Consider the following 212005-nt stretch of genomic DNA (forward strand, 5'->3'; position numbering starts at 1 on the left):
TGTTTGTGCTGTGACAAGGAATCTTTGTGCTATGACAGTTTTAAATTATTGTTCACTGACAGAACAAGCAGTGGCTTCTTACTCTTTCGTGTTTCTCTTCAGTGTCACTCAGCTAACAAAATTTGCAGTCTCATTTCTCTGAGAACCACATTGTCTGAGCACTTCAGGTGGGGTGGAGGGCTTAAAAAGTTGGCTGCCTCTCTGTAAATTCTTTAGTGCAGGAGAATGTAGAGAGATTTCATTAAAGCAATTAGAGCAAGTCATCATTTACCAGAGGGTACACAGAAGACAGGGTTAAACCAGATTTGGGTTTTGCTGCATTTTCTATTTTCTTTGAGACCATTGCTACCTTTCCCTTGGTAAGATCCATTTGTAGATGCTGTAGGTGAACTACTCAGCCTTCCCCTCAGCAAACCTAGCTTAATGTGCCTACAATCAGACACTACATTAAGTGAACAAGAGTTCCTTGAACACCCTTATTTGTCACTGGATTCCCCCTCCCCTTCCCTTCCTTATTTCCCTGCACTCCTTTGCTCTTGTGACAGAAAATCTGTGTACTGTTACCACTTGAAAAATATGCACTCTGTTTTCTGCAGAAATGTGACCACCAGTTGTAAAAGCCAAACATTTACAAAACGGCATCTCGGGCTGTGGTTGCAGATCTGTCCAGATTCTCCCCCAGGCTGTGTTGCTGATTTTTTTGTTGCCTACACCCTCAGAGGCCCCATACACACCAACTTGGCCTCATGCAAGTGGTGATGTGTAACTGAAATGTCTTGAATCACATTGCCAAGTGCTGCAAATATCAAGGCAGGAAGCCCTGGGAAGTGATCAGGGATACATTAATGTATGGTTTCTGTGTGTAAATATGGATATGTACATTAAGCCATCTCTACATACAGATAAAACAGATAAATTGCTAACAATAGAGGACAGTGATAATATTTGATGCCATTAGTGGTTTAAGAGTAAACACAAACAAAAGGAGAAATAGAATGAAACAACCATGAATGCATTCTAGGAACAAAAGAGTTTGAAAATACTACATTTATGGCCTACTGAATTGTAGCTCAGGTCAATCCACATTTTAACTTTGGAAAGACATATTTTTGATTTCTGTTGTGTGGCTCCCTCAGGATTACTAGAATGGACAAGAATTTTGACTTTGGTTTGGGTCTTTTTGGTGCATTTAGTGCACTTGGCGAGCAGTTTTTCCTACGTCTGTGGAAACAGAGGAGAGAAAAACAGGAAGGAAAATAATTATCTTTAAGCATAACAAGTTGGCAGAAGAAGTTGAACTCGTGATTATTAACAAGATTCTGCAGTAACACTTCTGAAAAACTGTCCTGAGTTTTCTCCCTCTTCCTAAGTACAGTCAATATACTATATTTCAAGTTTTACTGCTAAGTAAATCACTAGGTGTTTTTCAAACAGAAGCAAAAAATATTTAAGTAGTATTGTCTGTGCAAGGATGAAGTCAGGAAAACCCACAATGCAAGAGGAATATTAAGCTACTTGTAAAGAGCTGTATTACCTATGTGCTACTAAAATGTGTATTTTCCTGATTAAAAAAATCATCTAATAATACAAATGACAGATTTTTTTTTCTTTAATTGCATTATAAAACTGTAATTTGTAATTTTTTTGTGGGAAGATTTCAGTGGCCTTTCTTGAAAAATGTGTAGAATTTTGTTGACATCAAAATGGAGACTTGCAGCCGGTGTTCTTCTAGCTCTGTAAGCATGAAGACAAATATGTGTATGCTGTCCTGTATTAAAAGGGTTGTTTTTCAGCTGTATCCTTCACAAGTTTTGTTGACAACACAGTTTACGTAGCTTTGTCCTTAGGTTATCCAGTTACACTTAATGTCACAGGTGGCTTTTTGGTGTGTGCTTAAAACACAAGTGAGAAGGGACAGCTTAAACTTTCAAAGTGGAAATTGTCCATTTTTTGAAATAATGCATTAATAATTTTTTTTTTTTTACTCCCACAACTCTTAGACCTTAGACCAACTGGTAACATTGCTACCAGAGTGCCTGGTAGCAATTCCCTTCTCCCAGCTGAATTCTTTGAAGACATCTGCCCATGCATGGGTTTTTTTAGTTTGTTATAAGGGTACAGGGTGGAGTTTTTTCCTCCACTATTCAAACACAACACATTTTTTGTTAATTTTAAAATAAAGTCAAGCTGATTCTCTTTTAAACTGCCACTGTTTTTAGGGGTCCTGGCTTGCTTGGATGGATATATGAACATAGCTCTGGAGCAGACTGAGGAGTATGTAAATGGACAGTTAAAGAACAAGTATGGGGATGCCTTTATCCGAGGAAATAATGGTAATTCCTACTGCTTCTGTTACTGCACATTAAAAAGTTGTGTTTTGATATTCTGAATTTGAGGGATGGCCGAGGTGTAAGTAAGCTGCCTGTACGCCTAAAACTAATATTCTTTCTTAGAAATCTTTATAATACTTGCTTTTTACAGTTTTAATTTCCAGGGTCTGTGCTTTTTTGCATTCTTGTGGTCCTTTCTTCCTCTGAACTTGAGGTTCCTTTAGAAAAGCATGCTCTTTTGTAACCTTCTTGGAGCTTATTTTCTACTGTTTGACAGGCTTACTCTTTTGCTCTTACTCTTGCTTAGATGACCTCTGCACCCTAAGAGTTGGTGTTTTTTAGGCAAGCTACTGCATAACTTTATGCTACTGTTCCTACAGTCTGTATTACAGTGACACAAATATTTTCTGGTGAAGCAGTTTTCCACGACTGAATGAATGCTTTATCCTTAATCCTGGAGGCTATTTTCATCTTTTGAGTAAAGATTTTACCAACAGTCAAAAGAATCACTCATGCTTTAATAGCAAGCCTTTGCATATCCAAGTGCAGTAGGTGGATTTTAGTGCACTTCAAGGACAATCCCAGGCTCCTGAAATGACTCTCTAGTATCTGGCTGTAATAGCAGGACATGCCAGGGAGAAGAGTATCTAAAAATAGAAAAGGTTCACGAGTCAGATGTGAAGAGACTTGCAGAGGAGGTAAATGAAGCAGAGTTTGTCCAAGTTTCTTGGGAAGAAAATGGAGCTTAGCAAGGAAGGATGGAATAAAAGGACACAAGCACTGAATCCCATGTTAGAAGAAGAGTCAAAGAGAATGTGTCACCAGTGTAAAAGAATATTTTGGATGGGGAAAAAATCCTTGAAATGAGGCCAGCCCTTACTTTTTGCAAGGCATTTGGACTGTTACACTAAGGAATGGAGTGACATTACAGTTTTAGACTCAGTTAAGGAAATAATCTGTTATGAAAGTTAAAACAAGTGGATGAGAGACAGAAGGCTCAAGAACAGGCTGAACAGAGAACTGAAGACATGTGGCAGGTTTAGGAGCACAGTATCATTTTATTTTGTGTCTGGATCTTTTCTGGGGATATTATCAGCCAAGCAGGAGGAAGATGTCTGTTCCTTCATAACTAATCATTAGCTTTGCCTTAAGTGCTTGGGATTTCCAGCTTTTATTGAAAGATCACAGCATTAGTGTCTGACACCTGTAATTCTGCTGCTGAGGAACTCTCTCATGCTCCCTCAGGTATACTGCAGGGCACTGCCTTTGTTCCTGCTCTGTTCAGCCTACATCTGCTGGGGCATAGTTGGGCTATGAGTAAAATAAATACTGAACCAAAGTAATACATAGGGTTTAGAGCTAATGGAGTTTTTTGAAACCTGGATTTGTTTGGGCTGGATGGGATTTACTACAGTGTCAATTTACAAGCTGTAGAAATAAGATGTTTTAAATACAACGGCTTCTGCATGTTATTTACCAGGGCCCTCTTTTGTGTGCCACTTTCTCTTCTTCACAGTGTTATACATAAGCACCCAGAAGAGAAGGATGTGAAGATGCCAGAAGGAGGCTGTTTATTTGTACTTGGGAACCTCTTTGAAATGATGAGCCCTGTTTGATTTGTAGTTGAAAATCCACAGGTGAAATACACAAGTGTTTAACTATTTTTTTAAATAAATGTAAACGTGAATGTGAACTGCCTAAATACTTCTGTTCCAAAGCATTGCTTTGTTCCATTGTACAGGAAAAAAAAATAAAAGAGAAACGTGTAATAGTGCTGCAAGACTATTTTGAAGGAATAGCTCACTTAATTGTGCTAACAGTTACAAAAATACTGATTGGAAGGTAAGCAAACATGGGGTAATTGCAAATCAGAGCCTTGTATTGGTGGCAAAACAGTAGTTTAAGGGATAGTGGGAGGGGAAATGCATAATGGCTTTGGTGACAATGACCTGTCCCTTTTGGAAAACACAGGGTCAGCTTTAAATGCCTGTCTAGTAGGAGTCATCAGCTAAAAAGTTCAGCTGTCCAAAAAATCTTGAATTGTGGATTCAATCAATAGATGTAACAGTGACACTTCAGCAGTTAGGGGTGGGGAAGGAATTGAATCAAATGGAAGAAAAACCTTAAGGGTGAAAAGAAGGCACTGTGCCAGCTGTGGAAGTCAGTCAGAGGTGAAGAGCTCTCAGTTGGTATGTCAGTGCAGCCTAGTAGCTACGTCACCTCCTGCCTGTGTACCCCCCACCCTTCCTCTGCTTGGGGTGACCTTTTTCTTGTGCTTCTCTACCAAACATAATGGACTTCTTCAGTAAAAAGCAATTGTGACTCTTACCTAAATCTACTACTGAAAATACACTAGGAATCTGAAAGCTTTTGTAAACATGGCACATGCGTCCTCTCCAGCCAGTTCCTTCTTTCTGCCATCCACTCCTCCCACAACCTGGTACAATCTCTATTCTCTGTGTCTAGCCAGAAATGAGAACAAGTGCATTAGAGTATGGAGTATGCATTAGGGAAGGGGAACCTCTGAGCTGACAGCAGAGAGGGAATTTATTTGTGTGTATTTTGCAACAATGCACCCAGATTATCAAAGCACACTAAGTCCAGCTCAATTTTACATGGATACTTATTCCAGTTTATGAAGTGTATTTTCTTCTTTTCCATGCAGTCAGCCAAGAAAAAAACCCAAACAAACTTAATAGGCAGATGGTCCTACACTTAACGTCACAAAATGTTTTCTTGTTCTTCATGTCAAATTTACAGGTTAGGGTAATGTACCTCATGGTGAGGTTACTGAGCCAGTTTTTTTACATGAGCTTTCTGAAACCTGGCTTTATTCTCCGAACAGTTTATAATGCCTCCAGGAACAAAAGTACTTCCAATTTTGGACAGATTAAGAGAAGACAACTGTGTGACTATAACGTCCTATTTTTCCCAGGTACCACTAGCTCTGATGCAAGCAGGGAATAGTAACATGCCAGTTATCAAAGGGAGAGAATGTGAACTGCAAATTTTTAATTTTACTGTTTTTATAAGATGAAGAAATAATTCTAAATTATTTTGCAGCCAGTAGTTAACCTTTCCACATTAAGCACTTCAGAAGCCATGACAGAACACACAAATAGAGTTGCTACTGTACAATATGCTTCAATAATTTATCATTTTCTGACAAGGGTTGAAAAAGGTCCAGGATGTAAGACAAATCACCAACTTGCTCTTCAGTAAGTGACGTTTTTTAAAAAAATGAAGATGTACCTCCAAGTGGGGCATACTATTTTTCATTTGTCTTGTCATCTATATGTAGCTGGCAGGTAACTGTCTGCTTTCAGTCCTGAAGACTGTACAGATTTTGTTGTCTGGTTTTTTTTTTTGTTGTTTTTATTTTAATACAGGGTTAATTTGTTTTCCTTCCCCCCCCCCACACACAGTTATCCACATATAGCAACACATTTTGCAGATTTTGATTTAATATCAAGAGTTTGCATTGTTTGTGGTTCAGTTTCTACAAGTCTAGTTATAGAACATGTTTTATGTGTAATCGGCTACTTCTGGTGGTCTAATCATGTATTAAATTCTATATAAATATAAATACTATGTAGTTTAGATGCCAAGGGTTTTTTAAAATATATTCTCGGTCATGAAGTTACTGCTATGTCACCACTCACTACTATATGAGGTAAACAGGAAGATTTGCATTGAAAATCAGCTATTCATATTTATATTTCAAAAGCAGCAAAAGAAAAGCATTTACTTCTCACAATCATTGAGTTCCTGTTTATGTTACAAATTCTCCATGTGCCATCATTTACCATATCCTGGTGCTCTTGCCCCAATAGCTGTGTATAAAACAGTTTCAACTGGGGATCCAGCTCACTGAGATGAGAACTGATGATGAAACGTGAATGCCTTGAACAACCTGCAAGCATTTGTCCACCACTTCCCTTAGAAGAATGTACCCAAAATTAAGTAATCCAAAACTGACAAAAATTACTGAATTTCAAAGACTAAACCTGCACTCATGTCGATTATCAGCAATTTATGCAATGAGATAACACCATGAAACCATGGCAGGTCAACCACTATCCCACCCTCAACTACACATTCATTTCACAGACACTCTGTGAAGAGCAGTAACTGTAAATTTGCTACATCTCCACATCCAACACAAGTTTCTTGCACTTGAAAAGCCAAACTGAGCCACATCTCCTTAAACAAAAGCCTGGCTGGGAGCAGCAGTACAGCTTCCCTCATGGAAACTAGAGAAAGTCTGGAAGAAGGAAGCAAGTACTCACTGTGTTGTAGAGTAGCCAAAGCCAGGTGACTGCTAAAGCCTGCAGTGCTCTAGAGTTGCCCCTATATAAAGGGAGCAGAGCATGCTAGGAGGGTTTTGTTTTAAAGGTGTATACCCTGATGACCACCGACTTTTACAATTTATTTCCACCTGGTTCCTAGTTCAAAGGGAATCTAATGCATGCTGAACATCTTTCATTTGAGTTCTTTCTATCCTTTTTGTGATGTTATGATGACAAAACAGCTACTGAGAGCCCTTCTGGGTATGACTTGGTTGTTAGTTCCTCGGCTTTTTCACAGCTCTGAAAACCAGCTGTGCCCCACAGCTGTGTTGTTCCTGGGAGATAAGAAAGCATGAAAGTGTTTGCAAAGTGACAGCCTTGCAACATGTGACTGATGGTACCAGAGTAATTCCTGATCTTTAATATCCCAACTTACACCCATGGCCAGCTCCAGCCCTGTGTTGGTTTTGGAAACAAGCCAGCAGTGGAATCTGCAGTTTCAAATTCCCAGATTCCTGTGCCAAAATGTTCTCCAAGGCCTGAAATAAGATGGTTGGGGGTATTTCCTGGGCTGCTGTATTCACCCTGAGCGAGGGACCCTCCACCACAGGATCCCTCTGCCAGGTCACCCTAACGGAGCTCACAGGCAGCTCCCACTTGGTGCCATGATCACACCACCTGCCTGGCCTTGCTTTTATCTAACAGAGCAGCAACAAAAGATCATCCTTTAGAGTAGAGGGTTGGTTTTATTCATGGAAGTTACAAAATAGCTTAAGTGGTGAAAAGGGAGAGCAGCTCTCCATGGATGGTTTGCATGTGCTCTGTGCAGCCCACTGTGGGAAAATCCATATGGGCTCTGACTGATGCCATGTGCATATGAGGAGCCCAGTATCTGAGGGCATGATCATTTCACCTGCTGTCTGTATTCCTCATCTTACTCAGTCTTATTAAAGCAATCATTAAGCTATTTGTTGCTAGGCCTTACTTCTCTCCCCTCCCCTGTACCCTCATCTGGAGAAGAACAACTGCCCAGGTTGCAGTAGTTACCAAATAAAATAAAGGGTTATTTTGGTTTGAATTTGTAAGGGAAAGAGGCTCACAGTGTATGTTGCATGCATATATATGTAGCAGTTCATTGCCAGCAATGACATTTTAGACATTGTCACACTTCAGTAAGTGACAGAACAGCAAGAATAGTCAACTGGATAAAAGGGGAAGGACCTGCCAGTATTTTTGCCAACCCTCTGCCTAACTAGTATCAGAAAAATATCCTGGTCTCTTCAAACACAGAGGCACAGATGTATAGCTCAACCCAGAGATGCCAGTTTGTAGAGATCATTCTCCATTGTCCCTGTGGGACTACAATGGCTTTTTAACCACTCATCTCACACCTGGACACTGCTCTATGTTTTAAAGAGGACTTGAAATACTCTGAAATAAGGTGGTGCTGCCAGCTTTGCTGGTTTAATGATCAGTTCCTTGTGATCTGAACTCAGCTGTTGCCACCTTCAAGCTATCTACTTGATCAACTTGCCTACTTTTCCCTAAGCCAACTCAAACTTTGTTCACAGGACTCAGGTGGCTCCAGCTGACCAGAATGGAATTCTAACTCATTAAAACCCTTATCTTGCAGCAAAGTATTTCCCCACCTGTCAGGGAAGCAAACAGCTTGCTCTGGAGTGTCAGCTCTGAGTTTCTTACATCTATGCCCATATTACATACTGATCTCTATTGCACCTGCTCCACATTTTCTGTGCCTTTTCTGCCCTGGTGATGTGGAGATGTAGAAGCAATCTGCAAGAAGGATAGAGTTTCTGCACCAGAGAACCTGCAGTGGGGTTTATAATCCTGTGCACTTATCAGTGACATTTCAACTTATATAGTTTATACTCTGAATTAATTATCGAGCCACTACAGTGCATGCACAGTTGTCCCCAGTGCTATTTCAAATTCCCAGCTGTGGTCCGTAGGGTTTTTTTTCTTCTAGAAATCTACAAATGCTACACAAATGCTGCTGGGAAAACAATAGGCAGGGTGTAAATTGTCTTAGATCCCCTTCTCCTGACAGCTTCCTGCTAACGAAGACGTTTATGACAAGAAAAAGCAAACCTCTCTCCAGTTCCAGCAGTGCCACTTGGTCTGTCTGGGCCCCACGGTCAGAGCTGAGCCCGGCTGAGCTCAAGTGACTCCAGCAGGTCACAGCCCTGGCCAGAGAAGGCTGAGGCAATGCTGTCCTGGTGGGTGATGCAACCAAAGGCTCTGAGAGGGCTGTATTTCTTCTTGGAAACATCTGCCTGTCACTTGGCATTTGAATGAGCAGTTGGAAGCTGCTGGTAGGTGCTTGTGTCATGGTAATGACTGTGACAGGCTTTTTCCATCTCTGAGGAGGAGATGGTTGTGACATTTGCTTTGAATGCAACTTTGAAGTCACTGAGTTCCTGTGTTTGAGACTGGCAGTGAGGATGAATTCTGTGTAAAGCTGTATTTCAGATCAGCCCAGCAATTAACACTGTCCAGGCAGTGCCATCTGACTGGTGCTGCTGAACCTGTGAACAGCAGCATGCCCTGAGGCTGCTGCAGCCTTGGAAGTGAGCATGAGCAGTTCAATACTGCCCTACATCCTCTGCTGCTACACATGGCTTGGATCTGTTTGAGCCTCTTCTCCCCACAGCTTTGCATAGTGCTCCAGGGAACACCGAACACTGCTGTTCCAGGGTCTGCACTTGGCTGCTTTTCCCCATTTTCCAGGTGGGAGTCAGTGGAGAAATGGCCCTCAATGATTTTAGTAATAAGTTAGGAAGGAAAAACTGTTAAAGACTGGTTGGTTTCAGGAAAGGATTAGTCATCAATACAGCACAAAGGTATTCTCTTTTGTGTATGAAGGATGGGCAATTACAAGCTGGAACAGAATCAAGAATGCAAACTTGTCCTGCCTTCCTGTGAACCATGCTCTGCTTCCACTGAGAAAAGGAAACTACAAGACTTACGTTATATCTTGAAATTCAGTGATTTTTAAAGCGTCTTTCAAATGCAGAGGAGAGCAGGCTGATGAGAGCCCAGTACCACCAGTTTCTATACTTTCCAACCAATTCAACAGCTGAGAGCTGGGCTATCAGCAGCAGAACCTCAGTGTCAGCCCATCATCTTATGTCTCTTTCAAAAGACAGGCTGTAAAGCAGGGCAGGCTGATGGGAACAGTGCTAATAAGTGAAGCATCTGCAAGATTGCCCCCAGTTTTTGGGGGTGCCCGAGGCAGAGGTAACCAGGATGCCCCCTCTGGACAGATTTACACAATGGTCAGATCACAAGCAGGATTACAGATAAGGCATAGGGTGAGCCTGGTGACAGTGGCCAGGGTCATCAGAGAGCTCTGATCACCAGAGCAGTCTACGGTGGTGAGGGACAGGATCAGCTCTGCCACCGGCTGCCAGCACAGCTGCAGAAAAGCTCGAACAAGGAGCAGGGCTGACAGCCTGGACATGAATACAGCTCATGTGCCGGGGGACAGTCACACTTATCAGATGTTTGGTCCCCTGTGCCAGCTTTGGGGGATTTATAGGGTGTTGATGGCTCCTTCTGACAAGTCTGGCATATGGGATGAACCTTCCCTGCCTTTGTAGCAAAATTCTGCTTTTACTGCCAAAATGAATCCCATGTAAGCATGAGAGACAGGGTACACTGCTGTGGTGACATGGAGGGAGCTGATGTGGCATGGCTTTGCTTTGCTTCAGCATGGAAGAGGGGATGTGTGTTTGGGGAGGGTAACAGAGAAGAAAAAGTCCTATCATCCTGTACCTCTACAAAGGAGCTTCAGGGTGTCCCACATAAACCCCATGATTTGCTGTGGATCTCCCCTTCCCTTCCCCACCAGTTGCCTTTGTTTTCATTGAAGAAACTTGGAGATTTAACACACACAAACACACACACACACAGAAAAAAAAAGAGAGAGAGAGAAAAGAAAAAAAACAGAAAAAAAAAAAAGGATATGAAGAAAAAAAGCTAATATGATTAAAGCAGGATTTGGCCACTGGCAGAGAGCTGCCGTGGGTGGTGGGTATTAGCAGTAACAGCTGCTGCGCTTCCCATTAGAGGAGCAGGCGAGGAAGGTCCCTGAAAGGATGGGTCTCTGGCAGGCTGGCAGGGCAGTGGTGGCAGCGAGCCCGGCAGCGAACGTGTCCCAAGGTAAGCGCCGGAGGCACCGGCAGCCTGAGCCGGGCAGCGCCGGGGAGCAGCGCTGCTCCCTGCCGGGATGGGCATAGGAGGGCGGCGGGGCTGGGATGGGAAACGGCGCAGCCCGGGGAACACCCAAGGGCAAGAGGTGCTGCTTGGGACTACTTCCATGAGATCCTGCTAGAAATCCTATCCAGCAAGGGAGGTTTAGGTATGCCCAGAAGGGAGGCTGGCTCTCTGAAGAGGAGATATTGGGCCGCTGGTCCAGCAGGGCTGCGAGACTTAGCAAAGGCTCCTGTGATTCTCACGAGCACACAACTGCTTGGACTGGCAGGATGCTTGGCTGTGGAAGGTTAAACTGCATCCATCTGCTTGCTGCTTTAGGCTGGGCATGAAATGTTTTGTGTGCAGTGGTGCTTCATTAGTCGGCTGGCAAGTTTCAGAAGTGCTTGAGAGGGAGGTGTAAGCTAGATGTCCTCAGCCTCCCTTGCCTCTGATTTATTTATGTTTTCTCATTGACTAAGTGTAATGACATCTAAGGCAGGGAAGGCTGCATGTTGAAAAGATGGCAGAAAGCGCTACATTAAAATCGAAGCACCTGCTTTGTGATATCCATTACAATAAATGCCACACACTCATCCTTCAGCTTCACTTTGAAAAGTACATTTTGAAAGAACAGAATGGCACAATATTCTGGAAATGTGTTTTGTGCTGTCACTGCAGGGATGCAGCTCTGTGGTTGCAGGCAGGGACAGACTCTGCTCTGGGCATCACCTGTGATGGGGCCTGCAGCAGCTCTGCAGGTCCAAGGGGGAGATGTTTCCCCTATTGATCAGGCTGTACATTTGGGCTGAGAGTGGTGGAGGGTGCTGAGTGTGGCTGTACAGAGCCTGCTTCTCCTCCTAAAACCCATAACGCTTTTTTAGAGCAAATCTTTTCTGGCCGCTCCCTCCATGGGCAGCTTCACAATAAATAAATCTTCTTGTGGGGTGCTCTTCCCTCTCCCAGCCTGAACAGTTCACTTCAGAATGTAAATGTGGACTCCAAAAGTGGCTCCAGGTGTCACAGAGATCGCTTATTCCCTTTTGTTTAAAGACAGTGGGGAGGTCGGCTCTGGAGATCAGATAAATCAATGGCACCATTTGGGAAGCCACTGCTTTGAAGTGAACTCCACATTGTTTCCTGCTGTAGGATGGAGGATGGTGGGAGAGCCCACACTGCCATTGTTGGCTGGGCCTGCACGACCCTGTGCTTGGTCACCTACGTGGCTGCCTTCTCACAGGGTGCAAGCCTTTCTGCCTGCACTGACATGATGCCCAGGCACCTGAGGGTGCAGCTGCACAGCTCCAACAACAACTATGTCACTGTCCACACCAACGTGTCCTTCTACTTCCCGGGAGACAAGGTGCCAGGTAAGGAACAGCTTCTCATTCCTGCATCTGAAAAATACATGGTAACTTATCTCAACTGATGGAATTAATCTCTGAGTGGTCTGGGAAGAGGGATAACTGCTCTGAGTTACAACACCTCTCTTGTCATGAGGTCATATTTACAGAGGAATTCTGCTTGCAGCAGGGGTACTTTGGGTGGGATTCATTTATCTCAACTGTGTCTCAAGTATATCAGACCTTATTACATGCAATGGCACATGAGAGTCACCTCCAGTAGGTAAAGTCACCTTCCCAGTTCCTCTGCATCACTTGAAGGGGTCTGTATGACTCACCTGACTCTTGGGCATGGTTGGCATCATTCCCCACCCCTGGCATTGCTGCTCCTCAGGCAGATGCAGATGGAGCTGAGAGGCACTGTGGCCCAGCTTGGTCATTTGCCCATTCATCTGTGTGCAAAACAAATCCCCTCTGAGGGCAGAACATGAGCTTTCACATACATACAGAGCAGTGTCCAAACCTCCTTCCTTAAAAATGGCTGCATGCTACCTGATCCAATGTGGTTAACAGCTTATCATCAAGGAGGGATGGGGGAGGAAAGACTCAGGAAAATCCTGTGTGCAGTAACACACTGCAAAATCAAAGGTGTTTTCAGTAGCATTGCCCAAGGCTTTTTCTGGGAACTCCATTGCAGGGAATTCACTCCGCAACAGCAAGATAAATCCCTTTGTGTCCTCTTTTTTGTCTTCCAAAAGTGACAGTAAGAAGTACCCGGGATTACATGGGCTTTATGCTGCAAGCTCGCAAAGTGTCCAACAATGAAATTGCTGGCACGTTCATCTTCCTGCCTCCTGGTTCCAAGCTGCTGACTTGTTTTGAAGATGGTGACACTGTCACACACTCGGACAAGTCACTGAAGAGAAACCTGTCCTTCATATGGAAAGCACCAGACCAACCCATTGGAGACATCAAGTTTTTGTAAGGATGTGCTGGTTCCTAATGTGTCTTCTCAGTTATAGGCTGTCCAGCACAGTGGTTTATGTATCTTGAACCCAATACAGCTAAATGCTTACCAAATGCTGCAACAGTATCCCAGCTGGTACATGAATCACTATTAATATCTGCTGTGTCCTGCTGCTTTTTATGTACATGGTCACTGTTTTCTCAGAATAGATACACTGGAAGATGACAGCTTAAGCATTTTAGGAAACAGAAATATTAAGGCATAAAGAGAGAACTGTAACCATGTTGTCTGTCTTTGTAAATAATACAGCCCGCAGGACTTCCCTGCCTGTATGATAATCTTGTATATCACTTCTTAAAAAAAAGAAAAAAAAAAGTGGTTTTAAAAAAAGGTTAAATTTAAGCAGAATCAGTCACAAATTATTCACAATAGAAAGAAAGTGAGCACTGTGTCAAAACTTGACATCTTTGTTTTGCACCAAAGTCCCAACTGCCCAAGTAGCTTGGTTCTGATTTGGAATGAAATTAAACATCTTCTAACTGACTGCCTTAGAGGAAGCCCAGTAGCTTTTCATTTCAAAGGAGATTAAATAGTTATATTTCAACTTTAAAAAAACACTTAGAAACTGCTTGGCCAGATCCTTGTCTGCTTCCCAAAACTGTTGAGTGTTGTGGCTTGAGTATCTCATCATGATTCAAGAAAAATTCATTGAAACAGAAATATTGCTGCTTGGAATTTCCAATTTTTGGCCATTACTTTAGATCAGAAAATACTATTAAAGTTTAAAGAAATACTATTAAACTCACAAAAAACTCCAAATAAACTCAGGCAAATCCCAACAAGACCTAGTCCTAGCCACTGACTCTGACACTTCCTTCACACTCTTTTGACCCTCCAAGCTGATATCTGATAGACTCTCCCTTTTTACCCTATCACAGAATCTGGGAAAATGCCTTGTTAGGCTTAAAAATGCCTTGCGAGTGTCATCTGGCACAGGAAAAGCCAGGTTGGTTTCCCCTTAAATAATTCCCAGAAGCATCTGAGCAATCTGAGCTGAAATTCTCCCAAAATCTCCATCTTAAATAAGGCTCTCAGGGTGAAGTTAAAGGTTGGCCAACACAGTTTTGGCACCTGACAAAAAGCAGAGGATTAGGCAGGCTCAAATATCAGAGGGCTAAGAAGAGAGACTTTTACTTACCCTTACCTATTCTGTTATTTGTACAAGTTACATTGGCTTGTTTTAATTAATAAATACCACTGTTGTTTCCCTGCCTACAGAAGATTATAAGCAAAGCTAGTCCAAGTTCTACAAATGTACTTCTATCAACATGATGAATGTAATACAGCTTTAAATTTTTTTGTTGTTGTTGTTTTTTAAGTTCCCACACATTTTTTTGCTGAACTTAATTATTAATTGAGTGGTGATTCTTCACCCCGAATCTTTCTGATGGGACCCAGTACCTTTTATTTGTAATAGAAAACGTACAACAAGCTAATCCTTTAAAATACTTTAGCATTGGTTCTCTCTTCAGATTAAAGCAGTCTTTGTGATTAGCTAAACAGTCAGATGTTTTATTAATGCTATAGAGCCAGTAAATTCTTGCCTGATTGTGTTTTAACAGCATCTCCATAGTCCAGTCATACTTCGTTTACTGGGCAAAGATTGAATCTGCTGTTGTGGCTGAGGGAGGGCAAAACAAGACACTTGCTGACAAGAAGCCCAACACTGTGGCCCCCGCGCCCCTGCAGAGACCAGCTGCCTTTCACCCCACAGGTATGGTGAGCAAACTTTGTTGTTTCTTACCAACACCCCCTGCAGAGTACTTTTACAGCTTATTCTGGGCAAGTGTCCAATACAAGTGGCCCAAACAAGCCATTAAATAAGGGACCCATTTAACTGCTGTGTTTGTCGAGATCAGTGATGGCCATGGTGAGCTCTGTGAAGTGAAGGTGTGGGTCAGTATTTGAGGCGTGAGTCAGTATTTGAGGAGCTAGTTCCAAGGAGGGCACCAGAAAGTTAAATGGGGCTGCTAGATCTTATGATTTCAATGCAAATCTTAAAATACCTAAAACCTCATCTCTTGAAGAGAAGAAAGCGTAACTAGCAATGTTGATTAGAAAGAGGAACATATTTGTCTCTAAATGTGATTACTGCCCTCCAGCTATATATCTAGTTGTATTTATGCAGCCTTTGGTCAGTAAGATGCTCCAAAAATTTACTTATACCCAAATCAGATGTATTTCTCAGCATTTTTGGCATGGCACCAAGGCTGAATTTTAATCATTTTACTTGACCATTACATAGGCAGCGAGCTTTGCTGCTTTAATTTCCATGAGGGTTCCCTCTTAAAAATAAGTGACATGAAAATAAAAGAGTCACTCCTGGCAAAACTTGGCACCAAGTGGGATTTGAAAATAAACAAACCGAAGACAATAGACTTCTGCTCCTCTTTCCCTGATTTTTGTTTTGTCTCCCTGCTGGACAAGGTCCCATCTCTCCTGCAGCTGCCACTGGCTCCCTGCTGCCTGCCAGCCCCACTGGCATCGTGGCAACACCAGCACCAGAGCCAGGTTTTGCTGTGGGGTTGGACACTCATCCCATTGCTGAGCCAAAGCAGCCAGCCCGGACTTTGCGGGTTGTGTCCGGCAGGAGCTTCCAGTCCAGAGGCCACGGGCTGGAACTGTCCCTTCCCACCCAAGATGTTGGAACGGTGGATGCCTGGCAAGGTTCCCTCTCCCAGGACAATGCCTCCAGCTACAGCACCTTCAATGGGTAAATCCAAATGGTGGGAAAAGCTGTTTCTCCACTCCTTGTAGGGAAGGAAAATAGTACTAGTTTCCCTGCAGATGAACAAGGAAGATGTAGGAAGGTGTCTGCATGTAGGGGGGAGGTGAGAGGTTGTTGAGATTTTGAGAAATAATCCTTTGGATATTGCACATGACAGACAGTGACAGGGAGAAAATCCAAAATGCCTAAGAACCCAACGCTGTATTGCTCAGCACAGTGGGGGACTGGCCAGGTGGTAGAAAAATGTGATAAAACCTATTGACTTTTACAACATTTTTCTGAAAGTGCATACAACTATTCAGTGAAACAGTGAACTCAGCAGGCCTATTTCTCCATCTGCAGGGAAAAAGAAAAAAAAAAAAAGGATGCAAAGCAATTATGACATTTGGGCTTGAGGACGTCTGCTGAAGTCTTAGAAGGTTTGGGCTGCATGAGCTTTCATGCAACATTTCATACTGTGGGTGAAGATGATGGGGATAGGAATCAATGATCAGGCATAATTCAAAATACAGCTTGTATGATCTACATTGACTGCACGCATCCCAAAACTGCTCTAAGGAGCAGCACTTCTTGGTGGTGTGAGCCACAGGTGTCACTTGCTAACTTTGCCTTTCCTCTGTCCATATTTCAGAGCAGGAAACATTGCCAGTGCTGCCACCCTACACTTGTGTTTGATGTGCACAGGCAACAGGAGGGTAAGCACCACGGGTGGAAAGGACACCCTACAAGCCCATGTAGGTGTCATAAATGGCTATGTCATTGAGACTGTTAAAAGTTTTAAGTTTTTTTCCTTAACTGGAAATTAGGGTTTATATCTCTTTCTAGTTAGGGTGTTTTGTTTTTTTTTTCTTTTGAGCCCACTGCCTGGGTTTTTAAGAGGCTCACTGTAAAAGCAATTGCTTTACCTTACGTAGACATGACTACAGGCTGCTGGAAATGTGTGTGCTTAGAGATACAGAATACAGAGTTAATGGGGTAAGTCCACTATGCAGGTAATGGAGCAAAGAAAAATACAAGGAGAAGAAAGAACTAGGTGCCAGAGGAGGAAGAGAAATAATCTCACAGAAGATAAAAGAGAAAGGGGACATACAGCACAGAATGAGCCAGAAATATTTAGGAAGGAGCAGAAGACAGAGAAAAAAATAAAGGAGAGATGTGTACCATGAGCACCTGGCATAGGCATGGAGAGAAGTGGAGAACTGGCAGTAGATGGAAACCAAAGGGAAGGACAAGTTATTGCACACGGCAAGATCAGAAGAGCATAATGAAACAAAAACACAGAGAAATTAGGCAAGAATGGAGAGGAGTATGAAAAGAAAGGAGAAGTTCATTGAGATGAGGCAAGGACTTGCAAGGCAGTTCCATTTTCTATCCCAAAGTCCCAAATCCTGCAGTATATCCTTACAGTAGAGTGTTTGCATTTTGAGGGCAAGTTGCCCATACACATGCAATCCTAACTTTGCCAGCCTGCTACTTTACTGTTTGCAGTTCAGCCACTGAAATCCTTTTATTTACTACTGTATTTTAATAGCACCTTCAGAAACCATACCTTACACAAAGGATATCTGACCCTCCACTACTTTGCTTCACAGCTTGCCAGGGCTCCTACCTCAGCTTTGTGCTCCTGTCACACTGTCTTCCCAGGAAGCTTTAGAAATCACTAATGATGGTAGAGGGTGAGAGTTTCTCTGGTGTAATTAATGGATGTGTGAAAAAGCCTGCTGGGCTGGACAGGCTGGAGAGGTGCCAGCTACTGAGGGCCAGATCCAAATCTCAGAGGAGCTAAATTAAAAACTCCAGTACATTTTGCAGGTTTTGGATGGGGGCTCAGGTGCATAGTGGGAATGGAAAAATTCATTGGGGGCCTCCTAAATTGCATGCTTCTTCCCCAGTTAGTCTTGGATGATACCTGCAGCAAAGCCTGGGCTGCAGAATTGGTATGGAGCAGCTGGCATTTTGTGACAGTTAAAATAAGGTGCATGGAACCAGACAGTCCCCAGAAAGAGGCCCAGGCAGGAACTGTCATTCCCACTAAAATGGGTGGTTAAGCAGCACAGAGGGGCAGAAGATTTCAAACTGGCTGTGTAAACTGAGAAAGCAAGACAGGCTTTGGGAAGAGTTTATAGGTTGTATGAATGCCCCAAAACTGCTGATGGCCATCCCAAGTCTCCCATGTCCATACACTCTGTAGCTTCAGAAGGGCAATACTGAATCCCAGTGGGTCTGTGTGAGCCTACACATGCAGCTTGGCTGGGAAGATCACACCTGCCCTTTCAGCATGACCCTGGTCACACTCAAGGTGGGAATTGTTTATTAAGTGATATTATTTTGTGATATCGATGCCTGTGAAAAATACCACCACAACAGGAACTGCAGATGTTTAGTTGGACAAAGCAGTTACCTTCCTCTCCACCCGTGCCCTTCACCTTTGCCCTGGGACCGACTCAAGTGCCTCGTTCTTCCCATGGCAATTCTGGTATGGATGGAGCAGGGTTGTATCAGCTTCATTTTCTAAAAGCCACTGAGTAAACAGGGAATAGAGATGAGTTAATCTAAAGCCAGAGAGACACGTGAGCATCATAAACAGAGTTAAAGTGCTCAATGAGGTAGGCAGTAAGAACTTAATCAGCCCCCTTTTCTCTTCCCTGACTGCACATTTTGGCGTGTTTTTGCTTTCAAAGGGCAGTACTGAGAGCGGGACCATCTTGAAAGCCTCCTTACGTGTGACAGCGTCTCCCTCTGCCCTGCACATACGCACTCACCTGGGTGACATTGCTGCAACCACAGCCTGGCTTGGTGATGCCAGCGCTGCTGGCAATTTGTCTTCAGCTTCGAGGCAAATGGCAGGAAGAGAGTTGGCACGGCAGCCAGAGGAGGCAGGCACCAGGGGTGAGGAGGACAAGGATGAGCAGGAGGCAGCTGGGAATACCCTGCCATGGGTGACCAGAGCAGCTCCCGAATCTGCTGTTCCTGGGAAAGGGGAAGGCCCTGGCAGAGGACCCCGACTGCTTGCAGCCCAGCTCAGCATCCTCCTGGTGTGCACGGCCACGCTGGGCCTGGCGCTGGCAGCTGCCATGCGCTGTGTCTGTGCCCAGCACTGCCACAAGCGAGCCGAGGTGTCCTTCAGCGAGCCCGAGCCCGACGTCATCACCGTCACGGAAAACGGGGAGGTGATGCACTTCCAAAAGATCCGGGAGAACAGCTTCGTGCTGGTGCAAGCTCAGTACAACTGGGTCAGCCCTTCGAGCAGTGGGAAGAAGACAATGGTGGTTTAGTCCCTCTTTGTGCTGCCATATAGGCAAACAAATGCAAAGCAGCCAGTTCATAGAGAGGTGTTAGGCAAAAGTATCTAAGATACAGCTGCTGAGAAAATAGAAGCTGATAGATTGCTCAGTGTGTTACACTTGCTGCAGTTAATATTGAATATCTGCTCATTAGCTGTCACTGTGGCTATGATATACCCTTCCTCTGTTGCCTTAAGGGTGTAGCCTAAAATAGAAATTCTTCCTCTGCACTGTGCTATTGACTCCTGTTTAATCTCAGAAAAAAAAAACGTTTCTAGTGTTATATTTCTTTCGAGGAACTACAAATCCAACCATTCTCATTTAAGAGCTTACAGGTTTGACTCTGCACACTTGGTATCCCTTGGACGACAAATATTTGCCACAAGATTTCAAGTTTCAATTTGAAAATAAAAAGCACTAACTCATTAGTGGAGAACATTGATCCCAAGAACACTGAATTGATCCATGGAGTGAAAAACAGGACGGCAGACACCAGCTTTTGGGGGAGAAACATGCCTCCTCATCAGGTGCAAATGGAAGAAAATCTCTCCTGTCCATTTGCACTTGATGAAGTAGCTTGTTGAAGCCTAACAGCCAACATTTATTTAGTCTTTTACTTTGAGTCAGCTGACAATCTGCAGAAACACAAACTGAGAAGTACCCTTCCCAGGTCACTTTGGAGATGCCCTGCCAAGGCTGCATGGGAAGTTAACAGCATCCTTGTGTTCTGAGTTTGCACAAACTTCTCTCTGGCCACGTGGTTTTCTGTAGGAGACCCCTAAATCAACCCTTGGAAAACAGCATGCTCCTGAACACCTCCTAAGAAGGACAGGTGACAACAACAAGTGTAAAGTTTTATTTTACTGCAGCTTTAAAAGAGCCAGAAATAGACCTGATAATGATCCTCCTGAGATGTACATTTTAGAGCCTTTCAGAGAGCAGGAATTGACCCTTCTGGTGTCCTTTTCTAGGATAGATCAGTTCAGAGCTAATCATTCCCAAGCCACGTAGTGGGGGACAAACTTACATTTTGGTGCTGCAGCCTAATTCACAGCCCACAGCAATCTCCCTGAACCAAGCAGATAATGACAGGGCTCTGATGGTTCACCCAGCCTTCCTGGTGACAACTTCCCCTTTGTCAAGAGGACCCTGTGGCCATCTCCAACTAGTTACCCATATCCATGCTGGATAGTCACATCCTCCCTTACCTCACCACTGACTTCAGAGGAGACAGGTGGGACATGAGTTCTCCTGCTCCAGCATGATGCACAGAGTGCAGCTTTTGCTAACAGTGCCTTCCATTAGCATTCAGAAAGAACTGGTTTCTGACCATACTGCTTCACTGTGATCAGTGACGTTTGTGCTGCACACATGGACAAATTTTTATCAACTTCACTAATAGGCCTAGTGAGCCCTGGGTAAAATAAATGAGTAAGAAAAGAAGTGTACTCACAAATGCAGCTTGCAGAGATGAGCTCGATGCTCTTAACCACTGCACTTCGAAGAGAAGGGCAACTGCACCGTAGCCCTTTGCTGCAGAAAAAACAAGGGTAGTGCTGTAATTGAAAAGACAAAGTTTGGTTTAGGACTCAGAAGGATGCCAGGTAAATGGTTTTATATTTACTAACTGAGCTTATGCCATACCTACTAGTAAGTCTCCAGGTTTTTAAGCACACATCTAGACACTTATAATGGCATTCCTCTCCCGTGTCATGTGCCTTAGAAAGAAATCATGTTCCTGTAAGCCTGTGTAGTTGAACTGTGTAGTGACTCAGACTGCATTCAAGTCATTGTTAATGCAGCCAAAAAAAACCCCCTAATTAACTGAGAAAATAGGTCAACAAACTCTTAAATATTTAAAGAACTATCACATAGTATTTAAAAAAGTTTCTTATGATGGCATAGCTGTTTATGAATAAATTATAAATGCCTATGGCCTCTTTCACTGTCTCTCTAGGATTAATGTTACCAGACTTCTCTGGCTATAAAACCTGAACCTTCCTCTCCTCAGCTCTTTGCCCACAATCCAGCACTGCTTCTTTCTGGGCTGACTAGAGCAAGGAAAGGCCTATTGGAGGTGTTTGACTGGGAGAGTGGCACTTCAACACCATTCTGCCTTCTGCCAAACTCTGCCTTCTGCTAAATTGGTGTGCTCCAGTATTATTAGTAGTGAGACCAGTAATGGTGAGCTCTGAGGGATACAGCTCCTCTGAATTAGTAATGAGTTTTGCTACTTTGCAGCTCTCTTGGCTGAGACCTAAAGTGCCTGTGTTTTTTCTTGACTTCCGAATGATGTTCTGTTTGTTGTAGTTGCCATGACAGGAGGAATGGAGGTCTTATCTCTTCTTAAGGCTGTTAAAAACACGAGCACTGGTTAATATGTTAAAAGCCAAACCATTCAAACATCCCCATTCATAACTGACTTGCCTTATATGGAAATTAGTCTGTGCTCATGCTTATAACAAATTTCTGAGAAAAAAAAAATCAGAATTAGGAAAACAAAGGCACAAACCATTCTAATATTTACTGGAGAGACAAGTGACAGACTTGCCTTGTTTCCCTCTCTAGGCGCATGCCTGGGCTGGTCACGGAAATTCTGCTGGGCTGGGGATCTCAGTTCCTCCAGGGCAGCTCAGCCTGCAGTCACCTGTGGCCCACGTCAGGCTCTCATCCCTCAGCAAAATGACATGGTTTGGGGTCAGAAGTACTGAAAGCAGCTAACGCACACCTATCCTGAGCCTATCTCCCCACCAGCCAAAAAGGCATCAAACACAGTTGTGGCAGTAAAAATATCTATGGCTATTGCAATGCTTGAGCTATCTTAACTCAAGAAAAAATAAATTTAGAAATAAGAAAATGTGGAGAGGTTGCACTAAGCAAGATAGTTGATCCAAAGCTTGGACATCACAGACATTTCCTGCATTGGTTGAATTGTCACTAGTTAGCACAAAATACCAGACATGCACCAATTTGGCCAGCTCCAACAGGGTGACAACTCCCAGGAGCAGCCCCAGGGCCTTGTGGGCGCTGTAATCATGGTCAGCAGGGATGTACAAGCTCAGGCTCTCCCAGATCACTGCAAGGATGTGGCCCCAGGCATTTCAGAGATCTGACTGGCTGGCTTGGCCAGCCCTTCTGGCACAGTTTCTGCAGCTACTCAGGACCACAAAGCCAAGGAAGGCAAAACAGCAAGGTCAGAAACCCACAGAGTAGAACATTCAGCAGATGCATGTGTTATTTATTCACTCAGATTTTAATAATAATGACAAATGCCTATAAAAAAGAAAATGAGACAATGCTTTAACAATTCCTGCAACATTCAGGTCAAAAAAGACAGCTGCTTAGCAGCAAAAATAAATGACAAAGTAGCAGCCTGACCTCCAAAGCTGGTGAACAGCAGAACAGACCCCTCACTCCTCCTGGCAAGCTGGACCCTTTCACTGCCCCTGCCAGGCCCTTAAGGCTCAGTGTGTCTGGACAGCTGTACAGGGCTCCCTTCCTTTGCCTTCCCTTCTCTCTCCTGCCAGCTCGTCCAAGGCTAGGAGAGGGCAGAGAAGGACTTGGGGAGTTGCAACTTCCCCTGGACCAGGAGCTGCTCAGAGATCTCTCCCAGCCCCTTCCAGCCACTGAACTGCTTCCCCTTCACAGGTAATGTCTTGGCAGCCCTCTTTCCTCATTAGTGTGTATGTGACTCTCTCAATAAAACATTTCACTACATGATGTATGAAGGATCGTGTCTCAAACCACATTTTACTGTATATTTAAGTGCATGTTTTGCTGATTTACTACTGTTCTAGAGAACGTCTCCCTTCCCAAGCAGGGCAGGCCCGTAACGGATACATCAGCTCTGACTAATGATTATTAGTACATCCCAAGGTTATGTCCCACAATCAAATAATGTGTAGGAGGGAAAAGAGACTCCAGCTTACTCGGCTGAGGACAAAGATCACGGATAGTCTCTTTCAATCTTCAGATTGCAATATCCATTACAGATTGCCACCTTCTAATGTCAAAGTATAATTTGTTGTTGAGAAAATGTGTCGCTGTTCCAAAGGTGGGTCAAAGATCAGCCTGGCTGTATATCAGCGCATGTTGATGTACATTAAGAACTGACGGCCAGGTACCAAGGACATCGGGCAGCTGCTGCAGAGGAAAGGCAGCAGACGTGACTTGCTGATCCTTCCTGTGCAAACACAGGGCCCGGAGCGGGAAAATACTTAACCCAGTCGAAGTGAGGCGTCAACTGCAATTGCCAGTGTCTAAGGCAGCACCAACGCGATGTGTCAGAGGCAGCGGCTGCCTGCCGGTCTGTGCCCGCGCCGCTCGGGGCAGGAATCGTGCGGTACCTGCTCTCCCGTGCGGGCCCACGCCGCGGGATCCATCCCAATCCCGACTATTCCCGCAGGGTAGCGCCGGCCGCCCCGCGCTCCCGCCGGCCGCCGCCAGGGGGCAGCGTTGTCCCGGCGATGGCGGCCCCGCGCTCCGGGCCGGTCCCGGCGCGCCGGGAGCGCTCGGGCGGATGCAGGGATTGTCATCCTTCCCCGCGCTTATCGGTGACATTCCAACTTACACGGTCCACACTCTGTCTTAATTATCGAGCCACTACAGAGCATGCACAGTTGTCCCCAGTGCTATTTCAAATTCCCAGCTGTGGTCCGTAGGGTTTTTTTCTTCTAGAAATCTACAAATGCTACACAAATGCTGCTGGGAAAACAATAGGCAGGGTGTAAATTGTCTTAGATCCCCTTCTCCTGACAGCTTCCTGCTAACGAAGACGTTTATGACAAGAAAAAGCAAACCTCTCTCCAGTTCCAGCAGTGCCACTTGGTCTGTCTGGGCCCCACGGTCAGAGCTGAGCCCGGCTGAGCTCAAGTGACTCCAGCAGGTCACAGCCCTGGCCAGAGAAGGCTGAGGCAATGCTGTCCTGGTGGGTGATGCAACCAAAGGCTCTGAGAGGGCTGTATTTCTTCTTGGAAACATCTGCCTGTCACTTGGCATTTGAATGAGCAGTTGGAAGCTGCTGGTAGGTGCTTGTGTCATGGTAATGACTGTGACAGGCTTTTTCCATCTCTGAGGAGGAGATGGTTGTGACATTTGCTTTGAATGCAACTTTGAAGTCACCGAGTTCCTCTGGTTGAGAATTTATTCCTAATATCTATTCAAAATCTACCTTTGCTTTAAAGCCATTCCTCCTTGTCCTATTACTATTTGCCCTTGTAAAAGAGGTCCATCTCCAGTTTTATTTTAGCCCCACTGTTTGCAGTGGGTCCCATAACTTCCTGCTAACAGCTTGTAGGAAAACACCCTGTGTGGCATCATGGTTTCTTTGGGAGGTTCACTGCCACCCTGCTCTCTGCAGCTCCTTGCCAGCAGCTCCTTCCCAAAAAACACCCACTAGAGCCCGTGGCTCTTGCAGACAGCATGCACTTGTCCAATCTGGTTGCAGCCATGGCAGGCGAGCAGTGTAGCAAAAGTCACATACCCCAGAGGTACCCAAGCAGTGTCATCCTTCCCGTGCAAAGCATGGGAAACATGGATACAGCACAGTCCATGCTGGCCACATCAGCCACAGCAACACCCTCTGGGGAGGCTCCCTGTCCTTGATGTCTACAAGGGCCAGTGCTATTCTGGGCCCACACTGACAAGGGCAATTGAGGTACCTGGAATACAAGGCCAAGGATGCAACTTGTCTATGAGGCTGGCTCCTTGATCCTCCCTTCTGCCTATGTCATGCTTACACATTCCCCTCATCTTCCTCAACTCTTCTCTTGTCTCTGCCCTTCTCCCTGATATCTTTTCCCCCTGAATCCAAGGTTTGTCCCACCTATGAACAGACTTGGTGTTGCAGGTGCTGTTAACTAGCTCACCTTGGCCTTCCATGGCAATACAGATGCAGTTTCCTGGGTCCTTCTGCTCCTACCAGGTTCTTCTCCCCAGAATGACCCCAACTCTTCTTTTAAACGAAGTGTGGCCACCTCACACATCAGTGTTCCTTTGCTACCTGTGAAATCTTGTTTTCCTTAGGGCACTGTAGCTCCTGTCAGCTTCTCCCTGTCTTTGTGACAGTCAGCAATTTTGCTTGTCATGCTTAGGAGCTTCCCAGGTCCTGCTCCGTTAGCTAAGGCTTTTGCCAGGCCCCAGTCACCAGCTTGTGTGCCTCAGTGTGCTCCCCCTGCAAGGTGCCTGCATGTAGCATTGTCTTCTCCTGTCCTCTTCCTAGCCTTGATGTGCCAGTCTTCTCCATCCCGTAGTGTCTCTGAACACTCTCCTCTCTGACCAGGCATAATTCCAGCCTTTTGGAGTGACTCCCTTTGTGCCCAAGTGGTCTGGTACAGCCTCATTTTGCAGGTCCTGGGCAAGGAAGTACTTGTCTTGCCCAGGAGACCAAATTGGACTGAAAACATAGTTAATGGCAAACACAGGCAACTTTATTTCAGCAACTAACTCAATGCTAGCATTTGCATACATGCAGAGAAGCACTGTGGGCAAGACAGAGCAGGCCTTCGGCACTGAGGTGGCCTTTGGACCAGCAGGTGTTGCCTCAGCAGGAAATGGTTGCAGCCCCATGCAACCTGCACTGGATCCTGTCCATTCTCCTGCTCAAACTGTAATTCCCGGTAGGTTCTTCAGGAGCTCCTGGACCTTAGTGAAGAATTCTATCAGCTTCTTGAGTGGAAATGGGCAGTTGTTAGTCTCTTCCACTGGCGTTGGTATCGAACTTGGCTTTTGAGTGGGGAGTGCTGTCGGCAATGGCTGGTGAGTGGGGAGGGCTGTCGGCAATGGCTTAAGAGTGGGGAATGCTGTCGGCAATGGCTTAAGAGTGGGGGGTGGTCTTGGCCATGGCTTAAGAGTGGGGAGTATTGTTGACCATGGCTTAAGAGTGGGAGGTGGTCTTGGCCATGGATTAAGAGTGGGGAGTATTGTTGACCATGGCTTAAGAGTGGGAGGTGGTCTTGGCCACGGCTTAAGAGTGGGGAGTATTGTTGACCATGGCTTAAGAGTGGGCCATGGGGCGTTTGGATGATTACTCCAGCGTTGTGAGTCAGTTGTATAAGGACTCCATGCCCGAGAAGCCTCTACTTGTGGAAGCAGTTCCATCTGGACCAGAATCCACTCATAGAAGTGCTGAACAGAAGTGTATATTCCAGGACGTTTTTCTCTGGCACAGCCTCTTCCCCAGCTAGTCACACCGACGACCCAGAAGAAGTCAGCATCGTTTTCCTGGCACATGAGTGGACCCCCGCTGTCACCCTGCAGCAGAGCAGAGAGGATTAAGGTGGTGTTGGATGGCACCTGTCAGCACTGGGGCTGTCTCCTTCTCTCTCACAGCCCCTGCCAGAGCTGTATTCCCAGCAGAGCAAGGCTCTGCTCAGGTGCTGGAGCCTCCAGAAGCTTAGGTGGGAGTGGGTTGGGGGCTTATGAAGTCAGGCTGTCTCTCAGCTCTGGACAGTGACCCTGGATGTGCAGAGGACAGATGTTCCAGCATTGGCATCTGGACCTCTGGGCTGCCAAGAGCACTAGTAGGGCTTTCTGGGCAGAGTGCCAAGGGAGGCCCTGGGCTATGCTTTGCAGATGAGGAATAGGTGGGAAGCCCCAGAAAAGGTGGGGAGTCACGGCTGAGAGATTGACTTGGTAGGGAAAGCAAGGGCTGGGCCATGTTGGGGTGGTGCTGCCTGCACTGCTGGGGGCTGAGTGACTCGTCACACACTCCTACCTGGCAGGTGTCAATGCCACCCTCTGGGTAGCCAGCACACAAGTTGTGGCTGTGGATGTCCCCCCCGTACCACTCGCTGCTGTTGCAGATCTGGACATTGATAAGGTGGACCTTGGCCTCCTGCAGAACATCACTTGATGTTTGAGCTGTGAGCACAGAAAGGAATGAGGACCATGCAGCTCACTGCCACTTTCCCCATCTGGCAGTGATCCCCTTCCCTAGGGCTTGGCTTTGCCTCTACAGAAGTGCTGGAGCTCCCTGTCCCTGCTGTCCGCCTTTAGAGGGTGGGCAGCCTGACTCTGGCTTTGGCCTCTGCTGTCAGGAAACCCAACTCATCTTCCCAGTGTATCAAGCTTGCCCTCCATTTTTGCAAACTCACATCTCGCCGTGGTGGCACCCCAGCCAGCGACGTAGCAGGTGTCCAGCTGTGCCATGCTCAGTGTGCCATTGGGCACACAGACCGGCTGGATGTAGGGGCTGCACTGGACAGGCTCGTTCAGTTCCAGCAGCGCAATGTCATTGCTCTGGTCGGCAGAACTGTATTCCTGGTGAACCAGCAGCCGCTTAATCAGGCGCACCTCGGCCTCAGGGCCTGGCTCGGTCAGCTGGGTTGCCCCGATCAGCAGGCGCATGGTGCTGATATTCCTGAAGGCAGGTGGAGAGAAGGGTGAGAGGGAGCAGAGCCTGGAGCTGTGGCAGCCCAGCAGTGACCAGTCTTCTGCTTCTCAAGGCAGAGGAAAGCAGCATTATGGAGGCAGTAACTGCTGTAGCGTGCCTTAGGCTCTGGGAATGTCAGCTGGAACCTGCTAGGAAGCAGTGCCATGTGCCCAGCCTTCTCCTGAGCAATTTCTCACTTGGGCTCTGCATTGCCCAGGCACTGAGCACACTGCAAGGAAATGGGATGGGAGAAGCACAGGGCACCTGCTGATGTTGTGGGGATATCCCTGTTTCCTGCTCCTCCTTACCTGGACTCGGCAAAGCAGTGGGCTGCTGTAAGGACCCACTGTACGCTGATGAGGGACCCTCCACACAGATGCCCTGTGCCTGAAACTGAGGGATCTTGGATGCTGACAAGCCAGGGCCAGGCCCCTGCCTCAGCACTTCTGCCACCCACGACGCGCGTCATGCCTCGCTCATCGTCGGAAGTCAAGGGCCGGAGCCCACAGCTCCCTCTGCAAGTAGAAAGTAATTTCCATCCTGCTCCATGGGTTGTTGCTGCTGCTCCAGCAACAGCTCCCCACAAGGTGTGCAGGGACAGCAGGCCAGGGAAGGCCACAGGTTGTATGCCTGTCCACAAGGAACAGAGGCTTCCCCATGCTGTGGCCTGGCCACGGGGGACAAGCGGGTCTTCTCCAGGGAGCCCCCGAGGTGCTGCCCAAGCTCCCTCCCAGAGCCTGGGGCCACTCACTCGCAGGTGTTCCACATGGCCTGCACAGGCCTGCCCGTGGCCAGCAGAACGAGGAGGAAGAGCAGCAGCATTGCTGCCCGTGGCTCGTGTCAGCTGCGGGAGTGAAGCCTCCGTGCGCCAGCTCAGCCACAGCCACAGCGCCCGCAGTGCCCTCAGCCCCGGGCTGATGTCACAGAGCAGCCGGTTCCATGTTCTGCGGCCTCTAGCATGGGGAGCAACATGGAACTCTAGAATGGTTTGGGTCAGAGCGGACCTTAACGACAACCCAGTCCCAACTCCTGCCACGGGCAGGGACATCTCACACCAGACCAGGCTGCTCAGAGCCCCATCCAACTGGGCCTTGAACATTTCAAGGGATGGGGCAGCCATGGTTTCTCTGGGCAACCTGTGCCCATGCCTCACCACCATCACAGTTGAGAATTTCTTCCTTGTATCTATTATAAACCTGCTCTCCTTCACTTTGAAACCATTCCCTCTGGTTCTACCACTACCTGCCCTTATAAAAAGTCTCTCTCCAGCCTTTCTGTAGGCACCTCTGCTTGCGGGATGAGGGTGTGCAGGCCCTGGAGCACAAGGAAGTGCAGATGCATTTGTCAGCAAGATGGACAATTTTGCTTTCATTCTTTAAAACATGACAATTTGACTGACTTTTCCTATCATGTAGTACCTAAGTAAAAGTCAGTTTGGTCATGTATGTATAGTATTTGGGCCTGTGTACCTAAAATGGAAAATACCTATGACCCTGCTCTCCAGGATTTCTCAGCAGCAGTCAGCACTCTCTCTGAAGGACTATAAAGTGTTAAGTGCTGCCTACAAACAACAAGGCATAGAGAAAACACTGATGAAAACACATGGTATTAAGAAGCATTGAGATACATCTGATAGAATCTGGCTTTGCTTTCCATGCCAGCCCACGTATTCTGAAAAACTCCTGAATATCCATAACCAAACAAACAAAAAACAAAATATGTAATCAAAATAGCATCTAAATATTAACCTGCTGGCTGATACACATACATACAATTAATATCTGTATATACACATATTATTCTACTTCCATAGTGCTTTTGACCCCTTTTCTGTTTTCAGACAGAGCAAGGGAAAGACACATACAAAGAAAAACTTACAAGCTTGAAAAAGGGTCAAAAATCTGTATTTGCAAACCAAATAAAATTTTTTGACACCTTGGTGTTTAAGCACATTCTTTTCAATGTTATTAAAAGCGCCCAGTTTTCAGAGTACCTGTCCTCCCAGAGTGATGGTTACCTGATGTGTCAATGCCAGCTGAGCATCTGCCATAATTTCTTAATTTTGGGAAATGTAGGCCACATGTGTTTACACATCTTCAGATTGTCAGTCTCTTCCAAGGAGTTGGCAAAAAGTTTGCATTGGTTTTACTTATCTGTTTTCCCAGATAATGTAATAATATGTAATAATACCCATCCACATAAAAATGAGGGCTCAATGCATTTTAAAAGGGAGAGTAATTTAATCATTGATGAAGGTACAATATTCTGAGTAAGTCTTAAAACCACCAGAGGTCACACATGGATTTCTTCCTTCTCCTTTTCCTCTTCCAGTTTTTTTAAAAATTGTTTGTTTGCCAATACAGAGGGATTTTTGATACAACAAGGTAGCCAAACTTCATGCATGGAAGATACTGAAAAATAACTGCATTCAGTGTTTGAACAGACCTAGTTATTCTAAACACATATTTGCCTGTGAAAATTAATGGTGTGCCCAGAATATGAAATGATCCTGGTTTCTATGACTTGGTAAATTTATAATGCATCATTTTAGTGACAAACAGGAGAAACTAAAAGTATGTGGGTGCTTCTTTGTTGTTGTTTTTGGGGATTTTTTGGTTTGGTTTCTTTTGGGTTGTGGGGTAGTTTTTTGGTAGTGTTGATTTTTTTGTTTGTTTTTTTTGGTTGGTTGATTTTTTTCCCTTTAAGATGGATATGGCCATCAACACATTCAGAGAAATCTCATACAATGTTAACTGAGAAATGTCAGCTAGACAACTGCTGCTGCCATAAGGGTCATCTAGAAAGTTGTCTTTTTGGTAAAGGTGCTGAACAGATGAATATCTGAATGGGATATATGTCTCATGCTGATATTAAATTTACTAGACAAATACACACTTTTGATAAACTATATTGCTCCTATCTCCTAATTTCAGCCTGTAGCAGCATCCTCTATGTGTGGGTACAAACACTGGTATCTAGGACAGATGTTAAGTACATATTAGTATTTGTTAATTCATACAGTTTAGTGGTATTACGTCTTGCAATTAGTTGAGGAGTGTTTCAATTCTAAATCAATTCCTGAAACACAATAAAAAATAAAATCAAGGTTACTTAAAAACTAGTTGGAAGTGAGTGATCAGACTCTTCATTAATTAGGAAAAAATCCAAGAGATGATGGAATGTGTGCTGCAGAAGCACCAGTGACCACCAAATAAGCTCACATCAACAAAAAAGCTAATTAAGTAAACATAATAATTACCTACAGTGTATTCTTGAAAGGTAAGAGGAGCACAAAGTATCTACTTCCAGAGGAGAGGGAACTGAAACAGTGGAAGATGCTGGAATATTTCAGGGCTCTGGGCCATGACTGACACACAGACAGACACAAAGGGTGTCCAAGTTGAAGATGTTCAACTCCGCTGTCAGCTCTGGCTTCTCAGGAGACTTGGGGTGATCCATAATATTGGGGAGGGATATTTAACTGAGCCATTCATTAACACAAACCAGTTACCTCCAGTCTCCGTGTGTGGTCGAGTTCCCAAGAAGCTAAGAAACCACACTTACCAAGAATCCATGTCTGCCAGCCCTCTCGTTTTCCAAACTGCAAAAAACCAAACAATAATGAGGCCTAGGACAACCATCAGTCCAAATTTTTCACTTTGAGTCAAAGGACTCATTTGACTTTTGATTTTTAAAGGGCAACTATCATGGCTTTTAAGCAATAATCTGCAGAAGAGATGAATAGCACACTTAGGATCTGCATGATTTATTTGGCAAAGCCTATTAGTTCTCTCTGAAGAAAATCAATAATAATTCTCATCTGTTTGTCAGTGGGAATTTAATGTAGGCTAAAAAGTCACCAAGAGTTTTCTTCAGATGGAAGTCTGGTCAAAACAGAACAAAAAAGATGAGTTTGAGAAAAATGCTTAATAAAGTCTTCTTTAAATGAAAACTACTCAAGACTTGACTGTTAATCAAAAATATCATTACTTACCTTACTCAGCATCGCTGTACCAGAATTTGGCAGCAACTTTTTTAAATGAACCCTTTTCTCTTTCTTTACAGTCATAATTTCTAACAACTGAATAATTGGTCATAAATACTCTTTCCTTTCTATTAATGTATTATGTTTCTGGGATTGTTCAGAGCAAATATTTTGTTACATAGAGAATAAGCTCCTAAATTGAGGCTTCTGGAAAAAAAATTAAAACACATTCAAAGTAGCAATTGTTCAAAGAATACCACTTACATCTTAAGAGACTAAATTTTATTTTCATTAGTATTAAAAAATATTGAAATTTCTCCCTAAATTTATTTTTTAAACATGGGAAGTTGCTGCTTGCCATATACTGGAACATATTTATGTATATACCAAAATTCAAGGTTCATATTCAATTGAAGTATAAAAATTCAAATGGGATGAGCTAGCAGAGGGAATGTGCTGTTTGAAGTGGAGAGTTAGATTAAGCAAAATACATTCCTAAAAATATGTGATCAAATAATAGAAAATAGAGGATAATTATTGAATATACATCATGATATACAAAGAGGAGTTTTTCTACACATATTACACACCTTTAAACAAAACAAAAAAACCCTACCAAAAATCGTCCAAAAACCTGATACCAGCAATTTTTGAATTTTGTTGGTTTTTTTTGATATTGCCCAGATATATACTTAAAATAAGATGATTTGTGACATTGATAGGTGATAGTGTAGCTTTTATGCCTTTTATAATCAGAGAGGTTACACGTTAGTGTTTTGTGTCACAAATTGGCATTACCTGATCCCAAACATGATACAAGTCGGGCTCTGCTGACTGCAGCGCTTCTGTTCTGCTCCCTGACTCACACAGAATCTCACATATCACAATTCCCCTATGTTTTCACACCAGGAGAGGCCAGAGAGGGAGGAAGTTTGTGAGCACAGGACAGCACAGTACTGTAGGATTTGAGATCCACGCGCAATGCTCACAGACAGCCGAGCTGGAGAGAGACAGGCTTCTCACATTAACACTCTGTGAGCTGCAGCAAAAAGAGTTTCCAGATTAGCTGGCTCAAATTGTGTCATACTCTTATTTTTAGCACGCTATTATTCCTCTGGGATATATTTTATTTTTCAGGGAATTGGTCTAGATAAACAGATGTTGTGGCAGTTTTCTAAAAAAAGGGCTTTATGCAACTCGCTGTGAGGTACCTGAAAGACTGTCTGCTTTGGGGAAGGGGCAGAGTCAATGTGTGAAGCAAATACAGTAGTCCTGAGCCACTTCTGGCAAATTACAGTTAATTTTTTAGACAAACAGAGACCTAAAATAGATTTAAACAGGTTTCTTTGTAATTTTTATAAGGAAAAATAGAGGTTCTCCCAACATTTCTCTAATCTGAAGCAATATTATGAAACAGAAGAAGTGAGAATTTGTTGGAGAACGTGTCAAAATATGTCAACAGCAGTATGGTATTGCCCAAAGGACTGACAGTGACTCTAATGGATCCAGCAGTGAGCTTCAGGTCTGCATCACGTGGGTGTTCCCTTCCAGGGGAGCTGCGAGTTCCAACAAAGAACACAAGAACTGTAATTTGCATGGGTTCAGTTGTTCAGTGTCAGCACAGAAAGCTGAGATCTGCTTCCCCAAGCATCATCTTGGAAGGCTGCCCTGGTTTCTTGGCTACAGGACAGGGTCTCTTAGAGAGCTTGGAGAAGAGAGCATCATCTTGGTGATGACACCAAGTTCAGTTAGGGACAGCTACCTGGAAGAAGCTAAAATAAAATAAAAAAGGGGGGGGAAAAGACATCACTTCAAGCAGTGTTGACATGAAGTGGCAAAACTACACAGGGAAGGCACCGAGAAATAAGAGTTTTGTAACATCTTGGGTATGGGCTGTCCAGCAGACAAAGGACTGAAACAGGGAAGGACTGCAGTCACAAAGGCAAGGTACAGAGGGAGCACAGAACTGCAAAAGCTTTTGTCAATAGAATTTCATACCAAATTATTGTCACAGGACTCTCAAATTTTATTTCCTGCATTTCTCCTGGCAGAAGGCCAGTTCTCACATGACCTCCATAATTTTTTAATCCTATCAATAAAATTGTCTTTCCTTCAAGGAAGCCCATTTTCTTCCCTCTCAAGACAGCTGATTTCCATTAGAAGTTGGATTGTTTCATAAGACAACTAACCATGAATAGCAAATTTTCCCTTACAGAGATGAACCAGATGAACCATGCCAACATCAAGTCTTTGATTTTTTGACTACTATACTAGATGTAGCCCACACACACAGGATGCCACCCAGAGGTTTTTTTTTTTCTTTTTTCTTACCTGGGTGACAAATGGTTGTGCCAGGTGGCAGTCTGGAACACAGGCAAAGAGTGGATGAGATGCACCAGCATGGGATCCTTAGGAGATGCGTGGCCTCTTCCATGGGCTGCTGCAGCTGCTGGGTACAGGCTGTCCCTCGGAGCACGGATCACAGTCAGTTCCTAATCTCACACCTGCTTCTGGCTGGGGCTAACAACACAGTCCAAGTTCATCTGAACCTACTAGGCAGCCTAAGAATTCACTGGTTATTTTGTTATTTAACAAATCCAGGTGTTTCTATCAGCTCAGCAGGGCTCTTTTCTGTATAATAATTCCAAAAGCCTTTGATTTACCTGCCCTCCCTGACCATGGCCAGAAGGGTAGGTGGCAGGGAGCAAAGCCTGATTCAGCAGCAGCTACTGCTCATTTTCTTGTCACTCTATAGGTCACTGGCTGGCAGAAATCTCTGTGGAAATGCATCTAAAAATATTTTGAAAACTTGGCCTCCTCTGATGAGAAAATTAAGTGGTGACTCATGCTGCCATCAGCTCCAGTCTTGATTACTGCAATTCGATGGACTGAAAAGCTGATGCTCCACTGAGACTGCAATTTGCTTAAGGGAGCAGCCGAGAGGCCTCATTGGCATTCCTTGTTTCCAGCACATCTCTCTTGTCCTTTTAATCACTAATAAATTTAACTTCACTTCTCACTGAAGATCTCACTCTCCACCTTTCTGGCAAGAGGAATAATCCAGAGGCTGCTTTCATTACCTCTGCTGCAGCTTTAGATGCCAGCACAAAGCAGACTTGCCTGGAGCAATGCCTCCAACCTGCATTTCCGAGCATTGCTTTCTCTAGTCCTGCACAGCTTGTCCATGGAACTGCAGAAGATTCCTTATCATCCCACAGGGTGCTCTCTGCTGAATGAGAACTTTACAAGAATGGGACACAGCAACTTGGAGGAATAAAAGTGAAAATGCCTCCTTGTAGAAGCTGCAGTCTAATGATCATGAGCAATAGTGTGGTTGAAGCAAGAAAATGGCAAAGAGGAGAGCCTGTCCCTCTCCTGACATTGCTCTGACAGGACACTGTAAGTTTTGGTCTGGGAGGCTGCCACTACCCCATGGAAATAGGGACAAAAGAAATTCAGTTTGTAAGACGCTAGAAAGGGTCGACCATCAAATCTAAAGTAAAATAGTCTTCACTTACTCTCATCATATGCTACATTATCCCCGAGCTTTGTTAGAACGATGGCAGGGCTCTGCAAACAGCTTCCCTGGGGAGACTGCTCTGCAGCTTAACAGCCTTGCACTGGAGATGTGCAAGTGTAACCAAGGGCAGAATTTAGTCTCTTGTCTATTTAACATGTTTGCAAGGGACTGCCTGTGTTCCTGGCACTTTATAATAATAGTAATATAAATGCATTTGGATTATAAGTAAATGGAGAAACTATGATTTAGCCCTTTACTGTGTTGTAATTCCCAAATGCATCAACATCTATTTAAGTGCAAAACAGTCTACAGTTTACAAATACAAAGCTGCAATTGTCTGCTGTAAGAGTTCTGTGTGAGATTATGATTCAATACAAAACACAATTCAGTGTCTGAAATTTCATTTTTAATGGCAAAATAACATCAAAAAAGTAGTTCTTTCTCCATATGCAGTCTTGCAAAAAAAAAAAAAAAAATGTATCCCAGGGACTTGGCCCTTTCTAGTCATTTCTACATATATAACAGCTCATCTCTTATGCACGTATGCACTCTCACATAAATCAATGTGCTTGCAGACAGACCATATTTCATCTTGCCTTCTAACCTCCCGCTGTCAAGATATTTCCACAGAAAAATGTACACAAATAAAACTAACAGCTCCTTTTTCCCTGACTGCCAGAGTAATGTAGGGGACTACTTCCGTAAAACCAAGCTCCTTCTGCTCCGTGAACAAGCACAACTGCGCAGCTTCTGCTGAGACTGCCTTTCTACCACATAACCTGCTCACACTAACTAAAGGATCAACAAGAAAAAACACAACCACATCTTTGATTTTAACAACATTAAAAATTCTTCATCTTGATAAGCTATGGAGTCATCAAAAGCTTTTCAGTTTAATGCACAAAAAGGGAAATAAAATGTTTGAGTAATTCAACACAAAGTGCTAACATTGCCTGTGACCTCTGAAGCGCTGTTTTATTGTTTGGGTGGGTGTTTTTCCTCTGCTATCACTGGATGGGATTATAGAGATGCAGAAATAGGAAGCAATGATCAAGGAAATCTTCATGTTGTAACATGTGCAAAGTTCTCATTTGCCAACATTTTTGCCTGATTACGTTTAATATCAGTTAAATTTAAATACAGTAAGTTGAACAGATTCACATCTGTTCTAGGTCTTTACTGAAAACCTGGTTAGGTTTAATGCATTAACTTTCAATTGATGTCGACTAGCGGTATTCTAAGGACTTTCTTTCCCCAAGTTCACAAAGTATTTCCAGACAATTAATGAGCTTTTTTTTTTTTTAACCCACACACAAAAGAATATAACATATAACAGACGTAAAAATATGACCTAGAGAATAAATAATTTTATCTTGTTTTCCTTTAGCAAAACTGAATTCAAAACCATTGTTTATTAAAGACATATAACAAGTCATAAAACAAACATCAGTCTTAACAGAATTGATGTACACAATTCAGTTTCATTAAGTATGGATTTAAAATATGTGTTTCAGCTTAGCTTGATACTCCCTTTAGACCAACACCTCCAACACTCATACACAATATTTAAAGATGCTCCAAAGCAATCAACAAGGACTTTGTAAAGACTCTAACAAAACTACATTGTAAAACAGTTTGAAATATTCTTAAGTGTGAAAAAAATCCCAAAAAACAAAGTATGTATTCAATGGAATCTAAGCAAGTTGTTGGAAGTACTGAAAGGCAGAGATTCAGTACACAGAGGTAGCTCAGTAAGGGTACTTGCAGTGTTCTGATTATTTAGCATTGACACAACCACAGTCAGCTACTGTCTGCTTCAACTCTTGCTATGTATTTTAAAAGGAACACTGCCTCTGGGCCTGTTGTCTCACCATTCAAAACCAACAGAAAGAGTCATCAGTATCAGTGGGATTTGGATTAATATTCTATATTCTCTGGAAATTCAGGTTTATGGAAGCAGAACAAAAAGAAACTGTCCTGAGTTTGGAAGCAGTCCTCTGCTGCAAGTGGGGTTTTTAAACCCAGAGGATTTTTTTCCTATATGGAACCAGTTACCACTTAGAATGCTGAAGGAAGTGGAACTTTGAATTTGGCCCAGCAACTCTCTAGTTCCTCACAGGCCTGTTGGTGGATCTGCCTGTGCTATCTAGGGATGCACTGATCAAACTGTGAGCTCACTTCCCAGTGGGAAGAGGGCAGAGCCCTGGGGACATGGGCAGTGGACAGTGTCCCTCAGCCCTGTCACCTACTCAGCAGGGAGAGCTTGATCCCCCTCCAGGGAAGGAAAGAATTCAGAATGTGCCACCTCCCATACCTTTGTCACATGGCCCTTTTATTGGTGTGCCAGTTCTGAGCAGGGTGATGCTGTCAGTTCCCCATAGTTTTTCACACAGATGGCAACAGGGAGTGGCCATCAGGTAAAGCACCAAGGATTGGTACCAGATTACTTTTTCCTGCTGTTCACAGGACTGAAAGCAACAGACTAGGTAAACCGAGCACATTTTTTTTAAATAAGGCAAAAGGATATGAATTTCACATGCTTACTGTGACATAGAAGATCTTCAGCTTGTGCAAAGGCTTACAGCCTTATCAGAGCTCTGATAATCTACATTTGCTAAAGACTTGCTTCCAAGGCGTTTGCATTCAGCCACACCTTTAGCTGCAATGTTAACCATGACACACATGGAAGCTCTGCATTAATATTGATCCCACATTAACCTATTCCTTTCCTTACTTAATATTTTAATGCACAATTGCCAGCACAGTTTTTGCAGATGGGCACACCCCCCAGTCTGGACTAGAGCATGTTTCTGAAATCTTCATCTCCCTGACAAAATGTAGTGCTGGCTGCATGTTTAAATATATGCCTGCATTCCTTTCTCTTCAATGCTAGAAATAGTATTTAGACTTATATAAAGTTTACTAGAAAGAGTAATATTATTTTTTAAAAAGTTGTGATTGATTGTCAAATAAGGTAAGATAGCGTTTCTGTTACTATAAGGATCCTTTTAATTAGCAAAAAAAAAAAAAATTGTCAACTTTCTTGTCCTCATAAGCTACTATTCATTACCAATGCAGCAATAGAGAAAACATAGCTTGGCTTACTACAATAAAGGCTCTGTTTCAGCATCCTAAATTCTCCGTGCAGGTCTCCGTACATTGCACAGGGGGGAAGAAAAGAAAAAAGAAAACCAAAAATTTGTGTTCTTCAGGGGTAAATTATAAAAAGATCTAGCTGCAAACACAAATACTTCACTCATAACCCAAGCACCAGACCATTTCTTTGAAGAAGCTTATGAGGCATTTAAGATATACAATGGCACAATATCATACAATGGAATTGAAAGAACTTTCTTGAGAAACCATTAACTTTGAAGGAATGTCTAGACAACTGTGTCAACAAATGCAAATAATTCATGCTTTTCAGCTTCTATCCATTGGATGGCCCCATGCTGAGTATACACAAACTCAGAAGAAAAAGGCATGTCACAGTCATATGACTAGGGAGTGTAACAGAGTCACACAGAAATTCAAGTCAATCTCAGAAAAAAACCTTCAGAAAGCTCTTCCCCTGGATAAGCCAGCAGTGGGATAGGCTTCTGGTCATTTTGGCTAGTTTAAAACAGAGACTTGCAGCTGGTGCACCCTGACTTCAAAGCAGGGGCAATGGAAGAACCAGCTGTCAGTCATGACCATTCACTCGGTTAGAAAAATAAACTAAAGGACTCCAAAATACTGTACAACCTCTGGCAGCAACCAACAAAGTGGCTTCTGAAAACAATGCTTTTGCCAAAAATGCATCTGTAAGGCACTTAACAGGTATCTTTTAATATATAGATATATAGATATATATAAAAAAATAAAATATGCACTGAAGCAACATTCACAAAACCCAGCTGTGTCAATTGTCCGTGTGTACAGTATAGTACATATATACATTCACTGTGACACAGGCCATCTCCACAATTATACCTTCACCGGTGCTTTGGGCTGCCTGGTTAATTTCAGTGCCTGTGAACAGGAAACAAAACAGTCACTTCTTTATACCCTTAAAAGACAAGCAACAGCACAAGTTAAGATTCTCATTTATAACGGGCAACAAAATACTGCAGGTACTTCTGAGAGGCTGAGAGAGGAGTCAGCGTGCAGCTGCAGCTGCATCTCAGGCCGTGGGCTCCGAGATGATGTTTTTGTCTCTTATGGCCCATCACAGCCTCCGCTCACACAGAGAGCCTCAACACAGGAACCACAAGGACTATGGCTACAGTGCCAGGGAAGGAAGCAGAGATGGGTCTCAGATGCCTTTGAGAAAGTGACTGGACCCCACTCAAACCACTCGTGGCACAGATAGAAGAGCTTCAGACCCACTTAAGGAAAGATAGCGAAGGAAATTTGTGCCAACACCTTTGTGTCCCTAGCTTCCTTCCACATGGCTCAAAGCCTGCTCAGAGGATAATCACTGCTGCAGTGGTGGATGTCATGCACCTCTGATGTTTATACCTTCCTTTCTGAGAAAAGGTAAGAATAAGCCAAATCCATCAGTCCAAAGGTGATCTTATGCCAGGAGACACCTGACATCTCTGTAGCTCTATTGTTGTTGAGGAAGAAAGAAACCCCTTTCTTTTTTTGGCAGCAGGGTCTAGCTCTGTGTTCCTCACAGGGCTGGCCAATTATGGTAGCTGAGCTATTTATTCAGTGTGTGACAGAAGTTCAACTCACTGCTCATGCCTCCAGATTGGCAGGAAGCAGCCTCTCTAACTAAGGAGAGAAATGTGATAGGTTTAGAAGGCATTAGGTTTTCAGCTGCTCCTGTTCAGCAGTGTGGTCACTGCGAAGGATGCTGGCTGTTGGTGTGCTCAGCAGCAAAAAAAGCTCCATGCCTCCATAGGTTGGACAAACTGGCACAGGTGAGAGGAAATTAGAGAAATTAGCAAATTCCTGAAATTTGGAACTTCCGTTTTCCTGAAGTCTTTTGGGTGAAGAGCCCTGACAGACAGGCATTTGTCTGATTTCTCCTTTCCAGCAGCTTGGCTAAACAAGCAATTTTCAGTTTGAGAGATGCCTGATGGGGCTTCTTACTGTAGATATTAACCTTTAATATTGTACACTTAAAGCTTGTAAGCACTGCTTGAAAATCACTCCAGCACAAATGTAAACCCTAAAAAACACCCCAAACCTTTAAAAATAAATGGGCTATATTCCCCTCAGAAACACCAGCATTTAACTATTGTTAAATCCAGCCTTTTGAGATTAGCCTTTTTGGATAATATTCAGCAAGAGACTTTGGAGAGAGAGACACCATTCCATACTTTGTTTGGGGAAACAATATTTTAACTTTGTAGTTTGGCAGATTCTGCTGCCATATTTACAAAGTAGAAATACCTTAGTGTAGATGAACCTCTAAATATTTAAATTCAATTTCATACAACCCGATCACATGTACTATCATAATTAAGTAAGAATGTCACTGCATTTGAATACTGTGACTGGATAACTGCCTCCCCCTGCAAGAGAGATGCCAAAATGAAGCCAAGGTGTTTGTAGAAAATAAACATCAAGGGTGATGATGACATGTTTACTTTCAAAGCAGGAGACCATTATCCAGTCACAGCATTCACTTCTATTATACTTACTGCAACTGTACCAGACCCAACCTCATTGATTTTTTTCAAAGAGTAATTAAAATAACATTTGTGAATAATACAGAAGACCAACTGAAGAAACTGCTGCAACAGAACAACAATCCCCCAAAGTGGTTCTACAGTGGCATTACAGTCTGCTTAGCACAGGAGGTTTATTTGATGCTTAATGAATAAGAAACTAGTGCTGGTGAACTGTAAATCTCACCAGTACTGATTGAGTGTTCTGATGCTCTGTTTAAAGGCTGTTTTAACTTGCAGTAGCTGTCAGCAGCCCCTAAAGGCCATTACTGCCCTGAGAATCAGGGAGGTCTGGATGAGCTCCAGCCCCATTCCTGAGATGCTGAAAAGAAGTCAGCATTGCAGGGATTGTTCTGTCACCACCAGCATTAACTTTAGGCTGTCTTTCTACAGGAATAGCATGGAATTTTCTTTATACCACCAGTAAAGTCTCCTGATAATTTCTGATTAAAAGAAAACCTATGATTTGCAGACTGATAGGTAATTGCCACTGGATTCTCAGATTTTCATTTTCAGATATTCAGTCCAGTATATATTAACAAGGTCTGATTTCTGAACACAGTTTCTGAAAACGGAGAGTTTCCCTGCTTTTTACAGTTCATGTAACACATGAAAATCACTGATTTGGGGAATTTTAGCATTCAAGATAGCAAGGTTACTTTGGTGATGTGAAGCTGTAAAATGACAGCCACTGGGTTTTGCTGAAAAATGGAAATATGAGTGTTATCAACAAAATTTTTCCACTACTAAGTGGAGAATGCAGGGTGGTGCTGATGGAGCCAGGCTTCCCACAGTAGGTCTCAACCATCACTGAAAATGGCTGCCAAAGGTTGCTTCAGTTGCTGCAGCTTCCTGATCTTTATTATTTCAGAACATTAAAAGACAGCATTAAAGTCGATTTCATGGACTAGCTTTTTGCAGCATGGTAATTCTGAAAACCTGACTAAAACCACTGCAATTATTTCACACAGATCACAGAATGGCTGTCAGGTGTCAATACCTTCAATTTGTACTAAAATAAGCATAATTTGAATCAGTGATGTTGATTCCAAACCCTCTATGTTGTAGTTTATAATCCTACAAGTTATCCCATGCCTTAACTTTGGCATGAAATGGGATTCCCCAGACTACTGTAGACTTCTTGCTATTGTAAAGGTGGCGGGGGGGGGAAGGGGAAAAAAAGTTTTCCTCCTGCTTCAATCCAGTTCAGAAAGTGTCCTGATTTTACCTCATTTCCCCAGCTCCCATGCCAGACAACACATCTTTGTCACTTCTCCATAAAGGAGATCCAAAGCTGTGATTATTAGTCAGCTAATGGATGGAGACATTCGTATGGGGCATACTCTGAATTCATAATTTGAATGAATTAGTAATTTGAATTAACCATGGAGGTCTAACTTCATGCTTTGAACTTTTCCAGAGTCTCTTCAATCCCCTTTTCAAGCTGGATAAAGTTTTGCACTTTTAATTTGATACTGCCATGATTACCACTGTTATAGAGGAAGCAAGTAAATAGAAAAATCTCTATCATAGAAGGAACCCCAGGAGTTTAGGATGCGTGTTTAGGTATTTTTCCCCTCACAGTACAGTTGCAACTATAAATCAAATCCAACAATTCTTACCTTTTGCCTAGAAACCATCCAGGATTTTATTGTTGGTACCAACAGACTGCCAAGAAGGATCTGAGCAGGATGATAGATGAGCAAAGGGACGGAAATTAAGGACAGATGTTCATAACCTGCAAATACTATCTTCAGCATGGGAATCCCTGCAGGAAGAAAAACAGGAGACAGATTCTCACCTCAGACTTTGAGCTCCAGATAAAAGCAAAGCATTTTATGTTGCACTGACATTTCACAAAAAAAAAATCCCAAAATGAACTGAAATGTTTTATATATTAAAAATCCAACCCAAATGAGCAAGAATATGAAATCAAAAAATACATGGCAGAGAAAGTTCTGTGGCAGGAAGGAAGAAGTAGGGAGGGAATGCCATAAAAGATATTATGTTAATATTGCAGTAAACGAAAACTGCTGCTGAAGACTTGATATACAATACATTCTGCTATAGCATGACTGACTGTTCAGTTGCTGAGCACAGCTCTTAACTGCTTATTTACTGCTTCCTCTCCCTGGGCTGTTCTGCATTTGCATGATTGTCCTGCACCAAGCTGCCCAACTCCTGCTTGTAACCTTTGCAACCTTTAGTTGGTCTGTTCTCCACTGGAAGAGGGTCACGTTTTCCTGGTACATTCCCTGCAGTTGGTGAGCATCCAAATGAGAGCCTTCCCTGCTTTGAATGATCCATGAGATAGAAAAGGTTTAGTCAGCTGGGTGAGCAATATGAAGTGATCCTGCCCACAGTTAGGCAGCATCTGGAGTACAGAAGTTGCTAGATGCTAGAAGAAGTGAGTGCTAAGACCTAGAGATGGGCCATTTTTCCCAAAAGCTGGAATTTGCACTCAACAGTGCCAATTCTATCAGACATCTCCATGCACAATCTTCCTGCTTGATGATGTGATGTGTAAAAATAAGTTTTATTCACTTCTGCAGTAATGAAACCAATCATACCTACTTTGAACATATTACTGTTCAAAATTATCTGTTTAAATCTTGGAACTTTGCTATCACGCTCCACAAAGTGCAGGTGTGGGCAAAACCTGCAACCAGCTCTATCTTACCTGACCAGATATTTGCACAGCTGCCAACAGCAGCAGCTGCATTTCCTCAGAAGCCTCCTGAGAATGCACCTTCTTTTCTCTTTCATCTTAAATGAAACTCTATGAATCCTCTGCTAGCACCAACCTTGAGGTGAAGCAGACTACACACAGTTTTCATAGAGTTCATATAAGTGACTCATAGAATCACAGAGTGGTTTGGCTTGGAAGGAACCTCAAAGCCCATCTTGCTCCAGGCCCCTGCCAGAGGGACACCTTCCACCAGACCAGGTTGCTCCAAACCCCATCCTACCTGGCTCTACCTTGTCTTCTTTCTCAGTAATGACAAAACACTGAGCTTTGTGCCATATACCCTCCATTTTCCCAGGAGGAGATGCCTCAGATCAAAAAGGCTGCCATCTTTATGGAAACTTCTCTTATATCTTGGATAAACTCCCATTCTCAACACCATTTCAGCTTTCCTTTAATAAAGTTGGCACCTCCCTATGTGAGCAAACAGCTTCTATTTGTTGAATATTACTGCTTCACTAGTGCCCCACTATTGTTGACAAGTGTCTAGGCTTGCTGAAATCTTCATGGTGATTCCATGGCACCATTTCTTGGAATTATTATTATTACTATTAGCTTCATCACATTACACCACTAAAAATCTCATGCCTATGCTAGTAGCCTTTACCTATGTGTGTATTTGCAGGGATAGATTAAATCAAATAAATAAAAACTTGCATGCTTTATTTCAGTACTATAACTACCTTTAAAACAACATCATGAACCTATCACATAATTGCTTATTACACATTAATTTCTGGGGCTTGGGAATAAATAGTACTTAGACATAAATTAAATGGGCATTTGCATTATATTAAAGCATGTAATTTATCTCAAATGCCCATCATACTGTTTTTGTAAACAGATAAAGGTTTTATTGCCTGTTTCCACATCTCAAATTGACCCTCGTGGGTCCTTTTCTATTTTCTAATCACAGAAGAATACACTAGAGTCCCAAGCTATTGAGCATGCTGTATTTCTGTTTGTAAGACAGTACCTGGTGTTTTGGTAGTGCAATTTCATCCACAGATCCAAAAACATTTTAGAAAGCTGAAGAGGGCTCCTACAGAGAATCAGAAACACTACAATGACTAGCCTAAGATCACACAGAAACTAATGTCAGAGATGTGAACACAATGCATCCAAAGTGAGACAGGCTTTAGATTACTGTACATTGTCTGAAAGAAATACAAGAAATTCCAGCCTAAAAGGTAAATTCTCTAGAGGAAAACTATTTCCATAAACTAGGAAAAGAAAATTAAAGTTGCCAAATACAAATACAAAATACTATAATTAGTGTGACAATATAATTATATCACTGGGTAGAAAGAGGTTCTTAATTCATAGCTTGTTTAAATACATGTCACAACAACAGGTTCCTCGAAGCTACTAATGTGCAATTAAAGTTCCTATTATTTACCAGGAAATGCTAACTAGTGAAAAGAAGTAATAATAATCATTTTTGCAGGTAAGGATTAGTCCAATGTCCAATTAGTCCAACGGAAAGAAAAAAAACTCCAACCTTGTTGCCTTTTAATGCACTTTCTGATCTTTATAGTTCCAACTTTGCCAGTATGCAACTCTCTCAGAAAATATTTCGTGACAGAGATCCCCATAGTGTAGTCACAAATGTTTGTGTCAGTAACATTACCACACAGCTAAACTAAACAGCATGAGTTTTATTTATTTTTAAAAATGCCATCTAAATTTTTGTAGCGATATGTAGTAGCTGCAAGCCTTGGTATGACTGCTAATGTTTTCCAAATATGTACAACCCATGCAAATATCTAATTAGGAAAGACATACCCTAATAGTTACTTTTACCTCTTTTAAAATGAAACACAAAAACTACATTTTTCTCATATATATATATGTACGTATATGTATACACATACATAAACAGTTGGAAAAAAACAAACACTGAAGGTTCATGCCACAAACACCCATTCATGCTGCTGTGGTTTATGGAGCTACAAGCTTCCAGCAACCTGGTTCAACTCTCTGCCAGACTCTCACTCCCTAAATATCACGAGACCTGAATAACAAAGTTCTCTTTTGGGCTTTAGTGCTAAGTTGGGTCAGCTTTGCTCAAAGTGGGGGTTTACAAGCATCTCATCCTCCTCCAAAAAAAGGAGTGGGATGAGACAGCAGCACCCCACCTGACTAGAACTACAGAGAGCTGCAGCAGAAGGGAGGAAAAACAAAGATCATTCTACAGCTATCCCTTTCAAACAAGATCATTGGTACTCCCAGCTTTTTACCCCAAATTTCCCTCTTCCCCTTTGTTTTGGAATGTTTCTCCTACCAGTGCTCCCCCATGTTCTCATCTTCCTCCTTGCTCTTTGGCTCTGGTATTCAGAGGCTCTTTTTCTGTTTGCATTTTCTCCCTTCCTCCTTTCCCCTCCTCCACTCCCACGCTTCCAGCCTCCAAGGGTTTGTTTCCCAAGACCTTCGATTCTACTCATTGCAGCCATGTAAGTTTTGGGTACTTCCACTAAAATCACTCAGCTCCACTAAGGGCAGGGGTACCAACACCACAGTCCCACTGCAGCTGAAAGAAGACAGGCCTGTGACAGGGAGCACATTTCAGTTTTCTCATTTTTTTGTGTCCCTCACTCACCTCTTTTCTTTTCCACATTAAGCACTTTGCAAACCTGAGGAAAGCAAGGGAAACACTGTCTACCCGTGACCTTCAACAGCAGCAGGGGAGAGTGAGAGGACTGCTCTTGCAGCCCAGTATAGGAAAGCCCTCCTTGCCCTCCATCGCTCCTGAGTGTTCCAGGTTGGCTCCAAGCTGTAGGCTATCAGCTCTGGCCAAAGGACAATGCTTCTCTAATAACCTGCTCAACTGAAAGCTAATTAATCCTTCCTCCAGTTTGTACCCAGTATAGCCCCCAACATCCTCCCCTTTCCCCTTTGCTACTTTCACATTTCCTAAAAGGCCCATGAAAATATTATGCTGCGCTTCACTACATTTAGTTAACCGTAAAATAATAATAATAAAAAACCCTAAAAAGATTTGAAGGTATTTTTAAGATAATTTAAATATAGGACTCTTTTCATCTAGCTATCACTGCAGTACTATAAATGAAGCAAATTAATTTTAATGCTCCAAGGTACTGATTCTGTGTCACTGTCACTGACAGGATCCAACTAGACTTTATGAGATGGCATTTGACTTTATGGAAGTGAGCACTATGCACGCATTTACAATTTTACAGGGACTTTAAGCTGTCATGCTGAAAAATGTTTATAAAACATTAATCAAAAAATGCCTCTTTAATACAATGCATTGTCTGAAAGATGTTAGAAGGCACATATTGTAAATGGATTCTTTTTCTGACTAAAGTAATTTCTACCAAAAGCCTTTCCCCACTGCTATACAAGTACACAGCGTGGAGAGATAAAGAGCACTTTCTCAGCACATTACTACCTGATCCAAACACTTGGGAAATCACTAATGTACAGCATGCCATATTTCCATGTCACACATGACATATTTGTCTAAAATTACCCAACAGAGTTTGACATTGCAGCATATTCCTCAGCAGAGCTTTCAACTGACATCTGCCAAGTAAGAACTTCAAGTAGGAGCTTTCTTCTTCTAACAAGCAAGTAAGAGTTTTCTTTTATCCTATACCCATGATGGAAATGATAAAACAGTAAGTACTGGAAATCAGAAGGTTTTTTCTATTCTAATATGTTTATTTTATGCTTGCTAGATGTGTAAGCTCCCCTTAAAGCACTGTTCCATCATTTGCTGTTTTCATATAGCACTGGGTTCAGAGAACTTAATAGAACATTTTTATTACCACCAAAACACAGGCCATTATCTCTCACACCCAAAGCAGAATTATTGCTAGTGCTCTACTTCCATACTTCACTGTGTAGGTTTTTTCCCTTCAACGTCCTCAAAACAAACAATTTATCCTAAACCTTTATTGCCTACATTACTGAAACACAATCCACATCACAAAACGCTGCAGCATTTTTTCTCAGGAAAAGAGATTTGGGGTAAAACAAAGAGGTCATCCTAGGGCTAGGGAACCATCTGGCATTCAGGAATCAGAATGCCAAAGAGCCCTCACAAAGAGGCAGTGGAAACACTTGGAAGAAAAACTTTAGCCTCTGAATTTTTACCTCTCCCTTGTACTTTTCAATACTTTTCAGAACTCTCTACTGCCACAATCTTCAAGTAGAATACACAAAATGAATCAAGTGCATGATAGCAGCTTCTCTGAGGCTCTCCATGCTACTCTCTTACTGAAGGATCCTCTCAGGGATTGATGTGAGAGGAACATTATTGGTCAAACAGATATTTCTTTTTTCATCTGAGAAAAGGCCTGTAAAGAGGGGCATATATTGCACAGAACCTCTCCCAGGCTGCCAGAGCAGCGGCGGTCTGAATTTATGCAGCAAAGACAGTGCCAAATGAGCACCTGTAATTTTACTGCCAAGTTTCAGAATAGCTCTGCATGGAGCCCAGTGACTGCATGGTGGGAAGGGCTGGTAAGATTCAGCCAGTGCCCAATTTGGAGGATTAGAAAAGAGTTGTTCATGCAGAGTGCTGTGAGAACAGCAGGATACTGCTTGTGTCACTTGAAAATTTTCTTAAGGGTTTCCCTGTTTCTTCCTAAGCAAATCATTGCTATGGTTAGTTCTGAGGAGACAGAAGGTCACACACTATGGCTGTCCTCAGTGAAGCCAAACCAGGGAGAGATGTTTCTTGCCCTTGTTCAGATTGTGTTGTGACATGTTGAGATCATGACAGAAGAAGATGCTTTCGACAAATTAACTGGATGCTTTTTCCTACATCCATACCCTCTCCAAAGCACACCCTCAATTCAAATTAAATGCTTTTCCCTAAGGACCAGTTTCTTTCAGGTATGGGAATAGCTAAATGACACCTGACAACCTCTATCAATGCAAATACTTGTTTGCTACTGAGTATTCCCATTCCAGACAAAGTAAGAACATTCCAATGTAATATGAGATCACATTACATTGCAGGGAGAAATGTGCCCTTTTGCCCACATACATCCTGTATGAAGAAGACTCATGCCTAAAATGTTCTCAGGGGTAAAAAGACAATTTTTTTCTAGTATGTTTTCATATTTCAGGTGAGTAGCAAGTGTAATGGAAAGCAAAAACCAGGCTCATGGAAGGGTGAAAACAAACATCTGAGTGGGAGATTACACAAGAGACTGTGAGATGTTGAGAGACTCTGGAAGAACTGCAGGGGAAAACTGCAAAAGAGAGGCTGTCCTTGCTCTGTTTGGAGGTGTGCACCCTAATCTTCACACACATTTCTCCTTCTTTGGGAAAGAACAATCCCCTTGCATTACACTAAATTGTTTATGTCTTTGCAAGACTAGAATTACTGGGAAGGCTCTGCCCTTAATCAGTTATGTGGCCACATACTGGCCATACAGTTCTGTGGGAAGCAAGAATTTATGCTATAAGACACTGGTCTAATATTTAGGTAAAGGAGGAAGAGGAAGAGTGACTATTGAGAAAGAGGGTTTTCCTTTTGCTGTTACTCTAACAAGAATTTAGAAAAAGAAGAAAACCTAATATGCTTTGAATGGTTTTGCTCGTTCTTTTTCTATATGTAACTGGCCCACCACACTTGTACAGAAATCAGTAATTCAAGTGCAGTGTAAGTGCAGTTACCAGGGAACAGCACATCTTGATACTATCAAAGCCTTAAGGAAATAAAACCACGAAAGTTGGAAGGAAGAGAAAGAAAGTACAGTTTGTTTGTTTGTTTCTGGGGATTGAATGGGTGCATTCAGATTGGAAGTGATGTTTAATGAACAGCACAGGCAATCTTACCAGCTGCTAACAATGAAACATTTAACACCAACAACTGAAGACTGGTGCCTGAGACTCCAGAGTAGCTCCACCTGGCTGACAACATGGTGGCAGAAATTAGTTAACAGGGCATTCAGGAATGATTTGAACCACTGTAAGTAATTTTTCATATGTGACTTTTTCTTAATCTGACACCACAATATGGATGTAGCAATGCTGTAAGCCCACACTCACACCTCAGTGCTTTTTTTATTGTTTGGATATCAGCTCACTCTTCATACACACACCCTACTCAAAGGGCAAGCAGCAAATTGATATTACAAATTTGCTATCAATAACTAAGCTACAAAGCTAAAACGAATAGAATTGAAAACCATTTTAGAGGTTTAGTTCAGGAAACCTACTAATGAAAGGAATTCTTTGATTGGACAAGCGACCTAAACCCACAAAGCTGAGATTCAATTAATTTGATTATTTCCTTTAACATTACTGCCCTGCCACACAGAGCTGAGGCTAAGATTTCACAGTACTAAAGTTTTGATTATATAGATTTATCTACATATATTATTTTAAAAAATTAAAAACATGTTTTATAGTTGTTTTTATTATATTTGTAAAGCCAGGCAGGAAAAGTTTATAGCCCAACCTGTTTCATACTATCTTTTCATCAGATTTTTTTTAAGCTTTTTTCCACCTTGATGCAAAGGAAAACATGATACACAAATTCATTAGATATAGTAAACCAGGAAAACCCTTCTTTTCATAAAGGAAAAACCTATACTTTTTCCTTTATTCATCTAATTTCCATACCTGAAAAAAGAGTATATGAGGCCAGAAAACCTTAATGTTCCATTTGGGAAAGCATTTTGAGAAAACAGCTCCCTACACCTTGAAATCTTGTGGGATACTACCTCCTATTCTAAAACTCTGCGGATGGGGTTATGTGCTCGTAATGGTCATGGCAGCTTTTAGAGCTGGATCCCTGTTCCAGACTCCCAAGCTATCCTGCAGTAGGAGATTTCTAGATTTTGCTGCTGCTGTTGATTTCTCACATCTTTGCACCCACTGCTTTAGAAGTGTCTGGAGTCAGCAGCTCAGACTGGCTGCCAGAAGGTGCACTGAGAGCAGCAAATGTAGATACAACTCTCTCAGGGAGACTCAACATCATCTTCAGTAGTCACCAGCTTTAGTATGGGTGACATTTGTAGCCTCTGCCAGCTTGAGGTAAAAAAAAAAAAAAAAAACAAACTTGAGTCATGTCCAAACATGTGTCTTCCCAAGGGTAACCTGTCAGCTGTCTGCTGAATATAATGCAGTTTCTTAAAGTAGATAAATTAACTTCAACTGTTTTTGGTGAGGAGGGAGAGCTCCTGTGTCATTATCATTTTACAGATGGATACGTGTGTTTACCTTTTTTTTACTTCATTATGAAGAGGTATGAGCTTGCTGTCATTAAAAACCTGCAATCTGGTTTTTAGTGTCTGATCCAATTACGTGTGCTTCTGGAAAGACACACAACCAAATAAATAATTGGAGAGGTGCAACTCTGAAATGACAATTGTTATTCATCGATCTCTTTCTGCAAGTCGAGATTGAGAGATGTAAACTTCAAGTGAATGAGATCTCCTGGGTGAGATTCTTCAGTTCAAACACAATAAACAACTGTTGTCCTCTGATGCACATTTTAGTACTGCTGCAGGCAAACTTTCTAAATATTAATAAAAAACCTATACAGATGAAAAGGAAGCCCTGGGCGCTGGTACAGAATTTCTTGCCACATTCTAGGTCTAATCAAAGAAACATACGTTTCAGGTAAGAAAGAAATGGAGATTCCCTAATTTGCTGTAATATTTCCCCTTCTGGAATCACAGAGAGGTCAAAATTGACTAAACTGCAACAGATTAAATGTATTAGATTGTGATACTTGTGGTGAGGAAAAAAAAAAAAAAACAAGGGAGAGCCTTGTTTTTGTTTGGGTGTTCTGTGCCCAAAAGCCACCATAACTCACTGGATTGTGCCATTTCCTACTGTCAGACTGGCCCACCAGCACATTTCCCTCTGCAAAGTTCAGACCCAGGGATGCTCTGCTCTGAAGGAGGCAAACAGGGGCCAGAGTCACACATGAGTAATGAGAGAAAATAAAGAGAGATGGTCTGGCACAGATGATCCCAGTGACCACAGCCTACCCAAAACTGTCAGTTTGACTTCCTGTGAAGACAGTCCCCCATGTGAGTGATGGTGCAAGTATTGCATAAATGCTTTCATGTGCAACACAGCATCTCACCTTGGGGAAGGGGAAGAACCAAATAACCAAATATTGACTCTAGAAGACTGCCATGCTAGGAAGTGTGACCCAGCTGCCTACAAAAGAAAGATGCTATCATGAGAAAAGTGCAATAGACCAAGACACTTCTGTTCTCCCCACTGTAATCCCATGTAATACAAATCCCTTGGTTCTTGTTCTTCAGACACAGACTGGAGATTCACAGAGCTGAGGAAAAAGCCCAGACAATAACCTGATAACCTGCTGTTCCTTTCAAGCAAATGCTGAAGTGATGAGAAAAGATTTCATTTTGGCCCAAAGAATCACCTTATCAAAACTTTAAAAAGGTTCTAGCAGTCACTAAGCCCACTCCTGAGGGACCTCAGAAGCAGAAATGGAAGAGTTCCTAACTCTGGGCAGCAGTGAAGGGTCCAGACATAGCCTTTAGAAGACACTCATTCTTTGAAGCATTCTCCTCCCATCAGCTTCTCTTCTGCCCCAAGGGACAGCACCCACAGCTCTAGGCAGAGGAGTAGCCAGACCATTTTTACTTACATCAGCCTATCAGACACCCAGGGAAGGAATGACACTAGAAGCCTGTAAAAGATACAAATGCAAATTCAAGCACTACCAACACCAAGAAGTATGACAGGATGTAGTAACATCTCCTGTCCAACACTCATAGGAAAATTCTGAAGGCAAAAAATAGCATCAAAAGTCTTGCTCTTGAAAACTTTCAGAGAGCAATTAACCAGGATTATTTCCTATATCTCTATGTGAAAGGCACAGAACTTGATGAATAACTGCCTTAGAGGAAAGTTCTCTGCCAAGAGCAGAGAAAAAACACTACACTCCAAAAATACCAGAGAATAGCCTGAATACCTGCTTAGGGCAACGCACATGATTTTGCCATCTTACCTTTCTATTACTGAATGATTAAGGGATGCCTCCTTTTAAAAATCATCAACCTTTTATCTTAGCACAAGTTAGAACATTTTAGCATTTTTCTATTTAAAGGACAAAGGTGACCATCACCATACAATAAAAAGAGTCTACAGTGGATTACTACAGCATTTCAATGTATTATTTATGCTGAAAAATTTTATAAGGTGATATCTGTAGAAAGCATGATAGAAAACTATAGATACCTGGGAGCAGATTGGAGCTATTTGTGAGCATGATGCCCTCTGTCCCACTGTGCAGCTGGGGAGCTTGGGGAAAGGCACAGGCTGATTAATCCACAGCCTGATGATCCCCTCCCAGACATTCTCCTCTGACTCTTGTGCACTTGTGCACTACATCAGGCTTTTAAGAATTGTTCAAGTACAGGCAAGCTGAGTATTTAAAAAATAAAATTGAATTAAATTAAGACAAAAGAAAGTTGGTGTTTTGGCTTTCCTTTCTAGAATGAACTCCATTCTTGCCTGAAAGTATTTGGTAGGCTAGAAACTGTGATTGTATTAATTGAAGGGCTTCATGGTGAGAGAATTTCTACACTGCTGAATCCAAATGATGAAAAATACATCCTCTGTCACAAACAAAGCACCTCAATGTTATTATTAGGTAGGGTTATTTTTGCTGTTTTGTTTTACCAGTCTGCAGTTCATCATACCTCCAGTATTAATATTTGCCCTTGTGGTAGCCAAAATAGGTAACATTACTTTGATTTTTGCTGGGAATTTTACATAGTAAGTGCCAAGAATTAAAGTAAATACATTTTTTTTTGGACAATCCTGAATTTTCTTTTTTGGAGTTGTAACTTCTAGCTAGCAATTCACTCTCTGAAAAAAATAAAATAATGTTCTGTATTTGGTTGCAACTTTTGTGTAAGTGCAACAACTGCAGTATTTTTTTAAATGAGCCACAGTGATAGCTTTGCACTTCCTTGAGGCCTCTTCTCTTCTCACTGAATGAACTCCAGGGAATGGCATCATGTCGGGCTTTCCAGATGGATTATGTGAAGCCATAGCTCAATGTCATTTTCAATAGCAAGGCTCATAATTAAAGGTCAAATAGTCACTTCATCTGCAATCAATCAATAGAAGAAGTACTAATACTAAGTACTAATCAATCAATGGCAAATGCACTAATAAAAGCCATGCATCAAATGTCTGCATATGTGTGTGCTCACATGGACCATGCATATATGTGAGCAGGGAGAAGGAGAGAAAGGGAACAACGTGGGGGTGAAAATGCCAGAGGCCATTGTGGATACTATATTTATCTTGGCTTCCTTGCAAGTTTATATCCTGCTTCAGTCATTAGGTGAAATGCAAATAAACACTGTTTTTTCTGCATGTGTGATGCCCTCTATTCAAAACCCTGCCAAAGCACCCACTCCTTTGCAGAGGTGCTCCCAGCTAAGGAACACAAAGGCACCTACCACCCTGTGTAATTTGTCCTTACACAAATACGCCCTGCACTCTGATCTTTGAGACAAAAAGTGTGTCAACTGTTCTGTCTACAAAATAAAACCCAGCAGATGGGAACAGCACTCATCTCCGTGCAGAGCAAGCACTTATTCATGGATGCAGCAGTGGAAGTGGCAGTTGGCCTCATGAGCATGCACTGCATGGGAATTAGTTGGTTTCATAATATGGTGTGGGAGAAAGTGACTTACAAAAGTCTTCTCATGCCTCTCCTATTACCACTTCTAAAGCTTTAAAGCTGTCAGCTCTTCTCCCACTTTAGTTGGTGCCATTCTCAGCTCCCCAGGGAACGGGCCAGACATACCTATTTGGAGTTTCACCTGCCAAACTGAGAGAAATCAGTTTCAAAGTGAAAGAACAAGTGTTGGGGGGTCATTTATACACTACCATTGGAATCTTGAAGACAAACAAAGGCAGAGATCCACAATGGATGTGAAATGAGAGCATGAGCAGTGTTTTGTGCTTTCAGGCATTGCAGTGACAGAGGGAGAAGGAAAAACTCTCTCTACCATAAATGAGCAGAAGATCTCTTGTTGCATGATTTTTAACAAACGCCTATGGACAAACAGAAATGTGTCAGAACAGCAAAAGAATAAGGACCAAAATGCTTGTGTTTGTCTTGTTTCTGCTAAGATGACGGTGGACAGGGAAAGATTTAAGTATCATTCAGAAACAGCTAATCCTTAAAAATTAATTAGAACTACTCTGCTCCCACCTTCAGTGAAGGAAAAAATGCTGCCTGCTCTGGTTAACCTATCTGTTTACATCATCAGCTCAGGGGCATGCCTCATCTCACCCTGGCTTTGTAAAACCCAATACTCCTTATTTTCACACTGGTACTAACACCAAACAGAATAAAATATCAATAGTCCCAAACTCAACCAGCTGGAACCTGATACACAGCAGGCTCACCTGGACACCCATGGAGCAGGGGTGCACACAAGAGCAGCAGACTCTTCAGGCCTACCAAGGACAGGCTCCCAGGGGATTGCCAAAAGGAGCACTTCCCCATCCCTTTCCCAGGATGACTGGAAAGCAGTCAGCCCCAAAGCTGACAGACAGAACAATCCACAACTGAGAAACAGCCCCACAGTACCACGTTTCACTATTTACCAGTTTCATTTCAACCTGCACACTTAGACATGGATATCTGGACTAGGGGAAAATGGCATTTATGGCTGGGGAGAAGCTACAGGAGTCCTTGAAGTCAAGGTGGCCAAAGTACTTTTGCTGGTATACTCAGACAAAGAAAGCTGCAGAATACAAAAGCTGGCTCGTGAGGCTATGCTAATACAAGCAGCAGTAACGTGGAATTAGGAAAATGTGAGCCAAAAGGTCAAGGGAGCTAGGAACCTCAAACTAAGTTTTTGTAAAGAAGAAAATAAAATAAAAAATTGAGAGTGCAGTAGCAGAAGAAAAGTGAACTGACTCAGCTGTGTGCATAGAGTCAGGTCAAGACAGGCTGCATAAGGATGCTTGGTAGAGTGAGTAAAAAATGAACAGTCCTCATTTTTTGAGGGGTGATGGCAAGCCCCTTTAGGACTTAAATATTTTAGAAGGTTTGTGCTTCTTTTCTTAGGGTCATGGCAAGCTGGCAGAAATATTCAGCAGAGCATATACAAAACTATTCTCACCGAGAAGGGGAATCTTGCACGTTTGTGCTGTTAAACACAACCAGCTCCTCCAGCTTTTTTTCTGTAGTATCACAGTTGTGCCCTAAGTTCATACACACCTCCAAACAGCAGCACAGCAGTGTTTTATGACTTATGTGTGCAGCTGTATCTACAAATACAAGTGTAACTGTCCTGAATATAAGCTCATTTATTAGTCCAAGCTCAGTTGCATAGAACTGTGGGCTGGAAAAGACCAGTGTCATTTAATCTATGTTCTGCTCCAAGGCAGGATCAACTCCAGCTATTTAATTCCCCTCTGAGGCTTTTCTACCATGATAGGAGATTGAAGACATCAATAGGCAACATACTCCAAAGCTGAACTGTTTTACACTAGACAGGTTTCCCTGAGTGTTAGCTTCAATCATCATCACTGTAACAAAGTCCTCCCCTTTATAAAGTCCACTGTGACAGAGTTACTTTCTTCCTTCCTTGCATCAACCTTTTATGCATTTGAAGATCACTGCAGTATTTCAGTTATCTTCTCTCAACAATCCCAACTGCTTCAATCTACCTCTGGGGTCATGTTTTTTGAGGTCTATGATCATTCATGGCACTCTCCTCTGATCTCTTTCCAGTTAGTCCACATAATTTTTGAATTGTGGAGCCCAAAACACTGTGCAAATATCAAAAGCCATAACACTCTCAAGCCACACAGTTTTGCTACTTCTCTTCAACCCACAGGACCCTGTGTGAGAGGAAGGTAGGTTAGTTCAGAGTATGCTGTGTATTTGACGAAGCTATGGGGCTGTTACTCGTTTCCTTGTTCTTCCTACACTGTTAAAATAATTTATTTAATGACTTAGTTTAGTAGTTTTTCTAGAAAATGAAGTTAAAACTCACTGATCTATAATTCTTCATCCCCCTCCTCATTTCCACTGTAAAAAGAGACATTTTGACTTTTCTTTGTCTTCTGGGAACTCCTCCACTTTCCCACAGACTTTTGAAGGCACTTGCTAACAGTTCAGCACAGGCCTGACTGGAGCAAAGAACCCTGAGGTGAGTTTTGCTCTATCAAACCAACTTGGAAAACATCTAACTCCTAACTTGTTCTTCCCCTCTTTCAGGCTGAGTTCTTACCTTTGTTACTGACATTGGCTGTGTTCCTCTTTCATAGATACACTCTCAAAAAGAGTCAGATATTCAGTCATATATTCTTTACCAAATACCTGTTTCTATAATCTGAAAACAGCCCAGTTGTGTCCCTGACTGAACAGGGTGGCCAGTAGCAAGTGGCTGTAAGCATTTCTGATTTAACATTATTTTGTGAATATCCATCAGAACATTCTATTATCGCTATGGGGTCATAAGTAACAAATATCTCTATGATGTTTTGATAAACTAATTCCAACAAATAAAGCTATCCAAACTATCTGCAGACTTCAACACATACATTTTGCTCATGTTAAGCAAGAGTACTGTCTATTTGTGATTTTTGAATACACTATGTCCTTTGACTTTCACTTGTACATCCCAGCTTTTAAATGCAAGATTTTACTGTCAAACTGTGCAAATAAACTTTCCAATCTCTTCAGAAACAAATCTGAAATGGTTTCAGCACTGGATTAGGCAACAGAACAGAATAAGAACAGAAAGAAAAATACAGCTTTCCACAAATCAGGTGGTCTTACTCTACAACCACTAAAATCTCAGTTGAGAAGATTGTGTTCTCTGCCCTATAGGATTATAGCATTAATTTTGTATGTGCAAAAATATTATCCTATTATTAGTATCATACTGGTAGCAGTACTTGTACACTAAACCCAAAACCATTTAAGCAGAAAAAATAGCAACTAAACCAATTTTTTCTTCATCACAGCAAGGCATGGACGTTACTGCTGTTTTTCTCACAAGCCTATCTCCTGACTTACCCAGGGTGAGGGATTTGTGTGTGGAACAGAAAACGATAGCCACTGTGTCTGCTGGTGTGAAAGTAGAGTTATTCCTACAAAACAAAAGAGTTTTAATAACCTCTGACAGCAAAACCCTTCTTAAAACAGCATCTACCAAATTCATTACTTTGAGGAACCATACACAAGTTCACATCACCTGGATCAGTCTAGAGATAGAAATAATCCCACCAATAAATGAACGACAGTGTTTGGGGGGTTTTTTAGCAGAATTGTTTCTCTGTAGTGGCAAACTCTCTAATGAATACACTCCCATGTGAAGGATAGGAATTTTGAAGACATGGTGTGTAGGACACAACTTTATTCCAGCCAAGTTTATTTTGTCAAACATGCAAAAAGATCACAGGAGGGGGCCACTTGCCTCCACAAAAGAAGAGAGAATGATTTATTTTTCTAGTATTGAAATTTCTAGTATGATTTATTTTTCTAGTATGGAACAGTAACAAAATGTTCAGTTTGGACAATATATTGAGTCTACACTAAGGAGTCAGCTTCCACTTCAGAGAAAAACTACATCTAAGGATTTAAACACTGGGACTAAGGCCAGGAGGGGTGGAAAAATTACATATACATGTATATAGAGAGATATGACTGACCAATAGATCACCCTCTGGTGCAAATTAGGAATAATTCTATGATATTCTAAATATTCACCATACTGAGTTGGTTACTGCTTAAGGCATTTTAGATTTCACAGTTGGGGAATATCTTCCCTCCAGGTTAGGTCTGGCAGTTCAGAAATTACTTAAAAATGCCTTTTAAGGCCAGGATATTATCTTGTCACAGAGAAATTTTCTTGTGTCACTAAAATAGCCTAAGTAGCTCTAAGACACGGTACCCTTCTTTGTGATTCTCCCTTATGGATATTGGATAATTTATATAAAGCATATGCCTGGAGTCTGCTGTATTGTGGCTCATCCCTTTCAGCAGAGTGCTGCTACAACAAATATTCCAGTAAGCCTAAGTGAGAGGACAACTGTGGCTACTCCAACAAGCACCAGTGATGCCCTGAGTCACTGGCTAACACCATTCTCACAGCACTAGTTTTTGAGAAGTGAATGTACAACAGTCCTTCCTCACTGATATTTAAAAAAAAAAAAAAAGAAAAAATCTCTACCAAACATTAGTTCAGGACAACTGTCTTTTTAAGAATCACCATATAAATGTAGCAAATTTGACATATACAGAGAGTAGTGAATTGCCAGCCCAGCAAATGTATCTTGAGATATAAAAAGTCAAACTGAGTTCTCTCTCTCATATGTCATCAGCATGTCTGCAGGGCAAATTATACCTTCAGTGACATCTGTGCAAATCCATTTTTTTCAGTGGATGAGGTATAGCAGTGATTGATTGAGATTTAACAACTCTGTAATTAACACACAAGAAAGGATAGAATTCAGGTTCTGCTCTCTTAGCCTATGAAACGCTAACAGAGAAAATTCAGGAAGGACGATATGAAATACCAAAATGAGGTATTCAGAAACCTGCCTTTACATATTTGCATAAACTTTATCACCCAAATCAAAGATATCACACAAAATAAATATTCAAAGGTCGTGATTCAGCACATTCAATTACCTTGTGGAGAAGAGGAAAGTCAAAAACATGAAGCTCATCTGAACAGAAAATACTGAAAGAGAAACAAGCTAAAATTAGACTACAATTGTAATTACTGCATCCATTCATTTTGCTCCCATACTACAGGTCAGAAATGAGGCTGGATCAAGTCTACCCAGAGAAATCCATGACAGACAACCTTTAAAGACTGCCTGGAAGAACAATACAGATCATTATATCCAGGGAAGCTAGAATTAATGGTATGGCTGCACAAGTTCTTCCTGGGGTAACTCCTCTGAATCAAGTATTTCTTGACACAATGAGTGGCAGGAAATAGTACATATGCTGCACATCTCTTTGCACAAGTTTTGCTTATTGGGTTGACAACATAAAATCTGTCAGACATGCTCTAGTTGCTGGGCATTTAGAATTGCTATTTTACGGGAGAAAACACAGCGTGTAAGGATGATCCAAATAAATAATCTCAGCCCTGGGTTTATTAATCATGGTCACTCATGGGGAGAGGAGGAGAAGATCATCATAGATGTTGGAATTTTCTCTGAGACAAAGGCTAAATCCTGGGCTGGGCAGCGTGTGTCAGACACTTCCTTCAAGCTCAGTCAGCTCTATAAGTGCAGGTAGTTTTGAGCATCCCAAGGGGAGCTCTTCCCTCTGCCAATTTTACTGACACCCACAAGGGCTCTGGAGAGCACAGAGCCCACCCTCGAACTGCAGAGATGTGAGGAGAAGCTGGTGGCCTCCATGAGTAGCTGAAGAGACCGAGAGTCAACCCAGAGCACAGGGACTCCCCACAAGGCTGGAGGACAGACCCTGTGACCTGCACAGGCCTTTTCCGAGTTTATGGGGTTTGGGGGGAAGGCTTTTAACTTGCAGCAGAATCTGGGGTGGGTCCTCTCCCTGTTCCTTGCAAAACTTGTGAATGCAATAAGGCTAACATGCCCCATAGTGCAAGTCAAGACAATGCATTTGATTTTGACCCCAGTTTACAACTGGTACACATGGCAGGGACATCAGCTACTACCAGTGACATTTTCTGTTCTCCAACATACACTTCCTAGAATGTATAAATGCCACCTCAGCATGCACTTGATTCCTCCTTCTGGAACTAAGGGAGCAATCCATTGTTCCTGAACTACAATTTTTCTTCAACTGAGTACATTAATTTAATATGCACAGAAAAAAACACAATCCCTTATTACACATAATTCTGTAAAGCAATAAAAATGTGTTGCTACCAATTATTCCCTGTGAATATTTTGCCATAGCTAGAATATTAGCATAAAAATTGCATAAAAACATTCATCAACAGAATAACAAACTCAGTTTCAGTTTCAAACTCCTTGTGCTAATTTCACTTCCTGGTGTAACACAATACACACATCCAGCCAACACATCCAATGGTGATACAAAAGCTTTTTCCAGAAAACAATGTGCATACCCATCTCCAAAATTTCCTTGGTTCTTGGTTTCTCAAATGTTCCAGGAAAAAAACCCCAACCAATTGTCTAATATGTTTCAAGCAGTTCCAATGCTTATGTTAATGTTCTTACTAGGAAATTCCAGTTATACACACTGGCAATGAACACACAGATATGATTTTCAGTATATTCCACAGCAAATGATACATTTCATTTCACATGGCACAAGTACAGAGTTATCTTGAAGGAAAATAAAGGCCAAGCAAGGCAACAGAAGCAAACACTGAATATCAACTGTTCTAGGAAGAGCATGTCTTTTTTAAATTAAAAAAGTGGTTTTTTTTTCAAAGTAGTGATCAGCACAGTAACATAAAATTACTTCATTTTGAGTTTCTCTGCACATAAAGCCCAAGTTGAAAATCTCTGTACCATTCTTTTTTGCTGACAATTCTGCACTGATTTAAGTGCAAGGTCCTTCTTGGATGCCAGTGCAAAGAAGTATCTATTTAATTTCAAAAAGAGCTCCATGGCATTGCTTCCTACTTCTTTGCTTTCAGAATAAAGCATTTATATAGTACCATTTATAATTCCATGTATTACTTAATACAGGTATAGTGTTTAATAATAAAACAAAATGCCACAAATAGGACAGAATTAAGATCTGATGCACAAAGGGCAGGGGCAAATTTCCTACTGGCTTTAGTAGAGGTCAGATTTGTAAAAGCTAAGTTATTTTTATTAGACAGAAGAATATACAGACACACACCTCAAAGTGGGTGATGGACTGATTTCTTGTTTTGGAGTATGAGATGTGATTTATACTGAAGTATACTGTAGCTAGCTCTCCTGCATGCAAATTGAAATTCCTGTCTGTGGACAGTCTGAAGCAAGATGGGAATTCCCTGCTGGGAGAGGAGACAGTGCCTGTACAGCAGTGCCTTTCCCTGGGAGGGAGGGATCTGCAATCATGTTTCCAGCTGATGGCAAGGATACCAGCAGCCTATTCTCACGTGGATGTTATTTAAGGCTGAATGACTTGAGTGCTTCTAAAAGAAACTCATCCACAGAAACAGATCAACACATTCTAACTCCCAACCAGTTTCTAGATTTATAATATGCTAAGGAAGAATGGCTTAAAAATTACAAGACTGCTTCTGAGTAACAGCTCAACCCCAAATCTTTTCTTGCTGTTTGGAATGCAACATCTGTGGTTTTTATGACAGTTTAATAACAAAGGAGCCACAACCAGAATGCCAATAAATGTTTGTAAAGTACTACTATGCCCCTTCAGAAAGGAAGGGCCACAGAGCAACCTCAGGCACACCAAAATAACAGGGTTCATTCCTCTCTTAATGCTAACTCGATCCCCTAAATGCATCCAGTTCCTAAGTAGTTTGGCAATCTGGTTTACTAGATGCTTTAGAAACTCTAACCTCATGCCAGTACCCCCACAGCTCCCACAGTACATGTAGCTCATTACAGACCTGAAACACAAAAAAAAAAAAAAAAAAAAAAGTCACTTTAGGGCTGAACTTACTTATGAACACGATTATAATCAAGCTAAATTTATCCAGGTCAATATTTGGATTGGCAAAAGTATCACAGAAGGTTGTGTAGATGATCATCAGGAGCACACAGCTGCTGATAGCACCAAATGGAGGCTTCTTCCTTTCAAGCCAGTCCTTGATGTATCTTCGGACAATCTGAAACACAGAAACCAACAGGTTGCCTCTTTTCAAAGATGCAGGGAGCCAAGTTGGGCATCACAAAGTGAATCTGACAGTGGAAAGACACAAAGAGAAGAGAGTAATTTGGATGACGGCCACAGTGGATTTCAAAGCTTCCCTGCCACACAACTCTTCTTCTGGGGAATTTAACATTTGTAGTGCAACTTCCACTGGGCGTCCATAATGAGAGTATATTTTCAAGTACATTCAAATCCATCCTTAATCATGCCAAATGTTCTTTGCTAGCTGTCACTGAGACATGCCCATTAAGCCTCCCCAAAGTTTATCTCCTCTGCTGATACTAATGGATGTATGTAATTATCACAGTCCCCTTTGCATCAACAGACAATTCCAAGTGCAACTTTGGGAATCTTAAAAATCTGACATCTTCAGGAATTTCATGACGGTAGATAATCGAAAGTGATCCATGGAACATTTTAATATTTAAATAGCTAGCGATGCACCAGAAGTTTTTAATTAAATTATAACTCAAGCTTGAAAAGCAAAAGTGCATGTGTTGTGGGAGTTTAAATAATTCAAACTCTGAATATCTGGAGTTTTTGTAAATCCAAAGACAAATGCCATTTGCACGCTTTTAGAATACCAGAATTAACACATGAAAACAAGGAAATCAACCGTTCTTAGTAGAACTTTTGCACTTTCAGGAAACAAAATATGAAGCAGTTTTTCAAGAATTTTTTAGAAACAACTGTAAATTTTAAAGCAACCTCAACTTTTAAATTACACTGAATACCACAGCACTAAGCCTCAGCAGATACAATGTAACTATTTTAGTCCTGCCTAGGGAGTCACTTTTACTTTTGCTGTTTACTTTCTGTGGTTTGAAAAAAACTTTTTAAAGCTTTTATCGTACAGCTGCAACTTGTGTTAATTTTTCAGCAATCACATTATCCTGCCTAATTTCTCCTGAGGCCTCCTGATGTTCTCTGTTACCACACTCTTTTTGAAATCACAGCCTGGGATCCTGAAGCCCTTCTGCCAAAGGGCTCCAAAGGTGTCTGGTGACCTTCCCTTAGTGGCGCCATCAGCAAACATCACCAACCATAGTTTGGATAACACAGAATTCAGGTATTACAGGTATTCAGGTATTATTACAGGTATTCAAGATTAATATCAGGGCATCGTCACCAATGCTACCATAGGACCCTTTCACACATCAAATGCCAAAGCCACGGGATTAAGTTGCTCTTAGTTTTCCTCACTGCTTTCCTGGCTTGTTTGCAAGCCTCTCAGCAGGATAGTCCTGGGAGCAGCTATCCCAGACCCCACAGCAGTGAGACTCCATCAGGGCACACACGTGCCAAGCTAAGCAGGCTGAAGACCAGCGCTCACCTCCCAGCACTTGTGGGCTTCCTGCTGATGAAAAATAACAAATTTGCAGGAAAACAACTAAGGGAATGCTCAAAGCCCCGGTGAAAACACTGAACTTTAAAATGTCACACTTGCCAGATGTTAAAGAGAGAAAATAACAAAAGAGTCTAAGGCCAGACTTCTGAAAGATCCTCCACTGGAGCTCCTTCAGCTACTGGGTAGGAATAAGACCCTGCATTGATGAAAGACACGAGAAAGATGTGCAGAGAACAATGTGAAAGACATCTAATAGGAGGTTCAGATTAGTTAGTCGAAGTCTGAGCAAATTTGGGACTCCAATTATCAGAAGCAAAAAGCAAAATTTTTCACTTCTAAAGTGAGTGGGTTTTAAAAAAAAAAGTTAAAAAAATATTCTAATCCCTTAAAATGTCACACTGGGGAAGAAGAAAAACTACTTAAGGCCACCTATTAATACATGGTCCTTCCAGAAGATTTATCCTGAAAGTTAACGAGATGTTGAAAAAGAAAAGTAATGATTCATCATGCCACAGTACAATTTCTAGTAGAAGTATTTAATACAAAAACTATAACCCTGTGTTTGTTCAGGCTCTAATTATAACAGACACGACAATAATAACCTTATACACATATTTACCCTTGACTGACATAGAAGAGAAGTAAAAAAACATTTTAAAAGATTAAACTGCTAGTATTTCCTCAGAATCTTCAATTGAGTGATACCTTCTTTAAATATCCACCTCTACCTAGCCTGGAAATTTTGTGAATCAACAACTGTAAATACCAGTACAGCTTCTTACTGCACACTGTATTTTAAAAAAAAGATTTCATCATCAGACCCCAAAGAAGTGAATTGTGGCTTCAGGAAATCATCTCATCAACCCAGTGTCATGCTAAATGTGCACAAAACACGGACAAAATGCATATTCTCTAAAGGAGAATCCCTTATATTTTGATCTTCTCACAAGTTTCAACATGATCTGTAATTTCAGAGGTCAATTTAGCCCATAATCACTGATTCAAGGTAACCTAAATTCTTGTACAACTTGAGGGGAGAAATATAACCCTACAGAAGCTTATGCCAGCTGATTCACTTTGACTGAAAAACAATCCATTTGTTATTCATGCCTGGCAGAGTTGCTTCAAGACAAGGATGCTTTGAAAGCCTTTCAATTTCTAACCCAATTCTATAACTTTTCAGGGTAAACATGGAACTACAAAAAACAAAATTGTGAATATTTGTAGTGAAATAACAATAAATGCCAGTAATACAGTAAAGACAATACAATAATAATACAATAATACAGATAGATAATACAATATAATACATAACACAATACAACACCCATTCAGAGGCTGGGTCGAGATACTCAAGCTTCATTTGTCTGAAATGCAGCGAAAGCTAACACAGTCATTTTTGAATGTTAATATGAACCACTGGTATCCAAAATAGATGCATCATACTGATGGAAAAGAGCAAAAAGGGGATGTATTGGGTTTTGTGGCAAGGTTTGGAAGCAGGGGAGGCAACAGGGGTGGCTTCTGGGAGAAGCTGCCAGAAGCTTCCCTTATGACTGATGGAGCCAGTGCCAGCCAGCTCCGAGATGGATCCATCTGTGGCTAAAGCTGAGCTCAGCAGTGATGCTGGTAGTGATGCACTGTCAAGATTTTCCTGCAGATTCAAATGCCAGCCTCAAAGAGCAGGGCAAGGCTGACCCAGAGGTTGCACATGAAAGAACATGAAGGTGAATCCTTCCCTCAAACTGCAGTTTAGTGGAGAAAAAACAGTGGGAGAGAAGCACAACTTTGTAGTAGGTGATATTTTATAAATAATCTGCATCATGAAAGATGCCGATAAACTCACAGAAAAGTCAGACGATAAAAGAACACAAATGTGTCCAGCAGGCAACCACCTCCTGAAGACAACATTCTGGCAATCTCCAAAGGTTTTGGAAAGGCATCAGCTCAAATTTGCTTCAAAACACAGTTTCAGGCTCAAACTTTCCTCTTGCCCAGGATTTAATTTTTAACAACAAAGAAATGTAATTGCACTTGAATTAACAGTAGTGTCACCATTTCAATTTAGTTCTCTTACCAGAACAGTTATATCCACAGTATTTTTTCCTACAGACTGCTCTGTATCCTGCCATAACCTCCTTGTCTAAATTCCAACCTCCCTAAGCAAACGGGCTCACTGCTCAAATGCTTATTTCACTTAACACCCTTGGGCAAACAAACATGATCTGCCATTCCAGGAAAGCAGGTAAATAATGCTCATCTCTTATTAGATCACACATGAAAATAGCAGAAGGTGTGTTACAGAAAAACAATTCACTTCTCTAACTGTACCTCCAAAACAGTCACACTGTATGCCCAGAGAAATCTGTCAGTAAAATGCAGCTAGACTGTTTCCACCTGTCTGCTCAAGTGCTGGACACACAAGATAAAAAATGCAACAAATAATGTAATTCATTAATGTTCATTATTAATTGAACTAAATAGGGCAAGGAGCTCCCTCCACACACTTTATATGGAATGGAATAATTTCTGACATTAGTCATGCAGCATATATCCTAAAAATTACCTAGATTTGTAACTTATTTGTTTATTAAACCCAAGAAATGAAAATAAAAAAACAAAACCCAAAAAACCCAAACAAACAACCCAAGCCCCAAAAGCCCCAAGGGAATAGATAGGAAGTCACCTTTTTTGTTCCCATTACACACAAGAGTGTCTCTTGGCATGCACATCATTATGTAAAATAGATTTTTCCTCATTCTACCACCTCTTTTGCACTGAATTCCTCTTTATCAGAATTTACAGTGGTTCTGCACTTCTGCTCCTTTTGTTTTTTTGTGTATTGGTATGTTCTTCTAAAAACCTGGGAAAAACACCTGAGGCTTTACCATCCCAACAAAAAAACCACAAGTCACCTTTTCCTTGTGTTCAAACACACGAGTAAACAAGCTGAAACTGCGGAATTATCACCACACCTAAACACAGCAGTTACCTTCCTTAATTTGTCTTCTAAAGTAAGATGTCTAACTCTTTCTTAATTAATATCATTACTACCTATAGCAACAGACTTTTGCAATTAACTTGAAATTGCAAAATTTTCTTTTGAAAATCTTTGAGTCAGGCTAGATATTTTCAACAGTCCAGTAATTTTTCCATATCTCTTCTCATATAGTGATGGCAAACCAAGAAAGACAATTGCATGGAATATTGGGAACTATGTCAGCGAAGCCTGTAAGACATGAAAGGTGAGAAAACTGGGAAGAAAATCAATAACAATGACAGCAGCTGTAAAAACCAGTATAAAGAATCAGATCTTGCAATGGAAAAGAGATTAATTGGGTTGTAGAAATGAAATAAGATGCTAAGGACGTCCTTCACATATTTCTATAGCATAACCAGCCTCCATATATACATGGTCTGCATACTAGTTCAAATGCACAGACTCTTTTACAAAGCAAAACATCACCATTTCAGACAGACCTTGTCCTGATAATTCTAGAGGGATTTTACCTGTATGCTTGAAGGCATAAATTCCCACCTTTTATACTGGTATATAAAATTTCGGACTCCGTGATGGTTCACCTGCTTTCCTAGAACACCAACAAATGTCAAATCTATCCTTATGCTGTAGAGTGTGCAATCCAGTGCTTCTTCTCTGAACATTTCTTTTCTGAAGATGGGGTAGAAAAGTGATATTTGCAATCTGAGGAAAAAAACCCCCTTCTTCTACAAGCAACATGTTTTTTTCCCTCAGCTTACCAAACTCCCCTAAAAGCTATCTTACTCCATTTTATCAGTCAGTTTACTCACTAGAGGTAGCTCCCGACACATAAACACCTTTAAAGCAAGGTTTATAAAAACCACATGAGGCCATTTTCAAAATTAACATTCACAGTTTGGGATAATTCGCAACTGTTGTTTTAAAACCTTATAAACAGGTGCAACATGGTAAAAACGTGAAGGGTGCCTGCAGTAGCAGGACCTTTCCTTCACATTTTGCACTCTGGAAACAAGGCTCTGTTCCCTGTTTGAGTCAGGTGTTACTAGGGAGTGAATTGTGCAATGAAGGTTGTTTATCTGCTTTTTTTGGTGCTCTGCAACAAACTCCTAGGAGAGTTCATCTCCCAGGGTACCTCTCCTCCCTGCAGCTCCCTGGACTTTGAAAAGAATCAAGGCTATTTCTATGTGGATTTAATTTACAAGAACAGAAAGATTTGACACTGTTCCCCTTCTTTTTTAATAACAATTCTGTTAATTTTTGTTTCCTCCACCTTAGTTAAATAGTTGCTTCTACTCCCTATCAACTGCCACCTACCTTCCCCATTCCATTTCTCATTCTTTAAAAATAAATACCTTGCTAAGCTTTTTAGTTTCAATTTCACTTACAACTTGTATTGCAACGTAGCACCCTTTTAGACTTGTGTTTATAAGCACAGATCCCAAATGCTGGTAGGGCTCCTCTGGAACATTTTGGGCAACGATGCAGAAGGCACTTAAAATCATTTACTTGTAGGACATTAAGATTTTTGTGTGTGTTTGACTAGATTCAGTGAGGATTTCTGTACTATTGGTTTAATTTTATAGATTTGGGAAGAAGAACTACATAGAATCATAACATTAATTTTAGCTTTAGTTAAGGTCTGTTTAATGTGAAGTGCCCACTTTATGCTGGCAGACAAATTACCAATGGGGCAACTAGAGAATGCATGAATGATAATGTACAGACAAGCTTTTTATTATTTATTCATAGAAAACAGTGGGTTTTGGTGTGCTGCTTTGAAAAATGTTCAAACTAGTAGAATATAATGAAAGCACAGTGAAAATTCTATTTCATTAACATTTAATCATAAATCGCTCTTTAATATAAAACATAAAATAAAAGTCTGTCATAAGCACTTAGGTGCAAGGAATGGAGAAAGTCTGCAAAGAGGGGAAAGGAAACATTGCAGTGGGGTTCACTGCTCCTGTTATCTGTCACTTCAGAAGAAAAAAAAATAAGCAAAGAAACAACAGTCTCCAGATTAATCTCACAACTGGTCATGATGAAACTGCTTGAATATTTCTCAAAACCTTACATTTTGATGGCTAGAAGTATTAACAATATCTATGGAGAGGGAAACAAGAATTGTAGCAAAATCACAACAGCTCAGGAGCAACAATCTTACCCAGGACTCTGCTACCCAGATAAAAAAAAATAATCAGAAAGTCAAGCTGCCAGAGCAGATTCAAAAATCTTTTCTCTGAAATGTATATTACCATGTTTATCGTATAACAAGTATTCTCAAATTCCCCTTAGAGGTATACAAGAGTGATGCACAAATAACAAGCTCTTACCCACTACAGATCTTCAAGGCTTATAGAAAATTAGATCTTTATAAAATACTATAGATTATGTCCCTTTTCGAGACCTCTTGTCAGAGGGGTCTTTTTCGTTACTCCACAAATACAAATGCAATATTATACTATCAACATTGATTTGAGTAACATCAGCCTGTCAATTAGCAGAGCACATCTGTAGACACTGTGGACCCAGGTAAAACATTTTTTAGGTTCAGACAACCTGCACATCTCTGACAAAGAACAGAGCGATGATCCTTATTGAAGACCATCTATCAATCACTGCTATCTGTGAGACTCCCTGCCTTTCTGATAACACAGTATCTTCTTCCTCCTTTAACAGTTCTTTCTTTCTTTCCCTAAAGAATAGGCCACCACCTGAGCAGAGCAAGTGCCTGCAGCCCTTTACACATTTCATTGTTAGCAGCTAGAAGAGCATGCTGTCAATAGTACTCCTAAAAAGCTAAAAAATTGTTCCAAAAAGTAGAAAATAAGCATCAATTACACCACTGTGACTTCTTTCTCCCAGCCATCATCAAAAATTCCGACAAGCCAGCCAAGCAACCAAAACTCTTGATATGTTTTGCCATAAAGCAAACAAAAAACCCCAAACAAAACAAATCCAAAAGCACCCTCTTATCTGCTTTGCTTATATCCCAGGGGCTGCTCAAACAGCCAGCTCTGCAGCCTGCTCAGGAAATGAGCATTTAGGTGACATAGGTTTTCCCAGAGGCAAGATTTTTTTAAAGGAAAATAAAGCCGTTAGAGAACACTTCCTTTAAGCAGCCTCCTCTGTTTTACGCTGATGTGGTTTGAGCATAAAGCCCCTGTTGAACACAGACGAGCTAGGAAGGCTGAGGAGAGGCAATCCTCCAAGCAGGCAGGTTTCAAGCTTGGGGATTTTTTTTGCTGTTGTTTTTGTTTTGTTTTTTTTTTCCCCCCCCCAATCAAGCTCTTTGCTACCAGGTAACCTTACCAGGCATTCTTCCACTGGCTTTTCTGCTGAACAGTATGGCTGCATGTGGTAAGGAATTGATGTTGTGGGCATGAAATGATAAATTCAAATTAATTGCTGAAAGCATCATTCAGGAATTGTGGGCCATTATCTTCCAACACATCTGGAACCCCAGAGTGAGCAGCCTGTGATTCACAAACACGTCCCTGTGAACATGTCAGGCAACAGTTCAGTGATGAGCCCATGGTGGTCTATGAACAAAGGGCAAAACTCCATTTAATTAGAGCAGATGAAGGGCAAGGATCTAGCACTGGATCTCTTGGATCAGTCTTTTTCTTGTTTATTGTCTTCCCGGAATCCTGCCCATTACTTTTGGATATCCACCTTCAGAAATGGCTTCTATTCCTCTCTGGGCAGCTTTACCTAATGTACAGCTCTACCTAACCAAGACAATAAATGTAAACTACTGGCATGTTTGATCTGTAGCTTTCATTAGCATTTCTTCTCTTTCGCATCCTCTGAACAGATATAGTCAAGTGCAGTAACTTTAGAAACAAAGCCTTTATGCTTAGAGGAAAGTGAGGTACTTCTGTTGACCTTTCACTTCCAGAAACTGCTTCAAACACTTTTAAAGAAGAATCATCCTATTTCTTGTTGAAGCGTATTTATAAAACCCCAAACTATTCGTTTGTCATTGGGTTACACAAGCTTTAGGATTCTTCATTTTTTTTTCTTTCAGTCTTTATCAGAGCTCCTAAATCCCATCTCAGTTAAGTCTCATCACAATCCTGATTTTGATCTTCTGATCACACAGAGCACTTACTTCATATGCCTACTGCTCAATTCATGATACTCAGCCTTATCACTTCTTACAGCTGAAAGAACACCCAACTCCAGCAATTAGCTAACTTATCAATTTCTTCTAACATCTTACCAAAGTAACATTCTATTATATATACAGAGGAGGGTTCTCTTGGAATTTTGCCACCATTTTGTCCAGTAATCTACCATCATCCTCGGGCTTATTACATTGCAGTACAGATGCTGAAACTCCATGGCTGTAGGACACTATTGCTAACTATTTGTTTCCTAGAAATTTCCACCTAAGGCTTCCAACTAACAGCTTCCAGTGTTTGGATCTTTCAGCAGAAGATTCAAGTACTGTTGCTTGCCTGCTTTTGGTGGGTGCTTAATTTTGTTGAGGTAAGAATGCAATACAGGTTAAACAGCAACCCTTTGTCCTAATTAATAAGGAAAGCCTTTGGCATTTAATTCAAAGCGTGAGAGCAGTTCCACAGCCTTCAGGGACACAGAGCTAACATCCATTTTCCAGGTGATATAGTTGCAGAGAGGTTACACTGAGGTGCTGATGCTCATGACTACTGTCATGCTTATCATTCTTGCCCCTTTATTAGACTTCAAAGTGTGTTTTTAATCAAAAGAAACTTCGCTAAGAATTTGTTAGTTTTCAGTACATGCCGATTTTGAAATGTGCAATTATAGTTTGATACAAGACTGATTGACTGTCCTATGTAGCCCAGGCAATGACAGATATTCCTAACCTTGTCCATGGTGCTCCTTTATAGCCTCTGCTTTCACTTGACTGTATTTTAACCATGCCTGCCATTTCAGAGTCTGCTTTAGGCTGACAAAATTCAGAAGGTTCCAGCTGAACCCAGAGTTCAACCGGATGCTAGAATGAGCTGCAAATCCCACTGATATTCCCTTTGTGCATTTTGAATGCCTGAGAACAACAAAACTTACAAGTAAGTAAAAATTAGACTTAAGGTGTTTTAGTGTCCAAGAACAGTGACAACACATGACAACTTTTGGTCTTACTGTTATGGCTTCCCACTGTGACATAGGAGAAAAAATAACTAATATTGATATTTGTGAACAGACACTATAGAGACAAGGATCACAGAAAACCTTATGTATTTGCAACTCGCATTTTTTACATTTTTAGAAGTTTTCTATCATATGCTTTGTCTGAATAAGGCTTTGTGTGAACATATGAACGAGTATAAAATTTAATGTTTAATAATTGTTCATTCCACAAATATCTTCCACCCAGTGTAACATGATAGAGAAGTAATGTAAAAATAGTTTGTAGCTGTGCAACTAAACCCCTTATTGCAAAGCATAAGCAAAATGGCTCAAGCAGCCTTAATTTTATGATTTCTTAACCTGTGATCGCTTAGCCTTCATATGTTTATTAATGTTGGTATTTTTTTTTATTCCTGTAATTAGTAAATACTACGTAGGGAGGAAGGACTTCCTTCACCCCCAGGAAAAGGGCATATGACCAAAGGACTGTGTAGTATTCTCAAAGCTCATTTGTATGGGGCTGGAATTTCTCACAGCCTGGGCTGCCATTTTTCCCACTTTATGTTCACGAGCTCCCTCCTCGCTCTGCAGCAGCGTATGTTTGTGGTAGTGAGGGACAGATGCTCCATCTCAACAAAGATCAATGTGGCTCCAGGGAGCACTGTAGCATCTTTTCCCTGATATTAGACTTCACTGTCCTGAGGCTGTTCCTATGTGGCAGCTTATCAGGTCGCCAGTCTGTCTTTAGGATAGCTCTCTTTATCTTATTTTTTAAAATAAGAATGTATATTTAAAAGACATACCTGTCCAATAATAAGAGGGACTACAACAGTCATAAACAGCTGCGAGAATATGGATGTAAAAGGCACAGAGGAGGAGGATCCAAGCTATAAAATAAAGATATACCATTAACATTGCACTTTTTCTTAGTATTTGCAAATTTCATACACAGATATCACACATTAATATGCATTTTATTTACACTTAAAAACTGAGAACTGTGTGCACTGAAAGTAGCTGCACACATGTTTAATAGTTAAGTCACAATAAAGTATTTGGTGTTCCACAAAACAGAACTAAACCAATCTCTGATTATTTTATAACCTAGGGTAATATTTCCATCAATATTCATTTAATTGAAAACCTGCTACATATATATGCCAAGTAAATTATATAAGCATCTATAGGATGATAGTCTAAAGAGACAGGGAGCGAATCCTCCTAACTAAACAGCTAGCTCGACTTCCTTTACCTTTTATACAAACATCAGGCAACAGAAGTCAGTGCAGCTATTTCAATAAATAAATGAAAATAATGAAATAGTGAAGGCAACATTCACACGTTTTAATTCAGCGCTGTTAAAAGAAGAGATGTAGTGAAAGTATAGAACTGTTCTTTCATTAAGACAACTGAACTGACAGGCTTAGTCTTCAAATAGCTGATCTCCCTAACTATAATTGTAAAAGCTAGTAGTATTTTTTTTTTTTAGATGCAGGTAGCAAACAGGAACACACACAGACAGTGGGATTTCTGGAACCTGTTTCATTCAGAATGTTTAGGAAAACACACAGTATTTTTTACATTTTGACTAGACTTGTTTTAGACTAGGTAATTAGAAAGTCTCCTTTAATGTAATTTAACACCTCTTTAACAGCAATGGAACACACATTAAGAAACATACACTAAGAAGACTGAATAGCATTGTCAGAGCTCCCATAGAGGACCACTTGCTTCACAATGAGGCAAAGGATTAAACATTAAGGTTTGCACAGATCCATTCTATTTCATATTTTGCGCTTCACTTTAAAGATTCTCAAAATGACAACAGAATACAGAATCCTTTCAGCACCATCTAAATGATGCCGATTTCCTAAAACATTCTTACATACATCATTATCATAAATGATACTCATATTGGATTATACTTTTCATGCCTACCTTCCTTTCCAAGCTACATGCATGACAGACAAGGTGATCATGCAATCTAGTAACTTTCTATAAGCTTGCCCTGAAAAATCAACATATGGCCATACAAATGGGTTAGGCATAAACCAAGATTCTTCATAAATTTGAACAACAGAAAAATTGGAAATTTTATATAGTGAAGTACTGTACTTTATGCAGAAATGTACAACTGCACTGCTTTTTTTTACCTGTGTATTTGTATATGCACTGCTTGGGAAATGGGTGAACCTGCAGGGGATGTCTCTAGGCAAACTGAGCTCTGGTGCAGGCAAATGGCAGCAGATTCCATATGTCCCTTTCTGAACACACTCTGGGTGGAGAGGCTCAGGAGGAACGTGCAGGATCTGGCTGTTTCCTATGTGCTTCCTTAACTGGCAACATCAGCCAAGACTCAGACTGGCCGCTTAATAACTTACAACATCTCATCACCATCACCTCCAACTTTAATAATGAGGGCACAGGGGAGGGGACCTGAGGATGATGCCACAACTGAGAATTTTGGCCTGCAGGTAGGGACCGAGCCTAAATTTCCCCCAGAACCAAGGGGAGGAAAAAAAACCTTGTGTAGGAAGATTCAGACCACCCATGTGTACCCAAAATCTGGCAGTGCAGCCACATTCCCAAGGGTTGCAGGGCACTCTGAGTGTTTCCTTACAGAGAGCACAGACCTCCAACATCCCACTCATGATCTCCTTGTTGTTTTAATTCTTGTGAGGAGCTTCTGAAATTTTAAAAGGTTCTTAGTTTTTCAAATTATATTTGGACTTACTGTTACGTGCTGAGGAACTAAAAGCATTACTTACTGTGTATTCCAGGAAGCCTTTTCAAGTGAAAGTGAGGATTTTTAAATTTTAAAATCTGCCTGGGCCACAGAGGAATCAGTCTAAGCAAGCCAGGACACTTTCACAGCTTCACAGAACTATGACACTTTGGCAGTGACTCCTATGCTTTTCTATAAAAATGTTGATTGGACTTTGCTCGCTACCTTTAAGTTTTATGCTCAGTGGATGCATAATCAGATTCTAATGAAAGAATAAGAAATAAGAAATGAAAAGCTATTGAATAGTGTAACACACTGCTTGAAAAGGCATAGTCTTGCCAGCTTTTAAAAATAGTACTTCAAATCTAGTATATGCAAACTGCTGGGAATTTTTAAGTACTTTGTGTATATGTAAGGATATGTTCTGCTTTGCATGTGGGGCTTTTGGTATTTGTTTTGCTGTATTTTTTACATAATTACAAACTGGATTAAAGGTACTGATATTACATTTTCAAACAGACTTCTAAACTTTGTTTCCCTTCTGTATATTTTGACAATAATTTCAGTGGGCTGTTTTTTATCAAAATCTATCGGTTAGATTATGTCTATCAACTCTTGTATTACCTTAACCTTAAATCAATTTCCTGAGAAAGACACAGAATATAAGATATAGGCTGAAGAGAAGGCACAAACTTCTCAATCACACAGAAAATAAGGATATTTTAACCCAGTCTCTGGACATACGGTGACTAACCACAAGGAATCAAAAACACTAAAGAACCCAAAGCTAATGGAAGCACACTTTGACCAGGGCCTTCTCAACATTTGTAGCATGAAAACTCATCAGGCTCACAGCTCTAAGTGTCCCATGGACTCTCAGACATTGCCTGGATTCCAGAGTTCCTCTGAAGCTATCTTTTGGGTATGTTTGTCATGCTTGCTTTGAGAAAGAGAAGTGAGAGTTGTGAAACAGGGGAAACAAAAACCTTGATATCATGTTAATCAAACCTTTCTACACACTTACAAAATGAAAGTATTCTGTCCGAATGAATAAATAGGATTTTGCTCAGGTTTCAGTTGGACCGAGCTAAGTTCTGTGCTCCATTAGCTGTCATGAGAGTTTTTTAAAAAAACTAAATACTTAGATGCACTGCACAGAAATTAGTATTATGTTAAAATGGCTGATTATCCTTGGCTGCCCTCCTTGTTAAAGTAATCTCTGCGCCTAAAAATAAACCCCTTTTCAATACCAAGCAGACATACTGTAAGAACTGGCATAAAAACATCATAAAATCAAACTGCTGATTTATAGCTGAAAAAACCTGACCCCTATCTGATTGGAACAACATATTGAAGATAAAATGCACCACTTAATGAAAAAGGAATCACGAGTTTCATGCCACCATACAGTCTATGCTTATTTGGGAACATTTTTTAAAGTTTGATATTGCAAAGATATTGTTACACATCATTCAGGATAGCAGTATTTCAATTAAAGGTTTAGTAATAAGCCAGCCCCGCTTTAATGGACTCACTATTCAAGAAAAGACCCTGAAAATTCTTGAATGGGGAAAGACACTTTTCACTTAAATAATCTGAATTATTTCAGCAAGGTAACTCAGATAAGAAGAAAGATAATTCCAGGCAAATCCCCCCAAACAATTCTGTCACCATGCAGTACTTCAAACCCGACCTGCAGCATTCTTGCTAATTTAGTCCTAGAACTTTCTTCTCAAGAGACTGGCTGTTTTTAAAAACCCAACAAATAATTTAGTGGGTTTCTTTACGAGTTTGTGGTAGAAACACTGGCTTACCCTTAATTAAAAAGCTAGATCTAACTGGATATGGCAAAAAAAACAAAGAGCAAAACCCAACCCTCCTTGCATAAAAACAAGACAATTCCATCTCCCAGCCTAGACTGTCTCCACAAGCCAGGTGCTCCATTCTCATCTTTCTGGCTGACCAGGCAGGTATCACAGTGGGTGTTCCCACGTCTACACTGCCACGGACTCAGAAGAATCACATCCTCCCAGTCCCACCAAATTAAAGCCCAGTGACACATGGGCTGCACACACTGCGTCCACTTTGGAGCAGGCTGTCCTTCGGGGGTGGCTTTTACTCCCCCAGTGCTCTCCTGCAATTAATGCTTCCTCAGGTTGTGTCTTTGTGCTCTTCACACACCATCAACCAGCTTCAGCCTCATCAGTTGTTGAGCACAGAGGAGGAAGTGAGGCAGGGGTGAAAAGAGGGCAGAACTGATGGAGAGGGGCACTACTGGCTGCTCTTTTACACAAGATAGTAAATTTTAAGCTTTTCTTTTCCACATTCTGGTGGAAAGGTCTGGCTACTCTGACACCCCCTTAAAATTCTGGATTCAATGCTGTATTGTCACTACTTCTGGTTCCTCTCATCCAACCCAGATCCAGCTGCCAGAGGCCTGTCTGGAACATCCCACACCCTAATCCCTTTATATCCTGTTGTGGATGGCAGGCCCATTACAAAAAGGCCACAGAATGGAATGCACTTATGGAAAATATGTGGATTGGATCCAGTTTAGTGGTGAAGGGCAATGAACAAGAGTTACCAGATGAACAAAGCTCTCCTTTGCTTTGGACTCTTTCCAGAGCCCTTATCCTGACCCAGTCATTGAAGCATGTTACAGTACAGCAGAAAGATAACCACATCTCCCTCAGTAACCCAGAAATGGAAATGCTGTGATGGGAACTGCCATGGGCAGTAATGATGCTGAGGCTCTGGGAAGCAGGGAGCAGTTGGAAGAGTGCTGATGTGCTCCTGTGAGTTCCACAGAGCCCAGCTCCAGATTTCAGGTCGGAGGCTGAAAGAGGTCATTCCTACAAAACATCCAAACAGAGCTGACAGGTCACTGGGGTGTCCTTCCCACCCCCTGCTTTACAGGCATTCACAGGCACAGCATTTGGACATCTCAGTAAAGCAGAGAACTGTGTGAGAGATGCCAGCTCCCAGCCACTGACCAAGAGTCATGGATGGTATCGAAATAATCCACCTGGAATGGGTGGAAGGGAAGGGCAGGCATATCACTGAGAATGGAGTTTCTATAGAACATGTTTAAATTTTAAAATAAAGCTTTTAATTACACCCATCAAAAACTGCAAATTGTCTATTGCCTCAGAAAGGGACAAAGGTACAACAGAGATTGCATCTAATGCTTTGGCAGTCATGTATTTTAACAAAGAGATCTTTCAGTATTAGTCTTAAAAATTAGACTTAAGTCCCCAGTTCTGCTAAATAACTAAACATATTTAGTAGATTCTTGTATACTCTATATGCTTGTGTGGCTGTGAGAGTTGATTTGGCACAACTGAAAAAGTATCTATTTGTCTACATATACCCTCCAGTTCTGTTGACAAATAAAAAAAAAAATAAAAATCAAAGTTTCATATTAAGAAGTATGGAAAAATAAAAGTTGACAATCTTGACTTTTTTTTTTTTTTTAAATTTCCTGGCTTGGGCAATGAGACACTATATTTTGGGTTTCCCTTGTTAAAGTGAATCACAGATGCCTAATCCTCTTTGGGTTCCCCTATGACACATTAAATACCAAGCCGATCCAAACACACCCATATATTTTAAAGCTTTTTATAGAGCTGTAAAAATAACCATAGGGATTCTTCATCTGAAATACACCAGAGCTACTCTTCCACTTAACTGAGGTGCAATGATCTGGAGGGTTAATGTACAGAAACAAGATCACGCTTACAACCCAGAAACACCTAAATGGGAATTAGATTAATACCCTTGGAGAGCTGGGACTTAAGGACTAGCATCCAAAAATTCTGCTGCAAACAAGGGACTGACTAGCTGGAAAGATATAGATTAGTCAATACAGGGTAGTTAAGAACCATGAATATTATTTATCCATGAAAAAGAAAACTGTGATGTACCAGAAGAAATAAATCAGTCGAGATAGGGGATACTGGAGACATTGCACGAGGCCTGGATAAGCCCTTGGTGTGCACAACTGTGCAGGATTTGTATTATCTGGGCTGAAGAAGGAATTAAAACTGGAGCAGGTGCACAAAACACCTCAGATTAAGGGATTTGTTTTATGAATTTAGAGATTAGAAATGCATGGCTTGTGTAGCCTAGCTGACTGAAGGCTGGCAAAGAGAAAGAGTTAGGGTGATAAATTTCAGAGAAGTGCTATTCAGATGTATAACACTGGCAACAAAGAGAAATGGATTACACATCTTTAACCAGTACTTATCGGAAATTAGTTTTCTGCTCCTCAGAGACACAAGTTTCTAGCACTGCAAGGGTGAAGGGAGAACAAAAATCCTTATTTTTAGGTTGGATCATGCTCAGTTCTGAGGTGAATTGCACAGCATGGAGAAGAGGTGGATTGAGTGAGTCAGGATGGGATTCTCCTGGTTCTAAGATCCTATTAAAGATGTGTGGTTAACTTCTGCCCGTGTTGAAGCAGATAGTGCACTCGAAAGGCTCCCCTAGTTTTATAGAGATGAAAATCTCAAGAGCAATAACATGTAGAAAAGCACCTAGAAAAATTTATAGTATTTTGTGTGTGAGTCAGGAACAAGGAGGTTCCCTATTATTCTCAGTTAGTTGTTCCAATTTAAATAAAAAAGTAATAAAAAGTGAACGTGAAAAAAAGCAATGCAATGATTAGGTAAATATTTCACGGCAGTCATTGAAAAGTTCTAGTTAATTATAAAGAGTTTGGATCAGATCAGAGAATTTCGTTTTCCCAGTGATTAAAGAAGAAGGGAAACAGTGAGGTAAATAACCAGGTAGAAATAATGATGTACTTTAAATCTTCCACATGAGTGAGTTGATCTGTTAATAGCTAATGCATTGTGCTGCTTCCCCTCCCTTTCCCCCCAATTGTAATCAGCCTTTTGTCACATACCAGTGAAATCCATTAGCTGTAACTTCTTTATCAACTTCCAAGGCTTTGCTGCTACTAAGATATTTGCATATTTAACAATTCATTTGATTGGTATCAACTCTCATTTACCAAGTGCTTGAGAAGAAAAACAAGGCAGAGTGTGCAGAAGTTCTGTTTAAAAACAAAAAAAAAAGTACTGACAGCTCCTTTCAATAAACAGATTTATCTGAATTAATGGGATTGGAGTAGACTTGGTAAAAAAAAAAAATCAGAGAACTATCAACAACTTTTGGACCCATATTTTTAATTTAAAGATTGTGAGTACAAGTGAAAACTCTTCAGCATTTAAATCAGCTTCTAATTTCACCCACTTTATTTGTTTCATTTTTCTCTGTGCTACTTGCACCAAATTTCCTTCATTTGTCTACTCCTGAATTATTTCAGCAATACTACTTTCTAGTACTTATGACATCACCACTACAATGCGAACATAAAAATAAAAATCCAGAAATCAAGAACCAGAGCAAGTTGATAAAGCCTTGGGGAGATTCTGTTTTGACACAAATGTCATGGCAGTCTTATTGGCAAAAGAGCTAATGGGGGAGTGATGCCTGATAATCACACAGAGAGTTTGCCAAGTATATCTTTAAAAATACACATTAATTTTGTATTGGGTCTTTAACATGCCACATTAACTGCTCTGCAGGCATGCTTCTGAAAAATGTGAAGTACATAAAAATGTAAGATACTGATTTATCTCTAATATTTTTGATGGCTTTCAACAGAAGTACGTAGATTCACACACTTAAGACCTTTGCTACTTTGAAAACCAACCTTGGAGAAAACAAAACTTATTTTTCTGCTTTAAAATTTTTCATGATCGATCTGTTACTCTGGCTTCAGCTAACTGTGCAAAGTGACAAGAGGGAGATGGACAGCCTCACTCTCTGAGAGCCTCCTAATCATTCTTAATGAAGCATTGCAGAATGCTGCAAAGAAATATCAAACAGCATAACCTCATGCTAACGTGAAACTGATTTAACTTGCTTTGTTTCTGCTCACCACATATATGAGTTATATACAGTTTATGGGACATTGGCCATTTGCAACATCTTTTCTAGGAATATGGCATATTAACTGTTAATACAAGAGCTAAAATGAGGATGATGATATTGCTGATTAACATATCTGGGAAGAAAGATTCAATAGCTTCTTATTAGGCAAAATGTTAATCAGAAGTATCTGTAACAAAGTCAGATAATCTTTATGAAGTTCAGCTAAGCATCCTCATACAGTCCAGTAATTACAGGCACAGTATTTAGAGCTTCATTAAATTAATCTGAAGCTCTTAGAATGTTAATTTTGAGTAAGCTTTACACCAGGAGCTTCATAGCAGAAATATACTTTTCAGAAATGTAACTGACTTCCTCTTCAACACCATTCATTTAAGATGATAAATTATTTGCATTAAATGCATTATTTATTATAGCTCCAACATGCCTTTATCAATGTTGTTTAGACAATTTATATTGACATTACTGGGCAATTATGAACAAAAAGACAGCTCAGAACATTATATTCTCTGGTGCACATAGGGCAAAATATAAACAATAACTGCTACCTCAGGTTAAGCTATATAACAAAAACAAGCTAATAGACAACAATGTATTTTATTTCTGGTAGCACTAAAGGTATTTTATGCACTGTATACAGGGAGAATAACAAATACGAACATTAATGCAACAGAGCATTCAGACTATCATAGCACAACTCTGTGGAAGAGTTAATGCTCGTGAGTACCAGATTCAGGAACAAAAATTTATTGATCACATTGACTTGAACGTTCCATGAATAGCATACAGCAACTCAGCTCAGTTATTGTAGAGGTAAATGGAAGTTTTATTTTAAAGCTTGAAAATTCCACCCTGTATTAATTAAGCATTAAGGCTAAGTTGCATGACTAAACTGATGAATGGTTCAGAGAAGACAACCAGGAATTCTCTAGTCAGTGTTTCTCATTCCACAGTGACTCCACAGTACCACATGAAATGATGAAGCTGCACTTGTAAGCAAGCATACAGAAACACATGAACTGTGTGCTTGAATCCACTGTGTGCTCACCAGGCCAGATGCATCAAGCAAACTCAGAAGAAAACTAGAGAGGTTCACAAGAAAAAAAGGTTTCAGCAGTCCAAACCACAGACTGTCATAGGACATGGGAACTCTGATTGTGCATGTTCAGCTGTCCTAAATACCTGACACTGGATAAACTGAACCTCCAGAGAAGGCAGATCTCATTTTAGCAAAGTGTGCTGCTGGGCTGACCAGAATACTGCTCCTCATCTGTGAAACCCTCAACAAAGACCTCAAGAAGTTTTAGATATTTACATACCACAAGAGAAGTCCTCAAGTTTTGGGCTCTGTGACAAAAACAACCCACAGTTTTTGTATCTCCCCTTGTCCCAAGGCTAGTTTTTTTATCACTCTGATGACAAAGCAATTCATGTGTATCTTCCTCAAGAAGAACAAGCTCAAGTCATGTTACAAACCACTCAACAATTCATGTGAATTTTATGCACTTCCCATACAAATGTTTCCAGGTCTGGTAGGAAGAACAGAGACATGATTTGCCTTCCTTTTCTTGCTCACATGAAGTTTTACCACCTCTTCTGAGAAGTAACAATGAAAACTGCAATTTATGGGGCAGAATACCTTGTTATCTGCCTACAAAGACACCAAAGAGAAGAACTTATCTTGCTTGAAAAAATATACAGATCTTTCCTTAACATTTAGTTTCTGCAGAAAATATCTCTTTTGACTAATCAGTACACCAAACTCAGTGAGGTAAAGCATGATGAAAGCTGCCAGCGACCAAAAGTAAAAAAGGCTGGAGATTCACTTAGAAACAAGAGCACAGGTTTCTGAATAAATGCCCATGGAAGAAACACTTTCTATAGACAAGAGGGAAGAGGATTGGAGAACAGTGAGGCAGACCACCCTGAATCAACATATTCCGTGCAAGAATAACAAAACACCCATCTTTCTTTTAGGAAAAGTTTTCTTTTTCAACCTACAGAAAGTCTATGGCCCCATGTGTATTGAGAAAGCTTCGATGGTGTGTATCAATACAGTCAAAGCAGTTTGTGTGCAAACATAGCTACATCAGTGAATTTGTTTGAGTGAAATAAAAATCTTCCCACACAGTTATTCTGAGGCAGCAGTTGATGTTTCAGACAGTCTCACAGTACTCTTTATCCCAGTTTATACTGCTTTATTTCTATATAGTCCATAGGTTGATAAAAAGTGCATCCCTTGCATGCCACTTACAAATTGTTTCAGACCAACCTCTCACTTCCCCCCCTTTCCAGTGTGCTGACTTACATACAAAGCCATCAGTAAGACAAATGTAAAAGAAAATGTATGTCTTCCTTTAAACCCTTGAGTGCCTCAGTCTATATTCCCTGCTCTTCACAGCAGCCCTCAGCAACTTGCACCACATCACAGCATTTATGCCAGCAAATCCTCAAGCACCAAGACTTCTTATCTGACAAGGGATTTACTAAACACCACCACCCACCTGCAAACGCCTCTCCATTGTATCCTAATATCCATGCCTTTATAAAACATGAAGGTAAAGCTTGGTCTCCTTCCTTTCTTTCTACCAGGAGCTGCAAGGATCCAAGGCCTTCACTGAAGGGTAACTATTGAATATAACAGGAATGAAGCAGCATTACATTTAGGGATGCACAGGGGTTCCAGTAATCAGAGACCTTGCTAACCTCTATCAAAAAACCACCCATGGGCTCAGTTGCCCCAAAGCAAGGCTCTGTCTATCTGAATAGTGCTTTACCAGCCATTCTCATCCACTTCAGATCAGTACAACCCTGTCCAGCTCCTGCAAGTGAAAGCTCCCTAAGAGCTCTCCTAACTGAATTATCTCCCTACCTGGAAAGTATTTGTATTTTACCCTGCCTAACAGCATAAGATTTTACACTTCTGTAACAGCTCTTGGTCATCTTAGAATGAAGTGTAGGTGGTGTTTGCATTCACTATGATAGATTTTGATGGCCTTCCTGGGAGGCAGCTGATTTCAAATACTGACCAGAAATATCTTCTCCATTATTTATGCACTGTGAAAATCATCCAAACTTGCATCTTAAGCATAATGTCTAGTAAGTGCAAGATTATCCAGTAAAAGATAATAATACCATGATACTTACAAAAAGCAAGAGCAGTAGTGGAGTTATAACAATGCCCTGAAAGAAACAAACAAAAATAGTCTGTTAGGGAGGCAGAATAATCTTTACTTTCTAACCTTAATACATAGAAATACACACACATCATTTAGCATCACAGAAATTAAGCAACAAGCTCAACTTTGCTCTTCACTGAGCACATGCTCTTTAACATTTATACAGCAATCATTTTATAAACTACGCTCAGTACCAAGTACCTTTTATAATCTTTCTGCACCTCTGCCCCTCTGTTAAAAAAAAATTTGATACACAGAAATATGGATCATTTAATTATAAAAAAACATATTAAAGCTGTCCCCTCAGTGTGCTGTAATCTAGCTTCACTAAGCAGCTCCTCCTTTAGGGGGAGACTTGATCAAGTCCCATGCCACCCAGTCCCAGGTCGTCTTCTGAGCAAAAGCTGCATCAACTGTGATGAATTAGGTGTCGTGACTGTGTAATGTAAGCAGATACTCCCCAAGGAAATGAGCTGAGATCTCAAAACTCATTTCACTTGATTAGACTTCATGTCTCACTGGTAGAAGGCAAGTCTTTCATCTAATCTAATCACACAGGACCACCTCGGCTTTCCACATCCCCCAGGCAGATGCAAGCAAAAAGATTTGTTGTCTTCACTGACAAGGAACAGGTTTAAAGCTGATGATTGGACAAAATAGGGGATTTTAAGTTTCATGAAAGCAAATCTTAGAGTGAGTTGTTTGGGTTGGGAGTTAACATGACATGCATCACTTTCACAGCTGCAAATAGCAATTCCCCATCACCCTTCCATCTGACTTCAATATTTTATTATTGCTCAATAAAATGTTTCCATCATTTAATGCATGCTAATTCATAGAGCTGGCTCAGAACTTCTCTAGGCCAGGACTATTCTTCTTCCAGATAGGTCACAAGAATAGCTAGCTTTTCTGCAATTCACAAACTTTATTTTTAAAGACAAAGGTCCAAACCATGCTCACATTTATCTAAAAGGGTGCTTATTTTATGTTTTATTTAGCTACCGGTGAAAAAGAACTGAACAAAAAAACCCCAGTTGTACCCTACTTTACACTTAACCTTGAGTAACATGGCTTTACTTCAACATATTGGAAGAAAATATAAAGAAAAACTTTAAACAACTAGTTTTGTATTTCTGGGTCCAGAAAAAAAATCACAGATCCAGATGGACTGTCAGCCACAGAGAGTTCCTATTTTATTCCTAAAACAAAATGGAAAAAATAAATGCCACAAATTATAGCAGACAGGAAGGATCAAGGAGGCAACAGTTAAGCTGTGCAACTTGAAGGCCCTGCAGAATTTAAAAACATATTTCAAAATAAATAATACATGCCATATCTGACTGCCCCACAGCCCAGCTATCCATAATAATTTATCTTTTTGCAAATGTCACAACTGAGATAGATCATAAAAGACTGAAAAGAGAAGTAGGAGCAGTAAGAATGGCTTCAGGGAGTCACTCACTATTTACAGGAGGTCTAGACCAAAATGCAGATAACAGATATGATGAAATATAGGTATTCAAGTAAAGCAGCTGGAGAGGAAGAAACAAAAGTTGAGGAAGGGAGGAGGCACCAAGGGCTGAACTGACACTTGCATACAGCAGAATCTGTGACTGCAGGATCTGTGTAATGAAGGGACAGCACAGCCACTTCATCAGAGCAACCAAACTCCAGCTTTCAAGGACGACTGCTCAGAGTACCTGAGCCAGACTTTGCCCTTCTTCCCCCTTCCCCATTGACAACTACCCTGCACATCTCACATACTATCAGACCAAGTGCCTGAGTGTTCCTATAATTTTGGGGTGGTAGAACACCACTGCAGCAGGGTTCCACCTTCAGGCTTTTGCACAAGTGAGGAGGAGCACGGATGGAGCAGGAGGTGATGCTCCAAAAGCATCCTGTACTCCAAATGAGCACTGAGTGTAGGGAGAAGAGAGCACACTGCCAGCTTGAGTTCACAGCCAGCTCTCCTCCAAACCTGAATGAACTCAGCATCATTAGCTATTTCTTACATGCTTCATGCCTCAGCATGGTTTCATATGTTAAAAAAAAAACCAAACACAAACAAACAAAACCAACCAACAAAAAAAACCCCCAAAACAAACAAAAAACCCACAAACAAACAAATAACAACAACAACAACAACAAAAAAACCAACAAAAAAACCCTCACAAAACCAACCTTCCTCCTTATCTTGTTGATAAATCACATGGTGTCCTTCCTCCTTGGAATGGGAAGCTATGACTTGCTACTTAATTACTTTAGAAGGTTACCGATATTAACACAGTGGGCAAAGGGCACTGCTAATTCAAAGCATGTGCCTCAAGAAGAAACTGCACCTCTGTGACAGTAACACTTCTTGTAATTCTGCAAGTGGAGAGCAGGAGAAGCATGAAGAGATTCCTGACTGAGCATGCTGCAAATCTAGCATTCAAAAGGTCAATTTTCACAATTTGTTACTAAATTTTGCTATTAAACCTGGTGATCTTAATAATCAGAAGGGGGTTTCCAGTTTCCCCACCACAGAAAGGATTTACAAGGTTGAACTTTTCCATTTGCAACACACACGCAATTCCCTGGGAAGCTAAACAATTACCTGGCAGAACAGACAAGTTCATATTAAAAAATAGATGCTGTTGCTGAATCAGAGTAATTTGATGTTAATGTCTTATTTTGATAAGGAGTGCCAGTTTGAAAAACCACAGGGATTGCATTAAAACCAAAGGGGTTTTTTGTCTTCAGTCAGTAGTGCAGTGGTGGCTGTGATGGTTTACAGGTGCAAACAAAGCAGGATTGTTTCAGGGAGGGAACCTCTGTTACCCAACCAACTGCTGGAACTGCTAAAGAACCAACTTTGGGGATGTAAAGCCATATATTACATATATATGTTTTATATACATACACACACAAACACATACACACATATATATTACATGTATGTTATATATGTTAACCTGAAAACACTGATATGCTTTTATGTGCTGAAGCCCTTTCTCTTCAGGTTCCAGCCCCACATACAAAGAAAGGCTTACTCGACCACGGGTGTATCTGTCTAACAAAAGGAATTACCTTTCCCTGCACACAGCACCTTGTTTTAACACATTACCTCTTCATTAGGAACATGCTCCTCAATGATCTCATGAGCATTATGTGATGCATCTCAATTCATACCCACTAAAGAATAATAAAAAGAGCACTTGGAGCCTAAAGCCTACTGTCAGAAAATAAAGGAGACGATTTACATTTTTAAGGTAAAGCCCAAAGTCTGATTCACTAAGAATGAAGAAAACGTGAAAGAAAACAGTTACTCCAGAGCCCAGCTCCAGCAGAGGCTCCACAAAGATGACAAAATTCTGACACTGGCACTGCAGCTGCTTTCTAAGACTGCAACTGGCTGAGAAGCACAAAGGAAGCTAAAAATTAAAATAAAGATGACCATTTCTAAGTCCATTGGATACTGAGACCATCAGAAAGGAAAATGGAACTGAATTTGACAACACTTTCCCCTGCCCTGCTTTCCAGGCAAGTGCTGTCAAATACATAGTGTATGGAGATAAACTGATTGTAGATTAGCACTTCCAGCAAAAGCTGAGCATCTGCCCTTGAGAATGCAAGGTCATTACACAGTTTTAGCATCTTCAAAGTTCTGGTGGAGTGTTAGGCTTCCCGACTGCTGCCCACAATGGAGTCAAAGTTGTAAAGTGACTGCTGTTTGCTATCGGCAGAAAAACTTTCAAGAAATCCATTTACACCTCTGATGTGAAAGACTGACTGAATATATTTCAATGATTTTAGTGGAAAGGGCAGAAAAAAAAAATCTCAGCCTAACATGAGACACTGATACAACATAGGAGTCTGAAGAGTCAGATACTTGGAAACATCTCCATACAGTAAAGATCATGAAACCAATTTTAATTAAGAGAGTTTAAATATAGGTCTGTGTGTGCAAGCATGTACACAAACGTACATAAAATCAGCAAGGATATACTTGGAGATCCCTTTAATTGATATTTGCTTTGATTAGATAAAGTTGCTAAGAGGTTTTCTATTGGTTTCATCCAGTACAGCAATGTCTGTAGAGCAGGTATTAAGAGGTGTTTATCCTCCAAAAGAATATATTAAATCAATACATGGAATTGGCTGCCAAATCAGACAGGAAAGGGAAGTCACCTAATGAATTTGAAACTACGGTGGCAAATCATTAAGAATGAAATTATGCAAATAGGAAGAGAGAGGTGGGCACAGATCCAGAGAAACACATGGTAGAAGACAAGTAGGGATTACTGTAATGAGGCATGAAATACATGTGAACTTTCCTTCGTTTCCTTTACCCACAATTTTCCTATGCAATTTTTCATCATTCTTACAGGCCATCAGTAGAACACGTATGCGGTACCTGCTAGTGAGAAAAACTTTAACTAAAGTCACATTTGATTTTTCTAAAGAGCCAGGGCTAGGAAGGGAAAGCAGGGTTTTGTAAACAAGGTTCTGAACAAATGTGTATTTTCTGAAATAAATTACCTACTCATGCTTAGTGCTACAGAGGCTCCTGAATGCTTCATCAGAGCAGGACACAAAAGCAGGAGTGTAAGCACTGTTATGTAAAAACTTACTGGGCAGCATTTCCATGCTACTGAGAGGGTAAGGTGTGAGAAAAAAAAAAATCTTATAAATGCTGGATAATTTCATCAGAAGACAAGCATAAACAAGAAATGAAACTCAGTCTTCTTCTGTGTATGGCAGTAGTTCTCAAATGACTTTATTTCAAGAGTTCCTGGCAGTTTTTGGAAAAGAAACATCAAGCAAAAAATAGATTAGCTCCATTGGTTAGAGTACGGAGTTAATGACATCAAAAAACCCCAGCTTGCACACCCCACCTCACCACCCAACAAGCAAACAATGTTCCAAACAAAACTGTAGTTTCTATGATTACAATAAGAAACTTTATGTCAAAATAGGTGTTATTTCTATTTCTTGTGTCTTTTTTCCTTGATGTTGTGATTGAAAGTGTGTTTTCAATTTTTTTCAATTTTTCAATTTTTAACAAGTTTGCAGACAACTTTATAATGTTTTACATTTTAAAAGAGAACCTTGCCACTAGAAAAGCGCTTCTAGGTCTGAACTAAGCATGTTTGTCAGCAACAGGACAGCTAGTACCAAAGTTCTGACAGAATACAGGTGTTGTCCAAAAAATGAAAGACGAAAGAAAGTGGGCATGCCTAAAGATGGAAAAGCTGATTATTCTGTGCTTTCACTAACATAACAGAGATTGTAAAGACCATGGCAGCACTCAGTGGCAGCTCTCAGTCTGTGCAAATCGAGGAGCACAAGACTCCCACTACCCTCACCCCCCAGACTGGTCACAACTCCACAGTTCCACTTCACAGCATCACCCCTGAGTAAACACACTGATTATTACCTGTGATACCACATTATTCATCATCTCAAATAAACTAATTTAAAGTGCACTCCCATGTCAGTCTGCTTTGCAGCAATCTTCATTTTAGAAATCACATATAGAATGATTCCTTCTGCTAAAACACAGATTTCACATACCAAAATCCTGAGAAATTAGCTGCCTTCTCCCTTTTTCCACCTGTCCCCACATAGCTTTAGAACTATGCAGAACCTCTTGACAGGCACCACATATCAAGATAAAACCCCCTATGCTAAAAACACATACTTGGTTCCAAAAGCAGAAGGGCAGAACCCACTAAAAGTCAGGTTAGGACCAGACAAGTTCTTTGTGAAACCACAAGAACTGAAGAGGCACTGAATGCAGAAGGGGCAAAACAGAAAAGACCTGATAACAGGGACAGAGGCAACTGTGAATTTTACATATCCCTGTTTTTAAGCACTAAATCATTTGACCATGAAGATTTCAAGCTTGAAAAAATTTCACTGCTTTAGTATTTGGATCCAGTGGCTGCAGGAGCCTCCTTGAGAGACTACCTTTTGATGGGCTCTTTGAACAGCTTTCAATATTTTTGTAAGCATGGCTATACAAGCTATGCTGTTCATTTGACTTAAAGATGGCAGCAGAGATGACAAACTTCTGTTGACTGTGATGCTGAAATTGGTTTCCACACTAAAACATGCTTTCCCCATTCCTAACTTTGTCCCCATGTAAATTACATATATGTTTAGTTTTATCTCTTGCAATCTCAGAGGTTAAATTACAGGTTTCTCATATTTTTGTAATTTCAGTCATTTCCCAAGATGCAATTTGTGGCCCTGTGTTGCTCCCCCATGGCCATCACAGAAGCTCCTGGTGTTAGATAATTACTTGCCTTTTGTTTTCCAATTCAATTACTTTCAAAATAATTTCAAGCGTAAAACTCCTACTATACATCCCTCCTCTGTCAGCTACTCTAATGACATTTTTGGTTCTGAGAAGGCTTATACAACTGCAATTATTCAAAATAAAACATGTAATTTAGCTCTTTATATCTTGTTCTGTATGAAATGACTGTTCTGAAAGCTGGGGAGAACAAAGGCTTATGAACTGATGCTTTTTAGGATACTTAATACACATGTTCTCCCCATAACAAATAATAGGAAAATTTGAAAAGATATTGAAAAGAGTATAAAGTTAAGTTCACACATTTTTGGTAAAATGATAAATATTGTACCCCACCAAGATAACAAACAACAAAATAAAATAAAAAATACAATTCTATGTAACCCTAATTCAACTATAATTATAAATAAGCACCACAGCAATAGCTGTAACTCATCCAATTAGGCCAAGATTTTAATTAAAAAACTGTAAAATTAGAAGCATTACATCAAAATGGCTTTTGATTTATTAGAGGGGGTGAAATAAACCAGATTTCATATCAGCTATGAGATTATGCAGAGACCTTTGTGAGTTGTTCCAGACATTGTGCCACCTTGTTCTGTTGTATTAATCTAGTGACCCCAATTGTGGGAGTAGACATTAATTTGAGGGAAAAAAAATTATATTAAAAAGCTTACCAGCATCAGATAACAGTAGAAATCAAAAGCATTTCCAGTATTTATTAATAATTACTATTTGCAGATGTTCCTCTTGCCTACATTTTATACAAGCATGAAAAAAATGGAATCAAAAGGAATGTGAGCAGCCAGAGTTCAATTCTTTCAATGAAACAGATCAGAGAAACAAGAAATACCGTGATCTCAACTACCAGCATTAACACCACCGCACTTGTCACAGATGAAGTGTAAAGAATAAAACCAAAAGGAGAGAGCATTTTTTTCAGTAAGGTTGAGGGGTGAATTCCTGGTATCAGATTGAGTGTTAAGCCAAGAATAAGAAAAGAGCATTTTAGAAAGGTAAAACTAGAGATAAGCCCAGTTTGCCTGGCTTTCCCAGCAGAGGGCATCTTAAACACATTAGAAATCTGTTTCTTACACAGTAATAGAATAGCTCAGAACACGGCAGTAAGGGCCCTGAAGTTCTAAAGCAACTATGAAAACTTATTGGTGCTTCACAGGTGATGCAGGAGAAATATCTGGAATGATGCACAAAATACAACACAAGTCTCAATCAGAGTTGAAAATGACCACTTCCATCAAACAACCCGAAACCACCAGTTGGGGGGAGCTGGTTGGGAGGGTGTGGAATAGCTTCTGCAATGGGTGGGATCCCAGGTGCTGCTTCTGGCTACACTTCACAAGTGCTGCAACCTCTGCACAGCAGCTCCACAGCTGCACGTGTGACCAAGGAGATGCCAGCAGGCCTTTGCTCCTGTTTCTAGAACAGGATCAAGCCATATACACCAAACTTGCAACAACTTCCTGCAACTTTTCTTGCCTCTCTCTTGTTCAATGCATTTAACTCAGCTGTCTTGCTGTCCAAATTCAAGGATACTGTCAAACCTACTGGAGCTACATTTTCCTCTTCAGTTGCTTTTGTTGACCATCACTCCTGGCCTCCGGACTTTCTTAGTCTCCTTTACCTTCCACCTAAATAGAGCCTTTTAAAACTCCTTGCTACGCAAATATTTTTCCTAATTGCAGCTGATTAAACCACTGTCTGTTCTTATTCAAATCAATTTCTCATGGGGAGTCAGCAGAGAACAAGATCACTAAGGCTCTGTATGCAGGATAGGAGTTTATACACTGGCATTAAGTGGATCTTGGCTGGAGGAGACATGAAAGTGAGAAAGAAACTTTTCAATCATCCACACCCTTGCTCTTTTCAAAGTGACCCCCTTGTCTCTGCAAAAATCACTTGGAAACAATCCTGTAATTTCTACCACAGCAAGAGCATGTTCCACACCATATGAGCACAACCTCAGTGGGACTGAGGAAGAAAGGCACAGAGCTTGTAGGATTAGGGTGTCTTAGCTGTAAGCACAGCCCTTCCTTGAGAAAGGGTTTAAGGATATAATAAACATAATTACATGTGTTGGGGTGTACTTTAAGTCCAAGGTATATTAGTGCAGTGTTAAGGATGTGCCACAATTTCTCCTGTGTTTTGTACACAGCAAATAAAAAGGCAGTAGCAGTAAAAAACATACTTCACAAGAAAAGGTAATTTAGGACCAAATTTTTAAGTCTTTTTCATAAAGAAGAAAGTTAAAAAGAATCTAAATTTTGCCTGTGTTTGGATCTATGCCAAGTTCACAGGCAAATCTTAATTTAAGAAGCCATTCCCAGTAAAGCATGCCAGCCTCAGCACCTCTGCTCCCACAAAGCCATGTGTGGCACTAGGACAGGACGGCACTAGATGGTGCTGTGGGACCTTCCAGGGAAAACAAACTTCTCATAAAACAGAAAAGTCATTGTATTGTTCAATTAGCCAGAGAGTTGATTCTGTATTCTGAGACACATTGAAGAGTACCAAGTCCCAGAAAAAGAAACCAGACCCACAGAAATGGAGGGAAGACACCAAGTAAACATTCTCCTTTGACTGACACTGGTTTCTGGAGTAGCTAAGTGCCACTCTTCCACTGGAAGACTTCTTGCCTCTCCTTCCCAAAGTAAAAGGATGCAGTTTTTATACTCTACACCAGCCTTGCTTTAAAGGGTTCTACATGCAAAACAGAATTGAAACAGTCCCAAGCTACAGCTCCAACAGGCAACGCCCCCACATGACTGTTCTGTCATTCTTTGGGACTGGACCTTACCACCCTTTAACAGACATCATTTTATTCCAGTCAATGTTTAAAAAATTATTTTGACACAATAAGCTCTGAAGTAACAAAACTTTGAATGAACTAATCTGGGTGTTTACTTTTCCTCCATGAAGATCGGTTGTGTGAAAAAAAACAGAAGCATAAAGGAATAATTTTAGAAACCTGAGAGAAAAGGTATTGCAAATTCTAGAGATATGAGCAGCTATAAGCAGTTATCAACACTTATTCTACTTACTTCTTTCTATAGCTTTCCTTGTAATTGAAAACTATTCAAGTAGAACAGGTTCTGTATAAAGACACCACCCACATATAAAGCAAAGCATATTTTGTTAACATAAATACTATGTTTAAATAAATGGATCTCCTTCACTCTTCTTCAAGCCCAGAATCTCAAACAGTGTCAGTATAAATAAACACTGCAAAACCATTCCTTGACACGTGCAAGAAAATAAAAACTTTAAATAATGCACAGGAGTGCTGTGCCTATAAAAACTTAAGGGTTAATTAGGCATCAGTAGTAGTAAAACACTTTGCATTGCAAAGGTCTCTTGGTGACCTGCTATTCAGAAATACCACCTAAAACTTACCACTAAAGTGCTGGCTTAATTCTCCACTCTGCCAAAACTGGGGTTTTATTTGCAGTATCCATAAAATGAGATACTATCCCCTCCTCACCCCAAATCAAACCAACAGCATAGTTTATCTGTAATTACTGTTATGAATTAGATAGGTTCCATTGGCTTTATCAGAAAAATGTCTCATCAGCCAAAGTGCTACCTGCACTCTGTAAGGTGAGAAATGCCTTCCAAATCCCCCAGGATCCTTGAATATCATTCCCAAGTATGCTGGAAAGCTAAGCTATTATCAATTAGTTTGGAAGCGAGTGAGCTCATACATTCTTTTTTCCTATCTTTAGTCTAAGTGCCCTGAATTGTTTTAATAAAATGTATGACAGAGCTCATTTAATCACTTTCCACTGTTATTCTCAGGTAGGATTTCCACTCAGTATTGAGTATTTCCAAGGCCAAACCCAACCCAAATGCACAAAAGCCCATGCATAGACACAATCCCCTCCCAAACCCAGCCCCCAATATGGTTATCTATATTCCTTGTGTTCCATTCTGCCTGCCTGGCCCCAAGTCATCAATAATGAATAGAAATGTACAGCTACAGCAGTAGCCTGTGTCATGGGCTTGTCAGGGATTTTTGAAAAGGAACAAAAACACAGGTCTGCCATTTGATTGTGTCTTCCTCTGCAAACGCAGGAAGAGCAAAGCAAAGTGGTATTTTAAAAGGGGTAATATTATTAACCCCCTTTGTATGAAATGAACAGTTTCCTCAGCCATATAGATCAGAAAACTATTTGCTTGCAATGCAACCAGTATTCTCCTAGTCCTGAGGATTTACAGTTGATTCTGAGCTCAGGGAGAAGTTTTTTTCCTATTTTAAGATGATGAATACATACTCAAGAGGAGTCAAATACCACAGTTTACACAGAGGGAGAAAGGATTTATTTTCTTAGGAATCCAGCAACTTCAGTATCAAATACATTTTGTTCTTGAAGAAGAAACTTAATGCATGCAAACACATATACACACAGTCAGTGAAAGCAATGGCATTATTAAAAAATATGCAGATCCTCACAAATGGGCTAGAAAACATGAATAAAAAAGGCTGGTACTTTTATTTATTATTTCTTTTCAAATGTTCCCAAATACATTTCTACAGAAATTATGACTGTGGTCTTAGAGGAGTGATTATCTCACATTTTACAAACAGAACACACCAGCTGGTACACTACCAATCCACCCCCTGGGGAGGGTGGGTGGCAGACTACAAAATGTCTACAGGACACACACAAACTAAACTGAAAACACATTAGTAAACCCAAATCTTTCTTGCTTTCTACACCTGCATAAATTCCAGAAAAAGTCCTGCATTAATATATTTTATTAATCGAAACATTAACTTTAGTAGTAGATGAGTACATATTCTCCACTTTGGAAGACTCAACTGAAAGATGTACCCTTGTCTTCAAAAAACCTGGAACTGGACAACTTGAGATAATTTATATAAGTCATTAAACTATATAAGCATGAACTTCCAATCTGACAATCCAAAGCAAGACATCTCAATTCAGACTACATTGCCAGGCCTTCTTTTCTAGAAGCCAGTAACAAGAATAAGCACATGGTTTAAACACAACTGAGGAAAACCTTCAGAAAGCAGCAATCAATAATACAATTTAACCAGCCTACTCTGCGTTCTGACCTAATGTTATCTTGTGATAACTGTTTTTAATGGGTAGAGTGGGATATTACCCCATTCAGCTGAGCTCAAGTGTGCATAAATCGCTGAACATTCACGGGCTGAATATGTTATTAATGACTGTGAATAAGGAAAAAAGACCATAAAACACCTTTCTGTGGCAGATAATAAAATAACTGCCTCAAAATCAAAAGTACACACTCCAGCACACTAAGGTTAAAAAAACACCAAACCACAGAAATGTGATTCTGTTTAAACTAGCTGATTAAACTGAGATAATTTACTTACAAAAGAAACTTTATCCTATTTAAAGAATCCCAAAATTATTTCATGGCAGAAATGCTGCTTCTCAATTCTAATTACAAATGCACTTCAGCATGACTACACCAAATATCTTTCATTTTGCAAATTCCACACAGTCACTAAAAACTTCTTTTCTCCTAGTGACATCTTTTTGTGGTTTTGCAAGTGCTCAGATATCCCTCCTCCAGCCTACTGCCCCAAAGAAAGGTTTGGCAGAACAAAACTTCTGCCTTGCTTTAAATATCCCCATGGAACACACAATCTACTTAGCACACATTTTCATGTGCTGAGTATGCACATCTGCAACAAGAAAATACAGGGGGTGGTTCTCATATGTTGTAGAATGGGCCAAAACCTCATTCTTGTTATCAATGCCATATGATCCTTGGAGCATCTTGTGATTTTTTTTTTAACCCATCTGCTTCAAACATGTTCATTTTTAAGTGTGTTATTCACTAGATACAGATCTCACATTGAAGACCAGTGCCTTTGTTCAGTATCACACTATAACTCAAGTGGCAATGGAAAGGTAAAAAAGGCAGAGGCATCCTAAAGAACTGCTTTAAAAAAAAACAAAACACAACAACAACAAAAAAGCCAAACAAGAAAACAAATATTTAAAAAAAAAAAAAAAAAAGGAGAGGGGTAGCAGACAAAACTTGGCTTTGTACTTCCATTTCCTGTATGGATTGTGGCCACTCCAACTTGCCATCAGGAGGAGGCTTCTTTTCCCCTGTCTGATATGAATACTGGTTTTGCATTTAAACTATCTGCCCCAAAATGTGGGTCTTTGATTCAGTAAATTCAGTAACATAACAGAATATTTCCAGAGGGGGAAAACTGTTTCTGAAAACAAAACTGTCCTAGCCTAGCGGAGACTGTCTAGGCAGGGAAGGAAGCTGGTGTGTGGGACTGGAACCAAAGGAAAAGAAAATATTTCCCTCACAGCCCCCACAACAAAGGCTTTTTTTGATTTCAGCTCCTAAGAGCTCAAATGGCAAGACAGTGTTAACTTGGAAGGTGCTTCTATTTTACAGGAGGCAAAACAAGGGAAGAACTAAAAGACGTTATCTGAGATTTCTACCTTCCTCTTCTCAGAGCAAGAGTTCTTCAGGCTCCTTCGTCCTCGGGGAACCACAGCTCCAGAGGTGGCTCCTTTGTGACTCCTCAGACTTTGCCCCAGCTCTTCCCCAAGAACTACTGCCAAGGCTGAAGTTGACAGGATGGGATTAGATCATTTGAGTACTTAAATTTATAAAAGCCTTTTATTCAGTCCTCTGGATCCAGAATAATTCTCATTCTACAAGGAGAACATATTCCTTTAAAAAGTGGAATCCCTTGTAATTACTCAGTTAAATGACACATCACACACATTCACAGAGCCTCATTAGCTGAAGGGACAAAACATACCCCTAAGACCTTTGATTTTTACTGAGGTTTCTAGGATTTTTCTATCCAACAAGACATTTGTTTGTGCCTAGTTTCTGTGCTTAAAACTTTTTGTAAAGTGTTTCACCTGGTGGGTGGCAGACTGGACTTCTCCACAGTAGGTGTACAACACTGAACTGAATCACTTGTTATCCATCCCTACCCTCAACATAGGAATTTCAGGGAGAGCAGCAAGATTCAACTCATCCTAAGATAAATAACTGGCACGATTTTCAAAGCAGCTCCCAGATGTTTGCCTCATTGATCTAACATAAATCAGTGATACGCAATCTAATAGCACATTGCAACATCGCTGCCATCTACCACTGTGAAAATCACAAAACCAACTCATCACTCAGCTCAATATCACCTGTTAATAACTAATAGGTACCCATTACAAGGCAGTTTCAATATCCACAACATGGAAGAATTAAACAGCCTCATTTTGGTGTTAAATATTGGTTCTGCTTGAAAATGAGAAACACGCCTCCTGTCTGCCTAGGTATGAAAAGTGTGTTCCTTCAGAGAACAGATCCATACCCACCAGTTTACTCACTACCAGTATATTGTCAGCCCTTTTCATTTAAAGTGCCATTTCCATGTGAAAAAGCCACAATTTCATGGGTTTTTTTTAAAACTGAAGTCTTACTGTATACTCTCATACAAGTGACAAAGCCAAAAATAACTGTTTTGTTTATTTTCAATTGCACACAACTATTTGATTTCTTTTCCAAAGCAGTTTCAGGCAATGCAAATGCACATAATACAGGTTGGCACTACACCCCAATGGGCCCTATTAGTAAAAGGCCACAATGCCATCTTCCCTCTCACTTCTGGATCAGACATAAAGGGCATCAGGCTACCTCATACACAGAGCAAAAATAACCATCCTGTAAGGCTAAAAGTAACAATAACTTGAGATGGTTGTTCCCAAGCTGCATGCTATCTAAAGACTTCTTTTTTTTTTAACCACACTGTTTTACTGAGAAAATACATGAAGTAGAGTTGAATGATTGCTTGCCAGATGCCTACTAGAGCTTAACATGCACACACACAAAAGATAAAACTGCTGACTTATTTTTTTATATAGCTTATGTAAGAGGGGGTTTTAAATGTAAATATTATACTTAAATTAACATTTCTGGTTTGCCTACAATCAAAAGCCTCTAACATCACAAATCATGACAACAAGGCGGCCTAGCAACCTAGACAGACAGACACAGGAAGTTCAGTCAGTCAGTAATAAAAAGCTTTGGCTGTCTGGCTTCAGGGAGAAGAAAATTGCTTGGATGATCACTTCAATACTCTACTAGGTGATGCACTATTTTATTCTTTCTGATAGCTGCAGTTTAAAAGAACTCAAAACAGGAAAATGTACATGTAAAGGCTGAGCAAAGATGTGGACTGATGCTTTATTTTGATTTTGTTTCAGATTCACACTTTTGATTGAGCCTAGGGAGCCCGAGAGAGAAGAAAGGAAACTGTCCCCAGCGCCTGACAGGAACAAAAGTGAAAACAGCTGCCTGAGTTGCAAGCTACCTGCAGAGTGGCTCTAGGAGCAAGGGGCTCTGCTGGGGCAGCAATAACCTCTGCAGTGCTTACAGGCATCACTGCAGTGCACTTGCCAGCAAAACAAGACACACTTATCAAATCACGGTCATAATTTCATTGCTTATCATGATTCACTGAAAATACACTGTCATTCTACTCACCAGCAAATCTACATCTAAATTTAGCCTGTGGTAAATTTACAGTATTGCTCATGAGGGACCCAAGCCGGACCATGCTGCTGAACAGCTACAGCATCTCCCAGAGAAAGGAGGCATTCTGCCCCTAGAAGGAAGGCTTGTTTTATAAAAGAGGTGTTGTCAGAGCTGAGGGGTTTATCTCCACCCTTCTTCACTCTAATTACATATAGGCAGTAACAGTGCTAAACTCTATGCTAAGGAGAAGCTTTAAATTCTTCTGTCAACATAACCAGCTTTTCTCTCTGCTAGTCTTCTTGGGGCTCATTCTTTTCCATGTCTTTCTTGACTCTTCCCAAAATCTTTTCCAAATAGATTAAAACTATAACCCTTCAAGGAGCTGACTTCCAAGTACCTAACATTTAAGCCTATACCAAGCAGGACACACAGGCTCTCTGCATTCTCTTTTCATATATATGTTTCTTCAATAACTCTTACTTAGGTATGAGACCAAGAAACACCTTCTGACTCCATTACTAGTATCAACACTGAGAAAACTCCCAATGTTAGCTTGTCTTCAGTCCCTTATAACCACTGGAAACTCACTCAGACAATTGGCAAATAAATCTGCTTTGGTCATTTATTCAGCAAGCAGTGATTATCAAGATGAACATTACCAGATTTGACAAGTAATGGCTGTATTAAATACCATAAGAGTACATTTCTCAGAAGTTGATGGCCCATCCACAGAATTCTTATAAATAGCAGCGATAATCATTCTGGGTAAGTGACTATTCTCTTCCAAGGGTAATAGCATCTGCTTACATAAAGGGGTATTTTTGGCACATTCTCAAGGTCTTCTTTCTTCTGCCCTGCTGTCAGAACTTTAATCAGGTATGCACAGCACCTACAGTGGTCCTGCATACTCCAGGTAATTAGCCTTTCCACTAATCAGAGAGCATCTCTTATTGCTGCAAACATACAGGACACTGATTGTTAACCCTGAGGTCTCCTCTGCTCATTTCTCAAATAACTGACTCAGCACTGGGTACCTTGAACTACCCTTTCATTGCACACAATTTAGAGCTTTCCAAACAAAATCATTTCTGAGTATTTTGCTGGAAGCTTAATTTAAAGACATGAATTATCGATGTTTCAGTTAAAATGTATCTCTGATCTTTCCCTTTCCTCCTAATAGTTCAGAAAATAAAAGCTCACAATATGTTTCTCTGTGACCATCTTCATGCGCCTTTCTGCTTGAAAAATTGAACACCTTAGATAAAAACTAATTTACACCTGTGATTTATTAAGACAAGAAACTTGTGTTTAGAAGGAAAAAGGCTGCAGTAAGTGTCTATGCTCTGACAAATGGCAAAAAATACAGCTGATTTAACAAATGAGTGCTCAATCAATGATGCAGTGAGGCACATGACAAAGGGAAGTCAAAATCCATTACATTCAAGAACCTGCTTTAAATTCCACTTCAGTGCACTGACCCTGTTGCTCAATGCTAAAGACTTTACAAGGTTTTCGGAAACATTTAGAGAAGCTTTTGTTTTGGCATTCACTCAGCTGCACCTCACAATTAACACTGCCAGACTCCTCTCTAATCAATTATTCATTACAATTCCTAGCATATCTTTTGAGCTCCTTAACTTCACATCAGAAGTGTGCGAGGGATCATACATCCATGTGTACTTTGCAGAATAAAAGGCAGACTCTAAGCAGGTTTTAACGTTTAAATGAGAACAAGGCTAAAAGAAGCGAAATCAACATTTTCAGTCAAAGTTGAGCTTCAGGCGAGCTGCAGGCAGTGCACAGCGTGAGAGAATTTGGCTCCAGAAAGTGCCCATGTGTTGACAGCTGAATAAGAGTTTGAAGGCTTAATGGTAAGAAATGTTCCGTCAGTGGTAATGTTACACTTTACTTACTCAGTTAACTACTCATCTTCTCCAGCCCTGACAGCTGATGGCACAAACCCCACTCAATTCAAGTTTCACCAGTTGCTATACAAACATGTTTACTGTCACTCCCACGGCTAGTATTTTTATCAGTCAAACAAAAAAAAGCCAAAAAAGAGCAGGAAATAATTTTCAGGATGTAAGTATCAAATACAATTCTGCTGAGAAATTAGGAATGCAAAAAAATCTGAAAAGCTGCTCAAGCTATAGAAAAAACCCAAATAACAAATAATTTGAGCCTATTTCTACAACTATAATAACACGTGTCAAATAAGCAAATATCAATCTATGCTGTGGAAGAACCTATTCTATTAAACACGTCTTGGTGAGGAAGATAATTGACCCTTAACGCAATTTAAGCACATAGGTTAGGAAGGTTCTGTATTTAAAGCCCATGAGAGATCTAACTTGAGCTCTAAAATTAGAAGGTATAAATGGTTCTCCCAACAGCACCCAGAAAAACCCTATTATTACAAAATCTTTTAGGTTGGAAAAAACCTTGAAGATCCCACTGTCAAGTTGAAATGATGAAGTTTTCAGTCCTTGTTTGTATCCCCCTTTCTACCTGGGTCAGAATAAACAGCCAGATAGGACAGTAGGAAAGATGAGCCTAGAGTTACAGAGAATTTTTGCATTTTCTAAACATCACAGCATGAGTAAAGTCTAAACAAACAAAAAACCACCAAAAGAAAAAATAACATTACCAAAGACAAGCAAATGGTAGAGCCATAACTGTTCAAGCGCTCATGGTGCTACCAGAGCAGAGTTGAGTTTTCTGAATTTGCAGTGGTATTTAATAAAATCTCATAATCTAAGTGTGAACATGTCTGCAGCTGCTAGGTAACATGTCAGCAAAATGCCAGAGGTGCCTAATACTCCTCTATTCTGCATGCCCACAGCTGCTGACTGAGAACAGCAGCTCTGTGTTTACTTTCCACACCTAGTGCTAAGCACATCATTTACCAAAATCTGGTAAATTTTGGGTTGCATAACTCTTTTGTAAATAAAAAGCAGGTCATCTACCAAAGACTGGCTATCACCTTCCAGCACGTGATCTTACATTACAGAAACAATAAAAAACCCCAACTCATCAGCAGCTAGGAGCAAGAGCCAGCCAATGCCTTCGAGCACCTGCAACAGATTCAAGAACTTCAAAATGAAGAAGAATTATGCTCATCATGACTACACCTTGCTCCATAGGTTATCAAGTGGCCTAAATGCATAACTCCCATCAAATGTATTTCTTGAAGCTTTCCAATTCACCTAAAGAGAGAGACAGGTGCCTAGAAACATTTAAAACAAGCAAACAAAAATAGAATAAGGAGCTTAGAAGTGAAACTTCCCTTGAAATCAAACTGGGTACTTTGAAAAGTTTGAATAGTACCCATCATGACTTTATAAAGTATACAAAAAGCTAACTGCATGCTTCAACAGACAACTGTATTCCTGAAATAATATTCATTATCACACATACTGTAAATATGTGCAAAAAATTTCAATGTATTGAAATACTGACAGCAAAAGAACTTGGTGTTATCAGACCAGCATTGTTGTTGACTTGGGGACAGTAAAGAGATTTAAACTGCCCTTGGAAGAAGTCTACTGAAAGGTATGAATTCACTGTATAAAATGCCAGCTTTTAAGATGCCTTTTGTTCCTCCTACACTTCCAGTGATCTCACAGAACTTGATTACTCAGAAATAATTGTTTCAAGCTGAAATAAAATATTATATCTCCCAGAAAATAGACTGATATTTCAACTGAAGTACAGTCTAAATCCTTACATGCTTTCCTTTACTATCCTGATTCGTTCTTTTTGTTCAGAGGTAGCATTTGCATTTGTTATCTCTGCTTTTCAAAGAGAAAATAATAACTTAGATTCATATGTAAATTCCATGTTCCTTCATGGATTGTCACAGCAATGCATGACAGACTGCAAAGTATTATCACTGAAAATAAAGTATCTTAAAAGAAAACGAAAAGAGAACAAGACAGAAGAAAAAATCCCTAATAAAAGCACTACCAATTCTCTGTTTAGCATCAGAGGCCTGAACACAAACTACAGCTCTGCAATGTAAAGCTCCCTGAGAGCCCTTTTGGGGAGTTTGGTGCCACAAATTTCTGCTGTAACACAGAGGTGTGTGTTCAATGACCAGTTTTGCAAATGCTCATTGTGGAGCTCTCCATCATTTGTTAAACAGATCAAATGGTCCCACTCAACACCCGAACCCTGTTTATCAATGTGCATGTCACCCTGTCCTCAGGGTGTTTATGAGCAATGTTTAAAAGGCAGCAATATGCACAGCTGATCAGACCAGCAGCTGATCAGTATTTAAGCACCAAATCCAATAAGGAAACAAATGAGGCAGAGCACAGGGGTGCAAAACAAAGGTAGGTGGAAAATGTTAAATGAGCCACCAATTTATGGAAGATAAAAGCACTCTCAGAAACAATTTACAAAACAATTTTCTTTTTACACATTTAATAAACATTCTGTCAGAGTAAACGAAATCTCAGAAGCTGGAAGTTTAAAAAAAAAATCAATTAAAATGAAGTCACAGGGAATGGTGGGAATTGTTCCTGGCAGTTATTTGATATAGTATGGTTAATATTTCTAGTCAGGCAAATTAACAGTTTGGCTGCTGTAGACTTGCACTCACACAATACATAATCTCTGAGGGTTTGTTCTAAAAATTACAGAAATTTATGCATAAATACTGCTATACAGCTACATTTAAGATGTACAATAACAGTTATTTACCACACTGACTAATATAAAGGAATTCTACACTACTAAAAGCAGCTGAAAAGAAAGCCTGCATCTTAAAATAAAAAATGCACCATTCATTCCACAGGGTCCTTTCACTCGTAAAAAATATTTTGAAAGCTCTTAAATGAAAATCTGTTTCTCTAGCCAACTGTATCAATAGATGAGCTTTCCTTTAATACCATTCTGCCGTATAATTTGTACTGTGCCACACTATATTGATTGAAGAAAATTCCAGCATGGCAGTGTCAGTTTCTGTTTCTACAGGGAAACCACTGAGCTGAACAGTGAGGCTCCTAAGGTCAAACCAGGATGCAACTTGTGTGTTGCTACTTTAAAATTACATGGGGCTAATGAGGAAAACAATGGGAGATTTGCAGACATAAGATAAACATCACTTTTTTGCTTCACTATCTTGTTAATGTAACTTGAATAACCATGTAAATTAAGGTTTTTACTTTTCATACCTTTTCATGAATGAAGTAATTTATATTTGCAAGCAGAAGCTATTTTCTTCATATGCATCATTTACTATCTCTACTGTGCTGCCAAGTGTGGCCACAGAAAAATCCATTTATCTTCCAGCTTATCTTGAGATTCTGGCTTAGGAGAAGCTTCTGCAGTTCATGTTTGCATTAGAGATCTACCCACCTGCACTTCAGGTGCAGCGAGGGAGAGAGAAAGCAGCTTTTCTTTATCACAGTGCTCTTTGCAAACACATTCCATTTCACATGGATGGTGAAAGTACAGATAGGCAACTTGATGCAACCTTGCCTTGTTCAGAGGAATGAAAAGAGAAATAAACAGGAGCGTTTCACATGAGAGTTCACATTTATTTATGTCTCAGCTGTACAAGCTGAATAATTAACTCCCACCTGTGACAGTATCTTCCTGCAGGCATCAGAAGTGGAATACAGAGTACCTCTAGTTCAAGTGTTTGGACACCTTTGAGTCAGCAAGTAAAGGGAGTTTCAGTCCTGCCCACTCTCCAGAAGAGAAGAATCCCTCTGTCCTGAACCTTGGGCCCCTGGAGCCACAGCTCCGCTCTGATGCTTGGACAACCCTTCATCCCAGCTCTCTACCTGACATACATGGTAATTCTGGATTAAAACACTGTGCTGGTGTCATGCTATGGGCTTTGCCTGTATTTCCTGAGCCTGGCACTCCCTGTCAGTGACATTCCTCCCTTATCCTGCAAAGATCTCAGAATTACACACAGGTTTGTACTACAGAACTCCAAGTCAGCCAATGAAAAACTTCCACACCTTAAGGCTTTAAGTTCTAAAACAAAGCTATGAAAATTGATCTGACAACACAATGAAACAAAGGAAATATATCAATAAAAGCAGTTGTATTTAAACTAAAGAATGTGCAGACTAACCAAACTTTATGCTGTCCTGAGGCATTTCAGATATGTCACCCTTCCTGCCCTCCCCCACAGATCATACAAGGTATTTATGAGTTCTGTTAGCACACACATACTCAAAATAGTGAGCACAGACTGAAAGCTTACTTTTTATAGTGACCACTGGATTAAAAACAAAACAAAAACAAACAAGCAAAAAAACCCCAAACAAAGCTATTATCTCAGCTTTCTCAGTGCCTCAGAAAGACTAAATGAGCCCAAAACTGAAAAGTATCTCCCAACCCCAACAACAGCATGAAGAATGTCAGAAGTAATGCAATTGTAAGAGCCACCTATTAAAATAACACCATCTCTCAACTAGCTATCTTTCATTAAAAAGAGAAAAATAATTTAGCAGAGAACAATGCACACTTCCTAACCTTTCATACCATGTTAACAGGTGGCAGTGCATTTTTCTCTGATGTTTGTTCTGAAGTCAGATTTAAAGAGCCTGTTCAGTTACTCTTTGTTACATTTGTATTCCTCTCTGCTATCAATAGCTACATTAAAAAAAAAAAAAAGCCTCATATTTTTCACCTTATGAGACAAGCCTGTCAGTGCACACAAGCATCATGTGACCTTTTTTTTTAAAGTTATAATTGAAATTGCATCCTTTTGAATGCTGACAGTTTCGCACAGAAGTTTGGTTTGCAAAATTAAGATCTGCAGCTGAAATTATCAGAAGGGATATAGTTCAAGGAACAAATGAACAAAGAAGAGTAAGGACAGGTTACAAACAGAAGGCTTTGCTCAGGCCGTTCTTGTCTGTTCCTTGCCCAAAAGCCAAACTTTAGACAGGTTTCCTGAAGTGAGTGACAGTTCTAACCAAGCAGCAAACAAATACAAGTTTTTCTGATGCCCATCTCTATTGAGCTATTATAGCTGTGCCTTTATCCTGCATGCAGTATTGCTTATTTCCAAAGATTTGCACTCAAACAGTTTGCCTGTTTTCCGCTTGAGGTGTGAGATACTGACATAGCAATGCTCTACTATTTCAATACAATGCCTCAAGTAGTAGCAAGTAAGCACAGCTAAGACAGGGGAGGAATGGCAGAATCTTCTGGTTAAATCTAAGGGAAGAACCCCCATTCCAGACATCTCATTCCTTAAACTATTCTTTTACAACTGGATGCATGTATAAGGGGAAGAGAAAACAGGACAAGCTCACAGAAGATAAACCTGTTGAAATTCATTACATATACAGAAATTATAAGTACTTTGGGAAATACAGAGATGGAGAGTGCGAGAACTTCAGGGAACAGTGACATATAAGAATAATCTGAACTTTAAACACAGTGCTCGTTAACTATCTGCTCTAGGCCACTGATAGAGAAGGAATATTCAATGAATTCCAGTGCAGCAGACTTTGTTTGCTGCAATACAGTTGCAGCCATGCCTGTATAAAGTTGTTTTCATCGAAGGAATATAATTTGTTTCCCCCCAGACTCATAATACAACTGAACAGCCACAGAATCTCTCCCTGTTGTTTTATTACCTACAGACTAGGAGAATTTCAGAAATTAAGACAGATTAATTACATTGTACAATTTAATTAAGTCTTTGAAGAATAATGGATCCAGCAGAAAGCTCTGTAATAGCATGACAGAACTGTGAAAGAACAGCAAGTTCAGAAAACAGGCTAAAAGGCCAAAAAAAGCACAGAACCTTCCTTTCCACTGAAGTTCTCAGAATGTAGAAATAAACACCTCCACAGTGGGAACAAAGCCTAGCCCTGCACTGTGTCCTAATAAATCAGGATGTACTGCTGGTGGCTGAGGGATGTAAAATGTCCAAGCTCTAGGAGAATAGCCCCAAGCTCTTCCCAAATTATGTGCTCAGTATTACAGGCCTGCTAGCAAAATGTATCAGATTCTCCTGTACATGATAGTTATTCTTTTGGAAAAAGAGGACAGATACTAATAAATAGTAGAACAAAATCTGATACCAAGTGGAATAATAAAGGCGTTCAACACCTGAAAGGTTTTCAGGTGCTGCAAAATTCTGCAGAATTTCAGATGGCCAGGACATAGGCACAATAAATGCAAATGCATTCACTCTCATAAAGTGTGAAAAACTTAGAAAAAGAAAATTTACTAGTATAAACATAAAATCTTGTTCCAAGTGGCCTGAAAAGGTAACTTTTCACTTAATGGGTATATGCAAGACAAAAAAACCACAAACTGACAGAGTTTTGAAAATGCCATTGTGAATGAGACATGACAAGAAGTGCATTTTGAAACTGTATGATCATCAGTGGTCAACAAGATACAAAGAACTTGGTCATCTGTGTGGTGAAAACATTTATTCCCATCTTGCAACATGTTTAGTCTCAAAATTAAAGATAATAACTTCTTGGGTTGTTTGTTCTGTTTTTGTTTTTTTTTAATCCAAACAACCCCAAGAACATGAGTTATGTTATCAATTAGTTCTCCATTAAGTCATCTGGATGAAGTGAAAATCTGCAAATGGATGTATTTATCTTACTGGTATCAACACATTTCCATCCAAAACCAGCATTTCACTTATCATATACTTACAATCCTTTGAAAGGAAAACTGTGAGGAGCTCTCTAGTAGCCATCTATCCTCCTTATGCCAATACAATGTAGACAATTACAGCAGTATTCCTTTCAACCTCTTGAACAAAGTACATTAAAAAGGTTTGATCAAATCCTCTTTATGCAATATATGCCACATTCAGTGAATACAAATTGATGACCTTGCCCTTTGCCCTGGCAAACTCTCTTTGTCTTTCCTCTGTGAAATAACGCATTTGAACACAGTATTTCCTTAAATGCTGCCCTGATTGTATATGGAGAGACAAGCTAAATGTTAATCAAACAAGTGAATGAGTAAGGTTTCTTAAATGCTTGTCTTGTACACAATTTTAACACTCTCTCACCCACCTCGAATCTTCTGTATAATGAAATGCCAGACAGGAATATTATGCAAGTATGTTAAAAATGGCATAAGCTCAAACTATTTAACAGTATCGTGAAAACATAAATCCTCTTTTTTGTACCAAAGCACCAACAGATTAAAGGGAATACTATAAAACCTTTTTTAAAAAGCTTGAGCACAAATTATGTTTAATAACTTCCATAGCTATGGACAATTCATTAGGCTGCAGTGACTGAAACAGGCTAAAGAGCACCTCTCCTTTTTGTTCAGTTTAGTATGCAAATGGTTGTCAAACTGCCAGAGTAGCTGGTTGCACTGATTTTTCTACACTGCCAGTTAATCAGTCTCCTATTTCATCTGTATGCAACTTTCATACAAACATACAGGAGAAACAAAAAACCGAAAACACCCAAGTAAGTGTTTACCTACAAATTATCACTTAAGACCCAGCACTAGAACAGAGTTATTTGCGTTATTTGTTTTGCAGTAGCACTAAATGGTTAGGTGAAACAATGTGCAGTGAACTGCATGTATTTATCAGTCTCTTCCTCCAAAAGTCTATAACCTGGCTTATGAGACACACATTAAAAAATCCCTGAGGACAGAAAAGGAAGCCACGAGACAGATAGATATATGATGGGGTTTGTCCGGTTTTGTTGGTGTCCCCTCCCCCGCTTTCTTTTTTTCAGTCTGGGTTTTTAATAAAGATCCCTTAAGAGTCTCAGAAGTTACAAGTGATGGCACAAAGTGTACAAGCACACCTATCTGCTCTTGGGCTCCAGAACAGAACGGATTAAGTAGATATTTATAGACAGAATTCAAGGAATTGAGAGAGCTTTGTAAAGCACATCCAGAACATTCACAGCGTTTAACAAAAAATGTTGTGTAACAGGCTGGCAAAGACAACGGATTACAAGTGAGTGTTAAATACAAAGTGTTATTGTTGTGCTGACTGCCATTGCTTGATCATCAGGAAGTCAGGAGGTGGCATTTGATAAAGCTGGTTACTAAAAGGAGAAACAAAGAACACTCCATCTGTGTCACACGTATGCCACAGCTCATATTAGCAATGAAAAACACGGAGAAGCTTGTCCCTTTATTTATATTTTAGGGGATAAGAAGACCTGGCTGTAAATAAATAATAAATAAGAATTGACAATTTTTCCACTTTACTTCATTGAGCAGATCAAATAGAACACAGGTCGCCCTCTATGGAACAGTATAGCCCACACCCAACTGATACATCACTGGTACCCACAACGGGTATTTCTCCCCTGATTTCTTACCCAAAAAGCAGAAGAGTCCAGGCTCCATCTGATTTGGGTACTCTAGCAGACTTTTATTTGGATTCTTTCTTGTAATACCCATACCTTTCAGAAGCATTACCAAGTCTTAACTTTGCTATCAAACTGTGTGATATATCTCACAGATATGTAAAAAATGAAAAAAAAAAAAAAAGGAAAGTTGAAAATATATTAAGTGCTACTTATACCTCAATTTGGTACTACATATATTTTATCTAAACTCTTAACTTCAGCATTTGAAAAGTAAGTGATTTCATGTAACTTTACCTTTAAAATATTTGCAGTTGTTCCATTCAAGCAAAAGGGGTTTGAAAGCACTAACATTTCTCCAGCTGGAAAGTGTACTCCTATTCATAACAAGACAGAATATTGTGTACATGATTTGTTATTTGGACCAGAAAGGGAACCCAGCAGAATCATGAGAAGGACACTATCAGAAAGACTTTGTAAGGATAAGTATATGAACTTACAGCATTTTCCACTTTTTTAACCATAAGAATGGAATGAATTATAGAACCATTTAGTTTGGAAAAGACTACTTAAGTCCACGAAGTCCAACCATAAATCCACGTCCACCACTAAACCTTCTCCCTCAGTGCCACATCTGCATGTCTGTTAGTCACCTCCAGGGATGGTGACTCCAGCACTTCCCTGGGCAGCCTTTTCTAATACCCAACCACCCTTTCTGAGAAGAGCTTTCTCCTAATATCCATCTAAACCTACTCTGGTGCAACTTGAGGCCATTTCTTCTCACCCTATTGCTTGTTACTTGGCAGAAGAGACTGACCCCCAGCTGGCTATAACCTCCTTTCAGGTAGTTGTAGAGAGATAAGGTCGATATGAGAGTGATATGAAACACGCTTGATTGTTTTGTTGTTTTTTTTTTTTTCTGGCTATAGCTTGGAGCACTTCAATACTTGACAAGATAAACTTCAAAATACACTACCAAAAAAAGAACAAAAAAACCAGAAGAACAACTCCACCAAAAAAAAAGTAACTGCTCCTTCTAGTCCTGTTTTGTAGCAAAACATTACTTTGAGAAACCTTGCACTTTGACACCAGACCAGTCCTTTCCATTGATTTTTATCAAGGCAGAATTCCACCTTTTAAGTTTACACAAGGCACAGTTTCACTTCAACTTCCTCCAGCAAAAATTGTCATCTTTAGCCTCCACTCCTTTGGCCACAGTTAACCACCTTCTCTTCTTCAGTCACACATGAAACCATTTCCAAAATGGATCACAGACATGATCGAGTGGGGGAAGTAAACTCACAGAAGTCAGTTTTAAAACAAAAACGTTTCACTGTTCTGGTCTGAAACACAGCCCAAGAAACCAACGTGTTGGCACCTTTTTTTTTTTTGCAGCATGAGAGGAGCAGAAAGCAGGGCTGTCACCACTTAAACTGACTTTGTCACCAGAGAAGTCTGTGAGGAATTGCACCTCAGATTATAAAAGAAGAAAAAAAGAAAAAATATCCCATTTTGCTGGATCACACTTTCCTTTTGAAAGTGCTGTAAAAAATCCCCCAAAAGTGTCTGCAAAAAACCTCTGACAGTTGCTGGACAAGAACATTTGTCCTTCTGAGTACCCTGCTACTGTCTACCAAAAGATCCTCAGAACCAGATTCATCAGAAGTACGCCAATAATTACATTTAGGGAAATATATGCTTTATTTGGAACATAATCCCTCACAACTGAGCATTTAAAGCACATAGGCACATTTCTTGCTGTAAGCAGCAAAGAAGGAAGTTTAGCAATCTTCAAGGTTTCCAGGCATGAGCAGAGAAATGCAACCCCCTGGGATGTCCTCACCAAAAAAGAGAACTGCCAAATGCCCATTTGGACCCATGTTAGAACTCCTTCTCCTGCCACATTTTTTTTCTCCGAACAAGGTTAGTTCCAAACTCATAACATTTCTTTTAAAAAGTCAAGTTTACTTTTTGACTTGCTTGATGGTTTTTCACTTTTGTAATTCCACTCACCTGAACACCTTATAGAAATGCATTTCTAAGGACCCCTAATTAATCTTAAAGTGACTCTGGTTTGACTATCCAATGCATTCCATGCAATACCTCTCTCCCAGCCATTTCATCACTGTTCAGGGCTGTACAAAATAATACATGCACCACTCAAGCCTCCTGCAGGACCCCAGAGAAATAACTTACTGTGGAATGCACCATAAAATCAACAATATTGGGCCTAACAGTCTCCAGTTACACTGACAAGCAAAGGATAGACCCTCAAACCTGCTACCAGCTTGATTCCTGAAAAGGCTACCACATCTTTCTTAGACAAAACCAGTTTTTCATCCCTCCCTCCAGTTACAGAGAAAAATCTGACAACTGTCTAAAGAAGGCATTAGACATCCAAAATGTCACTTCCAGCAGGTAAATTTACTAACTCCACTTACAGATATATTTCAAAGTGTTTCTTTCTGGTCAAACAGAAAACCCCTGTTTACTTTTTGCACTCTGTTTCACTTTTTTCAGACACATCCTCAGTGTTCATTAAGAAGAAAAACATCCATTTCATCAAGGAAAAAAAAAATAATTCAAGCATATAAGTACACGCATAAGTTCAAAAGTATTTTCCCTAATACTATGTTGTCCTATACAGCAATTCTCCATTCTCATAGTGGTTCTCTAGTCCTTGTGATACAATTTGTTGCTACACTGACCCCCACCACCACCTTCTGCCAACATAACCAGAAACCTCCCTGTGCTACCAAGGGCTGACATCATGTGGATGGTGTGGCCACCAAGCAAAGGAGACACACCAGGGTAACTCCTCTCCACTACAACAGCATATTTTCCACTAATTGTGGCAGGGACTTAGAATTACTTAGATATGGAAGGCTTGGGAAGAGAATACTGGAGCTGAAGAGACACGGGGTGGGAGCTGAAACCACCACACCACATCTTTGGAGGCACATGAAGAGTCTTGGGAATCACTAAGTTTTGAAAGGGCTGGTTCTTTTTTAAGTGAGTGAAGCCAAACAATGCCAAAAAAAAAAAAAAAAAAAAAAAAAAAGCCCACTGAGTCAAGAAAGCAGGAAAAATGGCTTGGCACAAATGCAAGACTCCCAAAAGCAGTGACAGAAGAACAAAGGAATTGGAGTCTGATTTTAATAAGGGTAAATCTCTTGCATATGACTTATGAAAACTAAACTCATTTTCTGAAATTATGTTCTCATTTTCTGTGATTCTTCGCTTTCCTGAAAAATGTTTTCTGCTAAGGGTAATCAGAAAAATCAAACCCTCAACTCATCACTAAGTTAGGAAGGGAGGTGAGAAACTAAAACAATCAGCATAGAGGACAGATTGGCTAAGCCTCAGACAAAAATCCTTGTTCTCTGAGGCTGCATTTCCACTTTTGAAACCAGAGGCTAAGCTTGCTTGCCTGTTATACACGATAGAGATACAAGCCTCTTCAGAAGCACAGCAGTCCAATTCTGTGCCTTGCCTGGTTTTGTGTGAGGTTCTTGCCATTTCAACTAACTGAGCTTTACCAGGAAACAAAGTTGGAGATGTCTGTCACTATTCACAGACAGCTCTTGAGATGCTGTGCCTGCCAGCACTTTCTTGTGTTTGCCACTTTCCCTGGCAGCTGTGTTGTCTATTGTTGCTCTCTGGACTAAGATCTTAGTTCCATGGCCCAGGATCCAGGTTTCCTCTACTCACAAGGATCAAGCATAGCCTAGTGCCATTCTGTATTCCATCTAACCTCTTACTTCCCTTCCCACCTTCTGGAATACTATGCTCTCACTAGGACAGCTCTCTGGTAAACTGCACTACTGCCACAGTCAGGATTCAAAAACAGAACAAAGAACAAGAAAGCCATACAAACATGGAAAAGGAGATTTCAATATTCAGACCAGGTCTTTATCCCAGCTCCATCCCACTGCTAGTTACATTACAAGTCTGCTTTTGCTTCCCTGGAATTACAAGAAGGCTTCATTTCCCATATTTAAACAAGACTGCCAGCAGTAGAAGCCAAAGCAAAGAAAGATACCCCTAAAGCACTTAAAAACTAGCAAATGAAAGTGAAAGGGGAAAAAAGAAAATCTTTAAACTGTCTCTTCACATAAGTGTTAAACTGATCTTTCAATTATTGATACCTTGCTATCTTGCTTTCTCGAGTGGCCACTAATCTGGAAGCTGCCCAAATCTTTATTTGTATTTCAAGACAACAGTCAATGAGAAGTCTCACAGCCTTACTTTAAAAAAAGTGAGCAGGCTCCTTGCAAAGCAAGTTTGCAATCTGGGACAGCAAGTGGAATCACTGCTTTTCAATAGTGATTTCAACAGTGAACAGTAATTTAATCTAACTGAAATCTGGAACAAAGATAAAACCTACTCCTATTTAAGATCAACAGCCTCATATTAAAATGCCATTTCTACCAGTATATTAAAAGAAAAATGAGGCTTTTGTAAATGGGCTTGCTAAACATGGCAGTGAAATACTCAGTGTGAAGTACTTTTATCTTGTTACATAAAATAAATGCAACTTGTATAACATCACTCCAAATACTAAATTGCTATGAAAGAGAACATGTGGATGTGGCTGTAAGAATTCAGAAATAAAAAAAAGAGTGAAAAATTATATCTGCTGAAGTGAAATTAACTGAACTAAAATTCTCTGTGGCAATACTTCAGCAACCTCACCAGTCAGCTTATCAGTTGAGAAGGCTGGGGGGAAAAAAGAGAGATATTGCATAAAGTGAAAATAAAAGTCTTCTCTTATAAAAGTCAATACATCATCTTAAGCTAGAAAAAAAAATGGTCCCTAAACATCCATAACTACAATCAGTAATTGTCATTAAAAGCTCTCATTATACAGAGTAGGTGTAATTAGAGCATCTTGCCCGCACAGGGTGCAGCACGCAGAGATTGCTGGAAGAATTCATAAATTAGTGCTAAATCAGTCTCATTCCCAGCTACCACACAATCTGCTGTAAACCAGAAAAATTGTATTTACACACATTAAGGCAAAGCCCACTGGCCTCTACAAAATTAGCCTAAACACAAAATGCAGTTATTTGAGGGACTCCCTATTTCATTATGTGTCTTAGGAATAAAGGGATAAAGTTTGCCATCAATAACACTGAACATATCTGCTGAACCCTGCAGATTCCAGGGCATTAATAATTTAAACTCTTATGGGAATTTTGTCATGGTGGAGATAGGACTTGTCTGCAAACGGAGCTCAGGGGATGTTCAATATGATCTATTCTAGTACACACACACAATTGCTACATTTATCATGATGCAGAGGAAAATGGTTCCTTCTTAAGGACTTCAGGAATGTTTCTTCTGTAATTTACACAACAAAAACTCTCAGCATTTCTAATAAAAAAAAAAAATCCCAGGACCTATAAAGATATTATTGTAAGAATCACACAGAAAGGCATTTTTCTCCCCCTCTCTATTACTTGCGAATGTACAGTGGTGTTTTCAACACATTATAAAACGGGATGGGGAGAAGGGAATCCAGCTCCTGAGAGTAATGTTGTCTATGCAAGATGCTACTGCCAGCACAGATAGTGTATGAGCTTACGGCCTAAAAAATAAAGCTGCATGACTCAAACATTTATACTGGCACAAAGGTAATAGTTCTGTATATTACACAGTCAGTTATGTGCACAACTACTGCATGGCAGAGCAAAAATCCCCTTTTGCACATGTCAGTGGAAAACATGGAAAGAACAAATCCTTTTGAAATGCTCGTGGGTTTTGTGTAATACAGAATAAAATTCAGGCATTTCTGCAATAGACAGTCTAAGGTAAATCCTAGATATGGACACATTCACTCAAAGAGGCTTCATAATAATTAGACAATAAAAATCTTCCTTTCACAACCAAACCCTAATTCTCACAGTTTACATTAAAAAAACTTAAAAAGCATTTCTGTCCACATGCTTTTAATGTGCCCACATTGTACCTTCACTAAGCCAGGCATGCACAACCTGATGTGGACCACAGTTCCTGAGTGGTGGAAGGACAATGTTCCCCTACAAAGCTTCCCCTACATTAGGGAAGCTACTGCAGGAAAACACTTCCAAATAATTCCTTAATTTGCTAAACTTGCTGTATTTCCATTGAAATAATATGGATAGGTGATCAGAAAGAATCTTAATGGCACAAAGAATGCCTCAACTTTTCCAGCTGATTAGCTTTTCACCATTATTTAAGACAGCCCCTGTAAAACCTAGAGAGCAGCATCCAAATCCTCTACAAGATTATTGCCTGATTGCCCATGAAGACTGAACTCCAAGTTCAGTTCAAGAATTATACCACGTAATGTCATAAACCAATTATTTCTCTATTGGGATATTCGTAAACAGAATCAGTCTGGAAAATGTAATTCAAAAGTTTTTCACTGTAGCATCTTTTACTTGATGTTAACACCCCGAAGAGCTATGTTCCCATCTCAGCACAAACAAGTTATACTAGTGCTGGCTCTCAAATGATTATTTGGACGAGGCCTTCTGTGTTTCTGATGAAAAAAATAAGAAGAAACCACAGGAGCGACAACAACAGGTAGGCAGAGGATGTGTGGCAATGGTGCAGAAGGAATAAATCTGCAGGACTATTGGGGTGTGTCCCCCCTGCTGCTGAAACAGGAGCCCCCAGGTTGGGGCTGCCTCAGGACAACCCTGATTCAGCCTGAGCCAGAACTTGCTGTTCTTTCTTCTGCATGGAAGCCAGCACAATCCCCAGAGATCCAGTGGATCATCTTAATTTAGACCTCCTGCTCTCCAGGGCTCTCCTGTCCCAAAATCCTGCTTTGTCACAAACCTCTTTTTAATCTGCTTGGACATTTCAGGGCTTGACCGAGCTCTGATGTCTGATGGATCACCCCCTCGCTAGTTCTTCAAAAAGAAAGAAACTTCTTGCTCTGACAGGGCTTTTAGAAATCCATGGCCCAAGTACATTACCAAAACATTAGCTGGACAGCCTGCAGAAAAACATACACCTACAAGTCCTAATGTATATCTCACTATTCCAGAGTGTTTGAATAGCTATATGAAACAGATTGATAAAATTGTAGTGTTTTTTTTCTATCAGCCATGGCTCTTTACTGCTCCTACAGGAAAGCATGATAATTATTTGGAAGATGCTGTGGAGGGTTTTTAACAGCTTATAAAATAATACCAACAGCAAATAAAACAAATTATGCCTCCTACCATATATTACAGACTTTATAGTTTTCTGTGTATTATTTGATAACACTGGCTTGGAATGGTCTCAATACAAGTTCAGCTAGCACTGGACTGCACAGTTGTCTGAATTAGCATAACAATTATAATCCCAAGAGTTAAAAGAAATCGGATTGAAAAACAATAAAGTGTAATATTTTGTAAGCAGTTATGGTGAAATAATTATGCCACAACTTGACTTAGTATGACTCTCATAATATATTTTTCCAAATGTTTTTGGAGTGACATATCCCAATTTGACAGATTTTCATGAATGAGGAACAGTCCTCCACTAACTCTGCTTCACGGTAAGCAAACTGCAATGATAGTAATGACTGAATTCTATTTTAGTTCTCTGACTAGAATACATACACACACTGACTGGATTTTGAAACTGCCAGACAAAATGGCAGATGGGCCAGCTTTGCTGGAAAGCCCCCACTGTAATTAGGAAGGGAGGGGGGAAGAAGGAAAAGAAAAAGCATGCAGCAAAACCATACTCATACTTTTATTAACTGAATGACTAAACGAGGCAGTAAGGCAGTACTCTACAAATATTAGGCTTCATCTAGATTTTATTATTTGCAAGCTGTTTGTGCTACAGTGATGCTCTTAGCTTGTATTTTAACTACCTACTAAAAATATGGAAAGCAACAGTAATAAATATATTTTATACAGGAGTCCATGTACCAGTTCTTTGTTGGGGACACTACACAGTCTATAAAATGAATCTGTAGTCTTTTACTCTGTGTTAATTGGCCTGCGAAGTCAAGAAGATGGATAGAAACTGTTTCTCAAAGTCAATGACCACAAAAACCTTACCAAAATGCTAATCAAGAGTTAAGGCTACAGTAAAACTGACACTTATTTTGCTAAATGCTTCACTGTAGTGCATTATCTGTGTTACAAATGCACTAAGTGGCCTTTCTGGGGACTGAATACAACTTTCATGTGATTTTGCACCCACTGTAGGGAACTCCATTTTGTAGCACAGGGAAAGATACAATGATCCCTGTGAAGGAACAAAAGCTGGTGTCTTTAAGCACCAGTTATCAGAAGAAAGAAAGAAATTGAGCCATGTTTAGGTGCCTCTGGAGAACAGTGCAACCTCTGGGATTTATTTTTCTTACAGAAAAGAAAAAAAAGTACATGCATGTAATAAACTTAGACCCATTTGTAGCCTTTTCAAATTTCCAAAGGCTGGTTTGCCAGCTGCATGCTGTCTATTTCCCAGGATGCACTGGACAGACTCTTAAGTATCTATTTCACTTATTACCCCCAAACTTTCACAACCATATACAGAATATTTACAGACCATGGACTAGTTCCTCCAGTCACAGCAGAACCGCTGCCAATACAAATCCCATGTCCTGTAAGCTGATGGACAAAACAGTATTGTCTAAGTAAAAAAACAAAACAAAACAAAAAAAAAAATCCAAGAGGCAGTTCCAGCATAACAGAATACTTTTACAGCCAGCAGATCCAGGGACTACTTAAGAAATGAATCCTGTGAAAGCTCTCCTTCCCTTGCAGTCATTCTAGGTGACAAAGGACAGCACCATGTCCCTGTTGCTGTCTTCCCTGCTAGTCAGATGTTGGGTAATTGTGGGTCCCACCAGACTCTTCTAACAGCAGTCCAGAGTGAGAACAGCACTGGCTGTCTGTGTGCTGAGCAGGGGCCTCAGTACTGCTCCTCACTTTAAGAGGCTCCATCTTCCAATCCACTTCCAATTTTAATTTGTCCAAGAATTAGACCTCTTACAGATTGATTACTAGCTCCAGGCACCGGATAAGTCATGACAAAATTAAATTCACAGTCTAGTACAGTTTATTAGCCAGGTTACTGAGCTGTTAGAAGAAAACACCATGATTCCTCTCCCAGTGCCTTCCCCCCATGCTTCACATCATCCACAAAAAAAGGCACCTGTACATCATGGATCATAATGTCTACACGAAGCCTGTGAAGTCAAAAAAGACTGACCTGCAAATTAACACCTTACGTCACTTTGTGTGGAACAACCAGATTCAGATTTCCCAGTATCTGCAGATTTGTACAGCAATACTACTAACATTTAGTCTCCCTCCTTTACTGAAATTGCATTTACCCACAATTCTGTATTTGCACTGCATGTTCCTGTAAATCACCTAACTGGCAAATAAACCTACACTGTGGATTTATCTACCTGCATTATGTATCCTCCTTCCAAGCAAAACGCACACAAGGAAGCAAATTCTGTCAGCTGCTCATCACGTAATACTAAAAAGACTACAGGGGAAAAATGAAGTCATAAATGCACAAGGATCTTCTCCCTAACTGCTGCACTATTTCACACAATAAAATTAATAATTTAACTATCTGAAACTTCACACGTGCAGGGCACTGCAAGTAGACCAGCAGCATTTTCACTTCAAATTTATATAGTCTTTAGTCAGTATACTTAATCTGCATTTCTAACACCTGCTTCAGTCAGCTGTGAAGTGCAATGCTATCTATAAAATTTTCTTTCATCTTTGTACTGTCCATCCAACAAAAAAAAAATTATGACAGTGGATAATTATTTGACGTTTAAAAGGATATGAAATTTTCACATGTTTTTTGATCACTGCTTGAAAGACATGCTCATATATTTGACACTCCATTTTATTAAAAGGTTTGAGTTTTTCAAAAACCCTTTCCCATTATTCATGTTATCTAATTCTATGCTATATAGTTCTCCTTCAAATAAGCAACATTTGCTTTCCATACAGTAGTAAAAATGTGGTTCAGAAAGTAGACAACAATTAGGCAATGAGGCACAGCAAGGTGTGCCTTTTCAGACTATCAGAGCCTGCCTCAAATGCATCAGGAAGAAGTAGCCAAAAAGACTCTTCCACTCAAGTGGGCATCAGGGCTGGCACCTGTAGCTACCACAGTACAAAGTGATGTGGAAAGAGTACACAGAGGGGGTGAAACCACATTCAGCTTTCATCTAGCAGGTTTATGTCAAGCAAAAAGCTGTTCCCAGTCATGCACAGTCTCAGGCAAGTTAAACACTCAATACCAATAAAGATATCCAAGGAAAGTTCTATGTTTGAGCTTTCAGACACTGGTTGAAAAAGACAATATGAAAAACCTATCTTCATATTTTAAAGTACAAACTTGTCTAACTGGCATGGCCACCTAACTTAGATACAAGTATAAATAATTTTTTTTCGTGGAAAGTAAACAATGGCAAGTTTTCAATAATTTAACCCCTTGTAGAACATACTGAGTTTGTCATAGGTAAAGTCAGATATTCATCTAGTCTTCCACTTGCTCTCACAGAAAGGAGAGCAACATAAATATTCTTGCAACAAGTTATGCTGGAGTGACCAAGAAGGTACCATCAGAAACTAATTTAGAAAAAGAATTTTGTCTTACAATCTTTTTTTTTAGGAAGTAGAAACAAAAAATACAACAATTTACTTATTGTAGGGAAGTAATCAGGAGGAGGTGGGTGGAGAACTGGAATGAAGGTGGAAGAAACAAGATGCTGGAAAGTACATTTGCTCATGTGCCATGCCAAAAAGGTGATAAACACCTGAGGTGATAAACACCAAGATGGTTTGGATTTTGCTGGGCTGTTGTTCTGAAGTGCTTTTTTTTGATGAGTATTTATGTTTATTTTTTGGTTTTACAAGAAGTTAAAATGAAAATTATGCCACTGACAGAATAGTGTTAAAAGAAGCCAAATAATGACAGATCATAAACTAAAACAGCTCCCTCCTTCCTCCACAATCTTTTCAAATATGTGCCATTAAGGATGAAAACTGAAGATTGTTTTGATACCTACAGAGAAGATAAGGCAAAATAATAATGAAGGGAGCCTCTCCACAGCAATATAAGCAAAACAGCTATTAAAAAAAATAACTACTCCTGGCTCATACTGAAGGGTCATGATGATTTCTCAAAACTGACTTTTTTAAAAGCCAACAATAAATAATAAACACAATTTCCAAAGGAAGCTCCAGTTTTATAACCATGTCTTCTTGCTAGTTGAGCTAAAGACTTTGCAAGAGCTTTTGACCTAACCTCTGGCACCTTCACTAAGACAGTATTTGTCACCCTGACAGCAAGGGGAATGATTTCCAGCCCCTCAACTTAGAGTAATAATGACATCCGTCTTGTTTCCACCCCTAGAGACTGAGGACTGCCGAGTTTTGAACAGGCACTGTTCAGTCAGATAGAGAAGAACCACAGGAAAAAAAAAATCCAGGCAGAGATTTAACCTGTTCTGGGCCAAAAATCACAAAGCTTAATAAATGAATGTGTTTCAGGATATTTTTCCTCCCACAAAGAGTGAACTAAAAGTGAAAGAAGGTTTGTATAGAACAATGCAGCACTGGTATTGCTGTTTGTACTACATGCTAGAACTTAACACTTGCCAGCTACTGAACCCACATCTGGTGGTCAGAGAAGGAAGAAGAGCTCCATGCTCCCTGATGGATTAGTGTAGGTGAGTGCTCAGCACACCAGCTCGTGTTTTACAGCACACACAGACAGCTCCTTGCAGCAGCACTAGTTCAGAGTGCTCATCAAGTACAAAACAGGGGCTTAAATATCCATATTCCCAGGGAAGGGATGATTTCTCTCCACTTTCTCTCACCCCACACACTTCCTATGCAGGTGGCTAAAAGCTGCAGCACAGAGGAAAGAACATTGCTCCATTTCAATCAGAAGCTAAAACTTTGGGGGAGAACATTAACAGCAGATTCTAAAAACATTTTCATTTCCTTTTGATGAATTTTTTAAAAGTGAGGGAGAAAATTACATATTTTGTGCATTTCCAAATCTGTCTGCAGGGAACATTTACCCTTAAATCAGGCCAAATGACTACATGTTTGTGTACAACCACAGCCCTAGAGGAATGCAGGGAAATGCTTCCTCTAGTATTAAGAGATACTAGAGAAGGCAAAATAAAAAACAAATTGTCTTTCACAGTGCCTCCCTTCTTAATTTCTCCTTGATGTTCCAACCTACCTAACATAAAGACCCAATAAATTCAAACATTTGCTTCCCACAGACACAACTAAATTCTTGCAAGAATTTTAAATTTAAAATTGTCAATCTCTTGCTTTACAAATAAACTGTTCAAAGTTTTGTAGATACATTTTCACCTTTTTTAAAAAAGCACATATATATTTCTCCAAGTAGTTGTCATAAACAAATAAAACAGCTTTTCAATGCAAATTTTTAAAACTATTTTTTAAATAATATGACACCGTTCCATGATACAAAGTTCAGTGGCTTAACTAGAAGTCAGATACCTTGATGCTACTTTATAACAGGACAAATTATATTTCTTTTTATTAATTTCACTTTCTTTACTACGGAGTGAAAAAACCAGGAAACCATTCTAATACAGAAGAAAAGAAAACATCACAAATTAAACCCAGGACCTTTCAACATTTTGATCTGCATAAAATTTCCACCCTGGGACAATTTTTATTTCTGGTCTTCAGTTGCTTGGCTTTTTTCTTTCAACTTCTGACCAATAACCATAGTAAGCAAAATCAGAAAAATAGTAGCCAAAAATGTATATTTTCATACTAAAGAGGACAATGACAAGTCTTGCTAATTATGACATAAGTAATCTTAGACAAACTGATTTCATGCTAAAACTGTATTGGCACAGATTTGATTTACATACTAATCCAACCAATCACCTGATTATATAATATTAAACACATATTTCCTTCTCTAGATATTCTCCAAATAATAGCGACCAATGACAGGCACTCTTGATTCTCTAATTCATTAGCTTTCACTCAAAATGGAATCTAGCTCCTTATAAATTTCCAGTATTCAGTCTCCATTAATAAGAGAGATGACTGCACCACAGAGGCACTTTCATTTCCAGTTTCCCCATGCTACATGATCAGAAGAAAGATGCCAGATCACAAAATTTAAGGTACTTTGAGTGTCCAGTCTTGGCTATAGAAACTGGTCTCCCTTCTACCTTGCAATTCCCTAAGTGACAGCTGGACTGAAAAGAATGGAGCTGCTTCAACTCTCACGCTATCTTTCCAAATTACAACAAACACCCTGAGTTCTGCCTCTGAATTTTCTCCAGCAACATCCACTTTTGCTGCTTGTTTTACTGACTCAAGAAATGCTACTGGAACATATATCCTCAGCTCTCTCTTTTCCTAAAAGCCTGCTAATCCATGGAAAAAGTAATGATGGAGGCAGGATTCAACCCACTGTCCCAAAAGCCATCACTACATTAATCAAGTGCACCAGATGAGGTTGCTGACCAAAAAAAAGCATGTGCAAGAAAAAAAATCCTACCTGTCTGCAGTCATATGAGGAAGTGGGAAAAGCAGAACACTCAAATATATTTATCTTGGAAGCACATCTTACTTCCAAGTATATTTAGAAAGGTAGCAGTTACTTATTTTTTGGGCCTCAAAGATAATACAAAGAGATGTATTTAATGGCCTGCTTATTGCTACCTTTAAACAAACTTTTTTTGGCAGAACTGACTGTTTGAGTCCCATAAGACCAAGCAAGATGAATTAAATGATCAGTAGCAAAAGCTGATGGGAAAACTGAGAAAGCCCTGAGATCAGCTACAGCCCACATAATTTCTACACATTTGACAGCTAATGGTTTCATTTTCTGTTATTAGGTAGATTTCAAGGCATTTTCCTCTTGGCCACTGTCAAAACAAATATACAAATACTAATCAGAGGCCTTCTGGACTCTTTTTTGAGACCTTGACAGTGCATTTTCTTTGCTCTTGGTTACTGTTTCATACCCTCCTCCTCTGTAACATTTCAAAGATAACCACCAGCAGCACTGTTATTTGTTAACTGGCTCTCTGTGCTGGCTGGCTCTGCAAATCCCCCCTGACTGTCTTTTCAGACAGCTGTGTCATGACTGAGACCACACAGTGGGAGTTACAATGCTCACATTTCCAGTTATCCCTCTACCCGATCTCTCTCAATCCCTTGGGAGCAAGATCCCATTTACTTCTTTTTAGCATTGCACCTTTATATATATTTATATATATATAATTTTAAAGGAGTTCGGCATTAGTCATAGACAGGCAGATTTTTAAATTATTATTTTTTATTTATTTTGTAAAACATTCTACATCTCATTCTATCTAACACCTCCTCTGCCAGTTTGGCTTTGGGAGGGAGGGAGATGATCAGTAAAGGAATACAGGGATGGGTGCACATGCCTAGCAATCCCTCAAAATAATCATCTATGTCATGGCTCTTTTTTTAAAGCCCATGTTAAAGGGTGTCTTTCACAGGGAGCTTTGTTATTCTGCCCTGCTTGTACCAAAATAGTACAAACTAACCTAAATTTAGGTATTAAACTGAGCAGGCTATACACTGGAAGTTTAGGTACATGGTGAGAGTGAAGGCCTCCACCCTTTGAAAAGTTACTTGGCAAACCTGGAAACAGCCAGTGATGCCCAAGCTTATGTTGAGACTTCAGCTCCAGCTAGCAGAAATCAAAATGAGGATGCTAACAACAAGAGATCTGAGCATCAACCATGAAATAAATTACAGTAAGGCAACATAAGTGGCTCCCAAGATTATTTCAATTGCACAAACTTTTCCTGCCTGGTTCATACTATCTGACCCAAACACTCACTGTCGAAATCTACCATCCCCTTCCCCTCATGCAAAAAACAATCCTTCAAGGATAAGGTGCCTCCTCTGGTGGCTGATTAAGAGGGAGAACTTTGTCAGGACCGGGAGAACTACCCCGATCTAACAGAGCACAGACCAGCAGCACCTCCGTACTGCTCACAGAGTGAGAGGAGACCACTTCCAAGAGTGCAGTGGCTCACCATAGAGCAGCTCCACTTTGAAATTAAACAAGACTGAATCTAGAATTCAGCACCTGTTGTGAACAGACTTCCTGGCAAGATTTCCCCGTAAACAGCTAGCACAGTAAAAAGAGAATCCCAGATGACTGCTCTCCCACTTTTCATACTGCAAAGACACAATTAAGAGGGAACAAAGGGGTATACAAACATGTGTCTGATTTTAGAAAAATATTTACAATGTTTGTACTAGAAATACTAAACACAGATACGGATACTTATTCTAGAAATAACTAAGATGAAAAAAGTGATAATATAAAAAGCTCCAAAGAAACCTAAACCATTCAACATCCATTAAGGTAAAATAAAGTAAATAAATTCAGTCCAATTGGTTATTTCCATATGGTTGGATTTCTTTAAATAGTAATGAAATCATTGCTAAAAAATCCATTGTTATTAAAATAAAAAAGTTGGCTCAGCCTACCAAAATTAGATTTGTAAGTTGCTGGTCATTCCCATAATTAAATCTGTGTCACAAATTTGCAAGAAAAATGGACACTATGACTAATGCATTTACTTGCAGCACTAGTGCTGTCAGGCTGTGTAAATCATTATGCCTGCTAAAGCAGACTAGATAAGAATTCCATACATTTTCATTAACCCACTAAGCTTTGTGTATATGTGAGAAGCTAACTTCATTCTCTGCTAGCTTTAGCTTGAATTTGGAAGACAATATAAACAAAAACACTAATCTTGATTTGATGAGCCATGTGGCTGCTCCAAAAATTACTTGAGCTTTTTGAACGACATGAACCAGCTCTGTCCCCTCTGAGAGATGGTCAGAACAAGCCCACACATACTAAGTTTGGACAAAGGAGATTAATAGAAGATGGGCACCTGAAATGTGTCTTATTTCATCTATTATGTTTCAACAGAGAAAGAAAAGCTAATCCAAGACAGCATTGGAGGAAGTCTTAACCAATTCTTTGCTGTTTTCTCAGGAGTCCAATGGTCAGCAGAGTAGAGCCCCAGAATCCTCTCTTTTCCTCTTGATTTCCTGTCACCACAGACCTTCAGATCTCAGTTACAGTTCTTTGCTTAAGGTGGAGCTGATGGCTGTTCCTTTCACACTAACTGTTCATGACCCCAAGACACAGAAGAACCAGCTTACACTGACTCACACCACAGGCTGGATATTCTTATAGGATTCCCAGCCAACAGTCTGAAGCAGAAAGGGAGAGTAGTAAGAGGTAGAAAGATTAGACAAGACTGGTCTAGTCTAGAAGTGCAGAGCATTTTGTGAAGACACAGTGTTCTGGAAGTCCATCTCCCACTCACAGGGCATTACAAATCAAATTGTCACTGCAAATTGAGTGCAGCTCTCAGCTAAGCATGTCTCCAGTGCAGAAGCAGCCTCAGTGACAGATGGAGAAAGTCAAAGAAGCTGAACCACTCAGGAAAACATCATGGAACCAACATCAGCAGAGCATGTTTTGCAGTCTCCTGCCTATTGCTCTGTGATTTGGACATTGCAGGTATTTGTCCTCTTTTAGAAGCAGAATAGAAATGCTTAGGAAGCATGGCAATGCATACAATGTCAGCAGACCTACACTTAACATTCCAGGCAATTTCTTTAGCCTTTAGGTTCAAAAGTATCCTCTCCTCCAAGTGGAAGCAGCTGACACAGTGCTTTCTATCTTAGCATGTGCATGCAACATTGTGATAACCAACCACTCTGTATGAGTAAAACACTACCAGATTATATTAAAACCCCATTAAGAGGAAAATCTGAAATCAATTCTTATATTCCACAATTATTGTAAAGCAAACTGCTTAAACGAGGGGAGGAGATAATGATATTAACTACCCAACTCAAAGCAACCCTCTGTGGCATGAGACTAAATATTCTCTTGGCTGAAATTTATGCAAATTGAATTCATCTATCGTTAGTTATTACTAATCTAGCTATATAAAAACACTTTTCTGTAACAATTAGTTTTTTCAAACACTGTTTTAATTAGACCTGGGATGTTATTAAACTAAGTCAGCAAAATAATGTAAATATGTACAGTATCATTCCATGCACTGTTTCATCTGTACATTTATAGGAATATGGGCTTTGATGGAGGTAAAAGGAATGATTTTGTGGTTGGCTGGTAGTTTTTGGAACTCTCTTTACCAGTGAAAACAACCCCAGGTCCTTAATCTAAGTGCATTTCTGCTCACCAAGACATATTTGACATTTCTTCATTTTGTCTATCACAAGATATCCTGTTTCATCTGAATAAGCTGATCTCAGTATCATTCTAACATTGTACTGAGTATTTTTCTGCAGACATTTTGTTTCACAACTTACCTTAATTAAGCTTCTCAAGGACTACTTCTTAGTCTTAAGGGGGAAAAAAAAAAGGTGGTGGGGGCAGGAGGGTAATCAGCCCAGCACATCTTTCAACCCTTTTAAATCAGTCTGTTTGACACTATCACACACAGGCACTGGCCTACAGGGCATAGTCTGAAAAGAGAAAACAACATCCTGGCTTTGTCACAAATGCCATGACCTGCCCACATGCTGCATGTGGTAAGACAAGGAACGTAAGAAAAACTTCAGCCTTGCTGAGGTTAAAGCCTTCCAAATAATCTTTAGGACATATAGAAATATAAATTTTTGGTCACAAAGGTCTATAACTCCATCTAAACCTGTCCACATACAGCTCATCATTAGACACTCCTAAGAAAAATGCAAATGTGATTTGCATTGAATTGAAGATGCAGGACACAGGTTCTCCACCTGAAGCCAAATCCGTAAGTTAGGCACCAATATAAATTGATGGATTCCCAAAACCACTTCCACCAGGACCTTCCATTATCTTCTCAGAAACAAGCCAATTATTTTTACATTTTACAGAACAGTTTTGATTTCAAACAAATATATACATACACACACACAAGCACATATGCATTTAATGCTTTGCCAGTTTCTCAACAGCAAGCTCCCTTTGGAAGTGACCACACACTTGCAAGTGCTCCACACCTGGAGCCACTTGATTCAAGGTCATGCAGACCCACACCTCTGTGAAACTACTGGTAAACAACTCTGTCTACTTACTACTGTCCCTGGCCTACTATCACATTTCAATCTCAAGGTTTATCCTATCAACTTCATAAGTGGAAAAGTTTGTAAGAACAAAAAACTCAGTAAATATATTTGTGATTTGTTTTGTGTCATACACACATATTCCCTGTGTAATCATGATTTCAAAGTAAAATTACCATAAAAAGTGTGGATATAATTGTAATTTAATAGTAACCAGTGTCTTTACCATGTTATTCTAAAAATATCAGTGATTAGAAAAAATATCAGCTGGCACTATGGTTTCATTCTAGCTGATCTTTAATATTTTTGAAAAGTCTTTCCTGGGAACTTTGTAAGAATAATGTTTACTGCAACACTGCTCCAACATTTGCAAAAAGACCTGAAGGGAACAAAAAGTGAAATGAGGTTATTACATGTAAGAAGAATTTTCCAATGATCCTGAACTAAGACCAAAACCAAAATTAGGAGTATAACATGAAGATAAAAACTAACTCAGCTTCTTAAGCTCAGATTTCTTCAAGGATTTGTAAACAGCTACTAGAAATTGAGAATATGTTTTTGTTGATTCACTAGGTGCCAGCATTGTAGTCAGAGCCTAAATGTTTACTTGAAGCCAAAAGATATCTCCAAATGGCAGCTGAACTGAGCCTTTGGGCATTCACAGAAACCTCTTGAACTTAAAGCTGGAGACAGCAGAGAAACCAGGAGCTCGTACCAAGCAACAAGAGAAAAGATCGTGCACACACACATATATACACAGACTTGAGTTTTTCCAACACTTCCACAGTTTGAGGCAGGCCCAAAGAAGGAGAACATTAAAGGTAACAAAAATTACAACTACTTGGGAACTGATATTTTAAATATGTGAGAGGTTAACTATACCCCAAAAAATGTACATCCACCTTCCTAACTTGAGCCTAGTCCCTCAAAAATGCAGCAGCACAACACAACTTCAAAATGCCATGTGACTTTATCTCTTGCTAGAGTCCCATATACTTAAGCTTCCAAAAACCAGCTTTCCATTAAAAAACAAAAAGAAAAATGAGCCATGAATAAAAAGTGAGTTATTTCATACTCACAGTTCTGATTTCAATTTCCTAATTTGAATTCTTTTATCATTCATTCATTTTACACAACACAGTATAAAATGTGGGTACAAGACTGGCATCACAAACACATGCTTCTAAACATGCAGAAATTTTAGTAAGAACAAATTCAATTATTAGCTGCCTAAATAAACAATCATTCACAGTAATTTAAAAACACATTAAATAATTTTTAATTTAATATTCACTAGTATCTCTCTAAACAACACATCAGTAAAAGAAATCTTCCTTTCTTCATCAAGATATTTATTGTTCTTTACAGTGTCCTTTCCAAATGTTTGTAGATCATCAGACCACAAATACTGTTTTTGCTTTTTAAAGAAACAGTTATATTTCCAGCTGGATTAATTGCTTTCCTATATCTAGCTATTTTAGCATGTTCCTCAGAGACATTGAGTGGCTCCACTGACAGTAAAATATGCTAAACAAATGACAAGTCACTGAGTAAATTAGCATCTACTCTCTGATCAGCTGGGTCATGTTTTCTTTTCAAAATCCATGGCCCCTTGATAGAAAATAATGAGTATTTGATGGGCCTTATTAGAAAAATCAATATATTGACGCCCATGTCTGAAACATCTGCATAATAATAGATTCTGTTAACCCATTTAGAAGAAAATTAAGACGTGCTTACACATTATTAATTTACCACGAGCAGAGACAATTTATTCACTACCTTTCTCAAGAGTTTAACAAAAAGAAAAGAAACTGCAATATCCAAATTTAAGGGCAGGGTGACATAAACTGAAAAATTACTCAAATTTTTGCCATCTGAATGTCAAAATTCCACCAACAATAATGTGAAAAAATACAAACACAATGATACTGTTAAAAATGAGACCATTAAAGCACTTGCTATAAATACTGTGTTACTTACCAGAAAACTTCCAAAAGCGGAATTAAATATAGCCGCTGCCTAGAGGAAAAAAAAAAGGATAAATATCACCAATAGTAAAACAGCCACAGTGCAAGAACAAAATGTTCTTCCCCCACCCACCAAGTTATTAGATTCTCCAAATACACACATACAAAGAGACCATTAGGCAGCTAGCCACTGCTTAAAAAATTGCCAGTCGCATGTAACTTATGAAGACTGATGGATTCTGGTTTATGCATTCATAAATAATGTGCTGAAAAGGACAAAAGCAGGAGGAGAAGAAAATCCTTGCTGATAGACTGAAGAGGAATATCCATGAGAACTAAGAATATTACACAGAAGCTTGGTCTCACTACTCGTGCTCTAATTTGCAGGGAACATTTTTATATACTGACCTATTAATTGAAATAAACATTACCTGATTTAACTAAAATACTGCATTTTCATGTACTTTTAACAATTTTAATGAAATTTTAACCTGGTAAATAAACTACTTTAATAGTTCATCATAATAAAGTATTGGCAGAGAGAATTTCCTGTAGCCTGACAAACAAAATTAAAATATCACTAAGAAAAAACCCAACAAAAAAATAAGTAAAACACAATGACCCCATACTTCTTAGGCCAAAATATCATTACTTTTCACTCCATAGTCTCTTAAAATAAGAAAATAAACAATTTTGAGAATTACTTAAGAAGTGTTTGTGCTTACCTAAATATCCAGGAAATACAAGGTAGTAGTATTATTTCTTAACATGAACTCATTAAATTCCAGGAAGTTAAAACTTGAGTCTTGTATAGCTTTCCCCAATTACCCAGAAAGAACAGAAACTCTTGTATGGCAGCCAGTCTGATGATAAAAAGCCACACAGCAAAGGTAAGAAGAAAGAGAGGAGGGAAATCTACCATTTACGTGCCAATTTAGAGTCAAATTAATCACCCTGGACACTTCCAGCCACACATTAATAACAAGAGACTGCTAGTGAGTTGAGCAAGTTTGAATAAAGTCCAAAATCAGGGTAGGAGCAGTAGCCGAACCTGCCTTCTGCTCCATAAGAGGATGCAATGAAAATGAATGGGTAATGAGATCCTTGGCTCTGGAGAGCTTAGCTTTCTTATTCAAGTTCATAATTAATTCAAAGCTTTGATAATTTCATTAGATTCCTCCTCTGCTGGCCCTATCAATAAAAGATGGCACCGGACCACAGCTCCTCAGTGGCCCAAATACAAAAACAAATGTAGACTGAGAAACCTTTGCTGACTTGCTTAGTAACAGGGACAATGGCATATGGCACTCCATGTTGTGGAGGGAGCATCTGAATAGATACAGTTAAATAAAACATTAGAGTTGACAGTTGTAAACTACAGTAACATATTTTAGCACCTTTCTCTCATCAGCATTTTTTTTAACACACACACACATACCAAAAAAAAAAAAAAAAAGAAAAAAAGAGGCACAAGTCCAAACAGCTTCTCTTGCCAGAGATCATAGCTGAAAAGACACGCAAGTAGTATAAATGATTCTTCAACAAGTGTGAATTAAATCAGGATTTTCTACTTGCATTTGAAGCTGTGCAACTGCTACTTTCATGTAGCAAGGCAAAGACACTTTACACCCACCCACACAAACCTAGAGTATCCATCAATCCTGATTTGGCGATCATCTAGAGAGATGACATTATTTTATTTAAAACAGGCTGCAATTCCACTTCCAGGAGAAATTCTGTATCTGGAAAAGTGTTAAGGAGATATACTAGTTGGTAGTATTTTGTCCATTATCAAACTTCTTTTATTCTTTCCTGATCCATCTCAAAAGATATCTAGATTTTATAATAATCTCACACGTGTATCAGGGACTAAGACAACAATCTTGGACAATTTCTATGCTTCAATTACTTAGCTAGTAATGTGCAAAAGTCATAATTCACCACCAGTTCCAGACTACACTAGTTTACAACTTTTAACTGCCTTTCTCTGAAGTGTTAGAAATTATCCATACCAGATGATTAAACATTCATTATAGGCAAAAGAAGAGAAAAAATAAAATCGGGAAGACTGCAAATTAAGATACAATCGTTCAGATTATTTGCCCCAGTGAGGGAAGACTTATGTATGTCAATTAGTCTGCAGTTTTCTTTGTAAACATTTCCCCTGCAAAATAAACTTAGAGGTAATTTCTTCTCATACTCACAAACTGCAGCTTATATTTGTGATTCTGGTTCAGTTTCAACAAACTGGTAGAAAACTCAATCAACTGCTCCAATTTGTAATTAAACATACCTAGTAGCATAGAATTTAAACATTTTAGTGCTTCCAACTCCCTTCTATCAAAGGGATATATACCTCACAGGGCATTGTCAAAATTAATTCATTCCTTTAAAAGCACTCTGAAAATCCTTAGAGGGATGATACAAATAAACATTAGTGCTGACACATGATACAGCCAGGCTCTTCATTTTCTGTTTGAAACATTTATTAGTCACTATTATTGCATCACTCTTTTTTAGTGTTGGTTCTTTTTGTGCTTCGACAGATATCAGACTATCTGCAGTCAGCTTAAATGAAACAATAAAACATGAAAACATTTGGATATGTTTATAATACTCCAAGTTCAGATTTGCATGTGTGGGTAAACCATCCATTGCATTTTCCATTAGTAGAGCTGTCTATAAAATCCACAGTGAATTCCTTGAAAAAGGTAAATACATGGCCACAAGATGAAATGTAAGGTCAGACCACATTCAAAACCAGCAGTATCAGCAACTTGACAAATTTTCTATGTTTGTATCAAATCAAGAGACATGACTGAAAGTCACAGCCAGGAGTCTTAACAGGACAAGTATAGAAGAGCATGGACAGCACCCCTTGAGTTAACAATTTGTACATATTAGCTCTATTAAACAACAAATTCACTTTTTATTATACAGGTACAATTTCAGTCAACTCTGTGTGGCACTGGGCTTGAGGGAACGCTCTCTTGGTCTGCATTTTCAGGGAGAATTCCAAATGAGAAGTGATCAGGCCATCTCTGAAGGACAACTATCTGGCAGCACTTGACAGAAACTTTCCTCTTATCATACCAGAGTATGAGCAAAAAGCTTCAACCTTCATCTTTCACATTATCCTGGAATATATATATGGGAAACACTGCTAAGATTTCTACAGTGACAGCAACAAGATCCAATACAGTCCTCCTGGCAACAAAGGTGGTAAAAGATGGAAGAAAAAGGCAAAGCCACTACCAAGGGGCCGAGTATTTCCCCCAGGTGTGGATTCAAATGCAGCAGCAAGAACGTGTGACTGCGCAGCAAATCAAACAAGTGTGTTTAGAATTCAAGCATTGAATACAGAACACATTCTGAACTTTGTTCCATTGCCTTGTTTCTGGTACCAAGCTAAACTATCTTGGAATTTATTAGACAAGATACTGCTTTGATAATAATGTAGACAGACTATATTAAACAACAGGAAGAGACACCCTGGCCACATTTGGAACACTTGGGTCAAACAGCAACATTTTATCATTATCAGCAGGATTACAAATAAATTGTTATGCATAACTAAACTGGAACTTTACTGCAGGGTACAGGGAAAGAGCAGTGCCTCACAGCTTTATAGGTGGACTTAAGAAAACAGTAAGATTTTTCTCCCCAGTATATGTGTAATGCTTCAGTAATAAAGCATTTGATTCTCAAGTGCCACTTGGCAGCCTTTAGGGAGACAACCTTCCCAGATGTATTTAAGGCCACACTTACCCCCTGGCACCCCACAGCTGGGACAGCACATGCTATGGACACCAGGGTCTGTCTTGCCCCAAGTCACCCCTGCTCTAAGGAAAGGACACACCAGGGTCAAGGCCATAGATGCAGAGTAATGAAACCAAACAGCCTCAGAACATCCTGGAAGGAAGCAGCCTGGGCATCATACAGAGCTGTTCTGTGTCTGTCTGCCATTCCCTGCAGATAAAACCTGAGTGCTAGTGGGATTGTACCACACACTAGTGGGATATACAGCCCAAGCACCAGCAATAAGGCTAATTATCCTATTTAGCACACAGGGCACACTGAAGAAGAAAGAAATACCCAGAAGAGCAGAAAATAATTGGGGAGAGACAAGAACTCCAACAGTTCTAATGCAGGATTATGTAGTAGAGGGCAGAGAACACGAAGTGGTAGTGTAACATTTTAAGGCATCCATGCTATTACTGCAAAATTTAATACAACTGTGTCTCCTATTTGACAGAAGAAGAAAGGAAAAAAATAAAAGAGACTGAAGAAAAGGATGGCAATGGTTTAACCGAAAAGGAAATTTTATCTACCCAAAGAGATCAGTGTAGTTTGAAAAGGTCGAAGAAGGAAGGACGTCACTTGAATGTGTTGGCAGAGTCCCTTTAAACAACTCCTTCAATTGCCTATTTAAAAATGAAATCTCATATGAGTGTTACCACAGCTCATGTCTTAACTGCTGTTTCCAATAACAAGATGTTACATCTCTGTAGAAAGCTATTTGCCACAGCACCGTTACTGCAAACAGAATATAAATATACCTAATAAGGTTTAATCTGTGTTGCTGTTCATAACTATTCATCTGAGTTCAGACAGGAAAAAAAAATATATATATTCAAGTTCCTGGTTTCAAGCACTAAATTGAATCAGGTGTCCTCTTCTCTTAAGAAAATTAAGTTGCTTTTGTGCAAGAGTGTTTTAATGAGAACAGAGCCTGCCGACATTGATAAATGGGAATGACACCAGAGAGAGCATGTAAGCAGGACAATATGTGCATGTTACAGTCTTACAGGCTATTTTTCACTGACTATCCTGAATGACTTCCCTGTTTCTTAAGGGGCCTATTAATCTCAAATTTAGTTATTACACAACGTTTATTTGAACATATATTCTGTGGATGATGACAGTTAATAAAGGAAATCTTTTACAAGCTGTATTTTTACATATTGTTCCAACTGCAGCTCCCAGTCCTTCCCCTGTATTGATGGAATAACCTAGTTATGATGCAGCTTTAAAAAAGGCACATATATTCAGATTCCTTTCTAAGCATATGGGGACTCTTAAATAACTGTTAAAATGAATATAAAACTCCTGCTCCGGCATGGCAAATATGAAAGAGGCAGTGTTAACTGCTCAAACCTCCAGAAGCCCAGTTGCCCCCTCCAAGGCAAAGCACACGCCTTTTTAACACTCAAGCATCATCTCTGGGATACAAATAGGGTCTAGATTTGATTCTGATGTATGTACACTCCACACTGAATGCAACAGAAGCTGGAGAATACATCTTACACATGACTCCAGCCCATGTGCTGTATATGTGATAAGGCACCACATCAGTTGTACTACATTTACGACAAAACAAAAAACACACAAAACCCCCAAAACAACCATTCCAAACACACAAAATATGAAAACCACAAAACTCCCACAAAATAAAACAAACTAAACCCCACAAAACTTTCATACTGACTAAATTTTGAGTCCAAAGAAATCTTCCAAAAAATGTGTGCTGATGTTCAAAATGTCTCTCATAAAAAAACACATTAATAATTTTAGTAGAGTAGAAATGTATGTAACCTTATGCTCTTATTAAAAAAAAAAAAAAAATCAAAAAAACAAAAAATCACCAATCCACACACACAGTACAAAAACTACACCCACCAACCAAGGAGCCTCCAGTATACAAAAAAAAAAAAAAAAATAATCCCAAAGTATGGAGGGGTTCATGTATTTATCCACTGCCATGTCCCCTGTGTTTCAACACAATTTTCTGACTGGGGGAAAAGATAGCAAAGATATCACCTAATCCCCAACCTGCCTCTAGAGCTGTGCTGACAACACAAAAACATTGCTTTATTTGAACCATATTCAATAACCATCAGTTCTATGGCAATGACACTGAAAAAGGCACGAGAAAATGAAAACAGAATAACTAATCTGTTGTTTGCTTGCATTTCAGCAGGGGAACATCATCCAGAGAACGATGCTCTCTAGAACACCGTGCTGAGCCCTCAGTTCAAGCTGCCAGAGGTTGCCATCACTTGAGTAGAAGTTGGTGCTGCTTCAGGCAGGCACAGCATTCTGCCATAAGCAGGGCAAAGAAACAAGCTGGGCCTTCTGCTGGCAGTGTTATTGCCCCTTGTCAGCAAAGCTGTTTCTGTTGAAAATCAGTCTTTCATTCCCCAGTTTTTGTAGTTCCTCCTATCCATCATCACTTTTGGTAAATAATACTAACAAATACAAAAGCATCTGCTGAAAGGAAAGCTTTCTGGACACACTTATCAAGTTATGTAGTTCTTCCCACTGAAGGATTTCTCTGTTTCGCTAATAATTTCAGCCTTACCCAGGAAGATAAAGAAAACTATCCTGCTCACTTTCTTTTTTGTTAGAAATGCTAACTTGTCCCTACTGACAGCAACTGGGATGACTCAAGGGAGTTCTGGAGTGTCAGCATGGTATTTCTCACTCAGAGGCAGGAGGAGGTGAAGAAAGACTAAAAACCAGGAGAGTGTATGCATTAAAGTAGGTTTTTTCCCAGAGAGTAAAACCAAATGTAAACATTTGCTAACAATTCAAATAGCAGACATTAATCATTCAGGTCTCAGGAATGTGTGCCACTCCACAAATTTTCACCAATACTGATATACAAATGAGTAACAGGAAATCCATGTTTAGCAAAGGTTGGAAAGCAACACTATCTCATTATACTTGAGATTACTTGTTTAACTGAGCTCAATGAAAACAAAGACTTTTGTCATCAGAAAGATCACATGAATGAAGCCAGGAGGAATGAACCTCTCTGTCATGAGCTGGAATTCTATTCTCACATCGAAAGAACCAAGATTTGGTCTCCTCAGGTACAGAAGAGATGAGAGGCTTCATGAACAGTGCACAGTGCCTGACTAGCCCATGCCATCAGCATACAATGTTGTCACTTTGTTAACAGTTTCCTTGCTTTACCCCAAATGGCAAAGATTTACCCAGACCAGATGCTCTGATGGCTGTGTAGTAAACAAAACTTGTATGATGTTCACAAGAAAAGCAGGAAAAAAAGGCATCTAGTCCATCCTCAGAAACACAAATGTAGGCAACACACAACTTTTGCAAAGCCTTGGCTATTCCTTCAGTTTGCCAAGGTTAAGGGAGTCTTCCTCTTTCTAGCAACTGTGATCCTTTAGACAATGAGAAGGGCTGTAAGCAGACACAGCCACCAACACCCACCTCATCCTTGTGTGACAGCCATACCCCAAGCCCAGCAGGACCCTGAAGATCTAATTTAATTTTCCTATCCTTCTGTCAGCTGCAGCTGAAAGCACAAAAATCACTCTCATAAGGCACAGTGCCTTCCACTGTTGGCTCCTACATCACACACCCCAATGGGGCAGTGACCTGAGCACCTACAGTGGACTTTTGAATACCACCATGGATAAATAGAGGCAGTTTCTCTTTTTTTCCCTCCTCTACTTAAAAATTGTAAATGCAAACAGTAAGATGACTGCCCGGTGCCAGTGTAAACATTGGCACAAGCAGTGATTTAAAGCTGACAGGCTCTCTACAACACAGGCTTTCTCATACCAAATACACATGTGCATAAATACCATGCTCCAGCATCTGACTTGGTCCTCCACAAACTTCAAGTGGCTCTGACACAGCAGACAGCTGTGAGTCCCTAGAAAGGCATTTAGCCAAACTTTTTGTATGTATTTTTCCCCAAATAGAAAGCCTATTTCCATCATTTTCCTAGTCAGGGAAAAACAAGGTAATTTCTCCCTTGTACTCACATATTGTAAAGTGTAAGACTTAGCCCCCATACATTTGTCTGTGAAACATGGTGAGGGCAAGAAGTTAAGAATTTAACTAGCCCTTGGGTATCAAAACTACCCACCTTATGCACATCATGTACTTCTTAGAGAGTGCAGGTTTATTACCTTAGTGAAGACAATGGGTTTCACAGCAGAACAAACAGCTCGCTAAACAAAGATTTAGTAAAGAAGGTTCAGCTGAACAGCGGGAAACAAGTACTGCCAACTTGTTCCTCTCTTATGGTTAAATACTTCATAACTTTAAGAGACTTTCTTAAAAAAAAAAAAAAAAAAAAAAAAAGACTGTGGAAGGTATCCTCAAAAGGATACAGAGCAATAACAACTGCCCGAACATACTTTTATTTAAGTTCACATTTTCTGAGATCTTAAGCTGTGATAAAAACACTTAAAGGTCTCGTCCCCTGATTCTCCTGCAGACACATCATCCATAACATGATTAGAGGTCTAGTTAAACAATGCATCCCACAACTCCAAAGAGTATTACTTTCCTTTTGAAGTGAAATGAAAGCACAAGGCCACTTTTTAAAAGGTGCCCTTTGCATTAACTCTAAGGCTGTGCCTGCAACAGTATTTTTCTATAAATATCCCACTGTCATATTGCTTTCTGGGCAGTTAGTAGCAGAACCAGACATTTTAACTGCTGTGCCTTCAAAACCAGCTTGGAATAGCATTGTTATGAAAGTCCCTGTCACTACTACCACTGGCAGCAGCTTCGCTATCAGTTGTGTAATGCCAGGAGATGGGAAATGTAACACTAGTGCAAGGAAGGCCACAGCATGGGGAGGCTGGCTGAAACAGCAGCTTCGTAAAATATAAATTAAGTGTGGCCCTTTGCACAGATCCATGAATCCTGAGCTCTAGAGCTCGTGTCAGAATTTGTCATCTCATCAACAAATGTCTGTATTTCAAAGAAGGACAATTTATTTTTTCTTAACCTAGCCCAGAGGTTAGGTTTTGCTATAAGCCAGTATTATATAATACTGGAAATTCCCTTTTTATGAGCCCAGTCAAAGCTCTGCACACTGCAATATTGTGGCAGAGGTAGAGGGAAGAGGAAAAGAAAAGTTGCATACAATAAGCAAGAGACCAACATAACAGCCACTGCATAAAATACAAAAAGGAACAATCCCAATGCATGCAACTGCATTCTTTTGAAATGCTGCTCAGCTACTTTCACCCTCTATATTAGCAATTCATGTAACTACAACTTACACATGCACAGAGTGAGAAAGTGCCTAAACGTGCATCTTTATACATTACATATCCCCAAAATATGCCCAAGGAATTCAGTGGTGGATCAGTAACAACTGAAGATCCAAGCTATTTTTCTCTGACAACAAATTAACTACAGCATTGTTTTTACCACCACCTTTCTTCTCAATCATGCTTAAACATCTTTAAATTCCAGATTTAAGTTCTCAGATGGTTGTGCCCATTTTTCAACTGGACTGCTACATCCTCTAATCCAAAGGGGGTAGAAGGGGCTTGTCTTCCATGCAGTGCAAGGATTAATACTCAAATGCCAATCAAGTCCAGGTCAACAGGAACTTGGTTTCCCAACTACTTGAGAAGCAGCACGAGTACATCATGAACTACAAAGATGCTGAAACTTAAGAATTTTCCTTCAGATAAATATATATTCATTATGTAAACATATATACAAAATACATAGCAACTCATTAGCAACTAAATTAAAGATATTTTTATTACTTCCTTCAAGCAATTTACTTGACACTCTATTGGGTCACATAGACTACTATATAACCACCATTTCTCTAAAGAAAAGATGGAGAGAAAACACTAAAAACTATGGGTTTCATGTACAGAATTCTACTTGCGTTCTCTGGAGAGCAGAGGATCACCAAAAGCTGTGATGGCTCTGAGTTTGTTTTACTGCAAAAAGTTAAAAACTTACCATTCACAATGAACATGCACTTTGTGCCAGCATTCACTGAATTTTCCATTGACATCTAGAGCTGGCTGAAAACTGGAATATGCAGCATAAGGGATATTGCACAAATTCTACAGAAGAAATTTAGATCCAGAGTCCTTTTTCACCACACAGTACTTCAGTAACGTAAGATGCAGAAGTGGACAACGCTATGCAAGAACATTCACAACTGCCAGGTCAGAAGTGTGACAGCTGACAATTCTGCTGCACAGCAGGAGGTAGCCATGCCAGGACAAATACCTTCTTAAGAACAAGGCAGAGCAGCAATACATGTGGATACAAAGATAAGGAGCAGAACCAGGATATCCAGATGTGTGAAGTGTAGAAAAAGACACTTTATACACTAGGAGCAATCAGAAATTACATCTTTGACAAATACCAACTATCAGCTCTATGAGCAGCACCTCATCTATCAAACAACTTTATATCTGACACACTAGGTGCATTTTGTAAAAATAGCTTTCATTTTCATAAGTTAAATTTAGAGAACAGCAATTTCTTTGACTAGTCAGTGATCAGCACTTTGGGATGTTAAACAGACAAATAAGGATATTAGGAATCCCATTGACTAGTATTTTGAATCATGTTTTGCCACTGACAGATGCTTGATAAAAGGCAGAGAAAGACTCATATCAGGTAATATCATCATAAGGAAAAAAATCCTCAAACAAACACCCCCCCCCCCCCCCAGTCTGCCTACGGAACACATTTTCATCTCTCACATACATTCATTCTAAAATCCAGCTACTGTTTAGTCAATTGTACTGCAGGAAAGACCTCAGAAAAATATCACAACATCGTCACCATCTCGTTGAATCAAAGTTCAATTTGCTCTAACACCATAACAGATGTATTCCTGTAATCTGTATCTATATCCTACTTTCAAAGTATCAACAAAATTCAGAGTGATATACTTATCTACAATACATAAAAGAATCATATCACCACTATAAGCTGTAGTGTAGTAATATAGCAGCAAAGCATGAAACAGTAATCAAAGTCCTGAAAAATACACCATTGTCAGCACTGTACACTGGTACCAGTGTATTATAGCACCTTGGTTTCAAATAAATCAACCTAAGTGCCTGCTTTGGTAAGCACTTTGAATTCACTGTACATCAGCATTGGGGGGGTAATACACAAAGAAACAAATCAGGGAATAGGACTTGTAAATAACAATTCAATTAGCAGATTTATATTACTCGTTTCCTAATAAACTTTCTACCCACACCTACATGCAAACCCTCCTACAACCTTCCCCCCTTCATTTACATATCTGTGCAGTCCTGCTCTTTTTTCTTGCGAGCCCCTTTGCCCTTTCAATCATGAAGTATATTACTCCACTGTCAGAGCAAAGCAGTTCCTAACAACAGGGAGCCCAGCTGGGATAGGAAGAGGGCAGCAGGCTCAGGCATTAACATAATAATCCAACTGTGTTCCCCCAGGCCCTTAGGGCACACAGCACATTAGGCAGCCCTCCTGCGCTGCCCGGGCCAGGCTGCCGGATCACCTGCCCATCAACCTGTGGCAGCCGCCCCCTCCTCGCCGATCCAGCTCCTGCCAAGCCCCCATCCCAATTACCTTCCCACAAAAGACAAGATGTCCGTTTTCCACACCTCAGCGTGCCTGCTGCATGTCCTTATTTACTGCATTCGAATAAAGCACCTTGCCGTGCCATTTCCAGCACTCGCTCCTTGCCTTTTAACTTCTGGAAATTCTAGGCATCGGAACAGGACCCACTGCTGCTGCCAGTAGGATCCAGACCTTGGAGAACAGGAATTCAGATACAAAGCACTGCTCTACCAGATGCAGCTCTCAGCCCCACCTGTCCTCTGGATTCTTCCCTTAAGGAAAGAGCAGGAAAAGCCAGAGGCAGACGTGCACCTTTGTCATTTCTGCGCCGTGCCATCCAAGGAAACCAGTTTAGTGTGGCCTTGCCCTTTCCTGCTGGGGTTTGGAATGCTGGAGGACTTTCAGCAGTGAAGTTATTTCACAGTCTTTGGTACAGGCCTGTCACCCCACAACTGACACAGGTACTGATTAAGAAGCAGAGCCCATAACAAGATTTCAGCGTACAAATGCATTTGGAAGAATAATTATAATGCTGATTTCAGACCTATGAAACTTTCCAATTTAAAGAACGCTCAGAATTGTACCAAACTAACATTTCTTAACACCTAAAAAATATTCCCACATTTCTAATGTTTTTTAGTAGCAAACTACAACTCAAAATATTAATTTACATGTACCCTCTATTAAGCCCATAAAAAATACACTTATTATGCAGTGTATTTCAGTGCACTTCTGTAAAAACCCTTTATTTACAGTATATATGCTGCTTGTACAAAGTACTTAAAAAAAGAAAAATAAACCACACTTACCAGTAGAAACCAGTATTTTCCTCATATTGTACAAGACAACCTCAGAGACTACTACGAGAAAGCTTTTGGTTCTAATATAACTTTTATTCACATTAAAACATACATATTCTCTAATTACCCTTAACAATGGAAGGCACAACAGAAATGTAATACAGTCTTGTTAAAATAATGTTTTGCAGACTGTGCAAAGCCCAATTTACTTCATCACTTGTGAAGCAAAATTTCCCTAACCTCATTAATTTTCATTAATCTAGCCCTCTCAAAGAAGGAAATATTCAGCAGCAAATGTGCATTTTATTTTAAATGCTCAGTTGTTATATTATCAGTACAAAGAAGTGTTAAGCGGTGTAATCCATGTCACAATAGCCTGTCAGAGAAAGACCATAGAAAATGTTAGCTATATAATTTAAATATTTTAGAAAGCAATCCTTAGGCAAACTCTGCCTATTACTATTCCTCGAATATATAACACTAACAGAAAGTATACATTACACAAACCATGTCACATTTTAAAAACATTTGCTTACAAGTAATTAATTTTCCCAACACAGACATTCTTTTCTGCCATCACAGCCATAACTTGTTAGCAGCACGCCCCTCTGTGCTGGGAAGGGGGCACAGTTAAAACAGCCTTTTGCCTTGAATTTATGCTGGGTCACAGGGTCACCAATAAAACATCAGGATAACCCAGGGGTTTGCTAAGTACTTGATACAGTCAGGAGACTTCTTATACAGCCATAAGCTCATATATTACTATGAGTTGATTTAGACCTTTTGGCTCTACAATTTAGAGAGGAAGGGCTTTGTCAACCAGCTTCTGATCCTTCCACCATCTCTTCTGCCACACAGGGCAATTTCCATCATTTTTGGCATAAATCTGAATAACACTTGGAAAATTCACTACAGCTTTTCTCCTTCAACACCTCTAAACATAGATTACTTTGCTCATCCAAAAACCAGGAAAATGAGCTGACATTTTTAATTACAAGAGATCATAAGAACACTCGTAGCTTTCTGGAGTTTGTTCTAATTAATTTCCCTTCTTCCCCACATTAGCAATCAAAAGCTCCACAAACTAAAGTAACAGCAAGTGGTTCTTGACATGCTGGAAAACCAGATATTCTACAGCAAGAATTCTCTGCCAAGAATTTGAGTATAATCAGGTCTCCAAGCAGCTTTTGCTTGTTACTATTTGCATGTTGCCATGTGCAGACACCTTTCAAAAAGTTGCCATGTTAGTTACATTCCTCATTCAACAACTCCAGAGTTGAGAATGGAACATGAGACTGGAAATAAACTTGTGAATGGAAACAAAATTTTTCCTATTTATGTCATTACATGATCATTAGATCATGTCCCTGCCTGGATTACTGCCTCAATATGTGATTTTTTTATTTGATTTTACACAGCCCAAGGTTGTAATGGCTCAGGTAAGTAAAAAGGGAAGCTATGGCTTAAGTTTCTCATACAGCTTTGGTTGTCATCAGCTGTTTAAAACAGCAAACAGCCCCAAAACCACTAAATATAATAATTGCACTATGGAGCAAAATATATATAGATACATTTCATTTGGGGACACAGCTATAAGACACCTACATATTCCTTTGAAGTAACAAACTGCTAGGCCCATGGAGAGGATTGTTTTAATTTTTTGCATAATTTGCCCTTCAATTCAACCCTAATTTTCTTTTCTTTTACAACACTCAGTCGTGCTGATGGCTCCTAGAGCCCTTCCTCTCTCATAGTTCCTATGGCTTTATTTTTAAATACCACACAAGAGCACATTAGTGACACAACTGTTTTCATCCCTACATGCTGTGCCAGCAGGGCATCCCTGTCATTCCTAGGTACCCAACAGCCCTAACCAGAAAACACTGTTCCCACAGATTTCTAGGGGGCTGTGTCTTTATTTCCTGCATTTTTTCCTTCAAAAAGTTATTTCAGATTCATAGACTCTGTGGTAATAGAAGAACCCAGAATGAAGCAGTAAAATCATTAATATGCAATGTAACACCTTAATGTACTCAAATTTATTCAGCTTGTTGTGGTGGGTTGACCTTGGTTCGATGCCAGGGTCCTACCAAAGCCACTTTATCACTCCCCTCTCCAGCAGGACAGGGGAGAGAAAAATATAACACAATACTGATGGACTGATACCAGGACAGGGGGAGATCACTCATCTACTTACTATCACAGGCAAAACAGACCTGATTTTGGTAAGAAATATTTTTCCCCCCTATCAAATCAGAGCAGGATAACAAGAAATAAAATCCGAAAAACACCTTCCCCTCACCCCTCCCTTCTTCCCAGGATTAACATTATTCCCAAATTCTCTACCTCCTCCCCACCATGGGGATGCAGGGTGATGAGAAACAGGGCGTATAGTCAGTTCATCACACACTGCCTCTGCCTCCTCACACTGTTCCCCCTGCTCTGGCATGGGGAACCAACATGAATCCTTCTCACAGGCTGTGAGTTCTTCACAAACTGCACCAGCATGGGTCCTTTAGGAGCAGGCTGCTCCAGTGTGGGTCCCTCACAGGCTCACAAGTAAAACCTGCTTCAGCACCGTCTCCTCTCTCCATGGATCTGAAAGCATTGCCAGGAGCCTGCTCCAGTGCAGGCTTGCCCCAGAGTCACATCCTCCTTCAGGCATCCACCTGCTCCAGTGTGGGTTTCTCCATGGGCTGCAGGTGGATCTCTGCTCCACCATGGTCCTGCATGGGGTGCAGCTGCTTCACCACGGGCTGCACCATGGGCTGCAGGAGAACCCCAGCTCTGGCACCTGGAGCATCTCCTGCCCTCCTTCTTCACGTGCCCAGGTGTCTGCAGGGCTGCTCCTTTCATGCATTCTCACTCCTCTCTCCTGGCTGCTGTTGTGCAGAGACTTTTGCCCCTTCTTAACTACGTTATCCCAGAGGCACAACCAACATCTGTTGATGGGCCTTGGCCAGTGGCTGATCCATCTTGGAACCAGCTGGCAATGGCACCATCGGGTGTAGGAGATGCTTCTCAGAGCATCTGTGAGCAGCTTCTCACAGACTACACCTTGTAGTACCCTGCCTTTGCCACACAAATCCAATACACTTGTATAAGGTATTTACACCTATTTCTGAGTCCACTCAAGGATCTACATTGCTCTAAAGCCAGTTTTCTGTAAATCCAAATAAAGAACTGCTTTACAGGTCCTTATGACATTTCATGGTACAGACATGTGCCACATGAACAAGAAAACAGGAGACAATCTACTTGCTGAAGATATCAGTATTTTAACCAGGTCCAAACTCCAAGTACTTGTTTAATAACACCTAGCATCTCATAACATCACCTCTCAACACAAAAAGTTGCTAGCATGTTAGGGAGAAGCAGTTCCACAGTGCTTTTCTCTGCTCCTGCACTGCATTGGAATCTCCAACATCCCCTTAGATCCAGTCACATTTTACTTCAACTGGTGAGGTCTGTGATCTAAATACATGAATTTTACCAGCTGAAAATACAAGGAGATGGCTATGCCTCTACTTCTATAAACTCATCTACTATTTGCTACCTGTGCTTGTCAGCAGCAGTGGAATGGCTTCCAAGAGCTCTAGGCAGATAACAAAAGAGAATGAAATGAAAGGAATTCTGTTCCAAACACATTGCAAATCCATCCAGTAAGGCTCTCCCCAAAACCTCAGCTAGGAACTTCATACCTTCCTGGGAAGCACCCTGCTGCCTGTGTGAGGTAACTCAGAGGGAGGTCGTACTGACCGGCCTTTGCAGACATGACTTCATGGACCTTTGGATTTTAGCTTTCCAGTTCTGACTGTGACCTACAACAGAGCAGTGCAGACAAACAAAACTGCTGCAATGCCTCCCAAAGGAACAACAGAGAAGGAAAAGTAAGAAAAAAGCAACCCACAAGGGCTGTGCAAAACAGAATTGAAATGTTATCAAGACCTCATTTCTCTATGTTAAGATAGCCAGGCAGAATCTTTTGAGCAGCAGGCAGCTGCCAAGCAGTCAGTGTTTGTGCCTAGATTGTGGTACAAGAATGGCAGCAAATAATCCAAAATCCAGGGTGCCATGAAAATAATTACTGTCTGCAAACCACTCCTGTGCAGCTCCCCCTTCCCGAGCATTTCTGAGAAGTACAGCACCTGTCTTCCCTCTATTCATGGATTATGGTCCATTATTATGGACCTCATAGAAATTATCAGATAATGATCAGCTATAGCTGCTGATAGCCATAGGTTAAATAACCCTGGTTCACCAGAAAGCTTTTCCCTCATATTTCTTTAGATGGTGATTTGTTTTAAGTAAATCTTTGGATGTGCAGCTGAGCAGGAATAGGGACAATGGAGCAGCAGCCATGGCTGTGTTGGAAGATGCAGACAGCATCTTGTCACACCACCTGTGACAGAAGTGAAAGTACAAAAATAAACACAATAGACCTTCAGGCAGGTCAGTTTTGGGGGTTTCTTGCTCAAATAAAATGATTTCAAGCAAGTCTGTCAAGACTGAAACATACAAATCAATTTAACCCTTTAAAACATGCCAGGGATCTTTTCTTCACTTCCTGCTCACTCAAAAATGCCTGTTAGAATTGTTAAATGCCTGCCATACAGGCATTAAACCACACACAAACTCAGTGTGACCAGAAACTCACACTCAAATGTGCACATACAGTATTTGCCACATAATACTGTATAATGTTAAAGATAGTGAAATTGTAGTGATTTGATAGTGTATTTGCACCTGAGGATAAAAAAAAAAAGCACAGAAGGCCACAATCAGGTTTTCCTCTCTCTTTTCTCTTTCTAGTAGTCACTCATTTCTAAAACACTACAAGAATTCAGAGTCAGCACTTACAGCCTCAGTTTGTTATTTCAGAATGCATAATACAAACAAGTGTTGATGACTAAAAATATTAATTACCATTTAATTAGGAATATCAGTAAGAGGGAAAGCAACGATATGCAGACATCCCATCCCTGGAATTAGATACTAATTCATTCTAGATTATTAGGAAGCAATAAACTACAATCACCACCCTGACAAGTTAACCATCATTACTGACACAGTTCTGGATAGGAATGACACCAGCCCAAAGGATGGCACAGTAAACAAAGAGAAATCATGAAATCATGCTCACTTCTGACATTTACAAATAACCATGATAAAAAACATCTGAATGAGTTACATAAATTTGCTATTATGAGAGTATTTAACTGACTTTTTTTTTTAAGCTAACACGCAATTGTATCAAAAAGAACAAATAGTTCCTACAGAAAGGACTGTACGGCAAGAAAATTTAACCAACAAAAGGGTTAATTAGGGATACAAATTTTCTCAGACTGTTAATAATGGGAATGACACATAGTATGTGCCCATAAGTAATTCTCAGGTATCTTTGATCTTCAGCCCCCAGCGATTACTGTTGCCTACCATACCCTGGCCTCTGGGACTCTCTCAGAACCAGACATCTGGCTACTTTGTTGTTTTAGACTAATCTCATCCCAGGAGAGCTCAAGAAATGACACCAGGCAAGGAGGGTCCTGGCAAGGGAAAAAACATTACAGTGTCAGCAGATTTTTTGAGTGGACTAGAGTATCAAAATTGTCTGCAAATTTCTATAGGGATCCCAGGGCTTCTCTGCTCTCCAGCACCGCTTTCACACAGAACACCAGAATGCACATGATCCTGTTTTAAGGAACTGTTAATCTCTTTGGAGAAGCTAATGAATGATAATCCAAGCAAGAACATGTGACAAAGGCAAACAGAACTTAAAAAAAAAATATCCTATAAGGAATGGGTGGATTTAATGAAGATTTTACTGAAAGATCAACACACGCGGCACAATGAAACGGTGTTTTTCAAAGCCTATTAAAAAAAACCCAAAACACTCCCAACACTTCAAAAACTCTATTTTTGAGTCATTCATAGGTTTTAGCTGCCAGCAGTGTTGTCCCTAAAGAATGACCCTCTGACAACTGCAACAGATCCAGCTGTGTGCCCCACTGGCTGCTCTGGGCTCAAACACTGAGCAGTTCATGATGCACAGAGCCCACAGGGGTCAAATGGGCAGCAAACACGGACAAAAGAAGGTTTAAGGTCCAAGGCCAAAGGAAGGTTTAAGGTCCAAGGCCAGGCTCTCTCTCTCACCATCAGAGGCTACCTGGGTTTTGCCACAACCTCTAGTCCAGGCTCCCACCCTGCCCAAATCACTGTAGGTTGCATCAGATGTGCTGCTGGCTGGACAGGAGCTATTGCAGGGATCTCTGCACAGGGCTCTTTTCCTATTCCGACAGCAGAGCTCCTACATCTCAGGTGTTCCCAGTGCTCACTGCCTGCATTTAGTAACACAAGGAACCAGAGCACGTAGAGCTGGAATAAACAGAAATCTCACATGTGTTTTTCTGAGAGCAATTAAACATGCCCATAACTATGAACATTATCTGAGCCCTGTATTTGCAATGAGCATCGCTTTTAAAATCCAGGAGTGGTATCAACAGCAAGAATTCACTTCTATGTGAGTGTCCTTTTGTTTCAAATCAGCCACTACACCTTTTTTCCCCCTTCTATTGGAAAGAACAAGCTAAAAAGAATGGACACAAAATAAAGTCAGATTCCAATGCATTTCAAAGGCAAGCCCATATGATTTAACTTTGCCACATTTCAGAAGTGCTCAAAATTTCAAAGTGCTCAAAACAAAGCTATGGAAAGTCCTCTGAATAATCTGCCATATCACACTAGCTCCCAAAGAAAATTTTTAGCAAGTGCTACAGGCAGAAAAAGTTTGAAAATCATGTGCTTTACTGGTGATCCTGCTGTTACAGCGCATCCTACTCTCTTTATTTCCTCATTTCCACACCACAGCTACCCTGCTTCCTTCCAACCACAACATTACCCTCCCAGTGGGACAAACAACACTAAAAAGTTACCCCAAATTATTTAAGCAGTTTCCTAATGCACTGTAACAGTTGGATCAATAAGAAAAGAACCTGTGCATCACTGGCTTTAGCTGCATCATATCAACAGTAAATTAACTCCTGAAAAATTCAGTGTACTTGTGAGATATTCAGAAAGATGCTAAGCTATTTCATTCTGAATATGAACTAAGCAAATTCTCCTCTGCTTGTATGGTATGCTGTTGGAGCAAATGTGGATTAGTCCAGACAATTATATTTTAAAATACTGGCAGCACTGGGACAACATAAACTGGTTTTTATGCTCTCTCTATGTAACACATGCAGAACAAATGTTAGTCTTAAAAGCTTTGCTGTGATATCAGCCTGTTAAAGTTTAATTGATGACTTCTGTGACTGCTGTATCTTGCAAGTAGCTATGATGCTTCACACAACAGAAACAAGGAAAAGTCATAAAATATTCCATACCATCACAGTAAAAACTTGTATTGTACTTATCAATATATCGTCTACTGCAGAGCAAACCAGACTGCAGTGTAACAAGAAAAGTGCTGTAAGTCCCAACAGGTCAAACTGATGTGTTTTTAAAAAGCATGTGAGTTTAATGGTGTGTTGGCATCAATACAAGTAACAAAACATGAAGTGCAAACTAGGCAGAATTTTAATTTTGGTATTTTATGCACTGTAGATGCCTAATACCTTCTGTCTTCACTGGCCACAGAACTCAAATGGTGCATCCCACACACTTGCCTTTCCCTCTACTCCTTCTAAATCAATGATAAACAAAACTCCACAAAAAAAACCCCCCACATTAGGTACTTCACAAAAACACACAGAAAAAAAACCAAAGAAATCTCACACAAATTCTACATATCAAATATAGTAAAATACAAGATACATACATGTTCTAATGAACATTTCTCACAGTACATAAAGGCACATTTTTGTAAGATTGTGCTAAATACTGCAGTTACAGCCTAGACATGGGTACTACAGCCTTATTTGCATGGCCATATGCCATCAGCAGGACTCCAACAGCAAATGAGCAAATGCTCCAGAACACAAATACACCTCTGTTTCCTCTAAGTATTGATTTATGTTCTGTGGGCATCCAAACATCAGTAGCTAATGCTGCCTGGCACTATCTATTACAAAACTACAGCTCTTCAGTGAGGTTTTCTAATAGTGAATAAAGCCCTTCACCAAAAACTCCACAGCTGGAAGCAGAAAGCACAGCAGCATGACAGGAATGCCAAGATGTCCATACAAAAGCAAATCAAATATGAAAACAAACTCCAGAGAAAAAAAAGGTCTTCAAACAAAATTCACATTAACACTTAATTTGGAAATGGAATGGAATAGTTCCCATTTTTCTGTCATTACAGTGGAACAGAGAGAAGAAAAGCCATTCTGGACATTAGTAACATCACCATGAACAAGAACTCCTCCAAGAACCTAGTTAGTCTACATCAAAAAAAGTCTAATGAGTAATACTTTAAATAGCATATAGTTCAATCATGGATCTCACTGCAGAACCATCAATCCCCCCCTCAAATACTAACTCTTAACTAGGATTCAACCTACATACTTGAAAGGCTGTCTATACAACTGGTCCATGTTCTTTCCTCTTTCCCAATCCAGGGCATTTAACAGTATAGCTCTATAGTTCACTGCTGACTACATGTATACTGAGAACTTCTTCATGGTTTAGGTATTTTATTTCTGTGTTTCATTTCTGTCTGTATGAACAAACCCAGGAGAAAACATCTATAAACCATTTTTGATTAAATTCTCCTGGGTTTCGGAGGCTGCCTCTGCCTCCAATGAAAGCTGGAGGAAATAGGCATCTGAATGCAGATGGAAGAGCTACACATTTCCTCCACTGAGCAAGGCTCTGCTTCTTATCTTGTAATTAAGCAGTTTATCAGTTAATAAAATGACTTTACAGTCGTCTAATAGCTGCATAAGGAGATAGTAGAGGGAATGCTTAGTGATGTTACCTGAGGAACACACTTCCTAGAGATCAGTACAATTACACAAACTTACCCCATAAATAAAACTCCATCTTTAGAACCATTTATAGCATGAACAATGCTGATACTTGGGTTTACTTCTCTATTTGAAAATTACAGGCAGTTTCAGTTGTTTGAAATAAAAACCATTATTTTCAAAAAGGCAGTATTTAGCATGAGAATACAGTGGACAAAAATGCAGTGCTCTGCTTATTTATGCATCTACTTGGCATTTATGTCAGCTGCACACTTGTGCATAAAGACACCGCTTCAGACCAATTACTGCCTCTGGAATCCACCTACAAGAAATAACATAGATCCAATTTTCCTTTATGAGTCTCACCTACACTGATTCACCCCATTGCTTTGATTTCAACAGAAGAATATCTGATTTACACTAGGATAAAGGAGAAGAATCATGCCCAAATTTCCAGGTACCTTCACTAGCAGCACAGGTGTACTTTTGCTGGCAGCAGCTGGCATGTACTAATTAGAAGGAAAACCCAATTCAACTCTTTCTAGTTTTGAAAAAACATCTAAGAAATTAGATGGCTCAGAATAAACTGTCAGCATATTACAATATATTCCACAGGAGGAAATAACCTGACAAAATGAAATTTTCCACTGCCTTGCATCACAAAATTTAGAAGGAAATTGAAGCCTGAAAGACAGGAAATCGCTTTAAAATCTGCTTGTACGGCAGATCTGCATTTGGTGGCAAAAAAAATTATTAGAGTATTAAAAAATATTCTTGCCTCCCACTACTCACAAACCAAACAAAAACACCCACAAGCTGATAAAGAAACCGTGAACACAGTCTGCTGGAAGTGTTGCTAAATGAGCCATCCACCTCACAAGATACTGTATGATAAGTCAGCGTGACAAGTTATTCCTCTGAGTGCAAAATCCTCTTGCAAGTTGGAAGCACTGACTGACATTAAAACTGGACAGTCAGGGAAACAGATGACTACTACAGATTTACACTGTGGTTTTATACTAGTAGGGAAGATGACAAACAGCATGCTACAACTGGCTGTATTTGGAAGAGGAGAGAAATTAAAATCAGTCTGATCACTTAGAGCTTTGACAGAATGCTTACACAAAGTGCACAAGGACTTATATTATGGAAAAATACCAGAGGAGGGGGAAGAGCTGGGAGGGTGATAAGCATAACTGTGCTGCTAAGACAATGAGGAAGATTTTACACATTTTTAAGACAGACGTGCATCTGAATCCTGATCACAGAGAGAACACAGCTGTCAGACTCACAAAGAACCTCAGTTATAAAGTATCCTTATGTTCTAGGAGTTCATATTTGCATAAAACAAAGTTACACAAAACTACTGCATAGGCTAGTGTTTTAAATTTGCATACATGTTACCTATTGCAACCTATAGAACTGTGCTAATTTAATGAAATAGTCTAAATTTCAAAAAAATTGAATTAAAATGCTGAGGAATCAACAAAAATAAACCAAGGTTACAAGGTATGTATTTTGTTGGTATTTGCAGAAGATGAGATAAAACTCTGAGTTTTATCTACTGGGAGTTTCAGGAAGGTTTGGAAACCCAAATGTGGCAACAGAGGCATTTGTTACTCAAGGGGTCATGACAGCAGACCCCCTCATGAAGCAGAGATGCCCCAGAGTGACTTGTTTACAGAAGGGATTTGAGGACAGTGCTGTACAATACTGTGCATTTTTCTGTATATTTCGTACCTACCAATACCATCTATTACTCTGGGTTCCTCAGACCATAAATTACAGAGAACCAAGCCATGCAGGAGTCACGGGCACAGGTGCTGCAAACAGCAGAAACGTCCCAGTATCAATAGGTCACAGACATTCGTGATTGGGCTCAGAAATAGAAATGCCTCACAACTGCATAGAAGAGGTGGCACTGCTGGTTGAGAAGGTATAAGAGAGGCCATAGACTAAATTATTAAAATGTACCCCTTAGAGGACATAAGCTACACAGAAAGTCTCACTCAACACTGATATTCTGGGCCATTTGGATAATGGAAGTACAGCAAGTGTTTTTGAGATAACATATGCGACATTAACAGTACAGGAAAAAATGTTATATATTTGCTGAATTGCAGGACCACATCATTTTAAAACGGAAGCATAAAACACGCATAGATCAGAACTGAAGCTTTGTGTCTAATTTTAATGCTGCAATTTCTTGAATTACAGCTAACCTATCAAGCTTCACCTTCTTATAGAACTTCTAAGTAATCTTGTAAACACTGACTATATGAAAGTTTTCCCAAAAAATACATTTTGAAACCAAATACTTGGCTCAAGTAGAATACAACTTGATAGCCACTCCTAGAGCCAACTTGCTGTAGTTCCAGTTACAAAATCTTACTACTGTAAAATTAGCTAATATTTTCAAAGAAACTAACATACGCCAAGAATATGTACGTGCTTGTCATCTGCAGTTGTAACCTGAGGAACAAACACCCTTTCTTAAGGAGATAAAAGGATTTAAAAAAACAAAACAGCAAAACATTGAATTTTGAGTCAAAAGTGAAATGGCATGAAAAGAGGACTAAGCAGACTATTCTGAATAAAACTGCAACAGCTGAAACTTCCCTATAAATGGAATCACCTTCAAGACAGCAAAAACACAAACCGATTCATTTTTAGTGATGATTGCTTAATGTTCATCTTTTAAATGAAGCATATCACTGGCAGATTTTACCACTCCTGCAAGCAAACAGGCTGAGTACTATAAACTCTGTAAGCAAGTAGGTGCTGCTACAGGCAGGGATATTTGCAAAACCAGTCCCAAGGCACACACACAGAGTTTTCAGACTCTACTCTTGGGCAGGTTTCCATTGCTCATTGTTACCACTGGAATGAGTGTACACGTGCAAAGTTTAGCAAAACAGAACACTGTGTTGAAGAAAGGAACATCCATTTCCACTGTCAGGTTAAAATAAAATCTGGGTCTCTAAGAACCTCAGTTTTGCTTATGCTTTCCTGCCCTGTTTCCCTTCATCATTTGTTCTTTCTGATTTATGTGAATTATCAACAAATAAGGACAGAGATCACATGACTGCATGCACATGTGCTTTGATGGATTCATTTAGATGATTCAGGTTTATTAAATTATCTTCCTATAGAAGGATTATTATTAAGGTAGCCTGTATGAATAGCAGAGACTGACACACCTGAAAATCTAGGATATTCTTTAAAAAGTCTTTACAATATAATTTTAAAAAATTTTAAAACTCCCCCTTTTGCAAAGGTTGAAATAAAGCCACAACAGCAATGATTACGACCATTCTGATCTTCAGTATCCAGATTAAAGGCTGTAAATTCAATAATGTGAAAACATCAGTGAATGTTTCACACCCCAGTATTATGTCTCAGAAATAACTTTTCAGACTCCATTATGTCCGCCATGAACTTGATCTTTCACCTCTAGTGAAAATCCTCTTACAACTATAATTCTAAAGTTAATGATGAGAGATTTCATTTGCTTTCCAAGCACAGATAAAACCTTTTTGAAATACACTCTCACTGCCATGACCTTGGTCTATGACTTAAGAGTTCACCACATGTAATAATTTACTTTGTCCCATAGGGCTCATTGAGATTACCTTTTAAAAGGTTTTGGATATGCAGTTGGAGCTAAAGCACTCACAGAGCATGCCTCAAGTATACATACCCATATACATTACAGACATTTTGCAACCGTATCATCACACAAGATGAATTTAGATAATATATTAAAAAAAAAATAGATCTAACTAAGCAAAGTCATCCACACATTAAAAATTCAACATTTTGGGAATCCTGTTGCAACAATCCACAATATCTGCTAGAACAGGGGTTGCAAAATTTCACTAAAGTAACACACAAAATGGCAAACTGATTCAGGAAGTACACTGTTGCTCTCCACTTACCAGCTCAAAAACAGTTCAGTACAAGCCAAATAATACTCTCTTTAGCTCATGTGCCAGATAATTACCAGAATTACTGCATTAGACAACCTGGTTAACATATGGCTGCTGATGTCTTTGCTGATAAGCAAAGCTTCTCTGTTTGCTTAGGCAGGTCTTACTAAACACATCTTTAGTATTAAAAACAAATAGATGAAGTCAGACCTACTGAATCCAGCTCAATTAAAGGCAAGTTTTTTGTTTCCCTGAAACTTGGGGAAAATTCCTCCTTGTGCCAACTGCCTGGGGATGCATCCAAGGGCCTGGGGCAGGGCAGGACATGGAGGCAGACAGCACAGACCTGGGGAGGTCAGGGTCAGGCTGGTGAGGGGACCCCAAGTGCCAGAGTAGCAAATAGCCTCTAATGCAGCTTGTAGAGAGGGTATATACACCATGAGGTACTGGATGGGTTGGCAAAGATTGTTTAACAGCAAAACTTCTCCCTCATCACACAGATGAATTATCAGGGGCTTCCAGGGCACTCCTTCACCAGTCTCCTGCCCCTCGAAACTTCCATCTTCTCATAGGGGCTTCCCATGTGAGTACAAGAGTTTAAGCTTTTGCACCATCTATTCCAAGTGCTGCTGTTTCCCCTCCCTCTACTAATTCCAAAGCAGCAGCAAAGTACTGGATTTCAAACAGGAAAGGACATATTCACAAGGGAACATGCACAAAAACCTTGGCTGAGCAGGAAGGCACCTGAGCACGAGGTCTGGATGTCTGAAAAAGGCTTCCCAGGAAAAGCATGGCTTTACTTCAACATGCCCAGAAACAGTTTATCAGCAGCTTCCTCATTTCAGACTTCATGATAGGGCCAATATTTTCCAGAAGCTGGAGCATAAAAAATGCTTTGGAATCAGTAAAAATTTACTGTTCTACTGCTCTCCACACTTTTTGCCTCATGCTCTAACTAAAAAATGAACAAAAAAGTCAGTTTAACAGAAAAGTACAAATGAAAAACACTTCTAAAATATCCAAACTTCTCCTATGAAAAAAATTTAAATAATTTTTGGCTTACAAAGTAACCTAGGAGTTTGTCCTGTCTTCATACAAATAAGGTTTTCCTCATAGAATGTAAAACACATTTTCTTAACACATATTGAATAAACTGAAACAATCTAGAAGACAAAAACATTCATAATGTTCTTTCATAATTATACTGATGAAAAAGGATAATAAATTTAATTTGCTTGAAAAGGAATGAAACTTAAAGAAAATAATTTTAACTGAAAACTCTGCTTCATGTTTTACAACTTTGATTTCCACAAATCAGTGGAAATCACTTAATACTGGACACCCAAAAAGAGAGCTTAAGAAAAGAAATTATGGAAATGTTCAATTTGCAAGCCTGATTGCTTTCTTTCCTATATATTCTTATTATCCACTAAGCAAAAATATTCATGCCAGCTAAAAAAGTTCTTGGATAGGAAAAAAAAAATCCAAGTAAAATATCCTGAGGCTTTGATTTTAACACAAATAGGACAAAATCAAGAAAGAGGAAATAATGCAACATTCTCTCTTCACAAGTCATAGTTCAGAACTTGAATGCAATGGTCTCCTTGACTAAATCCACTAAAGACATTCCTCAATGGCATTTTCTGTTCTCAATAGATTTAATTTTGATGTATCTGCAGTGAGTTATAAGGCAACAGGTGAGGGACAGTTGAACTAGAACCCAGCACACCCCTGGGTTTCAGTCCCAGCAAACAACTGCACCACTGTGCCAAAAGAAAAGTTTTCATTAAAGAAACATCCTCACACAGGGAATGCAGGTGCTCAGTGGAATTTAGACTGCAAAAACACTGCACTGAAAACAAATAACTTGTAACTTTTTGAATAATCTTTCCAATTTTCACTGCCCTCCAAAACAGCCTTTATCTTCAAAGGCTGAGTTAGGGAGAGGAGGTAACAATTTCCTTGCTAGCAAAATACCTGCTCTCTCTCAAACAGGCACAAAATTAAACAGCAAAGAGCACAGAGCCTGAATTTTAGAGCACTAGACTCCACACTCTGCAAATACTTTAATATAGCTATTTCTGAATTGTTCACAGTTAAAAACGCTTGCTTTGCATACACAATGCATTTCATACAGCCCTCACTGCTAAATAAAAGAAGCTTTTGAACATTGTAACTTCACATTGAATTAACCTGCAGACCAAGACAAATTCAAAACCACCTTTCTTTAAAAGGCCACTTTTGTCAAGCGTGAGAGCAAGACTCTCCTTCTGTCCTGGCTTCTTTATGCCACAAATAGCTTTCAGGGTCAGTGACTGTGCCATAGCAGACAAAAAACTGGCTTGCCAGCCAAGCACTGCAGAACAGCAACAGCAAAGCCTCTAAAACACTCTTACAAAGTCAGATCTAGGACAGTTGTGCAAACAAAGCTGGAAAAACACAAGGCTGTGATGATTCCAGGCAACTTCCAGCCACAGCCCAGTTGAGTACAATTTAAACAGGCTATTTCACAGCATTCTTGATAATGGCAGAACTGCTATAAGGGAAGGCAGAACATGCACAAGACAGCAAGTTCTGTTTTATACATCTTAACTGCACAATTCTAAGAGTCTTGCACTTCCCTCCTTTCTTGCACTCCCAAGACCTTTTCCACTGGACACCATATGAGCCATATGAAAGACCCTCAGTTAGAGGTAACGGTAACCAGAGAAAAAACTAAATCTTATCCCAAGTCTAACTCAACCACTGACACCTTGGGTTAGTAAATCAGTTGCTTTTCAAAGGTGCTGGAGAATCTGAAACTTCCTACAAAGTAAAGAGCTTGGAGTTGAAGTGCTTGACTGGGGATTTCACACACCTCACGTTAGCCTGGATTTGCTCCACTGAATTAAGAGCAGAGCTGTATGCCTTTGAAAATCCCCTTCCCTCTCAACAGTTTGACTAGTGGGTTTGCATTAAAACTACTACTGATAAACAAAAGGAGATCAGTGAGAAAAGGAAAAAACCCCAAAGACGCCCAATTGCTTTGGGTTATAGAAGACTTGAGAAGATATGAGGAACTCCAGAGATATCTAATGGAGCTGCATGACTGGGACACATTACAGTGATGAAATTCATATTGTAAGTAATAATTTGGGCTCCTCCTATGCACTGATGGATATAAAATGCACTCACCCCTCAGGGAAGGAAAAAACCCTAAGTATCAATAAATAGTTCAATAAAAACCATCTGCTCAAAGCACAGCAGTAATAAAAGAAAAGTAAACTCTTAGGATACATAAAAAATTAGACTGTAATACTGGAATAGAGTGGGTGAGTTTAACAGCACAACAGCTCCTATGTACATGCAAAGCTTATGCTGACACAGTTCTTTATATTTGTACACATGAAGTACAGACATCTTGCCTAAATTTGTCCTCCAACACTCATACACTTCCAGGTGAATTCAGTGTAGTATCTAGTAGTAGAACTATTTAATTTTCATTTAGAGTTGTTTAATCTGTGTAGGCAGACAAAATTTACCTAGGAAAGGAAAAGAGAATAATGATATTTCTTTTCCTTTTACAGTATTGCATTTAAAAACAATAGAATTACTTAGCCTTTCATAAACAAAACCTGAAGTCATTCATATTTTTAGGGTAATCTAGAAATCAAATTTTAGGCAACACGAATGACTTATAGTTAGAGAGGAAAAGCTATATTATAAAAGACAACTAAACATCATGACACATCTAGTTTACATGAAAATCTTGAAACTATTTTGTTTCATAATGTTCATATGTTACCTTCCAAGGGTAAACACTCATGGTACACTGGTGCATCAGAGTATGAATCACAAACCATTAGAGCTTGTACTTCTTTTTATTCATTTTATTTTGTTTTCTACAAGGTTAATGTACATGTATATACAGTTCAAAGAACTTCAGATATTTTTAGAGAAATCAATATCTTCTCTGTGACTTTACAGTACTGTTAGAGTTCACTTTTTCTTTATTTCTACTTAAAAAAACACCAAAACCACAAAAATAAACAAAGGAATTTTCCAGTCTTCATTGCTCAGAAACTATTCATGTGCTATGTTTTTCAAAATACCATTTAAAACTCTTGCATATAATTCACTGGGTAAATGTTGCTGCTCTCCCTTGATTCTTTCCCAGAAAGGCTAGCTGTGAACCTTGCAAATTTGTACTCAGTTTTATATTCTACATCTGCTTCAAAAAACAAATCTAAAAATCAATAATAGAACTATTTATTTACTTTATAGCTCATTTTAAACACCTTTCTGGCTTTCTTCATTGTAGCCTATTTTATATTTCAAAATCTTGTCTTGCATGTGCACCACCTTGTTTTACAAAAGGGCATACCAGAGCCTCACTAAAGTCGAAATAAATAAATAAATAAATAAAGCAGCACGTTGATTACAAGGTTTTATACAAGCTACAGCTCAACTGAACAATAACAAAAATACCCTCAGTGGTTGTGTAGTGTATGAGATAGCAAAATAGCCAAAGTATTCTTCAACAAAATGAGCTGCCTGCCACAATTTATCTACACAATTCTATCACAGCTCCTGCCTGTTATGCTACACTTTTCAAAATGATGTCATTAAGCTGCCATAAAAGTCATCACAAATTGCTTTTTCTCCCAAACTGATAATAGACTTATAGATCTAATTTTCAATCTCTTTTCTTCATTACTTTGATTCTTAAGGAGAGTATGACATTTGCTGTCTGAATACTTTGTAGTAATATCTGGCATCTCTACAGCACTTCTGTCTGAGTATCTCTGAGCTTTTAATACGTTTGTCTTTACAGTGCCTTGAAATGATGATATATTTATTTGTTTCTCTTGCAGACTTTTAAAGAAGTTGTTTTTATAATTTCACTGAAAAACTACAAGACTTGTTGAAAAAAAAAATACAAAAAATAAACTGACACAACAAAGCCTTCAGTGCTTTCAAGCTATGCCATTAAAATCCTGACCCTTTACAGTACAACAGCAAAGAACAAATGTGAGGCTTTCTGGTTTTCATTCCAATTTTTTCAGCCTCATGGACTGTCCAAAACACAAAACATGAGACTGATTGACAGAAACAACTAACCAATTGAGAAAATATCAACAAAAAAATTAAAAATTAGGTTTTGATTGTGACAGTGATCCCTCCCCATTTTTCACCAGTCAGCATATAACCTTTTTTTTTTTTGTTCATACAGGGCTTCATATGTATCAAACTGACATTCAGTGCTTGAAACTGGCTTTGCTAATGAGCTAAGTCTATTTGTGACAAAAGCTAGGAACAGGCAGGTTTAGAAAGTTGCTTGCAGGGTTAATGAAAGTAACATAGGAAAAAGATCATAGAAGCAATGGTGAAAAATCAGGGTAAGGAAGAAACAGAGAGAAGAAAGTCTCCCTTTTATTATCTCATAATCAAATTTTCCAATTAATATGCAGCAAAATCCACCACCCAAGTAGCCTCTAATGATGTAGATCACTTTCTAAGCACTTGACCAAATACTTAATTACCCTGTCCCAGGCCAGTAAAATATAGCTCTTACATCAGATTTTTTCAGCACTGATCTTCAAACACTCCACAAATGTGCTATTATGCACCACAGCCAATCCCAGAGACACAGTAACTCACTCTGTTTTACCCAAAAGGTTGATGACAGAGCTAAAAACAGAGACCATGCTTCCCCAGCCCCAGATGTACTACTTCTACCATGACACAGGGCGTGATATTTCTCTGAGAATAAACCAAGTCCAAACGGACAATTAACAGTAACTTCTACTTAGACAAAGAAACCTAAACCCTTCTACACTGTCTTAACAGAGGCAACCACCACAGCTCTTAAGTGCTATGTTCAAGACATCCAAAGAGGTCTTCAGAGCAGTTATTGAGGGTGTGCCTGTACTCCACAGCAGCAGGACACTTCTCAGACTAATTAGTTCATGTGGAGCTTCCTTGCTATATTCCTTCTGAGCAAGCTCATTTATCTTCATATTTTACATTATGCAGTGTAGATACATCCTCAGACAAATCAATTTCTCTAGGTAAGGGATACACATTTGCTGAGGCAAAAAGCAGTTTAAGAAGCATTATTATGAACAAATGCTCTCACAGTATAACCATTTGTATTTCCAGTTGACTTCCAGGTTTAAATTCTTTATATATAAGAATGGATTCAAACTGAAATAGAAAAAAAATGCAGCATTCTGCTTATATCAGAAAAATAAATACAACAGCAACAGCTCAGGTGAAGCTTGGCAAGGAGAGATGCAAGACTGTTTTTCTCCCCTAGCATGAGGGATGTCATTTGCTGATCTTCAGAAGAAAAATCAGCCTGAACAACAAAGAAACATCAAATTCAAAAAATATGCCTGCATTGGAAACGTGCTCAAGTTTGGCAATAATTTCATCACATGCTCTGTCTACACTGAGCGTGTTTAAAGGAAGTTTTTCCTTTACAGACTCTCTTAGAGCCTGAGAACCTTCAATTCCGAAGACCCAATTCTTGATTCACCCTCTCTGCTGTCAGCAACTACCTGTAAAACTCACCACAAGGTATGCATTTTCACATTCCTCCAACACCAGTTTGGCACAGAAGAGTCAGAGTTTAAAGCTTAGCTTGTCAGTGATTTGTACAAACAAATCACAGAAAGCAGCCACTTTTCAGCTGGTATAAAATGCCCACACCCTCAACCCCCCAGAAGAACACTACCATAAAAAAGTGCATTCTAATGGTCAAGAAACTAAAGTACCTCTCTCCCTCCTGCACACTGTATTATATTGCTTTCAATTAACCAATTTTACTATAGTTTTTTCCTGAGGATCTTTACCCTGTTCTAAGGATAGTACAAGCAGTGCTGATTGAGCACTCACTCAGCACCTCATTTAATCCTCACTGTTCACTACATGGTATCTGACTGCAATTTACAGCATCTACATGTAGAATCATAACTGGAAAACCTCTCATTTCTCTGTTGATCACTATTGGGCGTTTGAATTATCTCTTTTTAGTAACTACTCCCCAGCACCTCCATCAGACAATTTTATGGCTTTTTTTTCAAGGTAGCAAGCTGACAGACAGTGATGTGCATCAGGATTGCCCATAATTAGAGATGGTTGACTTGAAATACTTTGGTTCTCTCTTCAGAGCATAAAGCAATCAAACAGCACTTTGTCAGTACAAAGTACAACTTCAATCTCTTTCAGTGCTATCATGTGTTTCCAAAGCTGACATTAATCGGTCCCAAGAGCCTGAACTCAGAAAATGAGAAGTTCACAACTAATGGTCATATTTAAAACACGTGGTTGAAGTGAACCACCCAACCTCACACAGGAGTTCTATGGCTGAATTAAGATTTGCCTTTAACCCTTCAGAATAGCATCAAACAGCACCAGGTGTAAATCCCATCTATCAGTGTTAATTCCCTCCTTTCTTCACTTACAAGGTCTCCTCCACCTTCAGCAGTTATGAGGAAGCAAATCTAAAGGAAAGAAGCTCATTAATTAGCACAGCTGGATTAACTTCCTAAATGCCATTTACCTGGCGTCCCTGCAAACAGCAAATGCTTTGTGGATAAAGAGAGAGTCTGAAATTATACCAGAACATGCCATTTTAAGGCAGAAATTTGTCATGACCGAACTGAGCTTACACTAACAACTTCCATTCCAGCATTTCCTATCTGTTGAGAACTTTGCATTGCATCACTGCCAGAGAACTCCACATTCCCTGAATTTTCACTTCAGGCAGATAACAATGTAAGATTTAAATATATATTTGTATTGCCATGTCACTTGCTACAGTTGCAGCTTCAAGCTTAAGAAATTCCTACAACATAACCTCTTAATACTGAACACATCCAAAGAATCCCTGCAAGGGCATGACTTCACTGCAAATCTACTGGTCTATGCAATAATGCAACACAGCACAGGAACACTACAGGGTTAGGACTTACAGTGCAGCAACCACCAGAAACCTCCCAACATTAATTTCTATCAGAAACCTTTGTATCACCTCAGAAAAGTGAGTTTTTTTCAGTTTCACTGATGCCAGCACATATTACTATTTTCCTTGTTTGACACCAAGATAGCACCCAATCACCAATTCCAGAATGCTTTACAAACCACAGTAGCACCACATTTCTACCTCTGCTTTGCCACTTGAGTTCATCATAAATAAATACTAGATTGAATGCCTGTTTAAAAAAAGCCAAAATGCAAACTCACCTCATTCCCACCAACAGCTTTGGTTAAAATTACAGCAGAAGACACGGGAGGTGGCATGCAGCCCACTGTCTGCAAGCTGAAAACAACAAAAAAGAATGTTACATTCCTTACAGGAGGCAAGCACTAAGCAACCCTCAACCTTGAACTACCAAATAGCCAAGCAGAAAGTCTTATCACCTGTGCAGTGCAATCAGTTTCCAATCAGTTACAGCCCTGCAGTAGGAAGGACACACTCCTGCTGGCAGCATTTCTATGCCATCTCTCACCAGTCACCATGGTGAAGAGTCATGTCACCATGTAAAAAGCACAAACACTTAACTTCTCTGTGACTCCACTTCCCCACCTGTACTTCTCATTCACAAAAGCCTCTACACATCTATCACAGACCTCCAGATAAAATCACCTGAGCGCCATCAAATCATCAACAGCTTTTTCTTACACTTTAGAAATCCAAGATACCCTACTATTATTGCTGCACTAACAATGCCAAAAAATGACAAAGTTATTGATGGGTACAGTAAATGCTGTTGCAAAGTAAGAGAAAGGTGGTGAGCTTTCCTTTGTTTTCAAAGTCTAAAAAACCACACCACAATAAATTACAATTAAATTTGGGGCTAAGTAAAATAGGGCTTTTGAAGAAAAAAAACTGTCGACTTGAAAGGAACAGTAATGCATAGAATAAAACAGATTGCAAAATCCCCAAAAGTATGGAATCTACATATGATTTCAAGTATTGAATCTTGAGATTCTAATCCAGAACAATCAATTACTAGTGGTGAACTACTTTGCATTCATAACCATCTCAGTAGAATCCCAAGGAAAGGCAGTGTCAAAAAGCTGGAGCAAACAGAAGTATTAAATCCAGGCACCAGGGTGCACGTTAGAGTGGAATTGATATTCTGCAAATATACAAAAAAGCTTAAAGAGAAGAAACGAGTAAGTGACAATGACAGTATTCCCTTTGTCAGCTACAGACTCTGTGGGAAAGGAAAGAGTCAACCAATGCAAGCATGATATAAATCCAACTACAAGGTGCCAAGCACCATCCTGGAAGCACCTTCAGCTTACAGTGAAATAAGCTATGGCAGCAGAGAGTTATCAGCACATGGCAGTATAAGCTCATATGGGAGAGAAAAGAAATACAAGAAAAAGAGATGGTGCAGGGAGGTTTGGAAACATACAGGAAAATGCACAGCAAACAAACATATGGCAATTCTCATGCCCATGCCCTACACTGTGATACTGTTATCTCTCTCCTGTGTGGCAGCCAGCTCCTCAAACTTGTTGCATGCTCTAATAAGCGTTAAGTTCAGAGTTATCCAGAGAGGTACAAAATCTGTGCAAGGGCATTCATCTCAGCTGACAGGGACTTTCCATACTATAAGGGAAAGATTTAATCATACAATCTCTCTTAACCTTCTCAAATTGAAAATAACACATTTGGGATTAAAAATAAAAATCCCTATCAAGCACTATTAATCTAAAAAACCTCGTACACACTAAATAGACATACTTTTAATTGAGTGTATTGAAACATGCACCTGTAAACTTTTTTTTCCATTTGTACCAACTACACAGCTCTACCAATATACAAATAGATTCCTCCAATGCCCAACTACTAGAGGTAACCAACCTACCAACCAACATATTCCAATGGACTAGGTCATGCTATGAGTACTAACATCAGGGGTCCAAACACCTGCTGCTCTGCTGACAACACTACAGACAACTGAGCAGTGGGGTCTGAAGTCACATGTTTTAGATGTGAATCTCATGCCTTACCACTTGCTGTAAATGCTATATGCTGAAAGTAGAGAAGAGGTGAATCTGTGCATGCATTAATAACCTGCTTCAATGCAAACATTGACAGCTAACTGGTCAGCTAACAAAAAATTAACGTTTAAGATGCTTGGGAGGATGTCACTTTCTCCCCTATTTCATACATTTCAAAATAATTGCAAAGCAGCAAACCTCCTAATATCATCCCAGATTGGGGGGGGAGGGGGGAGGGAAGAAAAAAAATCACACTCAGCTGTAGAAACACAGGTGAAAAGCAGGTACCACCCAAACCTGCCTCTCAAATAACACTTACAGCAAAACAGACCATTAGAGAGGATGGGAGAATCTACCATGCATTCTGATGAAAGATAGAAAAGGTTCTGTGGGCTGTGCCATTCAGGCATAACCTTGGAGCAGGGTAGAACTGCAGTACCCAGGGCAGCCACCCTGCCAAAGGGTGCTGCATGCCCTTGGAAGCACATGGCTGTTTTTCTAGGCCTTTTTGAGGGCTATCAGCCAGCCTCCACTACATGCTGTGCTAAATGTGTGATAAGGAAGTAACTTTGCTGCAATCTGTCTTGTTCCCTACCCTGTTTTCCTTAGGTACTTTAGTGTTTCTAAGGGAATAAAACTACAGCTGTGGGGCATTAGGATGAACTTTTGTTTACACAGAGCTGCTACAGCACACTCCCTTCACATCAGCTCCTCACACACACACACAGAGACCTGCTTTGAAATGTATTATTCTGGAATTAGGACAGAGCTCAGTATCTTCTGCACCTGCATCACACTGTACAGCTCCCACTGCAGTGTCTACTGCTCTGAGCATGTCCTGAACAGCACTATTCCTCAAGAAAGCACTCTTAAAAAGAACCCCAACCAAACCACCTTAATTAAACTCCTCAATCTGATCATTCTTTCAATGAAACCTCAATACAACAGTTACTGCACTAAAAGATAAAAACAGCCAAATCAAGCAGTACTCAAGGAATAAGTGCTTCAAAGTCAGCTTGAAGCAAACAGAAGTACAGCAGCTCACTAGTAAGACAGACACACTCTCATGACAAATGAGCCTGGTTTACGCTCCACACTTAGAGAGATAAATGTAAAAGTATTTCTTTTCTTTACAAAAATACATATATCCCTAGTTTTACAAAGTTTTACAGGTGTGCATGCATATACATACAATTACACTCGTGCATGCAACAGACCATGCCACTTAAGTACTAAGAACCAAAGTGGCATAAGACTCACAGGAAAGAAGGAATGAGAAATGCTTCATGGAACCAAAACCCCACAGAAATCTCTTTTCACCTTGCACTTGAGAAACTGAAACTCCATGGATTAGGAAGGAATTTCAGCTACTGTGGAAAATCATATACCTGTCCTAGCTGAGAAAAAACTTCACAATTATTTTACTTTAAAGAATACCCTTTACTACAAATAGCAAAATGTAAATGAACATCATATAGCAATCTTGTTATTTCCTTGCTTTACTGATACTGTTAAGCAAAAGATTGCTAATTTTTAATTGATGTTGTCTCAATGTCACCTTTTCGCTACCATTTGGACCAATTCACACTTGATGGAGCACCAGGAGAAGCCTCTTACAAACAAAATGAAATGCTCCTTTAGGTTTAGGCCTTGTAGAAACATAAACATGAGCAGCTTTTTCATTAAACTTTTAAGACAAGGAACTCCCCAAGCAATGTTTCACCAAGCAGTAAGAAACAACAGGGATTCTTCCAGTAGTTTTCTGAAATAATTGATTTTTGCATTCAAACATTCCAGTATACCTACATGGCACTAAGTATTGACCTCCCATTCAAAAAAAAAAACCTTTTAACTTTTTTTATTTCACATAGCATCTACCCCTAGTACACCATCAATGCAGCTTTGCACACTGGCAGTTTGCACCCAAGATTTAAAACACACTGTTTTCAAGGCAACTTAGTTTCTGTTCATCACAGAGTTCTTGTCCTACAAAAATTTTACTCTCTTTTTTTTCCCCCATAATTTAGCTGGAAGCAGACACTGAACCCCTGCAAGAAATGCTCAACACAAACTACCTAAAAAGAGAAGACTAGTATGTGGTATACACAATATTTATTTGCTGATTTATGCTTTTCCTTCAGCATTCCCTTTCTTTCCTCCCCACCTTCACTGAGACCCAACACATCACTTCAGCTGTGTTTTGTGAAAAAGAAAGCTAACCTGTTGCAACCTCCCTACACAGAAGACTGTCCAGACTTTCTAAAAATGAGACCAGGTTCCTGAAGAGATAATCTTGTGCATGTACTTTGCTTTCAACAGCAAAGTGCTGAAGCACAAAAAGCAACCAGCAAAATCTCTTCACAATACAACAAAACACCAGTTGCAGGATAAGCAGCCCTTTAAGGCCACAGATACAAATATATTTCACTCCATTATGCTTAAACATACCCTTTTAAAAGCCATTCATTTATAGGTGTGATTGATAACAGCTGAAGAAAGACCCATATTGCTGTTGGGAAGAACACAAGTGTAAAAATCTGGACAAAAAGGTGTAGTTTCACATGCATCAAAGCACTTGTCAGCTCCTGCAAAAGAAAAAGAAGAGAGGAAGTTGCAATCATAACAGCTGAAGTAAAATCACATTTGTGCTTTTAAAACTAGGATCAGCTTTATAATACAAAAGGAGTACATGTCAAAAAGACACCTTTAGGGATCATCTGATCTCCTCTTTAATAATGAAGTACATCCAGACAACATAAAAGCTGTCTGCTCCTGGGCATTTTTCCACAAGAATTGTCCACCACTTCAATAATAGGTAGCTCTCAGAACAGCTTTCCAGCAGGCAGCCTTAGCACTTTGTCATGGCTTCAAAACCTGTGTTAACTGCACTGATGGCTGTTTACTTTACTGACTTTTGATAGCAAGAGGCATGAAACTTGCAGTGAGCACATCATTTCAGGTTCCTCTGTCTAAAGAGAGCCACAAACTGTGATTCTCATTTATAGTTAAAAAAAAAAGTATGTTTATGGATGTTTATATTACTAAGCATTAATTTCTGGTATTGGGGTTTTTTTATGTTTGTTATTTTTTCCTTAAAAGCAAAGTAATCTGTAGCAGACTTTGATTATTTATTGTATCAACAGACAAGAAATTTATAGGAAAAAAATTTGGCTGATGAAGAATAACAAAGAAAGAATATCAAGACTGTAACAAGCTAAAAACTGTTAAGCCATAAATTTCAGAGATATAAAGTGTAAAGCACCACTGGAGACTCAGAAAACAACAAAGAAAAATTTAATTTTAAATCATGTAAGAGTACTCCAGAGAGGTGATCAAGTACCCTCAAAGAAAAAAAAAAAACAAAAAAACTCTTCAGCTAGCCTTGGCTCTCTGTTTCTGCCTTTTCAGGAATTTCAAGGACCTTCTACACAGGTTTTTGAGTACAATGAAAGAACCTTGCACATTTTAATTGAAATCTTGCAGACTGAGAATAAAAATTCCTCTTCCTTTCTCTCACAGTAACTCGCACTCTTTTCAAGTCAACAATTCAAAAGACCCAATAGCACTCTTATTCAAAATCTAATTTACTGGTTTCTCCAGTTGACACTCCAGATGCATTCAATGTATCTATTTATCTTACATACAGAAGTACCCTTTTAATTTCATATTTTTACAACTGGAAAATGCCTTAAAACCAGAGGGTTTTAAGAAGACTCTGATACTTCCAAAACCAAAACACAAGACAAAAAGAAAGCCTCGTTGTAACTTCCAGGGATCAACGAAGGTGATACAACACAGCCAACCTGCTGCATGGAGGAATGCTGTATTAATGGAACAGATCTTTGCAGATCTAAATTACTAGTCTTGAAAATGTCTCCAGTGATTGCCTTTGAGAATAGTAACAACTATTTAGAATAGGTATGATTATAATAGTATGCCTTAGACGAGATGATCACAGAATAAATGCTGAGGCAAACAGCCTTCACCCTCTTAAACAATTTACAAGGGCTTGTCCAAAAATACATCTGCCTTGAAAAATCCTCAAAAAAGTTGCTGGAAACTGCTAGTTATGACTCTGTTTCTGCACACCAGACAGAACAGGTTCCCTTGCCTTCCCCAGTATTTCACGCCCTTTAGGGAGCTTATCCCAGCCTCTCCCTTCTGGTGTGTGTCCCTGTTGCCATCCAGCCATGCTTCCAATAGTCATAGCTAGACTCCTCTGAGCAAATAACCACACAGGGAAAACAGTGTTTTCAGTGGTTTGCCAAATTCCTGTTGAAATGGTAACTCAGGTATGTGATTTAATTTCTGGGGCCCTACGGGAGGTATTTGCTTTAAAAGAGCAAGCTATCCAGTCACTGCAAACTGAAATAGTATTATGTTAAGGTGGAATCAAATGTTCTTGTCAGAGAACACAGAGTATTTCTACAAATATAAGAGGACCTTGGTCACCTCTAGTTCTGAAAGTGTAACAAGGCCATGCACAGACAAGCTCTCCTGAATGTTGCCAATTATTCTGTAAAATTATTTCTGAACACATTGGCAAAGTTTTTTGAGCATGCACTTACACAGCAGATTAAACCAGAAGTGTAACCTCAAAAGAGCATCAGTTATTTCTACCTTTGTCAGATTTATCAGAAGGACTCTGTTAACACTTACAAACTTTTCATCCTGACATAAAGCATACCAAACACTAGTTTCCATCTAACTAATACATTATCTAAGGTAGAACAGCTGATACACAGGTCAAAAACAAAGCCAAAAGCAGAAATCATATACTTTGCAATCCAATAAAAAGGCATATTGAGTAATAATACCAGCTTTAGGTTGAGCCTTAAACAACTAAAACATGTCTCAAAGTATTTTAACAAAACATGACCTGGCCACCTAACACATATAAGGATTGTTTTTAATATATACTTTAGAAAGTAATAGCACAAGGTACAATGCGAGAAATTATTTTCTTCTTCTGTCATCTACCCCATGGCAGAAATTCAGGAAAGGCCTAGTTTCTTCATGAAGCTGGATAACAGCACCAGCCCCAACTGCTGCTCCCAAAATAATCTGAGATCAGCTACCTGGACATAAACAACAGCTTAGTTTATATCAATATATTGCTTTTAGTACCATAGATGGGAAAAAAGTTACATAAGTTCAAAATAAGACATGACACATTTCCCAGAAATCTGTCAGTCACATCACCTTAGCTGGAAGAATTTAGATGTAAATAAGCATGGAGAATCTAATCAAGACTTTGAAAACACTATGCATTTCTCTCACAAGGTTTCATACAAGGTTTCAAAAATCCAAACTAGTGAAAGGGAAAGAGATTTTACTTTCTTTTCTCTGCATGCAAAGATTCCTAAGCCTGAAAGAGGAAAACTCCACTCTATTAATACTACTCAGGTTTATGTTTTGGGTTCTCTTCTCTGTGGAACAGAGTGCCCCTCCACAGCCTATTTCCATTAGGATTAGTTACCATCCCAGGCAAACACATAACAGGACTGTTCCTGCATCCCCATAAGGCTGCTACAGAACTGACTAAAGTTCCCCAATTCACTTACACTGTGTCCTGGCAGAACTAGAGGTCCTAGTGCCAGAACTGCCAGGAGACAGCAAAGGAGAGGGCAGCCATCAACTCAAACACCTCCACTTGAAAGTTCACTGCTATAACCATGATACACGTGGAGAGATTTTTTTTGTTGTTGAATGTACACTGTTCACTCAAATCCCAGGAGATAACTGGATAAAATTGTGACGATTCTTTCAGGCATTAGTACCATGAAACTTATGACTAGTCAACACACAATTTACATTAGTCAACAGCATAAAGGAATCAGAAAACTAGACTAGCAGAGACATTCAGTGTTTAATTTCAACTCTGGTTGCTCTTTCTCTTCTTGGCACATAGCCATCATTTCCTTTCTCCATGAGTCCTTTACACGCCCCTTCATCTCTTCCGAATCCCAGACTGTTCCTCTTTGAATAACACATGACACAAAATTTTAAACAAATCTCAGGTGCCTGTAATATGCACCACAGTGCAGGCACCTCAAATCCACCTGTCCACAAAAAAATCCTATGGGAAAAGATTGCCAAGATTTTGCAATTGTATATTGACATTGTATCTGCATAGGAACCCTTTTGTGTTGATCCTAGCTGCTGTCCTGGCCCTAACAAAGGTAGCTTAAAGCCACCAGGTCTCTGTTTCCATCAATCCAGCATGAACAGCTGCATCTCACCCTGATTTGGGTTTGGGACACAATCAGGGTATAGATCCAGTCTCCAAATTGTGCTCATCACTCCCATTTAGTTAAAGTTGTGCAGAGACAAACCACCCACCCTCTGTGGATGTGTGACATTTATTCACACTATCCTTGTCATCATCGCCATTACTTTGTGAAGCACCTTCTAAAATCAAGGAGGGTTGTTCCTTAAACATCCATTTTCTCTTGCTAGCCATCCTCCCAGTACCACCACCATTCCAATTACATTCAAATCTGATCAAAAGGAACATAAATTTTTTTAGAGTATAATAGGAATGAAGCAATGATATTACAGTACCTCAGTTTTTAAGGAGAGTCCACTGTTAAAGAATATAGCTGAAACGGCAATGTAAGTTATGGTAATTTCTGGTTTCAAGGGTCCTAAAAAATACAGACATAGAGAACAGAGTGAACCACAGTCAAAGGGATAATGATAAGCATATACTATGTCAGAGTAAATGAGAATACTTTAAAAAGTACCTGGAGAAAGTCTTATCAGTAAAGTCTCTAATAAAAAGAATGGCATTTCTATTAATTTACAGAAAGCATGCTATTCATTTTTAAATAAAGTGAACCAGTGACTGCAGAGTGAGTTATGTCATCATATAAATTTGACTTCTATGATTGGAGGCCACTGGGAACTCACAGATAAACTCTGGAAATTTGAAAATGGGGAGTCTTTCACAGTTCTGCCATCAGAGTATCCCTACAGCATCAGCAAACTCAAACCATACACTCAAATAAAAATATTAGCTGGTACCTTCACAGGGCCGTTGACATTCCTTACACAGCTACCTCTCCCTTCTTGGCCTACAATGCACACACACACACCTGTCTGGCTGCCTGCACAGAAGAAACCAAATCACACACAGCAGTGAGTTCCTCAGGGCAACACAATTCTGTGTTGTTCCCCTCACAACAGAAAACGGTTCAAAATGGTTCATTCCAGCCCCACAAGAACACATTTCAGACATTGCTGCAGTGAGATCAGCAAGGGCAGATGCCTGTACCACCAAGAGGTCCTCTGTATTAAAGGCTTACATTTGTATATATTTATATACTTTTTTCAGGAAGGTTAAAACATAGTCTTTTTTACACTCCTATAAAAATGATGAATTCTCTTAATACGCTTTGCCTTCCGAGGCCACCAAGCATAAAATGTATGTGCTCATTTTTTCATGAGCCTTCAACCAAATATTGTGTTAGAAAGAAAATATTAGCAGTCTACTTAGGACCAAAGTAATATCCTCACTCCACAAGTGACCCTAAGATGTCATGAGCAAAACTGCAGCAGCAAACAAGCCGGCCTTGACTCGCTGCTCCAGAAGAGAGGAACCTTTCTGCTCCCTCAGATGAATGACACATTGATGGTCACACTGGAGTAATGATCCTTAAATTAGAGGGACTTGATTGTACAAATTTGCATCTCAAGTACTTTCAACCCAAATCCTACTCTCTGTTGACAAGTCACTAAAACTGTGTGTGCCAAAAAAAAAACCAAAAAACAGAAAACACCAATCAAAAACCAAGCTACATATATGAAGACTATGGTTAAAAAAAAAAGACAGGAAATTCAAGAGAAATTCAAGAGTTACAGTTGCAGCAAAGCACATGACTAGTTGCAAAATTGTTAACTGAATAGATGGGGGGGGAAAATCCCCAAAAGATTATACAAATATATAGCTCTACAGAAAACAATATTTTATAGACACATTTACCTTTTTTTTTTCCTAATTCTTTAGAAGATTAGAGTATCTGTGCACATGCACATACATCAGACAGGCAGTGGGTTAGTCTGGCTAAGACAGGGGTTCTTCCAGGGCTCAGTTTTTTCTGGTTTATGGTTTTTCACTGGGCTACCTGAACTCCTTCTCCCAGGAAAAGCCTCTACCACCAGAGCAACCACACACTCGTGGAACACAGGGTACTCTGGTCACAGCAGAAAAATTATTTTCACAAAGGAACTAAATGGTCTCATTTATCAAATAGGAGAACTCACAAAAATGGCTTGGCTTATGTCGTGAAAACACAAATCTTTGTTATTTATGGCACAATCTTCCACGGGTATGGATGTGGGACCATCCATACCATTCACTAAGGCCCTGCAAATTACTGTGCATGGCTTTGTCAGCTGGAAGATGACAAACTAAGGCTTTTTCATGTGATGATACTTCTCACACCTCACCTCTTTCTGCTTTTAAAAAGAAATATTTTTCTTCCTCAGAGCACTGAGATCCCATAGTTTCAGAGGAGGGGATACCACTATGGGGAACATGTGCTCACTACTTTCAATCAATGCTTCCAAGATTTTTCAAGTTGTCCCAGGAAAAACACTGTGTCAAAGCTTGACATCTCTTTGCAGCATGATAATTTAATGAAGTGCTCCATCATAGTGCTTCCATGCAGGAAGTGAGCTGAAGAAAAATCATCTCCTATTCTAGTTAAAAGGATCTCCCACATGGCTGCTAACAATTAGCATGGCACTCAAAGCAGAAAAGGACAAAACACCCGATACTATCAATTTCAAGTCGTCTCTAAGGTCTGCTGAAAACACAGCATGGATTCTGCAAGAAGCTCCCCGTGGGCTCTATTCACTTATGCAGAACAGCACACAGATGTTAGAAGGGATCCTTGCACAGCAGGAATTTGCCTACCCTCAACTCCACGAAGTAGCGGAGCCTTAGCTGCCACAGCATGTGTGCAGAGCCATTTTTTTTCTAATCGCTTACTTTTTTTTCCCCAGAACCTAAGAGGTGGGAAAAGTTTGGCTTCTCAGTGAGAAGCGGTCTATCCTCAAACTTCAGGTCTGTTAAGAAGAAGAAAAAAAAAAAATTAAAAAAAACCAACCCTGTACCTATAAATGTACAGATAGATTCCTCCTCCTCTTTTATAACATGGAACTGCTAGTGGAATTCTATGGAAGTGTTCAACATCCCTTTTCTTAAGCCATCAGAGAAAAATTAGGAAGAAGAAATACAAAATGTAATTTGTTCTTGAAATCTGAGAACGTCCTAGGAGCTGAAGTTCCAATGAAAACTAACCAGGAGATACCCCCGGCGTTTATACTTAAAGATACATTGCTTACGTTTAAACTACAGTGGATATTTCATCATCCCGTGCTCCGCGAAACACACAAGCTCCCTATTTAGCAAGAGACAGATCTGCTTTGCCCCCTGTACACATTTTTTACACCAGCACTTCCCACAGGATCAGCTTCCCTGTTTTCCCCCCACCTTTCATGATGAAGCAAGAGGAAACAAAAAAAAAAATTTAAAAATCCAAAACTTTAAAATACAAGCGTTCTACTATAAAGCAAAAGAAAAGGTCTGGCCGATACACAGCACCTGAGAGTTTAGCACAGGACGCCTTCAGCTGTACCTCCGGGGAAGCTCCCAGACGGCAGAAATCCAAACCCTGAGCTGCCAGGACTTCGTGCCCACAGCTCTGGAAGTTATGACTTAGTTGAACAGGAGCACATTCAGAGCCAGTCACTACTTGGCTCCCATCACTCCTAATCCCAAAAGAGCAGGACGCTCCTCCAGCCACTGCTACAGTGCCGAGCAAAGGCACGGGACCACAGCCGGGAGCAACTCGCGTGTTCCCGAGGAGCAGCGGCTGGAAGCAGGGAAGAAGAGGAGCCGATGGAGGGCAGGGACCCCGCACGGGCGGGACGGGGAGCGGGGGCAGCGCGGCCGCCGGGAGTTGGCGAAGTCCCGGGGGCTGCGGGGGCACAGCGCCCGCACTCACCGCCTTTGACGCCGACGCCGGGCTCCAGCCGCGCCACGGCGATGACCAGCACGATGCCGAGGATGAACCACTCCTTCCGCAGCCGCTCCACCAGCCCCATGGCGCTGCCAGCCGTTCCCCGCCGCCCGGCGCGGCGCGGATCGGCTCCGCCCGGCGCCGCTCGGCCCGGTTGGGCCGGGTTCGGTCCGATGCCGCTCTGCTGCTCCGGGCTGCAGCGGGCGCGGGGCGGGGCGCGGCCCCACCGCCCGCCGGCAGGGCCAGCCGGATCCGCTGACAGGAAAAGTCTCACCCACCGCCGCCATCGCTACCGCGCATCTCTTAATAAGCGCGCAGAACCGCGCTGCCGCCCGCCAGCCCGGCTACGCGCTGCAGCGGCCCCCGGTCAGCTCCGGCCGCCCCCGCCCCGCATCCCCGCGCCAAGGCGGACACCGCGGGTGGCGGCGGCGGGAACGGGACAGCGCCGTGACTGCCGCCGCCGGGCGGGTCGGGGAGAGAGCGGGCACCGAGCCGGTGCCGGCGGGCGGGCGCGGCAGGGCGAGAGCGGAGATGCGCGCTGTTTTGGTACATTACGACTCCCGCGTGACGGCCGGCGTTTGACGCGCGGGAGGGAGGGCGCGAGCCGGGAGGCGGGATCCGGGATCGCTCCGTGAGGGCGGGCGCGGCCGGGGCTGGCAGGGCGGACAGCGGGAGCTGCGCCCCCCGCGGCCCACGGGCGCGGGAGCGAGGAGCGCCGGGCGGACGGGCGGGGGCCGCCGAGTCACGCACCTGTTGCCGGTGTACGCTCACGCCCTCCCGTCCCGGCGCTGCGCCGCCGCCTCCAGGGACACGTGGATCGAGATCGCCCTGGAATTCTCGTTGAGCGCCTGCCTGTTCGTTCTGGGCAGACCCAAAGGCACCTGTGCAGCCCCTGTCGCGACATGCCGACAGCATTCCCCGAGCCGGGCCAGACAGCGCCCAGCGGCGGGCGGTTCCCCGGTTTACCTCCGTGCTATAAACGCTTCCATTAACACTGTATCGTAAAACCTCATCCTGGTGCTCCACCCGCGCTTCCCATTCCCTATTCCCCTCTTGTGGCGCTTCCCCGATGGATTCACGGTCGCAGTGGCAGGGAAGCGATACGGCAGGAGACGCTCTGTCTTCCAGCGGCTCCCACCGGCGCTGCCCCATCCCGGTGCGCTCTCCCACGCTCGGCTGCTCTGCTGCGCGATTCCTGAACGTTCTGGGGAAAGAAGTTCGTCCTGCACAGCCTCTGCCCATGTGTTCAAGCTTCAAGGAATAGCCCTGCCACGGGCTTTCTGCTACCGAGGAAAGAAATGTTTGTAGCTGAAAGCTCAGCTGATCTCCAAGATGTGTATATCCCTGCGTGTCCTGGGAGGTTCACTTGTGTAAACAGGGATACATCAGAGCCGAGCCGTTTGGATATGGGAGGGAACGCGCCTTCTCCCACCCGCAAGCAGATCCAAACTGTGTAGTTTAAAATTATTATGCATTTCACTGCTTTGCTAAAGTTTACTGGAGTACATGTTGATCCTTGCTCCCTTCTCAGGAGGGAGAGACAGCAAGACCTCAGTGCACTTGTCCTGTGCAATCACTGCGAGTTGGCTGTTTTAGGAGAAAATAAATGCATAGTGTGTTCATCTAGAGCAAGCTGTGATTATAACGAGTGTAGGATTTGATTACTTGGAGGATTTGATTGCTGCACAGGAGAGATAAATCAGGTGAAGATGTACAGGTAATGTTTATCATAAAAACTATATTAAATCTCTCTGTGGATCCTCACTCATAGGCCCTAGTTCCAGGACATCTGCACCGTTCATGGATCAGAGCATGCACCTCTTTTCCTGTGTGCCTCTGAAAGGCACACCAGCAAGGGTAAGTTCAGATCACCTGCTCTGATCTGAACACGGCAGGGGACCAGGCAGATGTCCATGGTTTCCCAGGTGGTTTTGTTGTAAATTTGTACACAGCCCTGGAGCTCCTAACAGAGATGGGAAGAAGACTTTTCACCCTGTTCCTAGTGGTTCCAGCCAGGCTGATGAGTTGCAAGATGCAGACGACTCACATTGCACCAGCAGAACTAGAAAGCAGGAACAGATTCAGCATAATTCAGGGGAAAATACAATAATAAATAATCTGTTTAGGTCAAAAGTTATGCACTCAGAAGTTAGAAGCAGCTGAATTTCATAGTGAATGAAATGCAGTATCAATTGTTTTAGAAGCTGCAGAGAGATACAAAGAAGGGGCAGGTAAGGAGAATGCTCAGCCTGGCAATAAAATTCATTCATGAAATAATGACAGCAGTCACACTGCTTTTGCATCATAGTTTTTACATGGCAGTAATCCTGCCCTTCACTCTTTGCAGGTAGATACTAATAATGAATTTCTAAGTCTTGCTCACTGTTCAAGTTAATTCCGCTTAATTTTGCCAACAAGTTTCAGATATTTGCTCACAGCAGATCTAATTGGCAAAAGTTAGAAACCTGAGGTTCAGTTCTAGGCTCTAGAAGGTGCTTTTCAATTTCCCCTCCAAAGGGTCACTTCCTGTGCACATTCCAAAGCCTGTTTCTCCTTCTCTAAAGAAGGATGAGATATCTCGCTGGGTATTACATTTAGAACAGTTAAGAACTAAAAACCACAAATAAACAAGAAAAGCCCCCCAAACCAAATGTTTATCAGATACAACAGAACTTCTGTCCACACTCAAAATAAAAAGATAAGGTTTAATGAGGGTCTCATGCTTTGAATGGATGCTTTGCCTTTAAATTTCTTCCAGAAGATATAAAGTTTGTAATAAACATCTTTTGCCATCTAAGCTACAAAATACTTGGGTTCATGAGGCTCTCTTATTCTGTCATCTTTAAAAACTTATGCAGATATTCTAAGATGTGTGTTGAACTTGTACAAAGACGTTTTAGCTGTTTTGTTTTTTTAAAGCTGTCCTGCTATGACTGTGGTAAGCATGTGTGTCTCTTAGATTAAATAGATGAAATTGTTCCTGCCTTTAAATAAGAGAGGACTCTGTAAGTCCTGTCATGTCCCACCAGAGTGGGGCAGAAGAGAAGAAAACACTACATGTGAATTTTATAATTGGCAGGACACTCCCACATCCTAAATCTGTCTGCAAGACAGCATCACTGTTGCTATCAGGGAATTTATCATCCATATGGAGGCATTTGGTCCCTATTAGAGAGGGAAAATCCAGCATCTGTCCTCTCATCCAAAACTGTCTTTGCAACATTTCACATTCCTCCTCATGTTCCTATACAAATAGTACATATATTCTAATTAAACACCAGTACTCAAACAGATCTGGAATGGTCTGGCACATGTGTATGTTCATTCTCTGTTACACTGTACAAAAACATTTTGGGGTATATTTAGCTGTGGCTTAGACATAGTACAGGAACAAGAATTTAGTTTCTCTCTGATTTCACATGACCAAATTTTCATTTTTGTTCAACTGCAAACATACCTCGAGGCTTCCAGATGCTTTCCTGCCTCCAAAGGCCCTTGTGCTTCCTTCTGCATAATACAAAAGCTCTGAGACATGTGTAGCTACATGGCACCAGGTCTTTGTTGCTCACAGGTAGCCTGCTGAAACCAACAGGACTGTTTGTGTGAGGGGGGACTGGTTTTCATGTCTGCAAAGACACAGGAGTGGACTGGACATTTCTGGGCTTCACGTTTTGAACAACCACTCTTGTGTGGTTTGAGCCTATCCTTTTTGTGTGCCCAGCCTCTGATCTGCACCACATACCTCGCTGCCTGATAACTGCACAATGATTTTAGGAAATGTGTGAGGACTTTCATGCTCCTGAGTAGCAGATGTCATTTGATTATGCGTTTAGACAGGAGAGATTTTAATATAAAGGAGAGAGGATCACCAGATAAAGGGAACTCGAATGAGAGTATTAAATAATTTAGCTTGAAAAGAAAAAAGATATTCAGAATGAACAAGATAAAGAGAGGTGTTAATTATAAATAGGAAAGTTGAGGAGAAAAAGTGGAAATATATGGGAGGCGGTTTACAACACATTTATATTTCTCACAAGCACTTAGTGGCATGATCTCAGATTTTCTCAGAGAAAATTGAAGAGATTGCTGTACTGATCCCATTAGCTGAATTTCCACATGGAAGAGGAATTTAGAAGTCTTTATTGTGTCTTGGCCTAGGTGCTTATACTGCTTTAGGCATCTGCAAGGGATCTTTTGGTACTTGCTACTGAATATTATTGAATACCTATAAACACTTAGGTATGACCAGCTGCAGGACTTAATACCCTTAGCATAATGCAGTAGCAGGAATTACGTACAAGTTCAGTTTAGAACAGCACTTAATGGCATTTAAACACACGTATTAGTGTGCTTTTCTAAATAGAAGCTATGAGATTATGACAGGTTTTGTGAATCTTTGGGTTTATTATAATGCTATGATCATTTTCCCCCCAGAGATCTTAAGTGTAGAATACTTTTTTTTTTGTTTTTAACTTGTAATAAAATATTACTCTTACATTTTTAGTTATTCAACAAATTAGCAGTTTTTCTTTTACTTAAAAGCTCAGTGTGGAATTATCATGAGATAATTGCAGGCATTGCAAATAAAATTTAAAAGACAACAAGTGGAGGTCTTGCTGATGCCTTTCCCAGAACCTGCTTGTTCTTACTAGAAGCAGAATGAGGTTTACTGATGTTTCACTCATGATAGCTCTTGACTTCTCCTCCTAGACTACCAAGAGACCATATAAATTTAGAGAAATTTTCGTGTTTCACACTTTTTCACAGAAATACAGTTTCCCAGTAGACAGCAAAGCTATAATGTATTCAGAAGGTTGCATTAAAAAAAAAATAAAAAAGGAAAAGAAAAGCTATTGGCATAATAAAGCTGTGGTCTTGATACAAATTATGGGCTTCTTCAACTGCAATTCAAAAACAGATTATTTTTTTTTTTTAACCTTGAAAATCTGTACATATTTAAACCCCAAAAATGAAAGCAAGAACAGGAAATAGCTTCCCTGGATAATTTCACAATGAACAACTTGATTTAACCTATTAAATAAAAGACTTCAGAGATAGCATGGGGATACCTTCATGTCTTTTTCTCTTTATGCTTACAAAAATAACCTAATATTATAATAATCATACCAAAATACCTACAACATGAGAATTTTCACTACAGAAGTCTGTGATGCATTTTTACAGGGGAGAAGCAGGGAATTTATTCCTGGGTGTGGATGCACAGATGTGCAGATGCAGAAGTTTTACAACACTTTTAAGGTAATTAACCCTTCATAATGGGAAGAGTGTGTAAATCACAGAAAACAGAAAGAGGAGAACATTCACCCCAGCCCCTCTAGAGCTGAAATCAGGAACCTATCACAAAAGTCGAGTTTGGAAAGAGCAGCCATCAGAGAAATCAAAAGTTTCTAGGAGGTTTGTCTTAAGGTGGTTGAAAGCTGGCTTTTAGGAGCTTCAGCTTTATCTTGTGGAATGTCCAAGAGTTAGGACAGGCCATGCTCCGAATTCTGTATTCTCTTAGCTGGGAAAAGGTAGAGCCTTATTTCTCTTGCATAACTTCCGTTTGATTTTAATACTACTAAAGAGTTTAAAGATTCAAACAAACAGGTCCAATTCACCAGCTTCCCTGAGGGAGAATTCCAGAGAAGGCTTTACACTTCCTGAGATTTGTCTGTTTGGCTTCATTTTAATAATGGCACCTGTTGTTACACCTCGTGGATCTTTGCAGGTCTTTGCTGTGTCCTGTCTTCACCACAAGACAGGCCAGCACTCCATCAGTCTGGAGAAAAGCAAAGTGCATTCCACAGGAATCCTAACTTGACCTGCATTGAAGTAAATTCCACACTATTTGCAAATATATTCATTTGATCCCAGCCTATCCGGCCTTAATTTAAAATGGACTAGGAAGTGATGTCACAGGAACACTGAGTGCTTCCAAGTGCTGCATATGTCAGTCCTGAGAGTAATATTTCCACACATCCTCTCCTAGAAAGGCATGACAGCACATTAATAGATGGGCTCTGATATGTCTGATGTTGATCAGGTTCCCATTTAAGTGAAAAAATGTGAAATGATAAAGCAGATGAAAAAGAAAAAAAGAAAGTGGAGCCAGGAAGAGAGATAAACTATGGGGAAATATGCTAAATAATTATGAAAAATATAACCAGAGAGGAAGAAATCCTTTAAAAGCTAAATAATAACAAATCAGATATTATATCTGTCAATGCATAAAAAACGAGGTTGCTGACAAGTCTTTATCCCACAGTCTGCAGCATTAATTAGTTATGAAGTATTAAAAAAACTGGGACACTTTGTGCCTAAAACAGTATCACACGAGGACAGGGGAATAAAGCTGAACTAAAACAAAGGACACGATTGTGTTTTGCTGGCAAATAATGACATAAATGAAAAACAAAACCACAGAAACAAACACAACCCCTCCAACCACCAAACAGGAGGAAAACATGACTGCCTCAGTTCTTTGGCAGTTAATCAGATGCAAATCATGAAGTCAGCACTATCTGATGAAAGTTTTGGATGCAGTTATTCCAGAAGTGTCCAGCCTGAATTGCTTATTTAAACAATGGGGTAGAGATGGCAGAGGAGCAGAGGATTAAAGTGACACTTTAATCCAAACTATCCCAAGATAAACAGGCATATGAGGGATAGAGCCTGAAGGAAAGCCATTTCTATCCAAGCCTACTGTCCTGCTGCTCTCCTTGCCCTATGAATTAATTTCCCTTACTGCTGCCTCAGTAACAGCAGGCAAGAATTTTGCTCCTCTGTCACATCCAGGTCTTGAACATCCACCACTGGCTTTTTGGCATAGCCAACAGAGATGCTTAACCCTCTCATCCTTCCTTCTCTCAGGTTCAGCACCTGCCTCACACCTGTACCAGGACACTGCTGAATAGGTCTGCTCCTGGGACATTCTGCCTTCTCTTTCCTGTTCCCAGGGAAAGCAAAGAATTATTCTTTTGCAAAACTGAAATATTCCTACAACAATCAGGGCTTGCAAAGACTTCCAAGCAGCACTATTCCCTGCCTGACATCTATCCAGCTTATGCCACACAAGTCATCCTTGGGAGTTTCTGTATTGTTCATTTCACAGGTCTCATCCAATCTTCCCCATTCCCTTCTATGAAAGCGGCTTTAATGCCACAGCCTTGAGATGCAGCAAGTGAGGGAAGGAACTAACTTATTTTTTTAGTAGGTACAAGTCAGTCAGCAAGCACAGTAGGGAAGTCAGAGCAGACATGGGGAGGGATCATCTGGTTGGGGTTTTTTTCGGCAGAACCTAAAGAGGCTGTATTAGGTAGGGCCTTGTATTTCCTTTAGAGGATGTGCATTAAGCAGAGCTCTACCCTGATCCCTTTAGGAAGTGGGAGAGTTACGATGGTGCCTTTTCCCTGAGAGCATTTCTAAGCTTTCCTCATAGGAAGCTTTCCTTGTGGTGCATTCTTAAGTAGATCAAATGTAAAGGAAAATCCCAATTCAGAATTAATTGGCATACATTTTTTCAGAAGCTGGAGGGATTTTGAATTTCTTTCTGCTAGATGAACTTGCAATGCTCCTGCAATCCTGCATTTGAAGTTGCACCTGTCTCTGGAAGGAGGCAATCACAAGACCTGCAGCAAGGCACATCACCCTGACTTTACCTCTCTACCCTCAGAGGGTTACTCAGAGGCTTTCCAGTGTGGTGTCCATAGCCCATGTTTAACTCCAGCTCTTTCTTACAGTCTTTGCTTCTATAAGTGCTGTTCTTACTCTGGAGACAGTGGCATAGAAAGCAAGCCATGTTTGGAATTAACCATTTCCAGCATCCCTGCACAGCCAGAATCAGAAGCTGAAGCAGATGCTTGGTGGGGGGATAAAATTCCTTTTTAAGGGGGTCCAGAGTAATCACTGGCTTAAAATTGCTTAGTACCTTTAGCTCCAGGATCATCCACGTGCTTGCCTTCTCTTATTTTATGGAACAAAACAGAGGTGTTTCTACCATGACAGACCACTGTCCCCTTGAGTCATGCTCCTGCTCTGGGAAAATGGCTTTTCTCTAAACATGCCTAACCCACTGGCACATCCAGTACTGCCTAAGCAGCACCACTCCCCATCCAGACAGGCATTCCCTCTTCACCTCCCGTCCAGCAGCTCTCTGGGTGCACAGCAAGCTCCATCTGAGTCACTCAGTAATAATCATTGCTTATATACAAGATCCCTTGTGTACTGTATATTAATGTCTGGCTGGTAATTTAATGGCACCTCTAGGCATAAACAAAAGTTTATTAAAACAGTAAGTAAAATGTTCCCGATGACTGGCCTGCATTTTTAATTTTCTATTCAGCATTCCAAAGTACAGAGCCAGCCTTCTTTATGCAAAAGGAAAGATATAGAGTTAACACCAAGTCACTTTGCACAAGTCAGACAGAGAAGAGTCTGAAGCAATAGGATGCTTCGTTTATTCTCACAAGCCTCTTTTTTTCTGGTCATCTTTAGCAATGACAGCCATACTGAAATTTGAATTATTAAGAAATGCTAATAAGAACTCCAGAAAGCAGCAGCATATTGATTACTATTTGCTTTACTTGTCATTTTTCAGCTAGGAAACCACACAGCAGCTAAAACCTTAAATCCCTGTCAGTAGCTGGCAGAGCCCACCATAGCTAAAATTGAGTCATGCTCTGAACCTTGGGCACATAAAAGTAACACCATTCCTCCCCCATGCTTTTCATTCACCAGATGAATTTTTTTTACAAATTATTTAGTGCTCTAAAACCACCAGGTTTCTTTTCTCATAACCTGATTTCTTGAACTCAGTAAACCGTGTATCTGCTTGCTAATACACGTTATTATACATTTACAGTGGGGTAATGGGTGGACACATTTTTTTAGACAACATTTAAGCAGAAACTTGAACAGATTTTCACATTTTAGATTAAAGTTATGGAGACATGAAAAATTCCAGTAAAAATTTTTCCGCTGAGAAAATTCACTGTGGAGATGCTGGAGTGAGCAGCTGTGCTTTTAGCAAGTCTCATTTCAAATCCCAGCCGCGCTTCCAGACTGCAGTGACATTCCCCACCCACTCCTCCTCTGTAATTTAGTGTACACCACGGAGCAGGAAGCATTTCTTAGCTCCCAGGGCACATCACTACCTCTCTCCACAATGAAACTCAACCCCATGGCCTTCAACTGGCCTCTTGGTTTCCACAGAAAGACAACAGGAGCATTCAGATTGAACAGAAGGTGCAAACACATGCTCCAACAGGTCCCATCAGTGTGAGCATCCACAGGACACAGGGAGCCTGGAGAAAATACAGCTGTTCCTAGGTCTTTGCTTGGAGCTTCAAAAATGTTGTCATAACCTAGAATATTTATCAACTTGCTAGCCTTTACAGCTAACTGAAAGGAGGTTGTAGCCAGGTGCGGGGGGTAAATCTCATCTCCCAAGTGAGAAGAGAAAATGGCTTCAGGTTGTGTCAAGAAAGTCTGAGATTGGATATTAGGAAAAATTTCTTCACTAAAGCATTGTCAAGCACTAGAACAGGCTGCCTAGGGAAGCGTAGAGTCACCATCCCTGGAGGTATTTAAAAGACGTGTAGAAGTGGCACTTAAGGGCATGGTTTAGTGGTGGGCTTGGTAGTGCTGGAGGAACAGCTGGACTGAGTGATCTTAGAGGTCTTTTCCAACCCAAATGATTCTGTGATCAAGGAGCTCAAGCAGCTGAGAAGTCACAAACAACACCAGCAAGAATTAGCAAGGAGGAGAAAGATGGAAAAAAATGCCCAGAATAAATCCTTTAATGTCCGTACAGAATAAAAAATATTCTGTAAAAAATAAAATAATTTATTGTGCATCAACTGCTTTTTTATTCACCATTCTTCAGTTTTTTAATTTTTATAATACATTTTTCTTAAATATAAGAGACAATCTATTATAAACAGATTTGTTATTGACCTGTTAGCCTTTAACCTGCAGAGACTGATGTCCTTTATTTATAGCAACATGATTTTAGCTTTTTTTAAAAAAAACACAGACCCTTGTTCAAAATTACATGTCAAAGCTTTGAGCATTCATCAGTAAGCACAGGACTCCAAATCTTGCACAGAAATCTCAGGGGCTTTTTTGTCTATCAATATTTCGTGGCACTGCTCACGTGAGAAAAAGCAAAAGATAAGGGTCAGGTAACAATGCAAATGTGTGACATGCATTTTGTGGTATTTCTCATTTCCAGTTACAACATCAGGGCTGATATGTAATCTGTCATAAAATGCTGCCACAAAATACTCAGACATAGTGGACTAGATATGCAAACAAGAGCTTGCATGATCTGGCCCAGGACTTAAAATTAGGCAAATTAACACTGCTTTTGCAGCCTTCAGACTCAATCTGGCAGTAAGTCCCTGAAATCCTCACGGAGGTCAAGGGGTCTTCCACATGGGATGGCAATTCTTATTCAAACCATTCCCTCATATAAGACATTCAGCATAAGTCTCTCTTTTCTGGGTCTTCTCTTCTGGAGAAGAGTAAGTGTGTTTAGGATCCTCACCAATAAAGGCAAGAATTCATTCCCATTTTAGCATTTTTAAATCTGCACTGTCGTGATTCAATAAATTCTTAATATCACGGTGTCTATGCAAGGTCCACCTTTTAACCCCCTGCAGAACAGCTGTGGAGACACCAGAGCTGAAATTTTAGCCCCAGTTCAACAGAGCACTCACACACATATTTCAGGTGCTGCAGCTGGTGAAGAGGCTGATTTACTTAAATGCTCTGCTGAGTTAGAGACCTGTGACCTTATATCATATGCAACTTTAAATTGAGCTAATGGCAGTTATACATATATGCACTGACATAAACCACTGGCTTTTTCATTCCAGGAACAGAAGGGGAAAAGGAAAATGTTGGTCAGAGTCTGGAAGCTTTTGCATATTCATACTTTTCACAGTTGTTAAGTGTTTGAAAATTCAGGTAATGAGCATACAATACTCGGGCTGCCTTTGTATTGCTTGGGGGTTTGCTATTCTAGTAATATCTCTACAGAAACCATTCTATCAAGACAGGTTTTTTTTTTCCCTCAGATTGAATTAGCACTTGTACATTGAAGTTTTCAACATCACCCATAAGATTTTTCAACTTGTCAAAAGAATCTGCATGGTCTCTAACCATGAATAAAAATGATTTCAGATATCATCTTTATTTCAAGTTCTATTTCCTGGGATTAATCTAATTGATTGTACTGGTGGCTTGCTGTACAGCTGCTGAAACAAACAGACTCTCTGTCTTTCTATGTAAACACGTGGGTACCTGGTTTAAATAAAGTTCATACCAGTGTTGAGGGGAAAAATGTCCAACAATAAAAAAAAATACCGTTTTCCAAACTGGCACCGTAGATCTGAAATTGCAACAACTCTCTTAATTTTCCTCTTGCTGATTTAATAAATTTTTTCTCATCTAGACAAAAAAGTAAAGTCCAGCAGGCCATATATAACCTCTTCTTTTTTAAAATATATATCTAGATGGTCACACAAAACATGCATGGTTTTCTCCTTTATAAATAGGAATAACCCCATAAACTTTTACTTCAACATAATTCTTTTTTTTTTTTTTTTTTTTTTTGCTTAGCAGAGCTAACTTTGCTTTGCATCTTTGATTACAATCCCATTAACACTTTTTATGGCTTCATAACGTACCAGGGTCTAAACCAAACACTGTAGGTAAAATACAGTGAAATGCATACCCCTTTGGCTTTAGCACACATTTTTACTTTGCCCACATATCTCCAGCGAAGAAAATAGCATCACAAATAGGAAATAAAAGGTATAAATAGTTCCAAATAATTCTTCTTAAACTCTTAAAAAGATATTTCGTTGTTTTAAGATCCTTAAAGCACCTTGATTTTCTTAATTATTCTCATCCAAATAATCAAAAATCAAATTATGGGCTGGCATGGAAATAATACGAGCATAAGGAGGTGGAGCCTCCAGCACCAGGGTGGAATTGGCCAAAAAGAATTGCTTCTGTAATAAGATGCTGGCAAATAATAGGTACATACAGGATCAGTTATTAATAGCCTTTTTATGCATAGATAAGCACCACTCTTAGCAACGTGCATGTGCACAAATGAAATATTAATAAGCAGCACACAGTTGTGTCCAAACAGAAGGAAAGCTGCACAGATAGGAGTTAGAATCATAGAATCACTGAATTATTTAGGCTGGAAAGTACCTTTAGGATCGGGTCCAACCATTCACCCAGCACTGCCAGGTCCATAACTAAAACATGTCCCTAAGTGTAACATTTACACATCTTTTAAATACCTCCAGGGATGGTGACTCCACCACTACCCCGGGCAGCCTGCTCCAACACCTGACAACACTTTTGGAGAAGAAAATTTCCCTAATATCCAAACTAAATCTCCCCTGGTGCAACCTGGAGCTATTTTCTCTGGTCCAGTCACTTGTTACCTGGGAGAAGAGACTGACCCCTATTTGGCCACAACCTTCTTTCTGTAGAGAGTGGTAAGGTCTCCCCTGAGCCTCCTTTTCTCCAAATTTATTGCTAAGCAGCTAAAAATTTCAGAAAGAAAGCAAAGACTTCAGAAGAGGCACAACCAAGCTATGGTTGCTGAAAGGAGTTATTCATTTAATGGCAAAAGTAAGCTATTCCCATTTTCTCAGATCAGTATATAATTTGGGGGGCTGTCTATCTTGGGATAGCCTATTTTTACTCTTAACGAAGGAACATAAAAATTCTAATCCATTTTCAAATCTCAGGAGTCCAAAGAGAATTTGCATATCTGCATAAAGAAGGACCTGGTACAGAAGAATAAAACAGGAATCTTTTGGATTACACAAACTCAGGTGGGATGCTGCTGTGGTCAGTTCCCTAACAGGATTTGGCAAGACCTACCTTCTTTCAACCCCTCCTCTGGAATGATGCCAGCTGTAATTATACATTGTAATGAGCAACAATCTTGAATTCACAGTAGAGCAGTGAAGTTGTTTCTTCTCACCTTCAGTAATGTATTTCTGCCCTCCTTCTTCATCTTTACTGTGTTGTTTTGTAGTTTATGCCAAACAAGTCTCATTCTTCTCATTACAGACAAAAATCTCTGCTTGTTGAAGTGCTGAGAGAGCTAATTCTTGTTGTTCTCACTTGTTACAGAAAACCTCCTGCCAAAGGAACCGTTTGGCTTAAAATATTGTAAACAACCTCTCCTCCTTTACCTGCCACCACAGCTTGCTTTTAAGAAGTCTGTTTTCATAAACAGTACGTCTTGTCTACTCAAAACTGCATAACTGGGAGTTGCCATATCAAATACATTTATAGAAGATGCCAGCAAAGGAATACCTTGACAGTCTAATGATGACCTCCTGCAAGTCAGGCACTTAAAAGGCTCATTTCCCTGGATAGCATATTAAAAAGTAATGGCTGAGTGGCACTGCTTCCACTCACTTGTCAAGGGTAACACCTGCCCTGTGGGCTACTGTGGAAATAACACCCAAACTCACCACGGAGGTGGCTACCAAATAAGTCAGTCTGCCAGGGGGATATGAAATACACAAGTTAATGTCAGCTTCCAGCAGACAAGACTGAAGCTAGACCAAAAAACACAGACCTGCTTTTTACATTGGATACTTTGCCTTGGTAATGCCTATGGAGTTCTACAGCTTTTCTTCCAGGTTAAAAGGAGGGTGGGAAGGACGAGCTTTGTTAAGGAGAAAAGCTGTCTTTGTAGCTGTCTGGGTGTTTGCCTGGTGCCTAAGCACTAGTCTCTTAAAATACAAATGCACACAACCACTAAAGTGATTTAAAAAACCTTACTGTATATTGTTATTTAAACAGGTCTGTGTAAATCCTGAAGTACGTAGAAGGGGCAGAAAATACATCATACCCACAACTTAGAAATTCACCAACCCGTGGTCTTGCACTTCAATTACCACCACTCAGCCCAAACATTCGAACTGGAGGTAAAAATAAAGTTCACTCTTTTATTCATTCTTCCAGACTTCAAAGCTGGGCAGAAAGCCTTGGTAGAAAAGGCAAAGAGCAAAATCTTTATTCTATTCAGGTTAATAGAGAAGGTACTCTAGACAACTGAAGTTAATCCTGGCTTTAGTTTCTAAAGGCAAAGTCCTGACCTCATGGAATTCCCATTAGCATTTCTGAAAGGATCAGAGATCAACGCACTTCTGCTAAAATAACCTCTGCATCTGAGTGCAGGGATTGCTTACAGGGGTCCCACACATACCAGCACGTGATGGGTGATGTCAAGTAAATTAAATTAATTCTTCCTTGGACGAAACTCACTCCAAAGCCCACTGAGCTCCTCCAGGTAGGAGTGAGCAAAGCCATATGCAAGGAGGTGGGGCTATGCCCCAGAAATCAGGATTACTGTTTGAAAATGGGAGAACAGAAGGAATTGCTCTAAAAAGCAAATTGTTTTTCCACATAAGCAGGGGGAAAAAAAATCCCAAAACAACAGAATAATCAGCAAACTTAAACCAATTGGAATGATGTTAAACCAAACTGTGATTAACCAGTGTGGGCTTGGTATGTATGACACTTGCAATACCATCAGCTTCCAGCTAGGTATTTTTCACTAGGCTTTGTGCTTATTGTTTATTAATAATAAGAAAGTTTTGGTCACCTTTGAGTGAAATACACGGGTATCACAGAATTGTGGAATGGTTTGAGTTGGAAAGGGACCTTGAAGATCATCTGGTTCCAAACTCCTTGCTTTGGGCGGGGATGGGTATTGGCAGGATGTGTCCTTGAGGTTGTGTGTTTGTGGTCCCCCCTGCCCTCCCACTGGAGGGTTTTGAGATATTCCCACCTTTGTTTTCTATTTTACCTGCTGTATTACCCTCTACCTCCCAAAGTTTCATGTGTTACTATTAATTCATCATTTCACTTTATTAAGATGCAGTTCAGGTTTTCACCTACGTTGTATGTTTTGCAACCATGAAATAAGTATCTAAAAATTCAAAAGACACAAGAGTATGAAGAACCTTTCAGAAACCTTCTGCTTTCTGAAGAAGGCTCAGCAGATTGAGTAGTTCAGCAGTGCAGAGCTATTACCTGTGACCTAAAATAACTTCTAATGCAGCAAATTATTTTAGATATCAACATTGTTATGCTGGAGTAAGTGTAGACCTCTTTCTACATTTTTGTCATGTTCTTATAAAATCCCTGGTCTGACAGGATATCTTGACTAAAGAGTCCACATGAAATATGTTGCTAATTATTTATACTCCTCTTCAAAGGCTCAGTGCTGCTACTTGTACTTTTTGCTACACTTACCTACCCAGCCCCTAAAGCTGTTTTTCAATCACTGAACTGAAACCCCTTAGAGTAACAAGTTTATAATAGAGGTTCATAAACCTGGCAGTGATTAACAGCGCAGGTTAAGCAAATGGGTGTAGAACAGGCTTTTCCTCCTCTTTTCTTTAAAAGAATTTACTGGCTCCAAGTATTTTTCCCTTTTTGCTATGTGGAAATAAATTTGCAATTAACTTTTACTTGTTGGTGTCATAGCAGCCTCTGAAGGCCCCAGCCAGAAGCCAGCACTTGTGCTACTCCACACGTAAATGTGCACCAGAGGATAGCAGGCACTCTGAAGAGCTGACAGCTCAGTACCCTCCCACAGCTGAGCTCCAGAGGCCAGGGAAGGGCTTTGCCAGAACCCACTCCTGCACAGAAAAGAGCAGGCAACCTCATGCTTATTCCCTGTGACCCTTGTGACTAAAACTGCTGGATTATTTAAAATAATTAAGAGGAGTTGTCCTCCACTGACACTGGTTGGTCAGCTTCTTATGAAAATCAGAATTATCAAGCCCACCTACTGCCAAATCTCCTGCATTCAATTCAGTCTGAGACCAGCAGGACATAAGAATCCAGCATGCTCCACACACAGGGAATTAGCATCTGATTTCACCTGTTTGCAGTCAGACTCTCACTGAACATGATAGAATAACAACAGGAAAAATGAGTCTGTGGTGATCACCAGGTTGGATGGCAGCTGGGCCTAGGAAGTCTGAACTTCCCAAAACTTGAAGCAGTAAGAAACTTCAAACAGAAAACAGGTATCAGAAGCTGGTTTCTAAACCCTGAACACATTGTTTATCAGTCAGTAGCCACAGGATTTTTGTTTAGGATTCTCTGGAACATGATCTTGAAATAAATGGGATAAAAATCTTGATTCAATTCCAATTGAGAAAAAAAAAATCCTGGACTACATTAGCTAAGTGCAAATACGAAGAAAACCTTTTGAACTAGCGCTGAAGTGCATATTTACTTCTCACTAAGTCAGAGAGGTTTTTTCCATTGAGTTAATTGCTTCTAAAAATTGCAGACTCCAACCACCCACAGTCCATGTGTGTGCCAGACTGAGCCTGAACACTCAACACCTTCTCTCAGGACTCTCCCTTGCAGTTATGCAAACCCCAGACTTCCCTCACTTCCAGCTGAGTGTATGATGACAGAACCACATCATTAATCCAGAGCAAACTCAACCTCCTGCTTGATAGCTTGCCCTCCTCATGAGGTCCTGGCAGCCCAAAGGAGCAGCATGGATCCCTCATCCTCTGCCTGTATCTGTGGCTTCCTAGGACCTCTCCTTTCTCCCCAGCTGTGGCTTATCAGGACTGGAGCATCCAGGTGCCACAGGGATATCCTGCTCCCTTACTCTCATATCCCAGCCACTCATCAGGATGTATTTTTTTTTTTTTAATTCTTGCTTAGATTTCCATGTTTCTATAGCCCTCCCCTATTTCATTTTGTTTTGGTGATGGGCATGGAATTTTTGTATCAGCAAGTCAGAGGAGTGATTGAGACTCAAGGTAGAAGGTAGTAAGCATCAGTCCCCAGTTCTTGATATACCTTGGACCAGTCCTGAAGGAAGATTTTCCTTCTGCAGCCTCAAAGATGCACAAAAAGATTAAAAACCCCACCCATTACAGCACTAACTTTCACCACACCAGAGGAACAAAAACCTTAATCCTGAAGAAGCACGGGTTTACTTTCACACCAAGTACTCTCTGTCCTCTACTGCTTTCCCCGTGAAACACAGACCTCTCTAAATAACAAAAGTTACCCTCAGAAGGCATCTGCTTCCTGCTCACATCCTGCACTGCCATCACCTGTGATCCCGCCATCCTCTACCTGCTTTAAAATGCTGTTCTCACTTTTCATGACAGATTATAGTAATCAGGAGCAGATTGAAAAAAAAAAGTTATTTGCACATAAGCATAAACTATTGGTAGACTTCTAGCAAGTTCTGAACAGCCAAATTTTAGCCACCTAAAAGATTATCATAAAGACAAAGTTGCTTCTCTTTCAGATAAAGGCTAAATTTCTTATTTATGGCCTGTACAAAACTGTCAGGGGTGATTTATCTAAAAGAGGATGTCCCTTCTTTCTTGCTCCTACTTAGACAAACTATCAAAGAAGAGGAAGAAAGGAGCTGGAAATGACACCACAAAACCTGAAATAATTTCTTTGTTAACTTATAGGTGGGGGTACGGTTTTTTTACTATTGGAAAGGTTTCAAGAAATGATGTTATGGCCCTAACCTGAGCAATGCTATTACCTGAAATTTTAGTATTCTGGTGGGTGCCAGTATAGGATTTAAGGTCCAATTCATACATACATTCACAAGCAAACTATGGAAGTGCTAACTTACATAGGAATTTCTGCTCGCATAACATAGAGGGATGATAATTTCAAGAGGTAACTGTGTGCACACACTAAAGGACTGAGTTTTTATAGTCTCTGGTTTGTCAGCAATTTCTTTAACAGGAAAAATAAAAAATAACAAGCAAACTTCCCCACCAAAATAAGACTGAAAATTACACTTAGCAATCCCTTAGTTTTAGTACTACTAGTACAGCTTGTCTCTCCTCTAGGTTCAGCTCAAACTCTGATTTGATAGCTGGTCTTTGATTTGGGAGGAGCCTTGCCCACCAAAAATGCACCAGTCCCACTTTCATCTTTCATTTCCATGGCTTTTGATCTGCAGATGCCAGTGGCACCTTAAGTCCCTGAGTTCGAGGAAAACCAGCAACTGTTCATACAGATACAGAGATCTGTTGTTTTTAACCATTTCTCTTGGAACAGTTCAATTCATTGGGGGGGGAGGGGGGGGTGAGGTTGATTATTGCAATGAAATCTTACCTTACAACAGGTAAGGCAACACCACAAACTCAAATAGTGAATTGCAGCCAGTTTTGAAGCCAAATGTAACATTGGACTGCCTGTTTAAAATACATAGTCTTGTCAAAGAATAGCACATCTCAGAAGAAAGCTACCCAGATATTCCCAGATCTGGCTGAATTTTTAAAGAACACTGAAATGTTTGGAGCACTCACACATATATTAATGCAGCAAAGATGCTTCCAATTCACTCGTTTTATTTCAGACTTAAAGTGGAATAAATAAAAGCAAAATCTAGTCATGTACTTTTGCTGAATTAATGTTTCTTCCCTCACTCTTTAACAAACTTGGCTTCTTTTTGCTTTATTGGTCTTGATTGGGCCAAAGTTGACACAGCAGCTCCTTCTGTTGCCTGACCTGCTGTCATCACCTCAATGCACATGTAAAATCATTGTCAAAATGATACCAAAAAAGATATATTGTGCAGATATAGAAGAAAGTCTGCTATCCCCTGCAACATCATCCATTTTTATTATGCCACATTATAAATTACATTTTTCATCGTGTATCTTAGGCATGGAAAATAAACGCACTAAACCTGTAAAAATAAGATTCCTCACTAAACCCTCTATAGAAGATACCAGTCCAGAGCACACATTTACAGCCACATCATAAATCTTTGGTAAAAATGGGATTTATAAAAGCTGTGCTGACACAGCTTATCTACAAGACTGTGAAAACGACAGCCATGTGTAGAGAGCTCACCCTGCTAAAACACAGCTGTATGAATATTGAACATCAAACCCCACACAAGTCCTCTGACCTCTGCAGCAGCTCCCAGACCATCCCTGCCAGCCTCCTTCCCACACTTGGAGCACAACTCTGAATCAAATACAGCAACAGTCTTCTCATAATTTCCTTTCCCTCACTTGCTTGCAAGGAAGATTCTTTCTACCCACCTGTTCTGGTTTTTCTTATGACTACCTTTTAGTATGTAAAGCAGCTGGGCCTTGATAATTGATTAACTTCAGTGGCTTTGACCTCCAGGCACCTAACCCTTACTTGTCAGCTTCCTGAACTTTTCTGGTCTTCTGGTCCCTTTTTTAGTATTATGAGAAAAAAAAAAAAAAACAACTTCTTTTGCACTTGACACAAGCCCAGCAAAATACTGTGACGTGCCATGAAACAGCCTTCTGAGGACATGGAAGGGCAGCAGGTATTAGAGAGATATGAAGTAAGAACCCAGCCACATTTCATTCCAAGATACACCTCTTGCATGATCCTTGCAGCAGGTGAGTCCCAACACTCTGCTGGGCACCTGAAGGAGGATTTGCTTTTGGCTCTGGTTGAGGAGAGGAATTTTCCCAGTTCCCTAGAAACAGGCAGTAGGGCCAGGCAGCAAGAAGATGCTAGCACCAGGGCACCCAGCCCAACCCTCTGGAAGCACTTCCATGAGTCACTCTTCCTAGAGCAAACTTTCAGAGCTCCCCAGCATCGTGGGAACACAGATGAGCTCTGGCTGTCACTGGCCCCTCAAACATCACCAGGACCACGGAGAGAGAAGAGGAAGAAAGAGAATGGCAGGAGAATCCTGGTCCTGAGCTCACCTCTCCAGCACCTGGGCTGCCTCAGCCTCAACAACAACAACATAAAAACAAACAACCAACCAAACAAAAAACCTCTAAAAGCCCCGAACCTTCCACTCACCACCACAAACTACATTTAATTTCGTATTTTCCCCAGCTGTGTTTACATGGATGGGGAAAGGGGCGGGGCCCATCCCACCCTCCCCTCCCTTGGAAACCCTCGCCGGACCCCTCCCAACTCCAAGCAGTGCATCCCCCCCCCTCACTAAAAGCCATCGCACAGCTGTCAGCACTTACAGCAAACAACCTCAAATGGTTGTAAAAGCTTCTTCAGATCCAACCTCCTCATTTGGAATTATGCACGAACATTATTAAAAATTATATCAAGAAAAAAATAAGCAAAAATACCCGGAAACTCTACCCTTAATAAAAAACCTAATTATCCATGCAAAACTAACAAAAAACAGAAACAAAAAAAAAAAAATCTCACCACCACAAAAGGCCAAAAAACCTCACTACTATTTTGGCCTACTTTGGGCAAGGGTGTCTGGACTCAGTGGGAACATTCTCAGAGGCAGGTGAGTGCACTGGGAGCCCAGGTCACTGGGAAAGACAGGGATGCTGAGACCTGTTAGGAAATGTTTCCTCATCTCATGGGTGTGCAGCAACAAATTCCCTTACCCAAGAAAACATATTGACCTAAACAAGGAAAGCAAAATGTATTTTACTCAAGTAAGTTCAGAGTATCCGGCCACCTACCAGGCAGCAGAACTGCTAAGGGAATAACAAGTAAAAATATTATTTGATTCTAAATTTTCTATACCTACACAGCAACAGATACAGAGTCATACACATGGAGCTTGATGATTTGAAAGGTTTCAAGTGACAGCATCTTTGGGTTGCCCCAGGTCTGCCCCGTTAAAACAAACAGTAAAACAGTTAAGCATTAATTTAGTTCACTCCAATGCAGCAAAATATTTAAAGTAGATGTGTGGATAGAAGCTGTTGTGAGAGAATGCCTCTACAGAAGTTTGTGTTACATGCTATAGACTGAGCTGTCTGCATTTTAAATTCTGCTTTGGATTGGTTGTGCATACATCTGTCAATTATTAATCTCCTGCACTTTTTTTTCTGGGCATAATATTTTTTTCTTTCTTCAATTTTTCTTTACCTTCACAGTCCCATTTTCTGAGCTGTCTTCTTTCCTGCATGCCTGTGTGTTTGCAGTTCTTAACACAGAACCATTTAATAAGCTTTGATGTTCCTGGCAAAACTCCCATTGATCGTCTTGATTGCCTTTGTAAGAGATTTCACTGGAATTCGATGGCTGTCTCAGGGCTGGGGAAGACACGTGATAATGCAGTCCTAACCCGCTGCTTCCACCAGGAAATGTTGATGCCAGCTGCAGATGCATTTCACAACTTGATTTCATTACATGAACAGTCTTCAAAACGTACAATACTTCATTTATAAAAAGGGAGAGGGAGCACAGGTGGATGCCTGCCCATGCTCTGTGTGGGAAGGGAAGGGCTTTGATGTGTGCCAGGAGGTTGTACAAAAGGTGGAAATCACTTCTGCTGAATTTTAACCAATATAAAATGAAGAGGAATTGTGATTAGGTTTGAATAAAGCTTAGCTGAGTGTCTGTGCCCACATGTAAGGTGGACACCCCCCCAACATTATAAGTGCTGTTATGCACAAATTTATCTACTAGGAGTTATAGCCTGGTTTTCAAGGACTAGGTCTGAGCTCAGCGTGCCTGGCCTTGCAGGGATGGATGCTCCAGCACACATCTGGTATTTCTGGGAGATGCTGGTCCTAGTGGGGCTTCCCCACCAGTCAGCTTCCAGTCCCACCATGCTCTGATTGTCTGAATATTGAATCAAAGGGAGAAAACAGAATAACTCACAGACATTTTCCACCACTCATTCATGGAGGAGGATGAGCCCATGCCAGACCCCACCAAAACTAAGGAGACTCTGAAAGCACAGTCTGTGGCATGGCACACACCAAATACCACAGGTCACATGACCTTGTCTCCCTAAATAAGTCTTTTGATAATATAACATTAATGTTATAATGTTATTAATAATATTTAATAATAATAATAATAATTTAATAAGTATTTTAACACACTGTGTAATGGCTCGGAGGTAAAACACCAGCTCAGTGACACAACTCTGCCTGCTCAGAAACATGAGGTTTTCATCACCTTTTCCAATGTATATCAACTGTCACAGTTTTTTCTTCCTGGCTGGAAGGAGAAGGCTGCCTGGTGAATCCTGGGGACTTGTAAAGAGATCAGCCAACACCTTGCATGGCAAAAGGGGGAGAAAAGCAAACCATAATTTTCTTGGAAAACCCTGGAAAAGTAGATGAAAGACACTGAAATTTTACAAGGGCTAAGAGAACTCTGAGCTGGTGACATTCCCGTGCTGGTGATCAAATTGAAAACCATATTTTCCCTAAGTTAGAGCAAGCCTTGAAAGATATCTGAAATGCAAGCACCATCTTTTGTTGCACTGAGTGCCTGGCACCAGCCTCCAGGCACCAGGCTGAACACACATGTCCTCATTGCTCCAGTTAAATGGCATACGGAGGGAGGGAGAGAGGAATTTCATGCTTAATTAGGGAATGTGTTTGGAATATGATTTGTGATAATACATCTATAACAAGGGGAATTAATGAAAATAATTAATGAAGGCTAATCTAAAATACCAGGGTTTTGTCTAAATCAGCAAGAGTAGAGTCCCAAGGACATTCACAGTGTGATTTATAGGATTTTTTTATAATCCATGAGGTCTTAATGTTTTCAATACAAGTAGGAGTTGGGGACATGGTTAGGGAGGGCTTCCACCTCTGAGACTGTTTATAAGGTGGGTTCCTGTGTTCCTGTAAGAGTTAGATCTGAATTTATATGCTTTGTATTACCCAGTGTTTCTTTTCCTTTAGAAGTCGCTTTATGTCTGAATTTTCCTCTCTATAATTTTATCTTGATCTATAAGGAAGAGCAGTGAAATCTACTGCATATCCAGCTGCTCTGATTTTACAGTGTTTGGACAGCAAGTATATCTCAAATAAACCACCCAAACCCAAATTCAAATGATCAGAAACACAGGCAAAATCACAGCCTTGCAGGATACTCAAGACCCTTGAGCTATAAAGCATATGATGGGAACTTGAATTAAGATGAATGTATAACTTTTGTGCCATGGCAAGCCAAGCAGGTGATTGCTGTGCTGATACCAGCTAGATGACACAGAACAGGTGGCAGGAGAGTCACCATTGCCAGTGGTGTTAGCCAAGGCTATGGGCAAAAAAAGGCCTTTCCTGAGATCTCCAGGACTGGCAGAGCCTTGGAAGAGCCTGAAGGGTCATGGGAGTGTTCTTGGGCTCCCCTGCCACACTGGGCCCACCTCAAACATCAGCTCCAGCAAAAGAGGAGGGGTTGAAATCCGTGTCAAAATGAACGCCAAAAAGCCCTGTACACAGAGAGGCCCTGCCTCTACGTCCACCCTCCCTCTTGGAGAAACAGTTTTGGAATGGTGTGGGGTGCTGTGGTGCTGGGTGCTGTGGGGAATGTGTAGTGTGTGCGAGCAGAGGAGAGGCAGTGTGAGCTGGACGGCTCCTGCTTAGCAGTCTGCTCACATCCTTCTCCCACGAAGAATATTCAGCTTTCTTTGTCTAAAATGTTGAGTGGTTATGAATAGTAAGGATAGACTATCTGTAATTATTTTTAAATTATTAATGGTTTTGTTAGATCCCTTCACTTCTACATTAGGTTTCTGTTAATGTAAGTTAAATCAAAATGTACTTCAGTTTCCAGGCAGCTCCCAAATGTATTTTTCATTCTTTCATAACATTACTTCAGGTTCTCGATGAGGTGTCTATGATAAAGTTTGCTCCTGAGCCGGAGGACTTCCAGTCCTAATGAATCCAGCGAAAGGCAGGGCTCTCATCAGCCGGGCCGGATGGCAAACGAGACCGTGGCTGTATTGCCAGCCAGAGTCCCACCCCCAGCTTCCCGGTGTCATACTCCGTCCATGAGGAGCATGGGATCCACGAGGGAATCACCAAAGACAGGGAGAAAAAATTGCCAGAATAACTGAGTTACTTTATTGGCACTTTCCATCACGCTTAGGAGACTCAGCTTGTTACGCCAGGCACTCCCGATCAGAAAATACCCGCGGAGTGCCCGGCTCGGGGCTCAGACCCTGCACGCAGGAAGGAGAGCTTCCCGCTTGCCACCCTGCCCCAGGAGATGCTCTGGGATGGGGGGAAGGAGAGGGGCACAAATGCGGGTTTCTCTTCCCTCCTCGCCCCCCAGGCGGGGTCCGGGGGTCCGGGCTCGCACCCCTCGCCCGGCCGGCGCCCCGCTCCTGGGAAGAGGAGCGTGCGGAGTCTAACGCGAGCATTCAACACAAACGCCACGAAAAAATGCCTGGATAAATTATGCAGAGGGATTTCTGGATTTCTTTCAAGTAATTAAGTTTCGATTTCTTGCATTTATTTTAGTGCCAGGAAGCACGAGGCGCCACGGACGGCAAAACTCTTCATTGATCGTTCTGGGCTTGAAGTTTGACTTCGTGACTTGACTCGGCTCGCGGCCGCAGATTCGGAGCGGGGGAGGGGATTTGGGAGAGGGGGAGCGGGGGCCGGTGCGGGCGGCGATGCCGGGCTGGAGGCACCGAGAGGTCCGGGGATGCCGAGGCACCTCCGGCTTGCGGGGATGCCCCGACCGGGCGTCCCGGGCTGTGCATCTGTCCGCACCCGCGGAACCCCCGCGGCGGCGGGGCCGGGTGACCCCCAGTGCCCGGAGCCCCGGGGAGAGCCCCGGAGGCGGCGGGGGCCGGGAGAGGTGTGGGGCACAGGGCGGCAGGGCCGGGGCCGACGCTGCCCTGCCCTCAAAACAAAGGTAGAGTTTGCTCAAAGTGTAGCCCGCATCTTAATGGATTAAAAATTCATAGGGCGCATTAGGTTCGGTAAAATATGAATGCGCGTCTTTAAATTTTAATCGTAAATCAGAACATGGATACATGAGAGGCGACAGTGATTTCTCCCCAGATGTCTGCGTGGGTCAGGGTGTGGGCGTGGGTAAGTTGGAGGGGGGGCTCTCCTTTTATTTAGGCAGCCCAGCCGTGCGCAGAGCCGGCTGCGGGGCCCGCGGGGCCGCCGAGGTGCCGGGGGGTGGCGGAGGCTCCGCGGCTGCTGCGGCTCCCCACGGCTCCTCTCTCGACTCCGGGCGGGGGGTGCGGATGGGCAGCGCGGGGGCTCCACGGAAAAACCCCGAACGCCCGAACACGAACAAATTAACAACAACAAAAAATCACTAGGAGAAGGGGGGGAAATGGGAAGGTGCTGGGCGGTGGAGCCGCGGGCAGGGCGCTGCCGGCAGCGGGCACAGCGGCAGCGCGGCGAGTCCCCGCGGGGAACCTCGGGGTCAGCCCCGGGCCCGGCACCGAGCAAAGTTGTCCCAGCTATGCGGCCGCCCTGCTCCTCGTCCCAGCGGCGGCCGTTCGGAGCGGCGATGAGCGCTCAGCGTTTTGGAGATCGGTTGTCAGTTGCTATTAAAATCAAGATTAATTCGTATTAACGATATGCGTTCTCAATTCTCCCGTGTGACAGCATACATTAGAACAACTATTGCGAGTAATTAAACTCAGTGCGGGAGGGGTTAAATGTGTAGCGGAGGGGAGGTTGGGGGGGGTTCCTCCTCGCATTTCTCTCCGCCAAAGTTGAGCCGCAGAGCCGGGCGGGCAGAGCCCTTTCCCCGGCTCCGCGCACCCGACAGGCTGGCTGCCCTCGGACCTCCCGGTGCCAACGAGGTATTCTCTCCTTCTCTCCTTCTTTTATTTTCCCCCTTTTTTTTTTTTTTTTTTTTTTTTTTCCCCTCTTCCCCGGAAGCGGGAGCTTTCCCTGGTTCTCCCGCACACCTCCCGGCACGCCCGCGCCGAGGCGCGCAGGGCTGCGGCCGCAGCCGGGGAGGCGGAGGAGGGGGCGCAGGAGCGGCCGGGAGGGTGCGGGGACCCCGGAGGAGGGAGGCGGGGGACAGTGGCGTCCCTGCCATCCCTGCCATCCCTGCCATTCCTGCCAGCCACGGGCGGGCCGCACCCCGCGTGGGCTCGGCCCGCGATCGCATCAAAACGCGCAAAATATTATTGATGGCTCTTTCTTGGGCGTTGGAGATGCTCGATGCTTTAGACTAATTAGACAAGCCAAAAGCCTTTTGAAGATTAAGCAAATTGGACAACCCTTGTTAATTAGAACATAATTTAAAGTTTGAAATTATATCACTCATGAAGTAGCCTAATTAGTATGACGATATGTTAATAGCCTACCGAGACGCGAAGCGCGGAGGTTTGGCATGAACTCCTTAAAGGCTTGCAAGAAAATCCTCTTTCCTATGTTGTCATTAATAAAAGATTTCTATAGACTTCAGCCTTTCAACGGTGACATACAATTTATAGTACACACAATGCATTAGCCCATAGTGCTGCTCAATTTCTTTACTATTATGAAAACTAATAAATTCGTCAAGCTGAATTAAGCATACAAATCAGATGAGGCATAACAGATTACATATTGAAGCTCCGTGTCTCCCGAGCCTAAATGAAATTTCAATCTAATAATTCCTTCCTGGCCCGGCCATAATTTGTTTAGAGATGTTGTTCTACTTCTTTCCAAGCGCTATTCACACCATAATTAAATGATACTCAAGCTTTTAACTTTGATTTATTTCATTTCTCCGAGCTGGCGACAGTGAGAGCTGATACAATGTAATTTTTTTTTATTTCCCTTAAAATTACCAAGTCTGCTGTTTAGGTGAGAAATTAAACACCTAAGCATTTATTTTAACCTTTCTGCTGCAAAGTGAAATTCATGGAAATAAACCCGACCACCTCCAGGAAAACTGACTTTCCCCGATTTCTTTTCTCTTTATTTTCATTTCCCCCCCCCTTCCTTTTTTCCTTTTCTTCTTTTCCTGTTAGACAGGCGTGGGAAATTGGCGGGATAACGGTGTGCTTTTGCAGGAGGATCCCTTCGGCTCCCCGCCGATGGGGGGGTAGCCCCTGCCCGCCGCTCCCGGCCTTTCCCCGCGCTGTTCCCGAGCAGCGCCCGGCGCACCCCCCGGCCCTGCCGCCCCCCAGAGCGGCGCCAGAGCAGCGGCGGGACGCTCTGGCTGTCGGTGCGTGACGAGCCCCGACGGGACTTTTTTTCCTCTTTTTTTCAAATGATTTTTTTCTTTTCACGGAGGGTGTATTTGAGGCGGTGGGGTGGTCGCTTCCCCCCTCCTTTTTTTCTTTTCCCCTTTCCTTTTTGGCTTTTTCCCTCCCCTTTCCGGGAGGCGACGAGGCGCGGTGAGTGTGGGAGCACGCGTGGGCGTGGGAGCGGCGGGGGGCGGGCAGGGAGCGGCGGAGGAGGGGGCCGGGGCCGAGGAGGCAGGCGCGGAGGGCCCTTTCCGAGGAGTTGGGCTGTAGTGACAGGCGAGAGGAGAGGGGAGGGGAGGGAGGGGAGAGAGTAAAACCCACCGGCGCGGCGGCGGGGAGGGCACTTCGCGAGAGGCGAGGGCCGGCGCCGGAGCGGAGGCGGCGGACAGCGGCGAGCGCCCGGGCGCAGGGCGGGCAGGCGGCATCCCGCGCATCCCCGGCTCGCCGGAGCCGCCTCTCCCTCTCGTCCCCGGCGGGGCTCGGGCAGCCGGCTGGGGGGCGAGTGGGAATTTTTTTTTTTTTCTTTTAAATTTTTCGGAGGGTGGGGGCGCGGGGCTCCTGTGGCTTTTCCGGGGGGGTTCGGGCCCCCGGCCCCGCGCCCCTGCCTTCCTCCGGCGTCCGGCTGCCTGCGGGTCGGGCCGCGGCGGCGGCGAGCACCATGATGATGTCTCTGAGCAGCAAGCAGCCTTTCGGCCTCCCCCACGGCGGCGGCGGCGGCGGCCTCCACGAAACCAAGTACTCGGCCCTGCACACCGCCTCGCCCTGTCCCTCCGCCGGCGCCGCCGCCCCCGCCGCCAGCTCCCCCAGCAGCACCGGCACCGGCGGCTCTGCCGGACGCGGCTCCGGCTCCGGCTCCGGCCCCGGCGGCAGCGGCGGCTCCGGCTCCAGCTCGGGCTCCGGCCCCGGCGGCAGCGGCGGCGGCGCGGAGGCGATGCGGCGGGCCTGCCTGCCCGCCCCTCCGGTAGGTGCCCGCCGCCCGCCGCCCCGCTTTAAGGGGAGCCCCTCGGCGGCCCCCCGGATCCGCCTGATGATTTTTTCATGGCCGTGCAGCAAATCACCCGGCGCCGCCGGGCTCTCGCCCAACTTATGCATGCGGCGGCTCTTGCCGCTCGTATTAATTTTTATGACCTGGGATGTTGCGTGCGGCTGGCGCGTGTGTCCGTCCGTCCGTCCGCCCGCCTGCCGCGGCTCCTCTGTGCGAGCGGCTGCGCGCCGCGCCCGCTCCCTCGCCCGGCTCGCTCCCTCTTCTCCTCTCCTCCCCCCCCACCACCCCACCCCCCCTCCCTTCTCCAGGATTTCTCTTTTAACATGCTGGGAAGGTTTTAGTGGCACGGCGGAGTGCGCGGGGAGGCGAATTCCCTGCTGAGCGTTATGTGTGCCTTCTATTTGCAATTGCAGAGCAATATATTCGGCGGTCTGGACGAGAGCCTGCTGGCCCGCGCCGAAGCCCTGGCAGCGGTGGACATCGTCTCCCCGAGCAAGAGCCACCACCACCACCCGCCGCACCACAGCCCCTTCAAGCCGGACGCCACGTACCACACCATGAACACCATCCCCTGCACCTCGGCCGCCTCCTCCTCCTCCGTGCCCATCTCCCACCCGTCCGCCCTGTCGGGAACCCACCACCACCATCACCACCACCACCACCACCACCACCAGCCCCACCAGGCGCTGGAGGGGGAACTCTTGGAGCACCTGACGCCGGGGCTGGCGCTGGGGGCCATGGCGGCCCCCGACGGCGCCGTGGTCTCCACGCCGGGCCACGCTCCGCACATGGCCGGCATGAACCCCATGCACCCGGCGGCGCTGGGCATGGCCCACGCCCACGGGCTGCCGGCCCACATGGGCTGCATGAGCGACGTGGACGCCGACCCCCGCGACTTGGAGGCCTTTGCCGAGCGCTTCAAGCAGCGCCGCATCAAGCTGGGGGTGACCCAGGCCGACGTGGGCTCGGCGCTGGCCAACCTGAAGATCCCGGGGGTGGGCTCCCTCAGCCAGAGCACCATCTGCCGCTTCGAGTCCCTCACCCTCTCCCACAACAACATGATCGCCCTCAAACCCATCCTGCAGGCGTGGCTGGAGGAGGCCGAGAAGTCCCACCGCGAGAAACTGGCCAAGCCCGAGCTCTTCAGCGGCGCGGAGAAGAAGCGCAAGCGGACCTCCATCGCCGCCCCCGAGAAGCGCTCGCTGGAGGCCTATTTCGCCCTGCAGCCCCGGCCCTCGTCCGAGAAGATCGCCGCCATCGCCGAGAAGCTGGACCTCAAGAAGAACGTGGTCCGCGTCTGGTTCTGCAACCAGCGCCAGAAGCAGAAGCGCATGAAGTACTCGGCGGGCATCTGAGCCGGCCGCGGAGCAGCACCGACAGCGTCAGCGTCACCGTCACCGACACAGAATTCGATAAACAACGAGAACAACAACAAGGAAAGGAGGAAAACAACCCCGACGACCCCAGTCCACCCCGCCGCCCGCCCCGCGCCCAACTTTCGGGGGGAACTTCCCCGCGGAGCCGCGCCCGGACCCGCCCCGGCAAGTACCGCTGGTTTTTATTCCTAACAGACCTCGCCCGGGTGGCAGCGGGGTGGCCACGATGTCATGGCTTTCTCGGGACCCAAACTTGAATCTAGAGTTGAGGCTTCGCACCGCGAGAGACGTCTCAAAAGTATTTTGATTTAAATAATAATAATAATAATGATTTAAAAGAAACAGATGGCAGGTTTTTCTGCATTTACACTGCGTATTATAAATATATAAATATATATATATTTTTACTGTGGTTATTATCCTTTTCCTTCTCTGAAGTTATAACGCTTAGGGAAAGAGCTGATCCTGCTGTGTTCACTGGTCTTCAAAAGCTATTATTAGATTACTGCCAAACAACCCCTTGTAAATTATTAATTTATCTCTCTAGCAACTTCATTTTGTGCTCATTCTAATTAATTACACCTCTTTAAATCTTGATAAAGGTAAAAAAATTTGTTAGTGAGAATCAAATATTTTGTGTTGGTAGGATTTTTGAACGTGAGCTTTTCTTCTTTTGAATGTCCCTTTTGGCCATTTGTAAATTGTCACCTGAACCTAAGGTATTTCTCTGGCGAGTATTCTTATTCGTATGGCGTCGGCACCCTATAGTAGATGTCCTACATTATTTGTGTAGCCTGATTCACTGTCCGAGGTATTTGTTTACGGCGTTACATATTTAATGGGGATTCCCATATTGTCCCCACCACACACTGCTCCCGAAGTGAGGAAGGACGTGGCCGCGTAGGTGACAGCGCTGGGGGGGTGGGATTGTCTCTTCGGGTTTCTTGCCAGCACAATATCCGTCTTTATCGGTTTCAAAGGTGTATCGCGACGGTATTCAGACCGGCTCGGTTATTTATTTGTCTATCTACCTATCCGATTGGCTATTTATTTTTTAATTTATTTATTTGGTCGGTTATTTATTACCTTTAATTGCAATACTTTTCCACGGAGCAAAGTACCTTCTTTGGAAGTCTGTTTGTAGAAAAGCCAAATTAAAAATTGTAAGGAAGGGGAGCGAGCAAGCGAGCGAGGCTGCACTGCTTGTAAATTCACAATCGGTTTGGTACATTTCTTTTTGGAGCAACAACAATAAACTGAGGGTACTCGGTTGGGTACCTGTATGTATTGTAAATATTTCATTGGCGTTGACGCACATATAGATATATTCTTACAGATTTCGCTGTACCGCTGTTCTATCCGAGACTGTTTGAAGTCTTAAGTTCTGTACATGACCCTATTTCGTTGGTTTTTGTTTGGGATTTTTTAAAAAAATATTTTGTTGTTTTTGTTTTGTTAATAGGAGGTTTATTTATTCTAGTAATGTATTAAGTTATTTTTAAATGTTGTTAAATCGTCTTTCATTAAAAAAAAAAGAAAACAGGATTTTCACGTTTTATTGGCAAAGCGCGTTTGCTGCTTCTTATTTTTTTCCATGAGCTCCGAGCCGCCTGCGGGCCGGGACAGCACCAGGGACAGCGCCAGGGACGGGCACCAGGGACAGCGCCAGGGACGGGCACCGGGGCTGCGCGGGGTCCCTGCTCTCCGAGCTGCTCTGCCCCCCCACCCGGCGAGGGTGCCCCGCAGGCTGAGGCGCGGAAACAACCCCCACTTTGAAAAGGGAAAAGTAATTTCCCCGAGCGGCGCTCACAAAAGCGAGGGGTGGGGGGGGAACCGACGGCGGCGGGCGAGGGTGGGGGGGAAGGGAGATCATACACGAACCGCGATTAAATATTCATATTTCCGCCCAGCCACCAGCTCCAGCTCCAGCTTCAAAGCGGCCCGGGCACGCCGAGGGTGCCGGCGGCTCCGCGGGCGCGGAGGCAGGGCCGGGTGTCCCGAGGTCCGGCGGGCACAGGCGCTGTGGCCTCGCCGGTGTCCGCATCCCCGCCCTCCCCACCCAGCCCTCGTCGCTGTCGCGGCCCCCGCAGGGTCACGGCTCAGCCCCAGGGGCGCGCAGGGCGGGCTCCCCGCTCCTCCATCCATTTGGGAAGGGGCGGCGCTGCCCCGCCGGGACCCCCCCCCCCCCCGGAGGGAAGTGTCTCCCTGCCCCCTCCCCCGAGGACTGGGGAGCTCGTTCTAGGAGGTGAGGTAGGGCAGGAGGAAGCAGGGAAACGCCGTCGGGGACCAGGGTGAGGCTGCCCGGCGGGGGCACGGCCCCCGAAAGCAGCAGAGCCCCCCAGACCGTGAGCAGGCGAAGGCAGCGAGCGGCAGCAGCCCCTGAACCGCCGCTGCGCCCTCTTAAATGAGCCATTCACTTAAAGGCTATTATGGGCGAATTAATAAATTACACAGCGAATTATTAAATCCAGATAATTACAAGGAATAAGTAAGTAATCATTAGTTATCTCAGCTAATTACTGTGGGTCAGAGCGGGAGAGAACGTGAAATCCTCCTCGGGAATTGAAATTAACTTTGCACTGTGAGTCTCTCTGCTTGACATCCCCAGTCTGTAGGCACATGGCAGCTCCCCTGTGAGCTGGGCTTTCTATTTAACTTGGAGAGAACGGAAATAAAATTAAGTGGCGATGTGATAATAGGAAGCTGCTTAGAAAGCAAAAGCGGTGGGTTTTATTTTTTTTGCCTTTTACTGCCTGGAGGAGATAGATCGCTTTCTAGTTTGCCAAATTAAAAACCTGGGGCAATTAGCCGACTTCTCCCAGTACCTGACGGTCCCACACTTGCAGATGATTAACAAACGAAAAGGCACGGAAGAGCCGGGGAGCTGAGGGGGTGCAGAGGTGCCCGGGATCCGGGAGAACCGGGCCGGGGGCCTGGGCAGCCCTTCCGCTGCCCGGGCCGAGCAGGGCTGAGGCACCAGCGTGCTTTGTTTTGGGAGACAATAAGCTGACAAGCTCTAATGAGGGTCCTCGTCTCTTCCGTTGATCTTTCGCCAGATCCTCCAGGACCCCCCCTCTCCCCCAACCCCCATTTACAGCATCACTTCCCGGCTTTCCTTCCCGTGCATCTTTCGTAAACAGGAGATCTATAGACGGAGTTGCTCATGCCGCTCTCGCCGGGCTCTGCCCGCATTAAAATAACAACAACAACAAAAACAACTGCTGTGCGTGCGCGGCGAGGAAAAATATCTCGGCTTCTTTGCCTTTATCAATTGCAATTAGGTGGACAGTCTTCCCCCTCTTTCCTTGCTCCAGTCTGGGATGATAATTAAAATTTAATGAAGCCTGGGAGTAGCAGAGCTCTGTCTGGGGACTGTGGAATAGAATATTTTAACTGTACATTTACACCAAGTGTCTGGCTTCAAAGACGTGACTGCTTTTAATCTCGAATTAGAAAACCACAGACCTGAAATTAAATATTAGCCACCCTCGGCTCCCCTTCCTTCCCGCCACACTGTCACGCCTGTGTTTGCCTGCCTTGCCCCACGACACGCATGCATCCGCATCTCGGGTCTCCAATTACCCTCGCGTTAATAATAAATGGCTTTGCCGGGGTGCGGGTTTTCCCTTTTTTTTTTTTTTTTTATAATAGGGTTAATGCAATATTAATTACTCGTAGCTGCTATAAGAATGCGCCGCGTTTTTCCAGGAACAAATCGATGGATCGGGGCGGCGAGCGCGGAGCAGGAGGCGCAGTCCCGGGGCCGCCCGGGTGAGTACGGGCTCCAGCGGGACCCTCCGCTCCCCTTCCCGCCCGGCCCGCCGGGCGCTGCCCCGCTGAGGATGGGGAAAGGTCGTTTTCCCTCCCCAAATCCTCTCTCGGGGGAAACCCCAGCAATGCCCACTGCCGGGACAGCCCGGCTGCTTTGTGATCCCGGCGCGGTGACCAGCGTGGGAAGGATGGGGAGGGACAACGTTCCCCTCCCTCCTTTATGGTTGTTGTTATTTTGGCAGGTGAGACCCCCGAGCCCTCCCGGAGGACGGATCCCGGCGGCGCATGAGGGGAACTTCCCCGCGGCTGTGGCTCAGCGCGCTCCGCAAAGGTAAAGGAGGGGCTTGGAGGGAAGAGAGGACACCCCGCAAATCAGCAGGGCGGGGGGTAGGGGATAGAAAAAGAATCGCAGCCCACCAGCCAAAAAAATCCCCCAGGAAAATCCGCGAGTTCCCCCAGGCAGCCGGGACCCCCTTCCCAGGGCAGGGGAGTTGCTGACCTGCTGACACGGCTCCTCCGTGCGGGAGCATCCCGGTAGGCCGGGCAGGGCCGGGGATGGGCGGGCAGGAGCCGCGGCCGCTGCGCGGGGTTAGGTCACGCCTTCCCTGGCCCCGGGCCGGGCCCTCAGCTGGCACTTGTTGGCAAAAAGAAAAAAAAAAAAAAAAGAAAAAAAAATTAAAAGTAAGAAACAGAAAGAAACCAACCTAAACGAATAAACCAACCAAACCCCTGCCCCCAAACTGGCCACGGCCCCCGAACGAAAACAACGGAGGGGAAAAAAGAGGCTCTCGCAGCGCGCCGGGAGGCAGCTGTGCCACCTCAGGAGCGCGCGTGTGTGCGGGATGCGGCTCCGCAGATGGGTTATCCCCTGCCCGGCCGGGCTGGTTCGGGCACCGTCCCCGCAGCGCCACAGCCACTCCCTGCCCCCGCCACCAGCCCCGGGGGAAGGAACCTTCGGCCTCCTCCTCCTCCTCCTCCCCCCGCCCCGGCAAACCCGAGCGGCCCTGGGGCGTGCGGAGCGGCTCCGCTGGGCGCGGGTGGCGGAGTTTTTGCGGCGCTGGGGCCGGGGCTGCGCGCCCGTCGGGCCCCGGCATCGCTCGGCGGCGCGGCGGGGCTGGGCTGGGCTCGCCTCCCCGTTTATACAGAACAGGATCATTTACATAAAGTCCTTAAGGCAAATAACTGTTGGGGCTCTAATTTATATCTGATCGAAAATTAGCCGTCATTATGCGCTCCATTAGCAGCGTCTTTAATGTGCTTCTAAGCACCATTTGTCAAGCGGCTTGTTAATATCCTTCAAGTCTTTAAAGTTGAGAGCTCATTAAAGAGTGCGCTCTGTTATTGATGTAATTTAGATGAGTTTGGTGGAGGGAGTGCGCCGCGGACAGCCTGGATGAGCGGGGAGAGGCTGGGGCTGCCCCCGGGCCGGGCGAGCAGCACCCCCGGCGCGGTGGCCCCGCACGGTCGCCCCTCACGGCGGGGCCGGGGGAGCCTCTCCGGGCCGAGGCGGAGTAAACCCGGTTAATGAGGTGCAGACGTGACTCCGCCGCCTCCCCCCCACTCCATCGGAAGAGCATAAAGGCCAATAAATTACCTCCGCTGCTTATCTGAAAATCCATCTATCCTGTCGCTTTTCCCTCCCCCCCTCTCCGCTGGAGGAGATCGCGTTTGTGCAACGCTCTGAAGCCGCCCCTGAGGGCGGGCTGTGGGGCAGCGCCCTCCGGCCCCTCCCCGCCCCAAATCCTGCCGAAACCAGGTGTTTATGGGGGCAGCCCCGGCTGAGCTCCGTGTCCCCCCCGTCCCCCGGGCGGTGCGGGGGCTGGCGGGGAGGGTCCTCCCCTGCGCCGCCGTCCCCGGGCTTCCCCCGGGCAAAAGCAATAAAGCGGGTAATTAGACTGCTAAAGACGGATGTAAATAACGGGGGAGAGGCGGCGGTGACAGGCGTGCGACGGGGCCGTGCCCCCCGGGGATGAGGAAAGGAGCCCCGCAGAGCCCCCCCCGAGGCTCTGTGAGGGGTGCCCGCTGCCTCGGAGGGCACCGGCACTTCAGGAGGGACTCACCACCCATGAGAGAGTGTCCTTGGCTCCCGGAACCCCCCGGGCGTGCAGGGCAAGGGCCAGGGCAGAGGGGGCTGCCGTGCGGGGAACGCTGCAGGTTTCAGCAGCCTTTCAAACCCCGCTGCAGCCCGGCAATCCCCCGCCCCCCCTGCAGGGGCTCCAAGTGGCCTTTCACACAGGCTTCTGTCAAAGAGGTGTCCCCTTCACCCCACGGTCCCAGGGACACACGGACACCCCGGGTGTTTTTCCTAGAAGGGTGATGTGTGAGCAGCCGCGTGTGTGACCCAGCCCTGCTCAGCTCTGGGCAGCGAGCCCAGGGGTGCTCCCCATCAGAGCAGGGTGGGACACATCCAGCTCTGCCCCTCACATGACAGATGGCTGCTCCTGACCAGCTGGACACATCTTTTGCACTTTGCATGCTCTAGCATGAGGTGTCCTGGTCCTAGAGCCACCACTTCCATAGAGGTCCCCAAAGCTCTCTGGGCAGTGGAAGAGAAAAATACCCTCAAGGCAGTGAGAGAAAGCACCACCGTGGGTGGGCAGACGCTTGAGGCACAAAGAGCCACCAGGCGGCCCGAGGGTGACTGATGAGCTGTCCTTGCAGATGTGCCCTTGGCGATTGTCACCAGGAACACACAGGAGCAGCAGCACAGTGGCACACTGCCCTGAGCTGGCTGGCTTCTGTTCACTTTGTCCATCTGCATGTGGCATCTGGGGACAAAGTCCTTTCAGGGCATGGGTGGGCACACGTGGGTGGCCTGCTGGACTTGAGGAAGGCTCCTTGCCTGATGGGAAGCCCTTTCCTACCCATCTTTTCACTCCCTCATAGCATCTTCTCTTGTCTGTGGCACCACATTATTTTGGAGGGAAAACCATGGAAGTAGGCAGGATAAACTTTGAAAACTCACATTTTTTAGGGAGGACAATAACAGGGAGATAGCTTTGTCTGTATTGAACAAAGCTGTTCCAAACAGGGATGTCAAACAAAGACTTGCCTATGCCATGGAAGAGCCTCATGTTGTGACCACACCAACATTTTATAGCAGCACTGGCTGCAGCTTTAACAAAAGTAAAAAGCAGTTCAATTTCTTGCCGTATTTTGTGGACAGAACTTGTGGATGTGCAGCAGCAAATGAACCATGTCCTATTCTCACCCTGGACACCCTCGTGGGATGGCTCCTGGCAGTGACATGTGTGGCAATGCCTACTGGGCAGCATCAGGGAGGCCCCTGGGCCAAAGAAGGGAGTGATGAGCAGGGCTTGGGCAAACCTGGGCATAATAAAAGCCTCCACTCCACAGGTACACACAAACATAGAGAAGTTACGTAAACAGATGTTATATAAAAAACCCCAAAAGATGTCACCTTTTGAAATAGTTTTCACATCCTGAGTTATAAAATTTCTTTCCTGATTGCTCTTCCTCTTAGAGATACAGATTCTTTAAGAATAGATTATTAAAATGCAGTGTCTTTGAAAATGACTGTGAATGAACACATCTGGTGCTTGACACAAACCCTCCCAAATTTCTACTACAAAAAGTGTCCCAACACCCTCCCAGTGAAGCTGAGGGTATGGGATCCTTGGAGACCACCCGGATCAGCCCCTCTGGAACCTGTGTCTGCACCAGGGAAGGAGGCAGGGCAGGTCAGGGCACCAGGCTGGCCACAGACAGCTCTGCCTCCCCTGTGCTGGCTGGAGCCAATGAACAGCTTCCCAAGCAATGCCTGGCCATGGGCTGGGGACAGTGTCTGCTCCAAGCAGGCTGTTCAGTGGTGCCCACGCAGTTTTGGGGAGGCAGGGGAATAGAGGAAGGGAATCAGCTGTCACAGAGTGCTGCTTGGCCCCAGGCTGGAGAACAGCTCCCAGCTGGTTCTGCAGACAGGCAGGGATGCAGCCACCAGAGACCACCCACCACTTACCTAAAGCTTTCTCTCTTCTGTAAAGCCTCTTCCCTGCTGGGGAGGTCTGGCTGTGTTTGGCCTGGATATGAAGACCAGATCCTTTTCCCCTACCCAGCTGAGCCGCTTTGTCTCCCTGACCCAGGCAGCAGCACTTCCAACTCGTGGAACAGTGTGGATTAGAGACAGACAGCTGATGGGCTCTTGCCCCCATGCAGGGTCGCCGGGCAATGGCACCAGGACTCGGTGAGGTTCCTCTCCAAGGACCCTGCTGCCTGTCCTTTGGACGATCCCAGAGCAGCCCTGCATTCCAGTGGCCCCACATGTGTGCTGATGAACAGGGCACGGGATGGAGCCACGGGGCTGGAGCACAAGGCAGCCCTGGGAAGGTGGGGAGAGGGTTTTCGTTCTTTTAGACAGCTGTTAAAATGTTTTCATTTAATCAGCCACAGCACGCACAGCTCAGTTAAACAGCTGGCACCCAGGCTGATGCACGGGGATGTGTAATTTTGATTCCTACCTTTCTGTTTCAAAGCTGTGTCGTTTTCAGCACTTTGATCCAAATACTAAACTTATTGTGGCATATTTATGTGTATGACATTTTCGTTCGCTCCTTTATTTATTTATTTCTGCAAAACACAGCACTGACAAGGTTTCTAGTGCCGAGGCAGAGGTGCTCTCTGAAGGAAAACACATGGTCCAAACTCCAGTGTGTGCTGCAAGAGTCCTGTTTTGTACAGGTCTCAGGCTCCAATGGCAGGAGCAGTGGCAATGTGTGGAAGAGCTCATGCAAGAAAAGGAAAAACCAGGCTGGGGCTGAGCAACAGTGTACTTAATGCTGCATTCCAATGGATTGTTCATTAATTTTATAAGGATACATTTTTTTTCTAGAGTTTTACAATTCTTTCAGGGTCATTACAGCAACTCAGCACTTTTACCCTTCCTTGGTAGCAGCATACTGATCCCCACAACATTTCCAGGAAGTAGGGATGTGCTGTTATCCAACCTTACAGCAGAGGAAAACAGAGAAGTTCAGGATGGATGAGGAAATGGAAAGAAATTTCCCACATCCTAAGAAGGCTCTTAGACCTGGGAC

At 41.4% G+C, this 212005-nt stretch overlaps 5 protein-coding genes across 6 annotated transcripts in view; 3 read left to right on the top strand and 2 right to left on the bottom strand.

Moving 5' to 3' along the window:
- Positions 1–4081, top strand: part of LSM6 (LSM6 homolog, U6 small nuclear RNA and mRNA degradation associated) — a 6058-nt gene extending 1977 nt beyond the window's left edge. Inside the window, exons 3-4 of the mRNA XM_062493872.1 lie at positions 2220–2333; positions 3847–4081. Of these exons, the coding sequence (XP_062349856.1) occupies positions 2220–2333; positions 3847–3881 (149 nt within the window). The 3' untranslated portion in view covers positions 3882–4081. The remainder of the gene's footprint in view (positions 1–2219; positions 2334–3846) is intronic.
- Positions 4082–11981: 7900 nt separating this feature from the next.
- REELD1 (reeler domain containing 1) lies at positions 11982–19204 on the top strand. The gene is made up of 6 exons (XM_062493660.1): positions 11982–12201; positions 12933–13155; positions 14764–14915; positions 15629–15914; positions 16844–16904; positions 18611–19204. The coding sequence occupies exons 1-6, from the start codon at positions 11982–11984 to the stop codon at positions 19202–19204; spliced, it is 1536 nt and encodes a 511-aa protein (XP_062349644.1).
- A 6609-nt stretch (positions 19205–25813) lies between these two features.
- LOC134044437 (acrosin-like) lies at positions 25814–28406 on the bottom strand. The gene is made up of 5 exons (XM_062493661.1): positions 28336–28406; positions 27893–28099; positions 27307–27572; positions 26928–27073; positions 25814–26464 (listed from the first exon to the last, which is right to left on the bottom strand). The coding sequence occupies exons 1-5, from the start codon at positions 28404–28406 to the stop codon at positions 25814–25816; spliced, it is 1341 nt and encodes a 446-aa protein (XP_062349645.1).
- Positions 28407–39055: 10649 nt separating this feature from the next.
- Positions 39056–174003, bottom strand: SLC10A7 (solute carrier family 10 member 7). Of its 2 annotated transcripts, XM_062493873.1 has the most exons (12): positions 173861–174003; positions 170412–170494; positions 166296–166432; positions 162075–162150; positions 128860–128898; positions 83601–83636; positions 72574–72657; positions 62094–62259; positions 59139–59190; positions 57522–57595; positions 42372–42517; positions 39056–39100 (listed from the first exon to the last, which is right to left on the bottom strand). In XM_062493873.1, exons 1-12 carry the CDS (start codon positions 173958–173960, stop codon positions 39056–39058), a joined length of 1038 nt encoding a protein of 345 aa, XP_062349857.1. In that variant the 5' UTR covers positions 173961–174003. The 2 variants fall into 2 exon arrangements, with proteins under 2 accessions (XP_062349857.1, XP_062349858.1); XM_062493874.1 differs by lacking the exon at positions 83601–83636.
- A 27477-nt stretch (positions 174004–201480) lies between these two features.
- On the top strand, positions 201481–203162 carry POU4F2 (POU class 4 homeobox 2). Its single transcript, XM_062493875.1, has 2 exons — positions 201481–201783; positions 202221–203162. Exons 1-2 carry the CDS (start codon positions 201481–201483, stop codon positions 203160–203162), a joined length of 1245 nt encoding a protein of 414 aa, XP_062349859.1.
- Positions 203163–212005: the final 8843 nt, after the last annotated feature.

The sequence above is a fragment of the Cinclus cinclus genome, chromosome 5, assembly GCF_963662255.1.
Source record: "Cinclus cinclus chromosome 5, bCinCin1.1, whole genome shotgun sequence".
Taxonomy (NCBI): Eukaryota; Metazoa; Chordata; class Aves; order Passeriformes; family Cinclidae; genus Cinclus; species Cinclus cinclus.

What these genes read in the sequence shown, in the direction of transcription:
- REELD1 (XM_062493660.1), top strand. Translation starts at nt 11,982, where the DNA reads ATGGAGGATGGTGGGAGAGCCCACACTGCCATTGTTGGCTGGGCCTGC. An exon ending in AGCTACAGCACCTTCAATGG is followed by an intron (nt 15,915 to 16,843) that starts GTAAATCCAAAT and finishes TACCTTACGTAG; the next exon opens with ACATGACTACAGGCTGCTGG. An exon ending in CAGAATACAGAGTTAATGGG is followed by an intron (nt 16,905 to 18,610) that starts GTAAGTCCACTA and finishes TTGCTTTCAAAG; the next exon opens with GGCAGTACTGAGAGCGGGAC.
- LOC134044437 (XM_062493661.1), bottom strand. Translation starts at nt 28,406, where the DNA reads ATGCTGCTGCTCTTCCTCCTCGTTCTGCTGGCCACGGGCAGGCCTGTG. An exon ending in CACTGCTTTGCCGAGTCCAG is followed by an intron (nt 27,573 to 27,892) that starts GTAAGGAGGAGC and finishes ACCTGCCTTCAG; the next exon opens with GAATATCAGCACCATGCGCC. An exon ending in GGGTGCCACCACGGCGAGAT is followed by an intron (nt 27,074 to 27,306) that starts GTGAGTTTGCAA and finishes CTGTGCTCACAG; the next exon opens with CTCAAACATCAAGTGATGTT.
- SLC10A7 (XM_062493873.1), bottom strand. Translation starts at nt 173,960, where the DNA reads ATGGGGCTGGTGGAGCGGCTGCGGAAGGAGTGGTTCATCCTCGGCATC. An exon ending in ACTTTCCTCTTCTCCACAAG is followed by an intron (nt 57,596 to 59,138) that starts GTAATTGAATGT and finishes TTTGTTTTGTAG; the next exon opens with GAATAACTCTACTTTCACAC. An exon ending in GGATGGTTTCTAGGCAAAAG is followed by an intron (nt 39,101 to 42,371) that starts GTAAGAATTGTT and finishes TCCTGTTCACAG; the next exon opens with GCACTGAAATTAACCAGGCA.
- POU4F2 (XM_062493875.1), top strand. Translation starts at nt 201,481, where the DNA reads ATGATGATGTCTCTGAGCAGCAAGCAGCCTTTCGGCCTCCCCCACGGC. An exon ending in CCTGCCTGCCCGCCCCTCCG is followed by an intron (nt 201,784 to 202,220) that starts GTAGGTGCCCGC and finishes TTGCAATTGCAG; the next exon opens with AGCAATATATTCGGCGGTCT.